Source organism: Anopheles gambiae, chromosome X (assembly GCF_943734735.2).
Source record: "Anopheles gambiae chromosome X, idAnoGambNW_F1_1, whole genome shotgun sequence".
Classification (NCBI taxonomy): Eukaryota; Metazoa; Arthropoda; class Insecta; order Diptera; family Culicidae; genus Anopheles; species Anopheles gambiae.
Genome location: NC_064600.1, coordinates 21,549,263 through 21,837,620, shown reverse-complemented (window position 1 = coordinate 21,837,620; position 288,358 = coordinate 21,549,263). Strand labels below are relative to the sequence as shown.

At 41.8% G+C, this 288,358-nt stretch overlaps 8 protein-coding genes and 5 long non-coding RNA genes across 39 annotated transcripts in view; 9 read left to right on the top strand and 4 right to left on the bottom strand.

Moving 5' to 3' along the window:
- LOC4576145 (lachesin) overlaps positions 1–30,227 on the bottom strand; it is a 233,599-nt gene extending 203,372 nt beyond the window's left edge. For 3 of the 8 annotated variants that reach the window (XM_061641127.1, XM_061641132.1, XM_061641138.1), the window contains exon 1: positions 29,972–30,227. The gene's annotated coding sequence lies outside the window, so the exon portion shown is untranslated. Of the gene's footprint in view, positions 1–3,309; positions 3,540–29,942 lie in introns of all 8 variants that reach the window. The other 5 variants (XM_061641064.1, XM_061641121.1, XM_061641102.1 and 2 more) reach the window with 3 other exon arrangements.
- Positions 30,228–43,039: 12,812 nt separating this feature from the next.
- LOC133391296 (uncharacterized) lies at positions 43,040–46,014 on the top strand. The gene is made up of 2 exons (XM_061644339.1): positions 43,040–43,737; positions 43,815–46,014. The coding sequence occupies exons 1-2, from the start codon at positions 43,040–43,042 to the stop codon at positions 46,012–46,014; spliced, it is 2,898 nt and encodes a 965-aa protein (XP_061500323.1).
- Positions 45,539–47,993, bottom strand: LOC133391935 (uncharacterized). 7 transcript variants are annotated; one of them, XR_009765370.1, is made up of 10 exons: positions 47,854–47,993; positions 47,332–47,676; positions 47,196–47,270; positions 47,057–47,128; positions 46,899–46,976; positions 46,729–46,803; positions 46,499–46,627; positions 46,275–46,417; positions 46,130–46,172; positions 45,539–46,046 (listed from the first exon to the last, which is right to left on the bottom strand). XR_009765370.1 is itself a non-coding variant. In XM_061648826.1 (10 exons), exons 1-9 carry the CDS (start codon positions 47,912–47,914, stop codon positions 46,172–46,174), a joined length of 1,002 nt encoding a protein of 333 aa, XP_061504810.1. In that variant the 5' UTR covers positions 47,915–47,993; the 3' UTR covers positions 45,539–46,046; positions 46,130–46,171. The 7 variants fall into 7 exon arrangements, 3 of the variants coding, with proteins under 3 accessions (XP_061504810.1, XP_061504816.1, XP_061504831.1); XR_009765364.1 differs by having other exon boundaries at positions 46,130–46,248; positions 46,324–46,417; XR_009765369.1 differs by having other exon boundaries at positions 46,503–46,627.
- Positions 46,490–47,119, top strand: LOC133391942 (uncharacterized). The gene is made up of 3 exons (XR_009765371.1): positions 46,490–46,629; positions 46,731–46,809; positions 46,887–47,119. It is a non-coding gene; the product is annotated as an uncharacterized LOC133391942 (long non-coding RNA).
- A 24,026-nt stretch (positions 47,994–72,019) lies between the features above and the next one.
- On the bottom strand, positions 72,020–76,071 carry LOC1278631 (inositol polyphosphate 1-phosphatase). Of its 6 annotated transcripts, none has more exons than XM_061650497.1 (4): positions 75,998–76,071; positions 75,125–75,347; positions 74,938–75,060; positions 72,020–73,199 (listed from the first exon to the last, which is right to left on the bottom strand). In XM_061650497.1, the coding sequence occupies exons 2-4, from the start codon at positions 75,332–75,334 to the stop codon at positions 72,432–72,434; spliced, it is 1,101 nt and encodes a 366-aa protein (XP_061506481.1). In that variant the 5' UTR covers positions 75,335–75,347; positions 75,998–76,071; the 3' UTR covers positions 72,020–72,431. The 6 variants fall into 6 exon arrangements, with proteins under 6 accessions (XP_061506481.1, XP_061506471.1, XP_318273.5 ...); XM_061650487.1 differs by having other exon boundaries at positions 75,125–75,335; positions 75,998–76,051; XM_318273.5 differs by lacking the exon at positions 75,998–76,071 and adding an exon at positions 75,479–75,765.
- Positions 76,072–81,711: 5,640 nt separating this feature from the next.
- Positions 81,712–82,317, top strand: LOC133392243 (uncharacterized). Its single transcript, XR_009765558.1, has 2 exons — positions 81,712–81,792; positions 81,921–82,317. It is a non-coding gene; the product is annotated as an uncharacterized LOC133392243 (long non-coding RNA).
- Positions 82,318–85,149: 2,832 nt separating this feature from the next.
- LOC1278655 (abl interactor 2) lies at positions 85,150–111,604 on the top strand. The gene is made up of 4 exons (XM_318274.6): positions 85,150–85,309; positions 85,373–85,539; positions 89,769–90,571; positions 110,719–111,604. The coding sequence occupies exons 2-4, from the start codon at positions 85,424–85,426 to the stop codon at positions 111,129–111,131; spliced, it is 1,332 nt and encodes a 443-aa protein (XP_318274.4). The 5' UTR covers positions 85,150–85,309; positions 85,373–85,423; the 3' UTR covers positions 111,132–111,604.
- Positions 111,605–123,756: 12,152 nt separating this feature from the next.
- LOC11175752 (frequenin-2) lies at positions 123,757–276,572 on the bottom strand. 8 transcript variants are annotated; one of them, XM_061641175.1, is made up of 7 exons: positions 276,488–276,572; positions 265,011–265,326; positions 219,801–219,874; positions 187,415–187,504; positions 135,140–135,218; positions 134,978–135,066; positions 123,757–134,886 (listed from the first exon to the last, which is right to left on the bottom strand). In XM_061641175.1, exons 2-7 carry the CDS (start codon positions 265,072–265,074, stop codon positions 134,719–134,721), a joined length of 564 nt encoding a protein of 187 aa, XP_061497159.1. In that variant the 5' UTR covers positions 265,075–265,326; positions 276,488–276,572; the 3' UTR covers positions 123,757–134,718. The 8 variants fall into 8 exon arrangements, with proteins under 8 accessions (XP_061497159.1, XP_061497176.1, XP_061497190.1 ...); XM_061641192.1 differs by having other exon boundaries at positions 276,453–276,511; XM_061641206.1 differs by having other exon boundaries at positions 276,466–276,492.
- On the top strand, positions 144,064–145,074 carry LOC133391073 (uncharacterized). The gene is made up of 2 exons (XR_009764566.1): positions 144,064–144,194; positions 144,270–145,074. It is a non-coding gene; the product is annotated as an uncharacterized LOC133391073 (long non-coding RNA).
- LOC133391075 (uncharacterized) lies at positions 146,015–146,976 on the top strand. The gene is made up of 2 exons (XR_009764570.1): positions 146,015–146,148; positions 146,224–146,976. It is a non-coding gene; the product is annotated as an uncharacterized LOC133391075 (long non-coding RNA).
- Positions 204,124–205,266, top strand: LOC133391072 (uncharacterized). Its single transcript, XR_009764565.1, has 2 exons — positions 204,124–204,442; positions 204,518–205,266. It is a non-coding gene; the product is annotated as an uncharacterized LOC133391072 (long non-coding RNA).
- On the top strand, positions 210,149–218,898 carry LOC133391066 (uncharacterized). Of its 2 annotated transcripts, XR_009764542.1 has the most exons (5): positions 210,642–210,653; positions 213,255–213,347; positions 216,542–216,664; positions 216,729–218,566; positions 218,629–218,898. XR_009764542.1 is itself a non-coding variant. In XM_061641162.1 (3 exons), the coding sequence occupies exons 1-3, from the start codon at positions 210,512–210,514 to the stop codon at positions 214,167–214,169; spliced, it is 987 nt and encodes a 328-aa protein (XP_061497146.1). In that variant the 5' UTR covers positions 210,149–210,511. The 2 variants fall into 2 exon arrangements, 1 of the variants encoding a protein (XP_061497146.1); XM_061641162.1 differs by lacking the exons at positions 216,542–216,664; positions 216,729–218,566; positions 218,629–218,898 and adding an exon at positions 213,779–214,169 and having other exon boundaries at positions 210,149–210,653; positions 213,255–213,708.
- On the top strand, positions 214,135–215,405 carry LOC133391065 (uncharacterized). The gene has a single exon (XM_061641152.1). It carries the CDS (start codon positions 214,135–214,137, stop codon positions 215,380–215,382), a length of 1,248 nt encoding a protein of 415 aa, XP_061497136.1. The 3' UTR covers positions 215,383–215,405.
- Positions 276,573–288,358: the final 11,786 nt, after the last annotated feature.

Genomic DNA, 288,358 nt, shown 5'->3' with positions numbered 1-288,358 from the left:
ATAAGCCCACCTGCATCCCGCTGCGCAAATTCGAGCAGTTTCCTGCGCAGGAAATGTACCGAAGGCTGCCCTGGCCAGCGCAGATTTTGGCGCGGGGGGACTTCAGCCCCGCTGCGCAAAGCGACGGTAGAAATCATGGAGTTCTGAGAATTTTATCATGCCTTCCTTTTCTCTCCAACGGCAAATTTGTCAAGCAGCTCGTCGAGCTGCCCGTCCCTGGCTCCGCCTCATACCCCTCGCCTGAGCGCGCTGCCGAAGGTTTGGATGTGTTAGTGCGTCAGACGGCCAATCGCTGTCAGTCGTCGTCCGTGCTTTTTCCCTCCATAGTGCTATCTCTTTCTCGCGTGTGGTCACGCGAGCTGTAGTGGCGCTTCAAAAAGCCGTTAACAAACATTGCGGCGATGAAGTTTTATTTTCACAAATCAAACAAAAAAAGCGCAATAAGTTAAATTGCTGCAATGTAAAAATGACCAAGGAAACGCTAGCTCCAGCTGGAGGGTTTGCTGTGTAACGCGCAGAACCTTAATTCGCATTTACACGTTCAGCCTGGCGCTGATTTTCATCAAATTTCCTTTCCACCAGCATCTAGAACGCAAGCTGATTGTGAAACCGGCATCCTGGAAAGTTCACTAGCAGTCCCTGGGGCATGTCATTGTGCTGAACGTGTTAAGCATTAAGCATAATTTTGCTACCTTAATCTTTTGCTTTCGTATGCTGTAAATTACACAGATATGCTGAGCAGTTTGCGCATGTGTGTATGCAAAACTGTCGCCGAATCTTTGCTCTTCCGGAATGTTATGATCGATCGGTCAAAGAAAGGAAGGAGTTCATGATAGTGGCAGAGTAGGGAAATCGGGGGCCCTTGGCGGAAAGACGAGTTGAGGCCCCTGTAAATGGTAGCTGATGACCGGGAGCAGGGGGTACTGGCACACAGCCGTTGGGAGATTGAACAGTATACTTAAATTGCCGGCGGATTGGGGGAAGGAGGGGGGGTGCTCATGGGACCCCTACGATCATCGGTCACAGGCCCTAAAATTGTGGTGAGGTGCAAATGGTTCTCCAGCCACGGAGCCCTAACGATCATCTTTCCGGGGGGCCCTTATCGCTAATACTCTGTCCAATTGTAGACATACGGCATACTACAGACTAGAGATCATCGGCGACCGCCTAGTCCGCCTACCGTTAGATCCACCGCTGGTTCATGACGGTGTTTTTTTTTACTGTGGAGGTGCATCCTTCCCCCTGCCTGCTGCGTATGCACCGGGCAGGAGACAGTGTGGCAGTATGCAAGTTGCACACTGGATAGGAGCGGGCCCGCGGCTCTGCCATCATTCTGCACATATGCATGCCCGTCGTGGGTTCTAATCGCGTATGAACCGTTCGCCGTAGCAAGGGGTTAGTTACCGGCTCCGGCTACGTGGTACTCAAGTCCTGAAAAGGCCGGCATGATCGCGTAGGCTATTACGCCAATAATAATAATAATAATAATAAAAAGAACTTAGCATAGCAGTCCACACACGGGTAAGAGTTTGTCTTGACTTTGTTGCTGCCGGGCTACCGCTGTGACGCGACAAATGCACGGAATGCACTCGACCAAAACATGAACCTACCGATCCGAACACATTCCAAGGCATTGCCGGTCAATCGGCGTCATGATAACTACTCCAAACTACCAAGCCACCAGATTCTGGACGGACAGGTTCAGCACCATACGCGCACCGTAATAAACAAATCCAGGATCCTCTTTTGTATGGATTCAATTCAAAATGTTGTTTCCACTTGCGCCCGCTAGCTGAATTAGAAATAAATGTGCAAAATATCACACGCACGTTTGCTTGGATCGTGTGTCTTTTTAATACCCCTAATAGCAGAACCGATCACAAAGATCCAATGTCAATGGTTGTGTTGTCTCTCTGGTAGCGAGATCGAAAATGCATGGACTTTGTAGCCGCATTGGATGAAAATGTACGCATCAGAATCAAATAGTTTTGGGGTTTCGAAACGCACACAATCACACAATCACACAATCACACAAACACACACACACACACACACACACACACACACACACACACACACACACACACACACACACACACACACACACACACACACACACACACACACACACACACACACACACACACACACACACACACACACACACACACACACACACACACACACACACACACACACACACACACACACACACACACACACACACACACACACACACACACACACACACACACACACACACACACACACACACACACACACACACACACACACACACACACACACACACACACACACACACATACACACAAACACACACACACACACACACTGCTTGCTTGCACTCTCATTTGATGAGCCTGAGCGACAGCTAGGTTGGATCGTTGCTAGGTTGAATAGTTTTCAAAATAACCGTTAACACGATATTCGTGTTTTGACTTCTTTACAAGCCGTATCACTCATCAGCATGGCTACTGACTTAGTTAACCTTATGCATGCTCGGTGATACTGCCTCAAACATTCAAGATGGTGCCGGAGAGGCTTACCGTCGAAATGCATCAGCTGATCGTAAAAGTCTGGGAACAGGAGGAACTATCGAAGTAGTGGAAGCTGGGTGTCATTCACCCAGTCTACAAAAAGGGCGACAGGCTAGATTGCTCGAACTTTCGAGCCATCACGGTCCTTAATGCCGCCTACAAGATCCTGTCGCAGATCCTGTTTAGCAGACTTGCGCCCCTTGCTACAAATTTTACCGCCAGCTACCAAGCTGGGTATGTTGGAAGCAAATCCACCACCGACCAAATTTTCACTCTACGGCAGATCCTCCAGAAATACCGAGAGCGCCAGATCCCTACGCACCACCTGCTCATAGACTTCAAGGCGGCCTTCGACCCCATAGACCGGAATAAGCTATGGAAAATCATGCAGCGGTACCACTTCCATGGGAAGTTGATTCGGCTGTTAGAGGCCACCATGAATGAGGTGCAGTACAAGGTGAGAGTATCGAACTTGACGTCGGAATCGTTCGATTCTCACAGGGGTATGAGGCAAGGTGACGTACTCTCCTGTCTGCTCTTCAACATTGCCCTGGAAGGTGTCATTCGAGGAGCGGGGCTAGACAACGACATCCGTGGCACGATCCTCTACCGATCTCTCCAATTTCTTGGCTTCGCGGATGACATCGACATCATCGGCCGGACAACAGCGAAGGTGTGTGAGGGGTACACCCGACTCAAATGCCAAGCAGCAAGAATTAGATTGAGAATCAATGAGACGAAGACCAAGTACCTGCTTGCCGGTGACCCAGACCATCTGGGAAGCATTGTATTCGTTGACGGCGACAGTCTCGAGGTGGTAAAGCAGTTTTGCTATCTCGGGACAGTCGTTACTTCGGACAACGACATCAGCAGCGAAATCCGGAGACGCATTGTACAGGGGAATCGTGCATATTATGGGCTTCAACGACTGCTGAGATCCTGAAGATTCCAGTTCGACGTGCTCTATCGTGAGCAGGCCAACTACATAAAGAAAGAGAGGACATTTACTTTTGTAGTCTTTGAGCTCCTTTCCGTTTTTAGATCAACGTTGGCTGAAATTTCAGCCTTTCGGCTATTTGCATTATATAGCAGTTTTAGAATAGTTAACAAAGTAGTTATAGTTTTCAGGTGGGCTTATCCCAAGTTGTATGTATTGAGAAAGCTGATTTTTTTCGTTTCTGCTTTTGAATGAAGATATTAACCATGTCACCGGCACACATAAAAAAAACATATTCCAGGTATCCGGGCTACTCGAGTAGCTAGTATATTTGAACGCTTATAGCTTTTGAATGCGTCATCCATTATCGATGAAAAACTGTGATGTAAATCGAGTAAAGTAATGCAGTTTCCATAACTGTGCATAGATTGCTTCAACTCGCTACCGTTGTTATGTTGTAGCTTTTTTCGATATTTTTTATCTTCAAAAACATTTTTTTCGATACCTTACAAATTGTTCACATTAAAACGGCTCTAATGATTCTAAAAGATATAAAAAGGCTGACTAGAATGGTGATGGGCTCCTTTCATAAAAAAGTACATTTAAGTGTACCATTGAACAACACAAAGAGCCATATTTTCATTTCATTTTGACTTTTGTAAGGCCGCGGGGCTACGGGGCTTTCTCAAGCTGAGAAAACATTCTCAAGCACTCAAAACTTGTTCTCAGACGCGAGCTCGTGGCCATCGTCAATTTTTCTCACTCTGAGAAACTGATAAAGCCACTCAAGCTTCATTTGGAGCGTTACATGGGAAATAAGTTTTTGATCACCTTTTTTTCAATTACAAACATTGAATACATTTTCCAACGTGATTACCGAAAAACAAATAGCACATTTGCCTATATTTAAGTTAGCCGATCGCTTTTCAAATTTTCTCAAAGATTCTCAAAGATTCTCATACCGATTTTGTGCCGATTCGACAAACGTTGGGAATGCAGGTTTCTCAAAAGCACTCATGAGTGCTTAAGAAAATGAGCGTTGAGAAACCCCATGGCCCCGCGGCCTCATGATTTAATAATGTCATCATAATGTCATGTATCAGCCTGCCTGCATGCATCCTTATCACTAATGAATTTCAGTTTTTTCAAGCACATTTCATTGCTAACTTTTGTTCGTCCTTGGGTTTTTTGTTCTTTAGTTCTAAGGTTCTTTAGTTCTAAATATAAACTAGAATTAATGCTACGGTTTTATGCACCATACTGTTGTCTTCTTTAAAACTTTAAATATATAATTATGTGATTCATATACCAGAGGCTTGGAAGTAAATAGCTTATTGATTTCTGTGTCAAGCTTGTATTGTGTTCGACGGTCTCGTGATACAGTCGTCAACTCGAATGACTTAGCAACATGCCCGTCATGGGTTTAAGTCTCGAATGGACCTAGCCCAACTAAACTAAAGTAAACTATCCAGCTGTGTGGAACTTTATAACTCTTAAAAGCTTATATAGGCTGCCATGTCCACACAAAGCATTACGCCAAACAGAAAGCATACTAAGTAACAAGGCTTCACAAGGTTTTCATCATTCCAAACATTTTGAAACAATTGATTTCAAAAATTCCGGACGCTTAAACGACCATTGGACCGATCCAAGACAACATAAAAAAGAAACAATCCTTTGGATAGCATTAAATTACCATGAGATATCTTGTACAAGTGTTAAGCAATTGAATTTTCACCCAGCACTTCAAATCGAACATTCGCATCATTTTAATCAGTCATTTTCTAACGTTTTTATTCAGCATTTAGCTTGGAAAAAACTACTATCCATCAGTTAATTAACTTGTCTAATCTTCGTGCTACTTGTAAACGAAATTTACTCAAATGTAAAATGTGTAGTTTTTACTGCGTAGACCGTAACAAACAGACAAATGAAGTAAGTATGTTCAAGGTAATTTCGTATTCATAGAGCTATTATTGTAAAGCGCCTACCGAACTATATGGACAGACAGACGTGATTTGTGGAAAATTCGAAGGAGATAGATAGATAGTGTTGTTGCCTCGCCGCTGCCACTTGGCAAAATCGTGAAGAAGGAGATAAATGAAAACAGTGAATCTATGAATTGAGAAAAATACTATTTCACCTCATTGTATTTTCTTGTTAAATTTTAAGACTATTGTTACATGACCTACAGGGGTTTCGATGGTATTATTGACTTGTTCAGAGCACTATTGAATCATTCGAGCATACCCGCTGCGCAAATTCGAGCAGTTTCCAGCGCAGAAAATGTACCAAATTCTGCGCTGGCCAGCGCAGATTTTGGCCCGTTCCCCGCGCTGGACTTCAGCGATTCCTGCGCTGGTTCGAGCAAGTTTAGCGCCATCTGCTGGCGAAATGGACGAACTATTTATGGCGGCGGAGCAAAAAACAACGGTCAAAAAATTTAAAAATATTGGCCCCCATTTTTTCGTCCGCTTCTTCTCCCTCCCTCACCCTGCCCTGCCTTACTTGCGCTTCAGCCCGTGCCTTCCGCCGCAAGCTGATTGGTTGTTGTGGTGTATGCGTTGATACTCATATGTGCATTGCGGTTGTGTATTGTTATTGGTGGGTGTTAGCATTTATTAATTTGTGTGTGACCTTGAGACGCTGTGCGAGAAGCTGGATTGGGATTCAAAGTGTTATCGGTGTATTGATGGTTTATTTTATTTCGTGCCGCTGCTGATGAGACCATTCGATGCCCCTGCCAGTTGAGGGTGAAGAAGCCTATTTAAAACAAGCGTAGAAGAACGTCTAACACTAATCTAATATTTTTTAATTTGAACATGTTTAATGCTTCAACGACCTTCTAAGCATCATGAAGCAGAGTGTATAGTGACTATAAAATATTTTTTTTAATGTGCCGAAATCTGTCTCGAGTTTTCGGGTCTCGACACACACACAAACACACACAGCGCGGGGAAAGTGATCGTTCACTCTATCATGTCGCGATCCCTCATCCCGCCCGGCGCTTTGGATGAGGATGCGCTACAAGATAGCTGAACAAGCCGTTCTACCGACAAGGTAGCCGTGCTCGCTCGTGTGGGGAGGGGGGGGGGGGGGGTTCCGATAGGGGTGCGTGCTTGCGTTCGCGCTTTCGTGGGTGCGTGCTTGCGTTCGCACTTTCGTGGGTGCGTGCTTGCGTTCGCGCTTTCGCGGTTGCGTGCACGTATACGTGCATGTGTGTGTGTGTCTCAAAGACTACAAAAGTAAATGTCCTCTATTTCTTTATCTAGTTGGCCTGCTCACGATAGAGCACCTCGAACTGGAATCTTCAGGATCTCAGCAGTCGTTGAAGCCCATAATATGCACGATTCCCCTGCACAATGCGTCTCCGGATTTCGCTGCTGATGTCGTTGTCCGAAGTAACGACTGTCCCGAGATAGCAAAACTGCTTTACCACCTCGAAACTGTCGCCGTCAACGAATACAATGCTTCCCAGATGGTCTGGGTCACCGGCAAGCAGGTACTTGGTCTTCGTCTCATTGATTCTCAATCTAATTCTTGCTGCTTGGCATTTGAGTCGGGTGTACCCCTCACACACCTTCGCTGTTGTCCGGCCGATGATGTCGATGTCATCCGCGAAGCCAAGAAATTGGAGAGATCGGTAGAGGATCGTGCCACGGATGTCGTTGTCTAGCCCCGCGCCTCGAATGACACCTTCCAGGGCAATGTTGAAGAGCAGACAGGAGAGTACGTCACCTTGCCTCATACTCCTGTGAGAATCGAACGATTCCGACGTCAAGTTCGATACTCTCACCTTGTACTGCACCTCATTCATGGTGGCCTCTAACAGCCGAGTCAACTTCCCATGGAAGTGGTACCGCTGCATGATTTTCCATAGCTTATTCCGGTCTATGGGGTCGAAGGCCGCCTTGAAGTCTATGAGCAGGTGGTGCGTAGGGATCTGGCGCTCTCGGTATTTCTGGAGGATCTGCCGTAGAGTGAAAATTTGGTCGGTGGTGGATTTGCTTCCAACATACCCAGCTTGGTAGCTGGCGGTAAAATTTGTAGCAAGGGGCGCAAGTCTGCTAAACAGGATCTGCGAGGATCAGGATCTTGTAGGCGGCATTAAGGACCGTGATGGCTCGAAAGTTCGAGCAATCTAGCCTGTCGCCCTTTTTGTAGACTGGGTGAATGACACCCAGCTTCCACTACTTCGATAGTTCCTCCTGTTCCCAGACTTTTACGATCAGCTGATGCATTTCGACGGTAAGCCTCTCCGGCACCATCTTGAATGTTTGAGGCAGTATCACCGAGCATGCATAAGGTTAACTAAGTCAGTAGCCATGCTGATGAGTGATACGGCTTGTAAAGAAGTCAAAACACGAATATCGTGTTAACGGTTATTTTGAAAACTATTCAACCTAGCAACGATCCAACCTAGCTGTCGCTCAGGCTCATCAAATGAGAGTGCAAGCAAGCAGTGTGTGTGTGTGTGTGTTTGTGTGTGTGTGTGTGTGTGTGTGTGTGTTTTTGTGTGTTTTTGTGTGTGTTTGTGTGTGTTTGTGTGTTTGTGTGTGTGTGTGTGTGTGTGTGTGTGTGTGTGTGTGTGTGTGTGTGTGTGTGTGTGTGTGTGTGTGTGTGTGTGTGTGTGTGTGTGTGTGTGTGTGTGTGTGTGTGTGTGTGTGTGTGTGTGTGTGTGTGTGTGTGTGTGTGTGTGTGTGTGTGTGTGTGTGTGTGTGTGTGTGTGTGTGTGTGTGTGTGTGTGTGTGTGTGTGTGTGTGTGTGTGTGTGTGTGTGTGTGTGTGTGTGTGTGTGTGTGTGTGTGTGTGTGTGTGTGTGTGTGTGTGTGTGTGTGTGTGTTACCAAATCTATCCGAAACGGCCTTCTTGTGAGACAAACACACACACACACACACACACACACACACACACATCACATGCAAAGTTTAACATGCGCACACGACGTTCAACGCAGAGACGCACGCAGGCCTTTCAATGGCGTGCACTGGAGAAACACCTGTGAGGGAATGCCGAGTTCATTGCTGTTGTGCGCGTGTCCATTTCGCATCGCTGCGTATGCACATTCATCAACCAGCACACCTGCGTTTTCGTCCGTCAAGCTACGTTTCTTAAGACAAAAACCCGCGCACTCTAACACACACACACACACACACACATTGCTCAATGCTGAATCCACGAGTATATTTTGAGAATTGCTAAAATCACTTTCAACCAAAAAACTATTATTAGGATAAACGTACCTATAGTGGTGCTAGTACCAATAGTGGTGGTATTGCACTAAAATGCGTCTCATACGATAAATTAATAGTAGTTAAGTTTTATACGATAGTGTGAAATGTTCTCTAGCCTTTTACAAAGGAGTCAAAATTGAAATGGGGCCATTCCGTTTCTTAGTGACCGAACAATCCATTATTTTGTAAAAGGTATCAACATTTTTCCAAAATCCTTAGGATTTCATAACGAAACTCATATTTTTGTTAACGTTCTAAATGACCACATAACAACGCAATTATTAGTTTTTTAACATAATTGTTATCAAATGATATTGTTTTATTCAAATTCATTAGCTTTTGACCATATTTACGTATTTTTAAGTGTTTTTTACGATAGTGCCATTATAGGTTCACCAAACAGGCATGTTCCTATAGTGGTCCTAGTTCTAAAACCAATAAAAACAGGTAATTTTAGATTTTTTTAACGACATTTTTGACTTGTCGTACTGTTATCATTAAAATAAGCAACAGAAATGAGTTTTCTGTAAGAAATTTACCAAACAAAGGCCATAATTCGCTTATTTGGCTGAGTGAAAAATCGACTTCAAATCAAGCAAACTCTTCTGGGTTTGGGTGGACGACAGGTACTTCAGTCTAGTGTTGGGAATTTCGTTAAAAAAAAGGAACAGAACGGAACTAGTTCATTTTTCAAAAAGAACGGAACGTGAACCTGGGGTGCAAAAGAACCGACCCAAAGCTTAGAAGCCAAACTGTCCTCCGGGGGGGGGGTTTGTTACTTATTATCCAGGATATGAAAAGGCGTTTCTTCAATCTGAAATCATATCTCACACCAAATCTAGATGGGTTGTTTCAACCTATGCCCAGTAAGCTGTACCAGCTGTGCTAATATAAAACATGCATTTATTATCTAGCATTTTTTAAACTTTTTAGATGCGACGACCATTTTCGGTCAAAGCCTTCCTGTACCACAAATACGCTTGGCTATCAGTAACTTATTAAATGCCCATAGCTGGATAATCATCCCAGCGTAGGGGCACGATCCATTCGAGGCTTTTACCCATGCCGATGTTATTGAGTGCTACGAGTTGACGATTGTATCACGAGATTGACTAATTATTTGAATTTCACTTACTATTTAAAACAATTAGTTTTTTCACACAAATCGTTTACAAGATCACGGCTCTCAAACGATTGTCGAATGGAACAGAATGCTTCGAATCGAATGGCCAAATATTGGAATCATGCCGAGTGCCAAGATCAAGTGGATATCGTGGCATAAAAAATAAATACATTTTATTTTTCGTTGTTCATACTCGCATATTATAATACATCTTTACCAACCCGTTCTGCCATATGAGTACAAATTTAAATTTTATAATAGTTATTTGTCTAGTTAAGACAAGCTAAATTATAACAAAAAGTAGAATAGATATTACAAATTGCACCATAATACCAAATGGAACACCATTTTTGGTTTCGCTTATCACGATTTTTATAAACGATACGCGACGAAGTGCGATGAATATTTCTGTGAGCATGGGAGAGTGCACAGGCAACACATACTGTATGCGAGAAAGAGTGAACAGTTATCTTGCATGCAGCAAGCAACAGCCGAACAAAGCCGGTTTTTTCAAAGAACGGAACGCACGAACGATAGCACCTTGCTAACAATATTGAAGCGGCAAAGACCGGAACGGAACGGAGTGAACGGAAAGAACGAATTGAACGGAACGGAATGAATGGAAAGAACGAAGTGAACGGAACGGAACGGAATGAACGGAACGGAACGGAACGGAATGAACGGAACGGAATGAACGGAAAGAACGGAATGAACGGAACGGAACGGAACGGAACGGAATGAACGGAACGGAATGAACGGAACGGAATGAACGGAAAGAACGGAATGAACGGAACGGAACGATTTTATATAAAGGATCGGAACGGAACGGCCTACATAAAGAACGGAACTTTTTTACTAGGTTCGGACTGGAACGGCCAACACTACTTCAGTCAATACTTTCAGTACTTTAGTCAATATTTTCATCAACCAAATTCATACATTTTTTACGATCAAATTACGAAAGAAATCATTATTATGGCAGTAATCCTTGCTATTCACACGAAAACAGCTTCAAAACGAAGTTCCATTGATATTATACACTGTTTTGAGGCATCCTTGTTTACCACCACTATAGGAACACAATACGACGACTATAGGAACCATACCACCATTAAGCAATCACAAAGATATGTATTTTTTCGTAAATATGATGTGTTTCATGGTAAAAATGGTTGTGATTGCGAAGATAAAACATATTCCAACTGCTATGTTTTAAAATATTCAGAAATTGTCCTTCCTGACAGTTTATATCCATTAAAATACATCTGTACCACCACAAATTGCACCACTATTGGTACATTTACCCTACTATTTGTCGAAGTGTAATTTAATTTAATTGTCCAGAGAAGAACTATCATTTAGATGGTATATTTATCGAATCTAACATGAATGTACCCATAACATCTCATAAACTTATTCTACACAATCGTACAGAACAATAGAGACCCTTAAGAAACATTGAATTGAATGCAAACTCAGTCGGTATTATGTTTCGATTAAATTCTGAATATTAGCATAGTATTGTGCACACTCGATTGCACATTCTATATGGAAAACTAGATTTGCGACTACCTTCTACCAACGAAAAAGTAATGAAAATAACTTGAAATAACTTGACACACACTTGGAAACTTCGCAACAACTAATGATGGATTGTCAGAATCGCATCCACGGCTCAAAACCATTTTCGATCTTAGCTATAACAACTTCGAATCCGGCCAAATCAAACCAACAGTTCCGTTCGGTGCCGTCCGAAGCCTATAGAGCCGTTTAAAGGCATTCGGAACCGTTGGAGTCATCGGTTGTCGCGCGGAGCGGCTAATCTACAGTGAGAAATGGATCCGGTCGGTCCCACCGAATTTGATCATCTCAATGCCCCCGAGTGCCAAGTAAAGGATTCATTCGGCTCCGAATTTCTCCGATTTGCACGGCTCCAACCTTATAATGTTACATCATTGATGTTCGATTGGAGCCACTCCTGTTTTTTTTTGTCATAATCATGCCACCATCAATTTTAATAAAAATGATTGTAGCCAAGTTGGAATTTTGTGTACCCCACATTTTGCAAGACGAATTAATGTACTTTTGAACCTCCCCAAAAATCTAAACCAAAATGATATGATAACGCTTAAGCCTAAAGTATTTAGATGAAGAATTAAAATAATCGAAATGCCGAAGTCGTGCGATACATAGCTTATTAATAGATTAGCTCACACAGTCCATACCTCAATTCGCGAATCATCTCCCTTCAAGGGCAAAACAAGATTTGCCAATCTTTATGGGATCACACACCATGAATCTTCTTCAGATAAAATTATCGTAATTTAACAAAATTATTCGTAAAATATGGGTTCTTGTAATAAATGCCTCCATACCACCATATACCACCATATACCCCTTCGAACTTGGAAATTAGCGAAAAATAATGTTTAAACACGTTTTTTTACAATTTTTCTCTTGATCTATCAAAAAATTGCATGCAAATATTTTTGTTATTCATCCAGCGGTGGATAGCTCGGATGGCTTGAAAAAGATTCGCAACAGGCTGGTAGACTTCCCCTACCTCAGTGAAAAAGTGTGGTTGAGTGATATTTTCTAACAGAAGTACCGTGTTAGAATGCGACTAATAATAAATTTCCTATTTTAATAATAAGGATGAAAACAACGCATGTGACTTTAAAAGTACATTAAACATTTTTTTTTAATAAAAAAGTGCACAATAAAAAAAACATAGCAAATTTGTAAATAAAAAACTATTCCGGATTTGAAGCAAGGATTACAAAAAGTCAATTTGTTAAACAGTAATGATTTTAAACAGTATTTTATATGAATATTGAGGTATAATTTTTATTCTCAACTTTGCGGCCCACGAATCACTGAAAATCTTTACTTGCGTCCCTCTTATGAATTGAGTTTGACACAGCTGCTTTAAAAGAATTGTAGTGACCGTTACGGCGTTAGACCAGTTCTAACTGTTCGATTCGCGTTAGACCAGTTCTAGCGATCTTCGCCTAGCAGGCAACAAATTATAGCAGGTACGCCACCTGTCGCTGTGTACCTCAACCTTCCACTGAATCGAGTTAGGCCATGGTTGCCAACTGCGTTGGCAACCGGAGTGAGAATTAGGGAACTAAGGACATGCGGCCCTTAGCTCGATCTCTTTGCTCGCTGACCGTTATTGAGACAGGACGCAATAAATATTAATTGATAACTCACACACAAGAGTTATAAGTGGTGACCCCGACGAGTGAAATAAAGTAGCTTGTGTTTGTGCAGTGAAGTGAAAAAGCAGTTATTTTTTGTCTTCTCTACGCCAACTGAGTAGACATACGGCAAACACTAATCGCCGCGCAAAAAAATCCTAATACTCGTTAGAGTGGATACATTGCGATAGCGGTGATGCCACGTGTAAAAGCCGTGCTCACGATATACACGAGCACACGCTGATACAGCTAGGACGGCAGGTTAACGGCCGCGCTCACGTCACACGGGCACACGCTGCTTCAGCTGAACGGCTCTGCATTCACGCGAAATTCTCCGGCAGCAGCAAAGAAAGAACGTACGTTAGTACATATTCAGCGTACGCTACACACACGCTGACAAAAAGGTACATCCAGCGCACGGATGCTGCCCAGCATCGCAGATTCCCCCGGCAACGGCATTTACGAGGTAAGGTACGTAATAAGTGCACGCTACGCACACTTACACACTAGACATGGGCAAGAAGAGCGGGAATCATAAGGTTCGCTCGCTCCCATTAGTGAGCGGGCGCTCGCCGCTCTTCATTCCAGAAAAATATGATTCGCCCGCTCGCATAGAAAAATATAAAAAAGCTCGTTTGAAATTAGTTGCCCCGAGAAACAAAAAATCTAAATCTATAATACTGTTGGGCTTATACGGAATGTAAATAGCCGCATGTAAAAAAATCAAATATTTTTATTGTGGTTAAAACTAAAACTCAAATTAACGTTTTTATTAAACAAAAAAAACATTACAAGCTACTGTCGTCGACCCACACTGGCTATTCCAAACACACGTATAAAACATCGTAGAGCGCGAGCGCATCGTATGTGCAAAACACACAGAAAAAAACAGTCTTGCTTGCAAGCGCACTGCTTGTCCAAAATACGTAGCGAGAAGATCAGGGTAGCTCGCGAGCGCACTGCCTATCCAAAATCCATGCAGAAAAAAACTGCCTAGCTCGCGAGCGCACTGCCTATCCAAAATCCATGCAGAAAAAAACTGCCTAGCTCGCGAGCGCACTGCCTATCCAAAATCCGTGCAGAAAAAAACAGGGTAGCTCGCGAGCGCACTGCCTATCCAAAATCCGTGCAGAAAAAAACAGGGTAGCTCGCGAGCGCCCTGCCCATCCAAAATACGTAGCGAGAAGATCAGGGTAGCTCGCGAGCGCACTGCCTATCCAAAATCCGTGCAGAAAAAAACTGCCTAGCTCGTGAGCGCACTGCCTATCCAAAATCCATGCAGAAAAAAACAGGGTAGCTCGCGAGCGCGCTGCCCATCCAAAATACGTAGCGAGAAGAACAGGGTAGCTCGCGAGCGACCGGTTGGCCCAAAATCCATTCATAAAAAACAGCCCAGCTCGCGAGCGCCAATATGCATAGTGAGAGGATCAAGCTAGCTCGCGAGCGCGCTGCCTGGACAAAATACGTAGTGAGAAGAGAAGGGGCGCTCGCGAGCTACCCTGATTTTTTCGCTACGTATTTTGGATAGGCAGTGCGCTCGCGAGCTACCCTGTTTTTTTCTGCACGGATTTTGGATAGGCAGTGCGCTCGCGAGCTACCCTGTTTTTTTCTGCACGGATTTTGGATAGGCAGTGCGCTCCCGAGCTACTCTGTTTTTTTCTGCATGGATTTTGGATAGGCAGTGCGCTCGCGAGCTACCCTGTTTTTTTTGCACGGATTTTGGATAGGCAGTGCGCTCGCGAGCTAGGCTGTTTTTTCTGCACGGATTTAGGATAGGCAGTGCGCTCGCGAGCTACCCTGTTCTTCTCACTGCGTATTTTTGATAGACAGTGCACTCGCGAGCTAGGTTGTAGAGTCGCTGATAAACAGCTGGTTTTTAAAAAGCAAGGTATATTTCGACATACACAAATCGGATTTATAGTGGTTATAATACATATTACCTAGTTTGAATTTCTTCGTTGTATTCGCTGCACAAAACCAGTGATTACGATAAAGAATATCAATTGTTTTGTTATAGAAAAAAAAGTATTCCAATTGCCGTACGCTATGTTTTTTTTTATACACGAGGACAGCTTTGCCTTATTGCTTAAAGACTCACTATAATAATGATTTGTGTAACATTCGTTTCCATCGAAGATGTAAAAAATGTGTATCTTTGTGTATTGATTTTTTCTCACCATTAACTGTATACTCTATTATTCGAGAACAACCTGCATTAATTAAGCAATACCTCACGAAAAATATCACCTATATCTCCTGTCCAATTAAAGGTATGGCTAGCGCGAGCGGACGAATCACCGCTCGCTCGTGATTCGCAGTAAGCAAAAGAGCCAGCTCGCTCGAATCGTCGCAAAGAATCATTTTGCCCATGTCTATTACACACCTCGTAACCTCATGCGCACGGATACGGTACTTCATCGGAAATCCGTCGACGAGCGGCGACCACGAGGTTACTTACGTATTACGTACTAAGTGCACGCTACGCACACCTACACACCAGTGGCGCACGAGGAGAGCTAATCATCATCGCATCCTCCGTTGGCGACACCAAGTACCACGAGGCAATTGCATTGTCGTCGCACACACAGATCGACACACCTCGGTACATGCGTCGCAGTACGTCCAGTGCATCGCAGTTGAACGAGAGCGAGACATTTAAGGACAAGGAAGTGATCTACAGGTCGACGATCGGCACGATATCCTACAAGTTCGACGGCGCGGTAGAGCGGTAAGCAGCAGCTCACAACGGCAGGGATCGTCACATCATCATCGGAACGGCAGTGTTACCGCTGCGAACCATCTCATCACCATCGGACCGGCGGTGTTACCGCTGAAGACCGTCGCATCACCATCGGAACGGCGGTGTGACCACTGAAGACCATCACAGCATCTTCCAGGAGCGGAACAACCGCTGAACACCATCGCTGCATCTCCCGGCAGCGGGGTAACCGTTGAAGCATACGGTTAAGGGAAACATCTACTCGGTGATTCAACAATTGGCGGTGAGCACGTTCCTTTTTATCCTGTTTATATTTTTTTTTCTCACGCACTTTTCGATCTTGAGATCCAATCATATCATCTTATTACTATATTATAAGAATATTAAGATTAAGATAGTGCTAGGATTAGCAGTTAGATTTTTTATCTTATTTTTATTGTTCAATTTCATTTTCTGGTATATTTTTTCCATTATCGTATTTCCTTTATATTTTTATTACTCGCCTAAATTTTCATTATTTTTTTTTGCGTTAAATTTTTATCTTAATTCACATACACATAAAATTTGAATTGTATAACATGACATTAGAACGGGAGGTTGAGAGGCCTAGTGCCAGCACGGCGCAGAACCCCACATCAGTGCCACAGGTAGAGCGCATCGCCACCAAGCTACCTCCATTCTGGGATGATATGCCTGAAATTTGGTTTGCTCAGACGGAGGCTGAGTTTGAGGTATCTCAAATTACAAGGGAGCGTACCCGATACTCGTATCTTACAGGCGCTCTTCCTAAGCAAACTTTCGCTAAGGATGTTATCAAGGCACATGAAAAAACACCATACACTCATTTGAAGGAACAGGTTTTAAGTCGCCTTTCAACCAGTGAGGAGGCCCGACTTTCGAAACTTTTATATCACGTGGAGATGGGTGACAGGTCACCATCCGAGCTTTATCGGCACATGGTGCAGCTCGCGGGTGGTTCGGCTGATATCTCTGCTACACTTATACAAAAGTTGTGGAAATCGAGATTACCCAAATCCATTGAGGTAGCATTGCAGTCGATTCTAAGGACCACGATGAGCAAATGAAAATCGCTGATAGACTCAGGGAATGCACCAATTCAGGTAGCGTTTCTGCAATTGAATATAAGCCAAAGCATTTTTCGCACAATTATGTGAATGACGATATTCGTCAAGAAATATCGGAGCTGCGATACATGATTCACCAAATGGCTGTCAATTCTAATCATCAGCGGAGGGGACGACAGAGAAAACGCTCAAAATCGCGAAATAGGAACAACACACGCTCACAACAGGGAGAAGGTCCACTATGTTGGTACCACCACAAATATGGACGGTACGCGAAAAAGTGTATCAATCCTTGCAATTTTCATTCAACGCAGGGATGGAACAATTTTTCTCTTCAAAAAAACTAATTTGCTCCGAAGCGTTGACGGATAGCCCACGAGCAATTTTAAGCTCCTCACGTCGTCTCTTCATCAATGATGAGATTACTTTATTCACATTTCTTATAGATACCGGAGCTGACGTATCCGTCATTCCACAAAATTTGGTAGGCACTGTAGCCAAACCAACTGACCACATATTAGCTGCAGCCAATGGCAGTACCATTGCTACATATGGCACCAAGTTAATACAGGTATCTCTGGGATTGAGGCGGTCTTTCACTTATACTTTCGTTATAGCAGCGGTGAATCGTCCTATAATAGGAGCTGACTTTATTCACAAACACGGTTTATTAGTTGATCTTAAGGAACGGCGCCTAATTGATCCAACCACAAATCTTGTGTCAAAAGCTACTATAGCGACAGTGGACACTCCCACACCAAAACATTTTTCAGTGGAAGCAAATGAGTTCGGTGAAGTCTTACGACAATACCCTTCGTTGATCGAGCCCCCTGACTACAACACACCAGTCAGTCATTCTGTTTCACACTACATTGAAACAAAAGGCTCTCTACCATTTGCTAAGCCTCGTCGTCTGGAACCGAAGAAACTTAAGATTGCCCAGGCAGAGTTTCAGCATATGCTGAACTTAGTTATTTGCCGGCCTTCTTCTTCTCCAGCTTCTTCGCCACTGCACATGGTTCCCAAAGCAGATCACGACTGGCGACCATGTGGGGATTATCGACGACTGAACGCCATAACCACACCCGACCGATATCCCATACCATACGTGCAAGATTTCACCATGAATTGCATGGGTGCAAATTTTTCTCAAAATTGGACATTGTACGGGCGTACCACCTTATTCCTATTGCCGAGGAAGATGTCCACAAAACTGCTATTACCACTCCATTCGGATTGTTTGAGATCCTAAGAATGCCATTTGGTCTTAGGAACGCGAGCCAAACTTTCCAAAGATTCATGAATAGCATTTTTAGAGATCTGGAATTTGTGTTTGTCTATATTCCTCCTTATAGCTAGTCCGACGAATGAAATGCACATTGAACATTTACATAAAGTGTTCCATCGGCTGGCTAGTCATGACATAAAAATAAAGTCATCTAAATGTGTTCTTGGCGTACCATCGTTGGATTTCCTTGGCCACAACATTTCTGAAAAAGGAATAACTCCTTCTTCTTCTAAGGTAGAGGTCATTACAAAATTTCCCTCTCCGTCATCCGTTAAACAACTTCAGCGATTGGTAGGAATGAAAAAGTACTACCATCGATTTATTCCACAGGTTTCCGACAAGTTGAGACCCTTGTATCAACTCATCGCTGAGCACAGCGGCAAAAAGAGTAAACAAAATTTTGAATGGACAAAAGAATGTGAACAAGCAGTACTTCAAGTAAAACATGACCTATCAAATGCAACCATGTTAGCTCATCCACAGAGTAATGCCAACTATTCTCTCACTACCGACGCTTCTAACTATGCAGTTGGTGCAGTACTACAACAAAATCTTAATGGTGAAAGTCAACCATTGGCGTTTTTCTCAAAAACACTAACACCAACCGAACAGAGATACTCAACCTTTGCTAGAGAACTACTTGTCATTTTCCTAGGAATCACACATTTTCGGCATTATCTCGAAGGGAGAGACTTTACGGTGTTAATAGACCACAAACCTCTAAAAATGGCGTTAAAATCCAAGGCTGAAAAGTCTCCGCGACAAAGTCGACATCTCGACTTCATCTCCCAGTACACATCTGACATACAGTACATTCGGGGAGAGAGCAATGTAGTAGCGGACGCCTTATCTAGGATTGGGGGCATGGATTCCATAACGGCGTTAACGGATCAAACTTCCTCAAAAGAGCAAAAGAAAGATTCACATTTAAAAATATTGCTGGAAAAACAGAACAGAAAAACTAAATATAAACTGACACAAATATCTTCAAACAATGTTAAGCTATTTATAGAGTCTTCGAGAGGAAGACAACGCGTGTATGTTCCCTTGTCTCTGCGCAAGCTTACATTCCAAATGCTCCACAATAACTCACATCGTGACATTCGGGCTACTAGAAAGCTTATAACCGATCGTTATTTTTGGCCATCCATGAACAAGGACGGGGGAGATTGGACACGTGCCTGTATTGGATGCCAAAAAGCCAAAATAACACGCCATACTCACTTGCCATTGGAAACTTTCGACATTCCAAAAGGCAGGTTTGACCACATCCACATCGACATCGTTGGTCCTCTACCTCCTTCGGAAGACATGTGCCACCTACTCACAATAGTAGATAGATTTACAAGATGGCCAGAGTGCTATCCAATGGCAGATATGTCAGCAGCTACCATCGCAAAAACATTTGTCGACAATTATGTCTCGCGTTTTGGATGCCCTGAAACCATCACAACAGACCGTGGAAGACAATTTATCTCTAAACTATTTCAGGAGCTAACCAAGCTCCTTGGGGCCCATCACATTAAGACCACAGCATACCACCCACAATCAAATGGGATGGTCGAAAGATTTCACCGACAACTAAAAGGTGCTATCATGGCAAGTGAAGACTCCATGCGATGGATGAGACGATTACCATTGGTCTTGTTAGGTATTAGGCTGTCTTTTAAAGACGACATTAAGGGATCACCAGCAGAGATGGTGTACGGCCAGAGCCTTAGGCTTCCAGCTGAAGTATCTGTACCATCCTCTAAAAACAACTCAGAAGATCTCCCTGACTTCATCGTCAATCTGAAAAAGGCATTTCAAACTTTGAAGCCTACAGCCACTACACAAAAAACTTCGATCACTCCCTATGTTCCTAAAAATCTAAATGATTGCGAACAAGTTTTTGCACGAATGGACAAAGTTAAAACTGGACTGCAAGCTCCTTACGAAGGACCATTCGACGTGGTTCGGCGTTTCAGAAAAAATTTTATAATCAATACGAAAGGAAAAAACGAGTCTATCTCAATAGATCGCCTGAAACCAGCATACCGCTCGTCAAGCATACCAAAGATCAGGCAGAGGGAGCGGTGGTTGGAGAGGTGCGATTTCGCCTTTAACGCTCATATCAATTTCATCTCGTGACTCCGTCACTGGTGGGGGGTTCTGTAGTGACCGTTACGGCGTTAGACCAGTTCTAACCGTTCGATTCGCGTTAGACCAGTTCTAGCGATCTTCGCCTAGCAGGCAACAAATTATAGCAGGTACGCTACCTGTCGCTGTGCACCTCAACCTTCCACTGAATCGAGTTAGGCCATGGTTGCCAACTGCGTTGGCAACCGGAGTGAGAATTAGGGAACTAAGGACATGCGGCCCTTAGCTCGATCTCTTTGCTCGCTGACCGTTATTGAGACAGGACGCAATAAATGTTAATTGATAACACACACACAAGAGTTATAGAAATAATTTTTCCCAACAAACTTCTGCAGTTCCATTGTAGTATAGTAATCATTGGAGGCATTAATCATCCAAGCGGACCATCATACTTAGACATGGCCAATTTGATAACCATTGCCTGTTCATTCCTCTTAGGAAAGGAAATGCCAAAGGGAACAGCCCGGAAAGGAGTTCCAGGAGGGAAAAGGAGTCTAGGAGGGCCAAATCTCTGTCAGGCTTGGGAGGGATTGCCTGGAGAAAGATCTTAGTTCACTAGGAAAAGGCAGATTGCTAAGATTAGGAGGGTGACGGGAAGGTGGACGAGTACGAACATCACGTGGGGGCATGGGACCCCGGGATTGGCGTTGGGTCGCATTAACGTGACGTCGAAGTCCCTTTATAGGGGGAACAATTTTGTTTTTCCGGATCCCTTTGATTGACAGCCTCAGTGTAATTGATCTTTTCACTCCTGTTAGAGGGACCAGATTAGACAACGGTTCATTACCCTGAAAAAGTGAGAGTGTATCGAACGGATTCACTTCCGAGGTTATCTTCAAAACAACGGCGAATGACCTCGTTGAATTATAAAGGACGGCTTGCTCGGCCTGCTTTTTGCGGTACATTGTGCAAGTAGACACCCGTGCCATTCCAGTTTGCAATGGACGCACTTTTGGGTGTCAGCCTTGCATTCTGTCGTAGAATGCGGTCCTTTGCACTTACCGCACCTAACAGCGTTGGTACAGTAGGGCTCGGAATGCCCAATCTGGCTGCATTTAGAGCAGGTTGCCACCTTTGTAACAAAGGGTCGACGGATGGGTACCCGCAGACCCTCGGAGTACAACGTGTTCGGCAGTACAGTTCCCTCGAAAGTGATCCGGTGTGAGAAAGTCTCACGGAACACCTTCTTTTCGTCAAAAATTTTCGAAGCGTACATTTTTTTCACTTCGAGGCACCTTCACCTTGACATGAGGCAAGGATTGGTAAAGGAATGCCCCTTGTCCGTACTGAAGGATATCCTCTAAGGGGTATTCAAAGTCATCTACCACACCGATGACTTCCACCAATCCCCCGGGAATATACACCCGGTAATCCTCCGCCTAGTCCGGATCAGCCACGATAGCATTGGCCTGCACTAGATCTTTTGCGGTGACACGCAACTTTTTTGGATGCAGTCGAATAACGTCCAAAACACCTAGGAATTTCTTGTAGATCGATGCTGTGATCGATCTAACATCAAGCGGCTTGTTACGGGGCATGAAGAACACTTTTAGTGCTCTGTTAAAAGAAGTGTGGTACGCTTTTGCCCTTGGTTTTACTTCCTCTTTGGAGGTAGCATCTCGCGATGTTGGGGCTAAAGGTTCATTAGAAACCTTTTTCTTCGCTATCTGCCCTGGGTCGGAACTTTTACGCTTCACTGTACTGAAGCCTTCATCGGATTCATCCATGGGCTCCGCCTCCATGGGAAAGCCCGATCCAACAATTCAACCGCGTGAAGGACAAGGATAGTAGGATAAGAGAGGAGCTCTTACTGAACACAGGACAAATGAGAGGAGAACGCGCTCTTCCAAATGCGAGCGCGCGAGATGCCAACGCACAAAAATGCGAGCACAAGAGATGCGTGCCATACGCACCTGTATTGTCGCTCAACACTCTCAAACGGGTAACACACGGACAATCACATACACTACACACACTTAACACAGTACACTACGCACTGTACGCTTATTACGCACATAAAGCACAGATCGCTTCACGTTCAACTAAGCGTACGTAAATCTTCGTGGTGTGTATGGTGGGGTCAGTGGCTTGACTTTGGTCGTAATCATCCACCTGGAGCACGTATCGAGAACGTCCGATTCGCTTCGTAGTTGGCGACAGAATGAAATTGATATAATTTTACGACAACTAAAAACCATAAAAATCTAAAGGACACGAACAGGTAAATAATCATGGAATCAAAAGGTTATCCAGGAAAGCCATAATTTGGCTAAACGTTATACTTAATGGTTGTCTGAAACTTGGTTGCTTTCCAAAAACTTGGAAAATAGCTAAAGTTATTACTATTATTATTATTATTATTATTATTATTTATTCCGAAAGTTATCCAGCTGGCATAAGCTTACATAACATACTTATTTCTATAGTTAATGCTAAAGAACAGTGCTATCAAAAACGCATCAAAAAACATAACAAGTTTAACTGTCAATCAACCAAATAAAAATAAAAAAACAACATAAACTGTGGAAGCGTCATATTAAGCTATGTAAAAAGGTCCGTAAATTGTTTAAGTTTGAGTTCAAGTCGACATTGTTTCCTAGCGAGTTATAGGCACTTATCATTTTTAAGGATCGTTAGATCCAAAATTAGTCGATCTGAATTCTATGTTAAATAATGTCCTGTTTCTTAACATTCTACTGGGGGCCTGAAAGTTCAATTTACTCAGAATTGACGGGGCGTCTAAAGATCCGGTAACAAGTTTGTGTATAAATAAGCACTGTGCCGTCTTTCTTCTATGTTGCAGAGGTTCTAGTCCAAATAACAGGCACCTTGTACGGTAAGAGGGACAAACAGAATTACGAGACCACGGGAGACGGTAAAACAATGAACGAGTGAGCTTACGTTGAACCGATTCTAGCCTATCTATTAAATATTGCTGTGTCGGAGTCCAAATAATACTAGCGAATTCTAAGGTAGGACGGACATTTGTTCAATACAGAGCTTTTATACTGAATGGATCTTTGAAGTCTTTCGCAACACGCAAAATGAATCCTAACAAACGGAAGGCTTTTGAAAGTATTGCTTCATAGTGGTTCTGTAACGTTAGTCTGCTATCTAAATGGACGCCTAAATCGCGAATCACATTTTTACGCGGCACTGATCTATCATCAATTTTATAATCGTAAACAATGGGGTCTCTAGTGTAGGATATAACAGAACATTTAGATATGTTGAGACGCATACAATTTGAATTAAACCATGAGTTAAATCGAGTTAAGCAGTTTTGAAGGGTAAAACAGTCGGTTTGATCTGATATCGGTAGAAACATTTTCATATCATCTGCATAAAACAATTTTTCGCAATCTGGTATAACATAAATAACATCGTTTATGAAAATGTTAAAAAGAATAGGTCCGAGAATACTGCCTTGTGGGACCCCGGACGTGTTGGTGAATGGTGCAGATATAGAGGAGGAAATATTCACTGTTATATGCCTATCACTTAAATAACAGGAGAGCCAATGAACTAGCGCCCCATTTACTCCGTAGCTTTATAGTTTTGAAATTAGCATTGAGTGATTTACGGAGTCAAAGGCAGCACTGAAGTCGGTGTAGATTACGTCTACCTGTTTACCATTGTCCATTGCAGGATAGCAGGTGCTCAATAAAGAAAGAAGGTTTGTTTCAATTGAGCGGTTGGGTAGAAAGCCGTGCTGATCATTGGAGATTATATTTTTAAAACCACTTGATAGGTGTTTCGAAATGGTGATCTCAAAAATTTTGCTGACTGCACATAACATATAAATACCACGGTAATTACATATGTCATTTATATTTCCATTTTTGTAAACCGGGAACATGAATGAAGATTTCCATGCTTGAGGGAAGCGTTTCTGCTGCAAAGACTTGTTGAACAATGTGGTCAAGACAGGAGTTAAAGCATCTCTGCAGCATTTGAAAATAGCACTGGGTATAGCGTCAGGCCCAGTAGCGAATGAAAGCTTCAACTCGTTGATAGCCGAGGCAATGTCAGCTTCAGACGGAACAGGAAGAGGAATGTCGGCAGCATCAGGTATATGGTTGGACGTAACAGCATTAGTGACTGGTGGCAAGTTACTCACGTATGTTGATGAAAAGTAATCAGCAAATGCTTGACTGATTTCAACATTACCGGTGTACGATCTTCCATTCAGAAGCATCATTGATGGAAGTCTGTTACTATCTCGTTTTTGTCGAGCAAAACTAAAAAACGTTCTTGGATCCCTTTTAAATCGGTTTTCTATTTTTCTTACGTAGTTGGCGTAGGCTAGGCGATTAAGTGTCTGGTACAGACGGGCAGCTTTAATAAATATTCTCCTATTGACCTCGTTCTTATGTTGACGGAACATTTTATGGAGTCTTTTTTTCTGTTTTCTCAAGTCTTTTTTTTTTTTTTAGTCAAGTCTACTATTCCAATAACGGGTAAAGATCATAGCGTTCTAAAGAACTACAGACCAATTAGCTTTCTCTGTTTTATGGGAAATATATTCGAAAAACTTTTAGAAAAACGAATAGCTGCTCACTCTAATAGCAACAATATAATTCTCAACAATTAGTTTGGTTTCCGCCCTTCCTTTTCCATCACTCATCAAGTCAATAGGATGACCAAAAACATCAAACACAATAGACAACACTTAACTCAACCGGAGTGTTGCTGCTTGATTCTGAAAAAGCATTCGATTCTATATGTCATGAAAGGCTAGTCTAAAAACTCATAAGATTTAACTATCCAAGATATCTAATCAATATAATACATTCATTTATCGCTAACCGGCAGACCAACATTCCCGTAGCACATTTCACATCGAACCCATACACACCGTTGGCAGGTGTACCCCAAGGCAGCACACTGTCACCATTATTATTTAACATATACATATCGGACATTCCAATAATGAACAACTGCGAGCAATACTTATATGCAGATGATTTTGCATTGTCATTTACCGCTAACAATCCAAAAGCCATTATTAAAAATCTTGACATTGGCCTAAAGAAGTACGCGCGATACTGCAAAAAATGGAAATTCAAGTTAAACGAAACGACAACCGAAGCTTAATTCTTCACGCGAAATACTTGCCATCGTAAGCTACCCAATTCTAGACCCATGATCAACAATAATCCAATTGGATGGAAGGATTCTATCAAATATTCGGGAGAATAGGGTGAATGTACCAATAGTGGTACAAATTGTAGTGGTACAAATGTGTTTATGGATTTAAATTGTTAGGAAGGTAAATTCTTGAATATATTAACACATAGCAATTGGAATATGTTTTATGTTATATGTTATGTTTTATTGTGTGCAACACATTTTAGTGCAATACCACCACTATTGGTACTACCATCACTATAGGTACGTTTACCCTGTCTAGACAAACGACTGACATTCAAAACTCACACAAACATCTTGAGTGTTAAATGCGAAAACATGTTGAAGACGCTTTGTTGTTTCATAGGAAACAAAATAACTCTCTAAGAAACTCTTTATTTTCCTCAATAGGAAATCAAAACTTAATTTAAAAAAATAAGTTATTTTGTACAGAGAATTAAAACTCCCATATATAATTTACGCTTCACCAGTATGGTCAAATTGTGCGGATTGTCATAAGTTGACTCTTCAAAGAATACAAAACAAATTTCTTAAAGTTTGCTCATTTCTCAATTGCTCATAGATTGTAATATATCCACAATATCCTGTAAATTATCATTGTTAAAATTTTTAAATAATGTAAAATGCTCATTTAACACACATCCATTTCGGAGAGAATTATGCATTTAGCCAGTTAGAGTTAAGACGTAAATCTAATTTAGATTGTAAATATTACTAGCAAATTTAGTGTGTAAAATTTATTTTTAAGTTTAGAATAGTGTTAGGTTAATTTCTTCTTTCACATTAGGATTTTTTCCAAAGCACTTTTCCGTTATAATTTTTCGTTCCTGACTGTATAAGCTAAGCAAAGCAGCGAAAAATCAGCCTACAGCTACCTAAATCAATCACACAAAGAGGAGAGAAGCTTATTTCGGGCCCATTATAGTAAAATATGACGGAGCAAATGTATGAACATCTTATAAATATGGAAATAAATCAACTTACTAACTAACTAAACATCATCGCAAAATACAAATAACATATTGTAGGATGGTTTCATGGAAATGCATTTTTTACCGATTTTTAAAAAAGTGTTATTATAACTTTTTATAGGCTTTATAAGATTCACAAGGTTCATTAACAAAATATAGTTTTTAATAAATAAAATATTAAAACTAAATATATTTTTTTGCAGGAATAATTGTTTTGGAAAAAAAAACATTAGGGTAAATGTACAAATAGTGGTGCAATTTGTAGTGGTGCCGATGAGTTTTAATGGATTTAAAGTGTCAGGAAGGACAATTTCTGAATATTTTAACACATACCAATCTTCGCAATCGCAACCATTTTTACCATGAAACACATCACATTTACAGAAAAAAATACATATTTTTGTGATTGCTTCGTTGTACCTATAATGGTGGTATGGTTCCTATAGTCGTCGTATTGTGTTCCTATAGTTGTGGTAAACAAGGATGCCTCAAAACAGTGTATAATATCAATATAACTTAGTTTTGAAGCTGTTTTCGTGTGAATAGCAACGATTACTGCCATAATATTGGTTTCTTGCGTAATTTGATCGTAAAAAAATGTATAAATTTGATCAATTAAACTATTGACAAAAGTACTGCATCACACCTGTCGTCAACCTACACCCGGAAGAGTGTGCTTGATTTGAAGTCAATTTTTCATTCAGCCATACAAGCGAATTTTGGCCTGTTTTTGGTAAATTATCTACATAAAACTCATTTCTGTTGCTTATTTTAGTGAAAACAGTACGACATGTCAAAAATTTCCTCGAAAAAATCTAAAACGAACTGTTTTTATTGATTTTATAACTATAACCACTAAAGGAACATGCCTGTTTGGTGTACCTATAATGGCACTATGGTGAAAAACACTTAAAAATGCATAAATATGGTCAAAAGGCAAATAATTATAGTAAAACAATAACATTTCATAACAGTTAGGTTGAAAAACTAGTAATTGCGTGGTTATGTGGTCATTTAGAACGTTAACAGAAATATGAGTTTCGTTATGAAATCCTAAGGATTTTGGAAAAATGTTGACACATTTCACAAAATAATGGATTTTTCGGTCACTAAATAACGGAATGGCCCCATTTAACTTTTAAAACCTTTGTAAAAGGCTAAAGAACATTTCACACTAACGTAAATAACGTAATTACTTGTAATTTGCCGTATGAACCGCTTTTTAGTGCAATACCACCACTATTGGTACTACCACCACTATAGGTACATTTACCCTACAATGCAATGAAAAAGATTAAAAAATAGCTTTGATTTTCCATGCGAGCCTTATCAATTTAGTGAATAACGGTTGTTGTTGCGGCAGGAATGGGTAGGTAGCTAAATAAACACACTTTTTTTTATAACTCACAAAATTTCCATTTTTTCTTACACTTGAAAAAATATACCAATATTTTGCGTAGTCTTTGCACATAGAACGCAGAGTTTTCGAAATCAGAAACTTAAAATTCGGTTGCTCTTCTTGCAACAAAGACTTGCTATCATTAATTGCTTTTACTTGCTATCATTGACTCCCGGTTATTTTTGCAGAAAAATTATCTGTATGATACCATGATTTCTTTACCATGCTTTTGCACATTTTTGTGACGTTTTAGTATTGCAAAAAATGGACAATGCAATATTCGCATTGCAGATTACAGTGTCCGATTTAGAATACCCAAAACTATACATGATTTAGAGTATATATATATATATATATATATATATATATATATATATATATATATATATATATATATATATATATATCGATTTATAAAAACCCTAATGTGGGCCTACGTTTGTTAGAAGAATACGTTTGTTTTAGCCTTTTTGAATTATTACAAAGTGTTCACTCATCTTTATCAGCCATAGTTAAATTGCGACTTTACACACCAGTCTTCCCGCTTCTCCAAGTATAAAAAGCACTCCCTGGCCACACATTGCCATTTAATGTATTCACGGTTCCATGAGTATGGTATCCTTTTAGCTACTTGCCTGACAAAACCACCGTGCTTAAATAAAATCAAAAGTATGAAAATATATCGTATGACTGTAATCAAAATGTCCTATGGGCATATGAGTAAAAATTTTAACACAGTAAAACACAATCCAATGAACGATGACGAATGAATGGTACAATATAACTGCCAGTGGTTGGTGTGGTACTGCACATATTCCAATCCATCATATGACTAATCCATAATGCAAGCAATAAATGTTGCTAGTAGTGAGCACTTTATTTTGCCAGTGACAGTAAAGATATAGATACATTCCGTTTATATATATATATATATATATATATATATATATATATATATATATATATATATATATATATATATATATATATATATATATATATATATATATATATATATATATATATATATATAAATCTCGTGTCACGGTGTTTGTCGCGAGTAATCATTTTCAACGAAACTTTGCACACACCTTATGGTGGTATGAGAATAGGTTTTAAGACTTAAAAATCGTTCAGATGTTACACTAAACTTAATTTAAAAAAGATTTTCTAACTTCCATACAAAGAGAAGGATTGTTGTTGTGTTGTATACAGCACTTCGACACTTGGTGTGAGGTTTCCTGGCGGTTTACACTCGATGATCGGATCCTGAGGGGATACGGGCACGATACAACAATCCCAAGTAACAAAGCAATAATGGAATATTTGTTTTTTTTTTGTTGAATAACAAAGTTTGTCGGGCCAGCTAGTATATATATATATATATATTTATATATATATATATATATATATATATATATATATATATATATATATATATATATATATATATATATATATATATATATATATATATATATATATATATATATATATATATATGTATATATGTATATATATATATATATATATATATATATATATATATATATATATATATATATATATATATATATATATATATATATATATATATATATATATATATATCGTGTCTCGTGTGCGGCATTCTACTGCATACATTAATTTAATTTAATTGTAATTGTATCAGTTGATTGTTGACAAGTTGATCGTTTAAAAATATGCATCGTACCAAGAACTAACACATACGGCTAGGATATCCGCTCCGTGTTTAAGTTAACATAGATATCAGAAGAACACAATAGCTTTAATTTACATGTATACTGCTTTCAATGATTGTATACATTTGCTGTGTTCAAGGGTGTAATATATTGTCTCGATTGCGTACATACACTTTACTGCTTGAACACGTGTGACATAGATACACATGTATTCAATACAATTTGATTTTTCTTATTCTCTAGTGTTGGTGGTATTCACTTCAATCTTTCATTCAATACATTAATGTTTAAAGTCAATATTTTTGGATTGATACATATTTGAATGTTAAACTATGTTGCTTTCACAAAAAATTGGTTCAAGTTACGAATGCAATACAAATGTTTAAACATATTCTTAGCAATTATATATTATCAAATATGTTATGCATCGCACCATAAGTTATACAAACGACTTTGACGCACCTGCTTTTAGTAAGAAAACGTACTTTCTACACTCAATACAACTTGCACTGTATTTTTTTAAGCATTTTTGTAGTATCAAATTAAGTATGTTTTGTAAATAAAGGCAACACAAGGTTATGATCCTTTCATTAGAAATGAAAACATATATCACTAAAATTTTCTCTGTAGGAAACAACACGTTTGAAAGAGTACACAATTTTCTTTTAATACCGCGGTGACGTACAGTCAGTTTGCAACTGTTTTGCAAGCATCCTGAAAACACAAATGAACCGAGAACGCGAAACGAAGATACTTCGTGCACGTTTTCATATGCTTCGTATTTCAATAAAACCTACCGAACAAGTTCAGCTTACCGAACAAGACCCGAGTACAACTCCCTACGTTTTTCGTCAAGCCGAATATACGAACATGTATACATATATATGAGATAAAATTTCAGCGCAATTTACTGCTATCCAGGAACGAGCAATTATGACCATTTACAAAACAGGTGAAATAAATTAATCCCAAACAAGATAAAAACAAACACTGAATGAAGGTTTACTAAGTTTGTTTTCATCTATCTATGAATTGATTTTTTTTAACAAAACGTGAATTCGTGTTTAGACACGTAAATGAACCAAATCTAAACACATATATATGAACACACGAAGTCACACGAAAAATCGGAAAGGCTTAGCTCGGCCATTCGTCGGAGGATTCTATCGGACACGAACATGCTAGAACTTTTACGAAGTGTTTTTATTTTGCTCTTTTTTTAGTATAGCGATATGCTGGAAAATTAGTTGCGTTTCGGCATCTCAGCGAATGATACTGCACTTTTAAATCCATGTGTGCCCTAGATTACCTACGAAGAATACATGACTGGTAGTGATGAGCGTTGCGGCTTGAATCTGGCGTTATTTGTTCTAGTATGGATACATCCGTACCGCGATCCTTCAATTCAACCCAAGCAGGATCAATCTGAATCTTTTGCAGCGTTCTTTTCAATCCAATTACAACTGGCTGCTCTCAGGACCTCTTTTCAATTCGTTCCAAATCTGCTGCTATGACCGTTCTCAGCGCTTTTTTCTGGACCCGCTTCTCGTTACTTGCGATTTCGTCGTACGATGGAATCAAAAATGTTTATATTATAAACTGTGCGTACGATTATACCTGTCATCTGATTGATTTGATGAAGAGCATCATATCGTTTACAAATGTAGCACCTTCGGGATTGCTAATAAAAACGTCGGGATAAATTGCATCGCATGGAGAACTGACACAAACTTGAGTGTTTTTTCAACCCGGCATAGAACGTCAATCGTTCGCTGTTTTTTTGCTTCTTTATCGTGTAAATACACATACTATCCACGTGGGTATGATTGATAGCGACACATGACATGCTCATTCATAAAGATAACGCACAAACATATGTGTCATTAGGGCAAAAAAGGATAGTTATTTTCAGTAAGGTTAGAAGTCATCTAAAATCTAAAGAGTTAAATATTTACAAATGGTAAATATTTCAAGTATAATACTGCTTGTCATCTGTTAAATGCTCCGTAATAATATAATTTCGAATTTTATAATGGACTTCTATAATGATTAGGGGATTTTTGCCAAGCTGCTATGGAGGTTTGCAGGCTTGTGGGGAAATATTGCAAATTTTACGAAGAAGTTTTCAAAACAGCTATGGAGTTTTGTATGCAGCTATGGAGCGCTCGGTTGTAGCGCAGTATAAATTATACTTAGATTTTTTTTTTTGAGAGCCGCATGATTATTAATGAGTTTGGTGTGATTGAGCTTCAGATCAATCAAATTAATGACATGAATAACTTTCTTTTTTGCATAATTTTTTTATTCTGTATATATCAAACTAGTAAAACTATTCTTTTCACAAAACTTTTCATGACCGAAACATAACTAACATATGTTCTGATCAGAAAAATAAATTATTTATATGCTTCACCCAACGAACATTTTAAATCTTATCATAGTTTTAACGATGTTGCTAAGATTATTTAATTAAGCCTTCCATTTCATTTGAAAGTTGCGTATCACCACATAAGACTAAAATAAAACTAACTTAAGACTGAAAGTTAAGTTGTTCAAACCATTTCTAGACTTTTAAAACGTAAGGCGCAAATAAACTTTCAAAATTACAACATATTGCTATGGATATGTTCTTGAGATGGCCATGAAGCATTGAATATGAAGTCATAATAATGGTTGAGGGTTATTTGCGAATTTTTATGTTGTATTTATATTTTTTATGATGATCTCGCTTGCGTATGAGCAGAAATTCATGCCAAGAAAATTTCACTGTTGAAATACATTATCATAATTTGAAAAATATCAAAGCGCCTCAATAATATGCACCTTTTTAGCTTAAAAAAATTATTAAAAAATACAGATTCGTTTTAAACACCCTCAATTTGCACCAAAAGGAGTGTCATAAAAACATGAGGTGTTGGTCGTTTTGGAAATTTCCATTTTTTTCTTAATTGACATGTAAACTATGAATTTGTTTATCAATATATCAACATGGCTGACACATATTGCACACATAAATGAACAATCATATTAAAAAAAATGGATTCCATTGGCTTAAGATCAGAAGGACTTTCCTGATCACAAGTTCAGTTGATTTGTAGTGCAATAAGTGTGGCTAAGATCTTTTTAAACCGAACATAGCTTTAGGAAGCGCATGTGCAGACTAATAATTTTTAAGAATCTCCTCGTACAGGCAGAGTCAGAGATATGCGGAATCTGGTGGTAAATATGAGTTAGCATAATCGCGATTTGCTCAGTTTTATCCAATTTTATTTATGAATAAATTTAGACATATATCGAAGAAGGTTTGCAGGGGAGAAAACCACCCACTGCAAGCAAAAGGAAAAAAAATGTTTGGCTAAAAATTCCAAAATGCAATTTGCGCAGAAGTTATAAATACTCGGCTTATTAATGTTTTTCGTTAATAGCGTATCCAAGACTTAATATGCATTTAATAAGAATAATTCATATTGATGCCTTAGTCTCAAATAACAAGTTTTGAAACGTGCTTAAGAATGCATTTACAGGTTGATTAAAGCCACAGATAAAAACTCCAATTTTATTTTAAACAGACAGTCTTATAAGCGTCATAGTCTCAAGTAACAAATCTTTAAACGTGCTTAAGAATACATTTACAGGATGATGAAAGCCAGGCATCAAAACTCCAATTTTAGTTTTAACAGACAGTCTTATAAGCGACTTCAGAACGTTTTAAAGGTTTAACAACTTTAAATACTGTTAAGCATCTTCAAAAGACATGTTAAAATTATGTGACTCAGTACACTCATAGTAAAGAATGCTTTAAGACATGTTTAAGTGCAAAAGGTATGGGAAATGTTTCTTGGGCACCCTTTTCTCATAAGCTTAATGCGTCGCGCAGTCTCTGCTACAATGTGCTACAATGAAATTTGGTGTCCATTATTTACCAGCAAAATTCAATCGTAACTGAAAACGAATCAGACATAGTTGACTGCGATCCATATCAACCGGTTAAAGATTCAACGAAATATATGAACAAGTGTATTTTTTTAGGTTTTACCAGGTTTATGCTTTTTTCGCCGAGTAAACATTGGGTACTTTCGATTGAATTAAATTGTTAATGAGTTTTAATCACTAATCTTAAAAACTTTAATTTTTAATCAGTAATCTTCTCGTAAGATTATATGAAACAAACTTTTCTCTATCCTTATACGCAATTTACGGAAAACGAACAGAAAAATGTCAAACAAACCCATTCCAAATAAACGAAAATTGTATCGATATTATAAAAGGCAGTTAAAAACTTCACAAATTTCGTTGAACATTTATTTCGTTAACCCAAGACATTGCTGTCACATAGCCCTGTCAATGAACTTTTTTTTTTTTTTTCAAAATAAAAATTACCGTTAAGTACACGAAGCATTCTTAAAGTGTGTTGCGAGCGTTAGGAATGGAAGCTGGGTGTTATTCACCCAGCCTGCAAAAGGGCGACAGGCTGGATTGCTCGAATTTCCAAGCCATCACAATCCTTGAACACCGCCTACAAGATCCTGTCCCAGATCCTGTTTCCTACAAATTTTGTCGCAAGCTACCAAGCTAGGTTTGTTGGAGGCAAATCCACCACTGACCAAATTTTCACTCTACGGCAGATCCTCCAAAAGTGCCGAGAGCGCCAGATCCCAACGCACCACCTGTTCATCGACTTCAAGGCGGCCTACGACACCATAAACCGGAATGAGCTATGAAACATCATGCAGCAGCACCATTTCCCTAGGAAGTTGATCCGGCTGTTAGAGTCCACCATGAACGGGGTGCAGTGCAAGGTAAGAGTATCGAACTTGACGTCGGAATCGTTCGAATCTCACAGGGGTCTCAGGCAAGGTGACGTACTCTCCTGTCTGCTCTTCAACATCGCCCTGGAAGGTGTCATTCGAGGCGCGGGGCTAGACAACGACATCCGTGGCACGATCCTCTACCGATCTCTCCAATTTCTTGGCTTCGCGAATGACTTCGACATCATCGGTGGGACAACAGCGAAGGTGTGTGAGGCGTACATCCGACTCAAACGCGAAGCAGCAAGAATTGGATTGATAATCAATGTGACGAAGACGAAGTACCTGCTTGCCGGTGACTCAGAACATCTGGGACGCAATGTATTCGTTGACGGCGACAGTCTCGAGGTGGTAAAGGAGTTTTGCTATCTCATTTATTTATTTCATGTATATATAACCGACGGACCATCGTCTCTAATCGGCAACCTTATAATTCAAATTAAGGAGCATATAAATAAACCTCTAGTTATAAGCAAACATTAAATGTGACGTAGACGCAATTTATCTTTGAACGTGGCAGTAGACATACTAAAATCGAACAAATCTAACACTTCATTGAACTCCCCAAGGGACATACGACATAATAGGGTGTCCCTGGCTATGGTTGTTGGGGGTACGCGGTACACGGAGATGGAAATTGGATCTAAGAATCCGACAGGGAGCGAACAAATTAATGCTGGCTAGTAATGCCGGGGAATCGATCTCTCCGTTAAGGAGCCGGAATATGAAAAGGCATTGGGCGTTTTTTACGTCGAGAGCAGAGTGGTTCAAGTCCGAGAAGCAGACACCGCTGATGGTAGGAGGGCCGAGCGTGGTGGGATTGCCATGGAAGGAGTCGAACCGCGTACCTGGTGAGTCTCCGTTGAATGGCTTCGAGGCGATTGATGTCACCAACGCCAAGCGGGCACCAGATCGGGCAGCAGTACTCCAGGCACGACCTTACGATGGCACAGAAGATCGACTTGACGCACATGGGATCGGTAAACTCGCTACAGGTTCGCGTAATTAGACCGAGTAGCTGATTTCCCTTCGCAACAACGCTATCAATGTGAGGGCAAAATGACATCTTCTGGTCGAGTAGCACCCCCAGATCACGGATACATGTCGTGCGAACCAAAGCCGTGTTGAGCATAGTGTATGTAAACGAGATAGGGTAACGGGCTCTGCTGAATGATATACACTGGCATTTATCAGCACACACTTGGAGCGCGTTTCTGCTGCACCAGCTGTCGAGATTCTCAAGGATCGTTTGAAGGCGTACACAGTCACTGTTGTTTCTAACTGGAGCGAATATTTTTACGTCGTCGGCGTACATTAGGTGTTGGCCTGGCGGTAAAACAAAAGATAGGTCATTTATATAGATGAGAAAGAGTAGCGGTCCCAAGTTACTCGCTTGAGGCACTCCGGAGGAGCTGGTGAAGGAGTGAGAGCGATGAGATCCTATGCTTATGTAGTACGAACGACCAGTTAAATATGAACGCAGCCAGGTGATGTGCCAGTCCAGGAAACCGAGTTTTTTTTAGCTTCGAGAGTAGAATATCATGAGAGATACTATCGAACGCAGTCCTGAAGTCGATATATACTGCATCAACTTGAGTACCACGATCCATATGGTCGAAGCAGAAACCAACAAATTCAGCAAGATTTGTGGTGGATCTCGGGACGGTCGTTACTTCGGACAACGACATCAGCGGCGAAATCCGAAGACGCATTGTGCAGGGGAATCGTGCATATTATGGGCTTCACCGACAGCTGAGATCCAGAAGACTTCGAGCCCGCACGAAATGTGAGATATATCGCACATTGATTCGCCCGGTGGTCCTCTACGGACACGAATCCTGGACCATCCGAACGGAGGATGCAAACGCTCTGGGCGTGTTCGAGCGACGCATCCTCCGGACCATCTTTGACGGTGTGTTCGAGAATGAAGCGTGGAGGAGAAGGATGAACCACGAGCTTGCGGCTGTACGGCGAACCGAGCATCTTGACTGTGGCGAAGGCTGGCAGGACAAAATGGCTGGGGCATGTCATGAGAATGCCGAACGCATGCTCCACACAAATGGTGTTCGACAGCGACCAAATTGAAGAAGGTGTTCGACAGCGATTCGAGCCGGTCTCGTAGTACAATCTTCAACTCTACTAACTAACTGAGAGAGAGAGAGAGAGAGAGAGAGAGAGAGAGAGAGAGAGAGAGCACGTCCTCTTCGGTAATACATCTTTGTAATACATGTTTGTTAAAAGTCCGCTAAATACTCACGGCCGGCACAAGCGACACAAATGCAACCATCATGCAGATGATGCATCTTATGCAGCAGCAGATGGCTCATCAGCAGGAGCTGCTAACCACGCTTATGCAGCGCTCCACACCCGGCCCAAGCAGTGAATCACCAGTAGAAACAACGCTGGATTTCATAGCGTGACAAATCAGTGAGTACAAATATGAACCCGAAAAAAACAGAACGTTTACCGCGTGCTACGCACGTTATGAGAAGCTTTTTGAGAAAGATTCTTTGCACATAGAGGATGCAGCTAAGGTGCTTCTGAAAAAGCTAATACAAATCAACGCGAGCGTTACATGAACTTTGTGCTACCCAAGCATCCCGGAGATTTTTCGTTTGCGGAAACAGTGACCAAACTGAAGCAAGCGTTACAAGTGTCTGAAAATAGTGAAATCTCAATTGGAAGACTTCATGTCGTATGCGTGTAGGGTTAACCGTGCGTGTGAAAATTTTGAACTGAAAGCTATGACGGAAAATCAGCTATAGGTATTAGTATTCGTGCGTGGTCTCAAGAATGAAAACGATTTAGAGTACCGAACGCGGTTATTAAATACGATTGAAAACACGCAGAAATTTCCCTGGAACAATTATCTACCGAATGTCAAGGCATAATTAATTTGCACGCAGATAGCGCAATGATTGAAGATAATGCAAATAGAAAAGTAGCCGGCATAAGAATATGGCCGTCAGCAATCTCGATTTTTTTGCCAAAAGCAAATTGCAATCAGCAACGATTTCAAAATGGTAGTCAGCAACGTTTTCAAAATGGTAGTCAGCATCGTTTGCAAAAAGGAGGAGGTCCATCAGGCATCAATCCAAAAACCCCAAAGAGGGGCGGTCCCGTGGTACAGTCGTTAACTCGAACGACTCAATAACACGCCCGTAATGGGTTCAAGCCCGGAATGGACCGTCTCCCCGTAGTTAAGACTACCTATCCGGCTACGTGGTATTGAATAAAGTCTTGAAATCCTGTATAGCCCGGCATGTCCGCGTAAGACGTTTACGCTAAATATAAGAAAACATCAACAAAGATGACGATGATAAGTCTAAAAGGCAGTTTCCAGAAGTTTTCAATGGAGCAGGAGTATGTAAAAAAGTTCAGGTGCAATTAAAGCTTCAAAAAGATGTTACCCCTGTTTTTCGAACCAAAAGGCCAGTGGCCTATGCTATAAGAAAAGTAGTCGAAAAAGAATTTGATAGACTTGAGCAAAACGGTGTGATTACCCCTATTCACTATTGAGACTGGGCTGCACCTGTTGTGATTGTGCGGAAATCCAACGGAAAGATACGTATATGCGGTGATTATTCGACAGGTTTAAATCAGGCACTTCAAGCACACGAGCAATATTTTTACAACCATAGACCTTTCTGATGCTTTTGCCCAAGTCCCAGTAGAAGCACAAAATAGGCCAATACTGAGCATAAATACACACCGTGGCTTATATTAATACAACCGCCTTCCGCCAGGAATACAGGGTTTACCAGCATAATAAACAACTGTCCACTTGTTTATAACAATAGTCGTTTTGAATACCCTACGGACAAAGAGCGGGTAATTTTTATCATGGTGTGCGTAAAAACCTAGAGTTAAGCCGATGGAAGATTTCCTAGGCTTAAAAAAGGGGGAGGGACCGGGTACCACGGTACTCTCCCACTCCCATATAAAATATACGGTGCGCTCTCTCAATGCTCGCACCCATGCGCGAGCATCCTTTCGTGTGCTTGTCTTTGTTTCTTTCGTGTTGCGCTGTGTGCGTTTCTTTCGTTCAGCGATCGCTCACACTCCCGCGTATTTTTTTGTTATCTAAAGCTAAACAAAAAAACAAACACGCGTCGATCTTTTTTTCATCACTTTATTGAAACATTTACATAACTTTACACGATTTCACACATTTACATACACAATATTAAACTAAAATAAAATCGATCGCTCCATCGATGCAAACGTTGAAGTGGCCGAATATCTGCGTAGATCCTGTCATCTTCTTCTTCTACACATAAATTTTCGTTAATCCAACAACAACAACCTCCGTCGCTGACGCTCGATGTCACACTTTGCATTACGCTGTTTCTATCTCGCCCGTTCTGCCTTCGCTGCCGTATAACACCATCACGCTCGCATCCAACAACAACAACCTCCGTCGCTGACGCTCGATGTCACACTTTGCGTTACGCTGTTTCTATCTCGCCCGTTCTGCCTTCGCTGCCGTATAACACCATCACGCTCGCACGACCCATACGAATACCCCTACCATCGTGAGCACGACCAACGCTGCAGGGGTGCTCAACCGTTTCCTCGCTTTTCGAACTCGACCGAGCAGTGCGCACACTATCGACTCGCCCTTGCGAGCCCCTGCCAGCGCATACGCGTACGAGCGAGCGAGCGAACGAACGAGTGTGTGAGTGGACGAGCTTGGATGGATGAGCCACTGCGGGGGCAAGCACGTACGAGCGAACGAGTGTGAGAGTGCGTTTGGATGGATTCTCGCTTTCTGCGCTGCAATCGTAAGCAGCGCGCTCAACGAAAGCCTCTGACCGACGGCACGTGCCAGTGTGTGTACTCAGTTTTTTTTTTTTTGCGCATGCAGTGTGTGAACTTCAAAGCCGTCAGCGTTTTCATCACTAATGACCATTTCATGATTCTAATAATTCTAATAAGTTAATGCTAATGATGAAGACAGTGTCGGTTTCATTACTTCAAAATTACCAAGGTGCGAACTCATTACAGTATGAGACGATGTTGATTACGGTAAATGTTTACCATACTGTTTTCGATTTCAGTTTTCACGATTTCGGTAAGTATCCTAATCAATGCATAAATTGAATACCTGCCGAAAACCGCTCACCTACTTTCTATCGCGCGTGCGTGTGTGTGTGTGTGTATTTACGATATCAGCTTTTTTTCGCATGCAGTGTGTGAACCTCTTTGCCGTCGGCAAACCATTTTTCATTACTTACTATTATTTCATGAATTTTATTTATTGAGCAAGACAAACATTGTCCGTTTCATTACTTCGTAAAAAAAAAAACCTGTGCGAACTTATTAGAGTAAGAGAAGATGAGAATGTTGATTACGGTGCATGTTTACCATTCCGTTTGATGATTTCGGTTTTTTTTTGTAATTTCATTTCGTTAAGCAACGAATTTCTTTAGGTGCGCATGGTGAAGTATAGTGTAGTGTAGTTTAGAAAAGTGTAGTGTAGTGTAGTGTAGTTTAGTACGCAGGGCAGTGTAGATTTTGTGTAAGGAGATTATTTTCGTAACGTACGTTTCGTGTACGTTTTGTGGTTCAATTTGTTGTTCCTGCGTGGTACGTGTGTTCCTGTGTTCCTGTGTTTCTGTGTTCCGGCGTTTTCTTGCAATTCTGGTTTTGCTACGATATGGAGCATAATGAGGAAAGTGTGGGTAACGGTTGCCCTATGATTGACATCATGTCAGGTATAATATTTCCTACTCTCTTTTATTCACAGCACTTATCTTAAATTCTTTTTTTTTGTTTTACAATTTTCAACAGCCCCAGTTACAGAACCCTATCCACAAACCATGCAGCCCTCCGTAAGTGATATCGTCTCACAGAATCTCACTCCACCGGAAGAAACTCCGAACGAAAAGAAAGCAAGGCTCCAAAGGAAGCGACAGGCGTTGTACAGGGCCAAGAAGCGCCTCCCGGGTGCAGCTCCTACGCTGACAGCTGTACAGGACGACCAACAGGCTGTACCTTCAACTTTGGCCGGGTCATCCTTATCAGCAGCTTCTGCAATCCTGCAACAACAACAACGAAGGAATACGGACGACGAATTGCTCAATGAAATCGCTGGACGATACTCCACCCCACCGGATGAAACACCATCCGAGCAGAAGGCAAGGCTCGGCAGGAAGCGACAAGCGCTGTACAGGGCCAAGAAGCGCCTCGCGGGAGCAGCTCCTACGGTGGCAGCTGTACAGGACGACCAACAGGCTGTACCGTCTACTTCGGCCGGGGCATCCTTATCAGGAGCTCCAGCAATCTTGCAACAACAACAACTACGAAGGAATATTGACGATGATTTGCTCAATGAAATCGCTGGACGGTACTCTACCCCACCGGATGATACACCACCCGAGAAGAAGGCAAGGCTCGCCAGAAAGCGACAGGCACTGTACAATGCCAGGAAGCGCCTCGCGGGAGCAGCTCCTACGCTGGCAGCTGTACAGGACGACCAACAGGCTGTACCTTCAACTTTGGCCGGGTCATCCTTATCAGCAGCTTCTGCAATCCTGCAACAACAACAACGAAGGAATACGGACGACGAATTGCTCAATGAAATCGCTGGACGATACTCCACCCCACCGGATGAAACACCATCCGAGCAGAAGGCAAGGCTCGGCAGGAAGCGACAAGCGCTGTACAGGGCCAAGAAGCGCCTCGCGGGAGCAGCTCCTACGGTGGCAGCTGTACAGAACGACCAACAGGCTGTACCGTCTACTTCGGCCGGGGCATCCTTATCAGGAGCTCCAGCAATCTTGCAACAACAACAACTACGAAGGAATATTGACGATGATTTGCTCAATGAAATCGCTGGACGGTACTCTACCCCACCGGATGAAACACCACCCGAGAAGAAGGCAAGGCTCGCCAGAAAGCGACAGGCACTGTACAATGCCAGGAAGCGCATAGTGCAAACTCCGAATGTCGCAACTGTGGTCAACCGCGCCCCAGCACCAGCATCAACACCAGTACCAGCACCAGCACCAGCACCAACACCAGCATTGGTAGACCCAACTGCAGCAGTTGCTATCCGAGTGCCAGTACATCAGCAACTACAAACATACGTGCGCCATCTTCGCGACCATGAAGCAGATCAGCAGCGACAATTCATAGCCCGGCGTCGTATGACCGGCTATCTGAGAGTAGCACATGGGAACCATGAGTCGTACAGTTGTCCCTCGCTTCATACGCTTGCACCACGCGTGCCTTGCAATTTCTGTTCCGCTCTCAAGTGGCCTGGAGAGCCGCCCTCTGTGTGCTGCAACAGTGGACAAGTTGTGCTTCCACCGTTTCCTGAACCGCCAGCAGAGTTGCGCCAACTATTTGACGTGCCGCAATTTCTGCTCAACATCCGGCGATACAATAATGCGTTTGCCTTCACCTCTATCGGTGCCTCAATACGAGGAAATGACCCAGTACGCCAGGATCTACGAGTCGGTCACGGTGTAATTTACAACTATCGCATACAAGGTGCGCTTTGCCATCGAATCGGTTCGCTCGCTGTGCTTCCAGGACGTCCACCATGCTACGCACAGCTGTACTTTTATGATTCAAGCTCGGATGGTCAGTACGACAGAATGCTGAACGCTCGGGCCAAAGCATATGGTAGTGAGCTGAATCGTGAAATATTGGCCAATTTGCAACGTGTTTTTTCGACTCACAATCCGATTGCAGAGATGTTTAAGCATGCGTACGAACGGATCTGTTCGAGATGATCTGCGGCTTTGCATCCACTCGCGTATACCAGGCATCGATCAACGGCGTTACGATGCACCGACTGCAGATGGAGTTGGTGGCGTGTTCGTGTGCGATGATACTACCGGAGCCACGGAACATACACGCGATATTGTGCTGCAGCATCGTGCCACAGGATACTTGCAGCCTGTGTTTGATACCAACCAGTTGGCAGATGCACTCCAATACCCGATTCTGTTTCCGCGGGGTGAAACCGGTTGGACTTACGGTATGCCAAAGGTACAGCGCCGAACCAGACAGCAGCAACAACCAAGCAGACCAACAAGTTCGAGCAACGGAGCGGCGCACATAGATGAAAATGATGATGCTGCTGAGGATCCTAATCCTGAGTTGGATGGAGCAGACCGTTCAGCAAATCAAATAACGCCACGCGAATATGCCGCATATCGCATAGTCTGGCGGGAAAACGCTCAAACGCTTATGCATTGTGCCGGACGATTATTTCAGCAGTACTGTGTAGACCAGTACTGTAAGATCGAGATGCAGCGGTTGAAATATTTGCGAGAGCACCAGGCACAACTTCGCACTGAGGCGTACACGGGCTTTATGGATCTTGCCGGCGCTGAAGGTACCATCGCGGATCTTCATCCCGATTATTTGCCTAATGTGGCTGTGGAAATCCCTGTAGTGCAAGAACCACCTGTTGCACCCCGTCGTTCCATCATCGATCCGCCCTCGAACCTGTCGTGTACGGGCACGCGTGTTATTCTCGGACCATCATTTGTCGGCAGCAATCGATATATGCGAGCGCAATTTCAAGATTCAATGGCTATTGTTCGAGCTTTGGGTAAACCGGACCTGTTTATCACCGTCACGTGCTATCCGAAGTGGCCAGGAAAACACACAGTGCCTACTTCCACGTCAGTAGGCCCCGGATCGACCCGATGTTATCGTACGTGTCTTTCGGTTAAAGCTGAAAGCCATACTGAATGACCTAACCATGGGAGCTCTCGGGATTGCGGTAGCTCGCATTCACGTGATCGAGTTCCAAAAACGTGGCCTTCCCCATGCACACATACTCGTGATTCTCGCCGAGGAAGACAAACCGCAGACCCCGGCAGACTACGACAAGTTCGTGTCTGCCGAACTTCCTAATCCTGCAACGTCGTCGCAACTGTTTGAGACGGTACAGAGCTGTATGATGCATGGACCGTGTGGGGCTGCCAAACCTGCCGCACCTTGCATGAAGGATGGTACATGCGAAAAAGGGTTCCCAAAGTCATTCTGTGAACAGACGCGCAGCATGGATAATGGCTATCCACAGTACCGTCGTCGTAACAATGGGCGCAGTGTGACGGTGAAAGGAATCGAGCTGGACAACCGGTACGTCGTGCCCTACAACCCATGGTTCACGCATAAGTACAATTGCCACATCAACGTTGAGGTGTGTACTTCGGTCAGCAGCGTGAAATATTTGTACAAATACGTGTACAAGGGGCACGACCGTCTGAGCGTTACCCTGGCGGTAGGCAACGATGAAATTCAGCTGCATATCGATGCACGCTACCTTTCACCGACGGACAGCTGCTGGCGAATAATGCGCTTTGAGTTGCAAGCAAAAACGCACACCGTTGTTACACTGCCTATCCATCTGGAAAATCAACAGAACGTGTTTTTCCGGGCAAACGAAACCGTTTCGTGCGTGTTAAACCGTGGTAACCATACCATGTTGACACGATTCTTCCACAAGACGCGGCACATGACAACTTTGCCAGAGCGCTGCTGTACCACGATGTCCCGACGTACTACCGGTACGCGAAACCAACTGCGAACCAGCGACTACCGTGGCAGGAACCGGGAACAAAGCACTGGATCCGTCGCATACGTACCGGGCACAAGACAGTGATCGGCCGAATGGTGTCCTCTAGCATGCAGCTTATGGAACGCTACTGCTTGCGGTTGCTTCTTTGCTACCGCAAGGGTCCAACATCGTACGAGGATCTGCGTACTGTTAACGGTTCGGTGTGCGAAACGTTTCAGCAGGCTGCCATCAACGAAGGGCTGCTTCAGGATGATTCCGAGTGGGATCGTGCTCTAGAAGAAGCGGCCACTTATCGTATGCCCGCCCAGTTGCGCCATTTCTTCGCACTCATCCTTTCGTCTGGGATGCCACAAAACCCGCGCACCCTGTGGGAAAGCTATGCGAGTGAAATGAGTGAAGATTTTCACCACCGCAATCGCGACCGGTACACGACGGAGGAATCCGACCTGAATAAGCTGTTACGTGATGTTGAACACTTCCGGGCGCTGAGTGACATCGATCGCTACCTGCGCGGTACGACGCCATCGAAGGATTTGACCAGTTTCCCAGGAATGCCTCAGCTTTCGGAGTATGAACACGTTCAGGCACACATCATGGACGATGATGATGTGAACGAGTTCATTATCGCTGAACGATCGTATCTGATCACGGATCTCGATGCTACCCTTGCCACCGTACATCAGCTCAACCACAAACAACGCATGGTGTACGAAACGGTCACGGCGGCTATCGATCGTCAATTAGCGACGGCGGCAAGCCAAGCGAACGCTGGTGACCAACGGTTATTCTTCCTGGATGGCCCTGGTGGAACGGGTAAATCTTTTTTGGTAGAAAAGATACTGGCACACGTCCGTCGCTGTGGAGGAATTGCGCTCGCAACTGCAGCAAGCGGCATAGCAGCACTGTTGCTTACAGGAGGGAAAACAGTACACTCCACGTTTAAGTTGCCGCTGGAGTTAAACAATCATTCCACCTGTAGCATTTCGGTTCAGTCGAAACGGGCCGAAATGCTTCGACAAACAGTACTGATCGTTTGGGATGAGGCGTCGATGAGCAGTCGGTTTGCTCTCGAAGCAGTCGATCGGACCCTGCAGGACATAACGGGTGTGCAGCTTCCTTTCGGCGGTAAGGTGGTGCTGCTGTCCGGTGACTTTCGTCAAATTTTACCGATCGTACCGAAGGGCACGGATGCACAAATCATCAACGAGTGCATCAAGAAGAGCACATTATGGCCCCTGTTTAGGTCGCTACAATTGGGCGATAACATGCGGGTACGCACGGCACCAAACGCGAACCAAGACAGTGAGTTGCGAGATTTTGCCAACCTTCTGCTTCGTATCGGTGAAGGACCGCACGGTACGTTTGCAGGACTGGATCCATCGTTGGCAAAAATACCGCACGATATGAATGTGCCCCATACTGCGAATCCGACAAACGACCTTAACACCCTGATCGACAAAATCTATCCGGACATGCAACGGCACTTCCAACATCCGTCATTCTTTTCGGATCGGGCTATTCTGTCGCCGCTTAACGTGGATGTTGCCAGCGTGAACAACCTGGTCCTAGACCGAATACCTGGACCGGAACAGGAGTACCGTTCGGTCGATACATTGGTCAACCCGGAGGAACACGAGCATCTGCAACATCCTTCCGAATACTTGAACACACTCAATGTCAGCGGCATCCCAGTGCATCGCTTGCGGCTGAAACGATTTGCACCAGTACTTTTATTGCGCAATCTTAATTCCGACATGGGATTGTGTAACGGTACGCGTTTACAAATTGTAGACCTAAAGCGAAACTGTTTACACGCTAAAATTCTGACAGGCACGCGGAGAGGCGAAGACGTCCTGCTTCCACGGATCTTCTATGACAGCAACGATAAGGGTCACCCGTTCCAGATCCGCCGTAAACAGTTTCCGGTGCAAGTGTGCTTTGCGATGACCACCAACAAGTCGCAAGGGCAATCGCTTCACCATTTGGGCCTATATATGCCGCAAGATGTTTTCGCCCATGGCCAGCTATACGTTGCACTCTCGCGGGTGACATCACGAGCGAACATTGCTGTGCTGATAACGAACCCGAAACGCGCTGACGAGGAAGGTGTCTCCACAAGCAACATTGTCTACCAAGAGGTCGTTGACAGGTGATTCTTCTACTGAACCAGAGTGTGACGTAAGTACTGAAAACAGAAAATTAGACATTACATAAATATATTTTTTTTCCTCTAATCCATCAATCAATACGAAGATGTTCGTTCATTACCTTTTAACTCACTTTTTACTATTTACGTCTTGGTAGAGATGCTTATTTGCACACCTTTTTGCCCGTTCTACCGATGTGGATAAGGACACGACCGAAACTGAAGCGCCCGTTCCTGACGACTGTAGAGAGAAACCGAAATGGTGTAAAAGTATTCCATCGTTTGTATTCTGTTTTAGTTCATTCATCGATGTTACCTCGAACCACAGTTCCGTTCGCGAGTGGCATGATCAAGATCTTCGGCTTGCCTTGCGTTAGTTGGCCCGTGATCAGGTAGTAACATTCTGCCACCTGTAAGGATAGATGTTTAATAATTGTAAGTTTTTCTTCCAAACAGCTGGTATGCTGTGTTTTCCTATTCATAAATATTACAGACTTCTCTGAACCACTTACGATCCAGTTCGCCGTGCATGTTGGTGCGTTCTATGGTAGCGTTGCTGTTATTGCCGCAAGTGCTGTTACTGGTGCTGGTGCTGCTGTCGTTGCTGCTGCTCCTACAATCTGTAAGTGAAACAAACGCATGAACAATACGACTCTTCTTACTGTACCATGCATGTCGCATCATGCTACCAAGCATCTAACTCGCAGGTTTTATTACTTACAGCAGCTGTACCATTCCCGATGCACTACCCGTGTTTCGCTGTACTTGAATGCCCAGTAGCTACGATCGCCATCCGCTGTAGGTAAAGTATAGCAAAACACACAAACCAATTAGTTTATTATTTCATCTCTCACTCATCTCTACTAATTTTACACGCAGGTCACTACTTACTACTGCCAAACCAATGCCCTTCGCGGTGTTGCCTGTTCGAGTTACTGCTGTTACTGTCCTCAGAGCCGTCAACAAATGCTGTAAGCAAAAAAAAACTCAGTGAACAAGATAAGAGCTGCTCTGTCCATCCCTCCATCCATCCATCCATCCATACTTACAGCCATCGTTTAACCAATGATCGGGCTCGCTCTGCCTGTCCTGCTGTCTGCTTTGTTCATGATTTTCGTCTTCTGGAAGTAAATTTACTGTTTAATATTGTTTTAAAACAACTATTTCAATCTGATCCTATTCCATTACCCGTTGTACGATGGCTGTCTTCTTCCGGTTCGATCTGCTGCCCACAAGGAATGTGGCTATCATTGCTGTCTGTGTCTGAAATAAGATTAAATAATTAATTTTAATAATACGACTTTCATTCACTCACAATAGGTACCTTCGTTGTCATGGCTGCGGATTCGCTCTGGAGTCACACTTTGCTGCTCCGCAAGTGCTGCAACTGAAAGCAAGTACCAGATTATTTCTGCGCCTACTAGATATGCATAACCGATCTGCTCGATCTGATAGTTGCCGTTGGATGATTTTTGCTCGTGTTCATGTGTTCTGGATCCAGTGCTTTGAATACCAGCATACGGTATGTCATATGAGTCCCACTCATCGTCTGACGGCAAATGAAACGTATCTGCATCATCACTATCTGTTGTAATTCTTTTAGAAGAAGACGAAGCTACCAGAAAGTCATCCGTGTCCCACTCTCCATCTGACATGAAGTCGAGCGTATCTATATCAGCACAAAATGTAATTAAGCACAAATCCAACAGTAAAAGTAAGTAAATATCAAAAAACAGATAACAAACGGTTTCAAAAATGTTGCTTTCATTTATTTTTTGTTCTGGCTTTTTCCGCGTACATTCACTGTACTTTCGCTAACCATCAATACATATAACTTTCCACTTACCATTAAGGAGATGTTCCGGCGACCGCGCTACCGATGTTCGTCTTTGCCCGGGATATTCCATTATCCTGCCACCTCGCTTCACCGTCACCAATTTATGTAATCCACCAGCGCACACAATCGATCACTTATTTGAAACCAATAATTCGAATGTTATGAACACTCTACACACAGTTCAGATGCACTTAATTTACTACAATTAGCCAAAACTATGATTTTCTTCACAAAATATCACTCCAAATACTATTTACGTCATCACTTGCTCCAAACATGCAAAACAATTATACGCATTTAACAACACAATATTGTGTAAACGCGTCTTACACCTATCTGTCAATTTATTTTTCTTTGTTATTGCCAGAGCTGTCGAACCCCTTCTATTACGAAACCTGCATTCTTTGGATCTTGGTTTCGATTCATATAATGGAACTGGAGATGGGAATAACAACACACTTGAAGGAATTAAATGTAGGCATAGAGTGAATTCCTAAAAATCTCTGTGAATAGTTTTTATCTCTTCTGCGATTTAAATCATTCCATGCAACTTAAAACATTTAGGGTAAATGTACCTATAGTGGTGGTAGTACTGTAATGTGATAAGCGTACATACGGTACAACTGATCAACGCGTACCATCGCGGTAGGTCAGTGTTTCGCTGACATGTATCGAAGTAGAATAATACTTTGCTCGAAGCGGACTTTTCGACACTTGATCGTCCAGGCGATCATAGAAACCTTTAGGAGGTTTCCCTTACTGGAAACGTTGGAGTTTAGAGGCCTTACCTTGGGTAGGGGGACATAACTAAACTCTTTAAATGAGAAGTCGATAGATGTTGGATGGGCATAGTCCTATCCTGACAGTCCGAACGAATCTGACTTGCCATGGTTGGAATTGGTTTTATTTATACTCAATGGGCTTCGTACATTTGGTTTTGGAATGTGTTTTTGTCCTAATTAAAGGTTATTGATAGGAAGTACAATTCATACATTGTATTGGAGTGAGGTGTCTATCAATTTGTGCCTATGTTGCGCTTTTAGTGTTTTTACTATTGCTGTTGACACTTTGTACATGGGTTTGACAGCAGGCGGAATTCCGGTCCGTGCAAGGACCGTAAAGATATCAGGTCAAGTTATAAGCCCGTTTTGACAGCTACGTGGAAGAAGAATCGACGAAGAAAACTGACAGTTAGTTTTCCGCTTTTGACGAACGCTTCAAGTTCTCGAAGAAAAATTTCCATTTTAAATCACGGACTGTGTTCTAATAAACTAAAATATTCACCCAAATTGATCTCCACCAAATATTGACCATGCAAAACGTAAACAATCCATCAATACATATACAAGCGGAAAACCATCTGTCAAAATCGGAGCCCAGGGGGGGATCGCCAAAAGCGCTATAACTACACCTCATTATACATTCCACCTTGGGTCCGTGTATTTTCGGCCTTACAATGTGTCTATAGCTGATAGTGTGTATTATAATAAGTTGTGTATAGTAGATATGCTACAGTACCAATAGTGGTGCTATTGCTCTAAAATGCGGTTCATACGGCAAATTACAAGTAATTACGTTATTTACGTTAGTGTGAAATGTTCTTTAGCCTTTTACAAAGGTTTTAAAAGTTAAATGGGGCCATTCCGTTACTTAGTGACCGAAAAATCCATTATTTTGTGAAATGTGTCAACATTTTTCCAAAATCCTTAGGATTTCATAACGAAACTCATATTTCTGTTAACGTTCTAAATGATCACATACCCACGCAATTACTAGTTTTTCAACATGACTGTTATGGAATGTTATTGTTTTACTAAAATTATTGGCATTTTGACCATATTTATGCATTATTAAGTGTTTTTTACCACAGTGCCATTATAGGTACACAAAACAGGCATGTTCCTATAGTGGTTATAGTTCTAAAATCAATAAATACAGGTAATTTTAGATTTTTCCGAGGAAATTTTTGACATGTCGTACTGTTTTCACTAAAATAAGCAACAGAAATGAGTTTTATGTAGGTAATTTACCAAAAACAGGCCAAAATTCGCTTATCTGCCTGAATGAAAAATTGACTTCAAATCAAGCACACTCTTCCGGGTGTTGGTTGATGACAGGTGTGATGCAGTACTTTAGTGAATAGTTTCATCAATCAAATTTATACATTTTTTATGATCAAATTACGCAAGAAACCAATATTATGGCAGTAATCGTTGCTATTCACACGAAAACAGCTTCAAAACTAAGTTATATTGATATTATACACTGTTTTGAGGCATCCTTGTTTACCACCACTATAGGAACACAATACGACGGCTATAGGAACCATACCACCATTATAGGTACAACGAAGCAATCACAAAAATATGTATTTTTTTCTGTAAATGTGATGTGTTTCATGGTAAAAATGGTTGCGATTGCGAAGATAAAACATATTCCAATTGCTATGTGTTAAAATATTCAGAAATTGTCCTTCCTGACACTTCAAATCCATTAAAACACATCGGTACCTCTACAAATTGCACCACTATTGGTACATTTACCCTATGAGTTGTGTATCTCATCAGTGAGTTCGTTTGTGATTTAATTTTTGCGACGACTTTCAACTCCCTCAGTGTTATTTAAATCAATCATTAGCTTTTTCACCTAAGTTATTTATTTATTTCATTTTACTTCATTTAGTAATTGTTTTAATTTTTTATTTAGTTATTTTTTTCATCATGTTACTTATTAACTATTCAATGATTCTGAATCAATGTAATCATCACAAAATGGAAATGTTCAATTACTCAGGTAATTTTGGAAACTTAAACAGTGAGTGGAATATTTCAAACACAGTGCGGTACTGTGCAATCATATATTGGAATCTTAGGCCGCAAATACACGACGCGCGTTTCCGCGGGCACGTTCAAACGCGTATAACAGTTCCGCAGAGATATCCAGCTGAGCATCTCTACGTTTCCGCGGTAGCGCGTTCGAATGACATTTCATTTCTATGGCTGGATTGTTATACGCGTTTCCGCGGGCGCGTCGTGTATTTGCGGCCTTACATACATTCAGTGGAAGTTGCAGCCACTCCTGGCAAACTGACAAATAGCAAAATGTTATCATAGCATCATGGGCAAACTGACAAATAGCAATTGTTTACATAAATACCATGCGCTATCAGAAAAAAATCCTATAGGCGTAGTAAAAGGAAGTAATTACTGAATTTTCGAGTGATTTATGAGTGGAATGTGAGATTTCTTAACTAGATTTTCGATTACACGTGAAAGAGTTTTGAATTTTCATTGCGATCTTTGCTATCATACAATTTTTAAGTTTGCCTCTGATAAGATTACTTTTCGGTCCTTACTATTTGCAAGTGCAAGTATATTATTAACCAGCTAGGACGTTTTCAGTTTTGTGCAGCTATTTTCCTTATAGGTTTCGTACTCGCGTTTCGAGTGAGATTTACACTTTTTTAAGTGGATTTCCAGTGTTTTTAGTTTAGTTTGAGTATTAAGTTAATTTCTTTAGGTGCTGTTGTATTTTGTGTTTAATAATTCAGTTCAAGTTTTATTCACGTTAGGTTTGTTTTTCAAGATAGAGCGGGAGTGCGTAAAAAGCGAAGCTTAACCCGAAGGCGCGCCCGAAATTGACAGACGTCAAAAGGCGGTTGGCCAGGTAGCGCAATAATTCCCAACAGCAGGTTGGACCATACATAACATTTCCTCCCTTCTTAAAGAGGAACTACGGCGAGTACCTCAGAGGTGGGCGGCGTGCCCTGTCGCTGCGACGTAGTACTGGTGGAGTGTTTCTAGCAATTGGTTCGGGGCTGCTAATCGGTGTTGCGTACTCTGTACTGGATGACTCGGTTCCATCGGAGGACATGTCTGGGGAATCTTCTCCGCTGGATCGTAGTTGTGTCGGTTGGGTGTTGCCGTAGTAGTGCCTGTGTTGATTTTCTCTACCTGCTCGGGTTGTCTCCGGTTCGTTCGTTACTTTGGTGGACTGATTGTTGCTCAGGAAAGATCTGATCTGGTCTACATGTCGCTTCAGATGTTTTCCTTGATATAAAACATCGTAATGTAGGTCTCCTAAGCGAGCATGCACCGTTGCCGGTATCCACTTATCCATTTGCGAGTTACCAGATAAGCAATAGATTTGTTGTCCCGGCAAGAAAGAGCGATAATTTGCTTTGAATTCCATATGTTGCTTTTCAGTGAGTCTAGCGTGTGTGTTTTGCGGTCGAACTAGATCCAAGCGTGTTCTGATGTTTCGACCCAGGAACAGATTCGCTGGTGATTCTCCTGTTTCGTTATGAGGTGCTTTGCGATATTGTTGTAAGAGGAGATTGAGGTTTGCCTGTAGGTTATGGCTTGATGTTCCCATCGCTTTCAATGCACGCTTCACTGTCTGGACGTAGCGTTCAGCTTGTCCATTCGTCGCCGGGTGGTACGGTGCGGATAGTTTATGGAATTTTACACCACTTCTTTGAAGGAACGATTTAAACTCGGTGGATGTAAATTGGGTTCCATTATCCGACACTTCTGTTACTGGCGCACCATACGTAGCAAACAGTCCATCTAGCAGATCAATGGTGGCGGCAGATGTTGTGGAGTGCGTTATTTTTACTTCGACCCACTTGCTGTACGCGTCAACCACCAGCAATAACATCGCGCCTGATACGGGTCCAGCGTAGTCGATGTGTATTCTCTCCCACGGGTTGGATGGGTACTCCCAATGGTGACTACTGAACTTCGGTGGTGCTGTCGCTTGTTGTGCGCATTGTACACACGATTTGGCGGTTCGCTCGATTTCCATATCTATCCCTGGCCAGTAGACATAGGAACGTGCCATCGATTTCATTTTTATGATACCAATGTGCCCAGTATGTAGGTCGTTCAGGATCGCTGGGCGGAGGATTGTTGGGATAACCACCCGGTGTTCAAATAGTAGGCAGCCAGCTACCAATGTATACTTTGCTTCTGGTGCTTTGTATCCAGCGTGTGCAAGACTTCGGCCCATTTCGAGCTCCTGTAAGATTTTCCCGAGGTTAGGATCTTTGCGTGTCTCGTGCGCGATGTGTTCTGCTCGTACTGGTAGCTGTTGGATCTGGTGCAAGACAAAGCTCTCAAACTCGTCTTGGGCATTTCCTCCCTCATGAAGAGAAAGGCAATTCACATCAGATAGCGTAGATGTACTTGGGATACGGGAACAATAGTCGGCATTAGTATTTTGGTTTGTTGGTCTGTATTCAATTGTAAAATTGAAGTGTGACAAATAGTCGGCATAATTCGCCATCCGACTGATGCATAGGGTTGGTAATGATTTTTCCGGATGAAAAATTTGAGTCAGCGGTTTGTGGTCTGTGATCAGTATGAACTTGCGTGCGTACAAGTAGTGAAAGAATTTCTTAATGGCCCACACGATTGCCAAAGCTTCTTTATCAATGACCGGATAGCGTTGCTCGGTTGATGACAAACTGCAGCTAGCGTAGGCGATTGGACGTTCTGTTCCGTTACTCAGACGGTGAGAAAGAACTGCACCTAAGCCGGTTTTGCTCGCATCTGTAGCTAGAATAAGCGGTAAGGTTGGGTCGTATTGCATGAGGACCTGTGGTGATATTAATGTTTCTTTCACGTCTTGGTATGATTCGTCTGCTTCTGGTGACCATTCAAAATTGCTTGTTTGTAACATGTCACGCAGCACTTTCGTTCTCGCAGAGAGATTCGGAATGAATGCCGAATAATAGGTTGCTTTGCCTAAAAAAAGTTGCAACTCTTCTGGTGTTGATGGTCTTGGTGCATCTCGTATGGCTTCAACATGTTTTGAGGACTTGTGCAAACCTTCTTGGTCGATGCAGTGTCCCAAACACTCAAAGGATCGTACCGCAAACACGCATTTTGATCGATTTAGTTTTAGACCACTCTGTTCCAATCGACTTAATGTGGAATTGAGGGCTACTAGCAGTGCTTCGAAATCGGCAGCGAAAACAATAATGTCATCATAGAAACTCACTACGTTGGTTAAGCCGTGTAGTACTGTTTCCATTCGGCGCTGCCAAATAGCAGGGATATTTGCCGCGCCATACACAGCTCGTGTCGGACGTATGAGTCCATGCGTGGTGGTATTCAGGGTGAGGATTTTACGAAACTCTTCATCGATTGTCAAGTGCGTGTACGCATCGGTTATGTCTAAGTGGCAGAAAAGTGTGGCTCCCTTCATACGGTTGAAAATGGTTTCCACTCTGGGTATAGGATGTTCGTCAATAATCATTCTTGGGTTTACTGTGGGCTTATAGTTGCCAGTAATTCGGATATTACCATTTTTCTTAGCCACCACGTGGGTCGGCGAAGCCCACTCGGAAAATTCCACCTTTTCGTAAAACCCTGATTTGTGTTTTTTTTCGATTTCTGCCGCGTACTTATCGCGTAACGCCAATGGCACATCTCGGGCTTTAGCAAAAATTGGCGTTGCATCAGGTTTGAGATGCACTGATGCTGGTGGTCCGGTCAATTTACCTGGAACGTCGCTAAACACGGAACGGAAACTGTCGAGCAACGAATTCAACTGGGTTTCGTGTTCTATCGTGAGCTTCGAGCTGGTAACAGCGTTGACATGTGTGTTTGGAGCTATCATTTTGCCAAGGTCTATCTGATCAACGAATTGGGCGATCCACTCACGACCGAAGAGGGCGTCTGTTTGTCCCGCTACTATGTACAGATTTAACCGACGGGTTACCGTGCCAACAGACACGTTTACGGGCAATCGGCCCAGACAATGGATGCGGTGACCGGTGTAGCTGGTAAACTGCCTATCTGTAGGAAGAAAAGAATAGTTTGTTTTTAGTGACCGTAACGTGGTCTCCCCCATAATCCCACACGGTGCTCCCGTGTCGAGTTCCATGCTGGTGCGTTTTCCATCAATTTTTATATCGATCATCAATTTGGCGGCGGGAGCTGAGTTGCGTATCGTATTAATGGATTGTACGGGATCGATGTTGAAATCCGCAACCTGATCAATGTTCGATCGTTCGCGTGGTGTGTTTCCTGCTCGGCAAACCTGCGAAATGTGACCTTTTTTGTCACATGTATGGCATAGGGCGTTGCGAAAGCGGCAAAGGCTTCTTGGATGCGGCCCACCACAACCGTTGCAGGGCGTAGCTGCAGTGTTGTTGCTTTGTTCGTGTGTCCATCTGGAATGTGAAGCGAACGTTTTGGTAGGAGGTTCTGCTCGACGGAATGGTTGTTGCTTTTTAGTCTGAGGGTTTTCATAACCCAACTTATTGGTAGCTTCTGCTGACGCCGACGGTGTCGCCGTGGAGATATCACGAACTGTATTCCGTGTGGCTTCGAGCGTTAATGCGATATCAAAAGCTTCTTTAAACGTGCTGGGGTTTTTTGCGATGATTTCGTCACAAATGTCGCGTGCTTCCATGCCGTGGAGCATTTGTTCAATCAACATTCTGTCGAGAAAATCGTCATACTCACAGTAGGCAGCCCCTTGTTTGAGTCGTAGAACAAATTGTGAAATCATTTCGCCCCTTTGTTGCAAAATGTTACGGAATTTGACACTCTCAACAAACTTGTTCTTCTTCTGGTCGAAGTGGTTCTCGAGTGTTTTTCGAAGCTCTTCGTAGGGAATTTCCTCTGGCCGCTTTGGGGTGACGAGAAATTTAAGAGCATTGTTTAATTCTGTTCCCATGTGCACGCGCGCATAGTCCGCGTATTTATCGGTGGGGATATTGCTCAGTTTTAGCGCCCACTCCAGTCTGTTAAAATAGTCTTCGACTGTTGATTCATCCGACGCATGAAAAGCCGGGTGCGAGAATGTTGGCACTTTTGGTTGGGGAGCAGCGTCATCTCTATTCACCTGCGCGTTGGATGTACCTATTGCCGATTTTATCGCTTGGGCAATCATTGTCGAAAGCTGTGTCATAGATTCGTTATCAAGCTGAGCCATTGTGTTTTCAATCCGTTTCACTTTGCGAGGAATCCCACTTCTGACACCAAAATGTTGTATTTTGTGTTTAATAATTCAGTTCAAGTTTTATTCACGTTAGGTTTGTTTTTCAAGATAGAGCGGGAGTGCGTAAAAAGCGAAGCTTAACCCGAAGGCGCGCCCGAAATTGACAGACGTCAAAAGGCGGTTGGCCAGGTAGCGCAATAATTCCCAACAGCAGGTTGGACCATACATAACAGGTGCGCATGGTGAAGTATAGTGTAGTGTAGTTTAGAAAAGTGTAGTGTAGTGTAGTGTAGTTTAGTACGCAGGGCAGTGTAGATTTAGTGTAAGGAAATTATTTTCGTAACGTACGTTTCGTGTACGTTTTGTGGTTCAATTTGTTGTTCCTGCGTGGTACGTGTGTTCCTGTGTTCCTGTGTTTCTGTGTTCCGGCGTTTTCTTGCAATTCTGCAATTGATTGCAAATAATTTTTCATCAAACTGGCTACTTATTGTGTGATTTACGTAGCATACTGTATCGTGTTGCGGAAGCTGCCTTTGGAATCTTGCGCTTCCTGGTTATGGGAGTTTATTTTCACAGTATTATCATTAATTTAATCTGACCATTTCTGTGTTTAATTCTTTTTTTTTTACTATTTATTTCCATGCACCAATCTTGCCGTTTTGAGCACTCGTGGACACAAACCAACACACGGTGTGCAAAGGTAAACGCACAATACATACCAATAATAGTACCAACTTAACACTCTACTAAATGCTTTTTTATTATTGTCTCCTCTCTTTTACATGATCTCTATTGAACGTTCTCAACTATTATTTCATGCACGCACTGCAATGACGATTATTGCATTTTGAGCACTTGCGGACTCAAACCATCACACGGTGCGCAAAGGTAAAAGCACAATACATACCAGTAATGGTACCAACTTAACACTCTACTAAATGCTTTTTTTATTTTATTCTCCTCTCTTTTACATGATCTTCATTGAATGCTTGCAACTATTACATCATGCACGCACTGCAATGACGATTGTTGCATTTTGGAGCACACGCGGACTCAAACCATCACACGGTGCGCAAAGGGTAATCCACATATCCTAACATTAATTGTACTATCTCACATCCAATACATGGTTTCTTTCGGTTTTCCTTTTTTCTACATGCTCCCAAAAAGCGTTTCATGCACTCACTGCAAGGACGATGCAGGCCTGGATCCAGTCAGCTCGAGGAGGGTTTAAGTGGGTAAGGCATCGATCGTACCACATGATTCAAGTGGTTGCGGATGATGAATTCCACACTACGCAGGCATCGGTGTCTTAAGAAGGTTTTCGTCACGGAAAAAAAACAGTTACTTATTTTCCATAACTTGCATTGAAATTTCTTCTTGCGATAATGTGTACATTTAATTTTTCGTTTCATTTTCCATTTCATTCTTTCAGTTAGAACCGGCTATTCACTAACAATACATCTACCAGAACCTAGAACAAGACGGCAGCAAAATACAAACAATACATGTGTACATCTTCCTTGGCTATCCTTACTGCATTTTCGTTTCATGCAGCGCCTGCAACCAAAACGATCACGTAACCGACGGGACAATCAATTGAACTTCCATGCTGGAAGGTGGAGCTTTACTTCATGCACCTCGTTCCATGCGCACCTGACTTTGACTGAACACCCCACATTTCCAGGCTCTCCAGCAATCTTTCCTTGGAATGCCATGAGGCTTTCAATTTCCACGAGGAACGAGGTGGCATGCACCAGTTGTTTCTGTGCAGCCTGGAGTTTCCGTGCGTAGTCCTGTAACCGGGCCATCTTAAGCTAGTAGAAGAATAAACAAACATTAAAAGCAGTACGATTGTTAGAACACAAACATCATTTGGAAGATTCTTCTTCTTATGCATACACTTACCCGTAGATCATGTAACAAAACATACTGCATTTACGCGTGCGTTGTCATCTTTCACGTTTTACTTTTCCACTTTTCTATTAGGATTTAATAACTTTCGCTGCATCTACCGGCACCGATCCTTCCCAAATGAAACTTGCATTCGTCCTGGCGATGAGTTTCGAACGATCACAACACAGCGCGAGAGTGAAGAACACAAAGTAAATGGCACTATGTACAAGTGTTGATCATCTTCTTCTTCTTTGGCTCAACAACCGATGTCGGTCAAGGCCTGCCTGTACCCACTTGTGGGCTTGGCTTTCAGTGACTAATTTATTCCCCCCCATAGCAGGATAGTCAGTCCTACGTATGGCGGCACGGTCTATTTGGGGATTGAACCCATGACGGGCATGTTGTTAAGTCGTACGAGTTGACGACTGTACTACGAGACCGGCTCTAAAGTGTTGATCATATGGTCATAATAAAGTGTAATGGAATTTATTTTACTTCAAATGAATTGATTTTATTCTGATTAAATATTCAAATATTGTTATCAGCCTAGTTGTTTACGTTTAAAATTTTGATGAAGTAAAAACATCATTACCAGATAAATAAAACGACAATCGACGCATTTTGACCATATCGAATTATGACTGTCTTTCACACATAGTGTCATCTCTTGCGCTTCAGGATCTCACGCTCAGAGTAAAAATTCTCCCATCTTCGCAACGGTGGGAGCGATCGGCTATGGAGGGCTGGAGGAGTGCGAGTGTGTGTCCCATGCAGACAGCGAAATTTTGGTCAACACCTCGATGGTGGGAGCGTTTTTCCATGGGATGGGGTAGTGGAGTGCGAGTGTGTCGCATGATTCCTTTAAAACTAAGGCCAGGGGTAGCGAGAGGCATCAAAATGAGTTACTCTTTGCCAAGCGGGATGTAAGGATGTATATGTATAAGGCCGCGTTTGTCGAATCGGAACAAAATCGGTTTTGAGAATCTTTGAGAATCTTTGAGAAAGTGGACGATGCAGCAATCGGCTAACTAAAATATGAGCAATTGTGCTATTTGTTTTTCGGTAATCACTTTGGAAAACGTATTCAATGTTTATAATTGAAAAATTTAAAAAAAATGTGATCAAAAACTAAATTTCTATTCAAAGCTTCAAATAAAGCTTGAGTGGCTTTATCAGTTTCTCAGAGTGAAAAAAATTGAAGACGGCCGCGAGCTCACCTCTGAGAACATGTTTTGAATGCTTGAGAAACTTAAATTAGTGCTTGAGAATATTTTCTCAGCTTGAGAATGCTCCGTGGCCCCGCGGCCTAACATTGTTCTATCTTCTTTTTCTTTGGCACAACAACCGCTGTCGGTAAAGGCCTGCCTTGTATCCACTAGTGAAGTGAGCTTGGCTTTCAGTGACTTATTGTTACCATAGCAGTATAGTCAGTCCTACGTATGGGAGCACGGTCTATTCAGGGCTTGAACTCATGACGGGTATGTTGTTACGTCGTACGAGTTGACGACTGTACCATCAGACCAACTCAAATGGTTCTATACATCCACAATATTCGTCCAGATTTACCAAGAAATCCAAAGATCTTCCGATGATACGTTGACCCCGTAGGGATATCGTCTAACGCGCAAGGTAGCGTGGGTGTTATCACTCACAAAAATCAAAATTAGAATATCTAATTGGATAAAGAACATAAACAACATCGAACTCCATTCTTTGTGACAATCTGACTGCCCAAATCGGTACATTGATAGTCATTAATATGTTTCAATTATTCTAATTTAGTGTAACAATTTAAGCTTTTTCAACATGTAAAGCATTAATACAACCTTTATTAAATATTATTATATTATTATTTATTTTTAATCTTCAACGGGCCGTATGGTCTAATTAAGATGTAACAGTTCATTTAAAAAAACATAACAAAAACAAGATTTGCATCGCCATTCACTGCGGCCACGGCTAAAGCCGGAGACGTTCCGAAGTCGAAGCAATCCGAGACAGTGTTGAAGACAGCCGACATGCGGAACATAGGGTCAGACCGACCAGCGTTTTTGTAAATAGGAACCATACAAGATTTCCTCCATTTTTGGGAAAGTAGCCATTGGCTAGCGATGCATTGAACATTTTTGCAAGGATAGGTGCTACTGTCGTTTGACAGCGTTTCAGCACGGTAGAAGGAAATCCGTCGGGTCCAGGAGCGAAGGAAGGCTTCAGTTGCATTAGGGCTGATAAAACGATCTCACTGTCGATGAAAGGAGTACTAATGTTAATTGCGCCAGCCGGAGTGTTGACGAGAACAGCATCAATGGTATCGGTATCATTCATGGCCGGTGAAAAGCAATCTGCGAAGCGATCCGCGAAGAGATTGCACATTTCATTAGTGTTGGCACTTGTTGCTCCTTTGTACGTAATAGATGTCGGTGTATGAGTGGATTTTGTTTTGCTCTCGTAGAAGCGCCAAAACGAGTCAGGCCACCTGCAGAGGTTACGTTGAATATTCCTCAAATATGTGCCATATCGAAACCTGTTATAGCTGCAGTATAAAGAGTGCGTGTCAAAGTAGATCGAGCGAGATCTTTGGCAGCGGCGCGTTTGGTAGTGACGATAAGCAGCTCTTTTTACACGTTTGAGTCGTTTGGGTGAGCGGTCCGCCCAAGGGGGGTTAGGTTTAGGACGCTGAACTGGGACGCATACAACAAAGGCTTGCAGCATAAAGGACGAGAATGAACATACTGCTTCGTCAAGTGAAACAAAATTGGAACAGTGAAAGCTATTGTTAAACATTGATATCATGTCGTTCAGTTTCACATAGTCAGCTTTAGCAAAGTTATAACGATAAAATGCGGTTGTAGTCGAGTTTTGTCAAGTCGTTGAATTGCGTCGGGTCGACGAGTTAATACGTATATTGAAGTCAAACGCCGGATGGTAGTAGTCAAGAGGTACAAGCGGAACAACACTTGGAAAGACAGGCGAACACAATTCAGCTGCAGCATTGTTAGCGCAGGTCAAGCATGCGTCCGTGCGAATTATTGATGTGATTAAGTTGCACTAATCCGTTAAATTTAAATCCATCCACAAAGGTGTCGTTGGCCAGTGAGCGCGCAGTTGGTTCATAGTGCGTGATTGATGAGTATGCTGGCGAGGACGAAGGATCAGCTGTGGACCAGCTTATGCTAGGCTGATTGAAATCGCCAATAACAAACAGCAGATCCGAAGGCTTCAGTGTGAGAATGAAGCCGGTGATACAATCATGTAGAGAGCGAAGAATCGATATCTCGGAGCTAAGCTGCGGTGGAATGTATACTACCATGACGTGCAGATGTGCGTTATTGCAGGCGACGCGCACACAAATATACTCGTATGCGTTAGAAACGGCTAGCAAAACACCACCACCGCGAGAGCTAGAGCCGCTGAGAGAGCGATCACAGCGGTAAACAGAGAAGTTGTTGTTGAAGAGAAAAGCAGATGGAATGTTGTCAACAAGCCAAGTTTCCGTAAGGGCGATAAGTTCGAAGTCAGCCACCGAAACAGCTAGGTGAAATTCTTTTGTTTTAGTACGCCTCTAACGTAATCAAACCTCTAACGTTTTGATAATAGCAGCTTAAGTACTCAGCGGTAGCGTTGTCATTGTGGCGGTTGGATAAAGCGGGTATACGGTAAGTCAATTGAGCTGCGTTGTCAGAGCATGAGGCTTGGCGTGTTTGTTGCGTGCATTGTGCGAAACTTCGTCTAGTTGAGAAAAAAGCGTTCGATTGTAGACTGGTGCGAAGATGAAGCGCAGTGGTTTTGGGGCGGTCCAGAAACAAGTGTTGAGTTCGGTGCTTCCAAGGTATCATTCAACGGGGGGTGATACTGTTATGATGATGTTGTTTCAGGACCAGGTGGAGTAGACGTGCGTGTGGCTAAACGGTGAGTCGTTGTTGGTGTGCGTGTGGTGTAGCGGTGATCAGTACTAGTTGCTGGTGTGCGTGTTGTAAAGCGGTTTCGGGTGGCTATAGGAGGTGAGGTTTGGTTGTCGTGTTGACGGGATGGAAAAAACTCACGAATTCGATAATGTGCAAAGAAGGAATGACATTTAACAACAAACGAAAGGTAGGGTCAACCTGTCAGGTGTTATGACACAACTGTCAAATACCAGGGTTCATATATAACACTCCTCCCTTCTTTGAAATGGACTACGGCGAGTATTGCAACGGCGGGTTTCGCAGTCTTGTAGAAAGGCGGACGAAGGACGGGGCGTCACTGGCTCGGATCGGGCTTCCTGTCGGTGTGTCATACGATGAATAGGACGAAGTAGATGAGTCTGATGACACGGAGACTGTCCGAGATGAAACGGGGACACTCGATGTTTGTAGAGAGTCGGTTGACCCGTAGTAGTGCCTGCGGTGATGGTGTACCTCCGAAGTTTGAGTTGGTACAGGTACACTTCGCGGCTGTTCGGTCCTGTTGTCGTCTAGGGTTGGTCGCATCTGATCCACGTGGCGTTTCATCTGGTTACCATTGCAGTTGATGGAGTAGTGTAGATCGCCTAGTCGGGATACCACTGTACCTCGGATCCACTTATCCATTCTCGTACTTCCCGAGAGATAGTAGACGAGTTGTCCGGGCAAGAATGTTCGGTACGATGGTTCAAAAGCGACTCGTTGCTTCTCTGCTGTTCTTGTCTGGACAGATTGTGGTCGAACCAGGTCGAGACGTGAACGGATGTTTCGCCCTAGGAAAAGCTTTGCTGGTGCTTCACCGGTTTCACTGTGCGGGACTTTGTGGTACTGGAGCAGGAACTCGTTCAGGTTAGCTTGAAGTGTAGTGCTGGACCAATGCATAGCCTTCAAAGCTCGCTTAACTGTCTGAACGTATCTCTCTGCTTGCCCATTGGTTGCCGGATGATATGGAGCGGAGCGTTTGTGGAACTTGACACCGCTTGGTTGAAGAAATGTGGTGAACTCTGCTGCAGTGAATTGTGTTCCGTTGTCTGTTACAATAGTTAGGGGGCTCCATAGGATGCAAATAGCTCGTCGAGGATTTTTATGGTTGCCTCGGTAGTGGTTGAGTGAGTCACTTTCACCTCAACCCACTTGCTGTACGCATCCACGATAATCAGTAGCATAGCGCCAGCAACGGGTCCCGCATAGTCAACATGCACACGCTCCCAAGGGTTAGATGGATACTCCCAATGGTGTTGATTGAACTTAGGAGGTGCTGAGACCGTTTGAGCGCATTCGTGGCATGATTTCGCTAGCTGCTCGATGTCTTTGTCTATGCCCGGCCAGTAGACATATGAACGGACCAAAGACTTCATTCTCACCACACCAATATGTGCTGCGTGCAAATCTTGCAGAGTTGCAGAACGAAGGATGTCGGGAATCACGACACGGTGTTCAAACAGCAAACAATTGGCAACCATGGTGTATTTGACTTCTGGTGCTTTATAGCCGATTTGTGATAGGTTTCGTCCCATTTCGAGGTCTTTCAAAATTTTACCCAAGTGCTCATCTTTTCGCGTTTCGCGTGCGATATGATCGGTTTCAATGGGCAGCTGCTGGATTTGGTTAAGCACAAAATCTTCAAAATCGTCTTGATCCTCATTTCCTCCTCTACGAAGAGAAAGGCTGTTGACACTGGATTATGTCGAGGGACTTGGAATGCGTGAACAATAATCGGCATTCTTATTTTCGTTAGTCGATCGGTACACTACATCGAAATTAAAGTGCGCTAAGTAGTCAGCGTAGTTTACCATGCGACTTATACAAAGTGTAGGCAGTGACTTCTCTGGATGCAGGATTTGCGTCAACGGTTTGTGGTCCGTGACGAGCGTGAACTTCCGTGCACATAAATAGTTGAAAAACTTCTTGACTGCCCAAACGATAGCGAGAGCTTCTTTGTCGATTACCGGATAGCGTTGTTCCGTCGCCGACATTGTACAGCTTGCATAAGCTATGGGTCTTTCTACCCCGTTACTGAGTCGATGGGAGAGCACTGCTCCGAGACCCGTCTTGCTTGCGTCAGTAGCTAATATCAATGGTAGTGTTGGGTCATACTGAGTAAGGACTTGTGGTGAAATTAAAATGTTTTTGATATCGCAGTAAGCTTCTTCGGCTTCAGCCGTCCACTCAACACGATCTGCTGATAATATCTCACGCAATACCTTTGCTCTTGTTGACAAATCTGGTATGAACGCTGAATAGTATGTGGCTTTACCCAAAAATAGCTGTAATTGTTCGGGAGAAGACGGTCTTGGTGCGTCTCGGATCGCTTCAATGTGTTTCGTCGACTTGTGAAGACCTTCGCGATCAATTCGATGACCTAAGCACTCGAGTGATGGTGTGGCAAAGACAAATTTAGTTCGGTAAAGTTTCAGACCACTTTCCTTGATTCTGTTTAGGATACTTATTAAGGCTTGTAAAAGCTCTTCAAAAATTTTCGCGAAAACGATAATGTCGTCATAGAAGCTAACGACATTTGTAAGGCCTAAGAGAACTTCTTCCATTCGACGTTGCCAGATTGCGGGTATGTTGGCGGCACCGTATACTGCTCTGGTTGGTCGTATGAGCCCATGAGTTGTGGTGTTAAGGGTTAAGACATGACGAAACTGTTCGTCTATGGGAAGATGCGTATACGCGTCGGTAACATCCAAATGGCAAAATAGAGTAGCACCTTTCATTCGGTTGAAAATATTCTCAATTCGAGGAATAGGATGTTCGTCTATTATCATTAAAGGGTTTACAGTATGTTTGTAATTACCTGTTATCTTCAGCTTACCGTTTTTCTTAACGACCACGTGTGTATGAGATGCCCACTCCGAATATTCGACCTTTTCGTAAAAACCGGAATTTATTTTACTGTTTTGGCATACCTTTTATTTATTTCTTTGGCATACCTTTCTCGCAGCGCGAGGGGAACGTCACGTGCTCTAGCAAACACTGGTGTTGCATTTTCTTTCAAGTGTACTTTTGCCGGGGGACCTGTCAGTTTACCCAGAGACTCACTGAAAACATCAGCATAGCTGTCTAATAATCTTGTTACCGTAGCAATAGACGATGCGCAATCTCAGATTGCGCATATATTTATCTGTCAAACGGTTCGGTTTGATATATTTATCTGTCAAAAAAAATTATATATCTCGGACATATAATCTTAAAAATTTATGCGCAATCTTGGCGCAATCTGAAAATGTATGGAAATGACGTTTATAGCTCAGGGTTGGCTACGCGAAATGACTTATGTTTTGATAAAACGAATATATGCGCAATCTGAGATTGCGCATCGTGTATTAATACGGTTAGCTGCGTTTCCCAATTTGGAGATAATGTGCTATTTGACACTGTATGGATGGATGTACGCGAGGAGAACATGCGATTTAAATCGATCTGATCAGCAAAGTGAGAGATCCATTCGCGTCCCAGGAGTGAATCGTGTGCTCCGGACACTACATAGAGTTGCTCCTTTCGCGTTGTGGCTCCAATAGTTACATTGACATTCATCCTACCAATACAGAAAATAGATAACTAGTATAACTAGATAATTGTCTGTCGCTAGTCTGCAAGGTAAAATGTGGTTTAATTGATTTGAGGGTTACTTCTGATACGATTGCGCAAGGTGCACCGGTATCAAGCTCCATCTTCAGCGATTTACCATCGATCTTAACATCGATAATTTTGTTCTCACTCGACGGTATGTTATGAATACGGTTAAGCCGTTGCACTTGATCAATACTACCGGAGGGCGAAGAGATATCTTTTTGTGAAATGTGATGGTTGGACTTACCCGATTTGCAGACCTTAGCAATATGACCTTTCTTATGGCAATTGTTACATTTGGCGCTACGGAAACGACACTCGCTTCTGAGGTGTGGAACTCCACAGCCATTACAAGCTACTGGCTTGTTACCGTGTGTATTGTTGAATGCGGTGTTCTCTGGCGAGTTTGCATGCTGCTTGTTTGTCGTGTTTCGACGCGTGTATGGCTTTTTTACATTTGGCTTTTCGTAGCCTAGCTTGTTAGTAGCTTCAGAAGCTGGTTGTGACGTGTTAATGTCTCGAGCAATATTGCGAGTTGCTTCTAACGCGAGGGCTACATCGAGAGCGTCTTGAAATGTGGATGGATTCTTTGCAACTATCTCGTCACAGATGTCGCGCTCTGTCAATCCATGTAACATTTGCTTAATGAGCATTCGGTCAAAAAAATTGTCGTATTCGCAATTTGCTGAACCTTGCTTTAACCGGAGAACGTACAGGCGGTCCCCGAGATACACGGTTATTGGGGACCGAAAACGGCCGCAAAATACCGCGTATCTCGAATTTCCGCGTAAGTCGAATCTCGTGATTTCCAGCCAAAATATCACTAATTTTCGTGCAATTTTGCAAGTAGGGGGTGGTTTTAGCCACCAAATTAATTATTTGATATGTTTCTGATGAATTGAACAGTTTTAAACCTTTTTAAATGGTATTTTACATTAGATCAATACGGAAATTATTTGGTATTTCACAATGGATGTGTCAAATCAGTACAATTTGCTCAAAGAACTGTCAAATTTTGAAAACCGCGTATCTCCGAATCCGCGTATAAGAGGTACCGTGTATCTCGGGGACCGCCTGTACTGTGCAATCGATTCGTCTCGTTGTTGCACGATGGTTCGAAATTTAATACTTTCTACGAATTTATTCTTTTTCTGGTCCCAATGAGCTACTAGAATTTTCCGCATTTCCGAAAATGGCACTTCTTGTGGTTTTTTTGGTGCGACTAAAAATTTCAGCGACGTGTTTAGCTCGGCTCCCATAGGCACACGAGCATAATCCGCGTACTGTATTTCCGGGATTTTACTTAGCTGAAGCGCCCACTCAAAGCGGTTAAAATAATCAGCGACCGATGTTCCCTCGTTGGCACGGTATTCGGGCATAGCAAATGACGGTGCTTTCGGAAGCGGCGCTGGGATATTTTCACCTGTGTTGCGTAGTTCTGCACTTACTTGTTCAACCGCTGGTACGATGGATGCCTTAAGTGCCTGCACAAGCATTCCGGAAAGGGCCTCCAGCAACTCACGGTTATCATTCGCCATCGTTTTCTGTTGTTTTCAGCGTACAGCGAAAGAAACCTCTTTGTCGTAATGTTGTTGGCACGTGGTGATGCTAACCTCACTTTTCTGCTTGGGATGTGTGTGTGATGTATCGTTTGTTTAGCGGGCGACAAATAGCTTTTCCGCTGGCTCCGATGTATCCGACACGTATCCTGGACTATCCCACTTCTGACACTAAAATGTTATGTATTTAATTCTCTTTATTAGACAGAAAAGTTCACATGAGGTTTGTTTAAGGAGTTGTTGCACCAAGTAACCAAACGAATTCGATAATGTGCAAAGAAGGAATGACATTTAACAACAAACGAAAGGTAGGGTCAACCTGTCAGGCGTTATGACACAACTGTCAAATACCAGGGTTCATATATAACAGTCATCGGTGGCTAAACGACGCTTTAGGCTGGAAATAGACGAACCGAGATCGTCGCGGTACCGCGAAATTCGCGTATGACTTGAGCTGTCAATTATGTTATAAAATCTGACAGATAGGCCAGATAATCGCGGTTCGTGTATGGAACCATCCGAGATCTGGTGACGATTGAATGTGCCAAGAAGAAATATTTTTCTATCAATTTGCGAATCAAAATATTTATTTCACATAGTTTGTGCAAAATAAAATACAAGACTCATTTCTCGTCACGAGTTTTCACACAAATCCGCCAGAAAAAGTAAAAATAATCGGTTCGCGCTACCGCGAAAATCTCAGCAATACCGAAGTTGGGTATCTCTGCGAAACAGCAGGCGCGATTGGAGGCGCGGAAGATTTGACACCCGCTGCGCAAAGCGACGCAAGAAATCATGGAGTTCTGAGAATTTCATCATGCCATCTTTTTCCCTCCAACGGCAAATTTGTCAAGCAGCTCGTCGAGCTACCCGTCCCTGGCTCCGCCTCGTACCCCTCGCCTGAGCGCGCTGTCGATGGTTTGAATGTGTTGGTGCGTCAGACGGCCAATCGCTGTCAGCCGTCGTCCGTGCTTTTTCCCACCATAGCGCTATCTCTTTCTCGCGTGTGGTCAATGCTCATGAGTTGCTGTGGCGCTTAAAAAACCGTTTATACACATTGCGGCGATGAAGTTGCATTTTTACAAATCAATCCAAAAAAGCGCAATAAGTTCATTTGCTGCAATATAAAAATGACTAAGGAAAAGCTAGCTAAAGCTTGAGGGTTTGCTGTGCAACGCGCAGAACCCTAATTCGCATTAACACATTCAGCCCGGCGCGGATTTTCATCAACTTTCCTTTCCACCAGCACCTAGAACGCAGGCTGGAAAGTTCACTGGCAGTCCTTGGGGCCTGCCATCGATATGAACGTGTTAAGCATTAAACATAACTTTTTTTTTGCTTTTGCTTTTGCAAAGCTTTTGCTTTCGCATGTTGTAGATTACACAGATATGCTGTGCCGTCTGCGCAAGGGTATGAGCGTGCGTGTGTGTGCACAACTGTCGCCAAATGTAATTTCTTCCGGAATGTTATGATCCATCGGTCAAAGAAAGGAAGGTGTGCATGATAGTGGCGGATTAGGGGAATCGGGGTCCCTAGGCGGAATGACGAGTTGAGGCGCCTCTAAATGGTAACTGATGACAGGGAGGAGGGGGTACTGGCACACAGCTGTTGGGAAATAGAACAGTATACTTATATTACCGGCGGGGGATGGGGGGGCCTTCTCGGGAGATCTTCTTCGACCGCCTAGTCCGCCTAACGGTAGATCCGCCGCTGGTTCATGACGGTGTTTTTTTACTGTAGAGTGCATCCTTCCCCCTGCCTGCAGCGTATGCATCGAGCAGGAGACAGTGTGGCAGTATGCAAGTTGCCCACTGGATAGGAGCGATCCCGCGGCACCTCATTACTCACATCTGCATGCCCGGCGTGGGTTCTAACCGTGTATGAACCGTCCGCCGTAGCAAGAGCTGACTATCCGGCTACGTGGTACTCAAGTCCTGAAAAGGCCGGTATGATCGCGTAGGCCATAATGACAATAATAATAATAATAATAATAATAATAATAATAATAATAATAATAATAATAATAATAATAATAATAATAATAATAATAATAATAATGAGAAGAAGAATTTAACATAGCAGTCCACACTCGGGGAAGGACTGCCGGCAATCGGCGTCATGATAACGACTACTAACCAACAAGCCACCAGATTCTGGACGGACAGGTGCAGCACCATACGCGCACCGTAACAAACAAATCCAGAATCCTCTGTTGTATGGATTCAATTCAAAATGTTGTTTCCACTTGCGTCCGCTAGCTGAATTAGAAATAAATGTGCAACAAATCACACGCATGTTTGCTTAGATCGTGTGTCTTTTTAATACCCCCAACAGCAGAGCCGATCGCAAAGATGCCAATGCCAATGGTTGTGTTGTCTCTCAGGTAGCGAGATCAAAAATGCGTGGTATTTTGTAGCCGCAGCGGATGAAAATGTACGCATCAGAATCAAATAGTTTTGTGGTTTCCAAACGCACACACACACACAAACACACAAACACGCGCGCGCAAACTCACACACAAATACGCGCGCGCAAACTCGCACACACACACACACACACACACACACACACACGCACACCTGCATGAACGCGCGCACGCCAGCACGCACGCACGCACACACACACGCATGTACGCGCGCCCGCGAGCATGAAAGCGCGCACGCCAGCACGCACCCACGAAAGCGCGCTCGCGAGCACGCACCCCCGAAGTCGTACAAGCACGCACTCCCCCCCCCCCCACTAGACCACCCCCCCACCCTCCACGCATGATCGATTACAGCTACCTTATCGGTAGAACGGTTGGTTGAGCTTTCTTGTAGCATCCTCATCCCTAGCGCCGGGCGGGGTGGGGAATCGCGACATGATAGAGTGAACGGCCACTTACCCCGCGCTGTGTGTGTGTGTGTGACGAGACCCGAAAACTCGAGACAGATTTCGGCACATTAAAAAAAATATTATATTGCCACTATACATTGTACTACATGATGCTTAGAAGGTCGTTGAAGCATCAAACATGTTCAAATAAAAAAATATTAGATTAGTGTTAGACGTTCTCCTACGCTTGTTTTAAATAGGCTTCTTCACCCTCAACTGGCAGGGGCATCGAATGGTCTCATCAGCAGCGGCACGAAATAAAATAAACCATCAATACACCGATAACACTTTGAATCCCAATCCAGCTTCTGCCACAGCGTCTAAAGGTCACACACAAATTAATAAATGCTAACACCCACCAATAACAATACAAAACCGCAATGCACATATGAGTATCAACGCATACACCGCAACAGCCAATCAGCTGGCGGCGGAAGGCACGGACAGAAGCGCAAGTAAGGCAGGGCAGGGTGAGGGAGGGAGATGAAGCGGATGAGAAAATGGGCGCCAATTTTTTTAAATTTTTTTGACCGTTTTTTTTGCTCCGCCACCATAAATAGTTCGTCCATTTCGCCCACAGATGACGCTAAACTTGCTCGACCCAGCGCAGAAATCGCTGAAGTCCAGCGCGGGGATCGGGCCAAAATCTGCGCTGGCCAGCGCAGATTTTGGTGCATTTTCTGCGCTGGAAACTGCTCGAATTTGCGCAGCGGGCAGCTAAACTGTTCTACAACTGTTATAAACAAGGCGCGAATTCCGCGGTACCGCGACGATCTCGGTTCGTCTATTTCCAGCCTTACAGAAGCGACCACTTGTTCCACAGTGACGGCCGTTGATAAGCGGGATAGGCGGATCCATATCCTATATGTGAATGGCTCACGAGGTGCAGCTTGAAGCGGTGATGATAACGTATCGGTTCCCACCAGTTCATGCGGTTGTGTAGGTGCCGGCTGGACGGCAATCGTGGTATTGGTGTAGGGTAAAACCACTGCGAACTTCAGCGACGATAAGCTCAACGAGCTTGCCGATAGCTGCTACAGCTGAGGTGAGGGCGGCTTGGAAACCGACCTGAGCGCCTATTTCTTTTACCGAACGGCAGCGCGGATTTTTAAGAATGTTAGTGCAGCCAATGCAGCTCCAGTGCAGGTCAACATTGGACAATACTGTGTCAATCAGCTCGGGGGGCAATTTGCAACAGCCGCGGTGGAACGTAGCGTCAGAATATGCACAACTGATGATGCAGCCGGTGGCCTCTAGTGGTTCAGCACACGAGAAGCAAATAGCCGCCATCGCGAAATCACGCGTAATCACAGCACAACACTGCTTATCCGAGCAGAAAAAAACAGCAGGAAACCACAGTTGCGGTGCAACTAAACAATTCGCCAAGACGAAACGATGATGTGAAACAGTTTAATAGTCCGTAGAATAGGCAACAATGCGATGCGATGCAGAAAACACAAGAAAATTACTGAAAAATCACGTAGCGCACCGGGAGTGCGACCGAACAATTAAACGTCAAACGACTATAAAATAAATATATTTATTTATTTTATACATTGATGCTTTTAACGACTATTTCAGATTTTTGGGAGCCGTCAGGCAAAACGAGACAACTCTCAAAGCGAGAATTCTTCTACTTACGTTCATTTGTCAATTTCTTCGGCATGCATCGACCTGTATCCTTTATGAATGTTGCATTATATGGTGGTTGGTTGTAGGATGATGTAGGAGGTTGATGTTGGAAAACACCATTGTGATTGAAAATGCCATGTACTGATGGAAAATAATTTACTACAAATTGAACACCTGAAAACATAGAAAGTAATCCAACAAAATGAAATTTGCTCTGGTTTTTTCGGAGAAATTCTCGCTATTTCCTAGTTTTGCAGGTTTAACCCGGTTGCGTAGCCGACTTATTCTCGAGGCATATGCCATAAATACCTGTTTTAGAAAAACATAATATTAAATAAAAGACAAAAACGACAGAGCATCAGTGTGTTATTTAAGAAAATAAACGAACTGAAAATGGTGAACTACAAATACCAACCTATTTATTCAAATTAGGTATTTTTGCGTTGGCATATATGCCATAAAGAGATATTAATACCAACACATCTGCAGTTCTCTTACCAGTTCTTCTACTTTTCATACAAAAAAAAAAATGGAAGAAAACCTCTCGCATAACTAGTTTTCTGTATAACGAGAACGAAAGCTTGTTATGCGGTCCATATCAATAATCAATATCGATTAAAAAATAGTTCAATATAAAATAAATTTTCCTTTGATCCATAAACATCTTGGTGATATTGTTCTTTAAATGTTTAAATGTATTCTTTACGACAACTTTCCATTAAATATTCTAACTTTATACATTGATTAATGGAATGAAAACAAATGCTTAGTTATATTTTCTAAGTCAAACATCAACTTCTACGAATGTTTTCTAAACATTTAGGTATCTATATTTCAACAAATATTAACAGCTACCCGAAACTATTTTTCTTCTTGTTTGACTAACATCCTTCGAGCTGCTACATAGTCTGTCTCTAGGCCAGCTTTAGTCAGTAATGAATGGGGTTACTAAATTTGACTTGATTAGTTTACACTCAGCTAGGTCCATTCGAATTTTGATCCCATGATGGGCATTATTTACGTCGTACGGTGGACGACTGAACTACGGGACCGGCCCACTTGGACTACAACAACTCTCCAAATATGTATCATGTAATATATAATTGATACCGGAAAGCGTATAAGTTGGCGTTTGTACGCCTAAGATTTGATAAGCTTACAATTTCAGAAATTCTCGAAGTTTATCGATGTTCTGGTAAGCAATAAGTCCACCGATATTACGGGTTACTTTATGATCATGGTATGAAATTTTCTTAACCGACTTATTAATCAATGTATCCTGCAGGTCGAATAGATCACCATTCATTGAACGGAGAATGGCTTGAGGTGCACAAGTGTCCCACTTGTACGTAGTTCCCTTGCTGAGAAGAAAAAGTTCTGCTTCTCCAGTAGCTATCTTTAGTATTTTGTAACCAGCGCCCGAAGAATAAACTACGTCATATTTTAGCTGATTCCGAATGAATTCAACATACTTTGATTGTTCGGACGGAGATAGTATAGCAATACGTGCATCAGTTCCCTGAGAAGCTATGTTGTTAAACTTTAAATCACCCACCGATAGGCCCCAGAAAATTTTACTTCTGTACTCTTCACGGTACTCTTCCTGATTACTGATTTTTTCCGCAAATGGTTGATTGATCACGCCAAGAATAGGGGTGCCCTTGCATGTTTCATAAACACCAATCAGTACTGTGCAGCATTTTAGACCGGATGACACAATATTCGAATATTTGGTTAATTTTTCTTCGCCTTTGATGTATTCGGCAGTACCATCGATTGGATCGATCCAAATACCCAATTGTGACCAATCATTGTCTAACGGTATTGAATCAGTAGGCAATTCCAAACTTTCAAAGTCAATTTCAACTTCCCGATAAACCTCATCGACAAGGGCAGCTGCGGATACTTTGTCGCCATTAAGAATCTGCAATTATTAATAAAAGAATTTTTGTTTTCAATTGAATATATCGCTTATGAATCAAGATTCTACATAATTAGTGATGGGAAAATTCCACTTATTGCTAAATCAAACAGAACTAGTTAATGAAAAACAGTTCATTTTAAAAATTCAATAAGAAAACATTGTTTTTAAGCTCAAAATATATGCACCGGAAATGCACGGCCGCGAAAGACATCACAAGCGCGAAACATTGTCATGTGACAGTTTTTACATAGATTATACAGCATGCGGACTTCCTCAAATTTACAAATTAAGCATTTCTAACTATAATTATCTAATAGACTTATTAGACAATGGAAAGTACTATCACCATCGTTTGGTATTTCTCTGTCATATTGTAATTGACAGATAATTGCAATTAAACTGCAATCAAGATAGTTGCTTGGACTGGAAATCGAAAATTGACATGCTTATTTCTCAGTTGTGCCGGGAAGGATTCTGACTGCCAAGTTGATAGAAGTATTTGAATTGATTGTTCGTGTATGATAAAAAAACAGAATGATAAACAATTCTTGATTGCTGGTGATAAAGCTCCAAAAATCAATAAATTGAGTGAAAATGTCAAAACTGACCGATAAATTCGAATGTTATAATATTACACGTACGCCAGGATTTTTGTGTCAAAGCTTACCGGAAAACACCAATCGAGGATGACAGTATAGTCTTTCCCCGAGTTACGCGACACCCGATTTACGCGGTATTTTTATTTTAACAGGTCATATGGAAATCGGTACAATTTTCTCCAACAATTCTCAAATGCAAAACTAACTAATTTTTTGTTAAAACATTGAAATCGCCAAAAAAATCAGAAATCACTCTATTTTCTTCACGAATTGTACGAACTAAGTAATAATGTGCATAAAAGTACTAAAATCAATCAAAATTAACCATATATCAAATCAATTTTGGCTGAAAACGTGATGTCCGACTTACATGAAAATCTGAGTTACGCGAATTTCTCCCTAATTATTTGCATTATTTTATTACAGGCTGTCCCCGAGATACGCTATTAATGGGGACCGAGAAGAAACCGCGTATCTCGAATTTCCGGGTAAGTCGAATCACGCAGTTTTCAGCCAAAATATAGCTAATTTCATGTAATTTCGCTTACAATGAGTAGTTTTAGTCACAAAATAAATAATTTGATATGATTTTCAAACAAGATAACAATTTTGCATTTTTTTTTTCAATAAATTACAAATTTCGATCAAGGGAGAAATTATTTTGCAATTGATAATTTGCTTAAAGAACTGTAAAATTCAGAAAAAGGCGTATATCAGGGACTACCTGTATTATTTTTCTGATTAGCATAATTTGCAGAACAAAAGAGTACAAAATTTACAATTTAAGGTGAATAAAACCTATTTTGCAATTTTATTCGAAGAACAATTCCCATCACTATTCATATTGCAACTCTATGTGTGGATAAATATATATTTATATATATGTATATGTATATATGTATATATATATGTATATGTGGATATATATATATATATATATATATATATATATATATATATATATATATATATATATATATATATATATATATATATATATATATATATATATATATATATATATATATATATATATATATATATATATATATTTATTTATTTATTTACTTTTTCTTATATCTACATATTGTGATAAACAATTCTTAATATTGGAAAGAAAAGACCAATTTAATAAATACCTTTTCAAGGGCCTTAGTAGTGTTTCCTGGATCGTCCGTCACTGATACTATGATAGATTCGCCCGCTGTATTGGTAAATTTTGCATTCTCTTCTCCTCGGATGTTGTCACGTAATTCCGGAAACTAATCGATAAAATTGCAGTATCTCATTGTTTTAAGTCCATTTATGTCACGAAATGAATTTTACCTGTTTTCCAATGTCATGTTTTATCATCTCCTGTATCAGACAATCGGCCAGTGTTTTGAAATCATGAGCAAATCGGGTATTCGATTCGTCTTTACTTTTTTCTTGTACCAACAAGCTAAATAGGATTGGATTTTGGCGGCAGACACGAGCTATGTTAGCAGCCTTTTCGGATGCCTTAAGCACTTCTCTGAGAAGATTGATGGCGGACATGCTGTAATGAAATCTAACGCTTTGTTTGTTTCTAATGTATGAATGTAATAATATAGTACTGGAATACTATAAGATTGAATTCAACTGATTTTGATTGTCTTGACTGCGAAGTTTTGAGTCGGTCCGCTTAACTTCTTCACAAACCTAGTCGTATGAAGAGTCAATCCTTTTGACACACGTACAGATAAATCCAGTTGTTGTGCACAGTATTCACCTGAACACTAAGATTGAATTTTACTACGTTTCGAACAGCCGTTTCACTTGGCACGTCTCGTCTTTAATACTATGTAGATTCTATAAAAAAAACTATGACCGGAAAGTTGTCGATAAATGATTCAATACCTAGCACAAGAAAGCGTTTTCACAAGAACGAGACATTTATAACTACGCCGACGCAGTAACAATCGATCGAAAGAATAGTACTGGCGAGGGAGGGTGGGGTTGGGGTGAAAGCAAGGATGTAATAAGAGACCAGGTGGTAAAATACAGGGCAATTTGACAAACCGCCTCCTGTCGTGCGGGTTCTCGATCCAGCAAGAGTCGCTATGTCAAATCCCAAACATCTTTACAATCCGTATATGATCATGTTGTATGTTTTTGACATATTTAACGAAACAAACGTTAAATTTGGATGATAAATATAATTTGATAATGATTATTTACTTTAATTTCAATGAAAAGTGATAGAAAATAATCTTTAAAACTTGGGAAAAGTGTCACGCAGGTTCTCCAATGGCTAGCTATCAGAAGGGCTACATCACCTGGTCTTTTATAACATCCTTGGGTAAAACCCAGTCAGACAGCCTTCTGTTAATTTACCCATTCGATTAGTTTTATGTTTGTCATAACAGTAGGGTAACTGTACCAGTTTTCGGCAGGCTAGTGCAGCAGTTTCACAAAAATTGCTCACACATCAATATTTTTCATTATTTTTCTTGAAAGTGTTGTTATTCTGGTTGATAAACTATCATAGTATGTTACAATATTTTTTATTTGCCGGTTCAAAGCCCTTTTTCATAAATATTCGTAAAAATGCAAACATTGATTTTGCTCCTATTTTCGGCAGTTTGTTCCTATTTTCGGCAGGCTGTGTTCCTATTTTCGGCAGCGCGAATACGGGTCAGAAAATGTTTGTATCAATGTGAATATGTACAAAAAAATGTTTAAAGCAATTTAACACTCTTACTTTCCTGAGATTGGTGTTATAAAGCACTTTAATCAAGGACCGTAAAGATATCAGGTCAAGTTATAAGCCCGTTTTGGCGGCTAGGTGGAAGAAGAATCGACGAAGAAAACTGACAGTTAGTTTTCCGCTTTTGGCGAACGCTTCAAGTTCTCGAAGAATAATTTCCATTTTAAATCATGGACTGTGTTCTAACAAACTAAAATATTCACCCAAATTGATCTCCACCAAATATTGACCATGCAAAACGTAAACAATCCATCAATACATATACAAGCGGAAAACCATCTGTCAAAATCGGAGCCCAGGGGGGGGGGGATCGTCAAAAGCGCTATAACTACACCTCATTACGCAAGTGCTACAAATCCACTAAACGACCACTAAATGGCTTCTAAACGACTCAAGCTTTCTACCTAAACGGAATATAGAAAGACTTCGTTTAGCAGACGGCAAACGACTCATGCGTTCTAAAAATAGCAAAAAAGCTGGTGGCGCTATCTGTTGGTGGGATACCCCAACCAGCTGAGCTTCATCGCTTGCAGGAGAGCTTTCTCATTTCCTCTGTACTGTTGTATGGTTTCGCATTGAAGTTATGCATCGCTAGAACTAGAACGGCGATACGATTGTTTAAATACTAAACTCCAATGGAAACCACCAGCACTGAAGCAAGTGATATTTGAGTAATGGTCGTTGGTGTCGGTTCCCACGTATCTGACCACACGACCATTCATATAGATTTTTGCTCGGAAAGTTAGAAGGCTATATAGGTCATGATAAGATGAAACTTGTCGAAACACATTGCAAGAAAAGGATAGCATTATAATAATCAGTTTTAATACGCCATCTATTGATCAAACCAATGAAGCTGTGGAGCTTTAATTTTTTCTATGGATATTCAATTTTCCAGTCGTTTAAGCTTGATCTGTGGCGCTTGGGACAGGCTTCTGTTAATTTACCCATTCGAGCAGTTTTGTGTCTTTCATAACAGTAATTTAAGAGCAATTTAGCGGTACGAAGTGATGTCGTTTGTTGTCAGTGAAAAGATGTAAATTAGAACAAAAAGTGTATTGTTTTTATGATCTTTTAGTGGAAGAAGACGTCGGCGGTGTGTTCAAAACTGTTAAATATAAAAAAACAGCCGAGAAATTGCATTTATTAGTGCTATTTGTGCATCACCTTCTCGGGGTGAAGTGGTTGTTTAAGCCGAGTTCGTTATAAAATACATTTTGATCGTTTGTATAAGTTAAGTAAAATGATTGAATATAACTTTTAAACTGTGATATAATATATTTCGTGTTATTTATTAACAATTTGGCCGACAAAAATAAAAATAAAATAGAGGAAGGAATAGGATCTGTCAAAACAGCTCGAATGGGTACAGGGTTTTCCAATTGAGTGTAGACTAGCCGCATACTTGTTTTGAATAGTCGCAATAGATTCTTGACTAGCATCCTCTATTTTTAATTACGAGCAATCGATTATTGACTAGGAGCAATTGATTTCAGCAGATCCCTGCATGACAGCCTAAGAGCGTCGCGTTTATAACACCCGGTGTGACAGATCGATTTGAATAATAATCTGTGGATAATATTTAATTTCATCCGCATATTAGTTTAAAGCGTTTTTTTTACTGCTATCCCAAATAGCCAGAATTGCTTAATCAGCTCATTTTGGCACGCTAAAGATCGCTGCTCTAATTCGCCTTTTGCAGTAGATAAACAGCATCAAAGTTCTATGTGGGTCTTTCAAACAGCGCCTAAGCAGCTTCCTTATGCCACGATGCCAGGGATTATTTTTCTTTGTGTTTTATTTTCAAGCAAGCGTCATCGATGAAATAAACAACAAAATTTGTTTGGTTTAAACACATATGTATATTTTTAAATCTTTTGTATTGATAAATTACACAAATTTTTACACAACTTACTGATAATTCACAATCGCTTCACTCAATATTCATTCTTCAAGTAACGAATCTAACTTGTGCAGCAGCAATGAGATTATTGCCGGCGTCCGTCTTTGACACTTTGACAAGAGCCACCTTGAACCGATGTCATGCATTAAAAAGCTATAAAGTTCCACCAAGTTCAGTACCCTTTCTTAACAAGCCTTCAAGTTCCATCATGAACCCTACGCATAGTGCTAATCAGCCGCAAAGTTCCAAAGAGTACCATGTGCCTGTTAAAAAGCTCCATAGTTCCGCAAAGTACCGTCTATCTCTTAATCAGCCACAAAGTACGACATCGGAACGATTTTTCGTTAAACAGCCCTAAATCAGCTATAAAGTACGAGCTGGCTATTTGGGATATATCATCCACAAAATAAGATATATTTTATCTGATAGGTTTTTGGTGCTATTGTTTTGATTTTATGAATGCACAATACAACACAAAAGCACTTAACGGCTGAATTGAAATATGCAGTAGTGAACCCACAGGCATAACCTAACCAAAAGCTAGATCAAGCAATTTTTTCAGAATGACCAGATGTAGTTCTATCGATTTTCGATTGAATATCGGTTTACAATTGAACACACTAAAACTAAGTTTTTCTAACCAAAAATCAAATATTTTTCTAAATATTGACCGTTCAACCATAAAATTGGAATTTAATAAAATTTATGAGTGAATAAAAAGGTAATTTTCTGAAATTTACCGAATTTGCTTTAGATTTCCTACCGATAACCTCTAAAAACAATCTGGTCACTCCGCGCCAGCAACCGGTCTGCTGAAATCAATTGCTCCTAGTCAATAATCCATTGCTCGTAATCAAAAATAGAGGATGCTAGTCAAGAATCTATTGCGACTATTCGAAAAAAAGTATGCTGCTAGTCTAAACTCAATTGGAAAACCCTGTAAATTAACGACTGCTAATTTACTATTAAATTACTCTTAAATTACCGGTAATTTAGCGGTAAGATAGGGGTAAATTAAGTCCGATTTGTCTGACTGGGTAGGGTTGTATGGCTGAAATCAAGTTTACGCCTCAGGCAGCGCTCTAGCAGCAATCGAACACGACATCGAACATGAAAAATATATGGGATTTGACATGTTCGATTTGATAAACAACAAATCGAATATGTCAAATCCCATACATTTTTCATGTACGATGTCTTGTTCGATTGCTGCTAGAGCGCCGGGTAAGTTTACGCATCGTGCGACGTCCGTTTATGATACAACCAAGGTGGATTTAAAAATATCAGGTGGTGGACTCTAGTGCATTTTGACAATTCGTCAATTGACGTAAGGTCCCCAGGATTCAAACTTTGTTTACATTTATTGAATTTGTTCATATAATTTATCAACCCCATTTTTTCGATTAAATATACTTTAAAAATATATTTTGGATTTTGGAGCCGCATGGACAATTTACGTGAGATAAGAACTCTTACTCCCATGATTTTATTTTTTGTGCATAAACAAATCATCAAATCTTTTGTTAATATATCTCATTTTTTCGATAAAATCAATAGACACACAACAATGCACATAATAACAAAGAAATCTGTTCTATTTGCTAAGCTTTGTGTGCGGAAACCAATGGTTAACGGTTCAAAAATGACGTAAAGTCCCTTAACTATGGTGACTAGTGATGGGCGTTTCGGAGTGCACCAACGGCTCCGGAGGGGGCTCCGCACCAACGGCTCCGCTCCAACGGCTCTGGAGCCGGTTTTAACACAAAGGACCAAAAGAACTTTTTAAATGAAGTTTTAATCGAGGAAATCCGTAAATAGCGGAGTAGGTCATGTTTAAAATAATTTATCAAAAAAAAAACATCGATTAGTTTTGAATAATGTTAAGAAAGACGAGACTAAGGGGGCATCCATAAATTACGTAACGCTCAAAGGGGGGGGGGGAGGGGGTTCCCTGTAGCGTTACGGTTTGTTACATAGGGGAGAGGGGGGGTTCACATTCTGTTACGTAACGTAATACAATCCTATCACTGGTCACTGACAAATGATCGCCCACCTGGGTAAGTTGTGCACTTTTATTTCTTTATATCTTTTGATAGGGAATACGAACTTGACATTTATCAAATACCAAAACAGAGGTTTGACAGAAAATTGCCATGAAAAAATCCACCGTGTAATACAGGTTTAAGAGCCGTGTGTCTCAGGTAAAGACTGTAGTTTTCAATCTTACCGTCAACAAAATTCAAACAGTTACATGTCATTCTACGCTAAACGCATCGACCTGTATATTCTTGTTGGTAAACAACAGTCGTGCGGTGCTGTCAATCAGGATTAGTTGGATAATTCGGCTGCCTCGATCATCCGGACCAACCGGATGATCGAGAAAGCGAATTCGTAACGTTACGAGACAGGGAACGATTAAGCGGTAGTAGCGAAGAAACAGGCAAATAAAGCGCAGCAAATGCCATGTGGAATGAAGAAGATGCCAATGTAATCGAAACAGATAGTGTTCCCATCATAAACATTACTGAACAATTGAAGCCAATCTGGCAAGATGTCTAAAAATGCGTTTCTTTAATTATAAATTTTTTATCTAACTTTCCTTTCATTAATTAAACATTAATTTTAATTAAACAAATTAAAACAACTCTGCATACTTTATAAAAAAATCAAATAAAAAAATATAAACCCATATTTTTTTGTATTTGTTGATGCAAAACCAAATTAAGGGGGGGGGGGGGGGGGGGTGTTCGATCATGCGTTACGTAATTTTGGAAGGGGGGTCTCCTCCAACGTTACGTTTTGTTACGATAGGGGTGGAGGGGGTCGAAAAATTCCAATTTCAGCATTACGTAATTTATGGACGGCCCCTAACGAATGCTACACAACGTCATGCATGTCAATACTGCAATCATATCGTGTGTTAGCTTCCACACGTGCGAGAATATATATTCATTTATGGAACGGAGGCGTGAGTGTAGAGCCGTTAGTCCGGAGCCAGCTACGGAGCCGATGGTGCGGAGCCGTTGGTGCGGAGTCGGCTCCGGAGCCGTCGGAGCAGAGCCGGCTCTGGAGCCGTAGGTGGGTGTGGGTGCGGAGCCGGCTCCGGAGCCGGCTCCGGAGCCGTTGGTACGGAGCCGGCTCCGAAATTGCCTGTAGCCGGTCGGAGCCGGCTCCGGCTTCGGAGCCGTTTTGCCCATCACTACAACCATACGACCAAGGTGGAATGTATAATGAGGTGTAGTTATAGCGGTTTTGGCGATCCCCCCCCTGGGCTCCGATTTTGACAGATGGTTTTCCGCTTGTATATGTATTGATGGATTGTTTACGTTTTGCATGGTCAATATTTGGTGGAGATCAATTTGGGTGAATATTTTAGTTTATTAGAACACAGTTCGTAATTTAAAATGGATTTTTTCTTCGAGAACTTGAAGCGTTCGCCAAAAGCGGAAAACTAACTGTCAGTTTTCTTCGTCGATTCTTCTTCCACCTAGCTGTCAAAACGGGCTTATAACTTGACCTGATATCTTTACGGTCCTTGGATACAACCAACCCAAGCGAATGAAAATGGCACTTTTCGGCTGTGTTTTCGATTGACTTTTCGTGCACGATTTGACCAACGAAATAGTATACGAGATTCAGACTTTTTTCGGCACATAACCACAACCGCGTGCAATGGCATATTTGCTATCTTCATCGCACGTCTAGCGTTAGACATTTTGAGGTTAAATAGTTTTCACATTGTTGGTTTTTATATGAATGATACGATACGAAAGAACACAACTGATTTAAATACAAACTAAACATAATACACAAAAAGAAATACACATAACCTGCATTAACGCTTGGCTTGGAAAGCGAAATGGTTCGAAAGGAAGAACCACACATACAGTCATATATGCTTGTCAAATTATGAGAGTGTATGAGTTATCGTCCGAAAATTTCCACTTGGGATGGTTCGAAAGGAAGAACCACACATACAGTCATATATGCTTGTCAAATTATGAGAGTGTATGAGTTATCGTCCGAAAATTTCCGCTTGGGAAGGTGGATTTAAAAATATCAGGTGGTGGACTCTAGTGCATTTTGACAATTCGTCACTTGACGTAAGGTCCCCAGGATTCAAACTTTGTTTACTTTAATTAAATTTGTTCATATAATTTATCTACCCCATTTTTTCGAATAAATATTCTTTAAAAATATATTTTGGACTTTGTGAGTTCTTATTTAACATTGAAACATACATTAAAGTGTGTTATTTTGTGTTATTCTGTGAATTTATTCTAGAATTCTTTGTGTTTTCGACATTTGTGATGATAAAAATTAAGAAATCATTATTTCTTTTTCAATTTTTACATTAATTCCTCATTATCTACGAGCCGCATGGACAATTTATTTGAGATTAGAGCTTATGCTAGCATGATTTTAAATTTCGTGCATAAACAAATCATCAAATCTTTACTTAATATATTACGTTTTTTCGATAAAATCAATAGACACACTAAAATGCACATAATAACAATGAAATCTGTTCTATTTGCTAAGCTTTGTGTGCGGAAACCAATGGTCAACGGTTCTAAAATGACGTAAAGTCCCTCAACTATGGCGACCCCCCAAAGGCCCTAATCCACCACCTGATATTTTTAATGCACCTTGGATACAACTGAATTTACATTCCATTTACCAAATGTGATTGCACTCCAATGGAAATGTCACAAAACGCATTTACTTTGACAACCAAGGTGGATTAAATATATTAGGTGGTGGTTAAGGGACTTTGGTGGGGTCGTCTTACAGTCCAAATAGACATACAGCGAAAACGTCGCGCGCGACGACATCGCGCTCAACAAAAAGTAGCTCAATTTTGCAAACAGAGCTACTCGTCGCGAGCGGAAATTTTGGTTCATCCTAAATAATCGAATTATCTAGTTTTTTTACAAGCCAGATTAATGCCAAACGCCAAAAAATAGATTTGAACGCATTCTAACCTATTTTTGTGTGTTATCAAATAAAAAAACAAGTTGGTTGACTGAGTCAGATGAGCTACTTTGATCTACACCGAGTGAAATTTTGAGCTATTTTTCTTCGCGCGGGACGTTGTCGCTCTATGTCTATTTGGACGGTTACCGTTCAAATAGACACACAGCGAGAACGTCGCGCGTGACAAAAAGTAGCTCAATTTTGTAAACAGAGCTACTCGTCTGGCGCGACAGAGCTACTCGTCTGGCATCCGAAATAATCAAATTATCTAGTTTTTTTACAAGCCAGGTTAATGCCAAATGCAAAAAATCAGATTTGAACACATTTTTATCTATTTTTGAGTGTTTTCAAATATAAAACCAGTTGGTTGACTGAGTCAAATGAGCTACTTAGATCTATACGTAGTGACATTTTAGGCTCCTGCCGAAACTCGGAGCAATAACACACTATGGATTCAGCTGAATATTCCTTTTAAAATTGATCAGAACACTACAATGCGTATATCGACACATAATATGACCTTTCTTGTACCAAATATCACCAATTTTACGACAAAACATGCACTAACTTAAAAGAAAAATAAATATTTGTAAGCCAGTTCGCATCGTACGCTATAACCATCAAACTGTCAATTTTCTTCAATGGCTACTCTTTTTTAACGTAGCATCGAAATGGCTCTTAAAACGAGCCAAAATAAGCAATATAAAATTAATATTTAAAATGCTTTTCTCACCAATCTTGAGAAAGTAAGAGTCTTAAATTGCTTTTAACAAGTTTTTGTACATATTTACATTGATAAAGACACTTTCTGACCCGTATTTGCGCTGCCGAAAATAGGAACACAGCCTTCCGAAAATAGGAGCAAAATTAATGTTTGCATTTTTACGAATATTTATGAAAAAAAGGCTTTGAACCGGCAAATAAAAAATAGTGTATCATGCTATGATAGTATATCAACCAGAATAACATCACTTTCATGAAAAATAATAAAAAATGTTTATGTGTTAGCAGTTTTTGTGAAACTGCTGCAGTAGCGTGCAGAAAACTGGTACAGTTACCCTATGTCTTTTTTAACTGTTTATTAGAACGATACCTCGGTTTGTGAGATTGAGCTACTTTGTTTCGCGCGTGAAGGTCTCGCTCCACGTCTATTGCACAAAAATATGCGACTTCGTTTCTACACAGACCTTGACGCAAAGTGTTCATGTGGATGTGATACACGTTGGCATCAAGGTGGAATGTATAATGAGGTGTAGTTATAGCGCTTTTGGCGATCCCCCCCCCCCTGGGCTCCGATTTTGACAGATGGTTTTCCGCTTGTATATGTATTGATGGATTGTTTACGTTTTGCATGGTCAATATTTGGTGGAGATCAATTTGGGTGAATATTTTAGTTTATTAGAACACAGTCCGTAATTTAAAATGGAATTTTTTCTTCGAGAACTTGAAGCGTTCGCCAAAAGCGGAAAACTAACTGTCAGTTTTCTTCGTCGATTCTTCTTCCACCTAGCTGTCAAAACGGGCTTATAACTTGACCTGATATCTTTACGGTCCTTGGTTGGCATCCAAGGATAATGTATTTAGAAGGTTGATTTTTATCGCTTTTGTTGGGCGACATTGTGGGGGACATCTGTCACTCTCTGCATACAAATTTCATTACCCCGCACCAGTCCTCCCCGATTTTTATACCGGAGCCCCCGGAAGAGAAATGTCAAGTCGAGAAATGTCATTTTGCTCTGAACAACTTCACCTTGTCATTTATTACACCTTGGTTGGCATCCATAGATTATGTCAAAATCACTGAAGTCGTGTTGATTCTTGCTGCGTTTCTGTGGATTGCTTGTTAGCGTCCAAGTAGTTAGAGAAGATTTGGAGGAACTAGCTTGTTGGAAATCACTAATTGGTAAAATTCTAAACTTTTCTCAAACAGTGAATTGCGTACAATTATTTTCATCTTATATATCAGGCAGGGGTATCGACGTAATTCACCAGCTAACAAACAACAACTCTGTTTGACATGGATGACCTTATCACATTAATTCGCACCGAAATCCCAGAAGGGCGTAAAAATTTACAGGAAAGCTTTTCTAATTTGGAACGGGTTGCCGAATATTGTGAGGATACCTATTATCGGTAAGTACAGATTGTGAAATTGAAATTAATATCGATGCTTCAGTAAGCGTGAGCTATGTGCAGTACCACAATCGGAAAACCGAACACAACTTTATTGAACTCAAATTACACAGCAAATTTGCTTCAGTAATGTTTTTTGCTGTAAGCTATCCAGTAATAGATAGTTTTGCTGAAATTCTTCATAAATGTCTTGTGTGTACTGTTTTGCAGTCAAACAATATACTGAATGCATTTCAGTAATGCAAGTTTTATTGAAAATCAGCAAAATAAGTGTCAAGTTTTTCGTTTCACTGGATATCATTGGAACAAATTACTGAAATTGCAGCAATTCATAATGAAAAATCGACTTATCAGTCAGTTAAATCGACTTATAACCAGAAGCTACTTCTTCTTGTATTTGACGAGAGGGAATGTATCCTCCTATGTTGTTCAAATGCTTGCTCGAAACAGCATATTCAGAGGCTTACTCTCTCTTTTGAAGACTTGGACTGTCTAGAGTCTAATGTCTAGCAAGCCAGAAGCTCAACACAAAACATAACACGGTGTGCCCGCTTGTTTGTGATAAACAAAATGTTGATTTGGTAGGCGCTTACAAAAATAAATTTCAGGTGAGATTACGGCTTGCGGGATTAATGTGATAGAATTGGCAGCCGTGTTGGTGTTGAAAAACTTCACCGTGAGTGCTTACCGAATCATTTAATTTGTTACGCCAAAATACCGTTAAATTCTTTATCAAACGTACAGGGTTCTGAATCATAATGGAATAGTTCAATCAAATAGCAGAATGTTTCAAGCCGGTAGTGAAATCGTGCAAGCATTCTGTGGAGGTTTACAATCATATAATGGAGTGTTGCAACCGAATTGTGGAATTTTGCAAGCATACTGTGGAGCTGTAATCAGACTGTTGGTATCGGTGTAAAAAACAAAGAATTGATATCAATTATGTTTTCTAAAAAAAACATCATTTTAAGTTGTTTTTGTATGGCATTCATATGTACACATGATAAACTAAATAAACCCTGTCTCGGAGGTATAATTATACATTATAAATAAGTAGAATAAACGAAAATGTTTTGGGGTATTTATACCGGCACCCACCGTTTGATGACAGCTCCACAGTATGCTTGCTAAATTCTATAAGTGGATTGAAACACGTCATCATCGGGGCGAGTACCGGCTTCGAACGCCGAAATCCGTTCGACGCTCATGAGAGAATGAGAATCATGATAGGCCGCGGGGCCACGGGGCTTTCTCAAGCTGAGAAAACATTCTCAAGCACTCATTTAAGTTTCTCAAGCACTCAAATCTTGTTCTCAGACGCGAGCCCGTGGCCGTCGTCAGTTTTTCTCACTTTGAGAAACTGATAAAGTCACTCATGCTTTATTTGGAGCTTTAAATAGAAAATATATTTTTGATCGCATTTTTTTTATTTTTTTTTTCAATTATAAACATTGAATACATTTTCCAAAGTGATTACCGAAAAACAAATAGCACAATTGCTCATATTTCAGTTAGCCGATAGCTGCATCGTCAACTTTCTCAAAGATTCTCAAAAATTCTCAAAACCGATTTTGTTCCGATTCAACAAACGCTGAGAACGAGGATTTCTCAAAAGCACTCATGAGTGCTTGAGAAAATGAGTGTTGAGAATCCCCATGGCCCCGCGGCCATATACAACTGTCAAGCATTTAAAGACGTTTATATCTACGATTTAAGGATAGTTATGTTTTGAATTTTGATTTTTTTTGCCGTTGGTATTGGATTTCATTCGATACATCATTATTGGATGATTTGTTATCAATTATGAGGTAGCTTTACTCACTTTCTTTATATATATATATATATATATATATATATATATATATATATATATATATATATATATATATATATATATATATATATATATATATATATATATATATATATATATATATATATATATATATATATATATATATATATATATATCTTTTTCTTTGCTCAACAACCGATGTCGGTCAAGGCCTGCCTGTATCCACTTGTGGGCTTGGCTTTCAGTGACTAATTGATTTCCCCCCCATAGCAGGATAGTCAGTCCTACGTATGGCGGCGCGGTCTATTAGGGGATTGAACCCATGACGGGCATGTTGTTAAGTCGTACGAGTTGACGACTGTACTACGAGACCGGCTCATATATATATATATATATATATACAACCATTATTCGCAGTACGCGATACTCGATATACGCGAATTCGCAGTACGCATCTTTTTGCATTTTGCATTAAATTGGTGCAAAAGATACCTGTTTTACAACAAAAAACTTTAATGCAAAGCTCTGTGGCGATATTTTTCAACCCTCGAACTGGTAGTGTAAACTATTTTTCCATACAAATCCGCTGTACGCGAATACTCGAGATACGCTATTGCGCTCGGTCCCGTACGATAGCGTATATCGGATAAAGACTATATACATATATATATATATATATATATATATATATATATATATATATATATATATATATATATATATATATATATATATATATATATATATATATATATATATATATATATATATATATATATATATATATGTATATATATATATATATATATATATATATATATATCTCTATACATATTGTATTTATATAACTATATTATTATAGATATTTGTATGTTTATTTATATTCCGATATATTTTATGTTTTTTATATGTTTTTTCCAAAACTGATGAAAATATATTTCATTGGAAATTGATCACAAAACATTTTCAAAATGTTTCATACCTCTAAGTTCAATTCACTTCAATCATTTAAAGCAAAATTTAAAGCAAATCGTTACATTGAAACCAACATTCGTTCCAAATCCGCAGCGCAAAACCTCGCGGATTTCTCTCCATACAAACGGGAACGTTCGACCCCGGCAGGTAGAACTCATTCTTTCACGCGCTTCTTACAGGCTCTCAATGGTACGTTATTTTAAAACTGAGCGCCAAGTGAGCGCCTTCTGACAACCGCGGCGAACGGATCTCGTCGTTCGAAGCCCATAGTCGTCCCGCATATGATTGTAAACCTCCACAGAATGCTTCCATTAACCGGTTGAATCATTCCTTTAACCGGTTGAACTATTCCATTATTTGACTCGAAACCCTGCATCGCTTTAGATAAGGCTAAATATTCTGGGTAAGGGTACAAGGGGCTAGAAAAGTTTCCTTGTAATCTTACAATAAATCTAGGATAAAATCTTTTCTTCTGCTTAGGCATGACGATTTAAGCAATAATAGCATGGTTATATTGAGGCGTTCGCTTAAATTGGAGTGGTCGCTTAAATTGGGGCGGTCGCTTAAATTAGGGCGTTCGCTTAAATTGGGACGGGCGCTTAAATTGGGGCGGTCGTGTGGTACGTTCGTCAACTTGCTCGATGTAACATGCCCGTCGTGGGTTAAAGTCTTCCCGTCGTACCCTAAACAGTCCCCTCGATGGACAGTCCCCTCGTAGCAAAAACTAACTACATACCTGATACGCACACATATTTGACGAACACACATATTCGGTTCGGCTCGGTAAACGTGGCGCAGACTTTTTCATGATTTTGTTTTGGACCACGCGTGTAGGCGCTGACATCGAGTTCAGTATTAATTGTAGACAAAATATTTTTTAAAATAATAAATAATTTGTTTTCACCCAAAACATTTAATAAGGACCAAAACTTTTATCAACTTGGTTTTACATAACGTTTTTCAAAAACATTAGCCTTGATTATAGTTTTTTACCAGTTATACTAGTTAAAAAAAAACAGTAAACCTTGGCGGCGAAATGAGTGTCAAATGATACCAACATTACAGCCCGAACGATCGAATTTTTTTGATCGAAAAATGGTGCTAAGCCCGACTGTGTTGAGAGACAGAAAACACACGACTGTCTTGCTGGGATATGCGATTTGACAGTCCCATATACTCAAAGGCGTATGTTTTAATGACAATTTATGAAATATTATATTAGTGGTCAAAGGAGGCCATCTCTTCATGGTACACGTAAACTCCATAACAACACGTTGGTTTATTTTTCCTATGATGAATATCTCTCAAAACAATAGGTCCCTATAAGATTCATAATCGAGAAATTTCACTTCTCACTTCACAAATTGTATTACAAATGTTTGCAGTCGTAGTCTTAGTTGTTGTAATAGAGTTTGAGTTTTGGAACATAGAATGATTTCATATTATATTTTTTCTACAGCTCAGACAACAAGAAGGCTTCCCTGGAAGAAACGAAGAATTATACTACACAATCGTTGGCAAGCGTCGCCTACCAAATAAACACTCTGGCTTTCAATTTTCTGCAGCTGATGGATCTGCAGACTACGCAAATGGCAGAAATGGAATCACAGATGAATCATATTTCACAAACTGTCATGATACACAAGGAAAAGGTGGCACGACGTGAGATCGGTGTGCTGACCGCGAATAAGATCAGTTCGAGGCAATACAAAATTGTTGCACCACTCAATCCAGAAAAGCCGATTAAGTATGTTCGTAAACCTATCGATTATTCGCTTCTAGACGACGTTGGTCACGGCATTTCGCTAACCAACAATAACCAAAAGAAGCATCGCATCTCCAGTCAGGGCACTATACAGTCTACCATTCCTCAAAATGTGTCAGTTGGACCACCACCGACTACCAAGCCACCGACACCGCCTCAGATGGCACGCAGTACTGGACATACGGGCACTCTAGGTAAGCCCGTTAGTAACACTGGAACTCTAGGGAAGGCATCACGCGAGTACCGGACACCACCAGTCGTTGTGCCTCCTCAAGTACCCTCGCATTATGCGCCCAACTATCCGGTTGGCCATCCGCGACGAACGTCCAGCGTCGGTGGAGTTGAACGGGGCCCAGGCTATAGTGCTCTACCAATGCCAATGCCCCCAAGTCAGGTGGTAATGCACCATCCGCCGCAAATCGGCATGGTACATCCTATGCAGTCTGGACCTGTCATGCAGCATCAATCAACTTTTGAGGAGCGTAACAGTATGCCGCGTAAGTATCATTTTTATTTTCAATGAATTTAAGGTTTTGTGAATAATTAAAACATGAGTGCATTGTTTTAACCCATTCAGTGATTTACCTGGGTGAGACACTAGCAGTGTTTTTGTTTTGCGTTTCCATTTATTAGTCGCGTAGGCAGAGAGAGTGGGATATAAATTAACAAGAATGACATATTTTTCATTTCCTTTTTCGTATAAACCATCGATTTTCGGTTGCCACGAGTTCCTTACAGGGTTTTACAAGTCAGAATAGAATGTCAGCAAAACAATTTCAGAAGCTCAAGATTCACTTTAGCTGTCACACGTTGTTGTTTCACCGCACCGATGCTATTTTCAATAGCGCAAATTGATTTTTAAATCACTCGAGTTGTTTTTTTAGAGGCCTTTCGCATCGTTTTGCAAATTCAAACACGAATTTTGAGATTATTTGTATACAAATCAATTATTTAGTGCATTTCTAGCGTTATATTTATGAAACATTACGTATTTATTGTAAAAAATGAGTGTTTCCGTGCAAAAAGCTACGAGCACTTGCGTATGTAAACATGTACAATGTTTATGTAGCTTTTTGCACAGAAAATCGCCATTTTTACCATAAATACGTAATGTTTCATAAATATAACGCTAGAAATGCACTAAATAATTGATTTGTATACAAATAATCTCAAAATTCGTGTTTGAATTTGCAAAACGATGCGAAAGGCCTCTAAAAAAACAACTTGAGCGATTTAAAAATCAATTTGCGCTATTGAAAATAGCATCGGTGCGGTGAAACAACAACGTTTGACAGCTAAAGTGAATCTTGAGCTTCTGAAATTGTTTTGCTGACATTCTATTCTGACTTGTAAAACCCTGTATCAATATATATATATATATATATATATATATAGATAGATTTAGAGATAGAGAAGATATACAGTAGAACGTCGATTATCCGGACAGCTCGGAACCGGACGGTTGCCGGTTATTCGATTTGCACGGATGATCGTCCAAGAAATGTCAAATTCATAGAAAAATATAAAATTCACTAGTTTTATGATTCATTCACTTTGAATTAATCGATTAATCGTTAGTAGAATATTATTTTAATCAACTATAGGCTATAGGTTTAACAACTGTTCATGAACAAAATTGAATTTTAAAAATACCACTAGACACTACAGAGCTGCACAAAAAACTGGGTGCCCACTTGACTATCACTGCAAATTTTCGCCTTATGTTTGAATAGCTGTCACATTTATGCGCACGGTTAATCCATCCCCGGATAATCAACGTTCTACTGTAGCTTGATATATAACGATTCTTAATATTGAAACTCACTAAATGATCAAAATTTCTTATGGTTAATAAACATGAAATTGCTCGTTACGTAAGATTTTACTTCTTAAGTGGGATATTTGAAGAGCATTTGCTCGTTATGCGAAAAACTCGTTATAAGGGGTTCTCGTTATGAGGGGTTCCATCGTACAATATGTTCCCGAGAAATCCGCGTTACTCGAATATCAGCGTACAGTCTGTTCCCGAGTTACGCGGTTTCTGCGTTCCCGGCGAATCCGCGTAACTCGAATATCCTCTTAACTCGAATATCCGCTTAACTCGAATATCCGCGTAAGTCGAATTTCATATTTTTTGAATAAAATACTATTGATTACTTTAAGTTTTTTATTTAATTTAGTACTTTTATACACTTTATGATTTATTTGATATGATTCGTGCAGAAAATTCTAATATTTCTGGTTTTTAAGCGGTTTCAATTTGTTAGCAAAAATGCAATTTTTACCGAACTTGAAGCAAGTTGTACTGATTTGACATATAATCTGTCAAATTTAGAAAAGCGCGTATCTCCAAATCCGCGTAAGTCGAGAACCGCGTAACTCGGGAACAGACTGTATGTCGAATAGGGCGCTTATTACCCAAAGTACGATTGATTGCCCGGTATTTTTATTTTATTGAGTACTTTTATACACTTTATCATTTATTTGATACTATTCGTGCAGCAACATTCTGATATTCAGCCGTACCGGCAAACTCGTTCGTCGAGAAACATTCGTCGCTTATGAGTGGACAGGGTTGTACTACTAGGTTGGCTTGTACAAAATCTATACGGTTTTATAATTGTTGTTCTAGAGGGCTATGAAATGAGTGAAAATGAACGTCGCGGCAAACGTTCTCAGGAACGAACGAGTTCTCCGGTACGGCTGATTTTTCTAAGAGCTTATAAGAGGATTAAATTTATTAGCAAAAATGCTTTTTATACTGCATTGGACAATTCTTGAAACAAATTGTAGTTATTTGACGTTTGATCTGTCAAATTTAGAAAATCGCGAATCTCCGAATCCGCATAAGTCGAGAAGCGCGGTTCTCTGGAACAGACTGTAATATTTTCTATTTAACGAGAAAATTAATACCCGAGAAAAAAACAAACAAACAAAATTACAAATCGGTTGATATAAGCACCGCCCCAAAACCAAAACAAATCTTGCTTCATCTGACATGTGATATCGAAGACGACAATTGTGAAATTGATATGAACGGTGTTCCATAAACGACATTACTTGTTTATAAGTGGTAGACAATCGTGTTTTGCAAATCGAACGTTGCTTACAGATGGTAAACAGTTGATTGGAATGGAAAACCTTGTATGATAAGCTAGGGAATAGTTAACAAGCGGACTTTGAAAATTTGTTTGCAGTGCACTAAAATTAATTCCATAATTTACAAGTAGGGGAAAGTGTGGAAAATAGACCTGTGAAGAATTATGATCTGTATCTTATTGGTTACACTACTTTACACTGTTATTTTGACGTCAATATTTTAACGTATTATTCATGAAAAACAATCTGACGATTACACATTAACTCCTCTAGGTTTACGGAACCCGTTAAATTGACGGAATTAAATCTTTAAAGTGAAATAAGAAAAACTACTTTTGTTAAATATCGATTTTTACTTTTCGTAAACTCATCACAACAATATTATGAGTTTATAGCATAAGTATTATTGTCTTAAGTTCCATAGGATTTCAGATACATATGTGGGATACCTGTCAATCTGGAACCCGTTCAAATTAAAAATGAAGTGACGGAATGAAAGGGACTCATAAACCACTCACTTTCATAAAAAAAACTCATGATAAATGATTTTACTAAAGTGGCCTGATACGGCATTGCTAATCCACTCATTCCCTGATTTTCGAAACTACTGCCGACATCGATCAAAATGTGGCATCGATAAGATATAGGTTATAGGGGTTCGAATCATACAGTGCCTCCATCGGAAAACCGGACAAACCTAGATTAAACGGTAGTCTGTCTTTGCGCTCAAGTTTCGTGTTCTTGGAATTGATAAAGTTGTTATTTTCTTAATAGGTTTGACTTCTGCACCTTCCAACCATGCAAAGAAAAAGAAAAATAATTAAAATCGATCGCGAGGTGACGCTGCGATCGCGATGAATGCGCACGCCCACTATTTTACAGGTCAAACGCAAAACCGTACACTTAGATTTCGTGTGAAGTTCATGATGTTTTTATTACAAGAAGAACTTATTAATATTTAGTAGCATTTCCGTTGGCTTCAATTACTGCCTGAAGACGTCGTGGCATACTTTCGACCAAATTTTTACATAAATCTGGTCCTATTTGATCCCATTCTTTACGCACAACTGCTTCGAGCTGCTTTTATTAGTGACACGATGTTGTGCCACTCGTTTTTTTCAAATTAGCCCAAAGATGTTCAATGACATTTAACCGTCTTGTGTACGACCAAAAAACCTTACGTAATCGTACAACCGCCTACCCGGGTAGGCCATACATTTTGTATGGAGCAATGATGTTTTTCGTGGTTAAAAGCGTATATATTTTGAATTACTTGTTAGATTTGAATGAAAACTGTCAGATGTTTCATAACATATCGTAGTAAAATTAGAATTTTAAAAATCCTATTCAATTAAAAATATGTTCTAACTCCACCACCATAGCTGGCCAGGCCGCATGTTTCAAGTGGATGATTAGTCTTTTTCTAAGTTTTATCTACGTTTCTTTCAAAAGTCATATACATTTTTCAATTGTTTTGCTTGTTGTATAATATATGTTGACGATCTATAAAATATGCTCATCATGTTTTATGAAAAACCGGCTCCGACAACTTCGGAACCTCCTCCACAACAAAACGGAGCCGGCTCCGCACCCACGGCTCCGAAGCTGACTCCGCTCCAGCTGCTCCGAAACCGGCTCCGCACCAACGACTCCGCACTCACGGCTCCGGAGCCGGTTATAACAGATTGCACCAAAAAATCATTTTCAATCAAGTTTCATACGGGAAGATCCATAATTAGCTGAGTACATAATGTTGAAAGGAATCTATAAAAAAATCGATCAGTTTTGAACTTTTTTCAACAATCACACAATCACAACGGGTGTTAGCTTCTACACTTGCGAGAAGATAGATTCGTTTTTTAGGCTATCATACAATGCCGTCCCTATTGAAACGTTAGTCCAGAGTATCTATACTGCCGAATACTATGACTATACTATCACTATGACAAAAGTATGAATGTGTGTGTTAACTTTCAGCCAATTCTATTTCGTTTGCTTGTAGTGGTTGGTATCATTTTAAAAGAGGTGTTTCAGTGTTAATTTCAATTAATTGTTACACAACAAGCAATAAAATTTAACTGTACACAACTGTAATACAATATTTGAAAGAAAAGAAAAAGACATAAGCTTCCTCTCAAAACATGCGGCAAGGCCGGTTGGGGTGTTGGAGTTACAGCACATTTTTTATTGAAAAAAATATTGATAGGAGTTTTAAAATTCTAATTTTACAACGATGTGTTATAATACATTATTGTGATCATATAAGACAATTTTCATTCAAATCTAACAAGTAATTCAAAATATATACGTTTTTAACCACGAAAAACATCATTGCTCCATACAAAATGTATGGCCTACCCGGGTAGGCGGTTGTACATGTAAAGAGTATATAAACTTAAATAATTTAAAAAAATATTTAAACATTTTTGATATTTTTTATTTTTTGCTCTTGGGTAGAAAACATCTTTTCTGAGGTATTTTAAAAAGTTTGATGTCAATACGATTTTTTAATCCTAAGTTATTTTGGAATAAAGATGCGAAACTTACTCGGGTAGGCGGTTGTACACATGACGGTTAAATCCGGCGATTGCACAATGGGCATTTGCCGGGATGAAATTCAAAAAATCAACTTTGTAATAGCGCAATTCCAAATAATAGGTTTTAATACTAAGGGGTAAACTAAGAAAAATACCAAATATGAGCTCTTTATCTTTTCTGGTTCTCTAGAAAAGACCTCTCAAATTCGAGACTTGTTAAAAAAAACGCAGAAAAATCGTCACTTTTTTGGTAAACTTTGAATCTTTGTAACTTTTTCAAATATGAACCGATTTTGATTAGTTTAGCCATTTTACAATGGATATTTAGTCAGCTCCATAAATACATAAAAGCTTTTGAGTTAAGTATATTTTATTCAAAAATATACGATAATAACTAAAGAAACATCCTGAAAATTTTCATCATTTTTAATTTTGACTTGATGCCATTATGAAAGTGGCGTTGAGTGGCGTTGTCTCATATATGTCACATTATAGTGTAATATATATACTATCAATCTGTGAAGAAATATTCTGCGAAAGTTTGCGAACGCGAATTTTATTGAAGTTTTTCCACATCAACTTTTTCTAAAAACAGACACAAGCGTAACTAGGTGGCTCCATAGATGCCTAGTGTAGCGTATTTCGTGTATTCCACAAAAATATATTCTACGTGCTTTTGATCAACTTTCATTTCCATTACGAAGCTGTGTATGTTAGTTTCAGCTCATGTGCTTATCTAATATGTAAATTTCTATTCTAACCTAACTTTATTATTAAATATAATGGAGCAAAACAGAACCAAATACCTTTTGGTCCTACTCCAGATTATAGACGGAGTATTATTTTTGTTAAATAACAGATTTAAAATTTTAACCTTCAAAGACAAACAATATGTGCCGCTTTTCATTACGAATCTGGGAACTAGTTTATTTCAATGTACCTGCTCTATCTAAATTTTTAAATGCCTTCATTCATGTCTTTAGAAATGTGAACTAGACGTTAGGAGCTTGTAATAGCATTCACCTAGGTTGTGTATGTACATTTTTAATATTTGTACTACCTGTGAGTAAAAGTGATGAGAATTAGCTACAATTGTCCTATATAAAGCAGAAAATATTATCTTATTCAAAATTATTATGTTTTATTCATATATTATGGAACATTACAGTATATTTTAATATGGTTTATACTAATAGAAACAACAAACACAAGAATAAAAACACACAAAATGAATAAAACTAAGCAAAGATCCCTTAAAACACTATTTTATGTAGCGCCACCTGGTGATATGGATGCGAACTACATATAAAATGTTATTTACTATCATAATACTTCACTACAAACGATAAAAACTAACAATTTCTGCAAAAATAATTTTATCCCGCAATTTGTTCTAAACTGCCCATTGTGGATTGTGGTGGTGTTTGCATGATTTTTGGACAATTATATGACAACCACATTCGTGCGATCCATGATTTGTGTTTAGGGTCGTTGTCCTGGTAAAATGCAAAGTCATGGGAAATTCCAAGTTTCTCCACACTGTCTTTCACATTTTGTTTCAGCATATCCACATAATAGTGTTTATCCATTATTCCCTGAATTACATGAAGCTTTCCGGTACCTTGAGATGACATACAGCCCCATACCATCATAGAACCTCCTCCAAATGTTACTGTTTTAACTATACTATTCCCTTGGAACGCATCTTTTTTCTACCGCCATACATATCTTTTCCCATCCGACCTAAAAAGGTTTATTTTCGTCTCATCAGTAAAAATAACCTACAGGAACCAAATTGATTATAAAAAGAAACGTTATAGTGCATCTAATATTACTCACCTTTGACTAAAACTCTTCATCGTTGCCGATAAAAGCTTTGGCGAATTTCAATCGTAACTGTCGGTTTTTCTCTGATATAGGGGGCCTTCACGATTCTAGTTAGTTTTTTGTATGGAGTTTGACAGTTGGAGGCTGAAATCATGTAAACAATCCATACAAAACCACACAAAAAACTAGCCTGTGATTTTCAGTCTAGAAAATTTTAGCCTAAAAGCTAGAATTAGATTCGAGTACCTGCTCGAAAACACAGGTTTGTTTACATTTATCCCAAGGTGCATTAAAGAGATCAGGTGGTGGAATCTGGAATCAAAGTGTATGTAGTCCAGGTGGTCTCATAGCATTTTTTCAAAACCAATTTTGAACATCAATTTTTGACAGAACGAGTGAAAACTTTTGCTCCAACGAGCTTTCTGGAGGCTTGACGAATACTCAAAACACTCTTACAATCTTCATTCATAAGCAGAAGCGATAAAAATCAGCCTTCTAAATTATACACCTTGGGATAAGCCCACCTGTATATTTTACAATTAGATAGCTGCTCGAAAACTGCTATACAATGCAAACAGCTGACAGGCTGAAATTTCAGCCTACGAATTTCAAACGGAAAGGGCCCCATAAATGGCTTCTTTCGCAAAACTCTTGCATGCAAATTGTAACGATGTAAATCATTTCTAATCGTTTGAGCACTGACATCAACTTTACAAACATCTTTATTTTGTTTTTGAAGGTCTACAGCGGTACTAAAAGGTATAGCTTTTATCGTTTTGAGGATCATTCTGCCATACCTTGCTTTTATTTTACACTGCGATGAAAAATCTCTTAGTTTTTTTCCCCACACATTTGGTATTTTTATACCGTTTAATGACGTCAAAGACCGTAGATTTACTAACATTCAAAAGGTCTGATATATTTCGCACAGTTTTGCCACTTTTACAGTCGTTGCCGCTAAATTTTGACTCTAACTCATTTATTTTTGTCTCGAAGGCACCAATTTTTGACAGCGTTTCACGATTTTTGCCTCGAAGGCATCAATTTTTGACAGAGTGCATCAATTTTTGCCTCGAAGGCATCAATTTTTGACTGTGAGTCAATCGCTTTATTTACAAAATTTTATGTAATTTCTGAAACTGTGTGTTCTGAAATGAGTGAAATTTAGTTAAACAGTTGTAAACCTCGAATTTTACTAGTTTGAATTTAACGTTGAACGTATCACAAAAGGACAAATACGCAAGGCAGAAGAATAAACCGAAGGCTCAGTGTCAGTACAACGATCCGTAAACGAATGATCTTTATTTTGACATTCAGCTTATCGCACAGTTGTCACGGTGATGGTCATATTCTGATCCGGCATATTGGGCACTATGGTCTTATCAGGGGTCAAATCTCCAAGATATTACAGCTCGGCTATCCTGACAAACAAATTGACCTCAATTTGAGCGGCTTTACTGAAGAAATCTTCAATACTTATTGAACAGAGCTGGCATGAGAATAACTCACATACTTTCAATCACAACTGCTTTTCTGACCAACATCTCCTCCGGAAGTCTTGCTGAAGTTTACGGAAGTTACAGCCAAGCATAAGGACGATGATGATATCGAAAGGTGTTGATCCGGAATGATGTCGTCATATGATGCGTAAAGTTGGGTCAATTTCAAGGTGGGTGTCAATTTCAATCACAGCTGCTTTTCTGACCAACATCTCCTCCGGAAGTCTTGCTGAAGTTTACGGAAGTTACAGCCAAGCATGAGGACGATGCTGATATCGAAAAGAACTGATCCTGAATGATGTCGTCATGTGATGCGTGCGGTTGAATCAATCTCATAGCGGGTGTAAGTACTGCTGCCGCTGATCGGCATCTCCTCCAGAAGTCTTGCTGGCGTTTACAGAAGTTACAGCCAAGCATAAGGACAATGTCGATCAGGATGAACCTGAATACTGAACGACACCACGATGATTGTTGTTCAACAGCTCAGTAGGCTACAACCGATGCCACAGCACTCGAACATGACGCGGCGGTAGAGGGTGGTAGCGTGGTCAATCCATAAAGTGGCGGAAGGCAATACACACGATGAATCGGAGGCGATGACAACACGGCATTCGGTGCACATGCAATAACAGAAGTGATGCGCGAAGCTTTTCCAGTATTCCAAATATGAGCGATGATGAAAGAATAGCCAGCGGCCGTATTCATACTAAATGGCGGCGTCGTCATTGTCGTGCAACATGAACAAGATGGCGGCCACACAAAATGCTAATGCTGGATGGCTGGTGTCTATGCGGTTGCAGGGATCGAGATCGTTGCGGCTGGTGAATCTGGCCATCTACCCATGAGGCAAATCATGCCTAATCATCGAATTTGCTGCCTATACCGGCAAGCACACACAGAAGCTTCTCGTTTTTGCGCATCGTGATGGCAGATGGTAGCGTCGTCTCACACACAAACACACAAACTCTTTGATACACAATCTTGTGCCGTGCTGGATTGGACAGAAAAGCAGGTGCAGGCGATAAGACGTATCCCACTTCTGAGATGTAAACCTCGAATTTTACAAGTTTGAATTTAACGTTGAACGTATCACAAAAGGACAAATACGCAAGGCAGAAGAATAAACCGAAGGCTGAAGGTGTTGTCAGTACAACGATCCGTAAACGAATGATCTTTATTTTGACATTCAGATTATCGCACAGTTGTCACGGTGATGGTCATATTCTGATCCGGCATATTGGGCACTATGGTCTTATCAGGGGTCAAATCTCCAGGATATTACACAGTGAATAATTTTATTGATACAATTTAAAATAAAACAATTGTTTTGCCAATTTTGGCAGTTTCAATGGAGTGAAAAAAATTGGCACGTATTTTCAGCTGTAAACAAAAGCTTTAGAAATTCTAAAATTTCATCATTTTTTCTCAAGAAACAATCAATTTACACAGTTTTTGTATTTTTTATGAGTTGTGGAATAACAATTGTTAAAAATCTGCTTAAATACCTTGTAAAATTGTCATTATTCCTACAAGAGTCAAAAATTGATGACTTACAGACAAAAATAGGTGCGTTAGAGTCAAAAATTCATGCGCACTGTCAAAAATTGATGCCTTAGAGCCAAAATTTGGTGGCAACGACTGTATAGTGGTTTATTATAATATGTCGTACGTGTAAAGGCAGGTGAGGCATTTTGCACAAATATGTCACAATATTATCAAATCATACTATGGTCTGTCACGTATGATGGTCACAAAAAGAATAAAAAACCGGGTCGATGTTGCAAAGTATCCAAACATGTGTTTTCATACTAACAATGGATGAATTTCACACGAAATCTAAGTGTCCGGTTTTGCGTTTGACCTGTAAAATAGTGGGCGTTCGCATTCATCGCGATCGCAGCGTCGCCTCGCGACCGATTTTAATTATTTTTCTTCTTTATTGCATGGTTGGAAGGTGCAGAACTCGAACTTAGTAAGAAAAAACCAATCTCATCAATTCCAAGAACACGAAACTTGAGCGCAAAGACAGCCTACCGTTTAATTTAGGTTTGGGGCGCTTTCCGTTTGAATTTCGCAGGCTGAAATTTCAGCCTGTCAGCTGTTTGCATTGTATAGCAGTTTTCGAGCAGCTATCTAATTGAGTATAATGTACAGGTGGGCTTATCTCAAGGTGTATGAATTTAGAAGGCTGATTTTTATCGCTTCTGCTTCTGAATGAAGATTGTAAAAGTCTGAATGAAGAGTATTCGTCAAGCCTCCAGAAAGCTCGTTGGAGCAAAAGTCTTCACTCGTTCGTGTTATGAGACCACCTGGACTATATACACTTTCCCGCTGCGCAAAGCTACGGAAGAAATCAAGGCGTTCGGAGAATTTTATCATGCCTTCCTTTTCTCTCCAACGGCAAATTTGTCGAGCAGCTCGTCGAGCTACCCGTCCCTGGCTCCGCCTCATACCCAAGGTGTTATAAATGACAAGGTGAAGTTGTTCAGAGCAAAATGACATTTCTCGACTTGACATTTCTCTTCCGGGGGCTCCGGTATAAAAATCGGGGAAGGCTGGTGCGGGGTAATGAAATTTGTATGCAGAGAGTGACAGCTGTCCCCCACAATGTCGCCCAGCAAAAGCGATAAAAATCAACCTTCTAAATACATTATCCTTGCTCATACCCCTCGCCTGAGCGCGCTGTCGAAGGTTTGGATGTGTTGGTGCGTCAGACGGCCAATCGCTGTCAACCGTCGTCCGTGCTTTTTCCCTCCATAGCGCCATCTCTTTCTCGCGTATGGTCAATGCTCGCGAGCTGTTGTGGCGCCTAAAAATGCCGTTAACAAACATTGCGGCGATGAAGTTGAATTTTCACAAATCAAAAAAGCGCAATGAGTTCAAACGCTGCAATGTAAAAATGACTAAGGAATCGCTAGCTCACGCTGAAGGGTTTAAGGTGCAACGCGCAGAACCCTAATTCGCATTAACACGTTTAGCCCGGCGCTAATTTTCATCAACTTTATGTTCTGCCGGCATCTAGAACGCAAGATGATTGGGAAACCGGTGTACTGGAAAGTTCACTGGCAGTCCCTGGGGCCTGCCATCGAACTGAACGTGGTAAGCATTAAGCATAACTTTGTTACCCTATGCTTTTGCTTTCTTATGGTGTAGATTACACAGATATGCTGAGCATCCTGCGCATGGTTGTGAGTGTGCGTGTGTATGCAAAACTGTCGCCAAATGTATTTTCTTCCGGAATGTTATGATCCATCGGTCAAAGAAAGGAAGGTGTTCATGACAGTGGCGGAGTAGGGAAATCGGGGGCCCTAGACGGAAAGACGATTTGAGGCCCCTGTAAATGGTAACTAATGACCAGGAGGAGGAGGTACTGGCACACAGCTGTTGAGGGATTGAACAGTATACTTAAATTGCTGTCGGAGGGAGGGAGGGGGGGGGGGCTTCGGCCATGGGACCCCTACGATCATCGGTCACAGGCCCTAAAACTATTGCTGGCATGAGGGGGGTGGGAGGGGGGGAGGGAAAATGGTTCTCCAGCCCCGGGCCCAACAACCATCTTTCCGGGGGCCCTTGTCGTTAATACTCTGTCCACTTGTAGACATACGGCATACTACAGACTAGAGATCTTCGGCGACCGCCTAGTCCGCCTACCGTTAGATCCGCCGCTGGTTCATGACGGTGTTTTTTTTTTATTATGGAGGTGCATCCTTCCCCCTGCCTGCAGCGTATGCATCGGGGCCGCGACACCGGCATCATTCCGCACATCTTTACAGGATGCCCGTCGTGGGTTCTAGACGCGTATGAACCGTCCGCCGTAGAAGGGCTGATTATCCAGCTTCGTGCTATTCAAGTCATGAAAAGGTCGGCATGATCGCGTAGGTTATTACGCCAACAATAAGAAGATCTTAGCATGACAGTCCACACCTGGGAAAGAGTTTGTCTTGACTTTGTTGCTGCAGGATCTACCGCTACGGCGCGACAAATGCACGGAATACACTCGACCAAAACATGAACCTACCGATCCGAACGCATTCCAAGGCATTGCCGGTCAATCGGCGTCATTATAACGACTCCAAACCAACAAGCCATCAGATTCTGGATGGACAGATCAAGGCCATACGCGCACCGTAAAAAAACAAATCCAGAATCCTCTCTTGTATGAATTCAATTCAAGTTTTGTTTCCACTTGCGTCCGCTAGCTTAATTGGAAAGAAATGTGCAACATATCACACGCACGTTTGCTTCGATAGTGTTTCTTTTTAACACCCCCAACAGCAGAACCGATCGCAAAGATCGTGGTGCCAATCCGATAGTTGTGTTGTCGCTCAGGTAGCGAAATCGAAAATGCATGGACTTTGTAGCCGCAGCGGATGAAAATGTACGCATCAGAATCAAATAGTTTTGGAGTTTCCACACGCACGCACACACACACACACACGCGGGCACGCACCCGCGAAAGCGCGAAGGCAAGCACGTACCCACGAAAACGCGAACGCAAGCACGCACTCCTCATCCCCCCACCAGACCACCCCCCCCCCTCCCCGCATGATCTATTACGGCTACCTTATCGGTAGAACGGCTGGTTCAGCTTTCTTGTAGCGCATCCTTATCCCTAGCGCCGGATGGGGAGGGGAATCGCGGCATGGTAGAGTGGACGGTCACTTTCCCCGTGCTGTGTGTGTGCGTGTGACGACCCAAAAACTCAAGACAGATTTCTGTACATTTAATAAAATATTTTATTGCCACTATACACTGTGCTACATGATGCTTACAAGGTCGCTGAAGCATCAAACATGTTCAAATTTAAAAAAAATATTAGATTAGTGTTAGACGTTCTCCTACGCTTGTTTTAAATAGGCTTCTTCACCCTCAACTGGCAGGGGCATCGAATGGTCTCATCAGCAGCGGCACGAAATAAAATAAACTATCAATACACCGATAACACTTCAAATCCCAATCCAGCTTCTCCCGCATCGTCTCAAGGTCACACACAAATTAATAAATGCTAACACCCACCAATAACAATACACAACCGCAATGCACATATGAGTATCAACGCATACACCGCAACAGCCAATCAGCTGGCGGCGGAAGGCACGGGCTGAAGCGCAAGTAAGCCAAGGCGGGGTGAGGGATAGAGCATATTGCCCATAAAAAATGGGCGCCAATAATTTTAAATTTTTTTTGACCGTTTCTTTTGCTCCGCCGCCATAAATAGTTCGTCCATTTCGCCAACAGATGGCGCTAAACCTGCGCAGGCCTACTCAGGAATCGCTGAAGTCCCGCGCGGGAGACCAGCCTAAATCTGCGCTGGCCAGCGCAGGCTTTGGTACATTTCCTGCGCAGGAAACTGCTCGAATTTGCGCTGCGGGTTGATTCTAGATTCCACCACCTGATCTCTTTAATGCACCTTGGGATAAATGTAAACAACACCGTGTTTTCGAGCAGGTACTCGAATCTAATTCTAGCTTTTAGGCTAAAATTTTCTAGACTGAAAATCGCAGGCTAGTTTTATGTGTTGTTTTGTATGGATTGTTTACATGATTTCAGCCTCCAACTGTCAAACTCCATACAAAAAACTAACTAGAATCGTGAAGGCCCCCATGGTTAGAGTTGGAATGGTTAACGTTTTGTTAGTGTAGCCGAAGTAAAACCCATGATAAACCCATTAACTTGTCCATTTTTTAATGCAATCGTTATGCAATTTTAACATTGTTTTTTAACACGTCAATAAAACTTTCGGAATGAAAGAAGTCGCATACGAAATTTTATATAGATAAGATACACTTAAGTCTAGTTACAATAAATTTATTTAAAGTTTTGCATGCGACTTTACGATGAGAGAGCATTTGACTTTCGCATTCGCAATACATGCAATACAAAGTTTTAGATATAGTGAAATCTATATATATATATATATAAATCTCGTGTCACGGCTGTTGTTTGAGGCAAGCAACCTCCGAAATGGCTGGATAATTTTCAACGAAACTTTGCACACACCTTATGGTGATATGAGAATCGGTTTTAAGTTTTACTACATGTTCAGATATTACACTAAACTTAATTTAATTGCAATTTTCTAACTCCAACCATACAAAGGACATGGTTGTTGTTGTTGTATACAGCACTGTTGACAGTCGGTGTGAAGTGCGGTTTACACTGGCGTTCAAAACCCGCAAAACAAATTCGAGCAGTTTGCGAGCTCGCATAAGGCCTAGCAATCGCGATAGCGCAGATTGTGAGGGTAAGCAGTTTCTTCGACCATAGTTTTAGCATTTAGAATTTTAGCACTCCGCAGACAGTTCTAACAGCGCAAATTGTAGCTTGATAAAGACATAAAATGGTATATATTTCCTTGCTAAATCCACAAAAAGGCCGTTAGTAATCATGGCAGCGGGGCTATTGAATAACTAGCAATTTTAAATGTATAATATAAAGTGGAACGCCGTTTTTTCGGGCTAATCGGGACTCGACCTCGCCTGGATACTCGAAAAACACGGATAATGAGTCGAATTATAATTTAATCACAAATTTCTGTTTTTTTAATTGTATAATATTTTGGTAAAGTGTAGCTAGTTTTTATTAACTTCATGCTTTGCCAAGAGAATATTTGAAATGTTGTAAGATTCAGAGCGATTTTTGTTATGACAATATGCTCTTAGAACCTTTTTTTTCAAATATCCTCTTCAGAACTCAATGTCACATTTGTATTTAACTGTTACTTTTCAACGGCAGAGATAAACGAAGAGCTGCCCGCAGCGCAAATTCGAGCAGTTTCCAGCGCAGAAAATGCACCAAAATCTGCGCTGGCCAGCGCAGATTTTGGCCCGTTCCCCGCGCTGGACTTCAGCGATTCCTGCGCTGGGTCGAGCAAGTTTAGCGCCATCTGCTGACGAAATGGACGAACTATTTATGGCGGCGGAGCAAAAAAAAAACAGTCAAAAAAATTTAAAAAAATTGGCGCCCATTTTTTCGTCCGCTTCTTCTCCCTCCCTCACCCTGCCCTGCCTTACTTGTACTTGCGGCGCTTCTGCCCGTGCTTTCCGCCGCCAGCTGATTGGTTGTTGTGGTGTATGCGTTGGTTCATATATGTGCATTGCGGTTGTGTATTGTTATTGGTGGGTGTTAGCATTTATTAATTTGTGTGTGACCTTGAGACGCTGTGGGAGAAGCTGGATTGGGATTCAAAGTGTTATCGGTGTATTGATGGTTTATTTTATTTCGTGCCGCTGCTGATGAGACCATTCGATGCCCGTGGCAATCGAGGGTGAAGAAGCCTATTTAAAACAAGCGTAGGAGAACGTCTAACACTAATCTAATAATTTTTTTTATTTGAACATGTTTGATGCTTCAACGACCTTCTAAGCATCATGTAGCACAGTGTATAGTGGCAATAAAATATTTTTTTTAATGTGCCGAAATCTGTCTCGCGTTTTCGGGTCTCGTCACACACACACACACAGCGCATGGAAAGTGGCCGTTCACTCTATCATGTCGCGATCCCCCACCCCGCCCGGCGCTAGGGATGAGGATGCTACAAGAAAGCTGAACCAACCGATCTACCGATAAGGTAGCCATAATCATGCGGGGGGGGAGGGGGGGGGGGGGGTGGTCTAGTGGGGGGGGGGTGAGTGCGTGCTTGCGCGACTTCGGGGGTGCGTGTGTGTGTGCGTGCGTGCTGGCGTGCGCGCGTTCATGCATGTGTGTGCGCGCGCGCGCGTGTGTGTGTGTATTTGTGTGTGTGTGTGTGTGTGTGTGTGTGTGTGTGTGTGTGTGAGTTTGCGCGCGCGTGTTTGTGTGTTTGTGTGTGTGCGTGCGTTTTGAAACCCCAAAACTATTTGATTCTGATGCGTACATTTTCATCCGCTGCGGCTACAAAATACCACGCATTTTCGATCTCGCTACCTGACAGACAACACAACCATTGGCATTGGCATCTTTGCGATCGGCTCTGCTGTTGGGGGTATCAAAAAGACACACGATCTAAGCAAACGTGCGTGTGATTTGTTGCACATTTATTTCTAATTCAGCTAGCGGACGCAAGTGGAAACAACATTTTGAATTGAATTCATACAAAAGATGATTCTGGATTTGTTTATTACGGTTCGCGTATGGTGCTGCACCTGTCCGTCCAGAATCTGGTGGCTTGTTGGTTTGGAGTAGTTATCATGACGCCGGGTGACCGGCAATGCCTTGGAATGGGGTCGGATCGGTAGGATCATGTTTTGGTCGAGTGCATTCCGTGTATTTGTCTCGTTACAGCGGTAGCCCGGCAGCAACAAAGTCAAGACAAACTCTTACCCGGGTGTGGACTGCTACGCTAAGTTCTTTTTATTATTATTATTATTATTATTATTATTATTATTATTGGCGTAATAGCCAACGCGATCATGCCGGCCTTTTCAGGACTTGAGTACCACGTAGCCGGAGCCGGTGGCTAATCCCTTGCTACGACGGCCGGTTCATACGCGATTAGAACCCACGACGGGCATGCAGATGTGCGGAATGATGGCGGAGCCGCTGGCCCGCTCCTATCCAGTGTGCAACTTGCATACTGCCACACTGTCTCCTGCCCGGTGCATACGCAGCAGGCAGGGGGAAGGATGCACATCCACAGTAAAAAAAAAAAAAAAAAACACCGTCATGAACCAGCGGTGGATCTAACGGTAGGCGGACTAAGCGGTCACCGAAGATCTCTAGTCTGTAGTATGCCGTATGTCTACAAGTGGACAGAGTGTTAGCGATAAGGGCCCTCGGAAAGATGGTAATTGGGGCTCCGTGGCAGGAGAACCATTTGCAACTCCCCCCGCCCCTCCCCCCATGGCGATAACAATTTTAGGGCCTGTGACCGATGATCGTAGGGGTCCTATGGCCACCCCCCCCCCTCATCCGCTGGAAATTTAAGTATACTGTTCAATCTTCCTACAGCTTTGTGTCAGTACTCCCTCCTCCCGGTCATCAGTTACCATTGACAGGTGCCTCAATTCGTTTTTCCGCCTTTCATCAACACCTTCCTTTCCTTGACCGATGGATCATAACATTCCGGAAGAAATTACATTTGGCGACAGTTGTGCACACACACGCACGCTCATACCCTTGCGCAGACGGCACAGCTGCGCTTAGCTTAGTGTAACAAAGTTATGTTTAATGCTTAACACGTTCAGATCGATGGCAGGCCCCAGGGACTGCCAGTGAACTTTCCAGCCTACGTTCTAGATGCTGGTGGAAAGGAAAGTTGATGAAAATCAGCGCCGGGATGAACGTGTTAATGCGAATTAGAATTCAGTGCGTTGCACAGCAAACCCTCCTGCGTAAACTAGCGATTCCTTAGTCATTTTTATATTGCAGTGTTTGAACTCATTGCGGTTTTTTGGTTTGATTTGTGAAAATGCAACTTCATCGCCGCAATGTTTGTTAACGGCATTTTTAGGCGCCACAACAGCTCGCAAGCATTGACCATAAGCGAGAAAGAGATAGCGCTATGGAGGGAATGAGCACGGACGACGGCTGACAGCGATTGGCCGTCTGACGCACCAACACATTCAAACCTTCGACAGCGCGCTCAGGCGAGGGGTATGAAGCGGAGCCAGGGACGGGTAGCTCGACGAGCTGCTCGACAAATTTGCCGTTGGAGGGAAAAAGATGGCATGATAAAATTCTCCGAACGCCATGATTTCTTCCGTCGCTTTGCGCAGCGGGTGGATAAAAGGTACCCATATAAACGGTGCTCCACTGCACGAGATTTGTTTTAGAGCTTTATATTATTATTATTTTATTATTAGCATATTATTTGTTTATTAAACGTCAATGAAAGAAACACATAAAAAAATAAATGTGTACTCAGATACCTGTATTAACAACTTATAATACTTAATCGTAAACTTATATGTTGGGTAAAACCAGGTTTACTGGGTCAGCTAAAGCATATATCGGGAAGTACCTATTTATGGTATATGGATTCAATAAATTCCGTGGTAAACCAAAAACTCAGTGGTATCCAAACGGATAATAGCCATAGAAGATTTTAATTACCTACGGTTATTACGACAGATAAGAAGAATCGAAGCTTTGGGATATAATCGTTGTAATCATTGTTTTTGTACTCCTCGGATATTCTTCTATTTTTAATCAAAAAGAAACATCAATTTTATCCCGTGTATGGACGGGTAAATCAGCTAGTAGGTCCATAAATTTTTCTTGCGACAATATATTTGCTGCATTTGTTTTTCTTAATTTCATACAAATCAGATGGGTTCCTTTTTGTTTATTTTAGAGATATTTTCAATCGTATTTGAAAGCAAAAACGAACATTTCAAGCCCCCTGTAGTTTTAACGGGAAGGACGATACCACACTGTTGTTGTTTACGAGTACAACGATTGTCAAAGTGCTATTTCTTAAGGAATCAGTTATCAATTCATCTAACATGACAATACTGGTCGATAAAGCATTTTGATAAATACTGAATACACATTTGCTTCGATAGTTTTTCAGCCGTTAAAACTTTTGTATCGTCCCCAGAATATCGTCAATATTTTTTGGGACGCGGGAGGATGGGAAAATCAAAAAGCCTGCTCCTGGCCCGCGGCTTTCGATCATTTACTAAATTTGGCCCATTGTCTAAAAAGTTCGCCGACCGCTGCCCTAAGTGATTGAACTATTCCCTTATATGATTCGACTCTGTATTTCGATGTCTGTATAATGCCCGCAACGTGTCCCATTCATGTTATATACAGTTTTTTTAAGGTTTCATTGTCTACCACCATCATAAGAACACAAAACATAGGAACCATACCATCATGATGGCTACAATGGACAGCAAGAAAAATATTTTTTTTTAGTTTGTTATTGTTATTGTTAAGTAGTAAAATGGTTCAATTACCATATGTTCAAATATTTATATACTTACTTTATCGGCACTTAGGCGTTAACACCCATCGGTACTACCACAAATTGCATCACTATTGGTACATTTACATTTAACCTAGCAGATAGAACCTTAACATTTGAATCGCCGCATCATAATGTTACGTTTGACGGCTTTTGCTCACCGCTTAGCGTTTCGTCTAACGCTCAGCTATTCTCTTTAGAACGAATGAATGAGGGAAAAAAGGATGAAAACGACATCTACTAAACCGCTTATCGCAATGAAAGAAATGAGTGATAACAGTAGTAAGAGAAAATGCCGCTCTCATCGCTCTCTTGCCATGAGGTATATATTCACTCGAACGAAGTGTAAATAGTATGCAATATCGGATTTTCAATGGACGGAGTACATAGAGCTGCGTAACTTTGTTATTGCGTTTGATTTTCTTTTGGTCATAATATTTTTCTAAAATTATCAGGCTGAGCTGTTGCTCGTGACTATTTTTAAAAATATTCTTTATTAGTACGGCACGACCGATTTTATAAATGACGAAAAAGATTTCCTGATAAAGGATTTAAATATTCTTATTTGTTCATAATTTTCCTTTATCGAATAAACCAATAATCGAGTACGAACTAATTGCCCAGCTTTCTCATCCCAAGCTTTGTGGTCCAACTGCTAAATAACTAAGATTTGCATCGATTTCCATCCTTCGAGCTGCCTGTCATAAGTAGAAATTTCATTTGCTTTGGAATAGTTGTCAAAAATACTGTCAAAATTTATATAATTAACATATTGAAATTACTCGTTTTTTTAGCACCCCCATCACCACTCACCGTCACTCATGAACAGCCAGACCATAGTCACATCGGTATGCACACACTAAGCCGCAATATGCCTCGTCCTGGGTCACAATCACCACCCCTACCGCCGCCACCACCGCCGGAGGAATCGGATCATGCTGATTTTGGTCGACCACGTAATACCCATAATAGCTTGGTGGCACCGATCGTACCAGATGATCAAAATCTCCCAGGTTGGGTCCCAAAAAATTATATTGAAAAGGTGGTTGCTATCTACGATTATTACGCCGACAAGGACGACGAGCTAAGTTTTCAGGAAAGTTCCGTGTTGTATGTGCTTAAGAAAAATGATGATGGATGGTGGGAGGGCGTTATGGACGGGGTGACCGGACTTTTTCCGGGCAATTATGTAGAACCTTGCGTTTAAAATTATAAATTTGCGAGCTAAATACTGCAAACAACGTTTGCTTGAACAGCGGTTTAAGATATGGTTTCTATTGCTTATATTTTATTTTAGTTAGTACCACATTTTTCATGTTATTATTTAACCGCCTTCTCGGGTAGGCCTAATATATATGTTTCTGTAATATATATGTATGGGCCGTCCCGAGTATGCGGTTGTATGCTTACGTATAATTTTTCTATTGTAAACAAGATGGCTTTATGTAAACCGAACAACGGCTTTGTAAGTTATGAATAACGTTGCTTAATATCTGAAAGATTCATTCAAACTCATTCAATAACAAAAAAAAGAGAAAAATATGGTTTGCTAGTTATTTTACTTCAAATTATTTCATCATCGTATATAAAGCATTGCATATGAATATTAACTATTGCATTAAGCAACACATCTATTCGAATAAATGCTATTTTGAGAATAAAACAAAATTTGAGAAACTATTTTACACTGGTGTTCGGTTTGGTTACTCGACTCAAAATAACGCAAGTTGTTTAATTAACCAGTTACGCTGATCCTCCTCAACGTGTTGTTTTTTAATCAAAAAGCTTCTTATTATTATTATCATTTAAAGGACATTAAAAGAAATTCAATTTGCCTTTCCTGACCGGATTGAGCTGCTTATTCAATTTATGTGTAAGAATCTGTGACATACGGGCCGAGTACGGATTTCGAATCACAAAAAGCCACTCGTCGCGGTTGTCTAAAAGTACTCACGTGTTTCTGGGTTCTATAGCAGCACCACTAATTTTCGTTTTTTGCTATATCTTCAAGAAATGTGATATCGGTCAGTGTATGGTGTTTATGCGTAATTAAAAAAAATATAATCTAACAAGCAGTAAAAAGATACACGCTTAGCCACGTAGAAACATTTTTGCTCCATGCATGTAGAATGCCTCTGCTCTCTCATGTATGCCTCTTACAATAAGAAAATATCGTTATTTTGCCGGCCACTGTACACCATAAACATACACAGCATGATTCGAGCATTCTTAATATATTAAACTCTCTATTACGCGCTAACCATCGACTAAGAAAGTTGTTATTTCCGTGCGATCCAAAAATAGTAGTAAAATGTCCCAAACTGGTGATCCCGAAGGGATGTGGAGAAAACTGTTGTAGAGATTGAGAAAGTAAACGTAGGGATTGTGGCAAAAATCAATGAAGGAAAATCGGGGCGAAATGGACCAGTTAAGGATTTTGGTTTGTATCTTATTAGTTAAACCACTTTCCACTGTTATCTTGACATCAATCCATATTTCCATCCTTATTCCACAAAAAACAATCATAAGATGACGCATTAACCGTCATGTATACAACCGCCTACCCGAGTAAGTTTCGCATCTTTATTCCAAAATAACTTAGGATTAAAAAATTGTATCGACATCATTTTTTTTAAAATACCTCAGAAAAGATGTTTTCTACCCAAGTGCAAAAAATAAAAACTATCAAAAATGTTTAAATATTTTTTTAAATTATTTAAGTTTATATACTCTTTAAATGTACAACCGCCTACCCGGGTAGGCCATACATTTTGTATGGAGCAATGATGTTTTTCGTGGTTAAAAGCGTATATATTTTGAATTACTTGTTAGATTTGAATGAAAATTGTCTTATAGGATCACAATACTGTTTTATAACATATTGTTGTAAAATTAGAATTTTAAAAATGCTATCAATATTACTTTCAATCAAAAATGTGCTGCAACTCCAACACCCCAACGGGCCTTGCCGCATGTTTTGAGAGGATGCTTGTGTCTTTTTCTTTTCTTTCAAATATTGTATTACAGTTGTGTACAGTTAAATTTTATTGCTTGTTGTGTAACAATTAATTGAAATTAACACTGAAACACCTCTTTTAAACTGATACCAACCACTATAAGCAAACGAAATAGAATTGGCTGAAAGTTAACTCACACATTCATACTTTTGTGTTACTCATAGTGTCATAGTGTTACTGCCGTATAGGCATGGGTGTTTTGGAGCGCACCAATGGCTCCGAAGCCGGCTCTGCACTCACGGCTCTAGAGCCGGATCCACACCAACAGCCCCGGAGCCGGCGACGAATCAATGGCTCCAGAGCCGGCGGTGAATCAACGGCTCCGGACCAACGGCTCTGGAATAACTTTCAAGAGAGACGGCATTGTATGATAGCGTAAAAAACGAATCTATCATCTCGCAAGTGTAGAAGCTAACACCCGTTGTGATTGTGTAATTGTTGAAAAATGTTCAAAACTTATCAATTTGTTTATAGATTCCCTTCAACATTATGTACTCAGCTAATTATGGATGTTCCCGATTGAAACTGTATTGAAAATAATTTTTTTGGTGCATCCTGTAAAAACCGGCTCCGGAGCCGTGAGCGTGGAGTCGTTGGTGCGGAGCTGACTCCGGACCAGCTGGATCGGAGTAAGCTTCGGAGCCGTGGGTGCGGAGCCGGCTCCGTTGAGTTGGAGTGGAGGATGTTCCGAAATTGTCTGGAGCCGGTCGTAGCCGGTTTTTTATTAAAACATGATGAGCATATTTTATAGATCGTCAACATATATTTTTATACAATAAGCAAAACAAATTAAAAATGTATATAACTTTTGAAAGAAACGTAAGTAAAACTTAAAAAAAGACTAATCATCCACTTGAAACATGCGGCCTGGCCAGTAGTGATGGGTAAAACGGCTCCGAAGCCGGAGCCGGCTCCGACCGGCTCCAGGCAATTTCGGAGCCGGTTCCGGGAAAAAGCCGGAGCCGGCTCCGGAGCCGTTAGTCCGGAGCCGGCTCCGGAGCCGTTGGTGCGCTCCGAAACGCCCATCACTACTGGCCAGTTATGGTAATGGAGTTAGGACATAGTTTTGATTGAAAAAAATATTGATAGGATTTTTAAAATTCTAACTTTACTACGATATGTTATAAAACATTATTATGAACCTTTAAGACAGTTTTCATTCAAATCTTACAAGGAATTTAAAAGATATACTCTTTTAACCACGAAAAATATCATTGTTCCATACAAAATGTATGGCCTATCTGGGTAGGCGGTTGTACGATAACGTAAAGTTTTGTGGTCGTACACAAGACGGTTAATAACATATATATTTATGTTTAAAATGATGATTGATCCCCATGACTCTAGCGTATGCTCCTTTCCGAAGGGCTACGCTGGCTTATCCCGTCTTGGCTTGCTGCAGGACTCTAAAAAACCAGCGATCGTAGGCCCTACGACGAGATTGCAGGAAAGAGGAAAGGCTTTGCAAACCACTTTCGTAAAAATACATTGCAATGAAAAACCAACAAGAAGAAGTACCGTATCAGACCAATCGATTCAGATCCACGCATGGAAAAAAGACTTACGTTTGGAAGCTCGGGACATGGAACTGCAAACCCCTCACATCGAATGTAAAGACCCGAATTGCGTTCGATGAGGTCTAGGCCCGCGGTTCCGAAAAAGTAGCACTTCAGGAGGAAGGCTGGAAAGGCGTGACGGTGCGCCAGTTTCGTAGCAACTGCACGATCTACCAGAGTGGTAGAGAGATGCGCGAGCTCGGTACAGCGTTCATGGTGCTAGGTGCGATGCAGCAAAGAGTGATCGGGTGGTGACCGATCAATCAGCAGGTGTGCAGGTTGAGAATTTGTGGCAGATTCTTCAACCTGAGCATTATAAATTTGCATAGTTCGCACCTTGGGAGCACCGATGACGAGAAGGAGGCCTTCTATACGCAGCTCGAGAGGGAGTAGGACCCCTACCCAAAACATGACGTGAAGATCGTCATCAGAGATCTTAATGCTCAGGTCGGACAGGAGGAGGCATAATAACCAACGATTGGCAACATCAGCGTCCACCAGCTGACAAACGACAACGACCTCAGACTGATAAACTTTGCCTCCTCCAAGCACATGAGCATCCGCAGCACCTTATTCCAGCATGCACACCGCCATAGCTAACAGGTTGGCTGATAAGTCTCCGGTCTGACACATAGATGGCGCCGCTAGTATTAAATGCATATTATTTTTATATAGTGCCAACCTTCAAATGATTCGTGTCAAAATTTGACGTCTGTATGTCAATTAGTTTGTGAGACAGAGCGTCTTTTGTCAATCAACTTTTGTTATTTTGTTGTTCCACCAAGACAACGCACCGTGCCGCAAGTCATTGAGAACGATGGCAAAAATTCATGAATTGGGCTTCGAATTGCTTCCCCACCCACCGTATTCTCCAGATCTGGCCCCCAGCGACTTTTTCTTGTTCTCAGACCTCAAAAGGATGCTCGCAGGGAAAAAATTTGGCTGCAATGAAGAGGTGTTCGCCGAAACTGAGACCTATTTTGAGGCAAAACCGAAGGAGTACTACCAAAATGGTATCAAAAAATTGGAAGGTCGTTATAATCGTTGTATCGCTCTTGAAGGGAACTATGTTGAATAATAAAAACGAATTTTGACAAAAAAAAAATGTGTTTTTCTTTATTAGACCGGGGACTTATCAGCCAACCTGTTACACCTGGAGAAACCCGAGGGGTGATTCAAAGATCCAAATCGACCACGTTGTGATTGATGAAAGGGACTTCTCGAATATTATCGACGTTAAAACGCATAGAGGCGCAAACGTCGACTCGAACCATTTCCTGGTCATGGTAAAGCTGCGCCAGAAATTCTCCGTGGTTAACAACCAACGGAGTCAGCCCACCCCAAGGCTCAACTTGAACCGTTGTGCTGATGTGGCGGAGGTGTACGCGACAGCGCTCGGGGAAGCGCTTCCGGCCGAGAACAACATCGCCGCGATGTCCCTCGCAGACCACTGGCGTATGGTGGAACGAGCCATCAGCACTCATCTTTTCGGTGTGCCCAGATCGGGTATTGTGATCAGCACAGATCGGGTATGGTGTGCCTATTCATTCTACCTTGCACTCATCTTTTGTTATTCATCTCTCGTGAAGTTGCAGTCGAGTCGGATTTAGAGGGCAATCCCAATTTTTGAACAGAACTGATAATTTTTGTCCCCTTTAGCAATTTTAAGGTTACCCAATCACACATCGCCTGTACATTGGCATTTTGCATTTTGGTTTTGGGCCTCTACCTTCATTCCGCCCGGGTGACTGGGTTCCCACACTGACACTGATGGTTGATTCCTGTATCTATTCGTGAGGTGCATCATCAGCGTCGTGCGATGCGTCGTGACAGTATAATGCATGGCTGCTGTTTAACAGGAAATCCGTTTTTCGCAAATTTGTATGCTTTCTTCAGTGGCTGGTTGGTCCATTACTTCGGGTTACCCTTTTTTTAAGGTGTGTGATGACATCTGTAAATCAACAATTGATAGCAGATGAAAAATATCTTTGTCACGGGGTAAAGTCTTCATACGTTAGTGTTATGACCCATATAACCAAGATACCGAAAACGCCACCAATTTCTTGTACTAAAAATCCAGTTCCATCAAACAAAGCTAAAAAACTATCAGTTTGGTGGGTTAAGCCACATGGCCACAGAAGCAGCCACTTCAATGTTGTTGAAGTCAGTTTTTTATCAGTCAGCTCAACATGTTTCACCTGTGTTAAAATGTTATTTAATTGTGCAAAGGAAGCAATTAAACGTGTGTTTTAAGTTGGTTTGTTGTAAAACATTCATGTGTAATATGTGAATATGTGTGTTTGATTACTTGCGAATGAACTCTTCCATTTCGCTAGTGCATAGTTTAGACTAATAATATTGCTGAAGTTGAAGTGCAGTGATGTAAGTGAATGAATGTAATCAATCGAGGAGTTAAAATCCTGTCCAGCATATTAACCTTAGCCAACCCTTGACCAATCTTTTCCTCAAAGCATTTTTGGAAGAGGTGGGCTAAGGGTGGGCAAGATAAATACATCGGATCGGAACTGACAGCTCCGATTGTTCTAAAATTTGGTGGGTTAACGACTGAATCGACCACCACAAACCCACGTGGGTTTGAAGTGGTTTTACTGTGGGTTAAGGACGATTTGGTTATTTGGGGAAGCTAAACCACCAAAAAGCAATATTTGTAAAGCTTTTTTGTCGTTTTTCCATCAGTTGTTAGCTCATATAAAACTTCCGAAAATATAAAGAATGCATATTTAAATAGCTAAAGATCCATAGTAGCCAAATTAGATCTACAAACGAGCGCACAATTGAAAATTTGTTTGTACAAATTTGATAGAAATCATGCCAAAAATGGTTCTCAAATGTGTTGTCACACCTCCAGATTGGATACTATATTGTTGAATAATTCACTAATAACTTTTATCCAGTTTTTTGACAAGTGTCCACCATTCCCGTAATGCCTCTGTTTAATTATCATCCGCTAGATAACGTATTTTGAAAACGTACGATATAATAATTTGCAATTGAAGTATCGAAGCTTAATGAACCCGGTAAAAAGTTTGACAGATAACTAGTTCCCGGAGTGGGGTTTTGCAGCGATCGTAAACAAACAAAGTAGAGGTGTCACTTAGGTTGACAGAAAACATCCAACTATATAGATAGTACTAAATCTCACCGACAGATAGCGTTTAATGTGGATGGTTCGTGTTCCAGGAAGCTAATGATTCGTGCGATCGAATTTCTCGCTATTGCGGTTGGCATCGCCATTGCATCATTATTGGCATTTAGAGTTTAGTTCAATTGTCTTTATTTTTGCTTTTCACAAATCGGACTGCTCTCAAAATGGGCGCCAAACAGAATGGTCGTTCACGCAAAGGAATTCTGACAGCTCTGTTGATGACAGCTCGTACTCTGCGTACGAGCCACGCGAACTGCACAGTGGGCTGCTACAGGCATCTCGACAGCGACCGAAAAAGGACAGTAATTTTAAAGCTGTATAAAAACCATGTGCAAAAATAAAGTTTCCACCAAAACCGAAACCCAGTTTTTTATATCTCTTACACAAAGAGTTATCGTTTTCGCTACGCGATTTCTTCGGGGCCAACTCTCTAGGCGCCAACTACTAGTATCTCTCTAAGGCCAACTACTAGTATCTCTCTTACAAGGGTACATTTTGCCGAAAGTCAGTTCCCTGGTGGAATAAAACTGTTGTCCTTGCCATAAAGACTCGCCGAAAAGCAATGAAGAGTCTCCAACGATCAAGAAAACCAGACAATATTTTTACCCCGCTCTTGGCCGATCAATACCAAGACGCCAATCATGAATCAAGAGAAGCCGTCAAATTTGCAAAAAATCTAACATTAAGAAACTTTGTTTTTCAAATGAACTCTAATACAACCACCAAAACAATATTCCAGAAAGTTGCAATTTTATGCGGTAAAACCCCCAAATCTGCACCAATCATTCTAAAAACAGAAAACACCATCATTCCACCAACAGAAATACCCGAGGCTTTAGCTAGATACTTTTATGATACATCTGGAATACACAATTTTCCATCTCATGTTCCATCTCAATTCTTCTCTGAGTCCATTGTCACTTCCCATTGCACAATGGGCATTTGCCGGGATGAAATTAAAAAAATCAACTTTGTAATAGCGCTATTCCAAATAATAGGCTTTAATACTAAGGGTTAAAATAAGAAAAATACCAAATAAGAGTTCTTTATCTTTTCTGGTTCTCTAGAAAAGACCTCTCAAAGTCGAGACTTGTTAAAAAAACGCAGAAAAAATTTCACTTTTTTGGAAAACATTGAACCTTTGTAACTTTTTCAAATATGAACCAATTTTGATAAGTTTAGACACTTTTAAAAGGATATTTAGTCAGCTTTATATAAAAGATTTTGAGTTAAGTTAATTTTTTGCAAAAATATACGATAAAAACTGAAAAAACTTCCCGAAAATTTTCAACATTTTAATTTTTGACTTGATGCCATTATGGAAGTGGCGTAGAGTGGCGTTGTCTCATATATGTCACATAATAGTGTAGTATATATAATATCAATCTGTGAAGAAATATTCTGCGAAAGTTTGCGAACGCGAATTTTATTGAAGTTTTTCCACATCAACTTTTTCTAAAAACAGACACATGCGTAACTAGGCGGCTCCATAGGTGCCTAGTGTAGCGTATTTAGTGTATTCTACAAAAATATATTCTACGTGCTTTTGTTTACCTTTAATTTTCATTACGAAGCTGTGCAGTTTCAGCACATGTGCTTATCTAATATGTAAATTTCTATTCTAACCTAACTTTATTTTTAAATTTATTATTCAGAAAGAACGGCTTCGGCCGTATTGCTGAATTTATTATTAAATATAATGAAGAAAATCAGAATCAGCGAACCTTTTGGTACTGCTCCAGATTATAGACGGATGTAAGGAAAATAATTCTAAAATCATACGCATAACAGCAAAATGTTATGAATACACCAGCATCTATTGCCGAGAAGAAACTCCCAAAAGTCATGACAAACTAAATATAAGGAAAGAGGGGAATATGCTACAAAGAATATTTTGCTAGAAAGAAAATGCATCCAGAAGGACATTTTGTATAATGAGCTGTATTACTCTGATTCGTTAACCAGTTCAATATCAGTAGCTACACACACTAAAACAAAGACAGGGTTTAACTTTACAAATGAAGTAAATACTTTGTTTGTAGCTATAGTTGAATTCTGATTTTTCAGATAGTTGTAAAACCAAGAACATCAGATTTTTATTTTTATTATCCCTTCTGAAGGTAGTTCAGGACTGGGAAAAGTATTGGATGAATATTGTGTGATATCAATGCCCAGAAAAATGTGTAATTCCTATTTTTTTAAACAACAGATTTAAAATTTTAACCTTCAAAGACAAAAAATATGTGCAGCTTTTCGTTACGAATTTGCGAACTACTTTATTTCAATGTACCTGCTCTTTCTAATTATTTAAATGCCTTGTTTCGTCGCGAATAGTTTTCGGATAAAGTTTCCTTTTCTTTCTTTGGTTTTTGCTGCTAATAATTACCGAAGCCGTTGTAAGAAATTGCTGATGATGAAGAGAGGGAAAAAGCCTTTTCGCCCGCTATTTATTAATTTAAGATCGATAGAGATATGTACATCAACGGGCGCGGAAATCTGCACGATTCGCGTAGCTACTCGAACATGCCTTTATTCATGTCTTTAGAAATGTGAACTAGACGTTAGGAGCTTGTAATAGCATTCACCTAGGTTGTGTATGTACATTTTTAATATTTGTACTACCTGTGAGTAAAAGTGATGAGAATTAGCTACAATTGTCCTATACTAAGCAGAAAAAATATCTTATTCAAAATGATTATGTTTTGTTCATATATTATGAAACATCACAGTATATTTTAAAATGGTTTATACTATTAGAAACAACAAATACAAGAAAAAAACACACAAAATTAAAAAAAAAAACAAAGCAAAGATCCCTTAAAACACTATTGTATGTAGCGCCACCTGGTGGTATGGATGCAAACTACATATAAAATGTTATTTACTATCATAACACTTTACTACAAATGATAAAAACTAACTATTTCTGCAAAAATAATTTTATCCCGAAATTTGTTCTAAACTGCCCATTGTGCATTGACACTTCCGACCAAAATTACAATACAGTCATTATCCGATATACGCTATCGCACGGGACCGAGCGCAATAGAGTATCTCGAGTTTTCGCGTATAGCGGATTCCTATGGAAAAATAGTTTACATTACCGGTTCAAGGGTTGAAATATAGCGTCACAGAGTTTTGCATTGAAGTTTTTTGTTATAAAACAGGTATCTTTTGCACAAATTTAATGCAAAATGCATTAAGAACACTAAGGAAATTCAAAAAGAGCATAAAATATTTCAAATAATTAAAATATTTGCAAAAAACAAATGGAGCTGTCAAATTTAGAGGAATCGCGTACTGCGAATTCGCGTATATCGAGTATCGCGTACTGCGGATAATTGCTGTAGTCTTTTTTCTCTTGATGAGCTTTATTGCGCTCTTAAGAAATGTTGTTGCTTGTCCTCAGCCCTGGACAACATTGGTTTTAAATGCTTCAAAATCTCCCCTACCGGTCCAAAACATTCCTCCTTCAGATTTACAATAATATTTGGTATTCCGGGAATATATCGGATGATTGGAAAACCTGTTTCACAATTCCCATTCAAAAACCCAGTAAGCACCACATGCAATAGATAGCTACCGCCCCATTTCTCTCCTGAATTGCATTGGCAAAATCATGGAGAGAATGGTAAATAGAAGACTGACGCAAGAATTAGAAGACCGGAACCACCTTAGTACCAATCAACAGGCCTTTAGAGGTGGGAAAGGTACTGAGACATATTTTGCCGAACTTAATGAACTTTTAGTAACCCACTACCCCAAAGGCCACCACATCGACTGTGCAATATTAATTTATCAGAAGCTTTTGACAGAACCTGGCGATATACAATTCTTGAACAGCTCAATATGTGGGATTTTGGAGGGTGTATGAAAGCGTATGTTCAAAGCTTCCTTTCAAATCGCAAATTTAAAGTTTGAATTGGAACTCAAACTTCTGAGCTGCACGGCCAAGAGAATGGTGTTCCCCAGGGTATCATTCTCTCTCCCATTCTTTTCCTGATTGGTGTAGATTCGCTCTTCCGCCCCATGCTCAGTAACATTAAATGTTTCATGTATGCTGATGATATAGTTCTTGTCTCAGCATCCAACAATAGAACCGAATCACACACAACTTTACAAGAAGGAGTCAATATAGTTCAGAAATAGTTACGTTGGACAGGTTACACAATTTCACTCTCTAAATCCAAAATACTTCACATCTGCAATAGCAAATATCATACTCTAAAACCCATCCCATACAATAACTCAGTAATACCAAACACACGCACAGCCGAATCCTAGGAGTGACTTTTGATCGTCACTTAACATGTAAAGCACACACTACACGGGTAAAAAGAGAAGCGAAGAACCGTATTAATTTGCTCAGAATGCTTGGAACCGGTCAACATCGCGCCTCCCACCAAACACAACTTCAAATCATCAATAGCTGGCTTCTACCAAAACTTCTCTACGGCATCGAAATAGTCTCCCGGCAACGGGAAAATTTCCAAAACCAAATAGCACCACTCTACCATATCGCCATCCGATGTGCCACTGTGGCTTTCGTCACGAGCCCTATTGCATCACTTATGTGTGAAAGCAGCCTTAAACCCTTCGACCAGAACATAACCGACAACGACAAGATAGTCGACAAACATGCCCTTATCCAACAGGCAATCGCCGATTTCACCACGCTAATACAACAAACACACCCCTCAGTCACCAAACTCATCCAAATCGGTACTCGCCCGCTCACCACCGTCATTTTGCTGAACTCGTTAAACAAAAATACCATATCCACCATTTGATCTACACTGACGGATCAGTACAAATTGGTTCCACTGCCTGTGGAATTTACTCCAGCATCGAAAATAGCGCCATTCGGTTACCAGACCATACCACAATCTTTATCAGAAAAGTAATAGCCCTGGTTATTGCTGCTGATGAAGGTCTACACAGAGACAAACCCAACGTGATCTTCACTGACAGTGAAAGTGTTCTTCAAGCACTTGAATCCCGAACCACCCGCAACCCGAACATCCAACAACTCTGCAATATACCAAATTCACCCCAAATCACATTTTCCTGGATTCCTGTTCACACAGGTATTCAGGGAAACGAAAAAACAGACCAGCTAGCCAACGCAGGACGTAGTAACACGGCGTGCGGCCATAACACTCCTCCATGCCGTGACTTCATCCGCCTTAGCAGCGGTCGCTCTTTCCTGAGAACCATCAAGACCACAACACCACCATGGAAAGACCATCCATCACACCAAGACCAGAGAATTCTATCACGACCTTGGGTATGACACACCCGGCTCACCCCCACCTTTTTATTGCAAAAATCCAGCCCACCAGTATGCAGTTTCTGAGGCGTCGACATCACCGTCCGTCACATATTAACAGAATGCCATGGATATTCAGCAGAACGCATTACCTGCCAATTGGACCACAGCATCGACACCATCCTCTCACCAGACATCGACTGCCAGCCTAAACTTTTAAAATTCATTCGTATTACTAACTTTTATAAACAACTCTAACCAAAACCACATTTGTAACATACATATTTTCAATAAAATCAACAGATAAAAGCTTCAAGTAAAGAGAGACTAACCGGTATAAGGTAATTTGCAAGCCACAAATGGCTTACAAAGAAGAATGTTAGATTTCAAGTATTGAATTAGTTTAATTTATAAAGAGTCGAATGAGGCAAATTGGCTTAAAGTCTCTATAAAAATTAAGATAATAAAAACACGGTCGAGAAGACCCGTTACCCGAGCGGGTTTGAGTTACAAAACCGCGTTCTTCGGGTGGCCCATAATTGATCGTCGCAACAAAAAGTATTATGTATTTCAGTTGTATGTTTTGACATCATTGGTGTTTATTCGCATCTGTTTCATCAATATTTTGAAACAACAATCCACAAAGTTTTTTTTTTAATTTTTTGAAAGTTTTTTGAATCTATTGAAAATGTTTACGTTCTGCAATATATGTTTTAAATCTACCAATGAATTAAATGAGAACAACACATTAATCAACAATCACGTATGATTACTTTGCAAGTATAAAAGTGTCATCAGTAAGAAGTAAAAATAACTAAGTAAAGCTCAGTAAACTGTTCATTGATATTTTTTCGTATTAAGCATCCTGTTTCAGTTCATAACAACAAGGGAGAGTTGCATCCCAAGCCCAAAACGTTTTTATTAGCCGCTAAGCTTCATTTTAATGATGTCAAATGCTATAGTGATAGGAAAGTATTGGGTTAAAAAAAATGTCATTGTCAGTATTCCTGTTTTTCAAGAAAATTAATTTTAACAGAAAATTGAAGCAGCAACATGCCAGCAACAACTTAGGTCTTGAATTAATGTGTGTTGTTCTAATGATTTTAGGCTATATTGCTTTTCAAGATCTTTGCTATACCATAATTTGGTATGAATGTTATTATCCAATTGTTTTATCTCACTCCTCTATTGGATAGGCCGTTAGGTTTTTAGGAAACTGCTCCTTCATTTCACAATTTCCTGGCCTTAAAGCCATTATGAGGTTAACTCAAATGCAACTCTCTTTTCAACTCAGATAACTTTAACAATTATTGCTTCTTGTTTTTTAACATCCATTTAAAATTTGCTCTTTTGCGTTGTTTTGTTCCTCTATTAATATGTTTAACAATATTGATGTTCTGTTACATGGCTAGCATCAAATATTAAATACTTATGACATCTTTATAATGCACCTTCAAATGTATAAAGCACTTTTTAAAGTGCATCTTCTCTAACACAAGCTAGCGAGTCGTTTCTTCATTTTTAAAACGATTTTTGTATCTTTAACTCACGTTTATTAATCTGCGTTTTTTAATTTACAAGCTTTGACTATGACAAACAATGGTAGTACTCATTCATTTTTTTCATTTTATGCGTTTATTGGAGTAGATTTTAAGGAAGTTACCGTCGCTGTGTTTCGATTTTGCGGAATTTCAGGTTCAGGTTCTATTCGGGTGTTAGGCGGTACATGGTTTTTACTTTGGTTGATTTCTATGAACTATAAGATACCAAGCTTTTTAAATGTAACATTTTTTGAGCAAATTTTGTTTAATGAAAACTTATAAAATAAATCAATATTTTAATTCAATATAAATACAAATTATTTTATAAATTAATTTAAATTCATGATTAAATAATTAAAAAAATAAATAAATAAATAAGTTAATATATAAGTCAAAGGTTAATACAATGAATAAATAAATAAATTTGAAAAAAGTAAGTAAATAGCTAAGTAAACAAACAAATAATGAAATGTTATGGGTAAAAATCGCTTTATAAAAAATGGCATGAGCAAAAACAATTAAACTTCAACGCAATTTTTAAAGTTAACTTATTTACACTGCATTTCATACTGATAGCTTGACAGTTTTGGTAAATTTGTCATTTGAGTTTTTATCATAATCTTTCAGTTAATAATTTGTAAAATATTTTAACAAAATAACAACAAAGCAACACCAAACATTCTTCACACAATGCATTATTTGAATGATGTTGTTTACAAATGATATAGTCATTTATAAATTTAAATTTTAGTTACTGTGTTATGAGACAACAAATGTACATTAATAATTTTTACATATGACTCTAGATAGTCGAAGTCTTTACAGAGAGAGTAAGCCTCTGAATATGCTGTTTCAAACAAGCTTGAACAAGTTTGAACAACATAGGAGGATACATCCCCTCTCGCAAGAAGAAGAAGAAGAAGAAGAATATTTTTTATCATCTCGTGTAAACATATTGGAAATGAAAACTCTAATCAGTATGCTACACAAACTTATAATTATTATTACTTTATCAAATTGTAATTTGTATGACCAACATAAATTGTAACATAAACATAAACATGTAACGAGACAAAAGGGTGAAACGGTTATTTTTTTGTAAAAGTGTCCCCCAACCCAAAGGTAAGGATAATCTAAAAATTACATGCTAAAAGATTCGTGAAAGATTTTGTAAAATGTATTACAAATGTGTGTGTTCGTAATCTACAGAAGTTGTCCTATAAACATTCTGAATCATTTCACAAGAGTGATGAATGTTGATTTGTTATAGTTGCTAAATGATCAACAACAGATTTAAACTAGATTTTAAGGAATTTTAACAAACTAAATTTAAAGTATGCTAGTTTTAGAAGTATTTTGTATTAAAAATCTGAAAATATAAAACAATTGCCAATTGCCTGATTCAAACGGAATAGTGTCAAATTATCATTTTACACGAACGAAATCGATATTATACAAACTTGTTAGAAATTTGTTTGAGAATTTCGTTCCGAAAATGCCAAATTGAAATGGCTTTATTTGTCAAAATAAAATGCAACGTGAAACACAAGAGGTGTTGTACAATTTTATTATTATTTCTACAAATGGTGTACATTGTATGCTGTTCTATTAATGTTTTTGGCGATGACATGCAAGGTAGCGTTTGTTTTATGTTTCTCTACGTTCTGTAAATTTTGTTATTACTACACTATTTACAATAAATCATTGCAAAAAATCCATTCTGAATGAAATTATATGTAATTTGCGTTTTTTTTTTAATATTAAGTTCATAGTAAAACCGTGAAGTTAGCCGGTCTCGTGATACAGTCGTCAACTCGTGCGACTTAACAACATGCCTGTCATGGGTTCAAGCCCCGAATAGACCGTGCCGCCATACGTAGGACTAACAATCCTGCTATGGGGGGTAATCCAAAAGTCACTGAAAGTCAAGCCCATAAGTGGTACAGGCAGGCCTAGACCGACAACGGTTGTTGAGCCATAAGAAAAAAGAAAAAAAAGTAAAACCGTGAATACAAAATGCTTTCCGTAGCTTTATCCTGACGCAAAGCTGTGAGATGGAAAGCACAAAGAATGGTCTCCGTTTGAAATGTCGGAAATGTCCTTCATTCAGTTAGGTATGTCAAACCAGAGACAAATCGAGTTCGCTAACACGGACCATACTTGAAAATTAGCATTTTGACACTTTTCTTTTACACTGGAGTTACATTATTCGCCCTTATCAAATCCTTAAAATCTAATGAGCTAGGAGAACCTATAAAGCTTTCTAACAAAAGTTATAATTTATAATTTATAAAAAAAATATTTATAATAGAAAACAACACGAGAAAAACTGATTCTAATTATTAGTTTATAACAACAAAAATCATTTAACCATTAGTGGTCTTCCGAGTTTAAATCACTTTTGACAAGAACTACGATTTTTATTTAAATTACGGTTTCGTGTGTATTTCCAAAACACTGTGATACTGTATTTTTTTTTCTTGGGGAACAAGATTTGAGGTTGTTTGAAATTAAATAAGGAAAATTTCTGCAAACATCCACCAAGAATAGTTCAACCTATCATTATGAAACGCAGTATACCAGTGCCATTTTTTTTGTTTTAAGGACTTTTTTGTAGCTTGAGGGAAAAATCGATTGGTTTCATAATGATTTGCTGTGCGTAGACGCTTAAATTTTATTTTTATAATGATTTGCTGCGCGTATTCTATTTCCTAGTTGCCATTTTAAACCTCCGAGGATTTGGAGCAATACATCTTGTAGGAAATTTTGTCTGAACAGCAAATTCAAGGATCCAGCGTACTAGTGGGTTATTTAATATGAACATATTACATTGAGTGATTTCATACGTCAAAACGCATTTGACTTTTCGAAAGACTCAAAATCTCTGTAATCTAAAACTACTTCAGTACTTCCACTGAAGTTCATTTTCATTTTAATCAACAAAAGCAGAGATTATTTCAACTAAACAATTTAAACAGAATAATAACAAAAAAATCTACGGTATAGCGATATTGAAAAGATTCTGTAATTTTAAAAAAAAGGCATACTCGAATCACTTTGGATGGAAGAATGCTATTTGCTTTTTTGTAGTCCAATATACGCAAAATTGCCCGAATTTGAGCCAGCGCAAACGACCACACAAAGATTTTAAGTGTAAGTTTAGTAATGCATTGTGTAGAAGCGCTAGCAGTTGAGAATGACAGTTGAGAAATACAAGAATAGCAGTTGTGAAATAAATTTGTGTATATTGCTATCCAGTTTATCAAGCCGGCGTGTGTTTAGACTCCGGTCCTCTTTGGAGATCTGATACTTTTGAGACGAGGTAGCAAAGAATCAATTTTACAATGAAGGTAAATTTTACAGGTTGCAAAGACTGTAATAAAGTCATTTAAGCTTTTTTAGCTGTGAACTCATAGCATGTAGTAATTATCAATTAAAAATGTGCTTATTTAACTACGAATAGAAAAAAATTGTCTATCCATCTTTGTTATTTGAATGTAGTGAAGAAATCTTTCACTAAAAATGCTGTTAGTTGCTATTGAAATAGATTTTTAGTTATTTGCTCGGATTCAATTTCAGTGTGAGTAGAATTACTCTAGGGGTTTTCAAATTTATCCATTAGTAGTCAATAATAAAAAAAAAATCAAAATCAAAGAATGAAACGTGTGGATGAAAGCCTTAAAATTAGTTGCACGTTCCATATCTTTTTATCTATGATATTTCAACTTAGTTTGCTAATATGTAAACTGCTAGATTTTTTTAGGTGGGATGAACAAACCTTAGCAATCTTAAACGAGTGGATTTTTTACTCTTATGTAAGGAAAACAATAAAAATAAACCAAAAGGTAATCAACGGTTATTATTCACAACAAAATACTTGAAATATCAATCAACTGAACATATGACCCATAAACAGGCAGGTATCATATTATGTGAAAAACATGCACTTGTATACGTGCAATAGGTATTTTATGTGTAAGGCTTCATTAGAGATCCTTCGTCAAATGCAATTTTTGGACGTGTTGTCAAAATGTTTAGTGAGTAATTTGTTCGATAACGTCGGACAACCAAACTTCGTTATAAAATACACATTTTTGACAGCATATTGCGTTTAATAAAATTGCATCCAAATAAGCTATGACACTGTCCTTGAAGATGAACTAATTTTCATGACCGCATTTGTTTGGTGGAGTAAATACTGGATATTTTATATGGTAATTTTCGTTCGAGTTTTGATTTTTTATAAATATAGACTAGGAATTGCTTCCAGCAAGTTAATTCATGTGAATGTCAAAAAAGGACTTGAACTTATTGCCGTTTGATAAAATCAACAAAATCGTTGCACTCTTGAGTGCTTGTAGCATATCTCATAAGATAAATAATCTTTTAAATGTTTTAAAGATGTTATTTAGCATATTTTTTTCTTGTTTCATGCGATGAAAAACATAAATATTTTTTTATAGTTAAAAAAATAAATGAAAGTGAAAGTATTTTACATTGCCTAAAAATAAACCAAAAATCTTATCATAGTAGAGAGGATTTTATGTACAAAAATGTTTTTTCATCGATAAAGTGCACTATAATGCATAAAGGAAGGATTAATTAATAAGAAACAAATAGAAACAATTCGAAACATTCAAATCAATTTAATTTAAATAGTTATAAGATGTTATTTAAATATATTTAAAGTCAGCATCAGCTTTCCGTAAAAACTTCTGAAACACTGGATTTGTTGAACGGAATAAGTATGTTAGTCGGGAAAATAATGTTGTATAATAATTGAAAAAGTATCATTTTCGTGGGTAAGTACTTATTAAGCAATGAAATTGTAATAAATTAGATGTATATATCATATAGAATACCAGAATATAATACCATGAGAATACTAGAATATCATGAGAAAACTTGAAAAAATGAAATTATTCCCGTTTGTTTGAACATTATATCTTAAAATTTAAAGTAGTTGATTGTTGTTCGTAAACACAAAAACTTCTGTCTTATCACTTGTACGTGAAATATTAACGTACTTCAGACGGTGTCATATTGTTGTAAATAGTTGCCATTATTTTGTAAATACTGTATGAAATTTAATCGGTCGCCTTGTGTTTGAATTTACCATACCTATTAATATGTATTCTTTATTTTAAATTTCATCTGCTGCTTAGTTCAACGACCCGGATATCTTGTATGAAAACAGTCAGAACTAATCAACCGATTGTTATTGACATTTTCCGCATAATGCGGTTTTTATGAACTGAAGATTTTGTAATACAACGCCTACCATATCTGTATGCAATTTGCAACAGTAAAAAAACTTTGAAACTATGATTTAGGCAATACATGGTTTAACGCCTTTGCATATTTTTTTTCAAATTTTCAACACGTCTTTTTCCGTAAAAAAAAATTTAGTGACGTAACAAAACAATACCATCACTTCGAAAATATTGTTTTTTTTATTATTATAATTATTGGGCTTGTTATTTGTCCAAAAATAGAGGGATGGAGTCGTACAATTTTTTACTATAGTTTTTTTTACAAATTTTCAAGAGCGTATCAAATATGTTTAATATTTTGTAAGATAGAGTGCAAAAATGAAGATAAGTTTTTCTATAATTTCTTTGATTCTTTATTTTCTTCACTCAAATTATGTTGTTGCAAAATAATCAATCAATAGATCACATACGATAACTGCAAGGACAATAGATTTATAATTTGTTAACAATACTATTTCACATGTTTATGTAATATTTTTCAAATTTTTATGGAAAAATGACTTATTATTACGAGAAAATCAATTTAGGACCGTAGCATAACTAAAAAGTAAACTGGCTTTTTGTAATAATTACTGCAAATAAAAATTGTACAAAAAAACAAATAAAATATTGTGGGAGAGTGTATGTAAGAACTTAAATTTCATTATTATGCAAATTCAACATTTGACAGCTGTTGAAAAACATATTGGAATAATGACATGCACATTTGCAAAATATGCATGAATAATAATATGACACCATACCACAGTCGTGGAATAGATCTCGATCCCATACCGGTCCTGGAATTGTTCTAGACTCTGGAATTGATCGATCCTGGAACAGTTCTTAAAGCCGTACTGTACTAGAATTTATCCCGAACCCACACCAGCACTTAAACTGATCCTGACCCCTTACAGAAACTGTATCATATACCGATACTAGAACTAATGCCAAACCTATAATGGCTCATGAAATCATTAAGATTCCTTGTCAGTCTTGGAACAGATCCTGATACAGTATCGGATAATAATATAGAAGAAAAATGTTTCATCGCAACGTGCATTTCTTTTACCACGTTACTTGTGTGTGTGTGTGTGTGAGTGTGTGTGTGTGTGTGTGTGTGTGTGTGTGTGTGTGGGTGTGTGTGTGTGTGTGTGTGTGTGTGTGTGTGTGTGTGTGTGTGTGTGTGTGTGTGTGTGTGTGTGTGTGTGTGTGTGTGTGTGTGTGTGTGTGTGTGTGTGTGTGTGTGTGTGTGTGTGTGTGTGTGTGTGTGTTTCACAAGTATGTCGTTTCGGTTAGATTTGTTAGTAGTTTTTCTGTGTTTTGGGTAAGGTTTATAATGTAATAAGCAGGCCCACCGCAGGAAGAAACGTAGCTTGACATGGTTTCATATTGCGTTGAAAGCATTCTGATAATGTGTGTTTTCATGTGAAACATCGTGCATTTACACTTCGATAAAAATTAAAGTTTGCATCGACAGCAGCGCTTGTTCCTCGGCCGAAAACGCAGGTGTGCTGGTTGATGGATGTGAATGCGACAGCGATGCGAAATGGACACGCGCACAATAGCAATGAATTCGGCATTCCCTTACAGGTGTTTCTCCAGTGCACGCCATTGAAAGGCCTGCGTGCATCTCTGCGTTGAACGTTGAGCGCGCATGTTAAACTTTGTGCGTGCATTGAGCTGGCGCGCAGTTGTTCTTTTCAATGGGCGTTTTGTTTCATGAGCGCGGCAGTATTCTGTTCTCGATTTAAATGGGTTGACGCTCACCTGCTTACTCATTGATAGTTTTTATCCATACGCATGTTTTCGCTGCTAAACAACGATGTTATTCATCACGTATAGAAGCAGAACGCATGCAGAGCACGGGATCAGCCGTGTCCAAGTTTTTAAGCAGCGCGTTCTTGACGGTCCAAGCAAGCAATGTTAGTAAAAATGGGTCGAGGTAAACGTTGTACCGATTATCAGCGCCATATGAAAAAGCGAATGGCTGCTGTTGGCATTAAGCGCAAAACGATCGAGTTCGTAATGGAACGATCGCGCACTTTTGTCGCAAACGCGCTTCGGACATCCGAAATGTGTTTGGACAACCGAAACGCGCAAGTCAACCGGACGTCCTCAGAAGACCACGGCGAAAGAAGACCGTAAAATTGTTAATAGATCGAGGGAACACTGATCGCGAGGGGGAGAGCAGGACCGCTTATTACATCAAAAACCTTACCCAAAACACAAAAAAACTACTAACAAATCTATCCGAAACCACATACTTGTGAAACAAACACACACACCAATACACATTCAAACATACATAAACACACACACATGCACATACACATACACATACACACACACACACACACACACACACACACACACACACACACACACACACACACACACACACACACACACACATACACACACACACACACACACACACACACACACACACACACACACACACACACACACACACACACACACACACACACACACACACACACACACACACACACACACACACACACACACACACACACACACACACATACACACATACACACACACACACACACACACATGCACACACACACACAAACACATACAAACCACACATACAAACCACACATAAACCTGTCCCAACGGGTGCATGCTGCGTTGAAAAAACTAGGGTCCTATCATTCTGTCCGATACTGTACCATTCCGGGCCCTGATACCGCTCTCGTTTTATTTGTGACCACCATAGTATCTAAATATGTTTCAGACATGGATCAAATCTAGACCAGTAGTATTCCTATTTTATTTTATTTTATGCATCGTTTCGTCCGGTCCTTTCGCCAACTCTGATGACTTAACAACATTCCCGTCCCGGCTTCAAACCTCGTATGGACCGTCACCCTAAGTAATGCGTGTTATTTACAGGGTTGTCTGAGTCAATTTTCAACGTCAACAACAACGTCAACGTCATTACTTTCATTATGTTTTTCAGCAGATTTCAAATGATATATTTGCATCACAAACATTTTCAAGTTCATTAACATGATTTTCAAAACATTCCAAGCTGGACTGTGCAACTGTGTGTCCGACATGACCCGTATCCCCTAAAAGAATGTTGTTGCTGCCATGAAATCATGAATCCGAACCTGCAGTAGTGGCTTCCTAAAGTAGGACACCTATTTTCGGACTAAGTGGCTTCCTGGACAGTTCCTTGGACCACTCATGGGAAAACTTTCCTCAGTCGTCGTAGATGACATTCGTTAGCTATGCTTCCGGCAAACAGAATTGAGCCGACATATTGACAGTTCTCGAAAAATCACGCACAATTTGCAATTTATGCACAGTCTAAACTCACTGATTGAATTTCGATTGACTGCCAACTATTTATTAAGTGCTTTTTAGTTGGCACATTATCCATAAAAAACCGAAATGTTCATGAGATTTTTGTGAATTTGCCGTGTGAATTTGCATGAGGTTTGAAGCCGGTATCTACACAAATAAAACAGATAACTATCCTCCGAATAACTCGTCATGGGTTCGAGCCCCAAATAGACCGTGCTGCCATACGTAGGACAGACTATCCTGTTATGGGGGTAATCCAAAAGTCATTGAAAGCCAACTCCACAAGTAGTACAGACAGGCCTTGACCAAAAACGGTTGTTGAGCCAAAAGAAGAACTATACTCGGTATGTGAATAATGCTGTTAATAAAAATCACCACAGTAAATTTGTTTTTCCGGAAAAAGTCGTTTGCTATTGGTTTAAAAAAATGATATGCAAGGAATTACATTTTGTCCATTTCTTTCGCAGTTTTCATTTATATCTTCCATATTTCATGTGAATCGCAAAAAACGACTGTCGATATTATAATGGTAGGCGCTGTACTAACTGTTAACTGATAGATTAACTGGCAATATTTGGCAAAATGTCTGATAAATAATATAATGGGTTCGTTGTCAATATTTAAATCCTGTAAAAGCTATGAATGCTTCTATTTGATTAACATTTGGCATACGTTGATTGCCTTTTATTTAAGATTATCAATAATTTAATTGCTGTGATTCATAGTAATACATTTTCTTCTTCAAGCATGTTAATGTATTAGTATCTAAATGTTGTCTGTCTACCGATTTGTAATATGATTGTGCTACATAACTTCACTAGAAGTGAGCTGGACAACACGAGTTTCACGAACAATCAGAATTGGTTTAGCACATCTGCACTATAAGCTGGCAACATTTTTATAGTAAATTGATTGCTAGTAATTTTTTATCGATTGTTTTCACATTGTTCATCATATAACGTGCTGCGCACGAATCTTTGGTTAAGTGTTGTAGTTTCAATATTCATTACACATTGCTTGCAATATCAAAAAGATTATGGCCTGCGTTAGTTTTACAATTTTCAATAAATTTAGCTATTGCATACGCATATATTGTGTGGTTGCATTTTTGAACAGATCTATGATGGACCGAAACTAATAAATTCTTATAAATATTAATGATAATTATAATAAATAAAGTGAAAAAATACAAACAGAGTAATCAGTTTTGAGCCGGTCTCGTAGTACAGTCGTCAACTCGTACGACTTAACAACATGCCCGTCATGGGTTCAATCCCTAAATAGACCGTGCCGCCATACGTAGGACTGACTATCCTGCTATGGGGGGAAATCAATTAGTGGTGCAGGCAGGCCTTGACCGACAACGGTTGTTGAGCCAAAGAAGAAGAAGAATCAGTTTTGTGTCGAACATTGCCTTGGGTTTTTGTTGAAACATTTAACCTAATGAAAGTTATGTATTAATAGATGTTAAATTCAATGAAGCTTAAACTCCAAGTGGTTTGTTGTGCAGAAAGATGAATGGGTTATAAAACATTTTTCAGGTTAAAATCCTTACAAACACTGCGTTGCAGTGAGTAATCTTGATGTTCATATGCGCATTGTAGCAATATGAACGAGGCGGGATTTCCTCCTCCTCCCGCGTTGTGTGTTTTGGTTAATCACCGCCTAAACTTAGCGCCTGTACAATCCTTGGGTCTGCCTTGCTGCCTTCACGAAACTCTTCCAGAGTCAATCGATCGTCGTGGTTTTTATCCATCTGGTCAAATATTTTATCCACTCGCTTTTGTGGTGTATTGTCGTCCTCGCTTTGTGGCTGCTGACCCTATTTCAGGAATTTATTTAAAAAAGTAGGTTAAGTTATTGAAGATTTTATGACTTGTTGGAATTAAATTTGTTTCAAATGAATAACATACCACCATTTGATATATTGCATCAACAATATTATACATTTCATCCCGTGTTATGAAACCGTCATTGTCTACATCATACAATCGAAACGCCCCTGAAATTTTTACCAACGACATATAGTTTAGCTTCAAATCTGATCACTCGCTCCAATTTATATTTCTACTTACAATGTAACTTTTCATCCAGATTTCCTCTTGAAGTTATTGAAAGAGCTCTTATAAACTCTTCGAATTCTATCGATCCATCCTATAATTGAAACATGATAATATTCATTTAATAATTTGAATATTTGAATACATTTCAAGAACATCACGAAAAATTTAATTAAAAAGCTGAAACGAGTTTAAAGAAAATTGTAAGAAAGATATCTAGTATTTTTTTTTTTTATTCAGGAGGGACGGCTTTGCCGTATTGCTTAAAATTAGAGTACATATAAATTCGGTTTAATCTTTAATGCACGACTGTTGCGAGACATTTCCTTCTCGCAGCTTTAGGAGGGCACCATATCCCGGGTGTGCTCGGACGTTGCTGTCAAAATCCGATCCTTGTCCTTGTCGAGTGGTCCAATAGGAGGTGGCAGAGGTCGAGATCATATGCTTCGTCATTATCCTGTGGAAAAGAAATTTTCCAAGGCTCGAATTCTTCTGGTTCGTTCTTGTCCGTTGAAGTAGTCCGCTCTTGTCCGTGGGCATTGCAGGGGTCTTAATCCAATCCATATTCCAGGGCTCTTTGGGATGGTTAGTTTGCATCATTCTGCATTCTTGCCTCTGGTAGCAGAGTTGAGGTGCTTTGAGAATTCTTGCGGAACTCTCTTTGTAGAGTTTATCTTTACAAGGACTTCGTCCATGCAAAGACCTTCTGTCTCAAGCTGTAGCTGACCCAACATCCATACAAACCACGCTCATTCATTCATTCATTCATACGTACAGTCATTCATCACAAGCAAACTAGCGATTTACAACATGTAGCACAAAGACAAACAGATGGAGTGGGAGTGGGATACATAACTCATTCAACCAGCCATGCAAGAGCAAGCCGCACGACGATGATACATGACCGCACCCCGCTGCCAAAAACCGCGAAGATGCTACGAGGGAGCAAGTCCCTCCATAGCACCCCGCGATCCATGCCATCGGCGTGAGAGTGCATGACAACGACAACGACCAACCAATACACAGCCAGCCACAATAGCTCTGTTACAGGAATATTACACAGTTAATCCGTTAGCCCTGCAGAACTCAAAGATGATCCTTAGAAGGCTCCAGTCAGACCCAGCTAGTATATCCCGGATGGGAACACCAGGAGATCTTCCCAGCTTTTCGACTGCATCCAACAAAGTGGGTCGTGCAGCCTCGTATTCCACGCAAGACCATAGAAGATGGTCTATGTCGTGAAATCCAAGGCCGCAGCCACATGCTTTTGTGTCGACCTGTCCTATACGCTGGAGATGTGCGCCCAATGCGAAATGATTAGACCTAAGTCTAGACATCATTCGAATGAATGCACGCTCTCCAGAGATGTCGCGGAACCAAGGTTTCAAAGAAACTCTAGGAGAGATCGAGTACAGGAACCTCCCAAGTTCATCCGTGTCCCACAAGCCCTGCCAGCGTGCAATGCAGAAAGCTTGTGGGGCCCGTAAGAACTCGTGAGGGAGAATAGGTCTATCGTAAAAAGATCCTTCCGAAGCACCCTTCTTGGCCAAATGGTCTGCTTTCTCGTTTCCTAAGATGCCGCAATGAGCAGGCAACCATACCAGGGATATTCGAAACGATTTTTTAAACAGGGAGCTTAGGACTTTTAGAATTTCTTTTACAAAATAGTCTGGGCTCTTAATAGCCTTCACGGATTTTAATGCTTCAAGAGCACTTAGGCTGTCTGAAAAAATTACATACTGATCCGGAGGGCATGCACTTATCAACAGTAAGGCATAAAAGATTGCAGCGAGCTCCGCTACATAAACTGAGCATCGTTGGCGTAATTTAAAATATGCTTCGGACACGTGTTATATACACCAAAACCAATGCCCTGCTCTGATGAGGATCCGTCAGTGTAAAAATGGTTTACATTTGGTTGGCCATGTCTTTTCACAAAAATGTTGGGAATTGTCATCCAGCGAAGATTATCAGGGATAGTTTTAATTGCCTCCCTCAACGAGGTATCTACACTTAAAATGGAACTGTAGGACTCTGGTAAGCTGACACTACTAATGTTTTGAAAACTACTTGGGTGCACCTGTAGAGAAACAAAATCACGATAGACCTTCATGATTTTGCATTTAGAACCTATCTCTTGCAGTGTTTTAAAGTTCTCGATTATCAAGGGATTTGATACTGTAGAGCGGACGAAAAGGCGAAGCGATAGTAGCTCAAAACGAAGCTTTAGCGGCATCACTCCGGACATCACTTCGAGTGACATGTTGTGAGTCGACTTCATGCTACCTAGCGCGATTCTAAAACAGCGATACTGAATCCTCTCAAGTCGGATTAAATGCGACTTGGCTGCCCAGTGGAAGCATATGCAACCATACTCCAAGACGGACAGTATCGTTGTCTTATATAGGTTAAGGACGTCTTTGGGGTGTGCTCCTCACCAGAGTCCGGTAATCGTTCTGAGAAAATTGATTCTTCTTGGACACTTCTCTACTAGATAGTTAATATGTGTCCTCCATACATTTTTGCTATTAAACCAAACCCCTAGGTATCGAAAAGATCTGGCAATGGATATCTTTTTACCATATAAAGAGATATCGACCTTTGGGTCAACCAAATTCAAGCGTCTATTACTCTCAGTGTTGTAAAAGAAAGAGAATATCAGCATTTCCGTTTTCTCTGGAGGAAACTCGATACCTAGGTTTATGGCCCACACTTCTAAATTGTTAAGTGTGGTTTGCAAAGGACTTTGAAGGTCGGCGATGTTGTTGCTGGCGACTGATACAACACCGTCGTCCGCCAATTGCCTAAGGCTACAGCCAGTTGCAAGGCATGCATCAATATCGTTCACATAAAAACTATACAACAAGGGGCTCAAACAGGACCCTTGTGGTAGTCCATAGTAACTGACTCTCCGAATTTTCATGTGTCCATTGTCGAAATTCATTGCCTTTTCCGAAAGGAGGTTGAATAAGACGTTATTCAGTCTTGGGGTTAAGCCCGCAGATTCTAACTTTTGACACAGAACATTGACTGATACTGAGTCAAAAGCCCCCTTGATGTCAAGAAATACAGATGCCATCATTTCTTTACGAGAATGAGCCATCTCGATTTCGGACACAAGCAGCGCCAAGCAATCGTTGGTACCCTTGCCTTTGCGAAAGCCAAATTGGGTACTTGACAAGAGGCCTTTGGATTCAAGCCAATGGTCCAGTCTAAAAAGAATCATTTTCTCAAATAGTTTTCGCAGGCAAGATAGCATTGCTATCGGTCGATAAGAATTATAGTCTGATGCCGGTTTGCCAGGTTTCAACAAGGTGACTACTTTCACTGCTCTCCACTCCAACGGGACGGTGTTAAGCTTCAACATAATGTTGAATAATCTCAACAGCCGTTTCCTCGCCAGATCTGGCAGATTATGGAGCAATTTGTTCCGAATCAGATCCAGTCCTGGAGACAAATTCTTGCTGGAGTACAGAGCAAGCGATAGCTCAACCATTGTGAACGGTGAATCCATTTGCGGATCACTCCCATGAGCACTCTGTTGAAATGGAGGTGCTTGAGCGAAATTAGGGCAGACTTTTTGTGCAAATGGCTCTAGCCATGCCCCAGAAACCCTTTCGCTCTCGTTTGTTGCTTTGCTGTTGCGCATTCTTTTCGCCATGCTCTGAAGCTCCGTTAGCGAAGTGGAAGGCTTGATGTTTTTGACATACCTCGGCCAGTATGACCTTTTTTTTGCTTTAAGCAAGTTTTTGCACCTACGCTCCAGGCCTCTATAATGGATGTATAGATCCATGGAGTCGGTGTCTCTATACCTGGCAAAAGCCTTCCGCTTCGCTGAGAATGCCGCTTTACAATCCGCGTCCCACCAAGGAGTGGGTGGTCTTTTGAAAATCCTTGCCTGAAGGGGCGGCCTCGTTTGGGCACCGAGGGCGCACTCGTTTATCGCCATAACGAGATTTGTGTACTTCTCATTTACGGAGAAACTGGGTTCTACGCGGCTTAGCAAAGCGGTCATTTGGTCGCCGTATTTCGTCCAGTTGATGTTCCTCGTTAAGTCACAATTAACGGGGACTTGATCGACTATGCGACTCCTCTTGATAATCGAGATCTTTATTGGCAGATGGTCGCTGCCAAGCGGGTCTTGGATTATCTTCCACATAGAATCCAGCCCTAAAGACGACGAACAAAGAGATAGGTCTATTGCGCTGGGTCGTGCCATAGGTGAGGGCACCCTAGTTGCTTCGCCAGAGTTTAAAATCGTCAAACTGTATGTGTCGCAAATATCCCTAATGATTGGTGCACGATTATCGTCATGTTTACAACCTCAATCTGATCCATGTGCGTTAAAGTCGCCCAGGATGAAAAACGGTTTTGGTAGTACCGTTACTAGGGTTTCAAGATCCTTGTTGATCTTCTTTGGGTCCAGATTGGCTCCGGGTGGGATATAAATTGAAGCAATAGAAACGTCAAGATCCCCTAGTTTTGTCCGTATAGCGACGTATTCAATTCCCTCGGGTGTGGGGAGGGGTATTCTGTAGAAGCTGTGACTACTTTGAATACCAATTAACACTCCCCCACCACGCCTATCACTAGCTGGATCATGTCGATCTTGACGGATAATATTATATCCCGGGAAGGTAATATTTTTATCGGGTGCGAGCCAAGTTTCGCTTAGGGCAAATGCGTTACAATTGTGTTGCCCTATAAGTTCTTTAAAAGAGTCAAATTTACCTAAAAAACTTCTGCAGTTCCATTGTAGTATAGTGGTCATTGGAGGCATTAATCATCCAAGCGGACCATCATACTGAGACATGGCCATTTTGATAACCATTGCCTGACCATTCCTCTTAGGAAAGGAAATGCCAAAGGGATTAGCCCGGATAGGGGTTCCGGGAGGGAAAGGGAGTCTAGGAGGGATTGTAAGATTTCTGTCAGGCTTGGGAGGGATTGCCTGGAGAAGGATCTGGGTTCACTGGGGAAAGCCAGATTGCTAGGATTGGGAGGGTTACGGGAAGGTGGACGAGTACGAACATCACGTGGGGGCATGGGACCCTGGGATTGGCGTTGGGTCGCATCAACGTGACGTCGAGGTGCCTTTTTAGGGGGAACAGTTTTGTTTTTCCGGATCCCTTTGATTGACACCCTCGGTGTAATCGATCTTTTCACTCCTGTTAGAGGGGCCAGATTGGGCAACGGTTCATTACCCTCAAGAAGTGAGAGTGTATCGAACGGATTCACTTCTGAGGTTTTCTTCAAAACATCGGCGAATGACCTCTTTGAATTATAAAGGATGGCTTTTTTTATGCTCGGCCTGCTTTTTGCGGTACAATGAGCAAGTAGACACTTCGTGCCATTCATGTTTGCAATGAACGCACTTTTGGGTGTCAGCCTTGCATTCTGCCGTAGAATGCGGTCCTTTGCACTTACCGCACCTAACAGAGTTGGTACAGTAAGGCTCGGAATGCCCAATCTGGCTGCATTTAGAACAGGTAGCCACCTTTGTAACAAAGGGTCGACGGATGGGTACCCGGAGACCCTCGAAGTACAGCGTGTTCGGCAGTACTGTACCCTCGAAAGTGATCCGGAGTGAGGAAGTCTCACGGAACACCTTCTTTCCGTCAAACATTTTCGAAGCGTACAGTTTTTTCACTTCGAGGACCTTGACACGAGGCGAGGATTGATAAAGGAATGCCCCTTGTCCGTATTGAAGGATATCTTCTAAGGGGTATTCAAAGTCATCTACCACACCGATGACTTCCACCAATCCACCGGGAATATAAACCCGGTAATCCTCCGTATAGTCCGGATCGGCCACAATTGCATTGGCTTGCACCCGGTCCTTTGCGGTGACACGCAACTTCTTTGGATGCAGTCGGATGACGTCCAAAACACCCGGGTATTTTTTGTAGATCGATGCTGTGATCGATCTAACGTCAAGCGGCTTGGTACGAGGCATAAAAAAAACATTATGTGCCCCGTTAAAAGAAGCATGATACGTTTTGGCCCTTGATTTTAGATTCGCTTCAGCAGAATCATCTCGCGATGTTGAAGCTAAAGGTTCATGTAAAACCTTTTTCTTGGCCATCTGCCCTGGGTCAGAACTTTTGCGCTTCACTGTACTGAAGCCTTCATCAGATTCATCCATGGGCTCCGCCTCCATGGGAGAGCCCTAGCCAACGAATTAACTGTATGGGGAACAAAGATAACAGGATAAGAGCGGAACACTTACCAAGCACGGGACAAATGAGAGGAGAGCGCACGCGATAAGATGCGAGCGCACAAGAGATGCGAGCGCACAAGAGATGCGAGCCGTACGCACTTGTATCGTCGATGCGCTCAACTCTCTCTAACGGGTAACGCACAGACAATTATACGCACTACACACACTTAACACTTAATCGCACAACAAAATCGAGCAGTTTTGTAGCTCGGATTTTCGATCGCTTTCCGCCAAAAGCGATCGAAAAAGCGAGCAGAAATGTCAGGGAAAACGCTTGGATTCCGATCGAAGATATATTTCAATGCTAAAATTTCAGCGCTGAAAATTTCGAAATATTTCATTCATAAATTTGCAACAAGTTTGAATGTGAAATATGGCTGCAGTTTGAGTATGAGAAGTTTTCGATCGCTCTGCGCTGCGGGATTTCAGCGCTGAAAATATCGAAATATTTCATTAGTAAATTTGCAACAATTTGTAATGCGAAATATTTCACAGCCATGGGCTGTGAAATAAGTTTGCAGTTTTAGTTGGAGAAGTTTTCGATCGCTTTGCGCAGCGGGCGATTGGCCATCTGACGCACCAACTCAGGCGAGGGGTATGAGGCGGAGCAAGGCACGGGTAGCTCGACGAGCTGCTTGACAAATTTGTCGTAGGAGGGGAAAAGAAGGCATGATAAAATTCTCCGAACACCATGATTTCTTCCGTCGCTTTGCTCAGCGGGTTATACCAAGGACTGTGTAGGAACAAGGTCATGTAATATAGAACGATTTGACAAGTACCTAAATGCTCGTTACAGGCAGTTTGATATCCAAGAGCCCTTTTCGATTCAAATTTTTATTGTGATAAAAATGATAACTCGATCTGATTATCACAAGAATATTATAAATTGGTTATTGAATGATTCACCAAATGTAGTGATACCTCTAGTAATAAAAATGGTTTAAGAGTTTGATGAGTTTGCTAGGGCTTTCTGCTGTCAAAAGGCAACCAAGATGGCCAAACCGATTTTGGCTAAAACTTGAATGCGTTCCTTTACAGTCCTGGACATTTGTCAAGTAAGAAAACGATAATATTAATTTGAGAGAAAAATAATAAAAAATAAAAAAATTAGCCCGAATTTATTAATATTACTAATTTACAATATATTTACTATTTGTAATAACTTTCTCGTATCTAGATGCATACCAATAAGCATGTGACATATTTTAACGATGACATATTATAACGTCCCTACCAGCATTCAACGGCTTTGAAGGCATTTAGAAGGCATTTAAGGCGTTAATCGCCTTACAAGGCGAATAAAGATTTCCGCTGAAACTTTCTCGGCTATAACGGGTTCTCTTCGAAATCTTTCAACTTTTTGATTCAATGAGAACAGATACCTTGCCACCATCTTAATTTGCTTATTTATCGTTTTTGCACCCTCACTAACGTAACTGCCAAATAGGTCAGTGAATTCGCTTTTGGTTCCGAACCTACAAAGCGTGTGTTCAAATCCTGATTTGTATTTAGAACTCTTTTCTGTTTTGTGTTTATTCCTTTTCCACCAAATCTGGCTGGTTCGACGATGAATGCAGACAAGTGACCGAACGTAAGAATACTGCATACCGAGCAATGCAGCAACGGTACAGAACGCGGGCATGCGCAGAGGAATATTCACGGCTCAGACGCGAAGAGAAACGAGTTCACCGCTCCAAGAAGCATGCTTTGGAAGAGCAAAACATGCGGGAACTCGAGCAAACCAGAGAGGCGTACGGACCAACACGAAAGTTTTACCAAGCGATAGCAGGTCACCGAAACAACGTTGTACCTAAGGTAACCTGCTGTCGCAACAAGGATGGAGATCTGGTTAGTAACCAGCCAGAGGTCCTCTCGCGGTGGGCTCAGTACTTTGATGAATTACGAACGAATAATACGAATACGAATACGAATAACGAACAGCTAGAAGCGCCACTAGCAGATACCCCTAGGACAACCCCCAGGACAATCGCATGGCAATCGGATTGAACGCGCAACATTTTCCATACAATCCGCAGTGTTGCGTTTTCTTCGCGCCAACTTTGCCTGTATTTTCAATGAGCCAAACGATTTTACCCCCTCCTACACGCGATGTATCCTAAAGCACGCTTGTCGCGGCAACGTTCACCACATACACACACACATCTCCACACTCAGGGTACGACATCTTCCCTGTTGCTGTTCTGGACTCAGACAAAATTTGTGTTTCTACACTTATTGTTCAAAAAAGTAGTAGCTCTTAGGAACTGAATTTACAAACAAATATCAAAATGTTATGTTCTGCTAATGATATTGCTCTAAATTTAAATGCACTACATCAAATTTTTACATATCTTTCGTAAAAGTTCGTCAGAGTATGAAAATGTCGATACAATTTGTCATGAATAACTTAAATTTCAAGATTTTCGCGTATAAAATTATGACACGCGCTGTGTGTGCGGCGGCGTAATTCGCTACTCGTATAGCCGTCTCGCTTCTTCTTGTATGTGCTTTACCGTTGCTCACCGCTTCAAGAACATTGCTGCTCACACACACGTCAGTCTGTGGCAAACAATTGGAGGGGGAGGATGTGTCGGTTTGCTCCAGAAATCGTGTGTGATTTTGGTGTTCTGGATTTGGTTCCATCGCTGTTTGTTTTGGTGAATTTGAAAAGGTAAGAATCATTAACCGATGTAAAAGTGTGAGAGTAAGATGATGCTGATGGTGACTGATGCTTTTCTTTGTTTCTTTTCCTGCTTTCATCCACTGATGGTGTCGAGCATCGCCGAGGATGTGATCGAATGCGGAATATTCGAAACGAGGAGATTCATTCCGGATTTTGTTTGCAATAAGGTAAGTTATGAAAACACACAAAGCATACGAAAAAAGAGTGAGTAATCTTATTCTTAACTTTCATTTCTTCAACAGCGCTGAACTAATCCTCCAGCTTACAGGACGGCAAAGGTACACGCACAAACGTGCACACATCAGCCTTCTCGGAGAACGAGAACACGGGAGGGGGAGACCGGCAACGTATAGAACCTTTACGCTCCCTCGTGCGTTCGTGCGTGCGTGCGCGCGCGCGTCTATGTGTGTGTATGTGTGTGCATGCCTGCGTGCGTGGCTGTGTGTGTTTTTGCCGCTTCGCATAACGAGATCCTACGGGATCACCTTGCGAAAAACACCAAGAGAGGGGGAGGGGTAGGTATGTGTGTATGTGTGTGTGTATGTGTGCTTGCATGCGTGCGTGGCTGTGTATGTGTGCTTGCATGCGTGCATGGCTGTGTATGTGTGTGTATGTGTGCTTGCATGCGTGCATGGTTGTGTATGTGTGTATGTGTGCTTGCATGCGTGCGTGGCTGTGTATGTGTGTGTATGTGTGCTTTTGCTGTTTGGCGATCTCCTACGGAATCACCTTGCGAAAACACCTGGGAGGGGGGGGGGGGGGAGGAGTGAGGTGTGTGTGTGCTTGCCTGCGTGCTTTGTGTGTGTGTTTTTGCGTTCACGTTCTACGGGATCACTTTGCGAAAAACACCAAGGGGAGGAGGAGGTGTGTGTGTGTATGTTTTTTTTTTCTTTGCCGATTCGCACTCTCTCGCGGATCTAGTTGTGTGCGTTAGTTTTTTTTTTTAGTTTCTTCGAAAAATACCTGGGGGAGGATGTGTGTATGAAAGAATGTACTTCAGAAAAGAAAGTGAAAAATAAAAAACGAATATGAAATATGTTAAACGAAGTTTTAAGTGTGTCTGAACTCATTGCAATCCGAAAGAAAGCGAGGGGGGCTCTTAAAATGTAGTACACATGTATGCAACATGTATCGTGTCGCCGCGACGGTATATCTCGCTCAATCCGTTAAGCCTGAAAAGTGCTTCTATCGGATCGTCTAATCGGGCGCCATTTAATCAATCCGTTAGCGAAAAGTCGCATGGATTTTGGTACCGGGGAATCGCATGGCAATCGGATTGAACGCGCAACATTTTCCATACAACCCGTAGTGTTGCGTTTTCTTCGCGCCAACTTTGCCTGTATTTTCAATGAGCCAAGCGATTTTACCCCCTCCTACACGCGTTGTATCCTACAGCACGCTTGACGCGGCAACGTTCACCACATACACACACACATCTCCACACTCAGGATACGACATCTTCCCTGTTGCTGTTCTGGACTCAGACAAAATTTGTGTTTCTACACTTATTGTTCAAAAAAGTAGTAGCTCTTAGGATCTGAATTTACAAACAAATATCAAAATGTTATGTTCTGCTAATGATATTGCACTAAATTTAATTGCACTACATTAAGTTTTTACATATCTTTCGTAAAAGTTCGTCAGAGTATGAAAATGTCGATTCAATTTGTCATGAATAAATTGAATTTTAAGATTTTCGCGCATAAAATTATGACGCGCGCTGTCTGTGCGGCGGCGTAAGTCGCTACTCGTATAGCCGTCTCGCTTCTTCTTGTGAGTGCTTTACCGTTGCTCACCGCTTCAAGAACATTGCTGCTCACACACGTCAGTGTGTGGCAAACAATTGGAGGGGGAGGATGTGTCGGTTTGCTCCAGAAATCGTGTGTGATTTTGGTGTTCTGGATTTGGTTCTATCGCTGTTTGTTTTGGTGAAATTGAAAAGGTAAGAATCATCAACCGATGTAAAAGTGTGAGAGTAGGATGATGCTGATGGTGACTGATGCTTTTCTTTGTTTCTTTTCCTGCTTTCATCCGCTGATGGCGTCGAGCATCGCCGAGGATGTGATCGAATGCGGAATATTCTAAACGAGGAGCTTCATTCCGGATTTTGTTTGCAATAAGGTAAGTTATGATAACACACAAAGCATACCAAAAAAGAGTGAGTAATCTTATTCTTAACTTTCATTTCTTCAACAGCGCTGAACTCATCCTCCAGCTTACAACGAACGGTCAACGGATGAGGAAGGTGAGGAGGGACGGCAAAGGTACACGCACAAACGTGCACACCTCAGCCTTTTCGGAGAACGAGAACACGGGAGGGGGAGACCGGCAACGTAGGTTCTATACGTTCTTCATTTACGCTGCCTCGTGCGTTCGTGCGTGCGTGCACGCGCGCGTCTGTGTGTGTGTGTGTATGTGTGTGCATGCCTGCGTGCGTGGCTGTGTGTGTTTTTGCCGCTTCGCTTAACGAGATCCTACGAGTCACCTTGTAAAAAACACCAAGAGAGGGGAGGGATAGGTGTATGTGTATGTGTGTGTATGTGTGCTTGCATGCGTACGTGGTTGTGAGTGTGTTTTTTGCTGTTTCGCGATCTCCTACGGAATCAAAAGGGGGTGGGGGGGAAACACGAGGGGGGGGAGGAGTGAGGTGTGTGTTTGTGTGCTAGCCTGCATGCGTGCGTGGTTTTGTGTGTGTGTGTTTTTGCGTTCGCGTTCTCCTACGGGATCACCTTGCGAAAAACACCATGGGGAGGAGAAGGTGTGTGTGTGTGTTTTCTCTTCTTTGTCGTTTCGCACTCTCCCATGGGTCTCCTTGTGTGCGTTAGTTTTTTTGTTTTTCAAGAAGAAAAAAAATACTTCGAAAAATACCAGTGGGGAGGGTGTGTGTATGAATGAAAGAATGTGCTTAGAAAAAGAAAGTAGAAAATAAAAAAAATATTGAACGACGGATTCGTAAGTGTGTTTGAACTCATTGCTATCCGAAAAAAAGCGAGAGGGGGCTCTTGAAATGTAGTACACATGTATGCAACATGTATCGTGTCGCCGCGACGGTGTATCTCGCTCAATCCATTAAGCCTGAAAAGTGCTTCTATCGGATCGTCTAATCGGGCGCCATTTAATCAATCCGTTAGCGAAAAGTCGCATGGATTTTGGTACCGGGGTAGTGTCATGCTGCTGCCACCTAGCATAGAAGAAACACGAAAGGCTATCCGTCGGCTGAAAAATACCCAAAACCGAAGATTTTATATTGACCTTTCGTTTTTTCTATCTGTCTCTCGCTCTAATTTGAGCGATTTTCCCCTGATGAGTGTCCCCGAGCCTCCTCGTGTGGTTGTTGTTGTTGGAAGTTGAAGCCGAAACCCCCTCGTGCGCTGCCAAAATCAGCGAAGAACGAAATCGATTGGCTCAAGCGAAAAAACGAAAACAAATGACGAACGAGAGTGCTGTGACAATAACACACACACACGCACAAGGCGACACCCGAAATCTGGTGCGATACCGGCTTTCAGTGGAGCAAGTACACACATGCACACATTTGGCCACACCAGCGCTCTGTTCTAGTGCAGGTAGTTTTCTGCAGTCCACGGTGATACTACACACAGCCACGCACTTGGCGATACACGCTGTGTGGTGGACGTTCAGAATTCAGTGGTGCAAATACACACATGCATACACTTGGCGACACACGCTCTGCTGTGCGGTGAGATTTGTGTTCTGTGTCCAGTGGTGCAAATATACACACACACGCACTTGGCTACACACGCAGTACGGCGCGGTTGGCTTGGCAGAAGCGCATACACACATTCACGTAGTAGGCTTTACTTTTAGTTAAGTGAGGTTGGTGCTTGTGTGGTGTTTCAGCGCTTGGCGGATAAACCCCGTGAAAAATGGAGTTTTGTTTAATTTGAGGTAAGTAAAAGTGATTAAAATTATCAACCAACATCCCCCCTTCTAATTAATATCATTTTTCTTCCATTTCATGTGTGTTTCACGGCGAACGGAGACAACAAAAACCTGTGGCTGTGTCGTAGTGTTGGAGCAGTGGCCCGTACAGTGCAGCGAGAAAAACCAGGAGCAACAGCGATGAGGAGCAGAAAGTATGTGCTGAATTTGTTTTTTTTTCACTGTGCGAGTGTAAAAAGTGTTTTTTTTTAATTATGTGCGTTGATTTAGAATTAAGTGCAGTGATTATTGTGCAAGTGTTGTGTGTTTTTGTATTCTATGTTGGTTAGATATTCAATAAATCGAATTACGATAGTATAATGGTGTGCACTGTATCATTTCGGAAAGAAATCCTGGCAAAAAAGGGGGAGGGGACTAATTAAACGAAGGTTCGTGCAGACCCCCGTTCGGGTTTTGCTTCGGCTTCGGGTTTACTTCGGCTTCGGGACCCGACGGATCGCTTGAATAATTTCGCCAACTCAAGTTCTTTTTCAAGCGCGTATTCAAGGGATCTCTGAGTGCTGGTGCCCGGTGGGTAACAACCCAACCCAACCAACCAAACCGTGCTCTTTCGAAGTAAATTTGCTTCGATATAGCTTCGATAGAAGTTCTCTACCGAAGGTGTACCAACTTTGATAGGCAGTTCCTACCGAAGTTAAGCTCGGGTGTTTAGCCGAAATGTTACAAAAGAGAAAGAAAAAATTCTCTCGTTTGCTGCCGCGTTTCGCTCACACGCGCGCCCTGCCCCCTTTTATTTACGTACGTGTTTATAGCCCCTCCTCCTCCTCCTCCTCTCATCTATCTTCCTACCTTATGTGCAGTGGTTATGTGTTTTTAATTGAAATTGGAAGGAGAGATATTAAAGCACTATTTAATTTTATTTATTACGTGCGATTTAATCAGAGAATTGAAACATGGTACATGGTGGATCTACTGTTCATCACAAGCGGGCCTAACACTTTAACTATTTGTGAATTCGCGCGTGAGGACGTAAAAGGCGCAATAATAATGGAGCGGTTCTAACGTAAACAGACAAAATCGCTCAGCTGAAAATTTGATAGAGCGGAATAGCATTTCATTGGAATAGCATTGCTAGTATATCATCCGCGCACCCTATGAACCGTACTTTTCCAAATATCTTAAAAAGTACGCATTGTATGAAAAACCCGTCTTTACAAGATCGATTCAGAATTTCAAAACACATTTGGAAAAAGTTTTTTGCTAAAAGTGACTTTGGAAATTTTACTCAGATTAATGTTTATTCCTTTAAATTAATTCATAAATGGGGTAAGGGAAATAATTTATACTAATACTAATAGACCACGACTCCATTGCCTGATATATTTAGTGCCTCAAAGTAGTATATCCTCTTTGCCAAGCGTTTGAGTTGAACTGATTCTTCGCAAAATGTGAAGAGAGCGTTCGGCCCCCCTTCAAATGCTTCGAGAGAGTGAAGCTCCTCCCCTTCCTCCATTCGTCATCCATCAATTTTTCTCCGCGCACTCACACATCTACACGCGCAGCTGTTCGCATGGCAACACGTGAGATGCGTGACATGCTTTCTCGCTCATCACGAAGGATTTGCTTCGAAAGAGCTCGGCTTGGTTGGTTGGGAACAGTCAAAAACCGAAGATTTTATATTGACCTTTCGTTTTTTCTATCTGTCTCTCGCTCTAATTTGAGCGATTTTCCCCTGATGAGTGTCCCCGAGCCTCCTCGTGTGGTTGTTGTTGTTGGAAGTTGAAGCCGAAACCCCCTCGTGCGCTGCCAAAATCAGCAAAGAACGAAATCGATTGGCTCAAGCGAAAAAACGAAAAAAAATGACGAACGAGTGTGCTGTGACAATAACACACACACACGCACAAGGCGACACCCGAAATCTGGTGCGATACCGGCTTTCAGTGGAGCAAGTACACACATGCACACATTTGGCCACACCAGCGCTCTGTTCTAGTGCAGGTACCCAGATAGCAAAGCCGAAGGCCTTTGTATGGGAGCCATCGCGCTGATCAAGGCTCACTTTTTCGCGCGCATAAAGCAAAAAGTGCGCGAAGGCGAAAAAAACCCGAAAGCGCTTCGTGTCCTCTCTCGTGTTTCTAGTTTTATTCTCTCTCGCATGTCATCACTCTCTCCCAGTTTTTCGGATTGAAATGAGAATTCACTCTCTTGATTTGGTTGCGGCAGTCTAGCTGCTTCACACTCTTTATTCTCTTCTTTTTGCAGTTCCCACAAGAGGATTCACATATGTGTTCTCACATACTTACATACACACACACGGTGGTTGGAAGCCTGGTGCGGTTGTTTCCAATTCTGCCTTTTCTTCTTCCCTCTTCACACCGCGCTGGAGCCCGTGGTGGTGCGCGTGTTCAGCCTGCTTGGTTCAGGAAAGATGTCATCAGATTTGGCGCGCCTCAACCGCGGTGTTGTATGAAGGCTGTTGATGAAAATACACAATTAATAGACACACTTTGTTAAAAAGATTACACTTCATTTAAAGATGTGACAAACTTACCTTTGTGCTTGAGGATCAATTGAAACTTGAACGCCTGTGCACACAGTGTCACACTTTTTAAGTAGTTTGAGGAACAGCTAGCGGTAGCAGCACACATCTGAAACTTGTAATGTGCAAAACATTGCATATTAGAATAATATTAGAATTAGAATAAATGTCACATAGCACTAGACACTTAGAAAAAGACACTTACCCAAACAATTAGATGATAAAAGTTCGTCCTCCGATGAAGCAGAAAGAACTCCGCGGATGGCGCAGTATGTAAAGTGTTTCACGCAGGAAAAATAGTTCACGCAGCACACAAACACACACTCTCACATCCACGGTTCAGAGCACACTGAAGTCGCTCTTTGGCTTGGATGGAAAAGACCAAACACCCTGATGAGTGCGATGGAAGAAAATGACGTGTGTTCAACAGGGATGGGTAGAATCCAACACACGAAGTGTGCAGGAGAATTCTCTTCGTGTGGCAAGAGAGAATTGACTAACACCCTGATGAGTGAGAACGCAACAAACGTTGTGGAATGTAGAAACGGGATAGGAATAGTAAGCGAAGGCAGTTTGTGGACATGAGGGGGTTGAAACTGGGAGAAAAAAGCTTCGGTTGCTACTTGGGTAGTTTTCTGCAGTCCACGGTGATACTACACACAGCCACGCACTTGGCGATACACGCTGTGTGGTGGACGTTCAGAATTCAGTGGTGCAAATACACACATGCATACACTTGGCGACACACGCTCTGCTGTGCGGTGAGATTTGTGTTCTGTGTCCAGTGGTGCAAATATACACACACACGCACTTGGCTACACACGCAGTACGGCGCGGTTGGCTTGGCAGAAGCGCATACACACATTCACGTAGTAGGCTTTACTTTTAGTTAAGTGAGGTTGGTGCTTGTGTGGTGTTTCAGCGCTTGGCGGATAAACCCCGTGAAAAATGGAGTTTTGTTTAATTTGAGGTAAGTAAAAGTGATTAAAATTATCAACCAACATCCCCCCTTCTAATTAATATCATTTTTCTTCCATTTCATGTGTGTTTCACGGCGAACGGAGACAACAAAAACCTGTGGCTGTGTCGTAGTGTTGGAGCAGTGGCCCGTACAGTGCAGCGAGAAAAACCAGGAGCAACAGCGATGAGGAGCAGAAAGTATGTGCTGAATTTGTTTTTTTTTCACTGTGCGAGTGTAAAAAGTGTTTTTTTTTAATTATGTGCGTTGATTTAGAATTAAGTGCAGTGATTATTGTGCAAGTGTTGTGTGTTTTTGTATTCTATGTTGGTTAGATATTCAATAAATCGAATTACGATAGTATAATGGTGTGCACTGTATCATTTCGGAAAGAAATCCTGGCAAAAAAGGGGGAGGGGACTAATTAAACGAAGGTTCGTGCAGACCCCCGTTCGGATTTTGCTTCGGCTTCGGGTTTACTTCGGCTTCGGGACCCGACGGATCGCTTGAATAATTTCGCCAACTCAAGTTCTTTTTCAAGCGCGTATTCAAGGGATCTCTGAGTGCTGGTGCCCGGTGGGAAGGCACCCGGAACCGACGGAATTGAAGCCGAAGTGGTCAAGAATGGAGGTGCACGACTAGAAAACGAAATGCATCAAATAGTTACTGAGGTGTAGGATAGCGAATCGATGCCTTGTGATTGGAATCTCGGCATCATCTACCCCGTATACAAGAAGGGAGACAAGTTGGACTGCAACAACTACAGGGGTATTACGGTGTTGAATACCGCCTGTAAAATATTCTCCCTGATCCTCCAGGATCGCCTTGTCCCGCACGTCGAAGAGATAGTCGGAAACTATCAAAGAGGATTCCGAAACCGAAAATCAACCACTGATCAGATCTTCACCATGCGGCAGATCCTGGAGAAGATGGCTGAATACAGAAACGACACATACCATCTCTTCATAGACTTCAAAGCCGCATACGATAGCATAGCCAGGGTAAAACTGTACGACGCCATGAGCTCATTTGGAATCCCGGCCAAACTGATAAGGCTAGTTAGAATGACTATGACCAACGTCACATGCCAGGTGAGGGTGGATGGAAAACTCTCAGGACCTTTTGCTACCACCAAGGGACTTCTGCGCCAGGGGGACGGGCTTGCCTGTCTCCTATGCAACTTGGCGCTAGAGAGGGCCATCCGCGACTCGACGGTGGAGACTACGGGAACCATCTTCTATAAGTCAACCCAGATCCTGGCATACGCTGATGATATAGACATCATTGGTCTGCGGCTCTCCTATGTAGCAGAAGCCTACCAAGGGATCGAGCAGGCGGCAGAGAGCCTCGGATTGCAGATAAACGAGGCAAAGACCAAACTGATGGTGGCAACATCAGCGGACCTACCAATAAATAATCAGAATCTATGTGGGCGTGATGTACAGATAGGTGAATTCACCTATCTGGGGTCAAAGGTCAGCAACGACAACAGCATGAAAACTGAGTTGCGCGCCAACCTGCCAACCGGTCTTTCTATAGCCTGAAAAATCAGTTCATCTCAAAGAACCTGCCGCGACGGACGAAGCTGGGACTATATAGTACCTATGTAGTACCGGTACTCACATACGCCTCGTACTCACATACGTAGACATGGACATTGTCCAAATCTGATGAAACCCTCTTAGCCACGTTTGAGAGGAAGATGCTCAGAAGGATACTTGGCCCCGTATGTGTGGAAGGACAATGGAAGAGCCGCTATAATGACGAGCTATACGAGATGTACGGCGACCTCACTGTCGTACAGCGTATCAAGCTCGCCAGGCTCTGGTGGGCTGGCCATGTTGTACGCATGGAAACTGACGACTCAGCCCGTAAAGTCTTTTTAGGCCGTCCACAAGGACAGAGGAGTCGTCATAGGTCCAAATTGAGGTGGCAAGATGGCGTGGAGGCGTCCGCCATTAAGGCCGGAATAACGGACTGGCAGACGAAGGCGCGAGACCGTGAGCGGTTTCGGACACTCCTGAGGCAGGCCAAGACCGCAAAGCGGTTGTAGCGCCGGAGAAGTAAGTAAGTAAGTTGATGCGACGCTATCTGGATGATCTTTTCGCCATTTCTCCCGCAAAACGTGGAAGTTACGAGTCCCACACCATTTTGCTAGACGGTTTCGAGCGAACGATCAAAATGGTGGAGAAGGTTGGTATCTGTACGAATGGTTGGAATGTGGTTTTGGCGCACATGTTCTGCGACAAATTGGATTCTAACACTTGAAAGGAATGGGAAACTCATCATCGAAGTAGTGAAGTAGCAGATTATGAGGAATTGGTGAAATTTCTGCGACAGCACGCTATGGTCCTACTAGCTTAGCCCAGTGCAAAGGAAACTGCCCCTCACGCACACACTAACCACGGTCGACAAAAATGGAAGCAAGCGTGTGCAACCGTAAACGTTATAGAAAAAAAAGAACATTCTGCAACCGAGAGAACCATTCCGCCTTTCAGTGTGACAGCTTTCGAAACCTGCCTGTAAATCAACGGTACGACAAAGTGAAAGACAAAGCACTTTGCATAAATTGCTTGGCGCCAGACCATCGCGTACGAGAATGCACCTCCAGCACGTGTCGTGTGTGTAAGCTGAAGCATCACACTATGTTACATCGGACGCCGATTGAACCATCGTCTACGGTTGCCGCGAGTGTTCCTGAGAGTACGGTGACAACATCAACGAGAGCAACATCTTTTATCGAACCGAACAATACAGTGATGCGGACCCCGACCGCGAACCAACCGGTGCCTACAACATCTATATTGTTGCCAACAGTCCTGCTAACTGTCATCGCATCGAATGGCAACAAAATGATCGCACGCGCATTACTGGATGGAAGAGCGCAAGTGAATCTCATCACCGAACGTTTAGTGCAAGGTTTACGAGCACAAAGGCTAAGAGATCATCTCGCGATTGGAGCAGTGGGCAGAGGCAGCCAAACATCAGCTCATTCGGTAAATGTGGTGATTCATTCGCATTGTACTAATTTTTGCTTTCCTTTAAGGTTGCACGTACTACCTGAGATCATGTGGAACCTTCTGTCAGTTAAGGTTGATCAGCAACAATGGGAACTACCACCGAACGTTAAGCTAGCTGAACCAACCTGTGCAGAGATTGGCGCAATCAATATGCTTCTCGAAAGGGAGGTGTATAATGAAATATTATTGAACGGATTAGTTAGGCTACGATCGGGAGAAAATTATGTGTTTCTGCAAGAGACTTCGTTTGGATGGGTAGTGGCGTGTCAAAATCTATGATATGCAGAAGTTTAAATCAACGAAGTCTGGTTAACGTAGCGTGCATCGATGAATCGTTAGATGAGAGGCTAAAGCAGTTTTGGGAGATAGAAGCGTGCCAGTCAGAGAAAATGTTTTCGCCTAAAAAATCGAAATGCGAAGCGATATTTGAAAGCACTACAAAACTGGGAATCCATGGGAAATTCATAGCAGCATTGCCAAACGACGTGGAAAGGATTAGGAGGATAGGAAACTCTTACGAAATAGCAAAACGTCGACTCATCGTCTAAGCGCCAACCCTGAGTTGAAACAACAGTATCAGGAATTTCTAGATGAATATTTAGAACTCAATCACATTGAAGAGATTAGTTCAAGCTCTAAATTCATAAACGAACCCACGTATTACATGCTACAGCATTCCATTATTCGTCCGGACATCCTTACGACCAAACTGAGGGTTATTTTTGATGCCTCTTGTGCAACTGAGTCTGGAGTTTCACTAAACGATGCTTTGTTAGTTAGCCCTGTGATTCAAGACGATTTGATTAGTATCGTCCTGCGGTTTCGCATCGCGAGATACGCATTGACCGCAAACATCGAGAAGATGTATAGGCAGATATGGATAAGAGAGGCAGACCGTCCACTTCAACGTATCCTGTGGGGAGATGAATATGGTGGTGGAATTCGAGAGTTTCAGATTAAGACTGTAACGTTCAGGACATCGTCAGCTCCGTACCTGGCGACAAAATGTCTTCAAGCACTGGCAAAGGATTTGACAATTTGACAATTTATCATACCCGATAGCTTCAAAGACTTTGAAGTCAGATTTCTATATGGATGATATGATTAGCGGAGAGGACACGGTAGAACAAGGGAGGCTAGTTTGCAATGAGCTGTCAGAATTATTGCATTCTGCGGGATTTCATTTGGGGAAGTGGGCATCAAATTCCGTAGAGATACTGAATTCCCTTCCACAAGATCTTCGATAAATTCAGCATCCCAAAATGGCATAAGGAGGATAACATTACTAAACGGACGGTTGTGTCAGACGCAGCGCGCTTGTATGATCCTTTGGGGTTGATCGGGCCAGTGATCGCAATGGTAAAATGCTTCTTACAAGTCCTGTGGGAAAAAGGTCGGCTGGGATGAACCATTAGAGGAAGAACTACGCGTAAATTGGAAGAAGTTTAAACAAGGCATAGAAGACGTTGAAGGGATCGCGGTCCCACGAAGGGTGATAAGAGATGCAGCAAACAGCATAGAGCTTCACGGCTTTAGCGATGCATCAGAAAGGGCCTATGGTGCCTGCTTGTACATGCGAACGATTTCGGCGAATGGTACCATCACAGTACAGCTGCTATGTGCTAAATCAAGAGTAACACCAATAGAAAATGGCAAAAGGCAAAAAAGAGTAACCTTTTCAAGACTACAGCTTTCAGGTGCCTTATTGCTCCCATCTGTGGCAGAAGGTTAAAGCAAGTTTGAAGTAAGAAACGAAGGGAGTATTTTGGGTGGACTCTACAATTGTGTTGTACTAAATAGCAGCCAATCCATCTCGATGGAAATCATTTGTAGCGAACAGAGTTTCAGAGATCCAGCATACCACGGATCGGCCACAATGGTTCCATGTATCTGGTGAAGACAATCCGGCAGATATTCAGTGGCGCGTTAACACTAGATCCGCCGATGAGACTTTTTTGTCCCATCGCACTAGAAAAAGGTGTGTTATTCCGCTTGCCGCCTTGACAAACCATTGAGGTTTTCTGACTTTTATTTATTTTGAACGATCTTTCGAATGCGCTTGTAAGTTTCTACAATTACATTTACTTTATTGTCTTTAATCGTGCGCAGGAGAACAATATTGTCGCGGTATACCGGAGTATTAAGAAAGAAAGCTTATCCGATCGGATGCTCCTTTTTATACCTTCTCTCTTTCGCCTTACGCTCGCGCGCCTATTCCTTCTCACGCACCTACGCACTCTCGCGAGGCTACGCATTTCTCGCGCTCATTATGCGTGTCCTGCCCGACTCTCCCGTTATCTTCTAAGCTCTCTTACTATCTACTTGAGACCCTAATTAACCCTTAATATCGCAGACCTCAAGTGATGAGAAAAAGCTGTCCTTCCCAATTCACTTAATTTGAACAGGCGAACACCACACGCTCATAAAAATAATTGTATCCCATAAGGCTCCTTAAAAAAATCATTTTTATCCTAGAACCGCCATATGGGACATTTTTGTCCCATAGGCAAAATACGTAGTAGTGGCTGGTATATCTGCTGTCAACGAGTGACGGATGTGCTTCTGCAAGTTTGGCAGCACTGGGTAGAAAGTATGCGTAGACAGTACTCCATGAAAAGTGCTAGTAGAAGATGGCCTGTTCATTCATTTTTTTTAATATTCTGGATTTGGCGGGAATCGATGATTGGGTTTTGTGCAAAGAACTTACAACAGAAAAGATATCTAGACGGGATTTTCTTTTCAAGCTAGGCAAAGAACTTTCATGTTTCATGTGAGCCAGGTTCTGATGAAACAAAAATGAATAATTAATCTAGGTGTTCCTTTTGTTTTCGAAAAAAGCCTTGTCCTCTTCTTTTGACCATTTAGAGCTGTGTTGACATCGATTTTTTGTAATGTAAAGCGAGTCATAGACGTTTGCCTATACCCAAACAACTTTGAAAATTAGACCTGTTTCATTATCATAAAAACCCTACGTATCAGTTGATTGTTTAAATAATTTATAGCTATAAGCCTAGATTTACTGTCGTTCAACCCTGTAAACAATAATTATCCGTAATATAATTATCATAAGGAGGTTATCGCTAAAAGCTCTGTAATGTTTTATTATTCTACAGAAAACTGGCTTTGATATCTTTGGTATGCGGTTCGTATGATCACAATTCGATTTTTTCATTGATTGAGTTGCTAATAAAGTTTCATTATACCTAATTATAATGTTTATTCATTATCTATCCACAAGAAACCCTTAGGTAATAATAAACATGTCTAAATATTTACACATAGCTAGTGGGACAAAATTGTCCCATCTGGCGGTTCTAGTGAGGTTGAAAAGCCCGGCGGTTCTAGTGTTAAACGGTGGGCGGACTGGGCGGCCGCCAGGGGCCCCGGCGATCTAGGGGGCCCCGTCATTGTGGATGTACGACTTCGTATCGATTCTACCCTCCCCCCTTCTGGATGGAATTTTTACCATCTATTTCAAAATGATTCATTTTTCCCATCGCTTCACTCACTGTATTTTGTCGAGGGTTCCGAACTACAGCCCGCTTGGCAAAGAGTAACTCATTTTGATTCCTCTCGCTACCCCTGGCCTTAGTTTTAAAGGAATCATGCGACACACTCGCACTCCACTACCCCATCCCATGGAAAAACGCTCCCACCATCGAGGTGTTGACCAAAATTTCGCTGTCTGCATGGGACACACACTCGCACTCCTCCAGCCCTCAATAGCCGATCGCTCACACCGTTGCGAAGATGGGAGAAGTTTTGCTCTGGGCGTGAGACCCTGAAGCGCAAGAGATGACACTATGTGTGAAAGACAGTCATAATTCGATATGGTCAAAATGCGTCGATTGTCGTTTTATTTATCTGGTAATGATGTTTTTACTTCATCAAAATTTTAATAACAATGATAACTGATAACAATATTTGAATATTTAATCAGAATAAAATCAATTCATTTGAAGTAAAATAAATTCCATTATACTTTATTATGACCATATGATCAGCACTGTTACATAGTGCCATTTACTTTGTGTTCTTCACTCTCACGCTGGGTTGTCATCGTTCGAAACTCATTGCCAGAACAAATGCAATTTTCATTTGGGAAGGATTGGTGCCGGAAAATGCAGCGAAAATCATTAGGGTAAATGTACCTATAGTGGTGGTAGTACCAATAGTGGTGCTATTGCTCTAAAATGCGGTTCATAGGGCAAGTTAAAAGTAATTAAGTTATTTACGTTAGTGTGAAATGTTCTTTAGCCTTTTACAAAGGGTTTAAAAGTTAAATGGGGCCATCCATTATTTTGTGAAATGTGTCAACATTTTTTCAAAATCCTTAGGATTTCATAACGAAACTCATTTTTCTGTTAACGTCCTAAACGACCACATAACCACGCAATTACTAGTTTTTCAACATAACTGTTATGTAATGTTATTATTTTATTAAAATTATTTGCCTTTTGACCATATTTATGCATTTTTAAGTGTTTTTTACCATAGTGCCATTATAGGTACACGAAACAGGCATGTTCCTATAGTGGTTATAGTTATAAAATCAATAAAAACAGGTCGTTTTCTGTTTATTCGAGGATATTTTCGACATGTCGTACTGTTTTCACTAAAATAAGCAACAGAAATGAGTTTTATGTAGGTAATTTACCAAAAACAGGCCAAAATTCGCTTATATGGCTGAATGAAAAATTGACTTCAAATCAAGCACACTCTTCCGGGTGTAGGTTGACGACAGGTGATGCAGTACTTTCGTCAATAGTTTCATCGATTAACATTATACATTTTTTACGATCAAATTACGGAAGAAACCAATATTATGGCAGTAATCCTTGCTATTCATACGAAAACAGCTTCGAAACTAAGTTTCATTGATATTATACACCGTTTTTTATACATCTTTGTTTACCACCACTATAGGAACACAATACGACGACTATAGGAACCATACCACCATTATAGGTACAACGAAGCAGTCACAAAAATATGTATTTTTTCGTAAATTTGATGTATTTCAGGGTAAAAATGGTTGTGATTGCGAAGATAAAACATATTCCAAAACATATGTGTTAAAATATTCAGAAATTGTCCTTCTTATTACTTTAAATCCATAAAAACACATCGGTACCACTACAAATTGCACCACTATTGGTACATTTACCCTAAGTGTTAATAGAAAAGTGGTAAAGTTAATCGTGACAGATGTCAACGCAGGCGTAAATGCCATTTTTTTTGTTACTTGATCTACGGGTAAGTGTATGCATAAGACGAAGAATGATCCAAATGATGTTTGTCTTCTAACAATCGTACTGTTTTTAATGTTTGTTTAATCTTCTATTATTTTCCATCACGCTATTTCATCACCAAAGCTCCTGATAACAGATCAAAGCAGATGAATCGGGCATACAGAGTCGCCGTTTAATTTAAAATATCTTCGTGGTCGGTAAGTTTTAAATAGTACTAGTTTTGTTCACCATTCTAATACTCGATTTATCTTTCATTCCTCCGGAAAACGCATCAAACAGCAAGTGATTTTCTTCTAATAGCACGCGCCATCGGTGGAGCAAGCAGCAAACGTTTCGTTCGCCCAGCACGCACCATCAAGAATTAAAATATCCCCGAATAGCTCTGTGAATAAAAAACTGCACACTTACTGTCCGAATTTCCTGGAATTTTTTGATCGGTCTTCGCTCGTGGGAATGCACAGTGGGCAACGGCCATACAAACGCCGGGATGAAAATCAATTCCTCGTGCTATTGCAGTTTTCGCGTATCAGTTAACAGCATCAACAGTAAGTGGTAGGAATTAAAACGAAGGTGCAATAAGTTTCTGACTGAACATGAATTTTTAAAGTATTACGCACTAAAAAAGTTGTGTTTTTTAATGGTTTGTTTGAAAAAGAGCTGATTCCTATCTTACGACCTTTTTTAAACTGTTTTTCCTCTCTTCAGCTTTGTTTTTTGCCTGTTTGTTTCAAATGCTCGTTTATGAAGGTAGTTGGATACTGGTGGTTAATGGCTCATACAACAACTCGTCAAAATCGCTCGCGCTATTTTCAAGAAAAAGTTTAATAATTTTCGGGATCGCAGATGGTCGCAGCTAATTTCAACGTCAAAACGTAGGAAAAATGTTGATCTTTCCTATGATATACGACACACGAGTGAAATCGAGTCGAATCATAAAAAATTCACTCTCCAAAATGAAAATATCCAAAAATTCGGCAGTGATGTTTGGTTTTCAATCATTAATGAACTTTAACAACAAGTTTTTGCAAAATATTCAGACATTACATCAAAGTATGACAAAAAACCTTTCCAATGACACATTAATTATCAAAATCTAACCATCATATACTAAAATATGATGGTTTATGTTCGGTCGAAAAATAGCTCAAATTTGGGACAAAAAACACAAAGTTTACACTTTGATGGCCTATGTCTCAGTAAGTTTAAGATAAAAACGTGAAATATTTGATCTTTTGAGATAATATTTGACATATTGAGATTGTGATCTCAAGCCTGAGATCGTGGAGCGTGCCTGCTTTTAACGCAAGACCTTAAATTTTCACACGGGGCCCTACTCAACTTTTGTGGTCAACTGACTAAAGGGGAAATCGGGAAGGGGTGTTATTCATATGTCCAAAAAGGAACTGGGCCATGTCAATATTAAAATGATGTTTTATCACTATTTACATACAACTTTTTGCGTGAAGACAAGATAAAAAACCGCTACAGCTATATTGAAGCCAAAACTCAAAGGTGGTTTACGGGGCCCCAACGATTATGTGGACTCTTCGATGAAGGGGCCCCGTCGGTAAGGAGGCCCCGTAAATAAAGGGCCCCGTCAATAAGGGCCCCGTCAATAAGGGGCCCCGTGCATTAGGTGTCTTGGTGTGGATGGTCGGTGCACGAGCTCACCAAAAAAACGCGGAGACACTTGCTGCTAAAATCCAATGCACAGAACACAGAACAGAACGCTGCGTTTAACCTCAAAGAAAACCCGTTACAACAGCCACAAACACACATCATACACAGACAAAAATGTAAAGGCTCCTACACAAAATTTCAATACACCGGCTCGTAGCCGGAGAAATTAGCAGGAAAAATTTACACCAAGCTCGCGTTGCTTTAAAAAGCCTAGGAAGGTCGTTTGGTCAACGGTGCTTCAGTGGGGTGAGGTTTCATTCGAGAAATGGTTAAATCGATGTTATTGTGTGCACTCTTGGCTGGGATCAATCGTCCTGTTCTTGTATACGGGGCCCCTGCTACCGCTTTGCGATTGTGTGCCGAAAGCAGACAGCTGTTTCACACGAATAATGGTATTCACATTCCTGGCTTGGGATAGTGGATTGTGTGTGTCTTTTAATGCAAAAACTAAAATTTTCATTCTTGGCTCTAATCGAGCACATCAAGTTTGTGGACCGAAGAGAAGGAGAAATGGGAAAGGTTTCAGTTAGAAGGAAGGGGGGAATGGTATAAAAATACTCAAGGAACTTATGGACCATGTTCATTTATATTTGGTTTTTATCGACTATTTCAATTTTTGCGAATACAACAAGACCAAAAACCGTTACAGCTGCATCTACATACAGCCATATACAGCCATAATACGAAGAACAATCTCCATTGCCTCGGCCATTTGGGGGCCCCGTTGATGATCCCGTCGATTGAGGGGCCCTTTCCATTTCGTGTTGTCAACCCAATATACCCCCATTTTCCCTCCGGGGGTTATGTTTACAATCAGATTTACTATTACTACCAGACCTATCAGAAGCATATTTATTTTATTTATCAGAAGCATTTTACTATCAGAAGCAGAAAACATTTGCCTTTTTAACATGTGCAATATTTTTACCTTAGTTGGAAGCGCGGAACGCTGCGATACATGCCCACAGCTCAAAACAATATCATTTCATCATCGTTGGCCCAAAGCGTTGGATCAAATGCATTGAATGCTACGCACGAATTGGGTAAAGCGAAAATCCGTTACAAGAGATGCCTCACGCAAACTACAAGGACATACGCCATTAAAAGGCTCCGAAACCGATCTCAACACAATGGTTCGTAGCCGTAGAAATTAACAAGAAAAATTGGCTGACGCCAAGCACGCTTTTTTTATCTGGCGTTGAGGTTTCATTCAAGAATCGATTCGGATGTCGATGTGTGCGCTTTTTAATTTGGCTTGTGTCTATGTTATCTCGCAAAAACTAAGAACTCGTGCTCCGGCTAACCTTTGGGGCCCCAGTCAAAATTGTGGACTGGACGAAGTGATGGTAGAAAGGCAAGCTGTTGAAGGGTTTGGGTCAAAATTGGAAGGGTCGACAGAAAGGAAATATCGATATTTCCGTAAAATTTGAACTAATTAAGCTGTCGGCAGTGGTCGGCAAAGTCCGGCCCGCCACAATATGCAGTCAGGCCCGAGAAAATATTTGCCCGATTTTGATAGATAGGAAGATCCTATTCATTAAAAATTAACCGAACATATTTTAATATAACAATTCATATCGTTGAACTCTTCCAAATTTGATCACCATAACATGGATTGTCGGACCAATCAATATGGTCAAATTTGAGGAGAAAATAGAAAATAGAAACGAATAATTCCATAAAAACCTGACTGTTGATTTTACGAGAACAATGGTTACACACTATTGCTTTTTAAGGATGCAACGATTTTCTAGGAGTTTTTTTTAAGGAAATGCGCTATCAATTTGTGTGACCTGGCCTTACTTGTCCGTGGCCTCATAATAGTACTGAACAATTGTACGTTTGTCTCGATAATTTTTCAGCTGTTAAGGTTTTTGTACCATCTTCAGATATATCCTGAAACAAATTTGCAACATGGAAGGAAGGGTACATTAAGAAGCGATATTGCGGTTTTGCTTAATTGTTTGGAACTATTTATGACTTTTGCACACTATGCTGCTGACCCATAATTGAAGAATCTTTACAATCAATTTAAGTAATTGTAAGGTGATAAAATGTATTTGAAACTTGCTTGGATGATATAATACTTTAAGAAAAACAACAATATAACCAATCGCATTGTTTAATATCATAAACCAGTTATTTTGTGTATTAACTGTAATAATATAATAATGTATGTGTAAAAAAATGCATTTTCCTGGCCCTCAACGCTCGATCATTTAGAAAGCAGCTGATCTAAAGCAGTGGTCTCCAACCTGTGGTCCGCGGATCACTTGAGACAAACATACTGCAACACATGGTATTTACAGTTACTTTCGAATGAAAATATTGTTTTTCCCGCGTGCAAGAAGTTATCGCTCTGACCGATTGAAAATGAAGTAGCCGTAATTCGAAGCAAGACGGTACTTCAGTATTCATTGTAAAGGTAAACACCAACGTAAAAGCAAAAATGTTGTTTTCATGTTATGCTCACGATGACGATTTTAAATCAAATCGTCCGTATTATGAAACACGAACTGGAAACTGTGAAGTAGGAAAGAAAATATCGTTTAGAACCATCGTTATTGTCAATAAAAGACAAACGTAACTGGCTTAGCGAAAACGATTACTTTCCGACATACAACTCGGAACTAAAAGTGCGAAACCTTTAACTTCTTTTAAGAATAAATAAAACCAACTCTGATCATGGCAGGTAATTTACCCCAACTTGCATTAAAGAGATCACGTGGTGGAATCTAGAATCAAGTGTATGTAGTTCAGGTGGTCTCATTGCATGTTTTTCAAAACCAAATTTGAATATCATTTTTTGACAGAATGGGTGAAAACTTTTGTTCAAACAAGCGTTCTTGAGGCTTGATGAATACTCAAAGCACTCTTAAACTCTTCATTCAGAAGCAGAAGCGATAAAAATCAGCCTTCTAAATTCATACACCTTGAGATAAGCCCACCTGTATATTATACTCAATTAGATAGCTGCTCAAAAACTGCTACAAAATGCAAACAGCTGACAGGCTGAAATTTCAGCCTACGAACCTACAACGGAAAGGGCCCCATTACTGATAGTTTAGTCATTGATATCGATTAAAAATTGGCGAAAAAAAGTATTTAAATTGGGGTTTTTATTGATGCGCAGGGTGGCAGTCTATTCTGCTCATGTTCATCTCTGTTTCATAAAGTTTTATACAGATGTGAACTGTATTTTGTCGAAACAAGTTTGTTGATTTGGTATGCACTCACGGTTGCCACAAAATTTCAGCAAGAACAGCAAAGTGGTTTGAAGATTTTTCTCAACCAAAACGTTAATCCCGCAAGCCGAATACTCACCTAAAATTTTATCGGGGTGTTTATAAGCGGTTACCAAATCAAATTTTTGTTCATCACGAGCAAGCGGGCATCGCATTATGTTTTCTTTTGAGGCTCAGGCATGTCGTTTTGACAGAATAAAACTACCCCCATATGGACATTTTGCGCATCCACCCATAAAAAGAGATTACAAGTATTACAGAATAAGATTCTAAAAATTATCATTAACGTTCCTCCATGGTATAGAACAGCTTCCTTACACAGTAGGCTGAACACTGAATATATAAATGTCCATATTGAAAAGCTATACAAAAATTATACAAACAAGTGCCGTAATAGTTCCAACAGCTTAATACAACAGCTAGTGCTATGATTCTTAGTTAGTTATTACGATGGATTAGATAGGTTACTTTAGGCCATAGATAGTTATAGGTTAGCTCTTACATAAAACTTTTCAGTGGGTTTTTGTGATAATTTTCCCACTATCACCCAAAAACCATTCCTAGAATTAGCAAGGGCCGGTCTGGTGGTACAGTCGTCAACTCGTACGACTTAACAACATGCCCGTCATGGGTTCAAGCCCCGAATAGACCGTCTCCCCATACGTAGGACTGACAATCCTGCTATGGTAACAATAAGTCACTGAAAGCCAAGCCCACCTCAATAGTTAGTGGGTTCAGGCAGGCCTTGACCGACAACGGTTGTTGTGCCAAAGAAGAAGAGGAGAAGAATCAGCAAAATAGAACTCCAACAATGTTATATATAACGAATATAAAAGAACAATGAGGAGAGTCTAAAATGACGGACCCATTAAAAATTGTAGGAAAAATACGATACGTGCAATAATGTAATTATTCAATAAACAAATACTACTACTACTACTACTACTACTACTACTACTACTACTCAAAACATACCACATGGCGACCGTAACAGTCACTAAACATACCACAGTAGCGTTGCTCGGTGGATGTTAAACTTTTGCTTGCATAAGCTATCTGTCTTGGTTCTATGTCGATTGGTCCGTTAAATTGAACTAGCACGGCTCCCAACGCAACAGGTGAAGCGTCAGCTATCACTCTAGTTCCCAAGCTGTTGTCGAAGTAGCACAATAGCTTAACATCTGAGACCATCTCTTTCAATTTCTTGAATGCTTCTTCTTGTCGTTTGCCCCAGATAAACCTGGATTTTGCATGGATCAATTCGCGTAACGGAGCTGTTGTTGTTGCTAAATCAGCTAGGAATCTGTCTAAATACGTAATCAACCCTAAAAAACTTCGAACTTCTTCCGTCGATGAAGGTGCTCGAAATTTCTTCTTGTCGCTAGGTTCTATGCCTTTGTTTGAAATTTTATGCCCTAAAAATTCAACAGCTGTAACCTTAAAAATGCATTTTTCCTGGTTTAGCAATATTCCTTTCTCCTTTAATATCCCAAGTACTCTTTTTAGCATTTAATCATGTTCCTCTTCCGTATTTCCAAACACTAATATGTCGTCTATATAATTAACGACGTTGCTACTAACCGACGCAAACTGTGGGGTTCAATTGTAAGTTTCTACAATTACAATCACTTAATTGTACTTGAATTGTGTGCAGAAGAATAGTTTTGTCGCGGTATACCGGAGTATTAAGAAAGAGAACTTATCCGATCGGATGCTCCTATTTATACGTTCTCTCGCCTTACGCTCGCGCGCCTATTCCTTCTCGCGCACCTATCCTTTCTCACGCATCTACGCACTCTCGCGAGGCTACGCATTTCTCGCGCTCATTATGCGTGTCCTGCCCGACTCTCCCGTTATCTTCTAAACTCTCTAACTATCTACTTGAGACCCTGGTTAACCCTTAATATCGCAGACCTCAAGTGATAATTTTGCTACAGAAAATCGCGGACCTTCTATTTTTGGCATTAAATGCCTTTCTCTTAGTATGGCTGCGTTTGCCCTACGCATATCAACACAAAGGCGAAGTTCCCCATTGTCCTTGACAATTGGTACTAACGGAGAAACCCATTCGCAACCTCCTTCCACTGGTTCGATTATATCTCTATCTACTAGATATTGGATTTTTCCTCAATTTTTGCTAATAGAGCCACTGGTGGCCTTCTGGGATGTTGGCAAATGGGTTGAACCTCTCTGTCAATGGGAATTTTTACGATCACATGTGTGCTTGGTAGTCCAATAAAAAGAACTCCTAGTTCCATTGCCGTTACCTTGCCTAGGAGACATTGGCGGCCTCCTTTAACTACAAATAAATCAGCTACTTTCTCTATAGTTTTGCCTTTGTCCTCTAGTGAAAGATTTGCAGAAAATTGCCCTAACACTACTAACGGTTCGGGATTGTCCCCATAAGGTAGAAACACTTCTCGACACTCTTGCGTTTAGGTTTACATAGGTTTTCAAATATTCCCAAGCTTTTTCTGTGATAATGTTTTTGTTACATCCCGAATCGACCAGCATTTGTAAATTAATTCCTCCTACTTTTACCCATAGCAATTCTTCTCCATCGCTTATGCTTACTTACTTACTTATCCGGCGCTACAACCGCTTTGCGGTCTTGGCCTGCCTCAGGAGTGTCCGAAACCGCTCACGGTCTCGCGCCTTCGTCTGCCAGTCCGTTATCCCGGCCTTAATGGCGGACGCCTCCACGCCATCTTGCCACCTCAATTTGGGCCTACCACGCCTCCTCTGTCCTTGTGGACGGCCTAAAAAGACTTTACGGGCTGGGTCGTCCGTTTCCATGCGTATAACATGGCCAGCCCACCGGAGCCTGGCGAGCTTAATACGCTGTACGACAGTGACGTCGCCGTACATCTCGTATAGCTCGTCATTATATCGGCTCCTCTATTGTCCTTCCACACATACGGGGCCAAGTATCCTTCTGAGCATCTTCCTCTCGAACGCGGCTAAGAGGGCTTCGTCAGATTTGGACAGTGTCCATGTCTCAGAGGCGTATGTGAGTACTGGTACTATATAGGTACTATATAGTCCCAGCTTCGTCCGTCGCGACAGGTTCTTTGAGGTCAACTGCTTTTTCAGGCTGTAGAATGACCGGTTGGCAGCCAGCATCCTTGCGCGCAACTCAACTTCCATACTGTTATCGTTGCTGACCTTTGACCCAAGATAGGTGAATTCTGGGACGACTTCAAAAGTGCGTTCACCTATCTGTACATCACGCCTACGTAGATTCGGATTATTTATTGGTAGGTCCGCTGATGTTGCCACCATCAGTTTGGTCTTTGCCTCGTTTATCTGCAATCCGAGGTTCTCTGCCGCCTGCTCAATCCCTTGGTAGGCTTCTATATCTATATGTCTATATCATCAGCGTATGCCAGGATCTGGGTTGACTTATAGAAGATGGTTCCCGTAGTCTCCACCCTCGAGTCGCGGATGGCCCTCTCTAGCGCCAAGTTGAATAGGAGACAGGCAAGCCCGTCCCCCTGGCGCAGACCCTTGGTGGTAGCAAAAGGTCCTGAGAGTTTTCCATCCACCCTCACCTGGCATGTACAGTTGGTCATAGTCATTCTAACTAGCCTTATCAGTTTGGCCGGGATTCCAAATGAGCTCATGGCGTCGTACAGTTTTACCCTGGCTATGCTATCGTATGCGGCTTTGAAGTCTATGAAGAGATGGTATGTGTCGTTTCTGTATTCAGCCATCTTCTCCAGGATCTGCCGCATGGTGAAGATCTGATCAGTGGTTGATTTTCGGTTTCGGAATCCTCTTTGATAGTTTCCGACTATCTCTTCGACGTGCGGGACAAGGCGATCCTGGAGGATCAGGGAGAATATTTTACAGGCGGTATTCAACACCGTAATACCCCTGTAGTTGTTGCAGTCCAACCTATCTCCCTTCTTGTATATGGGGTAGATGATGCCGAGATTCCAATCACAAGGCATCGATTCGCTATCCTACACCTCAGCAACAATTTGATGAATCTCGTTTTCTAGTCGTGCACCTCCATTCTTGACCAGTTCAGCTGCAATTCCGTCGGTTCCGGGTGCCTTGTTATTTTTCAGCCGACGGATAGCCTTTCGTGTTTCTTCTATGCTAGGTGGCAGTAGCATGACACTATCTGCTAGTGGCGCTTCTAGCTGTTCGCTAAACTGGTCATTGAGTAATTCATCAAAGTACTGAGCCCACCGCGAGAGGACCTCTGGCTGGTTACTGACCAGATCTCCATCGTTGTTGCGACAGCAGATTACCTTAGGTACAACGTTGTTTCGGTCCATCGCTTATGCTATAAATGAAATTTCTACCCCTTTCCGGTTCCTCTTCCACATTCGCAACTGTCCTCACCACTTCTGTTCGTGGGCGTTTAGCCCCTTGGTGAAATGCGTCAGGTCGCCATTTCAAATTGTTTGGCGTCCGGCATTGGGCTCCGAAATGATCAACCTTTTTGCATTTGTAGCATTCCTTGTTTTTGGCTGGGCACTGATAATCATCTCAATTGTGATCTCTTTTCCCGCAACGTGCGCATCCTAAACCTCGTTCGGTCACCCGGTTGACAAACGAGTTGCTTTGTCGCTGTTCCCATCCTAGGGCGTCATCCTTCCCCGGGGCACTCATTGCTCTTGCCTGCCTTTTCACCGGCTCGTACGAACTAATCAAACGGATCGTTTCATCCCAATCCAATGACTTTTGCGCCAGTAACCTTTCCTTCAGCTCGGACGGAGCAAATAAGATTACCTTGTCGATCACGCTAATTGCTCGTGCTTCGTTCTCGTTGTTTTCAAAGTTGCATTTCTGTGCCCAACTCTGGCACCGGAAAGCAAACTCCTCAACAGTTTCCGATTGTTCCGGTTTTAATGTCCAAAACCGGTTCCTTTCGAAAACGTCATGCTCCTTTGGGCAGAAGTAATCGTTTAACTTCTCTACCACCACTACATACGGGTCAACGCCTTCCTCCCCTCCTCCCTGTACGTCCGCTCCAGGAATGGATGTAAAAACTTCTTGTACATCAGGACCAGCTTTCACAAGGAAGATATTTTTGATCCTAGTGCGATCCTTTTCGCCAGTCGCGGCGATAATGTACTCGAAGTTACGTCGATATTTCACCCATTTGTTCCTAACAGCGTTTCTCTCCATCGCTTTGAAGAGAAATGGTTGTACGTTCCATGCGTCCATTTTCCTGTAATATGAAACCATTTTGTTTTGTTTTATAAACCAGTAATTTCTCAGTGACTCCATTTTCTTTCTGTTCCATCTTTCTAATAGTTACAAACCACCATTGCTTTCCCTTTGTACTGCTCTCCGGCAGGTACATTATCCCTATTCCTTTTTTTATACTGCTCTCTGGCATCCTACCGTTCCTTTCTACTGCACTCCGGCAGTTTCAGGATCGACTCAACGATTTCCCTTGGCGACCTGGGTCATTCCCAAAATGCTCTCCGGCATTCCTTTATCTTTCATCCAAAAAGGTATGCTTGTATGCACTCCGGCATTCCTTTCTTTCATGTTGCTATCCGGCAACCCTATCTACTGGGATGCTGCTCTCCTACAGGCAACCAATTACACATATACAAATTGACACAATACGGTTAATTAAACATTTTCACAATTACCACATTTATTTTCAAACCTCAATGTAAATTTTCACTTCACTTCACTTGTTTAAACTATTTTTCCTCGTCGCCAATTGCGGTACTCTGCAATTTTGGTCCGGTCGTGATCGCGTACATGAATATTCAGGACGATCTGCTCGTCATCCCTTGACAGCACCGCTGTCATCCCTGGATCGGTTGGTGTCATCCGATCTGGAACTATCGTTCCATGTAGTGATGTGCAATCTAAGTATTATTGCAATACCACAAGCTGTTTGCATTGTATAGCTGTTTTCGAGCAGCTATCTAAGTACGTATAATATAACAGGTGGGCTTATCCCAAGGAGTATGAGTTTAGAAGGCTGATTTTTATCGCTTCTGAACAAAAATTTTAAGAGTGTTTTGTGTATTCGTCAAGCATCCAGGAAGGTTGTTTGAACAAAAAAATTCACCCATGCTGTCAAAAATTTATTGTTTAATCTCACTATTTCGGATAATTTATTTTCCGCGTTTCGGTGTAACTTTCAAACCTTTAATATTTACCAGCAGTTATTCGTTGTGCAGCAAAATTGGAAGACAGAGTTTATCCGCGACATTCACTGTTATTTATAAACTACTCGATCGAGCTGAACACTCGAAATTGAACGAAGAATGTTCGTGTTTTGTTAAGCACGATATGAAGTGACAGGGCTGTGCCTGAACATTTATATTCAAATATGGTTATAAAAACATGCTATGAGCCCACCTAGACTACATACACTTTGATTCTGGATTCCATCACCAGACCCCTTTAATGCAGCTTGGGATAAATGTAAACACCACCTTGTTTTGCCATTTTTCGAGTAGGTACTCGAATCTAATTCTAGATTTGAGGCTATAATAATCTAGACTGAAAATTGCAGGGAATAGTTTTGTCTGTGATTTTGTATAGAGCGTTTAAAAAATTTCAGCCTCCAACTGTCAAACCCCATACAAAAAACTGACTAGAATCATGAAGGGCCCCAATAGTGGAAAAAGAATGTTTGTTGAATACAATTATTCGAAATTCTTTGGTGTTATTGAAAGAAGGCGAGAAGCTTTCCTCTACAAGTGTAATCCAACACAAAATATTTACAAAAGAAAACTAACCAACGTATTTGAAATCTTACCGATTTCCTCATCATTTCAAATCAGAAGAATATAAACGCATCCAAGAAAGGAGTTAAGATTAATCCTAAATTGAAATTATAAATAAAATATTGAGTTTGAAATTGCCTTCAACATAAAAGGAATTAGAACAGTTTTTAGGATAAACTGGTTACTATCAAAAATTTATCAAAAACTATTTGAAAATTAAAAAAACCCTTATCTAGCTGATTAAAAAAAGACTGAATTGTTACGTTCGCAACCTCCGCGTTACCCTCTTTCCTGACTTTGTACCGCCCATTACGATTCACCTGAACTACCGCATAAGGCCCAATATATTCACTCGCAAGTTTCCGTCCCGCCACAAATTGAGTCCTACGGATAGCTACTAAGTCCCCTACACTATAACCCCTTTCCGGTTTGCGCTTTTTATCATATTGTCTTTTATACTGTTGTTGAGCTTTTATAATCGCGTTTTTGACCTCGAGTCTCATTCTTTTCCTATCTTCATCAAATTCCTCATGTAACACATCATTTTACAATTCTATTAATTGATCACTGGCCTTACTCCTCATTAGTATCCCAAACATCAGCTGAAATGGTGATCGTCCCGTTGATGCTTGGCTATGTGCGTTAATAGCCTGTTGAACTTGATTTATATTCTTAAACCATTTCGCGGGGTCGTCACATGAAAGCTTTGACAAAATAGTTAGTACAATTCAGTTAACCCTCTCCGCTTGCCCGTTACCTCTTGGCACTTCAGTAGTACTCACAACATGATCGATAATTCGATCGATACATGATCTTCAGATGCTCGCTGAATATCTGCGATGTAAATGCCAAACCCAGATCACTGATGACACGCGCCGGGTTGCCGAAGATTGATGACCATACCTCCAGCTTCCGCAACGTTTCCTCTCCGCTGCTCGTCTTTGTAGGAAAGAGCCAAACGAATTTCGAAAATCCGTCCACTACCGTTAGCACGTACTCAAACTGATTTGCTGTCGCGTCCATTGGTTCGACATGAGCCATATGCAGGGTATGCAATGGTGTATCTCCTTTTTCGATGCAGTTCGGGAAGCCCTCCTTGTGACCAAGCTTCTTGTTGAACATAATGCACTTCACACAACTATTCAATACTTGCGCCACCTTTCATTCGAGATGAATTATCCCTGCATGAAGCGACCCTTTTTGTTTCTTGTCGCTTTCAATAACAGAATACCACCGACGACACGTGCCTCACGTGCTGTCCAAAGACGAACCTGGAACCCGCAGCCAACGGTCAGCATAGTTACCTCATAGTGTGGGGTTCAACGCACACCTGAAACCCGGCCGACCACCAATGACCGAAGTTGAACTGGCAGAATGGCAACTATACACTGCCAGCATAGTTACCTCATAGCGTGGGGTTCAACGCACACCTGAAACCAGGCCGACCACCGATGACCGAACTGACAGAACATTGCACCTCATGGCGCAACCAGAATCAGAACCTGCCAACGATCGGTCACTCAATGCCTTCCCCTCCGAATGATCCGCCCGAGCTTCGAACCTCCACCAACCCAATTTGCTGACGACGACGATGTACGCAGCCCGATCCAGAACCCGCCTCACCCCCTCGTCCGTGTTCCAAATTTAGCACGTTAAGTGATAGTTCCCTTTTCTTTGTCGTTCGTCGTTCGAAAGAATTCTCGCACGCTACAATTGGTGACAGCGGTGGGATTAGTGCTAATTAGATGCACTAAAATAATAGAAAAAGTGATTGAAGTGAAAGTGCATGTGGTGTTGTTCTGAACTGAAAGTGCGTGAGTTGTTCCAGGCTCCCGGCCCACTTTGAGAAAGACCCATGCAGAAGGTGGCCCTGGCCGTTGGGTGAGAGTTTTATTTTAATTATAATATAAAAAATAAGTCTTGATGAGCAAGAGGGAGTTGCGAGGGGGTGCAACAAAACTTCCAGCGGCCAATCGCCCTCTAGCAGTAAAAAGTCAGCCTCCAGTGAAAACAAATCTCCTCATTTTTTTTTTGTGGACGCTAGTTTAGGTTGCTCAAGCATCGTCATGTCCATCGGAAACAGCTATGAATTTGATCCCGGAGTTTAGATGGAATGCTGCGGAACTTGATGCATTCCTTTATGCCGCAGATCAGTCTAAAAGTGAAATACCGGAGGGAGGTTCCGATGAACCTCTCATTCGTATAGTACTTATCAAACTCAAGAGCAACTCGGCTGCCTATTTTAAGCGGATAGAGGTGGTAAAACTCGCCTCTTGCATGAGTTTGGGGATAGTTTGAAATTAGAAACGGTAGGACAGCAGATCGAAACATTGCGGCAAGGGGTAAACGAATCCTTTCCACGCTATAAAGAGCGAGCCGAGTTACTGGAAGGTTACCTTAATGCTTTCGACCCAAAAACTAAGGAAAATCTTTCGTACTCTAAAAGAATGATAAGATCGCATTTTATTACCGGGCTAAGGAATCGTTCACTGCGCAGCCTTGCCCGCCTTCAAAAGTCGCTCGACTTTGGAGAGTTATTAAATCATTTGATAGAAGAATTACTCGATATAGAAAATGAAGAAAAATTGGAGATGCATTAGAGCCGGGCTCGCGCTATCGGCGAATAAACACATTTTTAGGGGATATATCGGATGAAAAAGATTATGGTGATAGGAATTCGAAGGGGAAAGCACCTCCACCATGGGCTAATGCTCCCGTAACTTATCCTCCCTCCCATTTCCCTCATCATACAAGTGGAAATGCGGTCTATCCGTCAATGTGGGGACCGACAGCCCCTCCTAGCCTGCCGGCTTATCATAATTCGTGGGTACCGCCAGCACCCTCTGCACACATGAATTACTGTAATGCATGGGCATTCCCACCTGTTTCATCGTACCCTCTGTGGGGGATGTTTTCAAACAGTTACGGGACACACCAATCTCCGAGGTCGGCGCAGGATGTCCCTGGCGTGACGTGGGCCCCATATGCGGCTAATGGCAATCCAGCCTTTTATAGTAATCACGCTCCCCAAATGCGGCCCCAAGTTTTTCCGTCAAGTAACCATACTATGGAACCCGAAGTTTTAGAGACGGCTAACCAACAATGATATGGCCAACGGCTCCGAAACCGCAATCGTAGAGTCATGTCCGCAGCCAAAAACCTAATACCGAGGGGCCGCAGCAAATTGGAACCCCCACAATAGATAAGAACCCTTTGAAATCTCCACCCGACGGTGCTCAGTCCTCCTGGGTACCTGAGGCCGAATGGATCACCTGTCAGGTGTTGCAGGCCCCGGGAGATCTGGACTGTGTAAAGCTTTCAACCACTATGAATCCCTCTTATGTATCAAAATTCCTCATTGATACCGGAGCAGCGGTGAGTCTGCTTTGCCGATCAGGAGCCCACAATATCGGCATTAATGATTTCGATTTAGCAGATTGTCCGACTTTAATCGGCATCGGGAACTCGACCGTCCAAACCATTGGCTCATGCCAGATTGATCTACGAGGGCTGACAATAAAGTAAGGTCTCCAATTTTTTTTTTCATAGAAAATGACATTATTTACAAAAAGCGATACACCGTTGGAAAGGCCAAGGTCTTGGCTACTTTTCTACATAATCGCCATTTTTTTCCAACACCTTGCGCATCCGCACGATGAACTTGTCTATGCCGGCAGAATACCACTCTCCGTTCGCCTCGCGCAGCCAGGTGTTGACCGCTTCATGTGGTCTTCGGTCAGCTGTTTCGGCACCCATCGGGCAGAAACTTTGTGATACTGCTAAAACGACTACCAAAGATAGCAAAGCCGAAGGCCTTTGTATGGGAGCCATCGCGCTGATCAAGGCTCACTTTTTCGCGCGCATAAAGCAAAATGTGCGCGAAGGCGAAAAAACCCGAAAGCGCTTCGTGTGGCCCTCTCTCGTGTTTCTAGCCCAGATAGCAAAGCCGAAGGCCTTTGTATGGGAGCCATCGCGCTGATCAAGGCTCACTTTTTCGCGCGCATAAAGCAAAATGTGCGCGAATGCGATACAAACCCGAAAGCGCTTCGTGTCCTCTCTCGTGTTTCTAGTTTTATTCTCTCTCGCATGTCATCACTCTCTCCCAGTTTTTCGGATTGAAATGAGAATTCACTCTCTTAATTTGGTTGCGGCAGTCTAGCTGCTTCACACTCTTTATTCTCTTCTTTTTGCAGTTCCCACAAGAGGATTCACACATGTGTTCTCACATACTTACATACACACACACGGTGGTTGGAAGCCTGGTGCGGCTGTTTCCAATTCTGTCTTTTCTTCTTCCCTCTTCACACCGCGCTGGAGCCTGTGGTGGTGCGCGTGTTCAGCCTGTTTGGTTCAGGAAAGATGTCATCAGATTTGGCGCGCCTCAACCGCGGTGTTGTATGAAGGCTGTTGATGAAAATACACAATTAATAGACACACTTTGTTAAAAAGATTAAACTTCATTTAAAGATGTGACAAACTTACCTTTGTGCTTGAGGATCAATTGAAACTTGAACGCCTGTGCACACAGTGTCACACTTTTTAAGTAGTTAGTTTTAAGCAGCTAGCGGTAGCAGCACACATCTGAAACTTGTAATGTGCAAAACATTGCATATTAGAATAATATTATAATTAGAATAAATGTCACATAGCACTAGACACTTAGAAAAGGACACTTACCCAAACAATTAGATGATAAAAATTCGTCCTCCGATGAAGCAGAAAGAACACCGCGGATGGCGCAGTATGGAAAGCGTTTCACGCAGGAAAAATAGTTCACGCAGCACACAAACACACATTCTCACGTCCACGGTTCAGAGCACACTGAAGTCACTCTTTGGCTTGGATGGAAAAGAGCAAACACCCTGATGAGTGCGATGGAAGAAAATGACGTGTGTTCAACAGGGATGGGTAGAATCAAACACACGAAGTGTGCAGGAGAATTCTATTCGTGTGGCAAGAGAGAATTGACTAACACCCTGATGAGTGAGAACGCAACAAACGTTGTGGAATGTAGAAACGGGATAGGAATAGTAAGCGAAGGCAGTTTGTGGACATGAGGGGGTTGAAACTAGGAGAAAAAAGCTTCGGTTGCTACTTGGGCAGCTTCAAAGCCAGCTTCAATCTCAGCGGATCTCTGAGTGCTGGTGACCGGTGGGTTCCCACCGGGCACCAGCACTCAGAGATCGCTTGAATACGCGCTTGAAAAAGAACTTGAGTTGGCGAAATTATTCAAGTGATCCGTCGGGTCCCGAAGCCGAAGCAAACCCGAAGCCAAAGCAAAACCCGAACGGGGGTCTGCACGAACCTTCGTTTAATTAGTCCCCTCCCCCTTTTTTGCCAGGATTTCTTTCCGAAATGATACAGTGCACAGAATTATATCACAACAAATCTATTTATTGAAATTAATATCATTTATCTAACAAGTTTTACAAAAATCAAAAACACATGCACTACGAACACTGAACATAATTTCACATTAACGCACAATATTTTAAAACACCCTTTCACACTCGCACAGTGAATAAAATCACAAAATCGCCACAACACTTTCTGCTCTTCCTCACTGTTGCGCCTAGTTCCTTTAGCTACACTGTACGGGCCAAATACGCCAACACTACGACACAGCCACAGGTTTTGTTGTCTCCGTTCGTCGTGAAACACACATGAAATGGAAGAAAAATTATATTAATTAGAAGGAGGGATGTTGGTTGATAATTTTAATCACTTTTACTTACCTTAAATCAGATAAATCTCCATTTTTCACGGGGTTTATCCGCTGACTACCAAGCGCTGAAACACCACACAAGCACCAACCTCACTGGACTGAAAGTAAAGCCTACTGCGTGAATGTGTGTATGCGCTTCTGCCAAGCCAACCGCGCCGTACTGCGTGTGTAGCCAAGTGCGTGTGTGTGTATATTTGCACCACTGGACACAGAACACAAATCACACCGCACCGCAGAGCGTGTGTCGCCAAGATGGTATGCATGTGTGTATTTGCACCACTGAATTCTGAACGTCAACCGCACCGCACCACACAGCGTGTATCGCCAAGTGCGTGGCTGTGTGTAGTATCACCGTGGACTGCAGAAAACTGCCTGCACTAGAACAGAGCGCTGGTGTGGCCAAATGTGTGCATGTGTGTACTTGCTCCACTGAAAGCCGGTATCGCACCAGATTTCGGGTGTCGCCTTGTGCGTGTGTGTGTGTTATTGTTACAGCACACTCGTTCGTCATTTTTTTTCGTTTTTTCGCTTGAGCCACTCGATTTCGTTCTTCGCTGATTTTGGCAGCGCACGAAGGGGTTTCGGTTTCAACTTCCAACAACAACAACCACACGAGGAGGCTCGGGGACACTCATCAGGGGAAAATCGCTCAAATTAGAGCGAGAGACAGATAGAAAAAGTGAAAGGTCAATATAAAATCTTCGGCTTTTGACTGTTGGGTTCAGTTTGACCCGAGGGTGCAGCGAGTTCGGGTCGACCCGTAGATTCAGTAGGCGAGTCGATTCCGGTTTGTTAAACAAATGCAAAAGATTAATACGTTGGGTGTTAATTTATTTAAATGAAATAAAATATGTTTAAGAGCCATGATAGTGTTTTACAACCAGAATAATATTTGAAGATAAGTTCTTAAATGAAACATGACATGACTTTAGAAATACATGACTTCAGAAATATCCTTTTTTTATTAACAACATTATTATTTTTATTAACAACTCATTGCCTGCTCTTCCGTGCTGAACACGTCAACTTTATCACTGCCGTTCGACTCGCTGGAGTCTGTTTGGACAATTGTTAAGCTTCAAAACCTTGCAATCTATATCGGCGCCGTTTACATTCCACCCGATCTGCGTTCTTCCGAAGAAGTCCTTGACGATTTGCATGAGAGTGTTAGTTTCGTTGCTGGCAAACTTAAACCAAATGATCTTATGGTGTTACTTGGTGATTTTAATTCACCATCACTCTCCTGGCAACCGTTTGCATCGTGCGTTAATCACTTCATTCCTACTGGTGTATCTCGTGAAAATGTTTCTCTGCTTGATGGAATGTCGGTAAACGGTTTGCTGCAATTATCTGGCATAAAAAATATACGCGGAAGTCAATTGGACCTTCTATTTGCCAATGCTGCCAATGCTATGCCTTCTTGGAGCGCTGCTCCCCCGTCATAGCTTCACCTGTTCCACTCGTCACGCTAGACAATCATCATCCTGCTCATGAGACAAGTGTGCTCCTTACGCACTCTCGCCCTGCATCCTCTCAACGAATACCTACGGCTCGTATGTTCGATTTGAGGAAACTGGACTACCAAAAGCTTCGTCATATTTTAGCCGGTACCGATTGGTCCTTTACTGATGCTGACTGTGACATAAATCAAGCTGTAGCAGCGTTCACTAATGTAATCACTTCCGCCTTCCCTTTCTGCTGTCCTCTCCTATCCTGTCTACCGATCCCGTCTTCGCTCCTTTTCCGTACCATAAACTCCTTCCTACTCCTTCGTGAATAATTGTATACTATAGTCAGTAAGCACTATTGCTGTAACCCAACGTGGCCGAGCAATTAATAAAATAAAAATAAATAAATAAATAAATTAATTAATTTTGTTTAAAAATAAATCATCTATTATCGATGTAATCTTTACTTTTAATATATTAAAGTTCACATTTGTATTCGAAGTATAAAAGTACAATTCTAGAATATAAGTACAATTTTGTTTCGATTATAAATTTTGTTTGATGAATAGCATTTCGTTTAATTTCTTAGGCAACAGTTTGTTTCTCTTTTCGGTTATAATATTTCCTGCTTTAGAAAATACACGTTCGCATGGCACTGATGTGGCTGGTATGCACAATGTTTTTTTACAATTTCGGACAACTGTGTATATAAATAATGTTTATTTTTCCACCAGCTAAGTGGATCATCCATATTATGCATTGCCTCTTCTTGTAAGTAGCGATCTATTTCGTGAGCAGTAGTTGCTCCTTGATCTCTTGTGGATGATTCTCGGCCTCAGCACAATTTTTCGATCGAAAAAATTCAATAGGCGCTCACGTAAAACTGACAGTATAACTATTTCTTTTATAACCCTACATGAAGTTGCCTCCCCCAGGTAAACAATTTTTAAAATAATTAATAAATAATTTTTTATCACTCAAAATACTGAAAAAGAACCAACACATTTACCAACTTGCTTTTACATAACGTTTTTCAACAACATCAATCTTGATATACGGAATTTTTCTGATATTCGAAAATTTCCGCACCTCAATGCGTCGCGGATTTTGCCCCATACAAAGCGGAACGATCGAATTTTTGTAGCATAGTTCATTTTGCTCGTGAGTGTCATGGTATACCAGTTTTCAAAAAGACCAGTAAAATGAACACCTTGGCGGCGAAATGAGTGTCAAATGACACCACAATGACAGCCGGATCTATCGAATTTTTTCGATCGAAAAATTGTGCTGAGGCCGTCTGTGTCAATTTCTAAATCGCGCCACTTGCGTCATAGCAATCCTTTAAATTTATCTTCATTGTTTGGCCTTGATGTTTCATTACGTTGCAAATTATCTGGGAGTTTTTGTTTGAGAGAAACAACTGTCGCATCATATTTTTCGCCTAAAAACTGTTTGTCTTTGAATGTTGGATCCAGGATTATGGCTTGATCTACTAATATATTATCATAGTTTTCAAATGTTTCTTTTAAATTGTAAGTTAAATTAGAAACAAGTTGAGCTACTTCTTCTGTCAACGCAGATTCTTGTCCTGCTCCTGCCATTTCAAAAATTATAGTTCTTATAATAATGCCAACTTTGGAAATAGTAACGTTTTGTTCGTCCATTACCTCTTTCGTTGCTAAATCGAAAAACTGTAGAACTGTTATTGCTTATTCGATTATCAACCAATCTTTATCAGTCAGCTTAGATTGAAATTTTAAGCTTGCCAAGCATGACACTAAAGGAATCTTATTTTTTAAGAATCGCTCTAACATATCAAACGTTGAATTGAAGCGAGTTGAGACGTCGTTTTTTAATTTTATTTCTGGTAGTTTTAAAATAACCTGCGTTTCATTCAATTTTTTTGCTGCTAAACCACTATGTTTGAAATGACCTATAACTCGTTTAACTTCATCAATTGCTTTATGTATACTGGTTTTTAAAGCGTTACGTACAACTAAATTCAAAGAATGTGCAAAGCATGGAAAATGGGGTATTTCTGATTCTAATGCTGCCTTCTTCATATTTGCAGCATTGTCCGTCACTAAACAAACTATTTTATCATTTGTTTTGAAATTTTCCGTAACTTTCTTAATCCACAGTAATATTTTTAGATGTATGTGATTCGTAAAATTCTGAGCATTCTAAAAGATATGTACGTAGTTCAAAGTATTCATCAATAAAATGGGCAGTAATAGCAAAAAAACTAACTTGATTTATGTTGCTCCATCCATCCGCTGTGAGTGAAATAGCTTTTGCTGGAATAAGATTAGTTTTGACGGACAGCAATGTTTTCTCATAAATGGCTGGCAATAAAGCATTTGTTAATGTTTTCCTACTTGGTAATTCGTAACTAGGGCACAATTTTTTATGAACGATTTAAAATACTTATCTTCTACCATACTATAAGGATAATACTCCTTGCATATCGTAATTAACAGCGTTTCGTCTAAGTCACGCTTTGCCTCGGCCGTCAGAGGTCTGCTGTTTGCAAAATAACGTTGTATGCCGAACATTTCTCCCGATGTATTTGTTGCGATGTTACTGTAAGATTCCTGGATGTTATCTGCAGGTGGGTTTTCTTGTGTTCTTTTAAAAGGAATTGTAATGTGCTTCCTTTCCATATGACGCTTCAAGTTGGAGGTGGATCCTCCGCGATATGCCAATAGTACATGACAATATCTGCACTTAGCTGTACTATCTGCTCTATGAAAATGCTGCCAAACATCACTTGTTTGAGGCATCGTCAATTAGTACCGTTGTAGTATTGTAAGCGTTTGTTATGTAGATCTAGGATGAATAACATTACACAATAAAAGATTAATTATTTTTGATTACCTTATACCACAGAACAACACGTTTATATCACGAAAATAAAAAATGAACTTACCTCAAATGTCGGCGTTGTTAAAACAATATTGTTATTCGAGTGTTTAAGTTTACTTATAGTTTTAGTTTACTTATACCATTTTATTAAACTTATACCAAACTGTCACAAAACTTTTCACTGAGATTTTAGTGGTTTTGATACTTTCATCACAATACACAATTTTTAGATTTTCACGTTTAAACTGTCTGTCTATAATTACCCGTTGTGACGCAATCGTCTACTTTTTATACTACTTTTTATTACCGTCAACCACGCAATACGCAAAAAAATACGCTAGACTTCAGCCAAAACTACGATAACCAACGTATTTCTTGCACTTTTTAGGTGCGGAACGAGCGCCATCTGTTGAAGAAATGGATGAACTATTTCAGACGGCGGAGAAAAACAACGGCCGAAACATTCAAAAATATTGGCGCCCATTCCTTCCTCCTCCTCTTCCTCTTACTCCCTCTCCCCTCCCTGCCTTGCCTTATACTTGCGCTTCAGCCCGTGCCTTTCACCGTCAGCTGATTGTGTGTATACGTTGGTGTATATGTACATTGCGATTGTGTATTGTATTTGGTGGGTATAGCATTTATTTATTGTGTGTGACCTTGACGATGCGGCAGAAGCTGGTTCATTTTGGGATTTAAAGTATTATCGGTGTATGAATGGTTTATTTTATTTCGTGCCGCTGCTGATGAGGCCATTTAATGCCCGTGCCAATCGAGGGTGAAGAAGCCAATTTCAAACAAGCGTATGAGAACGCCTAACACTAATCTATTTTTTTTTTATTTGAACATGTTTGATGCTTCAACGACCTTCTAAGCATCGTGTAGCACGATGTATAGTGGCAATATTTTTTTTTTAATGTGCCAAAATCTGTCTCGAGTTTTCGGGTCGCGACACACACACAATGCGGGGAAAGTGACCGTCCACTCTATCATGCCGCGATCCCCCTCCCCTCCCGGTGCTTTGGATGAGGATGCGCTACAAGTTAAGCCAGCAATTCTACCGATAAGTTAGCGGAAATCGATCGTGCGTGTACGCGCGTTCGGGGGTGCGTTCTCGCATACGCGCGTGCATGCGTGCGTGCGTGCGCGTGTGTGTGTGTGCGTGCGCGTGTGTGTGTGTGTGCGTGCGCGTGTGTGTGTGTGCGTGCGGGAACCCCAAAACTGTTTGATTCTGATGCGTGCATTGTCACCGGCTGCGTCTACACACTCCATTCTCAGAAAACGCACTGTACGCCACCCGATCGATTACCGCTACCTAGGAGACAATACAACCATTTAATTGGCACCACCATCTTTGCGACCGGTTCTGCTGTTGGGGGTATTAAAAAGACAAACGATCGAAGCAAACGTGCGTGTGATATGTAGCACATTTCTTTCCAATTCAGCTAGCGGCCACAGTGGAAACAACATTTTGAATTGAATCCATACAAAAGAGAATTCTGGTTTGGTTTATTACGGTGCGCGTATGATACTGCACCTGTCCGTCCAGAATCTGGTGGCTTGTTGGTTTTGAGTCGGTATCATGACGCCGTGCGACCGGCACTGCCTTGGAATGGGTTCGGATCGGTAGGTTCATGTTTTGGTCGAGTGCATTCCGTGCATTTGTCGCGCCACAGCGGTAGACCCGGCAGCACCAAAGTCAAAACAAAAACCTTCCCCGGGTGAGGACTGCTATGCTAAGTTCTTATTATTATTATTATCATTATTGGCGTAATGGCCTCCGCGATCAAGCCGGCCTTTTCAGGACTTGAGTACCACGTAGCCGGATAGTCCGCCCTTGCTACGGCGGACGGTTCATACGCGGTTAGAACCCACGACGGGAATGCAGATGTGCGGAATGATGGCGGTGTCGCGGGCCCACTCCTATCCAGCGTGCAACTTGCACACTGCCACACTGTCTCCTGCTCGATGCATACGCTCCAGGCAGGGGGAAGGATGCACCTCCACGATAAAAAAACACGGCCATGAACCAGCGGCGGAGCTAACGATAGGCGGACTAGGCGGTCGTCGAAGATCTCTATTCTGTTGTATGCCGTATGTCTACAAGTGGACAGATTTTTAGCGACAAGGGCCCCCGGAAAGACGGTCGTTACGGCTCCGTGGCTGGAGAACCATTTGAACCTCCCCTCTCCCCATGGCGACAACAATGTTAGGGCCTGTGACCGATGATCGTAGGGGTCCCATGGCCACCCCCCTTCCCGCCGGCAATTTAAGTATACTGTTCAATCTCCCAACAGTTGTGTGCCACTACCCCCTCCTCCCTGTCATCAGTTACCATTGACAGGGGCCTCAATTCGTCTTTCCGCCTTTCATGAACACCTTCCTTTCTTTGACCGATGGATCATATCATTTCGGAAAAAACACATTTGGCGACAGTTTTGCACACACACGTACGCTCATACCCTTGCGCAGACTATCTACAACATACGAAAGCAAAAGCTTAGTGTAACAAAGTTATGTTTAATGCTTAACACGTTCAGATCGATGGCAGGCCCCACTGCCTGCCAGTGAACTTTCCAGCCTGCGTTCTAGGTGCTGGTGGAAAGGAAAGTTGATGAAAATCAGCGGCGGGATGAACATGTTAATGCGAATTAGGATTCAGCGCGTTTCATAGCAAACCAGCGTTAGCTAGCGATTCCGTAGTCATTTTTACATTGCAGCAATTGAACTTATTGCGCTTCTTTTGTTTGATTTGTGAAAATGTAACTTCATCGCCGCAATGTTTGTTAACGGCATTTTTAGGCGCCACAACAGCCCGCGAGCATTGACCACACGCGAGAAAGAGATGGCGCTATGGAGGGAAAAAGCACGGACGACGGCTGACAGCGATTGGCCGTCTGACGCACCAACACATCCAAACCTTCGACAGCGCGCTCAGGCGAGGGGAATGAGGCGGAGCCAGGGACGGGCAGCTAGACGAGCTGCTTGACAAATTTGCCGTTGGAGAGAAAAGGAAGGCATGATAAAATTCTCAGAACGCCATAACGTCTTCCGTCGCTTTGCACAGCGGGAAGGAGATAGATCTGAATCTGAATTTTAGCGAAAACGCTTGGCGTAGTGTGGAATCCTGATAAAGATTGGTCTTCATTTGACGTTACTTGCAGTCATCAAGAAGCGAATACGAGACGTACAATATAGAGTGAAGTCGCAAAAATATATCATGTGCTGGGACTGGTAGGCCCTGTTATAACGTTGGCAAAATTAATACTTCGAGAAGTAAGTGAGCTTAGAACTGAGTGTGATGAGATAGTGCCGCAAGTTATTATTAATAAGTGGATTTGCCTTCGTAATGAACTGTTTCATTTGAACCATTTGAAAGTGCCACGCTGGATTCTTGCGATTAATACTAAGGTGATTGAGCTGACGCTTCTGATAATGCGTACGGAGCTTGTGTTTATAGTCGATGCATCAATGTCGATGATAGTGTAACAATGAATCTAATACGTAGCTGCTCACGCCTATAGCCAACTAAAATAGAAAAACGAAAGGCTATCACAACACCACATGCAGAGCTACTTACTGCACAGTTACTAGCTAGATTGGTTGTAAAAGAGATAGAAGCAATTGATGTGTCATTTAACAAAGTGTATTTGTGGACAGACTCACAAATTGTAAAAGCGTGGATGCGTCACCCTCCAGAACAATTACAAACCTACGTTGCGAATCGTGTTAGAGAAATTCATGGGTTTACAAAGGACCTTACATGGCGTTATATAACTTCGGAAAATAATCCTGCAGATATAATTTCGCGTGGTGAAACCCCCAAATGATTATTGCCTAATGAAGGGTGGTGGTATGGGCCCTCCTTCTTAAGAACAAAGAGTGTAGTCAAAATGCGTGTGAATCCAGAAAATGATTTTGAGGTTCCTGAGTTTAAGGGCAAGGTTACGTTGATTGCTGCAAGTATGAAAGATGTAAAGTTGAATTTTGAATTTACCAATGACTATAATAGACCGTTACGAATGATGGTTTATATAGTGCGTTTTGCGAAACACAGAGCGTCTAAAGGAAGTGACTTAAAGAAAGATTTACCAACAAGTGCAGATTTAGAGGATAGTTTGAAGGTAATAGTGCGGTGTATTCAACGTAAATCATTTGCGAGTGTTTGTCGAGCGTTAGAAAATGGTAATACGAAACATGAACTATTGAGCTTGAGACCATTTATTGATCCAGTGGATAAGTTATTGATGGTTGGAGGACGGTTGAAAAGTGCATTTATTCTGTATGATAGTCGACATCAGATGCTGTTACCAGCAAACCATAGGTTTGTGGAGATTCTTGTGCGACATTTACATGAAACGAACCTACACCAAGGACAAAAAGGATTTTTAGCAGTGGTTCGTCAACGGTTCTGGCCGCTAAGAGTAAAATCTACTATTAAGAAAGTGATTGCGAAGTGTGTTACTTGTTTCCGAGCAAACCATACTACCATTGAGCAGTTGATGGGTGATTTACCGTCCTACCGGGTACAACCAGCCCCAGTGTTTCATCAAACTGGTGTAGATTTTGCTGGACCATTTTTAATCAAATCTAGTTCTACTGGAAGAAAGCCATCGATTATAAAGACTTATGTGTGTTTGTTTGTGTGCATGATTACTCGTGTGCATGATTACTCGAGCACATCGAGCTAGTTTCCGACCTATCGACCGATGCGATGTAGAGGCCTTCCTCTTAGAATCTTTTCAGATAACGCAACAAACTTCGTTGGAGCGCACAACGAGTTGGAAGAACTGGCTAAGATGTTTGCTGAGGAAGAAAATGCTAAGAGAATCGTTTACGAGTGTACCAGCCGCGGAATCGAATGGTCATTTATTCCTCCAAGGAGTCCCCATTTCGGCGAGATTTGGGAAGCTGGTGTAAAACAAGTAAAACATCACCTTACTCGTGTCGTAGGGGGCCATCGATTATCCTATGAGTAACTGAATACGACTCTTATTCAGATAGAAGCAGTACTCAATTCAAGGCCTTTATCTCCTTGTTCTAACAATCCTTGCGATTTAACAGCCTTAACACCCGCACATTTTTTGATAGGGCGAGTAATGCAAACAGCAGCTGAACCATCATATTTAGATTTAAAATTATCTAGACTGTCCAGATCCAGATGGCAACTTGTGCAAACAATGGTACATCAATTTTGGAAGAGATGGACTGTCGAATATCTTCCTGATCTTCAGAATAGGTCAAAATGGAAAAACGAAGTAACAATTGCACAAGGAGCATTAGTATTGCTAAAGGAAACCAATTGTCCTACATTTCAGTGGCCATTAGGTAGAATAATACAGTTACATTCTGGAGCAGATGGTATTATCAGAGTAGTTACAGTTAAAACAGCAAAGGGAGAATATAAGCGCGCGGTATCAGAATTATGCGTTCTTCCCATTGATGATTGAAATACCTATTTCAATGCGGGGAGTATGTTTGATGTAATCGGTGAGAAGTGCACCGACTGCTATAAACGCACATCGATCATCCTCGCTGGATGCTACGACAGCGAGATCGATAGGACAGGTGTACGCGTCCGACCGATAGCGAGGACAATGCATGTGTGCGTTAGACGTAAGATGAAAAGCGAAGCACTCGGTTTAGGCAAAGATCAATTGTGAATTATAAAAATAAAATAAAAGTGAACTAAATAGAAATATTATCAAACAGTCTCTATAACAATAAAGACAAAAAAAATCACCGGGTGTCTAAACGGAAGTATCGACTGTCCTGTGCTGCTCTTGTGGGTTCAGCTATATGTGCCAGATCTCAATTCTCTTTCATAGAGCATATCTTTGTTTTCAATGATTCGCAAAAAATCTTTTGATTTAAAAAAATGTCAGATGGACAGATATTTTTTTAAATTCACAACGAACGGAGTCAGAAGAATATTAAAGTGGCCAAATTTTGCGCTTCGATCCTCGAAATCCTCGATGAAATTTGGGTAAAAATGAAATCATTTGATCAAGCTTTTAAGATAAGGATATTATAAATACTTACGTTATTTTCATCGAATACTCTGAAGACGAGAGATGCAAATTTGCTTGGATCGCCTTGAGGGAAAAATTGTTTATATATCTTAATGAATCCCTGTCAGAAAAGAGAAAAAAGGTGAAATAGTTAGCGGAATTACTACTAACTGATTTTAAATGAACGCATTGAGATTAGAATTGTTTATATATCTTAATGAATTCCTGTTAGAAAAGAAAAAAAAGGTCAAATAGTTAGCGGATTACACTAGCAGTTCTAACTGATTTTAAATGAAGAACGTATTGAGTATTGAGTATTGAGAACACCCGCTGTGCAAAGCGACGGAAGACGTTATGGCGTTCTGAGAATTTTATCATGCCTTCCTTTTCTCTCCAACGGCAAATTTGTTAAGCAGCTCGTCGAGCTGCCCGTCCCTGGCTCCGCCTCATTCCCCTCGCCTGAGCGCGCTGTCGAAGGTTTGGATGTGTTGGTGCGTCAGACGGCCAATCGCTGTCAGCCGTCGTCCGTTCTTTTTCCCTCCATAGCGCCATCTCTTTCTCGCGTGTGGTCAATGCTCGCGAGCTGTTGTGGCGCCTAAAAATGCCGTTAACAAACATTGCGGCGATGAAGTTACATTTTCACAAATCAAACAAAAGAAGCGCAATAAGTTCAATTGCTGCAATGTAAAAATGACTAAGGAATCGCTAGCTAACGCTGGTTTGCTATGAAACGCGCTGAATCCTAATTCGCATTAACATGTTCATCCCGCCGCTGATTTTCATCAACTTTCCTTTCCACCAGCACCTAGAACGCAGGCTGGAAAGTTCACTGGCAGGCAGTGGGGCCTGTCATCGATCTGAACGTGTTAAGCATTAAACATAACTTTGTTACACTAAGCTTTTGCTTTCGTATGTTGTAGATTACACAGATATGCTGAGCCGTCTGCGCAAGGGTATGAGCGTACGTGTGTGTGCAAAACTGTCACCAAATGTGTTTTTTCCGAAATGATATGATCCATCGGTCAAAGAAAGGAAGGTGTTCATGAAAGGCGGAAAGACGAATTGAGGCCCCTGTCAATGGTAACTGATGACAGGGAGGAGGGGGTAGTGGCACACAGCTGTTGGGAGATTGAACAGTATACTTAAATTGCCGGCGGGAAGGGGGGTGGCCATGGGACCCCTACGATCATCGGTCACAGGCCCTAACATTGTTGTCGCCATGGGGAGAGGGGAGGTTCAAATGGTTCTCCAGCCACGGAGCCGTAACGACCGTCTTTCCGGGGGCCCTTGTCGCTAAAAATCTGTCCACTTGTAGACATACGGCATACAACAGAATAGAGATCTTCGGCGACCGCCTAGTCCGCCTACCGTTAGGTCCGCCGCTGGTTCATGACGGTGTTATTTTTTATCGTGGAGGTGCATCCTTCCCCCTGCCTGCAGCGTATGCATCGGGCAGGAGACAGTCGGGGCGAGTACCGGCTTCGAACGACGAAATCCGTTCGACGCTCATGAGAGAATGAGAATCATGAGATACAACTGTCAAGCATTAAAAGACGTTTATATCTACGGTTCAAGGATGGTAAAGTTTTGAATTTTGATCTTTTTTGCCGTTGGTATTGGATTTCATTCGTTACATCATTATTGGATGATGTGTAATCAATTATAAGGCAGCTTTACTCATTTTCTTGAAATTTGAATTTAACTTAGTTCAAATTAAGGAGGGACGACAGGAATGGATTTACTTAATAAAAATGTATAAAAATACTGATTGATTTTATTTTAAAGAGTTATAAACGTTATTTAGATGGTGAAAATGTTTTGCGATATTTTTCTATAAAGTTTTCAACAATGTAACAAATTGATGTGAAAAACATTAAATTTAACCTTTACATATAATAGATATTGGTATGTTTATTTATATTCCGATATATTATGTTTTTATATACATTTTCAAAACTTTTTTTTATTAGAAATAGATCACAAAACATTTTCAAAATGTTTAATACCTCTAAATTCAATTTACTTCAATCATTTAAAGCAAAATTTAAAGCAAAACGTTACATTGAAAACAACATTCGTTCCAATTCCGCAGCGCAAAACCTCGCGGATTTCTCCCCATACAAACGGGAACGTTCGACCCCGACAGATATAACTCATTCTTTCACGCGCTTATTACGGTCTCTCAATGGTACGTTATTTTAAAACTGAGCGCCAAGTGAGCGCCTTCTGACAACCGCGGCGAACGGATCTCGTCGTTCGAAGCCCATAGTCGCCCGGAGTGTGACACAATGCAAGTTGCACGCTGGATAGGAGCGGGCCCGCGGCACCGCCATCATTCCGGACATCTGCATGCCCGTCGTGGGTTCTAATCGCGTATGAACCGTCCGCCGTAGCAAGGGGTGACTATCCGGCTACGTGGTACTCAAGTCCTGAAAAGGCCAGCATGATCGCGTAGGCCATTACGCCAATAATGATAATAATAATAATAAGAAGAACTTATCATAACAGTCCACACCCGGGGAAGGTTTTTGTTTTGACTTTGGTGCTGCCGGGTCTACCGCTGTGGCGCGACAAATGCACGGAATGCACTCGACCAAAACATGAACCTACCGATCCGAACCCATTCCAAGGCAGTGCCGGTCGCACGGCGTCATGATACCGACTCAAAACCAACAAGCCACCAGATTCTGGACGGACAGGTGCAGTATCATACGCGCACCGTAATAAACCAAACCAGAATTCTCTTTTGTATGGATTCAATTCAAAATGTTGTTCCCACTTGCGTCCGCTAGCTGAATTAGAAATAAATGTGCAACATATCACACGCACGTTTGCTTAGATCGTGTGTCTTTTTAATACCCCCAACAGCATAGCCGATCGCAAGGATGCCAATGCCAATGGTTGTGTTGTCTCTCAGGTAGCGAGATCGGAAATGCACCGACTTTGTAGCCGCAGCGGATGAAAATGTACGCATCAGAATAAAATAGTTTTGGGGTTTCCAAACACACGCACACACACAAACACGCGCGCGCAAACTGACACACACACAGACACGCGCGTGCGCGCACGCGATAAGGCACCTACGAACGCGCGCACGTAAGCACGCACCTTCCACCAAACCCCCCCTCCCCTTCCGCAATCATCAGCTATCATAAAGCGCATCCTCATCCCTAGCGCCGGGCGGGGTGGGGAATCGCGACATGATAGAGTGAACGGTCACTTTCCCCGCGCTGTGTGTGTGCGTGTGTGTGACGAGACAGATTTCGGCACATTAAAAAAAATATTTTATTGCCACTATACACTGTGCTACATGATGCTTAGAAGGTCGTTGAAGCATCGAACATGTTCAAATAAAAACATAATAGATTAGTGTTAGACGTTCTCCTACGCTTGTTTTAAATAGGCTTCTTCACCCTCAACTGGCAGGGGCATCGAATGGTCTCATCAGCAGCGGCACGAAATAAAATAAACCATCAATACACCGATAACACTTCAAATCCCAATCCAGCTTCTCCCGCATCGTCTCAAGGTCACACACAAATTAATAAATGCTAACACCCACCAATAACAATACACAACCGCAATGCACATATGAGTATCAACGCATACACCGCAACAGCCAATCAGCTGGCGGCGGAAGGCACGGGCTGAAGCGCAAGTAAGACAGGGCAGGATGAGGGAGGGAGAAGAAGTGGACGAAAAAATGGGCGCCAATATTTTTAAATTTTTTGACTGTTTTTTTTTGCTCCGCCGCCGTAAATACTCTCATTAGTGATGGGCGTTTCGGAGCGCACCAACGGCTCCGGAGCCGGCTCCGGACTAACGGCTCCGGAGCCGGCTCCGACTTTTTCCCGGAGCCGGCTCCGCACCAACGGCTCCGGAGCCGGCTCCGCACCAACGACTCCGGAGCCGGCTCTGCTCCGACGGCTCCGGAGCCGACTCCACACCCACACCCACCTACGGCTCCGGAGCCGGCTCCGCACCAACGGCTCCGCACTAACGGCTCCGTAGCCGGCTCCGGACTAACGGCTCTACACTCACGCCTCCGTTCCATAAATGAATATATATTCTCGCACGTGTGGAAGCTAACACACGATATGATTGCAGTATTGGCATGCATGACGTTGTGTAGCATTCGTTAGTCTCGTCTTTCTTAACAATATTCAAAACTAATCGATGTTTTTTTTTTGATAAATTCTTTTAAACATGACCTACTCCGCAATTTACGGATTACCTCGATTGAAACTTCATTGAAAAAGTTCTTTTGGTCCTTTGTGTTAAAACCGGCTCCGGAGCCGTTGGAGCGGAGCCGTTGGTGCGGAGCCGGCTCCGGAGCTGTTGGTGCGGAGCCGGCTCCGGAGCCGTTGGTGCGGAGCCGGCTCCGGAGCCGTTGGTGCGGAGCCCGCTCCGGAGCCGTCGGAGCGGAGCCGGCTCCGGAGCCGTTGGTGCGGAGCCGGCTCCGGAGCCGGCTCCGAAATTGCCTGGAGCCGGTCGGAGCCGGCTCCGGCTTCGGAGCCGTTTTGCCCATCACTAACTCTCATTCCAAACGTCACTGTGACTGGTCGAAGATTCTTTGCGCTTCGACTATTTTCAATATTATTCCGAGAAAACCTGAATCATTGCTGAACCTGTTGCTGGTGTAGGTGACTTCATTGCCTGGTTTTGTTTAACAACTGGATTATTCACCGTCAATCACCTGGAAACGTTTTCCGGCCCACAATCATTACGTCGCTTCAACATCACAATCAATCGCTCATCCACAAAGCAATGGCTGGTATTTGTTCCGCCTGCGCTAACGACATCGTAGCTGCTGATCGCATTGTGAAATGCCAGGGTTGGTGCAACTCTGAGTTTGACTTCTCATGCAGCGGACTTTCTGAGGAACTGTCCGCTACTATAGAGTCCTGTGCACAACTTTTTTGGGCCTGTAAAGCCTGTGTAAAGTTTCACAAGGATCCGCGTACGGCCGTGTTGAGGTCATCCACCCTCATACACTCACACTTCTGTCGACCTACTGTCCAGCATAGCCGACCTTAAAGCGGGCCTCCGTAGCGAGCTGTCACAACATACCACAGCCATTAAGTTAGAGCTTCTGGAAGTTTTAAAGGCGGAGATCCGTTCCTGCTTGCGATCGACGCATGCCGCCACCGATTTACCGTCTCAACGGCCCATTCATCACAATTCAGCGCCTAAATTGTTTAATTCAGTGGTTAAAAATATCCCTGGTACTAGTACACCCACACTACAACAGTATCCATCATTAGCCGCTTCTCTTAGTGTGAGTGCGTACGAAACGTCATCCTTCACCAATATGCCACCAGTTTACAACCCGCAAACACCACTACTCAGAGAATCGGGATCGCCGCTCGATTCTGACACACTAGACACCATCCCACACACTGATACGCGAATGTGGCTATTCTTTACGCGTTTCTCCCCATCGTTTACCACTGAGCAGATTTCTCTCATGGTGCAAGTACGTCTAGCACTCGATAAGCGGGATGTGTTTGTACACCGTCTGACGAAGCTTGGTGCCGACACTAGTACACTCTCATTTATCTCATTTAAGGTGGGCATACCAGCCACTCTACGCAACAAGGCTCTCTCACCTAAGACATGGCCCTCTGCTCTTACCTACCGAGAGTTCCGTGACTATCGGACCAATAATTATAACACTAATACCTGTGCAACAACTGAAACAAATTCGATGCTCGATCAAAACGTTACTCTCGCTACCGAAACTTATCATAATCCTCTCTCACATTCTGGAGGGAGTGCCGCGATGCCAACTACTACAACAGATACGCTCGCACAGCCCGTTACGATTTCCTCACCTGCCATGACCACTACAGACACAGCTTTGTTTACAAACGAAACACTTCTTGACCTTAACGAGCGAATGCTTGTTACCACCACACCTACCAGGTCACCTCCCGAATGCTTAGCCGCTCCTAAAAAAAGACCGAAGCGAAACGCTAAACGGACTGATGAATCTGCTGACGCTGGCCCGTCGGATGAATAGCAATCTTGCACTGCATCCGGCGATGCACCTCGTTCAGCTCATCCCAGTCTCTCTATCTACTACCAAAATGTACGTGGTCTACGAACGAAAACTACAAATCTTCGCCTGGCGCTATCAGAATCAGAATATGATTTTATCATTCTCACCGAGACTTGGCTTACTCAGTCCATACCTTTTTCGCTCCTCACTGACGATCATTATCATATCTACAGGTGCGATAGGAATCTTTCCAACAGTGCCCTCTCACGCGGTGGGGGGGTTTTAATTGCATGTTCCTCTTCAATACCGACATGTGAAATCGCATCGCCTAATACCATACTGGAACAACTTTGGATCAAAACATTGCTGCCAGGTGTCTCTGTTTACATCGGCGTTGTTTACATTCCGCCTAGTCATGCGAATGACCCCGCAGTGATGAACGCTTTACATGATAGTGTACGTGAAATTTCAAGCCGCATTAAAGAGAGCGATTTATTATACGTCTTCGGAGATTTCAATAAACCTGATATCAGATGGGAGCTGACTAATACATCTGAAGCCACCGATTGCTCTCCATGTTATTCTGTCATGCATTATGCACCTTTATGCAGTTCCGTGGCTAATACCGATTTCGTGGATGGGTTGCATAGTACCGGATTATTTCAGTTGAGTGGTATTGCAAATCAATCTGGGCGTCAATTGGATCTGGTCTTCGCAAACCTTGCCGCAACCAATATTTTGTACGACTCAATCACACCTCTGCACTCTGTGAACGGTACTTCGGCTCTAGAGAACTCCCTCCCATACGTAACACACTGTAGTATTCCACTTCTCAGTGAGGACTTTCATCATCCTTCATTGGATATGATGATTTATTATCCCGTACAACTATCCCACACCACCAACAGTCACACTAGCAGTACAGTCAATAGAAATTTCTTCAAAACGAATGTGGAACGTATGAATTCTCTTATTGTGTCGTTTGACCGCAATTTTGACTGCTCCAATTTTGCCACTATCGACGAAGCCACCGATTTCTTTAGCGTTTTTATGCGCTCAGCGATTAACTCCTGCGTTCCTGTTGCTCGACGAAAGTCTGGCCCCGATTGGTCTAATACATCTTTAAGACGGTTGAAAAAAATAAAATCAAAAGCCTACGCGGATTACAGTAGAACGAGATCATCGCTGCATAGGAGAATTTTTTTCGATGCACTGAACAATTATCGTCGACATAATCGTGTGCTCTACCGCTCCTTCATTCGCCGTACTGAAAGGCAGCTGTTTTCTAAGCCGACACGGTTCTGGTGCTTCTGGAACAAACGGCGCAATATAAGAAGTACCCCAGCGTCAATGAGCTACAATGGCCAAACTAGTATCGATACATCCGATATTTGCAACACTTTCGCCAATCGTTTCGCTGATGCATTCACCCTTCCTGTTCACAATCCTAACACACTAGCAGAAGCCACCCGCAATACTCCATCAGATTTCTATCGATTTTATTATACCCACAATTGACGAAGCATTAATTGCGCGCACACTCAACGATATAAAACCATCTACATCATCTGGACCTGACAATATTCCCGCATACATTTTGAAGCACTGCCGTCAATCACTCGCACCCATTCTTGCCAAAATATTTAATGATTCCCTTATGCGTGGCACGTATCCTGCGTCCTGGAAACACGCGCGAATGGTTCCTATCCATAAAAAAGGCAGTCGACTTCATGATAGTAATTATCGTGGCATTGTATCCCTATGAGCTTGTGCAAAGGTGTTTGAGCTCATTCTATACAATCCGCTACTCACAGCAGTTCAAAACTATATGAGCCCTAGTCAGCATGGATTTCTCCCAAGGAGATCTTCCACCACAAATCTTGCTGAATTTGTTGGCTACTGCTTCGACAACATGGATCGTGGTACTCAAGTTGATGCAGTATATATCGACTTCAGGGCTGCGTTCGATAGTATCTCTCATGATATTCTACTTTCGAAACTAAAAAAACTCGGTTTCCTCGACTGGCACATCACCTGGCTGCGTTCATATTTAACTGGTCGTTCGTACTACATAAGCATAGGATGTCATCGTTCTCACTCCTTCACCAGCTCCTCCGGTGTGCCTCAAGGGAGTAATTTGGGACCGCTACTCTTCCTCATCTATATAAATGATCTATCTTTCGTTTTACCGCCAGGACAACACCTAATGTACGCCGACGATGTAAAAATATTCGCTCCAGTTAGAAACGACAGTGACTGTGTACGCCTTCAAACGATCCTTGAGAATCTGGATAGCTGGTGCAGCAGAAACGCCCTCCAAGTGTGTGCTGATAAATGCCAGTGTATATCATTCAGCAGAGCTCGTCACCCCATCACGTTTACATACACTATGCTCAACACGGCTTTGGCTCGCACGACATGTATCCGTGATCTGGGGGTGGTACTCGATCAGAAGATGTCATTTCGCCCTCACATTGATAGCGTTGTTTCGAAGGGAAATCAGCTACTTGGTTTAATTACGCGGACCTGTAATGAGTTTACCGATCCCATGTGCGTCAAGTCGATCTTCTGTGCCATCGTAAGGTCGTGCCTGGAGTACTGCTGTCCGATCTGGTGCCCGCTTGGCGTTGGTGACATCAATCGCCTCGAAGCCATTCAACGGAGACTCACCAGGTACGCGGTTCGACTCCTTCCATGGCAATCTCACCACGCTCGGCCCACCTACCATCAGCGGTGTCTGCTTCTCGGACTTGAACCACTCTGCTCTCGACGTAAAAACGCCCAATGCCTTTTCATATTTCGGCTCCTTAACGGAGAGATCGATTCCCCGGCATTACTAGCCAGCATCAATTTGTTCGCTCCCTGTCGGATTCTTAGATCCAATTTCCATATCCGTGTACCGCGTACCCGCAACAACCATAGCCAGGGACACCCCATTATACGTATGTCCCTCGAGTTCAATGAAGTGTTAGATTTGTTCGATTTTAGTATGTCTACATCTACGTTCAAGGAGAAATTGCGTCTACGTCACATTTAATGTTCGCCTATAACTAGAGGTCTATTTATATGTTATAAATGATCATTGTTACACATATCTTACTTTAATTATAAGGTTGCCGATTAGACACAATGGTCCGTCGGTTGTGTATGAAATAAATAAATAAATAAATAAATAAATAAATAAATAAATAGTTCGTCCATTTCGCCAACAGATGGCGCTAACCCTGCGCAGGCCTGCGCAGGAATCGCTGAAGTCCCGCGCGGGGAACGGGCCAAAATCTGCGCAGGCCATTTTGGTACATTTCCTGCGCAGGAAACAGCTCGAATTTGCGCAGCGGGGCCATAACTGCTGATATACCCAAAATGTATCGGCAAATTCGAGTGCTTACACCAGATATTCGATTTCAGATAATTCTTTGGCGATATTGCGCTGAAGATCCAATTGACTTTTAATCATTGGAAACAGTAATGTATGGCTTGACACCATCCCCCTTTCAAGCAACTATGTCATTGTTGCAGACAGCATTAAACCATAAAGATGAGTTCCCATAAGCAGCAAGGGTGCTGAAACAAAATACATACCCGCTGCGCAAAGCGACGCAAGAAATCATGGAGTTCTGAGAATTTCATCATGCCATCTTTTTCCCTCCAACGGCAAATTTGTCAAGCAGCTCGTCGAGCTACCCGTCCCTGGCTCCGCCTCGTACCCCTCGCCTGAGCGCGCTGTCGATGGTTTGAATGTGTTGGTGCGTCAGACGGCCAATCGCTGTCAGCCGTCGTCCGTGCTTTTTCCCACCATAGCGCTATCTCTTTCTCGCGTGTGGTCAATGCTCATGAGTTGCTGTGGCGCTTAAAAAACCGTTTATACACATTGCGGCGATGAAGTTGCATTTTTACAAATCAATCCAAAAAAGCGCAATAAGTTCAATTGCTGCAATATAAAAATGACTAAGGAAAAGCTAGCTAAAGCTTGAGGGTTTGCTGTGCAACGCGCAGAACCCTAATTCGCATTAACACATTCAGCCCGGCGCTGATTTTCATCAACTTTCCGTTCCACCAGCACCTAGAACGCAGGCTGGAAAGTTCACTGGCAGTCCTTGGGGCCTGCCATCGATATGAACGTGTTAAGCATTAAACATAACTTTTTTTTTGCTTTTGCTTTTGCAAAGCTTTTGCTTTCGCATGTTGTAGATTACACAGATATGCTGTGCCGTCTGCGCAAGGGTATGAGCGTGCGTGTGTGTGCACAACTGTCGCCAAATGTAATTTCTTCCGGAATGTTATGATCCATCGGTCAAAGAAAGGAAGGTGTGCATGATAGTGGCGGATTAGGGGAATCGGGGTCCCTAGGCGGAATGACGAGTTGAGGCGCCTCTAAATGGTAACTGATGACAGGGAGGAGGGGGTACTGGCACACAGCTGTTGGGAAATAGAACAGTATACTTATATTACCGGCGGGGGATGGGGGGGGGCCTTCTCGGGAGATCTTCTTCGACCGCCTAGTCCGCCTAACGGTAGATCCGCCGCTGGTTCATGACGGTGTTTTTTTACTGTAGAGTGCATCCTTCCCCCTGCCTGCAGCGTATGCATCGAGCAGGAGACAGTGTGGCAGTATGCAAGTTGCCCACTGGATAGGAGCGATCCCGCGGCACCTCATTACTCACATCTGCATGCCCGGCGTGGGTTCTAACCGCGTATGAACCGTCCGCCGTAGCAAGAGCTGACTATCCGGCTACGTGGTACTCAAGTCCTGAAAAGGCCGGTATGATCGCGTAGGCCATAATGACAATAATAATAATAATAATAATAATAATAATAATAATAATAATAATAATAATAATAATAATAATAATGAGAAGAAGAATTTAACATAGCAGTCCACACTCGGGGAAGGACTGCCGGCAATCGGCGTCATGATAACGACTACTAACCAACAAGCCACCAGATTCTGGACGGACAGGTGCAGCACCATACGCGCACCGTAACAAACAAATCCAGAATCCTCTGTTGTATGGATTCAATTCAAAATGTTGTTTCCACTTGCGTCCGCTAGCTGAATTAGAAATAAATGTGCAACAAATCACACGCATGTTTGCTTAGATCGTGTGTCTTTTTAATACCCCCAACAGCAGAGCCGATCGCAAAGATGCCAATGCCAATGGTTGTGTTGTCTCTCAGGTAGCGAGATCAAAAATGCGTGGTATTTTGTAGCCGCAGCGGATGAAAATGTACGCATCAGAATCAAATAGTTTTGTGGTTTCCAAACGCACACACACACACAAACACACAAACACGCGCGCGCAAACTCACACACAAATACGCGCGCGCAAACACACACACACACACACACACACACACACACACACACACACACACACACACACACACACACACACACACACACACACACACACACACACACACACACACACACACACACACACACACACACACACACACACACACACACACACACACACACACACACACACACACACACACACACACACACACACACACACACACACGCACACCTGCATGAACGCGCGCACGCCAGCACGCACGCACGCACACACACACGCATGTACGCGCGCCCGCGAGCATGAAAGCGCGCACGCCAGCACGCACCCACGAAAGCGCGCTCGCGAGCACGCACCCCCGAAGTCGTACAAGCACGCACTCCCCCCCCCCCCCCCACTAGACCACCCCCCCACCCTCCACGCATGATCGATTACGGCTACCTTATCGGTAGAACGGTTGGTTGAGCTTTCTTGTAGCATCCTCATCCCTAGCGCCGGGCGGGGTGGGGAATCGCGACATGATAGAGTGAACGGCCACTTACCCCGCGCTGTGTGTGTGTGTGTGACGAGACCCGAAAACGCGAGAAAGATTTCGGCACATTAAAAAAAATATTATATTGCCACTATACATTGTACTACATGATGCTTAGAAGGTCGTTGAAGCATCAAACATGTTCAAATAAAAACATAATAGATTAGTGTTAGACGTTCTCCTACGCTTGTTTTAAATAGGCTTCTTCACCCTCAACTGGCAGGGGCATCGAATGGTCTCATCAGCAGCGGCACGAAATAAAATAAACCATCAATACACCGATAACACTTTGAATCCCAATCCAGCTTCTGCCACAGCGTCTAAAGGTCACACACAAATTAATAAATGCTAACACCCACCAATAACAATACACAACCGCAATGCACATATGAGTATCAACGCATACACCGCAACAGCCAATCAGCTGGTGGCGGAAGGCACGGGCAGAAGCGCAAGTAAGGCAGGGCAGGGTGAGGGAGGGAGAAGAAGCGGATGAGAAAATGGGCGCCAATTTTTTTAAATTTTTTTGACCGTTTTTTTTGCTCCGCCACCATAAATAGTTCGTCCATTTCGCCCACAGATGGCGCTAAACTTGCTCGACCCAGCGCAGAAATCGCTGAAGTCCAGCGCGGGGATCGGGCCAAAATCTGCGCTGGCCAGCGCAGATTTTGGTGCATTTTCTGCGCTGGAAACTGCTCGAATTTGCGCAGCGGGTACATACATATACATATATATGGGTCGAGCAAGTTTAGCGCCATCTGTGGGCGAAATGGACGAACTATTTATGGTGGCGGAGCAAAAAAAACGGTCAAAAAAATTTAAAAAAATTGGCGCCCATTTTCTCATCCGCTTCTTCTCCCTCCCTCACCCTGCCCTGCCTTACTTGCGCTTCTGCCCGTGCCTTCCGCCACCAGCTGATTGGCTGTTGCGGTGTATGCGTTGATACTCATATGTGCATTGCGGTTGTGTATTGTTATTGGTGGGTGTTAGCATTTATTAATTTGTGTGTGACCTTTAGACGCTGTGGCAGAAGCTGGATTGGGATTCAAAGTGTTATCGGTGTATTGATGGTTTATTTTATTTCGTGCCGCTGCTGATGAGACCATTCGATGCCCCTGCCAGTTGAGGGTGAAGAAGCCTATTTAAAACAAGCGTAGGAGAACGTCTAACACTAATCTATTATGTTTTTATTTGAACATGTTTGATGCTTCAACGACCTTCTAAGCATCATGTAGTACAATGTATAGTGGCAATATAATATTTTTTTTAATGTGCCGAAATCTTTCTCGCGTTTTCGGGTCTCGTCACACACACACACACAGCGCGGGGTAAGTGGCCGTTCACTCTATCATGTCGCGATTCCCCACCCCGCCCGGCGCTAGGGATGAGGATGCTACAAGAAAGCTCAACCAACCGTTCTACCGATAAGGTAGCCGTAATCGATCATGCGTGGAGGGTGGGGGGGTGGTCTAGTGGGGGGGGGGGGGGGGAGTGCGTGCTTGTACGACTTCGGGGGTGCGTGCTCGCGAGCGCGCTTTCGTGGGTGCGTGCTGGCGTGCGCGCTTTCATGCTCGCGGGCGCGCGTACATGCGTGTGTGTGTGCGTGCGTGCGTGCTGGCGTGCGCGCGTTCATGCAGGTGTGCGTGTGTGTGTGTGTGTGTGTGTGTGTGTGTGTGTGTGTGTGTGTGTGTGTGTGTGTGTGTGTGTGTGTGTGTGTGTGTGTGTGTGTGTGTGTGTGTGTGTGTGTGTGTGTGTGTGTGTGTGTGTGTGTGTGTGTGTGTGTGTGTGTGTGTGTGTGTGTGTGTGTGTGTGTGTGTGTGTGTGTGTGTGTGTGTGTGTGTGTGTGTGTGTGTGTGTGTGTGTTTGCGCGCGCGTATTTGTGTGTGAGTTTGCGCGCGCGTGTTTGTGTGTTTGTGTGTGTGTGTGCGTTTGGAAACCACAAAACTATTTGATTCTGATGCGTACATTTTCATCCGCTGCGGCTACAAAATACCACGCATTTTTGATCTCGCTACCTGAGAGACAACACAACCATTGGCATTGGCATCTTTGCGATCGGCTCTGCTGTTGGGGGTATTAAAAAGACACACGATCTAAGCAAACATGCGTGTGATTTGTTGCACATTTATTTCTAATTCAGCTAGCGGACGCAAGTGGAAACAACATTTTGAATTGAATCCATACAACAGAGGATTCTGGATTTGTTTGTTACGGTGCGCGTATGGTGCTGCACCTGTCCGTCCAGAATCTGGTGGCTTGTTGGTTAGTAGTCGTTATCATGACGCCGATTGCCGGCAGTCCTTCCCCGAGTGTGGACTGCTATGTTAAATTCTTCTTCTCATTATTATTATTATTATTATTATTATTATTATTATTATTATTATTATTATTATTATTATTATTATTATTATTATTATTGTCATTATGGCCTACGCGATCATACCGGCCTTTTCAGGACTTGAGTACCACGTAGCCGGATAGTCAGCTCTTGCTACGGCGGACGGTTCATACGCGGTTAGAACCCACGCCGGGCATGCAGATGTGAGTAATGAGGTGCCGCGGGATCGCTCCTATCCAGTGGGCAACTTGCATACTGCCACACTGTCTCCTGCTCGATGCATACGCTGCAGGCAGGGGGAAGGATGCACTCTACAGTAAAAAAAACACCGTCATGAACCAGCGGCGGATCTACCGTTAGGCGGACTAGGCGGTCGAAGAAGATCTCCCGAGAAGGCCCCCCCCCCGCCCCCGCCGGTAATATAAGTATACTGTTCTATTTCCCAACAGCTGTGTGCCAGTACCCCCTCCTCCCTGTCATCAGTTACCATTTAGAGGCGCCTCAACTCGTCATTCCGCCTAGGGACCCCGATTCCCCTAATCCGCCACTATCATGCACACCTTCCTTTCTTTGACCGATGGATCATAACATTCCGGAAGAAATTACATTTGGCGACAGTTGTGCACACACACGCACGCTCATACCCTTGCGCAGACGGCACAGCATATCTGTGTAATCTACAACATGCGAAAGCAAAAGCTTTGCAAAAGCAAAAGCAAAAAAAAAGTTATGTTTAATGCTTAACACGTTCATATCGATGGCAGGCCCCAAGGACTGCCAGTGAACTTTCCAGCCTGCGTTCTAGGTGCTGGTGGAACGGAAAGTTGATGAAAATCAGCGCCGGGCTGAATGTGTTAATGCGAATTAGGGTTCTGCGCGTTGCACAGCAAACCCTCAAGCTTTAGCTAGCTTTTCCTTAGTCATTTTTATATTGCAGCAATTGAACTTATTGCGCTTTTTTGGATTGATTTGTAAAAATGCAACTTCATCGCCGCAATGTGTATAAACGGTTTTTTAAGCGCCACAGCAACTCATGAGCATTGACCACACGCGAGAAAGAGATAGCGCTATGGTGGGAAAAAGCACGGACGACGGCTGACAGCGATTGGCCGTCTGACGCACCAACACATTCAAACCATCGACAGCGCGCTCAGGCGAGGGGTACGAGGCGGAGCCAGGGACGGGTAGCTCGACGAGCTGCTTGACAAATTTGCCGTTGGAGGGAAAAAGATGGCATGATGAAATTCTCAGAACTCCATGATTTCTTGCGTCGCTTTGCGCAGCGGGTAGTTTTTTGCGTCGTTTTGCGTCAAAAAATACGCAAAATAATACGCTAGACTTCAGCCAAAACTACGATAGCCAACGTATTTCTTGCACTTTTTAGGTGCGGAACGAGCGCCATCTGTTGAAGAAATGGATGAACTATTTCAGACGGCGGAGAAAAAAAACGGCCGAAACATTCAAAAATATTGGCGCCCATTCCTTCCTCCTCCTCTTCCTCTTACTCCCTCTTCCCTCCCTGCCTTGCCTTATACTTGCGCTTCAGCCCGTGCCTTTCACCGTCAGCTGATTGTGTGTATGCGTTGGTGTATATGTACATTGCGATTGTGTATTGTATTTGGTGGGTATAGCATTTATTTATTGTGTGTGACCTTGAAGCAGAAGCAGAAGCTGGTTCATTTTGGGATTTAAAGTATTATCGGTGTATGAATGGTTTATTTTATTTCGTGCCGCTGCTGATGAGGCCATTTAATTCCCGTGCCAATCGAGGGTGAAGAAGCCAATTTCAAACAAGCGTATGAGAACGCCTAACACTAATCTTTTTTTTTTATTTGAATATGTTTGATGCTTCAACGACCTTCTAAGCATCGTGTAGCACGATGTATAGTGGCAATATTTATTTTTTTAATGCGGGGAAAGTGACCGTCCACTCTTTCATGCCGCGATACCCCTCCCCTCCCGGTGCTTTGGATGAGGATGCGCTACAAGTTAAGCCAGCAATTCTACCGATAAGCCCCCAGGACAATCGCATGGCAATCGGATTGAACGCGCAACATTTTCCATACAATCCGTAGTGTTGCGTTTTCTTCGCGCCAACTTTGCCTGTATTTTCAATGAGCCAAGCGATTTTACCCCCTCCTACACGCATTGTATCCTACAGCACGCTTGACGCGGCAACGTTCACCACATACACACACACATCTCCACACTCAGGGTACGACATCTTCCCTGTTGCTGTTCTGGACTCAGACAAAATTTGTGTTTCTACACTTATTGTTCAAAAAAGTAGTAGCTCTTAAGATCTGAATTTACAAACAAATATCAAAATGTTATGTTCTGCTAATGATATTGCACTAAATTTAATTGCACTACATTAAGTTTTTACATATCTTTCGTAAAAGTTCGTCAGAGTATGAAAATGTCGATTCAATTTGTCATGAATAACTTAAATTTCAAGATTTTCGCGCATAAAATTATGACGCGCGCTGTGTGTGCGGCGGTGTAATTCGCTACTCGTATAGCCGTCTCGCTTCTTCTTGTGTGTGCTTTACCGTTGCTGACCGCTTCAAGAACATTGCTGCTCACACACACGTCAGTCTGTGGCAAACAATTGGAGGGGGAGGATGTGTCGGTTTGCTCCAGAAATCGTGTGTGATTTTGGTGTTCTGGATTTGGTTCCATCGCTGTTTGTTTTGGTGAATTTGAAAAGGTAAGAATCATCAACCGATGTAGAAGTGTGAGAGTAAGATGATGCTGATGGTGACTGATGCTTTTCTTTGTTTTTTTTCGGCTTTTATCCACTGATGGCGTCGAGCATCGCCGAGGATGTGATCGAATGCGGAATATTCTAAACGAGGAGCTTCATTCCGGATTTTGTTTGCAATAAGGTAAGTTATGATAACACACAAAGCATACCAAAAAAGAGTGAGTAATCTTATTCTTAACTTTCATTTCTTCAACAGCGCTGAACTCATCCTCCAGCTTACAACGAACGGTCAACGGATGAGGAAGGAGAGGAGGGACGGCAAAGGTACACGCACAAACGTGCACACCTCAGCCTTGTCGGAGAACGAGAACACGGGAGGGGGAGACCGGCAACGTAGGTTCTATACGTTCTTCATTTACGCTCCCTCGTGCGTTCGTGCGTGCGTGCACGCGCGCGTCTGTGTGTGTGTATGTGTGTGCATGCCTGCGTGCGTGGCTGTGTGTGTTTTTGCCGCTTCGCTTAGCGAGATCCCACGGGATCACCTTGTGAAAAACACCAGAGAGGGGAGGGGTAGGTGTATGTGTATGTGTGTGTATGTGTGCTTGCATGCGTACGTGGTTGTGAGTGTGTTTTTTGCTGTTTCGCGATCTCCTACGGAATCAAAAGGGGGTGGGGGGAAACACGAGGGGGGGGAGGAGTGAGGTGTGTGTTTGTGTGCTAGCCTGCATGCGTGCGTGGCTTTGTCTGTGTGTGTTTTTGCGTTCGCGTTCTCCTACGGGATCACCTTGCGAAAAACACCATGGGGAGGAGAAGGTGTGTGTGTGTGTTTTCTCTTCTTTGTCGTTTCGCACTCTCCCGTGGGTCTCCTTGTGTGCGTTAGTTTTTTTGTTTTTCAAGAAGAAAAAAAAATACTTCGAAAAATACCAGTGGGGAGGGTGTGTGTATGAATGAAAGAATGTGCTTAGAAAAAGAAAGTAGAAAATAAAAAAAATATTGAACAACGGATTCGTAAGTGTGTTTGAACTCATTGCTATCCGAAAAAAAGCGAGAGGGGGCTCTTGAAATGTAGTACACATGTATGCAACATGTATCGTGTCGCCGCGACGGTGTATCTCGCTCAATCCATTAAGCCTGAAAAGTGCTTCTATCGGATCGTCTAATCGGGCGCCATTTAATCAATCCGTTAGCGAAAAGTCGCATGGATTTTGGTACCGGGGAGGTAGCGGAAATCGATCGTGCGTGTACGCGCGTTCGGGGGTGCGTTCTCGCATACGCGCGTGCATGCGTGCGTGCGTGCGCGTGTGTGTGTGTGCGTGCGGGAACCCCAAAACTGTTTGATTCTGATGCGTGCATTGTCACCGGCTGCGTCTACACACTCCATGCATTCTCAGAAAACGCACTGTACGCCACCCGATCGATTACCGCTACCTAGGAGACAATACAACCATTTAATTGGCACCACCATCTTTGCGACCGGTTCTGCTGTTGGGGGTATTAAAAAGACAAACGATCGAAGCAAACGTGCATGTGATATGTAGCACATTTCTTTCCAATTCAGCTAGCGGCCGCAGTGGAAACAACATTTTGAATTGAATCCATACAAAAGAGAATTCTGGTTTGGTTTATTACGGTGCGCGTATGATACTGCACCTCTCCGTCCAGAATCTGGTGGCTTGTTGGCTTGGAGTCAGTATCATGACGCCGTGCGACCGGCACTGCCTTGGAATGGGTTCGGATCGGTAGGTTCATGTTTTGGTCGAGTGCATTCCGTGCATTTGTCGCGCCACAGCGGTAGACCCAGCAGCACCAACGTCAAAACAAAAACCTTCCCCGGGTGTGGACTGCTATGCTAAGTTCTTCTTATTATTATTATTATCATTATTGGCGTAATGGCCTACGCGATCATGCCGGTCTTTTCAGGACTTGAGTACCACGTAGCCGGATAGTCACCCCTTGCTACGGCGGACGGTTCATACGCGGTTAGAACCCACGACGGGCATGCAGATGTCCGGAATGATGGCGGTGCCGCGGGACCGCTCCTATCTAGCGTGCAACTTACATACTGCCACACTGTCTCCTGCTCGATGCATACGCTGCAGGCAGGGGGAAGGATGCACCTCAACGATAAAAAAACACGGCCATGAACCAGCGGCGTACCTAACGATAGGCGGACTAGGCGGTCGCCGAAGATCTCTAGTCTGTAGTATGCCGTATGTCTACAAGTGGACAGATTATTAGCGACAAGGGCCCCCGGAAAGATGGTCTTTAGGGCTCCGTGGCTGGAGAACCATTTGCACCTCCCCTCCCCCTACGGTAACTACAATTTTAGGGCCTGTGACCGATGATCGTAGGGGTCCCATGGCCACCCCCCTTCCCGCCGGCAATTTAAGTATACTGTTCAATCTCCCAACAGCTGTGTGCCACTACCCCCTCCTCCCTGTTATCAGTTACCATTGACAGGGGCCTCAATTCGTCTTTCCGCCTTTCATGAACACCTTCCTTTCTATGACCGATGGATCATATCATTTCGGAAAAAACACATTTGGCGACAGTTTTGCACACACACGTACGCTCATACCCTTGCCCAGACGGCTCAGCATATCTGTGTAATCTACAACATACGAAAGCAAAAGCTTAGTGTAACAAAGTTATGTTTAATGTTTAACACGTTCAGATCGATGGCAGGCCCCACTGCCTGCCAGTGAACTTTCCAGCCTGCGTTCTAGGTGCTGGTGGAAAGGAAAGTTGATGAAAATCAGCGGCGGGATGAACATGTTAATGCGAATTAGGATTCAGCGCGTTTCATAGCAAACCAGCGTTAGCTAGCGATTCCTTAGTCATTTTTACATTGCAGCAATTGAACTTATTGCGCTTCTTTTGTTTGATTTGTGAAAATGTAACTTCATCGCCGCAATGTTTGTTAACGGCATTTTTGGCGCCACAACAGCTCGCGAGCATTGTCCACACGCGAGAAAGAGATGGCGCTATGGAGGGAAAAAGCACGGACGACGGCTGACAGCGAATGGCCGTCTGACGCACCAACACATTCAAACCTTCGACAGCGCGCTCAGGCGAGGGATACGAGGCGGAGCCAGGGACGGGTAGCTCGACGAGCTGCTTGACAAATTTGCCGTTCGACGGAAAAAGATGGCATGATGAAATTCTCAGAACTCTATGATTTCTTCCGTCGCTTTGCGCAGCGGGGCATTTTCTCATCCGCTTCTTCTCCCTCCCTCACCCTGCCCTGCCTTACTTGCGCTTCTGCCCGTGCCTTCCGCCGCCAGCTGATTGGCTGTTGCGGTGTATGCGTTGATACTCATATGTGCATTGCGGTTGTGTATTGTTATTGGTGGGTGTTAGCATTTATTAATTTGTGTGTGACCTTTAGACGCTGTGGCAGAAGCTGGATTGGGATTCAAAGTGTTATCGGTGTATTGATGGTTTATTTTATTTCGTGCCGCTGCTGATGAGACCATTCGATGCCCCTGCCAGTTGAGGGTGAAGAAGCCTATTTAAAACAAGCGTAGGAGAACGTCTAACACTAATCTAATATTTTTTTTATTTGAACATGTTTGATGCTTCAACGACCTTCTAAGCATCATGTAGTACAATGTATAGTGGCAATATAATATTTTTTTTAATGTGCCGAAATCTTTCTCGCGTTTTCGGGTCTCGTCACACACACACACACAGCGCGGGGTAAGTGGCCGTTCACTCTATCATGTCGCGATTCCCCACCCCGCCCGGCGCTAGGGATGAGGATGCTACAAGAAAGCTCAACCAACCGTTCTACCGATAAGGTAGCTGTAATCGATCATGCGTGGAGGGTGGGGGGGTGGTCTAGTGGGGGGGGGGGGGAGTGCGTGCTTGTACGACTTCGGGGGTGCGTGCTCGCGAGCGCGCTTTCGTGGGTGCGTGCTGGCGTGCGCGCTTTCATGCTCGCGGGCGCGCGTACATGCGTGTGTGTGTGCGTGCGTGCGTGCTGGCGTGCGCGCGTTCATGCAGGTGTGCGTGTGTGTGTGTGTGTGTGTGTGTGTGTGTGTGTGTGTGTGTGTGTGTGTGTGTGTGTGTGTGTGTGTGTGTGTGTGTGTGTGTGTGTGTGTGTGTTTGCGCGCGCGTATTTGTGTGTGAGTTTGCGCGCGCGTGTTTGTGTGTTTGTGTGTGTGTGTGCGTTTGGAAACCACAAAACTATTTGATTCTGATGCGTACATTTTCATCCGCTGCGGCTACAAAATACCACGCATTTTTGATCTCGCTACCTGAGAGACAACACAACCATTGGCATTGGCATCTTTGCGATCGGCTCTGCTGTTGGGGGTATTAAAAAGACACACGATCTAAGCAAACATGCGTGTGATTTGTTGCACATTTATTTCTAATTCAGCTAGCGGACGCAAGTGGAAACAACATTTTGAATTGAATCCATACAACAGAGGATTCTGGATTTGTTTGTTACGGTGCGCGTATGGTGCTGCACCTGTCCGTCCAGAATCTGGTGGCTTGTTGGTTAGTAGTCGTTATCATGACGCCGATTGCCGGCAGTCCTTCCCCGAGTGTGGACTGCTATGTTAAATTCTTCTTCTCATTATTATTATTATTATTATTATTATTATTATTATTATTATTATTATTATTATTATTATTATTATTATTATTATTGTCATTATGGCCTACGCGATCATACCGGCCTTTTCAGGACTTGAGTACCACGTAGCCGGATAGTCAGCTCTTGCTACGGCGGACGGTTCATACGCGGTTAGAACCCACGCCGGGCATGCAGATGTGAGTAATGAGGTGCCGCGGGATCGCTCCTATCCAGTGGGCAACTTGCATACTGCCACACTGTCTCCTGCACGATGCATACGCTGCAGGCAGGGGGAAGGATGCACTCTACAGTAAAAAAACACCGTCATGAACCAGCGGCGGATCTACCGTTAGGCGGACTAGGCGGTCGAAGAAGATCTCCCGAGAAGGCCCCCCCCCATCCCCCGCCGGTAATATAAGTATACTGTTCTATTTCCCAACAGCTGTGTGCCAGTACCCCCTCCTCCCTGTCATCAGTTACCATTTAGAGGCGCCTCAACTCGTCATTCCGCCTAGGGACCCCGATTCCCCTAATCCGCCACTATCATGCACACCTTCCTTTCTTTGACCGATGGATCATAACATTCCGGAAGAAATTACATTTGGCGACAGTTGTGCACACACACGCACGCTCATACCCTTGCGCAGACGGCACAGCATATCTGTGTAATCTACAACATGCGAAAGCAAAAGCTTTGCAAAAGCAAAAGCAAAAAAAAAGTTATGTTTAATGCTTAACACGTTCATATCGATGGCAGGCCCCAAGGACTGCCAGTGAACTTTCCAGCCTGCGTTCTAGGTGCTGGTGGAACGGAAAGTTGATGAAAATCAGCGCCGGGCTGAATGTGTTAATGCGAATTAGGGTTCTGCGCGTTGCACAGCAAACCCTCAAGCTTTAGCTAGCTTTTCCTTAGTCATTTTTATATTGCAGCAATTGAACTTATTGCGCTTTTTTGGATTGATTTGTAAAAATGCAACTTCATCGCCGCAATGTGTATAAACGGTTTTTTAAGCGCCACAGCAACTCATGAGCATTGACCACACGCGAGAAAGAGATAGCGCTATGGTGGGAAAAAGCACGGATGACGGCTGACAGCGATTGGCCGTCTGACGCACCAACACATTCAAACCATCGACAGCGCGCTCAGGCGAGGGGTACGAGGCGGAGCCAGGGACGGGTAGCTCGACGAGCTGCTTGACAAATTTGCCGTTGGAGGGAAAAAGATGGCATGATGAAATTCTCAGAACTCCATGATTTCTTACGTCGCTTTGCGCAGCGGGTCGTACCTACACAACTCCCTCCCGACAATGGCACTCAAATTCTCTCATTTTCTCATGCCCTCTCTGTCACATTCGTAGCTCGATCTCCCTCTTCTGGGACTTAGCGTTCCGAACGTGCGCTTTTGCAACGGTCATTTCGTACCGCTTCGATCTCATCACCTTCTCTCCTCTCCGACCCCCCTTTTTGATCCCCGCTTTGGGGCTTGCAATTTTTTGACATGTCAAGTGAATGTGTGATGGTGAACAAAAAATTGTGTAAACAATTGTCAAATTGTGCAGCGTCGTGTAGTGATTTTGTGTGCAGTGCTTTTTTTCGCATTTTCAGCATTATCTCTAACGTTCTGTCTTTAAATTTGAGCAATTTATATAACCTCCAACTTTCATCATGTCTTCGAGCCAGGATACAAATATTTCGCGAAAACGCAAGCGTTATTTGGAGAAGTACGAGCGCCAAACGGAGGCAGAATGGACACAACCCAAACCTTATACATCGACCGAAATTATTCCATTGCCATCTACCTCAAATGGTAAGTTAATTAAACGAATATAGTATTTGTTATGTATTTTAGGTTGTGCTTAATGCTACGATACAACTTGAAGGCCACACACTGCCGTTTGAATCGGCGTTAGGAAGAGCAGTTTGTTAGTGTACAAGCTTCTAGCGTAAGCATGTCATTGGCGTGCTTATGTTATGAAATATTCATATTTGGAGCATGGGAGGAATATTTTTGTGGAAACATGAAATTAAATTGTGTGAGCGGAGGAAATCAGTCCGCGATGTCGCGTGGTATTTGTTTTAGTAAGCCAATCAATTGGTTTAGCGTCAATGTTCTCTGGCTGGCTGTAGAAGATAAACTTTTCATGAAGGAGCATTGATGTAGTCATACGCGTAGTCATACATTAAGAGGCACCGGCAAACGAAACAAAAACACACTTCTCGACGCACTTCTCAAGACCATTCTAAAAGCATTAGGAACGGCAAGCGCTTAGTGAGACCTGTGGCCGGAGTTGATCTGTCTGGTCGCGGATTGGAAGGAATAGCTTTTCATCGTCCGCGTATAGAGAAGCATCTCCTTTAAACACGATCATATATGGCAAGATTGGAATGGAACCAAGCCAACAGCTGCCCGGATAGTCCGTCACGTAAAGCTTGTTAAGCAGCAAGTAAAGCTAAAGCTTGTTAAGCAGCAAGACTTACGTAACGATGTTAAAAGCAGCTTTGATACACCGCGTCGATCTGGTCCTGTGGCAGAGGCAGACATACTCAACCAGATTGGCGGTGGTTGAACGTTTCCACCGCATGAGAAGTAGCCCATACAATAGCAGCGCGAAACCCTTAGCGCAACCGCAGCATGCCTCGGTAATTACGAGCACTAAATGTATCCCGCAGCACTTCAGCGTAGTGTAGCGGGCGGGAATTATTTCGAGCACAGGAACTTCGAAGGAAAGTGAGCTCTGAAATTTAAGCGAAGTATAGCCACGATCGAACTCTCGATCGCGCTTTTATTATGTGCTAATTATTTGTGACACGGACGAGGGGATGTGGCTGGTTCTGGTTCGGGTTGTCCCATGAGGTGTACATCGTCGTCAGCAAATTGGGTTGGTGGGGGTTCGAAGCTCGGGCGGATCATTCGGCGGGGAAGGCATCAAGTGACCGATCGTTCCACTGTCGGTGCTGTTCTGTCAGTTCGGTCATTGGTGGTCGGCCTGGTTTTAGGAGTGCGTTGAACCCCACGCTATGAGGTAACTATGTTGACCGTGTATAGTTGGCTGCGGGTTCCAGGTTCGCCTTTGGATAGCACGCGAAGCACGTGTCGTCGGTCGTATTATGTCTTTGGAAGCGACAAGAAACAAAAAGGGTCGCTTCAGTAGTAATAAGCCAAATCCCATCCGTTCCTGGGGCACCGAAAGGATTGAATTTTACAAATTGTAGATGGACTGTTACTGCTAAGTCCATTGCATCTGATAGAGCTGGAAAATCTAACGATTTTTGGCTAGCACCAGCAAAGTGTGAGATGTACGGTGTAGTGAACGGTGAAGTCAAGGCAGGTTGTTTGTTACTTCAAATTTTTATTTTTTCCTGATTCTCTTCCTGTCCGTTTTCCTAAGCCCCTCGAAGGGTCTAGAGAGAAAAATTGTTCGAGCCCGTTGGATCGTATCCTTTTGACTCCTTAAAAAATTGACTAGCGGGAGGCCGCATTTGCATGTGTAGCTATCATTTCCTCTTCTACGGACAAACCGCCGTACACGATATGGGAAGGGATATCCAACTAAGGATGCCCAGACTCCCCGCTGTCAGTGTCTGCTCCGTCAATCTCTTCCGCTTTTCCTGACGGTTCTGGCGATGCCGTTGCCGAAGTCTCGCCATCCTTGCGCGTATAGTCTCACCGCTGTCCGCGGTGATGATGACGGCGACGGTGGCCGTTTGCTACGCCGTACTTCCGTGTAGAGCCCTTTTCGCATCATGCCGGGCCCGCCGGACAGCGTCTGGGTCGGACCGATTGTCGGATTTCTCCAACTTAGCTTAGGTGCGCGTTCTTGATGCCAGCAGCGTTGGAGTTATGAAGTGATGCACTTGGCGGCTTCGCCACGTGCCAAACAAGTACAGCATATGCATTGTCGAGTAAGCGATCGGCACGAGCAGACTGCCTCGTATCTAGCGAAATGAATTTGGGCTACGTTTGCCCATTTATTTGCTATGTTAGTTGATATACCCGCTGTTTGGCCACTCACTGTTTGGGGGCTGTATTTGGGATAAGATGGATAGTAAACAATTTTTTTTGTATTGGTGAGAATTATTTATAGAAGAACATGCTGAGCATAGTTCATCTCAAATACCTTAGGGTATGCTTTTTTTATTCAGCAGGAATGGTTGAAAAAGGCCGTATTGCCCGCAATACCATAATAACTTTATTTGTTCTTCGTGTTAATCATCAAGTTCGTTAAAGGTAAAAGATGGGTAAATCAGCTATAGGTTCAATAGAGTCAGTTTTTTTTGTTAAGTATGTTGGTGATGTTTTCTTTTACTACTGAAAAAGGGGGAATTATAATAGTTGTTCTTAAATATTTCCAGGACTGTAAAAATCACACAAAACTAATTACGTTGTGTTTTTGTCTTGCCTTTTCAGGTGAAAACAATGTATATAGTAGCAGTACTTCTGGTGATGGTTTCAACTTGCCTAACATCTATCCAACTAACAACGATTTACTTGAAGGTGACGGTGAGTTAGATAGTACTAACCCTTTTCCAGCTATTTTTTCAGATTCAGATAGTGATCACGAGGATACCGATCGCGGCAGTGATGATGAAGATATCACAGCGTGTTGGGAGGAAGCCTGGGCCTTCATGGGTAAATTATCACCCATTGAAGGCCTGAGAACATGGGCTATTGTTAAAAACGTGCCGCGAACGACGCTCAATTTACTTTTGGCGGTCTTGCGGAATTTGTATCATTTAGACGTTCCAAAAGATGCGCGGACATTCCTCAAAACCCCCACCGAGGTCGGTTTGGAAGTACAAACGATCTCGGGCGGTGAATTTTGGTACCAGGGGATTGAGACGGTCCTACGCAACTATTTTAGGTAAGTGCTTATAAATTTTTATTTATTGGGTTGCATAGTGTTCCTAATTTATTTTTTTCCTTTCTTACAGAAATACCATTCCCGAACACGACACTTTAAAAATACAAATGTCGATCGACGGGCTTCCCCTATTTAAGAGTTCCACTAAGCAATTGTGGCCAATTCTAATATGGGTGGAAAGTTTGCCTGAGGCTCCGGTAATGCTTGTCGGGCTTTTTTGCGGACAAACTAAACCGGGGCTGGTGGAAGAGTTCTTAGGCCCACTAGTGGAGGACTTTAATAGACTCCAAGAAACAGGCTTGCGGTGCGGCGACAAAGTGGTACGCTTATTACCAAGTGCTTTTGTCGCCGATTCTCCAGCGCGGGCATTTGCTAAAGGTATGCAAAGCACTATTGTTATGAAAATTAAGAATATTTTTTTATTTAATGTTTTGTTTCTTTCCAGGTACAGTTTACTTTAATGCAGCGCATGGGTGCTTAAAGTGTACCTGTGTAGGGGTACACCTCAACTCGGAGCACAAAATGATTTTTGAATCCGTGGACGCCGAACTGCGTACGGACGTCGGCTTTAAACAACGAGTAGACAAAGACCACCACAAACCATGGCGATCACCATTAGAAAAGCTCAAAAATTTTAATATGATCGACGGTGTTCCCTACGAAGGTCTCCATCAGTTTGATCGCGGGGTGACCCTAAAGCTTGTTCTAGGGTTATACGAGGGAATTTTTGAAAATTTTGAAAAGTGGTCACCCCGACAAAAGGAAGCCGTGAATACTTTTTTGATAAAGACACGGCTTCCTTCGGAAGTGAATCGCCCTATGCGATCCTTCCGCTATCGCCATTTTTGGAAGGCCACCGAATTTCGGTCCTTCCTTCTTCATATTAGTATTGCGGTCTTGAAGGATTTTATGTCTTTTGATGCATTCAATCACTTCTTGTGCTACTTTTGCAGTGTGACGATTTTTAATTCAACGGCACACAAGCATCTTTGGCCTCTTGCGGAAAAGTTCTTATACTACTTTGTAAAGAACTTTCCGCAGTATTATGGTCGAGCCCATATGACCAGCAACGTCCACAATCTCCTGCACGTGTCAGGAGACGTTTACATGTTTGGAGCGGTTCCTGAATATTCCGCATATCGTTATGAGAATTATCTTCAAATTGTACGCCGATATGTGAGATCGGGCACGCATGTAGTAACACAGGTAGCCGGCCGTATGCAAGAAATTGCATCAGTGCAAGTGGCTACCAATCGTGTTACTCAAACATACCCCCGATTGAAGGGCAATGGTGCCGGTATACACGTAACCGCCGATTTTGTCCTACTGCCAAACTTTAAGGATCAATGGTTTTTAACCACCGAAAATGGCATTATAAAATTTTTAGAAGCGAAGAGGATTTCTTCGCTGTTGTACACCGTAATTGGAATCCAGTATGAAACCTGGACGGAGCAGTTTAGTGCGTCGGTAGACGGTGAACAGTTATCGTCTACCGACCTACATATCTATAAGATAGATGAAAATGGTCCGTCCAGGTCGGTGGAAATACCACATTATGCGATCAAGTGCAAATTTGTTGCACTTCGCCTACCCTCTACTTCCTTCAAACATCCTGATCCGCAACTATCTTCCAGTCTAATCTCCTTAACTCCCCTTCTCCATACTTTTCAATAAACTAACTATATCAACTAACATATTTCATGTAACCCGTCACTAACTGTCCCCTTTTCTGATTAACATTTTTATTAATTTATTATTGCTTATATTTTAAGTTCTATTCCTTTTCTAAGTTATATGATCGCATACGATGTGTTTCCATCACTATACTGGATCTTTGTTGCCCGATTTAACGTGGGCCGACCACTTTGACCGCTTTGTGCATTATAAAGCTCACAATGGTCATTTGTTAAGGTTTTTTTTAATAACATGGTTAGGCTAGATTAGTATATTAACACGGTTAGGTTAAGTAGTATATTAGATAGTATTAGAATAGCAGATTTGTTATGGGGAGACAATGACCATTGTTGGTACATAGCTTTATGTTTGCCATGCGGGGCCCCATGCACTGTAATGCCCGCGTTTCCGCAAGTCTTGTACTAGTGAGCCGTTGAGATCTCTAATTAAGAGCTACTGTGTCCTCGTGATCATGGAAGCAGGGGTTTTATGGTAGGATATGGGTGATGGTTGTTTTAATTCTTTAATTGTTTAATTTTTTTGTCTCTTTGGATTCTACCCATTTTGACTAACAAACTAATACACTAACATGCTCTGCAAAGGGATGGGATCCGAAGCCCCTTTGAGGGATAATAGAGGCTCTCCCATTCAACTCCTATTCCGACACGTCCTTGTCGTGCAGAGTGTTAACATGTGCCAGCCAAGCTACGATACACGGACTAGTTTGCAACTACTCGGGCGGAAGGTGGCACATGGCAAATCGGAAAGGGGATTGTAAAGGAAAGTAATTGGGATGTTTCAATGCCTGGCGGGATAAAATAAATTAACACAGGGATACATTAACATTATACAAAGTGCAAGAGACATTTTATTTATAGGAAAGCGAATTATTATTGAACAGTTTAAATATGCTCGTGGGGTTCATTTTTATGTTCCAGGAAACTTTTTTGACATGAAGTATAACGACAGTAGAGGAAGGATGGATCGATAACTAGTACTGTAAGTTAATGTTTATAATTAAAGTCAAAGGACTTGCGTAGAACAAATTGATGTGACGAACAAATTGAAGTTTGAAATATTACTTAATTCTTAACATTTAAGAAATCGCACGGCAAATGTTTGTGTTTAATTTAGATTATTTTTTATTCTACTTTTTTAGGTAATCAGGCATCAACTTTACCGCGAAGACTGACTTTACTCTGGCGGGGAAAATTTATAGTTCCTTCTCTCATGCCCGGTGGACACCCGGATGCTTTTACCGTGGATTAAGGATATCTACCAGGTGAGTTAATCTTGTGTTTCAACTGACTGATATTTAACCCGGTTTGTCACCTTTCTTCCAGTAGACTATTTGCATCAAATCGAACGGTGGTCCGTTCTCTGAATGCCGGTCACTTTGTGAATATGGTACACAACGGCATCGAGTACGGTGATATGCAGCTGATATGCGAAGCGTGCCACCTGTTGCTGATCGATTTAAAATTTGCCATGCCAAAAGAGAATAATCTCCATGTGCAGCAGGAGGATCACGACGAATGACCTTGCCTGCTTGTGCTTAATCTTTAAGCAGATGCATGAACATAAACCGCTTAAACATACACTACTTCAGGCAAGTACACTTTAGGGACCTCTATTCCAAACACGCTCTAATGCTAGTATGTTCATTATATTTTCAGCCTACAGATATAGATTGTCGGGCCACTTTAAGCCACACGTCTAAGCCATTAGACCAAAGTAATCAACTGACAAACTGCGTTGTTAGATTGGAAGCAATTCAGGATACTTATGCAGAAGCAAGTAGTGTTCTGTTTGGTTATAGTTGTACATACTAACACTGCTAATAAGGGTAGTAAGAATGAATGTCATTATGCGTAACTTAAAGAAACTGTTTTATACTATATGGAGGTATGATGCATCCTAACTAAGCATAGTAAATAACAAATGAATTGGTTTTTTTAGGGTTCATCACTTCAAACACTTGCTATAGCCATTAATACTTAAGGAGGGTTAACATATTTTAACGAAAGTAGCTATTAATTCTAGTTTTGAAATTGATTTGATAGTAAGTAATCATTCCTACCCATATTTTATTTTAATCGTGAAACATAACGACGCAACTAAATTGATTATGTACTGATCATGGTGGTCACAAAATTATTATAAATCAAAAATTAAAAAAAAAATTAAAAATTGGGTTGAAAGTAAGTGCAAAATAACATAAATAATAGCTGTTATATATACGGTTCAATAGCAACTTTTATTGGAATTAGTTCATATTCGGAAGTTTAGTTCATGTCTACAAAAAGTTTTTTAAACGCCTAATCTATACATTTGAACAGTAATCAAAAACTAAAACTAATGCTTATATATTTACAAAACCTTACAAACTACTCTTTACATTCTTTTTTTTGCGTGTGTATTCGCCCCGGCTCACACTTTTTATAGCGCCTGTTTTTTTGGCCCCTGTTTTAGCGTTGCTGAACTTAGAGACGAAAAATTTTTCAACGCCTTTGTCTCCCACATCAATATTTCCTACTGCACCTATTGTACGGAATAATTTTAGTACATGCTTATGTTTTCTAAACTCTATTTTTCGACCATTTCGGCCTCTTCCGCTCCATCAGCACTCCATAAGAAAAACCCTGTTGAACATAAGATACAATGCATCATGCATTCTTCTTTTCCCTTGTACAGCTGTAATCTGTTTACTAAGCCATTCCTTCATTTTAACAAATTGTTCCTCCAAATTAAGGCTTTTATCGAACTCTTCCAGGGCTGATTCTGATGCAATCAATGCAAACACAAATTCAGTTTCCTGTTCAACCGGAACACTATGGTCATCATTAGAATTCGGAGAAGGTTGTGTTAAAAGCTGTTGTTGCTGCACAAGTACCTCGTCCAATTTTAGATGGACGTCAGAAATCATATTGGTGAGCGTATGTAGCTGTCTGTTATTTTCTATAGCAATGCTTTCAGCAAAACTTCCATTACCGGCATTAGATTTTTCCATCAAGACCTACAATGACGATGAAGGAAGTATCAATTTTGTAGTTTGTTTTGTTTACAACTATAATGATGCTCTTAAAATATACTTACAGATTAGCAGCACTAGCAAACAGTAAAAAAAATAACTTTACACGAATACACGAAGTCGGTATCACAAGACGCCTACAATAATGGAAAAGTTAGTAAAAGGAGTGATATGTTGATATTTTTCACAAATAATTATTAGTTTTATACTTACAGATTATTAGCAGAGCTCGACTATGCCTTCCTCCAGACAAGTGTAGCGTTTAAAATCGAAAAAATCGGAAGCTTCGACGTACACACTACATGGGCATAACACGCAGTTTTTATACAATAAAAAGTAAACAAAGCAGTTGCGTTTGATTTTTTTCATTTTGACAGCGGGTGTGGTGATGGATTGAGCGATTTGGAACAATCATTCTCCGGACGGGATTCGATCCGATCCGTGACGTCACTGAGTGCCGGTTCATTTTATGCTTATTCTCTGAGTTCTGGTTATACCAAGCAGCAGAGAATAAGCAAAGAATAAGCATAAGCGGTTTCCATACAAACTCTCTCTGAGATTGTTGAAAGGGCTGAATTCATCGAACGTGTTCGAACTGGTGTTCGATCTGTGTTCTGTTGGTATTGAAATTATACCTATACAATTCATTAGATCGAGCCCGTTCAAACGGATTAGTCATTGTTCGCGAATGAACTGAACTTAATTGATTGCGCTCATCATGTTGATCCATATTTAAGTAGTTTTTTTTTTAATAGAATCCTTAAGTGTGTATAAGGCATGGGGTACAATATATGCAGGAGACATTTTTGCTCGTATTAGTTTTTTACATGCTTTACATGTTTTACAGTTTTTGGTCGGTTTTGCGATGGATTGTGTTGACCAGACAGCCGAGTGTTTAATGTTTTTAAATAATTGGTTTCAACCGCAGAATGAGTACTTCTTTGGCTACAGTATGCGTCTATGGTGGGTAAATGAAAAAGATAACGAGCGTTCTTTGTGAATAAAAACCTCATGAAGCAAAGAACGAAAGAATCGTCGTTCGCGTTCGGTTCTTTTTGGTGAGCGAACTAGTTCGTTCGCGTTCGGTGAAAAGAATCGTTTTGCCCATGCCTAGTATGGAGGCATGGTCCATTCGGGGCTTGAACCCATGACGGACATGTTGTCTATTTGGAATAAGATAACCCATTAATACACATTCATAAATACACAAATGCATACTAGACAAACCTCAATTTAATTGGAAAACAAAAAAATCTTAGTCTACTACAATTGTTAATTTGACAATGAAACACTGCAATCGAGCAGATATCGTCTTTTTTAACCGTCCTTTATTTTCACGACTTCCATTGGCGATCGCACCCATTAATTCAATAATTAAATTACTCACCTGTTCTGTTAATAAACCATTGGGGCAGTCCTTTAAAAATCCTTTATGCCATTGTCGAATTTCTTTTTCTGTAACTGTAGACAAAAAATAGAATTTTAATTATATGCCTAGCACTTCTAGAAAATTGATGAGTATGCAAGAGTTGAATAACTTACAGCGCTTATATATACACTGAGACTGTTGCTGATACATATATGTGAGAGAACTGACAACCAATCTATCATGCCAGTGCATAGTAGGCAGTTAAGATATAAGCTTTTCAAGGATTGTATAGACATATTCAGCGAGTTACCGTTCCCGACAACCGACATAGAGCGACAACGTCTCGTGCGACAAAAAAGTAGCTCAAATTTCACTCTGCGTGGATTAAAGCAGCTCATTTGAACCAGCTAACCTATATTTTTATTGTACACAAACATCAAATTTTTTTTTAATTGAGTACAAATTTGTTTTTATGAATTTGGAATGAGTCTGGCTCGTTCAAAAAATAGGATGATTCGTTTATTTTGGATGAACCAGAAATGTCGCGTGAGACAAGTATCTCTGTTTGCAAAATTGAGCTTTTTTTTTGCAAATTATACAGAATTGTTCGGAAGTAGGCGTTGACGTGTATGGCGATTCTGTAGTGTTGTCATATGTTTAGTTTACACCCTGTGCCACAATGTTTAGTTTTTCATTCTTATTTTTTTTAGTATCAAATTATCATTCCCCAAGCATTTTAATACATAAATTAGTTAAAAATAGCATTTTTTTTCGAAGCCCGTTTGTTTACTACTGAAGATTTATCCAAGCTGCAGTCCAAGGGGTACGAAAGATTACCAAAGGGTAGGATGATAGCTCTACAGTATAGCCGAACATGTCAACGCCTACTTCCGAACAATTTTAAATCTGGCTTAAAGAGTCTAGTCTAGACCAAAACTACAACTCCCTAAACATGTCGATAAAATCCTCGAAACCCCTATAAAATGCTGGGATAAAACTTTGTGCATGAAATATGAACCCAAGCGATTCAAAACGCGGAAAAGTAGCGAAAAGAGTAGCTCGTGAAGTAGCTTCTACTTCCCGTGCTACTTTGGTTGCTTAGAGTCAGAAAAATGTAAAACATATGGGTTCCAGGAAAGATCAAAAAATTAGTACTCGAGTGAACACACACACGCAACGACTCACGCTTACGTTGTTCTACGCCCCCCCCCCCCCCCCCTTCTTTGAATTCTCTATACTCCTCTCTTGTCTCTCCCACCTACCTTACTATCCCACACAGATCTATTGTTAGATCAACACTGTGTTGTCGATTTGATCAAAAAAACTTTTTCTTCGCCATCAAATTTGTTACTTGGTGTGTCGGTGATCCGATTGTATCATCGCGACTTTGATCAGAGCGTGCGGTTAAAACGACCTTTTGTATTGTGTTGTACGTAGCCTGTGCGGGAAAATTTAAAGAGTGCGCGACGAGTGTATGTGAGTGTGTGGGGGTGGGGGAGATAGATACAGAAAAAAATTTCGCTGCACATAAACACATACATTCTCACTATGCTAGTTGAGCTGCGAAAACATAACATGGAGGGAATATACTCGAGCGTTCACGCATGAGAGCAAGCGAGCGTGGTGTAGAGCAGGGGTCTCCAAACTTTTCAGTTCGCGGGCCGAATTGGTTCACAATCAACCTTGTTGAGGGCCATTTTGAAGCTACCCTTAGAATGCGTGGAAGTTCAAATTCTCGTTTTAATAAGAAAATACTATTGAAATATATAAAATTTCTGCAGCTTTCTTTTATTAAATCTTGGTTTTCATCTTTATGAAGTAAAAAAAAAACGATTATGTGGACTCTTCGATGAAGGGACCCCGTCGGTAAGGAGGCCCCGTCAATAAGGGGCCCCGTGCATTTGGTGTCTTGGTGTGGATGGTCGGTGCACGAGCTCACCAAAAAAACGCGGAGACATTTGCTGCTAAAATCCAATCCACAGAACACTGAACAGAACGCTGCGTTTAACCTCAAAGAAAACCCGTTACAACAGCCACAAACACACATCATACACAGACAAAAATGTAAAGGCCCCTACACAAAATTTCAATACACCGGCTCGTAGCCGGAGAAATTAGCAGGAAAAATTTACACCAAGCTCGCGTTGCTTTAAAAAGCCTAGGAAGGTCGTTTGGTCAACGGTGCTTCAGTGGGGTGAGGTTTCATTCGAGAAATGGTTAAATCGATGTTATTTTGTGCACTCTTGGCTGGGATGAACCGTCCTGTTCTTGTATACGGGGCCCCTGCTACCGCTTTGCGATTGTGTGCCAAAAGCAGACAGCTGTTTCACACGAAAAATGGTATTCACGTTCCTGGCCTGGGATAGTGGATTGTGTGTGTCTTTTAACACTTTGACCGCCAGCCTGACGTCACAGTTTTTGAGTGAGCACGTAGCGCATGGCAAGAGAGCGATGAGAGCGACAGTTTCTCGTGCGATTGTTATCACTCTTTTGTTTCATTGCGATAAGCGGCGTAGCACATGTCGTTCTCGTTCTCTCTTTCCTGAAATTTTTTTAGCTGAAGTTTCAGTAATCCTTTCAGTAAAAAGAATGTTTACTGAATCATTCAGTAATGTCCGGTGCTCAACAAAATGACAGCTCGTTTACTGAAATCCCAGTAAAGCCATTCTCATATTACTGATTTTTCAGTAGTTGGTAGCGATTAAAAAATGACGAAATACTTCTTTTAAATTGAGTTTTTATTGATGCGCAGATATTGCTAGTCGCTCAGTTCATATTAATGCATGTTTCGTGTTGTTTTATACAGTTTTTATACTGAATTTCACCGCCGCAAGTGTAGATGGTTCAGTAAGCGCTCACAGACACCACGCAATTTCAGCAAGCACAGTGGATTGTAGCAAACATTTTACACACCAACACGACTGCCAATTCTTTTAAATTAATCCCGTAAGCCGAAATATCACCTGAAATTTCACCAGGGTGCCTGTAAGCGCCTACAAAACCAACTTTTTGCATATCACGAGCAAGTAGGTACCGCATTGTTTTGTTTTGATGTTCTAACTGACAGGTCGATTTGACAGAATGAATTGCTGCATTTTCAGTAATTTGTTTTACTGATATCCAGTGAAACGACTAATTTAACAGTTATTTTACTGATTTTCAGTAAAATGTGTATTACTGAAATGCATTCAGTAAATTGTTTTGCTGAAAGTCAGTAAAAACATGACATTCATACTGAAAATCAGTAAAATATTCTATTACTGAACCGTTTCAGTAAAAAACTTTACTGAAGCAGGATGAGAAAATTTGCTGTGTACATCATTCGTTCTCAAGAGAATCACTGAGCGTCAGATGCAAAGCTGAACGGTGAGCAAAACCGTCATGCGAATTTATATGACACGGCGCTTAAAGTGTTAATGCAAAAACTAAAATTTTCATTCTTGGCTCTAATCGAACACATCAAGTTTGTAACCGAAGAGAAGGGGAAATGGGAAAGGTTTCAGTTAGAAGGAAAGGGGGAATGGTATAAAAATACTCAAGGAACTTATGGACCATGTTCATTTATACATGGTTTTTATCGACTATTTCAATTTTTGCGAATACAACAAGACCAAAAACCGTTACAGCTGCATCTACATACAGCCATACACAGCCATAATACGAAGAACAATCTCCATTGCCTCGGCCATTTGGGGCCCCGTTGATGATTCCGTCGATTGAGGGGCCCTTTCCATTTGGTGTTGTCAACCCAATATACCCCCATTTCCCCCCCCCCCCTTCCCGGGGTGTATTTATTTATTTATTTATTTATTTATTTATTTTTATTTTATTAATTGCTCGGCCACGTTGGGTTACAGCAATAGTGCTTACTGACTATAGTATACAATTATTCACGAAGGAGTAGGAAGGAGTTTATGGTACGGAAAAGGAGCGAAGACGGGATCGGTAGACAGGATAGGAGAGGACAGCAGGAAGGGAAGGCGGAAGTGATTACATTAGTAAACGCTGCTACAGCTTGATATATGTCATCATCAGTAAAGCACCAATCGGTACCGGCTAAAATATGATGAAGCTTTTGGTAGTCCAGTTTCCTAAAATTGAACATACGAGCCGTAGGTATTCGTTGAGAGGATGCAGGGCGAGAGTGCGTAAGGAGCACACTTGTCTCATGAGCAGGATGATGATTGTCTAGCGCGACGAGTGGAACAGGTGAAGCTATGACGGGGGAGCAGCGCTCCAAGAAGGCATAGCATTGGCAGCATTGGCAAATAGAAGGTCCAATTGACTTCCGCGTATATTTTATATGCCAGATAATTGCGGCAAACCGTTTACCGACATTCCATCAAGCAGAGAAACATTTTCACGAGATACACCAGTAGGAATGAAGTGATTAACGCACGATGCAAACACATCCATATCAAGCTCAGATAGACAGAGAGGCGTAACTCGTCTAGTTTTGTGCGCAATCCTCATACTTTTTGATAGTAGATGTTTAGTTGATCGATCGAAGGGATGAGAGAGCGAGATGCGCCGGGAGTGCTCTTGCTGCAAGTTATTAACGGCGAAAGAGAGTCGGACGGATTATGTGTATTAGATGCAGGGTTAGCTTCCATCAATTCGGGTAAAGTCGGTAGTTCATGAGAATCTTCAGCCGGATCAGCCGGTTTACGCTTGCTGAAAGTACTGCGTATAAGGCAAGCTCATAGGGCCATGATCTGGCGAAATAGTGAAATCAGCGTTTCGCAGTTGTGTCGTGTGGTTGATAGAAGGTGTCGAGGAAGGATGATCCGATTCACGATTAATAGGCGCAGAAGGTGCAAGGGATGCTACAGTAGTGGGTCGCCAAACATTGACGGAGCGGGGATTTAGGTCGATGAACTCCTTAAAAGAGATCCCGCGAGGCCAGGTTGAAGCAGTCAAAGCAATAGCCCGGTGCGAATCCGGTACACCAATTTTAAAAGATACGTAGGAGAGCGTAGAAAGCCCGGTCGCGTCGTACAAGGCTATATACCAAGATGTCGTCTGTCCCTATGTTAGAACAGGCCATTTCGCGGATCGCTTCAATCGGAGTATCAGGAGCAATACGGGAGATAAAGACCCAAGTACGGGGTGGGCGTTCAGGAACGGTCGTAATATTATTGCAGGACAACCCTGTGCCCGATGAAAGCATAGCGCGTGTAACGGTATTGGTAGGCGATGGGTCGGGAGAGCGATCCAACAATCGACGTTTAGAAGGATTCTCACCAACAGCTTGATGGGTGAACTTAGAGGCCGCAACTGGAATCGTGGTCGTTGAGTGCGTTGCAGGAATCGCAGAATGGTGAGCACTCGATGTAGTAGTATGCGTGGCAAGATGAGAGTTGAGCTTGTTCATTAGGGAGTTGAAGGAAGTGAGAAGCTCACGGTGCATGAGATCAAGCTCCTTGATGCCATGCTTAACTTCATCAAGCGTTTTGAGTAGTGGAGCCTGTGAGTAGTTGCGTTCCATTGAGTGAGAAGCAGTAGGTGAGTCGATGAAATCTTTCACGGAACGAATTGACGATGCTGATTCCTGTTTCATCAAAGCTATCTCGTTTCTAAAACAATCCAGTGAAGAGGAAAGTTCAAGTCGCAAGCCAGCTGATGCCGCCTGCACAGAACGTGAGGAATCGCGGAAATCGGACTGCAACAATTTCAACAGGTAGGCAGCGTCACGAGAAAGGCCGTACGAGAAGCGTAAAGTGTCAACGGCCCGCAAACGCTGAGCACAATCCGCGCAAGCCCAGAATAAATTTTGTGACTTCTTAAATTCAGGCAGGAGCGGGGTTGAAAGTCCAATGCACTTATCGTGGTAATAGTGTTCACAAAGACCGAAGCACGGAATTGGATCGTTGCTAATAGCACCTTCACATTTCTTACAGATCACAGACGCCATCGCAAAATAGACCAAAGTTCGACTGAACAGTGAGTGATCACAACAACCGCAGGCGGATTGTAATGTTTATATGTTGAACCGTACAATTCACAGGTGCCGCACAAATTTGTGATACGTGAACGCGCGAGTGTAAATTAACCGAACTAAAACAATTCAAGCCTTAATCAACAAGAAAATCGCGGTAAAAAATTAACTTGGAAATAGGAGAGTGAGAGAGCACAACCAGCCGCTTTGAGTGACAAGTGACAAGTGTTTACAATCAGTTTATGTTTATGTTTACAAGTTTATGTTTACAATCAGATTTACTATTACTACCAGACCTATTAGAAGCATATTTATTTTATTTATCAGAAGCATTTTACTATCAGAAGCAGAAAACATTTGCCTTTTTAACATGTGCAATATTTTTACCTTAGTTGGAAGCGCAGAACGTTGTGATACATGCCCACAGCTCAAAACAATATCATTTCATCATCGTTGGCCCAAAGCATTGGATCAAATGCATTGAATGCTACGCACGAATTGGGTAAAGCGAAAATCCGTTACAAGAGATGCCTCACGCAAACTACAAGGACATACGACATTAAAAGGCTCCGAAACCGATCTCAACACAATGGTTCGTAGCCGTAGAAATTAACAAGAAAAATTGGCTGACACCAAGCACGCTCTTTTTATCTGTTGAGGTTTCATTCAAGAATCGATTCCGATGTCGATGTGTGCGCTTTTTAATTTGGCTTGTGTCTATGTTATCTCGCAAAAACTAAGAACTTGTGCCCGGCTAACCTTTGGGGCCCCAGTCAAAATTGTGGTCTGGGCGAAGTTCTCTTCGGTGGAAAGGCAAGCTGTTGAAGGGTTTGGGTCAAATTTGGAATGGTCTGGAAATTTGAACTAATTAAGCTGTCGGCAGCGGTCGGCAAAGTCCGACCCGCCACAATATGCAGTCAGGCCCGAGAAAATATTTGCGCGATTTTGAAAGATGGGAAGATCCTATTCATTAAAAATTAACTGAACATATTTTAATATGACAATTCATATCGTTGAACTCTTCCAAATTTGATCACCATAACATGGATTGTCGGACCAATCAATATGGTCAAATTTGAGAAGAAATAAGAAAATAGAAACGAATAATTTCATAAAAACCTGACTGTTGATTTTACGAGAACAATGGTTACACACTATTGCTTTTTAAAAATGCAACGATTTTCTTGGAGCTTTTTTTTTAAGAAATGCGCTATCAATTTGTGTGACCTGGCCTTACTTGTCCGTGGCCTCATAATAATACTGAACGTTTGTACGTTTGTCTCGATAATTTTTCAGCTGTTAAGGTTTTTGTACCATCTTCAGATATATCCTGAAAACAATTTGCAACATGGAAGGAAGGGTACAATAAGAAGCGTTATTGCGATTTTGCTTAATTGTTTGGAACTATTTATGACTTTTGCACACTATGCTGCTGACCCATAATTGAAGAATCTTTACAATCAATTTAAGTAATTGTAAGGTGATAAAATGTATTTGAAACTTGCTTGGATGATATAATACTTTAAGAAAAACAACAATATAACCAATCGCATTGTTTAATATCATAAACCAGTTATTTTGTGTATTAACTGTAATAATATAATAATGTATGTGTAAAAAAATGCATTTTCCTGGCCCTCAACGCTCGATCATTTAGAAAGCAGCTGATCTAAAGCAGTGGTCTCCAACCTGTGGTCCGCGGATCACTTGAGACAAACATACTGCAACACATGGTATTTACAGTTACTTTCGAATGAAAATATTGTTTTTCCCGCGTGCAAGAAGTTATCGCTCTGACCGATTGAAAATGAAGTAGCCGTAATTCGAAGCAAGACGGTACTTCAGTATTCATTGTAAAGGTAAACACCAACGTAAAAGCAAAAATGTTGTTTTCATGTTATGCTCACGATGACGATTTTAAATCAAATCGTCCGTATTTTGAAACACGAACTGGAAACTGCGAAGTAGGAAAGAAAATATCGTTTAGAACCATCGTTATTGTCAATAAAAGAGAAACGTAACTGGCTTAGCGAAAACGATTACTTTCCGACATACAACTCGGAACTAAAAGTGCGAAACCTTTAACTTCTTTTAAGAATAAATAAAACCAACTCTGATCATGGCAGGTAATTTACCCCAACTTGCATTAAAGAGATCACGTGGTGGAATCTAGAATCAAGTGTATGTAGTTCAGGTGGTCTCATTGCATGTTTTTCAAAACCAAATTTGAATATCATTTTTTGACAGAATGGGTGAAAACTTTTGTTCAAACAAGCGTTCTTGAGGCTTGATGAATACTCAAAACACTCTTAAACTCTTCATTCAGAAGCAGAAGCGATAAAAATCAGCCTTCTAAATTCATACACCTTGAGATAAGCCCACCTGTATATTATACTCAATTAGATAGCTGCTCAAAAACTGCTACAAAATGCAAACAGCTGACAGGCTGAAATTTCAGCCTACGAACCTACAACGGAAAGGGCCCCATTACTGATAGTTTAGTCATTGATATCGATTAAAAATTGGCGAAAAAAAGTATTTAAATTGGGGTTTTTATTGATGCGCAGGGTGGCAGTCTATTCTGCTCATGTTCATCTCTGTTTCATAAAGTTTTATACAGATGTGAACTGTATTTTGTCGAAACAAGTTTGTTGATTTGGTATGCACTCACGGTTGCCACAAAATTTCAGCATGAACAGCAAAGTGGTTTGAAGATTTTTCTCAACCAAAACGTTAATCCCGCAAGCCGAATACTCACCTAAAATTTTATCGGGGTGTTTATAAGCGGTTACCAAATCAAATTTTTGTTCATCACGAGCAAGCGGGCATCGCATTATGTTTTCTTTTGAGGCTCAGGCATGTCGTTTTGACAGAATAAAACTACCCCCATATGGACATTTTGCGCATCCACCCATAAAAAGAGATTACAAGTATTACAGAATAAGATTCTAAAAATTATCATTAACGTTCCTCCATGGTATAGAACAGCTTCCTTACACAGTAGGCTGAACACTGAATATATAAATGTCCATATTGAAAAGCTATACAAAAATTATACAAACAAGTGCCGTAATAGTTCCAACAGCTTAATACAACAGCTAGTGCTATGATTCTTAGTTAGTTATTACGATGGATTAGATAGGTTACTTTAGGCCATAGATAGTTATAGGTTAGCTCTTACATAAAACTTTTCAGTGGGTTTTTGTGATAATTTTCCCACTATCACCCAAAAACCATTCCTAGAATTAGCAAGGGCCGGTCTGGTGGTACAGTCGTCAACTCGTACGACTTAACAACATGCCCGTCATGGGTTCAAGCCCCGAATAGACCGTCTCCCCATACGTAGGACTGACAATCCTGCTAAGGTAACAATAAGTCACTGAAAGCCAAGCCCACCTCAATAGTTAGTGGGTTCAGGCAGGCCTTGACCGACAACGGTTGTTGTGCCAAAGAAGAAGAGGAGAAGAATCAGCAAAATAGAACTCCAACAATGTTATATATAACGAATATAAAAGAACAATGAGGAGAGTCTAAAATGATGGACCCATTAAAAATTGTAGGAAAAATGCGATACGCGCAATAATGTAATTATTCAAAAAACAAATACTACTACTACTACTGATAGAATAAATAGCTGCATTTTCAGTAATTTGTTTTACTGATATTCAGTGAAACGACAAAACCATGTATTACTCAATAGCTTTCAGTAAAAAATGTAACTGCAGCAAACTTAGAACATTTGCAGTGTCCCGCTGCGCAAAGCGACGGAAGAAATCATAGAGTTCTGAGAATTTCATCATGCCATCTTTTTCCGTCGAACGGCAAATTTGTCAAGCAGCTCGTCGAGCTACCCGTCCCTGGCTCCGCCTCGTACCCCTCGCCTGAGCGCGCTGTCGAAGGTTTGAATGTGTTGGTGCGTCAGACGGCCATTCGCTGTCAGCCGTCGTCCGTGCTTTTTCCCTCCATAGCGCCATCTCTTTCTCGCGTGTGGACAATGCTCGCGAGCTGTTGTGGCGCCAAAAATGCCGTTAACAAACATTGCGGCGATGAAGTTACATTTTCACAAATCAAACAAAAGAAGCGCAATAAGTTCAATTGCTGCAATGTAAAAATGACTAAGGAATCGCTAGCTAACGCTGGTTTGCTATGAAACGCGCTGAATCCTAATTCGCATTAACATGTTCATCCCGCCGCTGATTTTCATCAACTTTCCTTTCCACCAGCACCTAGAACGCAGGCTGGAAAGTTCACTGGCAGGCAGTGGGGCCTGCCATCGATCTGAACGTGTTAAACATTAAACATAACTTTGTTACACTAAGCTTTTGCTTTCGTATGTTGTAGATTACACAGATATGCTGAGCCGTCTGGGCAAGGGTATGAGCGTACGTGTGTGTGCAAAACTGTCGCCAAATGTGTTTTTTCCGAAATGATATGATCCATCGGTCATAGAAAGGAAGGTGTTCATGAAAGGCGGAAAGACGAATTGAGGCCCCTGTCAATGGTAACTGATAACAGGGAGGAGGGGGTAGTGGCACACAGCTGTTGGGAGATTGAACAGTATACTTAAATTGCCGGCGGGAAGGGGGGTGGCCATGGGACCCCTACGATCATCGGTCACAGGCCCTAAAATTGTAGTTACCGTAGGGGGAGGGGAGGTGCAAATGGTTCTCCAGCCACGGAGCCCTAAAGACCATCTTTCCGGGGGCCCTTGTCGCTAATAATCTGTCCACTTGTAGACATACGGCATACTACAGACTAGAGATCTTCGGCGACCGCCTAGTCCGCCTATCGTTAGGTACGCCGCTGGTTCATGGCCGTGTTTTTTTATCGTGGAGGTGCATCCTTCCCCCTGCCTGCAGCGTATGCATCGAGCAGGAGACAGTGTGGCAGTATGTAAGTTGCACGCTAGATAGGAGCGGTCCCGCGGCACCGCCATCATTCCGGACATCTGCATGCCCGTCGTGGGTTCTAACCGCGTATGAACCGTCCGCCGTAGCAAGGGGTGACTATCCGGCTACGTGGTACTCAAGTCCTGAAAAGACCGGCATGATCGCGTAGGCCATTACGCCAATAATGATAATAATAATAATAAGAAGAACTTAGCATAGCAGTCCACACCCGGGGAAGGTTTTTGTTTTGACGTTGGTGCTGCTGGGTCTACCGCTGTGGCGCGACAAATGCACGGAATGCACTCGACCAAAACATGAACCTACCGATCCGAACCCATTCCAAGGCAGTGCCGGTCGCACGGCGTCATGATACTGACTCCAAGCCAACAAGCCACCAGATTCTGGACGGAGAGGTGCAGTATCATACGCGCACCGTAATAAACCAAACCAGAATTCTCTTTTGTATGGATTCAATTCAAAATGTTGTTTCCACTGCGGCCGCTAGCTGAATTGGAAAGAAATGTGCTACATATCACATGCACGTTTGCTTCGATCGTTTGTCTTTTTAATACCCCCAACAGCAGAACCGGTCGCAAAGATGGTGGTGCCAATTAAATGGTTGTATTGTCTCCTAGGTAGCGGTAATCGATCGGGTGGCGTACAGTGCGTTTTCTGAGAATGCATGGAGTGTGTAGACGCAGCCGGTGACAATGCACGCATCAGAATCAAACAGTTTTGGGGTTCCCGCACGCACACACACACACGCGCACGCACGCACGCATGCACGCGCGTATGCGAGAACGCACCCCCGAACGCGCGTACACGCACGATCGATTTCCGCTACCTTATCGGTAGAATTGCTGGCTTAACTTGTAGCGCATCCTCATCCAAAGCACCGGGAGGGGAGGGGTATCGCGGCATGAAAGAGTGGACGGTCACTTTCCCCGCATTAAAAAAATAAATATTGCCACTATACATCGTGCTACACGATGCTTAGAAGGTCGTTGAAGCATCAAACATATTCAAATAAAAAAAAAAGATTAGTGTTAGGCGTTCTCATACGCTTGTTTGAAATTGGCTTCTTCACCCTCGATTGGCACGGGAATTAAATGGCCTCATCAGCAGCGGCACGAAATAAAATAAACCATTCATACACCGATAATACTTTAAATCCCAAAATGAACCAGCTTCTGCTTCTGCTTCAAGGTCACACACAATAAATAAATGCTATACCCACCAAATACAATACACAATCGCAATGTACATATACACCAACGCATACACACAATCAGCTGACGGTGAAAGGCACGGGCTGAAGCGCAAGTATAAGGCAAGGCAGGGAGGGAAGAGGGAGTAAGAGGAAGAGGAGGAGGAAGGAATGGGCGCCAATATTTTTGAATGTTTCGGCCGTTTTTTTTCTCCGCCGTCTGAAATAGTTCATCCATTTCTTCAACAGATGGCGCTCGTTCCGCACCTAAAAAGTGCAAGAAATACGTTGGCTATCGTAGTTTTGGCTGAAGTCTAGCGTATTATTTTGCGTATTTTTTGACGCAAAACGACGCAAAAAACTACCCGCTGCGCAAAGCGACGCAAGAAATCATGGAGTTCTGAGAATTTCATCATGCCATCTTTTTCCCTCCAACGGCAAATTTGTCAAGCAGCTCGTCGAGCTACCCGTCCCTGGCTCCGCCTCGTACCCCTCGCCTGAGCGCGCTGTCGATGGTTTGAATGTGTTGGTGCGTCAGACGGCCAATCGCTGTCAGCCGTCGTCCGTGCTTTTTCCCACCATAGCGCTATCTCTTTCTCGCGTGTGGTCAATGCTCATGAGTTGCTGTGGCGCTTAAAAAACCGTTTATACACATTGCGGCGATGAAGTTGCATTTTTACAAATCAATCCAAAAAAGCGCAATAAGTTCAATTGCTGCAATATAAAAATGACTAAGGAAAAGCTAGCTAAAGCTTGAGGGTTTGCTGTGCAACGCGCAGAACCCTAATTCGCATTAACACATTCAGCCCGGCGCTGATTTTCATCAACTTTCCGTTCCACCAGCACCTAGAACGCAGGCTGGAAAGTTCACTGGCAGTCCTTGGGGCCTGCCATCGATATGAACGTGTTAAGCATTAAACATAACTTTTTTTTTGCTTTTGCTTTTGCAAAGCTTTTGCTTTCGCATGTTGTAGATTACACAGATATGCTGTGCCGTCTGCGCAAGGGTATGAGCGTGCGTGTGTGTGCACAACTGTCGCCAAATGTAATTTCTTCCGGAATGTTATGATCCATCGGTCAAAGAAAGGAAGGTGTGCATGATAGTGGCGGATTAGGGGAATCGGGGTCCCTAGGCGGAATGACGAGTTGAGGCGCCTCTAAATGGTAACTGATGACAGGGAGGAGGGGGTACTGGCACACAGCTGTTGGGAAATAGAACAGTATACTTATATTACCGGCGGGGGATGGGGGGGGCCTTCTCGGGAGATCTTCTTCGACCGCCTAGTCCGCCTAACGGTAGATCCGCCGCTGGTTCATGACGGTGTTTTTTTACTGTAGAGTGCATCCTTCCCCCTGCCTGCAGCGTATGCATCGAGCAGGAGACAGTGTGGCAGTATGCAAGTTGCCCACTGGATAGGAGCGATCCCGCGGCACCTCATTACTCACATCTGCATGCCCGGCGTGGGTTCTAACCGCGTATGAACCGTCCGCCGTAGCAAGAGCTGACTATCCGGCTACGTGGTACTCAAGTCCTGAAAAGGCCGGTATGATCGCGTAGGCCATAATGACAATAATAATAATAATAATAATAATAATAATAATAATAATAATAATAATAATAATAATAATAATAATGAGAAGAAGAATTTAACATAGCAGTCCACACTCGGGGAAGGACTGCCGGCAATCGGCGTCATGATAACGACTACTAACCAACAAGCCACCAGATTCTGGACGGACAGGTGCAGCACCATACGCGCACCGTAACAAACAAATCCAGAATCCTCTGTTGTATGGATTCAATTCAAAATGTTGTTTCCACTTGCGTCCGCTAGCTGAATTAGAAATAAATGTGCAACAAATCACACGCATGTTTGCTTAGATCGTGTGTCTTTTTAATACCCCCAACAGCAGAGCCGATCGCAAAGATGCCAATGCCAATGGTTGTGTTGTCTCTCAGGTAGCGAGATCAAAAATGCGTGGTATTTTGTAGCCGCAGCGGATGAAAATGTACGCATCAGAATCAAATAGTTTTGTGGTTTCCAAACGCACACACACACACAAACACACAAACACGCGCGCGCAAACTCACACACAAATACGCGCGCGCAAACACACACACACACACACACACACACACACACACACACACACACACACACACACACACACACACACACACACACACACACACACACACACACACACACACACACACACACACACACACACACACACACACACACACGCACACCTGCATGAACGCGCGCACGCCAGCACGCACGCACGCACACACACACGCATGTACGCGCGCCCGCGAGCATGAAAGCGCGCACGCCAGCACGCACCCACGAAAGCGCGCTCGCGAGCACGCACCCCCGAAGTCGTACAAGCACGCACTCCCCCCCCCCCCCCCCTCCACTAGACCACCCCCCCACCCTCCACGCATGATCGATTATGGCTACCTTATCGGTAGAACGGTTGGTTGAGCTTTCTTGTAGCATCCTCATCCCTAGCGCCGGGCGGGGTGGGGAATCGCGACAGGATAGAGTGAACGGCCACTTACCCCGCGCTGTGTGTGTGTGTGTGACGAGACCCGAAAACGCGAGAAAGATTTCGGCACATTAAAAAAAATATTATATTGCCACTATACATTGTACTACATGATGCTTAGAAGGTCGTTGAAGCATCAAACATGTTCTAATAAAAAAATATTAGATTAGTGTTAGACGTTCTCCTACGCTTGTTTTAAATAGGCTTCTTCACCCTCAACTGGCAGGGGCATCGAATGGTCTCATCAGCAGCGGCACGAAATAAAATAAACCATCAATACACCGATAACACTTTGAATCCCAATCCAGCTTCTGCCACAGCGTCTAAAGGTCACACACAAATTAATAAATGCTAACACCCACCAATAACAATACACAACCGCAATGCACATATGAGTATCAACGCATACACCGCAACAGCCAATCAGCTGGTGGCGGAAGGCACGGGCAGAAGCGCAAGTAAGGCAGGGCAGGGTGAGGGAGGGAGAAGAAGCGGATGAGAAAATGGGCGCCAATTTTTTTAAATTTTTTTGACCGTTTTTGCTCCGCCACCATAAATAGTTCGTCCATTTCGCCCACAGATGGCGCTAAACTTGCTCGACCCAGCGCAGAAATCGCTGAAGTCCAGCGCGGGGATCGGGCCTTGCGCAGCGGGCAGCGCAGATTTTGGTGCATTTTCTGCGCTGGAAACTGCTCGAATTTGCGCAGCGGGCAGAAACGTCCGCCCGCTGCGCAAATTCGAGCAGTTTCCAGCGCAGAAAATGCACCAAAATCTGCGCTGCCCGCTGCGCAAATTCGAGCAGTTTCCAGCGCAGAAAATGCACCAAAATCTGCGCTGGCCAGCGCAGATTTTGGCCCGATCCCCGCGCTGGACTTCAGCGATTTCTGCGCTGGGTCGAGCAAGTTTAGCGCCATCTGTGGGCGAAATGGACGAACTATTTATGGTGGCGGAGCAAAAAAAACGGTCAAAAAAATTTAAAAAAATTGGCGCCCATTTTCTCATCCGCTTCTTCTCCCTCCCTCACCCTGCCCTGCCTTACTTGCGCTTCTGCCCGTGCCTTCCGCCGCCAGCTGATTGGCTGTTGCGGTGTATGCGTTGATACTCATATGTGCATTGCGGTTGTGTATTGTTATTGGTGGGTGTTAGCATTTATTAATTTGTGTGTGACCTTTAGACGCTGTGGCAGAAGCTGGATTGGGATTCAAAGTGTTATCGGTGTATTGATGGTTTATTTTATTTCGTGCCGCTGCTGATGAGACCATTCGATGCACCTGCCAGTTGAGGGTGAAGAAGCCTATTTAAAACAAGCGTAGGAGAACGTCTAACACTAATCTAATATTTTTTTATTTGAACATGTTTGATGCTTCAACGACCTTCTAAGCATCATGTAGTACAATGTATAGTGGCAATATAATATTTTTTTTAATGTGCCGAAATCTTTCTCGCGTTTTCGGGTCTCGTCACACACACACACACAGCGCGGGGTAAGTGGCCGTTCACTCTATCATGTCGCGATTCCCCACCCCGCCCGGCGCTAGGGATGAGGATGCTACAAGAAAGCTCAACCAACCGTTCTACCGATAAGGTAGCCGTAATCGATCATGCGTGGAGGGTGGGGGGGTGGTCTAGTGGGGGGGGGGGGGGGAGTGGGTGCTTTTACGACTTCGGGGGTGCGTGCTCGCGAGCGCGCTTTCGTGGGTGCGTGCTGGCGTGCGCGCTTTCATGCTCGCGGGCGCGCGTACATGCGTGTGTGTGTGCGTGCGTGCGTGCTGGCGTGCGCGCGTTCATGCAGGTGTGCGTGTGTGTGTGTGTGTGTGTGTGTGTGTGTGTGTGTGTGTGTGTGTGTGTGTGTGTGTGTGTGTGTGTGTGTGTGTGCGAGTTTGCGCGCGCGTATTTGTGTGTGAGTTTGCGCGCGCGTGTTTGTGTGTTTGTGTGTGTGTGTGCGTTTGGAAACCACAAAACTATTTGATTCTGATGCGTACATTTTCATCCGCTGCGGCTACAAAATACCACGCATTTTTGATCTCGCTACCTGAGAGACAACACAACCATTGGCATTGGCATCTTTGCGATCGGCTCTGCTGTTGGGGGTATTAAAAAGACACACGATCTAAGCAAACATGCGTGTGATTTGTTGCACATTTATTTCTAATTCAGCTAGCGGACGCAAGTGGAAACAACATTTTGAATTGAATCCATACAACAGAGGATTCTGGATTTGTTTGTTACGGAGCGCGTATGGTGCTGCACCTGTCCGTCCAGAATCTGGTGGCTTGTTGGTTAGTAGTCGTTATCATGACGCCGATTGCCGGCAGTCCTTCCCCGAGTGTGGACTGCTATGTTAAATTCTTCTTCTCATTATTATTATTATTATTATTATTATTATTATTATTATTATTATTATTATTATTATTATTATTATTATTATTATTATTATTATTATTGTCATTATGGCCTACGCGATCATACCGGCCTTTTCAGGACTTGAGTACCACGTAGCCGGATAGTCAGCTCTTGCTACGGCGGACGGTTCATACGCGGTTAGAACCCACGCCGGGCATGCAGATGTGAGTAATGAGGTGCCGCGGGATCGCTCCTATCCAGTGGGCAACTTGCATACTGCCACACTGTCTCCTGCTCGATGCATACGCTGCAGGCAGGGGGAAGGATGCACTCTACAGTAAAAAAACACCGTCATGAACCAGCGGCGGATCTACCGTTAGGCGGACTAGGCGGTCGAAGAAGATCTCCCGAGAAGGCCCCCCCCCATCCCCCGCCGGTAATATAAGTATACTGTTCTATTTCCCAACAGCTGTGTGCCAGTACCCCCTCCTCCCTGTCATCAGTTACCATTTAGAGGCGCCTCAACTCGTCATTCCGCCTAGGGACCCCGATTCCCCTAATCCGCCACTATCATGCACACCTTCCTTTCTTTGACCGATGGATCATAACATTCCGGAAGAAATTACATTTGGCGACAGTTGTGCACACACACGCACGCTCATACCCTTGCGCAGACGGCTCAGCATATCTGTGTAATCTACAACATGCGAAAGCAAAAGCTTTGCAAAAGCAAAAGCAAAAAAAAGTTATGTTTAATGCTTAACACGTTCATATCGATGGCAGGCCCCAAGGACTGCCAGTGAACTTTCCAGCCTGCGTTCTAGGTGCTGGTGGAACGGAAAGTTGATGAAAATCAGCGCCGGGCTGAATGTGTTAATGCGAATTAGGGTTCTGCGCGTTGCACAGCAAACCCTCAAGCTTTAGCTAGCTTTTCCTTAGTCATTTTTATATTGCAGCAATTGAACTTATTGCGCTTTTTTGGATTGATTTGTAAAAATGCAACTTCATCGCCGCAATGTGTATAAACGGTTTTTTAAGCGCCACAGCAACTCATGAGCATTGACCACACGCGAGAAAGAGATAGCGCTATGGTGGGAAAAAGCACGGATGACGGCTGACAGCGATTGGCCGTCTGACGCACCAACACATTCAAACCATCGACAGCGCGCTCAGGCGAGGGGTACGAGGCGGAGCCAGGGACGGGTAGCTCGACGAGCTGCTTGACAAATTTGCCGTTGGAGGGAAAAAGATGGCATGATGAAATTCTCAGAACTCCATGATTTCTTGCGTCGCTTTGCGCAGCGGGCGAAGAACCGATCGAAGCTCTTGATCGATTGAAGCGTTTACAATCGTTCGAGAGAGCGCGCTGTATGTGTTCATCTCTTTCTGATGAAAAGCTCCGGTACGCGACCGTGTTTTCGCAAAAATGATAATGGCCGAAAATTGTTCACAAACACGTTCTCTTTCTCCCCTCCTTCCCCTCTTCCCCATCCTTTCACCACGCACTATCTTTATTGGTTCTTACTCTCTAGCTACATTGAGCGAGAGGTTGAGAAATTGTCGATCGCTTTGCGCAGCGGGTTGGCGGGTTGCATCGATCTCCCGGCCCAGATAACCCAGTAAGTCCGCGGGGCCACGGGACTTTCTTAAGCTGAGAAAATTTTCTCAAGTTTTTGATTGCTTTTTTTTTAATTATAAACTTTGAATACATGTTCCGAAGTGATTTTTGAAAAAGAAATAGCACAATTGCTTATATTTCAGTTAGCCGATCGCTGTATCGTCAACTTTCTCAAAGATTCTTAAACAGATTTTGTGCCGATTCGACAAACGTTGAGAACGTAGGTTTCTCAAAAGCTCTCATGAGTGCTTGAGAAAATGAGCGTTGAGAAACCCCATGTCCCCGCGGCCTAATGTAGCCACTTGTACCTCTGTATTCATTTTTAGCTTCTTTTGGAACCTCAAAAAATGGACCTCTGCTCTCTTGCGATGGTTTGATTGTTGCCTAATAGTGCCAAGATGTTGGTGACCAAAACGAAGAAACGTTCTTATGCGACGACAGACTTCTGTACGCAGTCCATTTAACGGGGTGTCATGAGGTTGTCTGTTGTCTCATGGGGTAGTACTATTCAAAGTGCAATTAACGTTTTGTTAGAGCGGGTGAAGATAATCCCATGATAAACCAATAAATTTGTCAATTTTGTTAATGCAACTGTTATGTAATTTTAACAATGTTTCAACACGACAATAAGACTTTTGGAATGAAGGAAATCACATACGAAATTTAATATTGATGAGATATACTAAAGCCTGGTTACAATAAATTTATTGAATGTTTTGCATGAGACTTGCATTTGATGGGAGAGCATAAGACTTTCGACAACGCAAAATATGCAATACAAAATTTTAAACATAGTGAAACAGCTCCATACAGCTCCACGCAACAATTTTTTTAATTTATTTTTTATTCGTTTTTGTTAATATCACATAAATCGGTTGGTTTCCCTTTAAACTATTTTAGGGATATTTTTTATCGCATTTGAAAGCAAAAACAAATATTTAAAAACCCCTGTTGTTTTAACGAGAACGACGATTCCACACTGTTGGTGTTTACGAGTACAACGATTATCATAGTGATTTTTCATGAGGAATCAGTTATCAATTGATCTGACATGGCATAACTTGTCCATAAATCATTTTTATAATTACTGAATCTATGTTTGCTTCGATAATTTTTCAGCCGTTTAGACTTTTTTATCATCCGCGGAATATCTTTAATATTTTTTTTGTGGCGTGGGAGGATGGGGTCTTCAAGAACCGATATTGATCCCTTTATGTTATTTTTTTACTGATCAAATTTTTGGTCATGTATTGCTGATTCTCAAATGATTAAAGATTACAATTCGTTTTTAAAGTTGGTATCATTAATTTTGAACCGTATTTGGATGATTTAATTACAGAAAAACAACAATAATACCTAAAATGTTTGTAACAGACTAAAATGTAATAGTTTAAGCGCAATAATAAAAAAACTGCATTCACCTGGCCCGCGGAACTCGATCATTTGCTAAAGTTGGCCCTTTGCCTCAAAAGTTTACCGACCGCTGGCCTAGAGCGTTTGCATTCTCCGCTCGAATGGTCCAGGACTCGTGTCCATAGAGGACCACTGAGCGAATCAATGTGCGATATATCTCATATTTCGTGCGGGCTCGAAGTCTTCTGGATCTGCAGTCGGTGAAGGCCATAGTATGCCCGATTCCCCTGACCAATGCGTTTCCGGATTTCGCGTGTACGCCTCACACACCTGTAAGATTCTAACGATTTTTTCGTTCCCTTCTATAAATCTTTTTTTGACTAATACTTTACCATCTTAAGTTGTGAAGAAATAATAAAAATAGAAGTACAATTAAATTACGCAAAGCAGTTTACATTTTCTCATACTTATGTTTGGTGGCGATTGCCCTAACTCGGACAATTTATCGTTCTTATGCAACGCTCCCGATATATGCTATCTTTGATGCATCCTGGACGATTCTTTAAACCTCGTAAATTGCCTTGACATATCGACACACGAAGAACAAATGCTGCATTTTGTCAACACTGATGACTAATAACGATAACTCATCATTTTATCACTATATCGTCAAATATTCGTTTGATTTTTGGCATGTTTTTAAAGAAAAAAAGTTTACCAACTTCCAATCGGCCTCATACAATTCACGCCTTTTTAAAGTGTTTGGTTTTTGAAGATTTTTAAAGTTATCGGGTCTGATTTTAGTTAAACAGTACGCTCATCAATGAAGTCAAGAGAGTGGTATTACAATACCTAGTTGTAGAGTTTTACAGGAAGCCTGAAAGTCAGAAACTGGGTCAAAATATGGGAAAATATGAGTTCGATTTTGAGGTGCCGCCAGTAAACAAGAAATAAAACACATGCTACATGCCATCTTCGCGTATGCCTTCCCAAAAACAGCCATTATGAGCAACTTACTTAACACTCCGTCAATCGAACTATTAAAACTGAATGTTGCTATCTTCTTCCGGAGTGGATGAAAATTAGTTCACCCATTTTACCTGTATCGTAATCTACAATCTACTTCAATTCTATTCAAAGCGCCGATCGTGCTCTACGCACAAACTGCGCGCTATATTCGTTAAGATTATCAAAATATACTGCATTTGCTTTCAGATCTTACAAAAGATTTCGTCATAGTTCTAATGTTTCTCGGTTTCAATTGCAGTTTCGATACCATCCTCATCAATTCTGGCGCTACATTAACTTGATTCGAAAAATTAATTGCTTTCTTTTACATATATATTTTGGCGAAGTGCAGTCGTGGTAGTGCAGGCCCAGATGATACTTGTACACTTTTCGAAGGTTATTTCTCTAGCGTTTATGAAATTCCTATGGATAATCCCAACTGCCTTGAGGCCAGTCTATCGTTTATCCCAGAAAAAGTTTTGTGAGATGATTCTATTCAAATTAACGTAGACTATGTTTAACGTGCCTTAACAAATTTGAAACCATCCTTTGGACCGTGGCCCAACGGAATTTTGGCTGTAGTACTTTTTTTCTGTCGTGAGCCTCTGACTTTGCTTCTATTGCGTTTTTTTTTCAGCTTTTGTTGTGCTCTCCCACTTTTTCTGAAGCCTGGAAAAAGGCTTTTTTGAAAAAGGCGATCAGTCGTACGTCTAAAATTATCGAGGTATAACTTTGCTTCATGTCTTCAGTAAGTTATTTAAATCGGTAATCGTCATTCCTTTAATGTAGCGGTTGGAAAATTTTGCGACCGAAAGAGATAAATTCTTAAAACAATGTTCATAGAGTTTCACATTGAGAGTCAAATTTTTAAACCAAGGTCAAACATTTGTGAAAGTTATATGCAATACATTAAATGTTAAGGCCATTTCGATATCAAACAGCCGCAAGAATTCGGCTCGTGAGCCATACTTTACCGATCGCTGCTTTAATGGATTCATGCCTGGACGTTCTACCTCCAACTATCTTGTGGAGTTTTTCACCAATGGATCGTGGGCATCAATTTGACCCCATTATACACATTCATCAAAGAAGAGTTTGATAAGAATCCGCACGCTTTGCTCACAGCTAAGTTTACCAATTAGGTTTTTCGTCAAACATACTTAAATAGTTGCACTCTTTTCTTGCAAATCGTTTTTGTAATGAAAAATTTAACAACAGCTTTGTTATATATAGGACTAATAGTAGTACGTTTTAAGCAAAACGGCCTTTTTGGACCGTTACTCCTGAATAAAAAAAAGTAGTACGTTTGGACACTATTTAAATATAAGTTTGCTAGAAATAGGCCGCACTCACACTTATAATCTATTGTTAGAATTAGTATCAAAAAGGCTCGATCCTCATTTCGGGATCTTTCCCCGACAGTACGTGAAATAAAGCGCAGAGAAACATAACAAAATTTTGTAATAAATAAGTTAAACGCGCGCAACCTCTCTCAAATCGGTCGTTCGTTTTGATCAATGTCGCATTAAATCGTTATCAGTCAGTCGATCAAGCTCGTGTCTGAGATTAGTGCTGTTTAATGTTGGTTAGTGTGCGGAGGCAACTGAGGATGTCCAACGAGGAAGAGCCAGAGTCGTCAACGTCAGGCTTGGTCCATATGAAATGGCAGTGCCAATGTTTGAATATTGAATACGAATATGAAAGTCGCCTGCAGCAGTTCTTCACCATGAACGACGTAGAAAAAAAGTAAAAAAATGGCCAATGCTGGCTACAATCCTTTGTTGTATTCCATGGCATCACGAATATGTTCGCCAAATGATCCGTATATGAATCTGATCCAATTTTTGAAATAGTTCTTAGCTCCCAAAGTAAATGTGGTGGCAGAGCGATACAAGTATCGCAAAAACGAACAATCGATAGGCTAAACGATAACGGAGATAAACTCCTTACCGAAGAAGGTCTCACTTTCGAAAAATCGTGTGAGATTGGCAGAAGCTGGGAAGCGCCGGAGCATGAGTGTAAAGATGCAGGGAGCATCAAAGCTGGCAACGTTAAAACCATGCACTGCTTGGATGCCGTCAGAGAGAACACCAGCTAAACAGAACTGAAAAAGACTAACGCATCGGAACGCGACAAAAATTGTTTTCGATGTGGTAGGGCTGACAACCCAGAATCTTGTCCTCCCAAACAATGGACGTGTTACGCATGCGGAAAGGTTGGTCATGTGTTATGTTGTGTCGGTCAAAAAACAACAAGAATCGAGTGGCAAAACTCATGAACGCTACGGAGGATATGAACCTGAATCAGTTGAAAGAAGCTGTATTAAAGGTCGATAGTGTACAACATCGACAATCGATATCAACAACGTGCCAGAATGAGAAGTTTACCAGTACGACTTACAGTGCTAGCGGTGCGAGTTCAACGCGCACAGATGTACCGGCGACAATGGAGCTGCAGATTGAAGGTGTGTGAGTGCGATTCGAGGTACATACCGGCGCGTGCGAGTCGGTGATATCGAAGAGACGTACGAAAAGAGACTCTCTCACGTGCAGTTGCGGAAGACGACAAAGGTGTTTCAAACGGTGTCAGGGCAAACTATTCTTCCAGTAGGAGAGCTACTATTACAAGGGAGGAACTGGTATGACCATTTGTTTCGCTCAATATTTTTATTCTTCAACCTCAAAAAATAAGTTGCTTATACAGCAAAATAATAGTTCACTAAACATTAATTTTGCCAAATCGCGATTTTTCCAAAAAAATAGAACACCTGGCTTTCATGCGTACAAGCGAGGGAATTCGTCCATTTAAAGGTAAAGTGGAGGCAATCTGTCATGCCCCAGCGCCTAAAGATATTGGTTATTTACAATAGTTTTTAAGTCTTTTAAACTACACCACAGATTTTTGCCGAATTTGACATTGGAATTAAAAAAATTTCATGGTCAAACGGGTGCGAAAAAGCGTTTAAAAATATAAAGAGCTCTTGGTATTTAACGATACTTGTTAACGATGTGTGTTCTGTGCTTCTCTTTTCAGGGCATTTGATGTTTGCTGATTATTTTAATTTTTTGTTTGGTTTCTGATCTCTGCTCGTGTTTGTTTGCTCGGTCAAACTGATAAGGTTAATTAAAATGACTATGAACAACATCACTTGCTAGGTGAGGGTGGATGGAAAACTTTCAGGACCTTTTGCTACCACCAAAGGTCTGCGCCAGGGAGACGGGCTTGCCTGTCCCCTATTCAACCTGGCTCTAGAGAGGGCCATCCGCGACTCGAGGGTGGAGACTACAGGAACCATCTTCTATAAGTCAACCCAGATCCTGGCATACGCTGATGATATAGATATCATTGGTCTGCGGCTCTCCTATGTAGCAGAAGCCTACCAAGGGATCTAGCAGGCGGCAGAGTGCCTCGGATTGCAGATAAACGAGGCAAAGACCAAACTGATGGTGGCAACATCAGTGACCCTATCAATAAATAATCCGAACTACGAAGGCGTGACGTACAGATAGATGAACGCACTTTTGAAGTCGTCCCGCAATTCACCTATCTTGAGTCAAAGGTCAACAACGACACCAGCATGGAAGCAGAGTTGCGCGCAAGGATGCTGGCTGCCAACCGGTCATTCTACAGTTTGAAAAATCAGTTCATCTCAATGAACCTGTCGCGACGGACAAAGCTGAGAGTATATAGTACCTATATAGTACCGGTACTCACATACGCCTCGTTCACACTTTGGCCGCCTTCGAGAGAAAGGTACTCAGAAGGATACTTGGCTCCGTATGTGTGGAAGGACAATCGAGAAGCCTCTACAATGACGAGCTATACGAGATGTACGGCAAACTCACTGTCGTGCAGTGTATCAAGTTCGTCAGGCTCCTGTGGGCTGGCCATGTAATACGCATAAACACGGGCGACCCAGCCCGTAAAGTCTTTTTAGGCCGTCCGCAAGGACGCAGAGAAGGCATGGTAGGTTCAAATTGAGGTGGCATGATGGCGTGGAGGCGTCCGCCATTAAGGCCGGGATAACGTACTGGCAGACGAAGGCGCGAGACCGTGAGCGGTTTCGGACACTCCTGAGGCAGGCCAAGACTGCAAAGCGGTTGTAGCGCCGGATAAGAAAGTACGTAAGTAATACAAATATATTTCATGGCGCTTCAATCCATACTGGCTGGGAGACATTTCCTTCTCTGAGCCATGGAAGGGCACCTTATCCCGTGTGTACTTGGACGGTTAGGTTTTAATCAATCCAGTCCATGACTTTGCGGTCCTATGAGCGTGGTGAAGGTATACATCATTCGGGTTTCGAGGTTGTCTATTCGAGTTCAGTGTTCCAAATGGCATGGCGGGGGGCTGTATCGTGTGGATTCCAAGTATTTCGTCGGATCCATCCATCAGAAGCGGTCCGAGTATATTCCCATTTAGTGGCCTAAATGACATTGCGAGGGTCTATATCGTTGTAGTCCTTTCCTTCAGTAGTCCGAGTGACATGGCGGGGGTCTGTATCGTTCCAGTTATCTAGTAAATCCTTGCATGAACATCGTTCAAGCAAAGATCTTCTGTCTGCCGTTAATGCCGATTACTCAGCCATACACATTGCACTCATTCATTCTTACATTCATGCATACATTCATCCATCACAAACATACAAGCGATGTACAACGTGTAACACGTAGACTAACAGGAGGGAATAACATAGGATGCAAGATTGCTGTTGCCAATAATGTTGGTTCACAGACATTTTGCTTAACGAAAGTCACACATTTAAGCCGTTCTCTCTACAGAAATCGAATAAGGCCTTCAGGAATTCCCTGTCCGATGCCGCTAATATATCCCGAATCGGAATATCAGTACGTTTTCCAAGTCTTTCGACCGCGTCCAGCAAAGCAGGTCGAGCAGACTCGTATTCCACGCAGGACCATAAAAGATGAACCACGTCGTGGAATCCAAGCCCGCAGCCACATACCTTGGAGTCGACCAGTCCTATACGCTGGAGATGTGCACCCAATGCGAAATGATTAGACCTAAGTCTAGACATCATTCGAATGAACGCACGATTGCCAGGGGTGTTATGGAACCAAGTCTTCAAGCTTACACGAGGAGTGATTGCATATAAAAACCTTCCGAGTTCAGCCGAGTCCCACAGATTTTGCCAACGTGCCATGCAAAACGCCTGTGGGGCCTGTAAGAACTCATGAGAAAGGATAGGCCTATCAAAAAAGGACCCTTCTGCAGCTCCCCGTTTGGCCAAATGATCTGCCTGTTCATTTCCTGGTATACCACAATGAGCAGGCAACCATGCCAGAGATATTCGAAACGACTTTTCAAACAGTGAGCTTAAAACCTTTACAATTTCTTTCACAATATGGTCTGGGCTCTTAACAGCCTTTACGGATTGTAATGCTTCAATAGCACTTAGGCTGTCTGAAAAAATTACGTATTGATCCGCAGGGCATGCACTTATCCAGAGGCGGATTTATCCATCTCGGGGCCCCAAGCGGTTGGATGTAATGGGGCCCCCATTGGCCACTGTAATGCCAGAATGATATGTATATTTAAGCAATGCGATAAAATACTTCCCATAATATTTTCTAAAATATTTCATTAGCGATATATGTTGTATTCCGTAAACAATATATATTAATAATCCCAGATAGTATTAACTATTCCTAGACCTAAGTTCGCTAAATATGTTTTCGCCTAACCTGCTTCCTGGCAAATTCGTCTATTATATCATTCGTATCTATACTATTGAGAAGTTCTTGTTCTATATAGATCAAAGATAAATTGCTTAACCTAATATCGCTTAACGTACTACGTAAATAATTTTTAATTCGCTTCATGGCGGAGAAAGATCGTTCTCCAGCGGCATTCGATATGGGCATAGTTAAGAAAATTCTTTTAATTGTTTCTGTTGCGAACGCGACAATCCAGATTTTTTATATTTCTTTCTAACCATAAAATAGAATAAAATATAATAGTTCAAACATACTCGAGAACAGACGTACCATCAAGGAGACAAACTTAATGTAATCCTAAACCCTTCAAGTAGGGCCATCTGGGTATTTTGACTTGCATTTTTTAGCAGTCAATTACTTCAATTCGTTTCGAACCTATAACGATTAACTTAGGATTACAGCATGCATGTGTGCCAAGCTAGACCAACTCCGAGAAGCGTAGGAAAATTCCACATCCATTTTTCTCACGGCCGTAAAATCGTTAAACCTAAAAATCTCTCAAACATAGATGCGTTAATAACATGAACCAGATAAGATTTCGAAAGGCAATAAGTTCAAGTATTTGTCAATGATGCGATACATCCGGAACATGCACCACAGAAGTCAAGTGTTAGGTACAGTTACGCCAAAAAGGGAAAACCACAACGCCTGCAATCAATGCAACAATTTGTTCTCACCAGAGAAAGCAATAAAAAAGGGATCACATTTCCTTCAGGATCGCTTGACATAAAACAGCACACCAGAACCAGAAAACCTCCTAGGAGAATGCGTAGGCGTGGCAAAAAGGAAAAGGCTAGCGACACGAACATATGCGAAAAAGGAAGAGAAAATAACCTTCCCAAAATAGAACTTGAAGAAATTAGTATATAAGAATTCATTTTGAATCTGAATAAACACTTACAATTCTGACGCCTAACTGTGCACCCGTGTACAGAGTTTTTTTGTCTGAACCGATCAACTAACCTTCCGCGACTTCGCGAATTTCATATCCGAAATTAATAGTTTCCACTATCTGAAAAGTGCAAGACATGTCTCGGAGTATTTTATATATATATATATCTATAATGTCTAAAGCTGATTTTTCATGCGATGATTCATTGTATTTCATGAATAGAATTAAGTGTTCAAATTTGTTCCATCAATGGGGCACTTTCCGTTTTCGCTCGTAGGCTAAAATTTCAGCCTCCCGCTGCGCAAAGCGACGCAAGAAATCATGGAGTTCTGAGAATTTCATCATGCCATCTTTTTCCCTCCAACGGCAAATTTGTCAAGCAGCTCGTCGAGCTACCCGTCCCTGGCTCCGCCTCGTACCCCTCGCCTGAGCGCGCTGTCGATGGTTTGAATGTGTTGGTGCGTCAGACGGCCAATCGCTGTCAGCCGTCGTCCGTGCTTTTTCCCACCATAGCGCTATCTCTTTCTCGCGTGTGGTCAATGCTCATGAGTTGCTGTGGCGCTTAAAAAACCGTTTATACACATTGCGGCGATGAAGTTGTATTTTTACAAATCAATCCAAAAAAGCGCAATAAGTTCAATTGCTGCAATATAAAAATGACTAAGGAAAAGCTAGCTAAAGCTTGAGGGTTTGCTGTGCAACGCGCAGAACCCTAATTCGCATTAACACATTCAGCCCGGCGCTGATTTTCATCAACTTTCCGTTCCACCAGCACCTAGAACGCAGGCTGGAAAGTTCACTGGCAGTCCTTGGGGCCTGCCATCGATATGAACGTGTTAAGCATTAAACATAACTTTTTTTTTGCTTTTGCTTTTGCAAAGCTTTTGCTTTCGCATGTTGTAGATTACACAGATATGCTGTGCCGTCTGCGCAAGGGTATGAGCGTGCGTGTGTGTGCACAACTGTCGCCAAATGCAATTTCTTCCGGAATGTTATGATCCATCGGTCAAAGAAAGGAAGGTGTGCATGATAGTGGCGGATTAGGGGAATCGGGGTCCCTAGGCGGAATGACGAGTTGAGGCGCCTCTAAATGGTAACTGATGACAGGGAGGAGGGGGTACTGGCACACAGCTGTTGGGAAATAGAACAGTATACTTATATTACCGGTGGGGGATGGGGGGGGCCTTCTCGGGAGATCTTCTTCGACCGCCTAGTCCGCCTAACGGTAGATCCGCCGCTGGTTCATGACGGTGTTTTTTTACTGTAGAGTGCATCCTTCCCCCTGCCTGCAGCGTATGCATCGAGCAGGAGACAGTGTGGCAGTATGCAAGTTGCCCACTGGATAGGAGCGATCCCGCGGCACCTCATTACTCACATCTGCATGCCCGGCGTGGGTTCTAACCGCGTATGAACCGTCCGCCGTAGCAAGAGCTGACTATCCGGCTACGTGGTACTCAAGTCCTGAAAAGGCCGGTATGATCGCGTAGGCCATAATGACAATAATAATAATAATAATAATAATAATAATAATAATAATAATAATAATAATAATAATAATAATAATAATAATAATGAGAAGAAGAATTTAACATAGCAGTCCACACTCGGGGAAGGGCTGCCGGCAATCGGCGTCATGATAACGACTACTAACCAACAAGCCACCAGATTCTGGACGGACAGGTGCAGCACCATACGCGCACCGTAACAAACAAATCCAGAATCCTCTGTTGTATGGATTCAATTCAAAATGTTGTTTCCACTTGCGTCCGCTAGCTGAATTAGAAATAAATGTGCAACAAATCACACGCATGTTTGCTTAGATCGTGTGTCTTTTTAATACCCCCAACAGCAGAGCCGATCGCAAAGATGCCAATGCCAATGGTTGTGTTGTCTCTCAGGTAGCGAGATCAAAAATGCGTGGTATTTTGTAGCCGCAGCGGATGAAAATGTACGCATCAGAATCAAATAGTTTTGTGGTTTCCAAACGCACACACACACACAAACACACAAACACGCGCGCGCAAACTCACACACAAATACGCGCGCGCAAACACACACACACACACACACACACACACACACACACACACACACACACACACATACACACACACACACACACACACACACACACACACACACACACACACACACACACACGCACACCTGCATGAACGCGCGCACGCCAGCACGCACGCACGCACACACACACGCATGTACGCGCGCCCGCGAGCATGAAAGCGCGCACGCCAGCACGCACCCACGAAAGCGCGCTCGCGAGCACGCACCCCCGAAGTCGTACAAGCACGCACTCCCCCCCCCCCCCCACTAGACCACCCCCCCACCCTCCACGCATGATCGATTACGGCTACCTTATCGGTAGAACGGTTGGTTGAGCTTTCTTGTAGCATCCTCATCCCTAGCGCCGGGCGGGGTGGGGAATCGCGACATGATAGAGTGAACGGCCACTTACCCCGCGCTGTGTGTGTGTGTGTGACGAGACCCGAAAACGCGAGAAAGATTTCGGCACATTAAAAAAAATATTATATTGCCACTATACATTGTACTACATGATGCTTAGAAGGTCGTTGAAGCATCAAACATGTTCAAATAAAAAAATATTAGATTAGTGTTAGACGTTCTCCTACGCTTGTTTTAAATAGGCTTCTTCACCCTCAACTGGCAGGGGCATCGAATGGTCTCATCAGCAGCGGCACGAAATAAAATAAACCATCAATACACCGATAACACTTTGAATCCCAATCCAGCTTCTGCCACAGCGTCTAAAGGTCACACACAAATTAATAAATGCTAACACCCACCAATAACAATACACAACCGCAATGCACATATGAGTATCAACGCATACACCGCAACAGCCAATCAGCTGGTGGCGGAAGGCACGGGCAGAAGCGCAAGTAAGGCAGGGCAGGGTGAGGGAGGGAGAAGAAGCGGATGAGAAAATGGGCGCCAATTTTTTTAAATTTTTTTGACCGTTTTTTTTGCTCCGCCACCATAAATAGTTCGTCCATTTCGCCCACAGATGGCGCTAAACTTGCTCGACCCAGCGCAGAAATCGCTGAAGTCCAGCGCGGGGATCGGGCCAAAATCTGCGCTGGCCAGCGCAGATTTTGGTGCATTTTCTGCGCTGGAAACTGCTCGAATTTGCGCAGCGGGCTGTCAGCTGTTTGCTTTGTATAGCAGTTTTCGAGCAGCTATCTAACCCGCTGCGCAAATTCGAGCAGTTTCCAGCGCAGAAAATGCACCAAAATCTGCGCTGGCCAGCGCAGATTTTGGCCCGATCCCCGCGCTGGACTTCACCCGCTGCCCGCTGCGCAAAGCGACGCAAGAAATCATGGAGTTCTGAGAATTTCATCATGCCATCTTTTTCCCTCCAACGGCAAATTTGTCAAGCAGCTCGTCGAGCTACCCGTCCCTGGCTCCGCCTCGTACCCCTCGCCTGAGCGCGCTGTCGATGGTTTGAATGTGTTGGTGCGTCAGACGGCCAATCGCTGTCAGCCGTCATCCGTGCTTTTTCCCACCATAGCGCTATCTCTTTCTCGCGTGTGGTCAATGCTCATGAGTTGCTGTGGCGCTTAAAAAACCGTTTATACACATTGCGGCGATGAAGTTGCATTTTTACAAATCAATCCAAAAAAGCGCAATAAGTTCAATTGCTGCAATATAAAAATGACTAAGGAAAAGCTAGCTAAAGCTTGAGGGTTTGCTGTGCAACGCGCAGAACCCTAATTCGCATTAACACATTCAGCCCGGCGCTGATTTTCATCAACTTTCCGTTCCACCAGCACCTAGAACGCAGGCTGGAAAGTTCACTGGCAGTCCTTGGGGCCTGCCATCGATATGAACGTGTTAAGCATTAAACATAACTTTTTTTTGCTTTTGCTTTTGCAAAGCTTTTGCTTTCGCATGTTGTAGATTACACAGATATGCTGAGCCGTCTGCGCAAGGGTATGAGCGTGCGTGTGTGTGCACAACTGTCGCCAAATGTAATTTCTTCCGGAATGTTATGATCCATCGGTCAAAGAAAGGAAGGTGTGCATGATAGTGGCGGATTAGGGGAATCGGGGTCCCTAGGCGGAATGACGAGTTGAGGCGCCTCTAAATGGTAACTGATGACAGGGAGGAGGGGGTACTGGCACACAGCTGTTGGGAAATAGAACAGTATACTTATATTACCGGCGGGGGATGGGGGGGGCCTTCTCGGGAGATCTTCTTCGACCGCCTAGTCCGCCTAACGGTAGATCCGCCGCTGGTTCATGACGGTGTTTTTTTACTGTAGAGTGCATCCTTCCCCCTGCCTGCAGCGTATGCATCGAGCAGGAGACAGTGTGGCAGTATGCAAGTTGCCCACTGGATAGGAGCGATCCCGCGGCACCTCATTACTCACATCTGCATGCCCGGCGTGGGTTCTAACCGCGTATGAACCGTCCGCCGTAGCAAGAGCTGACTATCCGGCTACGTGGTACTCAAGTCCTGAAAAGGCCGGTATGATCGCGTAGGCCATAATGACAATAATAATAATAATAATAATAATAATAATAATAATAATAATAATAATAATAATAATAATAATAATAATAATAATAATAATAATGAGAAGAAGAATTTAACATAGCAGTCCACACTCGGGGAAGGACTGCCGGCAATCGGCGTCATGATAACGACTACTAACCAACAAGCCACCAGATTCTGGACGGACAGGTGCAGCACCATACGCGCTCCGTAACAAACAAATCCAGAATCCTCTGTTGTATGGATTCAATTCAAAATGTTGTTTCCACTTGCGTCCGCTAGCTGAATTAGAAATAAATGTGCAACAAATCACACGCACGTTTGCTTAGATCGTGTGTCTTTTTAATACCCCCAACAGCAGAGCCGATCGCAAAGATGCCAATGCCAATGGTTGTGTTGTCTCTCAGGTAGCGAGATCAAAAATGCGTGGTATTTTGTAGCCGCAGCGGATGAAAATGTACGCATCAGAATCAAATAGTTTTGTGGTTTCCAAACGCACACACACACACAAACACACAAACACGCGCGCGCAAACTCACACACAAATACGCGCGCGCAAACTCGCACACACACACACACACACACACACACACACACACACACACACACACACACACACACACACACACACACACGCACACCTGCATGAACGCGCGCACGCCAGCACGCACGCACGCACACACACACGCATGTACGCGCGCCCGCGAGCATGAAAGCGCGCACGCCAGCACGCACCCACGAAAGCGCGCTCGCGAGCACGCACCCCCGAAGTCGTACAAGCACGCACTCCCCCCCCCCCCCCCCCCACTAGACCACCCCCCCACCCTCCACGCATGATCGATTACGGCTACCTTATCGGTAGAACGGTTGGTTGAGCTTTCTTGTAGCATCCTCATCCCTAGCGCCGGGCGGGGTGGGGAATCGCGACATGATAGAGTGAACGGCCACTTACCCCGCGCTGTGTGTGTGTGTGTGTGACGAGACCCGAAAACGCGAGAAAGATTTCGGCACATTAAAAAAAAATATTACATTGCCACTATTCATTGTACTACATGATGCTTAGAAGGTCGTTGAAGCATCAAACATGTTCAAATAAAAAAATATTAGATTAGTGTTAGACGTTCTCCTACGCTTGTTTTAAATAGGCTTCTTCACCCTCAACTGGCAGGTGCATCGAATGGTCTCATCAGCAGCGGCACGAAATAAAATAAACCATCAATACACCGATAACACTTTGAATCCCAATCCAGCTTCTGCCACAGCGTCTAAAGGTCACACACAAATTAATAAATGCTAACACCCACCAATAACAATACACAACCGCAATGCACATATGAGTATCAACGCATACACCGCAACAGCCAATCAGCTGGCGGCGGAAGGCACGGGCAGAAGCGCAAGTAAGGCAGGGCAGGGTGAGGGAGGGAGAAGAAGCGGATGAGAAAATGGGCGCCAATTTTTTTAAATTTTTTTGACCGTTTTTTTTGCTCCGCCACCATAAATAGTTCGTCCATTTCGCCCACAGATGGCGCTAAACTTGCTCGACCCAGCGCAGAAATCGCTGAAGTCCAGCGCGGGGATCGGGCCAAAATCTGCGCTGGCCAGCGCAGATTTTGGTGCATTTTCTGCGCTGGAAACTGCTCGAATTTGCGCAGCGGGTACACTTTGATTCCAGATTCGATCACCTGATTTCTTTAATGCACCTTGGGATAAATGTAAACAAACCCTTGTTTTCGAGCAGGTACTCGAATCTAATTCTAGCTTTTAGGCTAAAATTTTCTAGACTGAAAATTGCCGGCTAGTTTTTTGTGTGGTTTTGTATGGATTGTTTACATGATTTCAGCCTCCAACTGTCAAACTCCATACAAAAAACTAACTAGAATCGTGAAGGCCCCCAATGTCAGTTTTGAACATTGTTTTTATCTTTTCTATCGAATCTTACCTCTCAACTTAGAATATGGATAAATCGAAAAATAGCTGGTATCGCGAAAGAATTGGTTTAAAATTAACAGTCGTTAAAAATTAACCAGAGTCGTTAAAAATTGCTAGAATTTGGCATCGCGAACGCATTGAGATCATTTGTTAATTTTAACGACTGGTCCTATGCCGTCGTTAAACAAACGACTGTCAAGAGCGTATGCGATACAAACTAACAGTCGTTTAATTATACTGCTCGAATTTTTTACCCGTGTTTGCCTATATGCGATATCGAGCAGTCGTCAACTGTTTTGACGGTCGTTTATTTTAACAGGAATGAACAACAAACTCGGTTACACCAAAATGAGCTTTAAACGACTGTTAAAATGTGTTCATTTATTCGCGATGCCGGCTAATATTCGAAAAGGGTTTACTATTGCTTCATAAGCTTCCATTCTTTGTTTAAGTTGCTCTCTTATAGAATCGCAAATCATATAAAACGAATTTATTTTGAAATTCTCTTCTGTGGAAAATGTGTATCCCTGATTTGACGCTGAATTTCTCTTTCGTTTTTGTTTTGGTTCTTCTTCTGTGCTGAAAGACAATCCGGACAGCTTAGTAGCTTCTTGCACTATCCGACCAAAATCTTCTCTAACGCTTTGATTAAATGCCACCAATGATCGAAGAAGTTCAGATCCTTTCGATACATTCAAGCGATTGCAGCGATTCGTTAGTAGTATATATGCGTTGAAGTAAGCTATTCCATGTTGCCGTCATTAAAGCGGTTTCAAACCTATTCATTTTTTTCAGCAGTGAAGAAGCTTCTATTGACTTTTTTTTCGGAGCTATTCTCGCTAATTTCTTGTAATGTTCCTCTACTTTGATCATATCCAGCTTTTAAAGCGAATATTGCATCTGCCCTAGCAGACCATCTTGTGTTAGAAAGGCATTTTAACGTAACTGATTGTAGATCACTTGTTTTCAATTTTTCATTTAGTATTTTCCCTCTATGTGTTGAAGAAGAAAAAAATGTAAACAATTTTTGAACAAATGAAAACTAATTAACTGCTGAATTACAGTTTTCGGCTGCAAAATTCCCGACTAAATTTAGCGAATGGTTTGCACAAGGTATAAAAGTAGCACTAGGACTTAAGTTTTTGATTCGTGCTTGTAATCCTTTATATTTGCCAGCCATATGGGCTCCATTGTCATACGTTTGCCCGCGACAGTTTTCAATATTTAAATCTAGTGTTTGCAACATTTCCAAAACTTTGACTTCTAAATACGACGCATCATGTTTATCTATGGGAATAAATGCAATAAATATTTCTACAACTTTACCAGAATCCATGACATATCTTAAAATAAACGTTAATTGATCCGTGTGTGCTATGTCTGGTGAAGAATCTAATACTAGGCTAAAATATTTTGCTGCTTTGATTTCGTTCACTATTTCTGTTTCTATTCGTTTTCCTATTACTTCTATAAACTCGTCGCAAATGTGGTGTGATAAATAGTTTGCTTTTCCCTGGCCACTGTTTCCATATTTTTGTAAATGTAACTTCAAAAATTCGTCATATTCGCTCAGGTAGTCCAAGCAAGTCAATCAATTTCCCTTTCTTTCTGAATCGCTGCTGCTGCTCATTTTGCCCTTGAAAGCCTAAACCTAGACGACCTAGTAATTTTATCGTAGAAACTACCCTCTTTGACACCTCTCTCCAATATGCTTGATGATTTTCTTGTTCTTTTAACAAACTAGAATCTATTCTATTGACTTTAGAAGTTCTTTTGTACAATGTACACATAGCAAACATATGGTCTTTAGATTTTTCATGATCAGTTACAGGGTTTCCCACGATTTATTGGTTGGTTCCCATCAATTTTTGGTTAGTTCCCATATTTTTTTGGTGCGTTCTCACGATTTTTTGGTCGTTTCCCAGAATTTTTTGGTCCAATTGTATTGATATCCAATCGGAAAATACCAATAAATTATGGGAACGAACCAAAAATCTATGGGATACGACCAAAAAATCGTGGGAACGCACCGAAAAATCATGGGAACTGACCAATAAACCGTGGGAAACCCTGTAATGTTCCAGTAATGGATCTCCAATTATTGAACCCTTTAATTAATTGAGATTGTGAACACGAAAATAATTTACAAGGATAACAATAGACACTTTTGCTTGTTTTAGAAAAAAAATAGCCAGATTCTAGCTTCTTTTGATCCATTCGGTTTGTTCCTGTAAAAATGGTCCAAATGTAGACATCGATAGTACGATACACCGTTGTCTGTGTACAATGTTTTCAACGCATCAATATTACCATGATTTTTAGGCTTATCTTGTACAACATGCTCTATCAAGTCATCAGACACAATTACAGGCCAAAGAGCAATATCATCCATCCACGCATTGTCTGTATTGTTTTCCCCCTGTGTCATATGTTTATCTTCATCAGCATTAAATTCTATTTGATGTCAAATATCATTGGACACTGAACATGTACCTCCCGAGAGGTTTGAAGCATCCGATGATTCCACGCCAAGAACCAAAAACTTATGTAACGCATTTTTTTGCTTCTCAGCGACTTGCAAACTCTGTTTTTGCTTTTTACGTTTATCTGCACCACTTGCATAAACTCGTTTCACGTTTTCGATATTTTCCTGTAATTTCAAATCACGATGGTACATTATGCTAAGAAAAACGTTCACTAAACATGCCTTACCTCAATTTATATGGAATTCAGTAAAACATTAAAAAATAGAATGTAAAAATAACTTTGATGTTTTAACCATTAAATTTGAAAAAAGCAGATTAAACCACTAAACCCCAGTTGCGACGTATCAGATGACCAAGAACAATTGACTGTGCAGTTGTGAAAGTGTGCTGACTCCAACGTGTGTTTCAACGCGATTTAGAACTGACCGATTTGGAACGGTAAAATCAATCAGCGTTGCTTCGTTGGTAGTGTGCAAGTCTGCAAGAATGAAAGAGAACAATAAAAGATAGCTGCACGAGCGGGTGTGATAATTGTCTGATCACTTTCACACTCGTGCACCGTGCAGCTATCTTTTGTAATCCTTTGTCATTCTTATTCAGAGCAAGTTAAACTGATTGCTCATACAGTCTGTTCTGGAGTTACTTACGCAGATTCAGCGATAAGCGGTTTTCTAAATTTGAAAAATGAAATTTCAAATCCGTACAATTTTCTTGAACAAACGTCCAATGCAGTATAAATTGCGTTTTTGCTAATAAATTCAATCCACTTAAAAGCCAAAAATATACGAGTGTTCTGCACGAAACGTATCAAATAATTGATAAAGTGTATGAAAAATTAAAATAAATAAAAACTACCAAAAGTCAGTTGTATTTGGGCCGAAAACCGCGAAATTCGAATTACGCTGGTATTCGAGTTACGCGGATTCTCGGGACCGCATAAACCGCGTAACTCGGGAACAGACTGTACAAGCGAATTCGCTTTTGTAGTTGTGTTCAAGGTCAGAGCTCCCCCAGGTGGTGATAATACAGGGTTACAGAACAATAAATAACTGTCCAAATATTTATAGCGATAGCCTGTTTGTGTAGCCATCAGGACATACCACGCACACCGTGGCGTTGACGATTGGAGAAGATAAATGTAGTATGCATCTGAACAGTTGTTTCTTGGACTGCAAGCCCTGTAAGTTAATCACTCTCACACTCGCACACCATCCAGCAATCCTTTATCTTTCTTTTCTGAGTGTGTGATTGTTTTAACCGTTGAGGAAAACACACAAATACTTGTTGGTCATACAAAAAAACTAGCTTCAGGCCTTGTACTCGGGGCCCCTTTTCAGTCGGGGCCCCCCGCGGCCGCTCAGTCCGCTTATAGGAAAATCCGCCACTGCACTAATAATAAGGCATAAAAGACTGCGGCGAGCTCCGCTACATATACTGACCATGGTTGGCGTAATTTAAAGAATGCTTCGGAGCACGTGTTGTATACACCAAATCCAATGCCCTGCTCTGATGAGGATCCGTCAGTATAAAAATGGTTACTGTTAGCATGGCCATGTTTTTCCACAAATTTGCTGGGAATTGTCATCCGGCGAAGGTTATCGGGGATACCTTCAATTTCCTCCTTCAGTGAGGTATCTACACTTAAAATGGAACTGCAGGACTCTGGTAAGCTGGCACTAGTTATACTTTGAGAAGTACTAGGGTGCACCTGTAAAGAAACAAAATCATGATAGACCTTCATGATTTTGCATTTAGAACCTATCTCTTGCAGTGTTTCAAAGTTCTCGATTATCAAGGGATTTGATACTGTAGAGCGGACGAAAAGGCGAAGCGATAGTAGCTCAAAACGTAGCTTTAGCGGCATCACTCCGGACATCACTTCGAGTGACATGTTATGAGTCGACTTCATACTACCTAGCGCGAATCTAAAACAGCGATACTGAATCCTCTCAAGTCGGATTAAATGCGACTTGGCTGCCCAGTGGAAGCATATGCAACCATACTCCAAGACGGACAGTATCGTAGTCTTATATATGTTAAGGACGTCTTTGGGGTGTGCTCCTCACCAGAGTCCGGTAATCGTTCTGAGAAAATTGATTCTTCTTGGACACTTCTGTACCAGATAGTTAATATGTGTCCTCCATACATTTTTGCTATTAAACCAAACCCCTAGGTATCGAAAAGATCTGGCAATGGATATCTTTTTACCATATAAAGAGATATCGACCTTTGGGTCAACCAAATTCAAGCGTCTATTACTCTCAGTGTTGTAAAAGAAAGAGAATATCAGCATTTCCGTTTTCTCTGGAGAAAACTCGATACCTAGGTTTGTGGCCCACACTTCTTAATTGTTAAGTGTGGTTTGCAAAGGACTTTGAAGGCCGGCGATGTTGTTGCTGGCGAGTGATACAACACCGTCGTCCGCCAATTGCCTAAGGCTACAGCCAGGTGCAAGGCAAGTTTCTATATTGTTGACATAAAAATTGTACAACAAGGTGTGTGTGTGCGCGTTGAAAGTATTCTGATGATGTGTGTTATCATGTTAAACAGCGTGCGTTCACACTACGATAATAGCTAAAATTTGCATCGACAGCAGCGCTGGTTCCTCGGACGAAAACGCAGGTGGGGCGCAATGGGCGTTTTGTTTCATGAGCGCGGCAGTATTCTGTTCTCGATTTAAATGGGTAGACGCTCACTCGCTTATTCATTGATAGTTTTTATCCATACGCTTTTTTCGCTGCTCTACAACGATGTAATTCATCACGTATAGAAGCAGAACGCATGCAGAGCACGGGATAAGCCGTGTCCAAGTTTTTAACCAGTGCATACTTGACGATCCAAGCAAGCAATGTTAGTAACAATGGGTCGAGGTAAACATTGTACCGATTATCAGCGCCATATCATAAAGCGAATGGTGGCGGCTGGCATAAAGCGCTAAACGATCGAGTTCGTAATGGAACGATCGCGCACTTTTGTGGCATACGCGCTTCGGACAACCGAAACGTGCTTAGACAACCGAAATGCGCTTGGACAACCGAAACGCGCAAGTCAACCGGACGTCCTCAGAAGACCACGGCGAAAGAAGACCGTGAAATTGTTAATATATCAAAGGAACACTGATCGCGAGGGCGGTGGACCTGCTTATTACATTAAAAACCTAACCAAAAACACAAAAAAAAACTACTAACAAATCTATCCGGAACGACATACTTGTGACACAAACACACACACCAATACGCACTCAAACATACATACACACTCACACACACATGCACACAAACACATACAATTAACACACATGCACACTCATGCACACACACACACAAACACATACAAACCACACATATACCTGTCCGAACGGGTGCATGGTGCGTTGAAAAAACCAAGGCCCTATCATTATGTCCGATACTGTACTTGACAAGAGGCCTTTGGATTCAAGCCAATGGTCCAGTCTAAAAAGAATCATTTTCTCAAATAGTTTTCGCAGGCAAGATAGCATTGCTATCGGTCGATAAGAATTATAGTCTGATGCCGGTTTGCCAGGTTTCAACAAGGTGACTACTTTCACTTCTCTCCACTCCAACGGGACGGTGTTAAGCTTCAACATAATGTTGAATAATCTCAACAGCCGTTTCCTCGCCAGATCTGGCAGATTATGGAGCAATTTGTTCCGAATCAGATCCAGTCCTGCAGACGAATTATTGCTGGAGTACAGAGCAAGCGATAGCTCAACCATTGTGAACGGTGAATCCATTTGCGGATCACTCCCATGAGCACTCTGTTGAAATGGAGGTGCTTGAGCGAAATTAGGGCAGACTTTTTGTGCAAATGGCTCTAGCCATGCCCCAGAAACCCTTTCGCTCTCGTTTGTTGCTTTGCTGTTGCGCATCCTTTTCGCCATGCTCTGAAGCTCCGTTAGCGAAGTGGAAGGCTTGATGTTTTTGACATACCTCGGCCAGTATGACCTTTTTTTTGCTTTAAGCAAGTTTTTGCACCTACGCTCCAGGCCTCTATAATGGATGTATAGATCCATGGAGTCGGTGTCTCTATACCTGGCAAAAGCCTTCCGCTTCGCTGAGAATGCCGCTTTACAATCCGCGTCCCACCAAGGAGTGGGAGGTCTTTTAAAAATCCTTGCCTGGGGGGGCGGCCTCGTTTGGGCACCGAGGGCGCACTCGTTTATCGCCATAACGAGATTTGTATACTCTTCATTTACGGAGAAACTGGGTTCTACGCGGCTTAGCAAAGCGGTCATTTGGTCGCCGTATTTCGTCGAGTCGATGTTCCTCGTTAAGTCACAATTAGCGGGGACTTGATCGACTGTGCGACTTCTCTTGATAATCGATATCTTTATTGGCAGATGGTCGATGCCAAGCGGGTCTTGGATTACCTTCCACATAGAATTTAGCCCTAAAGACGACGAACAAAGAGATAGGTCTATTGCGCTGGGTCGTGCCATAGGTGAGGGCACCCTAGTTGCTTCACCAGAGTTTAGAATTGTCAAACTGTGTGTGTTGCAAATATCCCTAATGATTGGTGCACGATTATCGTCATGCGTGCAACCCCAATCTGATCCATGGGCGTTAAAGTCGCCCAGGATGAAAAATGGTTTCGGTAGTACCATTACTACTGTCTCAAGATCCTTGTTGATCTTCTTTGGATCCAGATTGGCTCCCGATGGAATATAAATTGAAGCAATAGAAACGTCAAGATCCCCTAGCTTTGCCTGGATCGCGACGTATTCGATTACCTCGGGTGTGGGGAGGGGTATTCTGTAGAAGCTGTGACTACTTTGAATACCAATTAACACTCCCCCACCACGCCTATCATTAGCTGGATCATGTCGATCTTGACGAATAATATTATATCCCGGGAAGGTAATATTTTTATCGGGTGAGAGCCAAGATTCACTTAGGGCAAATGCGTTACAATTGTGTTGCCCTATAAGTTCTTTAAAAGAGTCAAATTTACCTAAAAAACTTCAGCAGTTCCACTGTAGTATAGTGGTCATTGGAGGCATTAATCATCCAAACGGACCATCATACTAAGACAAGGACCATCATCAATCAAAGACCATTTTGATAACCACTGCTTGACCATTCCTCTTAGGAAAGGAAATGCCAGGGGAATCAAACCAGTAAGGGGTTCCGGGAGGTGTAGGGAGTTAAGGAGAGAGTGTAAAATCTCTGTCAGGCTTGGGAGGGATGGCCTGGAGAAAGATCTGGGTTCGCTAGGGAACGCCGGATTGCTGGGATTGGAAGGGTTACGGGAACGTGGATGGGTGCGAGCGTCACGGGGGGGTTTGGAGCCCTGGGGTTGGCGTGGGGTCGCATTGTCGTGACATCGAGGTGCCTTTTTGGGTGAAGCTTTAACAATTTTTTTATCGTCTTTTTGTTTGGTACCCGTGCTGTATGCAATCTTTTAACTCCATTTAATGGTGCCAGATTGGGCAACGGTTCATTACCCTCCAATAGGGAAAGGTTATCGAACTGCTTCACACTTGAGGTGGACTTCAAAACATCGGTGTACGACCCTCTTGTATTCTGCAAAACGGCCCGTTTGTGTTCTGTTTGTTTTTTTCGGTACACAGAACGCAACGATATTTCGTGCCATTCCTGCTTGCAGTGAATGCGTTTCTGGGTTTCGGCCTTGCACTTCACGGAGTTTGTGCAGTAAGGCTCTGAATGTCCAATCTGGCTACATTTTGTGCAGCATGCAATTTCTTGCACAAATGGTCGACGGATGGGCACTCTGAGCCCTTCAATGTACAGCGTGTTTGGCAGGACTGTACCCGCGAAGGTGATCCGGAGTGAGTAAGTCTCACGGAACACCTTCTTTCCATCGACCGCACTTGAAGCGTAAAGTTTTTTTAATTTCAAGGACCTTTACCCGAGGGGATGATTGGTGTAGAAAAGCCCCTTGTCCGTACTTTAGGATATCCTCTAAGGGGTAATCTAAATCATCAGACACCTGGATATTTTTTATAAACGGATGCCGTAATTGCTCTTTCATCGAGCTGTTTATTTTTCGGCATGAAAAATACATCATGTATCCCGTTATAAGATGCGGGATACGCTCGGAATCTGGGATTCCATTTTAACGATTGACCCAAGAATTGATCACGGGACGTTGAAAGTAAGGGCTCATTACAAGCCTTTTTTTTCGCATTATGTCCTGGATCAGAACTTTTTCGCTTCACTGTAGTAAAGCCCTCCTCCGATTCATCCATCGGCTCCGCCTCCATGAGAGAGTCCGAGTGAGAGAAAGAAACCCAACTGTGTGACGAGAAAGGATAGGTAAACAAGAGAGGATCACTTACCACAAATAGACACACGAGAGCGAGAGTACACGACGAACGAGCGCTACGCACCTGTCCGACGAATGCGCTCTACACTCACAAACCTACACTACAGTACACACGCAGCGCGTATACACGTGCTGCACACAACTCTACGCACTACACACTGTACGCACTATACACTAAGCACAGATCGCTTTCCGATCGTTCTCGCACGTATTCCTTTGCAGTGCGTATTAGTGATGGGAAAAGTTGGCAAAAATCCGGAGTCGACTCCGATCCGACTCCGATAAATTCGGAATCGACTCCGGAAGGTAGGTCCGCGCTGCAATATTCGGAGTCGTTCGGAATCGTCCGGAGTCGTACGGAGTCGCCCGGAGTCGCCCGGAGTCGGAGTCATCCGGAGTCATCCGGAGTCGTTCGGAGTCGTCCGGAGTCGTCCGGAGTCGTCCGGAGTCGGAGTCGTCCGGAGACGTTCGGAGTAGTTCGGAGTCGTTCGGAGTCGTTCGGAGTCGTTCGGAGTCGGAGTCGCCCGGAGTCGTTCGGAGTCGTTCGGAGTCGTTCGGAGTCGTCGGAGTCGTTCGGAGTCGTCCGGAGTCGCCCGGAGTCGGAGTCGCCCGGAGTCGTTCGGAGTCGTTCGGAGTCGGAGTCGTTCGGAGTCGGAGTCGTTCGGAGTCGTTCGGAGTCGTTCGGAGTCGTTCGGAGTCGTTCGGAGTCGGAGTCGTTCGGAGTCGTTCGGAGTCGTTCGGAGTCGGAGTCGTTCGGAGTCGGAGTCGTTCGGAGTCTTTCGGAGTCGTTCGGAGTCGTTCGGAGTCGTTCGGAGTCGTCGACTCCGGACGACTCCGGTCAACTTCGGACGACTCCGAACGACTCCGACTCCGGGCGGATCTAGTGGTTCCATTTTGCCGGAGTCGGAACCGAACTAACAATAGTCGGAGTCGGATCGGAGCCGTGGGTGCGCTCCATACAGCACATCACTAGTGCGTATGGTCGAGGTCAGTGGCTTGTTGTCCGCAAAAAATCCATCCACTTGGAGCGCATATCGATCACGTCTGATTCGCTTCGTGGTTGGGGACAGAATGAGCCTTGCACTTGTACAGTTTAAAAATAAAGTCAAGTTTGTAACAAAACACTGCAATAGCCCGCAGAGCATTCAACAACTAGAGCAAAGCAATAATCAACCAAAACTGGAACCTCATCTAGAATGGGAAATAAAAAAATTCGAGCCATCAAACCATCAATAATAGCCTGGAAAGACACACTCCAGTCGCAACCAACGAGTGCTATTGCACACCCGGTTTACCCACTCCTATCTCCTATAAAAGTCCAGCCCACCGTTATGCAGCTTTTGTGGCGAAAATTACTGTTGGTCATATTCTCAGCGATTGCCATGGATACACTACCAAACGTGCCATTTACCATCTCAAATCCCAAATGTAAGCGAAAACTCATAAAATTTCTTCTTATAACAAACATCTTGGAAGATATTTAATGTATCAGAACAATATGTGTAGAATAAAATTCAATCGAATTTCCTTTTAGTTTTAAGCTTAGTCAGAAGGTTACCAAGCAAGCCCGGTTTAAAGTAATTACGCGCAAAGTTTTTAACAGCCAAGCTGTCAAAAATCATACCAGCTGTTGGAACTTCTTGAATGTTTTGAATAATGCTGTTCACATTGATAACTTAGCCAGAAAACAGTGTTTAATAAAGATGACTCAAATTATTTTAATTTACACCGTTTTTGAGCTGAAGTAAACAATGTTTGGATGCTTTCGAACATCGTTCGTAAACATTTGACGGCCATTTGAAATTCTGATGCCTTTTTGAACATTACTCAGCTGCTACTAAACACTTGCTTTCCTTAATATTACTGTACATTTATTCGTTTCTTTGGTTTGTTTAATTGTAAAAATTAAATTGTTTAGAGCTTAATATAAATTGCTTGGTTGGACTGCGAGGAAAGACGAACACAAGTTTTTTTTGGAGAGTGGACTGTATGGAAGGAGGAAGTTCTTTCACATTTCACACATGGAGCGAAGAGGTTTGGTTCGGTTTACGATTCGATGTTCTTAATTCGGTGGTTATTCTTCGACTCACATTTCGCGCGTGTCGACACGTCGTTTTTAGTTCGTGGTGATGGCAAGCGGATTAGAACGAATTGTTCGAAATACTTTGATCCGCTGCGTTCAAAAACCAAGGAGGTTCCATTGTAAATAGAACATTGCTTTTGCTCTAATTTAATAGTGCTAACTCCATACAGCAAACGGATCAACTTAGGGGTTTAACTTGTTTAGTAACGGTTGAACGAAGTTCAGATAGGCATCAATACTTCAGTCGAGCGTCAACTGTTTACTTACAGATAAATAAAGTTCAAATACGGCGCACATTTTTTTTTTTTTAAACTCCAAATCGGTGTATGTACTAACAGTTTTTAATACTTACAGTACGTTGCTGTCGTCAGACGATCGATGGCGTCTTGTTTTAGTTTGGAGTTTTTCTTTCCCATTGCTGCGATTAGTTGTTGTACCTTTTCGTTGTAGTGCGTTTTTAGTCGTGTCTAACACAAAAACGTTACTTTAAAGTGGATTTGAATATTGGTTTTAAGGGAAAAAATTTGTTCTTTTATTAGATTTATGCTAGTTTTTTATACGATTGTAACCACAGCACTGTTTTCAATGTTATATATTTTTCTCACTCATCACTCGTTTCTGACTCACTCTCAATATGAATATATCACGTAAATTCGCTATCAAAAAACCTGAAATAAAAAAAAATCAGGTATCATGTGTAAGACTAGTTATATAGTAAAAATATGACCACTATGTCTTATTTTAAATATTTTTACACAGGGCCCTCTATAGTTATATAAAGAATACAGTAAAACCCCTTATCACAAGTCTACTTTCCAATGACTCACTCCTTATGCAAAAAACTCGTTATCATACACTTTTTCATACAATTTGTATTAAAAGTGAAATAATTGGTTCCATGTCATGAAAAATGGATATATATACAAAGCCACGTATCGTGGTCATCTTGCGCCCTTGGCAGAAACATAGCCAAGAGCCAATTCTCCCCTTTTAATTTTTTTTTCAGCGATACCCTTAGCCCCTCACTCTCTTGCTGTTTCACCATACAAACGAAACCCAAATATTACAGGGTTTCACACTTTATCTCAAGACCGCGGGACCCCTTCCCGAATTTGTCTTAGCCAATGCTAAGACTACGATATGATGCTTGAAAACGTTGATGATACCTGAAAACGTTGATGATACAGTTTTTCCCCGAGTTACGCGAATAACGCGTTTCGGAGACATTCGCGTAACTCGGATTTTCGCGTAAGTCGAATATCGCGTTTTATACCCAAAATTTACTCGATTAAAATTGATTTTTGATTGAATTTTATTTATTTATGTATTTTTTTTACTTATTTGATTCGGTTATTTCTGTTTTTTTTTGTGATTTAAAACTTTGAAAAAAAATCCAAATTATTTTTCATTTAACAATTGATGGAGAAAATTGTACGGATTTGACATCTGAATAAGTGATGAGAATAGTTCCGAAAATTGAGGAACGGAACGAACCTGCCAATCTGGAGAAAAAGAACGGAACGCAGAACGCAGGTTCAAGATGACCTGCCATGGTTACGTTTTTTGTTGTCGAAGATGACCTGCCACGGTTGTTGTTACGCCTGGTAACAATCTATTTATTTGAGTAGCGTTTTAGACCTTCTTAGAACTGGCGCTCGCGTATTATAAATTTTCGCTGCACAGTTTAAAAATTGGTCTGTTTTCTCTTGTAGATAATTGGTAACTAACTTCCTCGATGGCGCCTATTCTTCGTCAGCTGATCAGTCTTGACCCCGCTTGACGCTGTTTTGTGACCGCTGCCGGACTTGTTTCTAATTGGCCCTATTTTTGGATCAGCTTGTTGTCTCGCCTTAACCGTCAACTCTACAACCGGATACCCGGGTTTGATTTCGATTTTTAATCTTTAATAACTTTTTACAGAGACAGGTTTGGTGTACGAATCATACACTGCAAATTTTATAAGTTTGCTGCAGTTACATTTTTTACTGAAAGCTATTGAGTAATACATGGTTTTCTCGTTTCACTGAATATCAGTAAAACAAATTACTGAAAATGCAGCTATTTATTCTGTCAAAACGACATTTCTGAGCTTCAAAAGAAAACATAATGCGATGCCCACTTGTTCGTGATGAACAAACATTTGATTTGGCAACCGCTTACACCCCGATAAATTTTAGGTGCGTATTCGGCTTGCGGGATTAACGTTTTGGTTGAGAAAAATCTTCACACCACTTTGCTGTTCTTGCTGAAATTTCATGATAACAGTGAGTGCATACCAAATCAACAAACTTGTTTCGACAAAATACAGTTCACATCTGTATAAATCTTTATGAAACAGAGATGAACAAGAGCAGCATGGACTGCCACCCGCGCATCAATAAAAACCCCAATTTCAATACTTTTTTCGCCAATTTTTAATCGATATCAATTACTAAACAATCAGTAATATCAGAAAGGCTTTGTAGTATGTTCAAATTTTGGGTACTGTGGATACTGTTTCGAAGCGGACTTTCGACACTTGATCGTCTAGGCGATCATAAAAACCTTTAGGACGTTGGAGTTTAGAGGGATTACCTTGGGTAGGAGGACATAACTAAACTCCTTAAATGAGAAGTCGATAGATGATGGATGGGCTTAGTCCTATCCTGACAATCCGAACAAATCTGACCTGCCATGATCGGAGTTGGTTTTATCTATACTCAAAAGAAGTTAAAGGTCGGAAAGTTATCGTTTTCGCTAAGCTAGTTACATTTGTCTTTTATTGACAAGAACGATGGTTCTAAACGATATTTTCTCTTACCTACTTTACAGTTTCTAGCTCGTGTTTCATAATACGGACGATTTGATTTAAAATCGTCATCGTGAGCATAAAACAATATTTTGCTTTTACGTTGGTGTTTACCTTTACAATGAATACTGAAGTACCGTCTTGCTTCGAATTACGGCCACTTCATTTTCAATCGTTCAGAGCGATAACTTCTTGCACGCGGGAAAAACAATATTTTCATTCGAAAGTAACTGGAAATACCTTGTATTGCAGTATGTTTGTCTCAAGTAATCCACGGACCACAGGTCGGAGACCACTGCTTTAGATCAGCTGCTTTCTAAATGATCGAGCGGTGAGGGCCAGGAGAATGCATTTTTTTACACATATATTATTATATTATTACAGTTAATACCCAAATAACTGGTTTACGATATTAAAAAATGCGATTGGTTATTGGTTTTCTTAAATTATTATATCATCCAAGCAAGTTTCAAATTCATTTTATTAAATAACTAAAATTGATTGTAAAGATTCTTCAATTAAGAGTCTGCAGCATACTGTGCAAAAGTCATAAAAAGTTCAAAACAATTAAGCAAAATCGCAATATCGCTTCTGAATGTACCCTTCCTTCCATGTTGCAAAATGTTTTCAGGATATATCTGAAGATGGTACAAAAACCTTAACAGCTGAAAAATTATCGAGACAATCGTACAATCGTTCAGTACTATTATGAGGCCACGGACAAGTAAGGCCAGGTCAGACCAATTGATAGTGCATTTCTTTAAAAAAAAGCTCCAAGAAAATCGTTGCATCCTTAAAAAGCAATAGTGTGTAACCATTGTTCTCGTAAAATCAACAGTCAGGTTTTTATGGAATTATTCGTTTCTATTTTTTAATTTCTCCTCAAATTTGACCATATTGATTGGTCAGACAATCCATGTTATGGTGATCAAATTTGGAATAGTTCAACGATATGAATTGTCATATTAAAATATGTTCAGTTAATTTGTAATGAATAGGATCTTCCTATCTTTCAAAATCGCGCAAATATTTTCTCGGGCCTGACTGCATATTGTGGCGGGCCGGACTTTGCCCACCGCTGCCGTCAAATTTTACGCGATCATTCATATCGATATTTCCTTTCCGCCAACCCTTCCAAATTTGACCCAAACCCTTCAACAGCTTGCTTTTCCACCATCACTTCGTCCAGTCCCCAAAAAATAGCAGGGGCACGAGTTCTTAGTTTTTGCGTGATAACATAGACACAGGCCAAATTAAAAAGCGCACACATCGACATCGGAATCGATTCTTGAATGAAACCTCAACAGATAAAAAGAGCGTGCTTGGTGTCAGCCAATTTTTCTTGTTAATTTCTCCGGCTACGAACCGTTGTGTTGAGATCGGTTTCGGAGCCTTTTAATGTCGTATGTGCAAGTAGTTTGCGTGAGGCATAACGGATCTTCGCTTTACCCAACTCGCGCGTAACGTTCAATGCATTGGGCCAACGATGATGAAATGATATTGTTTTGAGCTGTGGCCATGTATCGCAGCGTTCTACGCTTCCAAATAAGGTGCACGTGTTAAACAAAAATATTGCACATGTTAAAAAGGCAAATGTTTTCTGCTTCTGATAGTAAAATGCTTATGATAAATAAAATAAATATGCTTCGGATAGGTCTGGTAGTAATAGTAAATCTGATTGTAAACATAACCCCCGGGGGGAAATGGAGGTATATTGGGTTGACAACACCAAATAGAAGGGGCCCCTCAATCGACGGGATCATCAACGGGGCCCCAAATGGACGCGGCAATGGAGATTGTTCTTCGTATTATGGCTGTGTATGGCTGTATGTAGATGCAGCTGTAACGGTTTTTGCTCTTGTTGTATTCGCAAAACTTGAAATAGTCGATAAAAACCATATATAAATGAACATGTTCCATAGGTTCCTTGAGTATTTTTATACCCTTCCCCCCTTTCTTCTAACTGAAACCTTTCCCATTTCCCCTTCTCTTCGGTCCACAAACTGGATGTGTTCGATTAGGGCCAAGAATGAAAATTTTAGTTTTTGCATTAAAAGACACACACAATCCACTATCCCAGGCCAGGAATGTGAATACCATTTTTCGTGTGAAACAGCTGTCTGCTTTTGGCACAGAATCGCAAAGCGGTAGCAGGGGCCCCGTATACAAGAACAGGACGGTTCATCCCAGCCAAGAGCGCACACAATGACATCGATTTAACCATTCCTTGAATGAAACCTCAACCCACTGAACCCACCGTTGACCAAACGACCTTCCTAGGCTTTTTAAAGCGACGCGAGCTTGGTGTCATTTTTTCCTGCTAATTTCTCCGGCTACGAGCCGGTGTATTGAAATTTTGTTTAGGGGCCTTTAAATTTTTGTCTGTGTATGATGTGTGCTTGTGGCTGTTGAAACGGGTTTTCTTTGTGGTTAAACGCAGCGTTCTGTTCTGTGTGCTGTGCATTGGATTTTAGCAGCAAGTGTCTCCGCGTTTTTTTTGGTGAGCTCGTGCATCGACCATCCACACCAAGACACCAAATGGACGGGCCCTTCATTGACGGGGCCCCTTATAGACGGGGCCCCTTATCGACGGGGCCTCCTTACCGACGGGGGCCCTTACCGAAGGGGCCCCTTCATCGAAGAGTCCACATAATAGTTGGGGCCCCGTAAACCACCTTTGAGTTTTAGTTTCAGCATAGCTGTAACGGTTTTTTATCTTGTCTTCACGCAAAAAGTTGTATGTAAATAGTGATAAAACATCATTTTAATATTAACATGGCACAGTTTCTTTTTGGACATATAAATACCACCCCTTCCCGATTTCCCCTATTTGTCAGTTGACCACAAAAGTTGAGAAAGGCCCCGCGTGAAAATTTAAGGTTTTGCGTTAAAAGCAGGCACGCTCCACGAATCGGTACGAAGTCGAACATCCACAATGACGGGGCCCCCTAGATCGACGGGGCCCCTGGCGGCCGCCCAGTCCGCCCACCGTTTAACGCGCCACTTATAACAGGACCTAAGAATAAGCCTAAAATGATCGACGACTACAACAAATTGAAAGGCGGTGCCCACAATATGGACAAGTATTTGTCAGAATATACAACAAAAAGAAAAACCAATAGGTGGCCACTGGCTTTTTTACAATATGTTAGATGTAGCAGCTTTTGCTGTATTCATATTGTACAAAGAAAATAATCCTCAGTATAACACGTCCACAAACAAGAGACGTATGTTCCTTCAACAACTGTGTGAACAATTGGCAATGCCAGAAATAGAAATTCAATCAAATAATATACAAATTATACGTCACTTCGGGCCACGTAGTGGTTATGAAAGGAGGTCATATAAAAGCACCAGTTACTAATGAAACAATGACTCCAACTAAACTGGACGCTAGTGATAGGGTTAAGCACACCGGGACTTGTTTCCTTTGTGTTAAAAAAGGGTCTACTAAAAAAGTTTGTGATGAATGTAAGAAACCAGTTTGTGCTCATCACTCCAAAATTATAACAAAGTGTGATCATTGTGGAGACTGAAATCAAATCAAATTTAATTTTCTTACTCTTTTTTGTTTTGCTGAATGAAAATTAAGCTTATATATTCATAATTAATTTAATTTACTTGAAGTATATTTCCTACGTTTGAACTACACGTTAAAAAAATTGAAAATAAAATATGATTAATGCCATAATATATGCAGTATCATTGACTTATTATTGGTACCAACACGAGTAATCAAGTAATTATTAAATGAATTTTTAAAATTCTACAAATAACACGATGTCAAATTTCATTCAAAAACTACGATTAGAACAGAAGCTATTAAAGTTTTAGCACAAAATAGTTTAATCCCCCATACATAATGTATGGAATACCCGGGTATGCCGGTCGTAGAGATGAAGGTGTAAATTTGGTCATTGATACAACGGTTAAGGGTTATCTTTTCATCCCCCGCTCAACAAAATCAAGCAGTTTTTTGAGCTCGGTTTCTAGCTCGCTTTCCGCCGAAACCGATCGAGAAAGCAAGCAGAAACGTCCGAAGAACCGATCGAAGCTCTTGATCGATTGAAGCGTTTACGGTCGTTCAAGAGAGCGCGATGTATGTGTATGTCTCTTTCTGACAAAAAAGCGACCGTGTTGGCGCAAAAATGATAATGGTCGAAAAATAGTTTACATCCACGTTCTCTTTCTCCTCTCCTTTCCTTCTTCCCCATTCTTTCATCTCGCTTTATCATTATTGGTTCTTGATCTCTAGCTAAATTGAGCGAGAGGTTGAGAAATTTTCGATCGCTTTGCGCAGCGGGAGTACCATCTTTACCAGTTTTTCAATGAGGCTTGCTACACCAATCAGTTTTATACTGCCGCTCTTAGTACTACATCGAACATCGCCACGGCAACCACTACACCATGGCAACATACTATAGCAGGCCAAGGGCGGTCGAAAATCAAAATAAAAATTTTCTCTGATTGAAAAAAATATCGTGTTTATTACAAAGATAATATTATCACTCTATCACTTCAGCTTCAGACGTTATAACTGGTAGAAACTTGAAAAATCTTTCCAATTTTTGTCCTATTTACACATACAGGGGTTTCGAGGATTATATAGACATGTTCAGCGAGTTGTAGATTCGTTCAGGCATATAATAGACTCTTTCAGCGAGATATAGAATTGTTCGGATGTAGGCGTAGACATGTTCAGCAATTCTATAGTGCTGTCATTTGTTTTGTTTACACACTGTATCGCAGGGTTCAATTTTTCATTCTTAAAAGTCCTAAAAGTAGCTAATAATCATTCTCCAAGCTGTTTAATAAATGAATTAGTTAAAACAAGCATATTTTTACGAAAACCGTTTGTTTACCTTCTGATGAGAATGATCCAAGCTGCAGTCCAAGGGGAACGAAAGTGACAGCTCTACAGTATAACCGAACATGTCTACGCCTACATCCGAACAATTCTATATCTCGCTGAAAGAGTCTATTATATACCTGAACGAATCTACAACTCGCTGAACATGTCTATATAATCCTCGAAAACCCTGTAATGAGTTTAAGTGTGAATATTTGTAGTAGGTGGACGAATAATACATCATTGGAAAGAAAACTTTACTCACTTTTAATGAAAAATAAAACAAAAATATTTTAATCTTGTTATATCACCTTTTTTATTACAAACTTTAAAAATTCGCACGAAAAACAACATTTTTCAGCTTGAGTAATGGATTAAAAAAGTACTTTTCTATTTCTTCATTTTTTTCACAAAACCTCCCTTTACCTGTCTTTAACATGCTGTCAAAAATTCGGACTTATCATTAAACTTCAAATGTGAAAAATGAATTTAAACATGTTAGGAGCCGCGCGCCATATAAAAATCGTTCATCTGCACAACCGCACACTCAATAGAACGTATGTTGGCGTTGCGGCGTGTTTGGGATTTTTACTTTTTTTAAACCCGCAGTATTTTGTATTCACGCAAGACTAATCGGTGGAAGTCGATCGCAAGACTACGGAACGATACGTGAAAACGTTGACGATACTGGGATCTGCGGATTTCTATCGCAAGACTGACACACTTTATCGGCCACATTATCACCTCCAAGGAACATATGAGGCCCGATCATTAAACACAAACGGAAATAACACAAGACAAGTGCGTCCAGACAAACGAAAAATAGGCATGCATTTTGAAACCGTTCTTGTGACAGACAGGTTTTGTTAAAAAAAAATTCGTTAAAGCTGTGTCACACCCTTTGCCAATGTGTCAAAATGTTCAATATCAAAATAAAAAAATCGTAAACAAGTTTATTTAAGAAACGATCGTTTATCAAGCTAACAATCCTTGTTTAAAACATCGAGATGATTTTCTCGCACTTCGTAAGTGATGATAGCAGCAGTGAAGAAGAAACAACGGTAGATCTGGCAAAACAGCGCCGACTGCTTCGAAGTGTTTTCGACCCGTTACAGTTTTCTAACCAAGCGTGAGTTAAGCATGCGGATCATTTGTGCAAACCGTGTTATACATGTTTCATTTCGTGGTTGTTTATTTCAGATTTAAGAAAAAAATTCGTGTATCGAAGGTAATTTTCCTTGACATTCTGGCGAAGATCGAGCCCTCTGAGTCTTTGTTATTCCTAAAAATGTATGCAGTGTTAGAAGTGATAATTACATGTGCCTATGCTGTTGGTTGTTGAAGCAGTCACTCACTGAAGAAGTTGCTGGAATCCAATGCTTTTGAACGCAAACCGGGAGCGTGAGCCCTTCATCTTTCGACTACCATCGAAGAGCAACAGAGGAAGGAAATAACAGCAGCTTCTTATCCCAAAACAGCAGCACGTTACCAGTATCTCCAGCTTATCGCCATTTATATGGATATGGCAGTACGATTTTTTTGTTTAAAATGATAAAATTTGATTATTTCTGAAATAAAATACTTATATTTTGTCGTGAAAGCAACAGCAAGAACTTTGTTGTTGTGTTTTGTCGGTCAAACAATCTGAGATTGGCGCCTTTCCGTGACAAAAAGCTGACGGAAAGCAGTTTGACAATTTTGGATTTCCGTTTGTGTTTCATAATACATATTTTGGCAGTATGCTTGTGAGTTTGTGTTTCGTCAAATTTTATTTTTCCAACAAACGGATGTCATAATACAAATCATCCGATTTTGACGACTTGTCTTTACATTTTGTGTTTAATAATCGGGCCTATGGTCTGACAGCAGGGATTTCTTAAGTTCAAATTTTATACACTGTTCTGTTATGGGTTCTGAAAAATCAAAATCATAATGACAGCAAAGACAAGTAAAGGGAGATTTGGTGAATAAAATGAAGAAATAGAAAATTACTTTTTTAAAATTAATTACCAAAGTTGAAATTTTTTTGTTTTTAGTTCGTTTTTTTCAGTTATTACAAATTTTACAAACTGAAAAAGGTGATAAAACAAGAAAGAAATATTTTTGTTTATTTTTCATTAAAAGTGAGTAAAGTTTAATTTCCAATGATATATTATTCGTCCACCTACTACAAATATTCACACCTAAACTCATCATGTGAAAATAGGACAAAAATTACTCGTAACAAGGGGTACTCGTTACCAGGAGTTTCACTGTATTAACGACATTAATTGGTTTGTGTCTTGGAAGAGTTTGTTGTTCAGCTGTTGTCGATATTCTCATTTGCCAGAACAATATTCAAAATTAAAGAAAAAAGCTCAATGGTAACAATTGTTAAATTGATTACACATCGGCAACAAAAAAAGTATCAAGAACACATTTTATATTGCTCGTTATGAGATGTATTTAATGAGCATAAACGTTCTTTCGTAATGCAAACAAGTATGATAATGCGTACTCTTTTTGAGGGGTTTCACTGTATAAAATGAAACTACTTTTAACACATTACAAGCATTTGTAATGCATTACATTCTTAATGATTTTTTTAGTATAAAGCAGTTCTCAAGCTTAATGATAAAAATAACATGTTGGATGTATTTTTTTATGGATTTAAAAGATGGATAAAATGCCGTATATGTAATTACTTGGGCCGGCTAAAACTTGCGAAAAAAAAGTTTAATTCATGTGATAGTTATTTAAAGTCATCTGTATAATTCTGCCCAAAGATAAATTGTTCAATAATTGCCAAACATATCAAATCTCTATTGGGATGATTTCTTAGTTAGATTACAATTTGTTATCCTGTATACACATTTTCTAAATTATCATTAACACATTACAGAAAAGTACATTTTTAAACTAGCTTATCTACAATTTGATCTTCTTTGTATCACTATGCCTGTGGTATAATTAACAAAACATACCATTTTTTACACATGCTTAACACACAATAGTCACATCAAGAAGATTATCATGTGAATATTAAAAGATATTCAATTCAAAATACATATTTTATTTTGAGATATTTAATTTCTAATATACTTATAAATACCTTGTTTCTTAAACAAATTTGCAATGTGTTATCTTATTTCTTTGAAGTTTTATGTTAGTGTAAATAATGCATGAAATATGAGGTTAAGCTTAATTGGCATAATAGCATAGGCGGATTGCATAAATGGAATCTGCATGAGGAAAGCATAGATGTACGATTTAATTTTGAATAATTAATTATAATACATGTAAAATTTCCTATCCTTCAATAATTTCGTTCACTGGCAATACAACTTGACCGGTATTTTATTTATATGAAAGATACTAGTTTTTCGCCCGACAAACGAATAGCATTATGTAACAATGTTCAGCGCGCAGGCCAAACTCTCACACGTGTTGAGAATGTTTCCTCCCACGTAGATTTTTATTTAAAGATTTAATGATTTTGCAAAAAAACAAAATTGTTAAGATTCACTTTATAAGAATGTGATGTTTTTGTGTTAAACATCAACAGTTATTTTACTAGTTTTAAGACAAACTATTGTTTACAAGGACATTTATCATTAATAGAATTCATGTACCAAACTATGTGTAACTATGAAACTGGTTATATATTAAAATACTTTATGGATTGCATTCCGACTCGACAAACCATTACCAGACTAACACACTCATATACACACTTTTCTGGAAAACGAATAATGGTTGGCTCGTCGTGGGATGTAATAGATTGACAGGTTTATTGCTGAGATGCTCCGTTTTCACGATAAGAATGTTAAGATTGACCAGCCGATGACTGGTATGATGACATGGAATATAACTATAGCTTCTTCGTTTACGAGCACAAGCCAATGTCATTGTAAACAAACTGCACATTGTGTGAAACCCATTTAGCTAATCATAACCAAGAGTATGAAATAGGGTTCACAATTTTATTATTTAACGAGTAAAGATACATTTTAAAGACTTCTTAGTATCTACTGCCACTGCCTATCCACTTGTTTGCACCTTAAAACTTGAAACAAAAAATAAACATTAAACACTTCATGCACCAGGCGACATGTTTATTGAAATAAGCAGTAGGCTAAACTCTATCAAAATTTTCGAGTATAACAACAATATCGTACACCTATCACTGACTTGATATCAGACAATGACTTACAGTTTCTAAGTCCTTTGTTGCACTAAATATCTCTCTGATTTTCAGCACTGTTATCGATGCTCAAAGTTGTTCTTATGCTCTTCTAAAGAGTAGTGATGGGAAAACTCCAAATTTCTGTAACGGAACGGAATTATGTTCAGAAACAACGCTACCCTACGAATCTATTTTGTTATTTATGGAATTGAATTGTTTTATGGAATTGAAACGTGGTTTATTTTTTATATTTTAACAATTGGAGTGTTAGTTTACAAAACAATTTTCGTTCAGTTAAATTATATTTATTTTAATAATAAAAAAAATAAAAAAATAAAAGCATTTCCAGCACAAATTTAACATAAAACATAACAAACAAACATTTAACATAACATAGACATAACAATAACATAAGACGAATATTGGTCATGAACCTACTTTGTGATATTACTTCAACATAAGTTCGTTTGATTCGTTGAACGTATTAGGTTCGAAACTAAATTCCCATCACAAGTGGCTATTCCTGAATCTCTACCGTGTTTATGTTATGACTGAAAAAAGGAGAGAGTCATTTTTCAGGATAACTAGTAATACATACATGAACGAACCGGAAAGAGACTACCAAGAGACCTTTGTGAAGCATGCGCAGAATGATGTTACATGAGCGATATCCATTTGAGAGTATTTGGATTCCGAAAAGATTTCGTTGTTTGATTTTGTCTCTCTCCAGTGTACCTTATTCATTGCTTTGAAAAGTAAAAGATTTGAAACACTGTGTCCAACGCCCAACGCAGCCGTCACATATGAAAAAGCTTTCCTACGATAGTGGCAGGTTCATATTACACAATCGTTTAATTTCGCGTGACTAGGAGAATTAGCTTCATTACGGTGTGAAATAAATTGAAATAATATTAATAATAATTGCTCATACTGATACTTATACTAGTACTGATAAATGCTACATTTATTTTATTAAAATTTTAAAACAAATTACATGTTTCACCATTGTGTGAATAAACGCCAAATCGGGTCGCTTAGACTTAAAATTCGTGAGTGTCTATTGAAATGTATTTTATGCTAAAAGACTCAAATTATTTTGAGTTTTTTTTTAATCTTTTTGAAATGTTATTGTTTGTGATCGTGCTTTATTTTTAAATTGGTTTTTTTATTCTACAGCAAACATTTTGCTTATAGGTATCGTGTTAATTTGAAATTTGTCATTCAGTTGTATAGTGAACAAAACGCGTATATTTCAATCTTCTTCCTGTTCAATTTGACGTAAAGACTAACGCAGTTGGGATGGTATCGTGGAACAATGGTCAACTCAAGCGACACAATAATAGCCCGTCATGAGTTCAAGCCTTGAATGGACCGTCCTCCCGTAGCAATAAATTACAGTCAGGCTGCGTGGTAATGAATAAAGTCCCGAAAGCCTGTATAGGCCGGCATATGTCCGTGTTGGACGTTAAGAAGAAATAAAAAATAAAAAAAAATAAAAAGAACTTACGCGGTTATACCAGCCTAAACAGGCTTTTTCAATATTTCAATATATTAGTTCACTGTTTGCATACTAAACCTAACTAATATACTAAACCTAATGAAAGCCTAAGCAAAAGCAGTGCGATACTGGGTAAGGAATTAGGGGATATATAGAAGACGGGAACGAAAAGAAGGTAAGGAGAGATTGAAATCGAACAAGTGTGATGTGGAGTTGAACATATGCATCGCGTGTAATAGACGATCTCTGCGTCCTTTTGCTGTGCAGCGAGAAGAAACGAGAAGTAATGTGGGATGAGGACATAGGATTTGGGATGTTACATATAAGGGGATAAACGAGAGTAAAAATGTTGAATGAACACACTGGAGAAGAAGTGATGCTACCAAAGAAGATTGAACGTTGGATCGGCGGGATTGAAGGGACAACAGACCAAACAAACGATATCTTTCGTTGTAAGAAGGAAGAGAAGAAGAGCTAACCCCGGGAACTTCTGCGAGCAGCGATCCTTGTAGAGGACCTCTGAATTCTCTCGATACGATCGATACCCAACGGTCACCAGCACTCAGAGATCCTTTGAATACGCGCTTGAATAAGAACTTGATTTGGCGAAATTATTCAAGTGATCCGTCGGGTCCCGAAGCCGAAGCAAACCCGAAGCCGAAGCAAAACCCGAACGGGGTTCGGCACGAACCTTCGTTAAAATAGCCCCCTCCCCCTTTTTGCCAGATTTTCTTTCCAAAATGAAACAGTGTCACACACATGTAGTAGAACAATTTGATTTATTTAAGCAAATAAATCGGTTTAATGAGAAACACTAACAACTATTTCACACATGGTCAACACTTCGCAAATTACACAAATTATGGCACATTATATTAAAAACACTTTTATCAACTGTTCCGTGAATCAAACGCAATATTTTCACCGTACTTTCTGCACTCCACCGCTGTTGAGCATGATTGTCATCTTTCCACTGTACCCGTCATTTGCACCAACATTTGCACCAACATTTGCACATCACAAACACAGGTTTTGTTGTCTCCGTTCGCCGTGAAACACACATGAAATGGAAGAAAAATTATATTAATTAGAAGGAGGGATATTGGTTGATCATTTTAATCACTTTTACTTACCTTAAATAAGAAAAATCTCCATTTTTACGGGGTTTATCCGCTGACCACCAAGCGCTGAAACAACACACAAGCACCAACCTCACTGGACTGAAAGTAAAGCCTACTGCGTTTATGTGTGTATGCGCTTCTGTCAAGCCAACCGCGCCGTACTGCGTGTGTAGCCAAGTGCGTGTGTGTGTATATTTGCACCACTGGACACAGAACACAAATCTCACCGCACAGCAGAGCGTGTGTCGCCAAGTGTATGCATGTGTGTATTTGCACCACTGAATTCTGACCGTCCACCACACAGCGTGTATCGCCAAGTGCGTGGCTGTGTGTAGTATCACCGTGGACTGCAGAAAACTACCTGCACTAGAACAGAGCGCTGGTGTGGCCAAATGTGTGCATGTGTGTACTTGCTCCACTGAAAGCCGGTATCGCACCAGATTTCGGGTGTCGCCTTGTGCGTGCGTGTGTGTTATTGTCACAGTACACTCGTTCATCATTTTCCCAGTCCGCAAAAAGCCGAAGTTTTGTATGGGATCGTGTCGTATACATATGTACCCACTTACGTACCCACTTGCAGAAGAAGTGTAAATGTGGTTTCACGCACACATAGACACCTTCCACCCGAACGATCGCGTTCACACATACTATCACGCTCTGATTCCTTCTGCACCTCACGCATACCAATGTGTTTGCTCCACCCCCTTTTCGGATTGCTTATAGAAATGATGAGGCACACATGTTTACATTTGCTGTATGCACACATTCGCATGCGGTTTATTCCAACTTTTTCGCTCCGTTCCAACACGTGCTTTGGCATACTCACACTGTGTAGACGGCAGAACGGTCTCCCCCTTCCAAATTTACCGTTCTTCCTCCTCTTGATCAGAGCTGCGCCATCAGAGCTGCGCGCTGGCTTTAGTTTTTCCTCCTCTCGTTCTTCCTTTCTCCTACCGCGCGCGGGGTCTGCGCGCGTTTCGACAGGTTCTTAGCGCAATCCAGTGCGTTGTTTTGTGGCTGAGTTGTGCTGAACGCTGTCAATAAAAATGAATCAATAATTAATGTATGTAGTACGTATTACTTTGGATAGTTTTGTGTATATGATGAGAGCAACACTTACCTTAATATTTTAAAACTGGAAAACAATTTCTTTCCGTCACCCATTTTGAAGATTGTTGATGATGCCAACTGGTAGGCGTTGATGAATGGCGCATGCACCTGTTACTTTGAAGACGATAAGCATTAGTTGAATTAGTACATTGAAGCACATATGAGATCAAGAAACTTACCTCAACAAGTTAGCTAGGATAAATCATTCAACAATGGAAGAAGAAGCAACACACCGCAAAACGTAAACAAGGAAAGTAGGGGACACAAGAAATCGCACATCACTCCCACACATCCTTCCACAACGAAAGTTCTGGACAGACTGAGGATGCCTAACAACCGGATGAGTGCGATAGCAGAAAAAATCATGGTAGATCGAGAAAGATGGGTAGACACGGTGTAGCGTAATCCGCTGGTAGATGCATGTGTGTGTGACCAACGAAAGACTTCAGATCCCGCTCCTCGCGTTTTTCATCCATCATTTTTCGTCACACGCACACACCTCTACACGCGCGGCGGTTTGCTGTCCAAAATCTGGAGAGAGAAGACAGGGCATCTCGCTTTTCGTTTGATTTTTTCTAGTATCACAGGCGCTAGCTTCCGCGCAATGAACAGATACCCGCTTACTGCTGAACATTTCAAATATGTGTGTTCGAAGAAAGCAACAGGTTTTTGATAAATATCTTTGAAACTATTCATCGTATCCAAAAACGATCTTCGAGAGGTAGATTCAGCAACTCAAAATATATTGAGAAAAAGTGTTTCGTTTTTTTGTTTTTTTTTTTTCATTACGGGTTCAGAAACTTTTTTTTAAATCGATAATATAATCAATCTTAGCAATGCGGCTTTTTAGCGCCATTCCTATGAAAATATTATCTATAGAAACTTTCACGTGTATTTTAATGAAATATTTGAAAAGTGGTGTGCCTCGTAGTACTGTCGTCAACTCGTCCGACTTAACAACATGCCCGTCATGGGTTCAATCCCCAAAAATAGACCGTGCCGCCATACGTAGGATTGACTATCCTGCTATGGTGGGAAATCAATTAGTCACTGAAAGCCAAGCCCAAAAGTGGTACAGGCAGGCCTTGACCGACAACGATTGTTGAGCCAAAGAAGAAGAAGAAGATTTGAAAAGAGGGGGAAAAATTTAGAAAATGGTGAAAACAGTAACATAGTAAGCAAATATTGCAAAGAACATACAGTTTTTCATAATCATGAGCATGAATCCCACCGCGCGAAAAAATAGCACACCCTTCCCTCAGCAGCGTTGGTATTGGACTGATAAAACCATGGGGAATTGTTCGGATTCCTCAACTGAACGAGAAAACCCCGCTGCTTCCCATCTTCATCCATACATTCGCTCCGCGCACACACACATCTACACGCGCAGTGTTTGCAGCTGTAGAACTTGATGCAGAATGTATGCTTTCTCGCTCTGGCACAGAGTAAAAGGTTCGAGCAACTTCGGCTTTGTTTGGTGGGGGGGTCTGCACAAATATTCGTTTTAATAGCCCCCTCCCCTTTCTCACAGATTTTCTTTCTGAAATTACACTGTGCACACAATTACATCAATACAATTCGATTTATTGAAAATAATATTAAATTAACAAAAATCAAAATCACTTTCACTACAAACTTTGAACTTAATTCCAAATCAACGCACATTATTAAAAAAAAACACTTTTAACACTCGCACAACGAATAAAATCACAAAATTACCATTTACTGATCTTCCTCACTGTTGCTACTGGTTCCTCTCGCTGCACTCTACGGGCCACCATCTCCAACACCACGACACAGCCACAGGTCTTGTTGTCTCCGTTCGCCGTGAAACACACATGAAATGGAAGAAAAATTATATTAATTAGAAGGAGGGATATTGGTTGATCATTTTAATCACTTTTACTTACCTTAAATAAGAAAAATCTCCATTTTTACGGGGTTTATCCGCTGACCACCAAGCGCTGAAACAACACACAAGCACCAACCTCACTGGACTGAAAGTAAAGCCTACTGCGTTTATGTGTGTATGCGCTTCTGTCAAGCCAACCGCGCCGTACTGCGTGTGTAGCCAAGTGCGTGTGTGTGTATATTTGCACCACTGGACACAGAACACAAATCTCACCGCACAGCAGAGCGTGTGTCGCCAAGTGTATGCATGTGTGTATTTGCACCACTGAATTCTGAACGTCCACCACACAGCGTGTATCACCAAGTGCGTGGCTGTGTGTAGTATCACCGTGGACTGCAGAAAACTACCTGCACTAGAACAGAGCGCTGGTGTGGCCAAATGTGTGCATGTGTGTACTTGCTCCACTGAAAGCCGGTATCGCACCAGATTACGGGTGTCGCCTTGTGCGTGCGTGTGTGTTATTGTCACAGTACACTCGTTCATCATTTTCCCAGTCCGCAAAAAGCCGAAGTTTTGTATGGGATCGTGTCGTATACATATGTACCCACTTACGTACCCACTTGCAGAAGAAGTGTAAATGTGGTTTCACGCACACATAGACACCTTCCACCCGAACGATCGCGTTCACACATACTATCACGCTCTGATTCCTTCTGCACCTCACGCATACCAATGTGTTTGCTCCACCCCCTTTTCGGATTGCTTATAGAAATGATGAGGCACACATGTTTACATTTGCTGTATGCACACATTCGCATGCGGTTTATTCCAACTTTTTCGCTCCGTTCCAACACGTGCTTTGGCATACTCACACTGTGTAGACGGCAGAACGGTCTCCCCCTTCCAAATTTACCGTTCTTCCTCCTCTTGATCAGAGCTGCGCCATCAGAGCTGCGCGCTGGCTTTAGTTTTTCCTCCTCTCGTTCTTCCTTTCTCCTACCGCGCGCGGGGTCTGCGCGCGTTTCGACAGGTTCTTGGCGCAATCCAGTGCGTTGTTTTGTGGCTGAGTTGTGCTGAACGCTGTCAATAAAAATGAATCAATAATTAATGTATGTAGTACGTATTACTTTGGATAGTTTTGTGTATATGATGAGAGCAACACTTACCTTAATATTTTAAAACTGGAAAACAATTTCTTTCCGTCACCCATTTTGAAGATTGTTGATGATGCCAACAGGTAGGCGTTGATGAATGGCGCATGCACCTGTTACTTTGAAGACGATAAGCATTAGTTGAATTAGTACTGTGGTATGGCAAACAAGCATGCCCATCACTAAGCCATGATGACAAACAGGGATGACAAGTCCGGATGGGATGGCGACACGGAATGATAATCCGGTGCGAGGTGCACCATCCCTATTGCACGGCAAACAGGATACGACAGGATGAGTTGGTACGGTGACATCAAGCGAAGCGGAGCAAAGCAGAATACCACAACTGGCGACGAGGTTAAAACGGTGGACAAAAGAAAGTGATTGAGTGAAATTGTGAAAAGAAAGGAAAAAAAACCAAAGGTTAATAATAAATGTAGTAGTTGTGAATGTCCAAAGTGTAACTGTGTCCTAGTTTATGTGTTATGATCATCTGCAGGAGAGCGAATGATCTGAAAGAAAGGGTCGCCGGAGGGCATGCTTAGAAACACACACACATGCAAATGCGTGGATCGCAAGACATGAAATGAAAGCCGGAGTGCACGAGTTAGAAGCATACACATGCAAATGCGTGGATCGCAAGCAAACAATGAATGCCGGGGAGCATGAGAGAAAAAAAAACACACTTGAAACTGCGTGGATCGCTAGCTAACAAGGAATGCCGGAGAGCATTTATTAGAAATATGATTTCTTGCCGGAGCGCAAACAAAAAAAAAAAAAAAAAAAATAAGGAATATGTCGGAGAACAGAAAATAAAAATGGAGAAAGGGTCAGATGGGTTTAGAAAAAAAAACAAAATGGGTGGACAAACAAAAGAATGAGCACATGTGCTAATAATGTATAATGGTTTCAAGGAATGGACACTTGGAACATTTCTCATTTCCTTTTTAGGTCGATGGATCGGAATTCTATCAGAAGCGAATGGGTTAAGTACAAAAGAAATTTTGACTTCATCATTGCGGCAACCGAAGAGAAGAACAGAACTAAGATACGAAACATTTTCTTGGCAAGGGCTGGACCAGATGTGCAGGAAATCTTTGCCACTATACCAGGCGCGGATGTAAAGGAAGACGCGAGCCAAGGTATCGATCCTTATAATGTGGCTATTCAAAAGTTGGACGAATACTTTAGTCCCAAGCAGCACGAGGTTTTTGAACGGAATCAATTCTGGACACTAAAGCCGGAGCAGGGTGAAACGATTGAACAGTTCACGTTCAGGTGTCAAAGTTTGGCCCAAAAGTGTTGTTTCGGCAAGACTGAAGAGGAAGCTAGAGCGAATAGTGTCATCGATAAAGTAATATTATTCGCGCCAAATGAACTAAAAGAAAAATTGTTACAACATAAAGCGATGAATGTAGAACAAATGATTCAAGTAGTTAGCTCGTACGAATCAGTTAAAAGGCAGGCACGAGAAATACTCGCACCAGGAAAAGTCGAAACAAGGGACTATAATGCAAGCGAACAGGTTAACCGTGTGGTTCCGGCCAAGAGAGAGTGTTTCAGATGCGGGAAAAAGGATCATTTGGCGGCTGATCCAAAATGTCCTGCACGTAATAAGGAGTGCTATAAATGTAAGAAGGTCGGACATTTTGGTTCGCAGTGCCGCACACCTGGATCCACCAAAAGGCAAGGAGGAAATGACAATAATGGGGCGAAACGTTACCGACAGGAAAGAGTTAGGGCTATCGAAAACCGGACTGAAGAAGAAGAAGAAGGAAAATCAAGCACAGAAAATTTCATCTACAACATCAGCGATGGGGGAGAGATGCTGTGGATTAAAGTGGGAGGGGTGATGCTGCATGTTTTAGTTGATTCGGGATGCAACAAAAACATAATAAGCGAGAAAGCATGGGAATATCTCAGAAGAAATATTATAGAAAGAGGGGTAAATCTAACAGAGTGCAAGGAGATATTTTTACCATATGGAGAAAAGGCTAAGCCGTTAACGGTATTAGGCAAATTTGAGGCGTCGGTTGAAATTGAGGATGAGGGGAGACGGATATGCAAGCCAGCTTCATTTTATGTTATAAAAGGAAGCCAACAGTCGCTACTAGGTCGAATTACGGCTAAGGAGTTAGGAGTGTTATTTATAGGGTTGCCGAGCACACACGGGGTTAAGGCTATAGAGCATAGTGAACGGAACGTTTTCCCGAAGATAAAAGGGCTAAAGGTAAAAATACCTATTGACTGCGATGTACAACCCGTATGCCAACATCCGCGACGCCCACCAATAGCACTGTTAGATAAGATAGAGGAGAAGATTAAGTATCTGCTTGAAAGAGATATTATAGAACCGGTGGAGGGAGGCTGTGAATGGGTTTCACCACTAGTACCGATCGTAAAAGATAACGGAGATCTAAGACTATGTGTTGACATGCGGAGAGCAAACGCGGCGATAGTAAGAGAAAGGCATTTTATGCCTACAATAGAAGATTTTTTGCCTAGATTTACATCGGCTAAAATCTTTAGTAGATTAGACATAAAGGATGCATTTCACCAGGTGGAACTGGATGAGAAATGTAGGTACATAACAACATTCATAACCCATATGGGCCTATTCAGGTACAAACGACTCATGTTTGGTATTGTGATAGCACCGGAGGTTTTTCAGAAAATTATGGAGCAGGTGTTAGCAAAATGCAGTTCAAATGCAGTCAATTACATTGACGATATTTTGGTTTTCGGAAAATCGGAGATGGAACATGATGAGGCCTTACGAGCGGTTCTGGACGAGATACGGAAACAGGGCATATTATTAAATCAGGAAAAATGTGTATTTAAAGTACCGGTGATCGAATTTCTAGGGCATAGAATTTCGAGTCACGGCATCGAACCCACAGAAGGAAAAATTGAGGCGTTACGAAAATTTCGGGCACCTTCTTCCGCAGAAGAAGTTCGAAGTTTTTTAGGCCTAATTACATATTTAGGAAGATTTCTGCCAAACCTGGCAACAATAACGGCACCACTACGCGAGTTAACACATAAAGGAATCAAGTTCGAATGGGGGAATAGTCAAAAAGGAGCATTCGAGAAATTGAAAACAATGGTGGCGGACGTAAAACTCTTACATTTTTTTGACAATTCCATGAGAACGAGAGTTATCGCTGACGCTTCGCCGGTTGCATTAGGTGCAGTACTAGTTCAATTCGAGGGCTCACAAGACGATCTACCTAGACCAATAGCGTATGCTAGTAAGAGTTTGACAGATACTGAACAGCGTTACTGCCAGACAGAGAAAGAAGCTTTGGCATTGGTTTGGGCGGTAGAGAGGTTTGCTCCGTACTTGCTAGGGCGTATCTTTGAATTGGAAACAGACCATAAACCGTTAGAAATCATTTTTAAGCCCTCATCACGTCCATGCGCCCGTATTGAAAGATGGCTGTTGAGATTGCAGTCTTTTAATTACGTGGTAAAATACAGGAAAGGCTCAAATAATATAGCGGATCCATTATCGCGATTAGTGGATAATAAAGAGGGAATTCCATTCGAGCAGGAAAATAAACATATGATATGGGCCATAATGGAATCGGCAGCCATAGACGTACAGGAGTTAGAAGACGCTGCCAAGATAGATGAAGAATTATTGAAGGTTAGAGATAGCCTCCAATCTGGTAGCTGGAACGAGGTAGAAACCAAACCATATGCCCCTTTCAAAGAAGAGCTAGGTATGGCGGGGGATATGATTATTAGGGGTAACAAACTAGTTGTACCGAAAGCGCTACGGCCAAGGATGTTAGAGCTAGCCCACGAGGGACACCCGGGGGAGTCCGTCATGAAACGCCGATTAAGGAACAGAGTTTGGTGGCCCGGAATGGATCGAGAGGTTGCAAAACACGTTGTTGGATGCGAGGGATGTCGTCTGGTAGAAAACCCGGGAAAGCCTGAACCAATGACACGACGCTCGTTACCCTTAAGACCGTGGGTCGACGTTGCACTTGATTTCCTAGGGCCATTACCGTGTGGTTCATATTTATTGGTACTCGTAGATTATTTTAGTAGGTACAAAGAAGTGGAAATAATGACCAGAATAACAGCCAAAGATACGGTAGGGAAGTTGGCAAAAATATTTACGCGACTAGGGTTCCCGAGAACTATAACATTAGATAACGCGAAACAACTGGTCGGAACGGAATTAGAATCGTACAGCCGGGAGCATGGCATACATCTAAATCATTCCACCCCGTACTGGCCTCAAGAAAACGGTCTAGTTGAACGCCAAAATCGATCGTTGTTAAAAAGATTAAAGATAAGTGCAGGTTTAGGAAGGAATTGGAAAAAGGACTTAGAAGAATATCTTATGATGTACTACACAACACCGCACTCCACAACAGGGAAAACACCTACCGAGCTATTGTACGGAAAAACCATTCGTTCAAAAATACCGGCATTGGAAGATATAGAGACCGCCGTAATAAGAGAGGAAATAAGGGATCAAGACCAAACGCGGAAATGGAAAGGAAAAACAAACGAAGATGAAAGGAGAAGAGCACGCAAGTCGTCCATCTCAGAAGGAGATATGGTGCTAGCGCAAAATATGCTCCCTGGTAACAAACTGCAAACAAACTTCAACCCAAAGGAGTTTGTGGTGATAGGAAAAGAAGGATCAAGGGTAACGATTGAGGACCAAGAAACGAGCAGATGCTATAAGAGAAATGTAGCACACTTAAAGAAAATTGAGAAATTGGTTGATAAGGAATCGGGAACACAGGAAGCGCAAACATCGGGGGAAACATTGAGTAAGGACATAACGCATTGTCAGAGAAAGAGAAATCCACCAGCTAGGTTGACAGATTATGTAAGAGAATAGGAATTTATTTAGAAATTAAATTGCACTCATAGGTAATGGTACATGGGAATCCAATGGGAATAAAAACAAACAAAAAAAGGAGTGATGTGGTATGGCAAACAAGCATGCCCATCACTAAGCCATGATGACAAACAGGGATGACAAGTCCGGATGGGATGGCGACACGGAATGATAATCCGGTGCGAGGTGCACCATCCCTATTGCACGGCAAACAGGATACGACAGGATGAGTTGGTACGGTGACATCAAGCGAAGCGGAGCAAAGCAGAATACCACAAGTACATTGAAGCACATATGAG

Bases quoted from the DNA above. Each gene is read 5' to 3' on its own strand.
- LOC133391296 (XM_061644339.1), top strand. From the start codon at position 43,040: ATGGGAGCTCTCGGGATTGCGGTAGCTCGCATTCACGTGATCGAGTTC. The intron at 43,738-43,814 runs GTGCGTGTTAAA...CAACTTTGCCAG, and splicing joins CGGGCAAACGAAACCGTTTC to AGCGCTGCTGTACCACGATG.
- LOC1278655 (XM_318274.6), top strand. From the start codon at position 85,424: ATGGATGACCTTATCACATTAATTCGCACCGAAATCCCAGAAGGGCGT. The intron at 85,540-89,768 runs GTAAGTACAGAT...TTTTTTCTACAG, and splicing joins TGTGAGGATACCTATTATCG to CTCAGACAACAAGAAGGCTT. The intron at 90,572-110,718 runs GTAAGTATCATT...TCGTTTTTTTAG, and splicing joins GGAGCGTAACAGTATGCCGC to CACCCCCATCACCACTCACC.
- LOC1278631 (XM_061650497.1), bottom strand. From the start codon at position 75,334: ATGTCCGCCATCAATCTTCTCAGAGAAGTGCTTAAGGCATCCGAAAAG. The intron at 75,061-75,124 runs GTAAAATTCATT...TTTATCGATTAG, and splicing joins AACATGACATTGGAAAACAG to TTTCCGGAATTACGTGACAA. The intron at 73,200-74,937 runs GTATTTATTAAA...TAATAATTGCAG, and splicing joins CTACTAAGGCCCTTGAAAAG to ATTCTTAATGGCGACAAAGT.
- LOC133391066 (XM_061641162.1), top strand. From the start codon at position 210,512: ATGTCTTCGAGCCAGGATACAAATATTTCGCGAAAACGCAAGCGTTAT. The intron at 210,654-213,254 runs GTAAGTTAATTA...TTGCCTTTTCAG, and splicing joins ATTGCCATCTACCTCAAATG to GTGAAAACAATGTATATAGT. The intron at 213,709-213,778 runs GTAAGTGCTTAT...CCTTTCTTACAG, and splicing joins GTCCTACGCAACTATTTTAG to AAATACCATTCCCGAACACG.
- LOC133391065 (XM_061641152.1), top strand. From the start codon at position 214,135: ATGTTTTGTTTCTTTCCAGGTACAGTTTACTTTAATGCAGCGCATGGG.
- LOC11175752 (XM_061641170.1), bottom strand. From the start codon at position 276,201: ATGTGCAGTTTGTTTACAATGACATTGGCTTGTGCTCGTAAACGAAGA. The intron at 219,875-276,008 runs GTGTGTATATGA...TTTTGTCTACAG, and splicing joins ATTATTCGTTTTCCAGAAAA to TTACAGAAAAAGAAATTCGA. The intron at 135,219-187,414 runs GTAAGTATTTAT...TTTCAATTATAG, and splicing joins GAGTATTCGATGAAAATAAC to GATGGATCGATAGAATTCGA.
- LOC133391935 (XM_061648826.1), bottom strand. From the start codon at position 47,914: ATGGAATATCCCGGGCAAAGACGAACATCGGTAGCGCGGTCGCCGGAA. The intron at 47,677-47,853 runs GTAAGTGGAAAG...GTGCTGATATAG, and splicing joins GCCGGAACATCTCCTTAATG to ATACGCTCGACTTCATGTCA. The intron at 46,804-46,898 runs GTAAGTAGTGAC...CTTTACCTACAG, and splicing joins AGGGCATTGGTTTGGCAGTA to CGGATGGCGATCGTAGCTAC.